The sequence below is a fragment of the Temnothorax longispinosus genome, chromosome 2 (assembly GCF_030848805.1).
Source record: "Temnothorax longispinosus isolate EJ_2023e chromosome 2, Tlon_JGU_v1, whole genome shotgun sequence".
Classification (NCBI taxonomy): Eukaryota; Metazoa; Arthropoda; class Insecta; order Hymenoptera; family Formicidae; genus Temnothorax; species Temnothorax longispinosus.
Genome location: NC_092359.1, coordinates 8309046 through 8531583, shown reverse-complemented (window position 1 = coordinate 8531583; position 222538 = coordinate 8309046). Strand labels below are relative to the sequence as shown.

The following is a 222538-nucleotide window of genomic DNA, read 5'->3' as shown; positions in this document are numbered from 1 at the left end:
CCCGCTACATCCGGTCGCAACAATAAACGTGAAAATCGTTCTCCGATGCGCTGTCGTCATCGTCGACGTCGTCGTCGCCGTTCGCGAAGAGAGAGGAGGGCATAATGACACTAAATTTTCCGTGACAAACGACGCGACCACTCCGGGATACCATTTTTAAAGCTCACGCTTCGCTAAAAACGCTCGCGGGACACGCTCGAAAGCGCATCGTGGCTACACGCGTACGTGTTATCTACATATGTAAGCGTGCACGTGCGTACACACGTGTATACAAGTATACACATGTGTACACAAGTGCGAGCCTTTAGATTTTTCTATGCTACGCGTGTAAACGCGCGTTTAAACACGCCTATGTCCACAAGTATCTAACCATATATATCCGCCTTGTATACATGTATACATGTGTGCATGTGTGCATGTGTGCGCGCGGGTAGACGAGGGTATACCGACGCATACGAGAGAGAAAAGCGGCAGCGCGTCACGAGCCAAAATCTCTCGCGTATTAAATTCGAGCTTCGTGGGCCTGACAGTCGCTAGTCATTTAGAGAGTGGTACGAGGCTCTTGAGTGCCACCTTACGGCACTAACGCTGGCAAACGCCGATCTCGTCCGCCGCCCCCTGATCCTCCGCAGGAGAGGACACAGGTTCCTCCACCCTTCGGGCGCTCTCTCTCTCTCTTCTCTTCTCGCTCTGGCGGCGGGTCAAGCTCCGCGCGATCAGCATCGAGCCGCACCATACCGTGTAGTACCTGCAGCAGCGCGCTTTGCACTTGCACACACGCGACGTGCCCACTTGAACGAATATCTTACGACGCGGCGAGGAGCCAGCCGGCTCGTCTTTTCTCTCAAGGACGAGAGAAAAGTGCGAGGGCCCAGTCGCCGTTTAAAGCAAGTTGCAATGGTCTGTACAGGATGCGAACATGTTTGTTCGGATGTACATATAGGATATCGTGCGATATGCACGGAAACTACTTGTAAAATGGATGAGAGAGAGAGAGAGAAATATGAATCCATAATCACACAGTATCCATATCCCATAGCATTAAACGTAGTCTGATACGCATAGATCGAGATAGCATGGTATACACGATCTTCATCGCGAGGCACGTAAAACCCAGAATTCGATTAATGTTAACGATCATTTAGTTATTGGCAAAAAGGTGCAAGTTTCCCGACGCGTATGAATCTTCTTCCCTGCCTCGAGGATTTGAGCTCACCTTATAAGTATTTTTCATATATTATATATCACCCTTATATGTCTCAGAGGACCATTCGAGGGCGAAAGAATGCAAGGATGGAAAGGCGAACAGGCGCTTTTTTTCCCCCGTTCGATCGATCCTTCAGGTTTGATTTTCGGGATGAACATTCGGCTCCGAAACTACCGGCGACTGTGTGAGCTGACTTTAATCCCAGAAAGCCCGAAAAAAATTGTAGGCGTTTTAGTTTTTCATAGAGCGTAGTACAAGCTATTTTTACCATTTCCAGAATTAGACCGTCAGATTATAAAAGAATCTTATGTCCATGTGATGAGAATTGATATTTTTATTTTACAAGTAGGAAATTTAATGAAAAAAATCGAATATTAATGTATAAATGCAGAAAAAAATAAAAGTTGAAGCAGGTAAATATTTAATTAATGTTATGTCGGACGTCACTCGTGTAAATTCAACCATTATGGTAATTGTAATTATATACGTGTTATTGTAACAATTATATCAGCACCGACGATAGTATTGCTAACAGAAATTTGAGCGTAAGATTGAAATAGCACAGCCTTGCAGATAAGTATGCGGACGCAGTTGAAAAATAAACGTCATATCGGAATCTCTCGTACGTCAGCCGAGATGCGAATTCCAAAGTGCGCGCAGAGAGCCGCAACAAAAGCTTTCTTGATATGCCACGGCGAAATGCAGGCGATTGTATGGGTATAGGTTTCGTGGATTGGACCTTGAGTCCTTGTTAGCGGTGGTTCTAAATTGAAATTCCTCGGACAGAGATAAGGAGAACCCCCCGTCGAGATACTGAATGTTTCGCCACGGTGCACGGTGGCACGGTGGTATCTTGGTATCGCGGGAAGCGACGCACCCCGAGTCGCGGGAAGTAAGAAACAAATACGAGAAACAAAACACCCTTCAGGCTTTTTTCGAGAATGCCATTAACGCCCCGTTGATTAGAACAAAAAATTTCACGATTTTGAGGAAATGGGATTACCCATGGAGTTATCGACTATTTAGGTACTACATAAGGACTATTTGGCAAGTGCAACTAGCGTAAACTTTCTCAGAAATAACGGTAGAAAAATTCCGATAACGATGAAAGATACAGCGTAAAATGTGTTCGTGACACTCGAAATTGCAAACTACTCTTTTGGGGAAATCTCGTGAAGAGTTATAAATTTTAGAGAACATTCAAAGCACTATTCTCCGTTGCATAAACGATAACAAAAAAAAAAACGAAACACCCAAAATTAATCTAATTTTTTATTTTCTAAATAATCTCATTCGAGTAAGAGTAACACGTTTCGAATAAAATTTTATCTCTGCGCGAAATATATCATCAGGATAAGTTTTGCTGATATCGAAAAAAAATATATAGGCTAAAGATATCTTTTTATGTGTCACGCTGACTTGTTAATCGAAGTAAGCGATACATCGTAAAACGAAAATGCCCCGAAAACTCTGACGTTAGAAAGTGATGGGAAAGTTTGCCAGCATTTGATCGATGTTTCGCGTTTGATTTTCGCGAGGGGCGTTTGTCGCTTTTGAGAGGGTGTCTCTGGTGTGATATCCTCAATGGACGAGTTCGCCCAAACGTCGTACACGACAAGAAAGGTGTGCGATCCTTCGTGCGAGGATCGTAAAGATCAAGGGGAGAACGAAAGCGAGAGAGAGAGGGAGAGAAAGAGAGGACATCGGATAGGAAAGGAGAGGGACGAGATAGCTGGGACGGTAAGAAATGGGGGCAGGTTTTTTCTCCATTCGATCGATCCATCGAGTCTGATTTCTGTGAGGAGCATCCGTCTTCTGTGCGGTCGTCCGATGAGTCCATTCCGACATTCCAGACGTCGCGACGTCGTTTGTCTGTCGTGTTAGTGCCTTCACGAGAGCACGAGGGTGTAATGTTCCTGAAAAAAAGTGTGTTTATCGGCGAAGGAAACGCGTAGCGTAATATCAAGTTCTTAATTACTTTCTCTATAGCAATTGTTTACTCTCAAGAAGAACTTTTAAGGTCTACTTAAAATCAGTCGTATAATTTATGGTTTATTCGTATTTCTGCATTTTTTAAATATTTTCCATGAAATCCATCGATGTTCCACTGAAAAAAGTTTATTTTCTTTTTGGACATAAACAACTGCATTCTTTATTACTAATAATTCCTCGGGGAAAATGGAGAATCTTTATTTAGAACGTAACCATTAAACGTATCGATAATTGAAAAACGCTCTTATTTCTCCAAAATTCTTTGCTATTAATAATTCCGCGAGAGAATGGAGAATTTTCATTTAGAACGTAACTATCGACCGTCTCGATAATTCAAAAACGCTCGCGCGCTGCAATCGATTTGCATTGTGGCTGCAGAATAATTGTGACGAAAAGCGTCAGACGAACGGCGAATAAAGCGTCTGGAAAATCAGTTGCTGATGGACTCGCGTTAAGATAGATTAGTCGACCGCGACGCGCCAATAAGCAGATCAGCGATGCGAGGAATCCGGGAAGGAGGCGGCGCGCGGCGCGGCGAGGTAAGGAGGAAGACGTTAAAGACAGAAACGCGGCCAGCTCTTTCGCCGTTCGATCGATCTTTCGGGTCTGATTTTCGCGGAGAGACATCCGTCTCCGCTACGAACTCTCGAACTCCGCCGGACAAGTACGTGATGGGCGCAGGTGGAAGATAAATGGGGAGTTACACTGGGACAGCGGTAAAAATGGATTCCCCTCGCTCTTCCCTCTCGCGCTGCGCACGGTTACAAATGTATTCTCGAGCATCTGCTGTGACGATTTTGCGGCAGCATTGTTAGCACGTTATCGGTATCGTCGTGTCGTACCAAGTTATTAAAGCGAGAATTGTTCAACGTGTGTTACGCTGTAATTTAGAATGGCGTGTTTTTAACGATGCGGAAACAAGTTTAAACGCACACGCGCGAATAATTAACGCGCCTCCTAAACTTTGTTGATTTGTTACACAGATGTGATATCTCTCGTGATATCTTAATCACGTTATGTATACGCGTCCCCGTGCCCTTGCCATTTCATTATTTTCAAAGATACGTTAATTTGATACGTTATTCACAATTATATGTTGTAATCACGTTTTAAACATACGTATGTGCTCGCATGTTATTGGAATATTCTTTCAATCATTCAATGTAGCGCATGACGCAATGTTACGCGCTCGCGGAGTGATATTAAATACTTAATGGTTTCGACTGTAATTGAATGCGCATTCGTTGCCAATAATTTACATAATTATGTAACTTCGACATTCACGGATTTCGCTCGCGGACTTATCGCTGTATGTGAATGCTATCGCGGACAATGTCCGCGCGCGAGCGGCACGGCGCAACGCGCGCGCCGCGCTGCCAAAAACGGATAACGTCCCGGCAATATTCGCGCGCTCGCGTTCGTTCATTGTTAATCCGCCTCAGCGCGGGAACAATTAGCTCCCCTTCAATTTTTTACACTGCGGCCACGCGAGACAAGGAAAATATTTTGCGTTCGCGCGCATGAGTTTTCTCGTATTTAAAATTCCAACAAAAACACATATTGTGCCGTAACGAATATTTTGGTGAAAATATAAAAAAAAAGCGAGAAAGAGAGAGAGGAATTCCGCAAAAGCAACAAAACGGGGTCTCTAATTTTTCAATAGTCGTGTCGCTGCGAGTCGGTCGACCGCGCGTCTAGGAACGAAATTTCGTAGCACGTTGGATGATCGTCGGCGGAATATCGGATCAGCGATTTTCGGAAAAACCGTCTTATCCGTGCGAGAGACGAGATTGTCGAAATGCGTGGCCGAGCGGTGCTCACCGCGGAAAATCAATACCCGCTTATACGGGAGATGAACTATAACATTACGGCTTCTGGCAACGGCGACGCAAAGTTACCCACCAGTTCGGAACATTTTTAACTATTTCTTCGAATTCTGTTTGTTTGATCAACTAGTTTCCCCGACGGCGGGCTTTGATGCCAAACCGAAGTACGCAAACCGTTCGCGCATCGATCGCTCACATCAAAAGTATACAGTGCGCCAGAAACGTTTCTAAGCCGTTCGCGATTCGTGTGCGAACTTCCACCGTGGTTTAACGTTCTTAGAAGGAACGTTGACGAATACTGTTCCTTACACATGCACACCCGAATGGGCGACGAGGTCTGACTGGCGCGGCGATAGGTGCGAATATGTATGGCGTAACAGTCGTAACACACTCGTGTGAGTTTCGCCAGTTTCTGACGATCGCGAGGATAAATGTTGCAAGAGTGCAGTTATTCGATATTTTTTAAAACGAATTTCGCGAGGACGTTTATATTACGCGTAGAAATTGTCTGTAATGCGGAATGCCAGGCCACGGCATTTTTCTTACGGGAGATCAGTCGGAAGTAAATAGAGTATCCCAGAACCTCCAACCTCTCTCTCGTTCTTCATTATAATTTTAAATTCCGTGATAAAACTAGAGTCAACTTTTTTCCGGTGAAAAAATTTTGGAATAATTCACCGCGCGTTGTAATTTTTTGATATTCAGCATTAAATATATCGATAATAAAACTTTGAATTAAAATTTTTGCAGAACAGATTAAACTAGAATTTTAATGAGCGACGAGGTTTTGTTATTTAATAGCATCCCAGCAGCTTAGTTCGCAAAAACTTGTAATTATGATAAGGAATAATTGATCTCAGTTGCTCAAATGGTTATTAAAATTGAGATTGTCCCCATGAGCAACAAAATGGTTTGTATGGTTAAAAAGTCGCCTTTTCTCGTTTTCTACTTTCTTTTAAAATATTTCAAAATCCATCGAGTTTTCTAAAATATGTCGCGGACTGCGAATTCTGCAGAAGTAATCGGAGTTTATTACGGCTCTGAGATTGCATGTTCTAAGAAGTTAAAACCGCAAAAAATGTTATTAGCATTTTTTATTTGTTACTGCAATTTTATCGAAGAAATAAAAAAATTTGTACTAAGCACAGGAGTAATAATAAGTATAAGTATAAGTATTATTCGCAGTTAACTGATTAAACCTGGTTTCCGGAGTATAGTTTTATCCAGTTATCTTAACTTTGTACTTACTTATCCTTTATTCTCTTAAAGCTTTAGCAAAAAAAACTTGTTCTCTTTCCAAAGGATTTCTATTGCACCCGTCAGTTTCGACAGCAATGTGGAAAATTAAGTTTCAATCGAAACTTCAAATACCATTTTTTTTCAACGCGTAGAACGGGCAAGTAGACGTAAACAAAAATATATGGCGAGCATAATAAGGGATTATCCGTAATCTGACGGTCTTAACGCCGATGCTCTAAAGATTTCAGACCTACGTTAAGTCCGTCGTTGGCGTTAATGCACAGCTTGCGTGACCATTCAGCGTCGTAAAGTCAGATTTAAAATTGAGGTGGCCGTAAATACGTATAAAAAATAATACTTGCTGTAAAAAATACTGTTGTTAATGAGATACGATTAATCATTAATTTAAGCGTTAATAATTATTTTGAGAAAGTCAAGCACATAATAACTAGACAAACTAGTAGATAATAATAGCGAATTTGACTATTTCGCCTAATGTGTTTTTTTCTACAGAGATAATGGGGAGAAAGCTCTTTCAAATTCTTAAATTTACCTCAGGCACAATATTCATCTTTTGTGAAAAGATCCGAGAGCGTGTTCGATTAGCTTCTTGAAAATAATTTGCCTTTGTTCCGTTTATGTGCCGTTTATCATCCTGAAATTAGTTTCTTCTTCGTTTGAATAATTCCCGAAAAATGATTTCGCTGCACGATGTGCTTCGCGTGTGATTTAGCATAAGGATGCATGGGATATTTTGTAAAAGTTTGCTTTCAAATTCGTTAAATATAAAACAAATAGAAGGTACATTTTTATGCGCAAAAAGAATATATTAATTATAATATTCAGTAATTTTAGTTTACAGAAAATATAATGGCTAGAAATATTGTATTTAAAACCGATTAAAGTATTAATTAAAAATTCTCGTGAATATCTCGACGTTCTATAAAAATCTAAAAAAGTTTTCAGCCAAGCAACCAAGCGGCTGAACCAATTATGACATCAGTCTATGCAAAAATATCGCGTATACGCTCTAGTTATGCTGTAAACAATGGCAAATTGTTTTCGCCTGACAATGAGATGAGGTCAATAGAAATTTCGAAGGTCTAAAGAATTCTTTCATTCGTTAAATTTAAAATGGAAAGTGCTCAAATTATATAATGTGTTTTAAATAAAATTATCTAGATAATTGTAGATAAAAAGGGGGAAAGAGATTTTAAAATGTTTCTAAAGCGTTAATAAAAAAATTTTGCAGTTCTTTAAAATATTTTCAAATCTATTTCGGCGTTATCATGTTATCGACCGCGTCGTATAGCGAATATAGTCAGTAAGAATATACGGTACGATACGAGGCAAGGTCGATGTAAACAGCGGCGATTCCCTTAACTTCCTTATCGAGATGACATGTGTTCATTCGATGCACCCAGCGGAGCGAATCTGCTAGACGGAAACAGAGCTTTTCCCGAATTTTTCTCTTATTGTGTAGCGCGAAGGCTACCGGGGGAGAAGGGGAGGGCTGTCTCTAGCGCGAACGCGAAAGTGGAGGTAAAAAGAATACCCTTAATTCTTTTCCAATCAATCGATTTCTCGAGCTCGATTACCGTCGACTCGGTTGCACCGGCGTGATACAAATTGCGCGTGGTGCGCACATTTTCTACGAGTTAAATTAACATCCGACGGGGATTTACCGAGCGGGGGAATGGGGCTGAGATTTTTACGTCGAGATCGATCCGAGATATCGAGCCGACTGAAAAACCTTCGTCAAAGATGGTTGCAATTGTTTTGCGAGGTTACGTGCTAAGCGCGATGTGTCCACGCGATATTCTGAGAAAAATTTATTTTGCTTTGTACAAAAAGTAAATTATAGAGCTCATCAAAAATTATTTTGGAAGAGCAGATATATAAATTTCTATAGAAATTTAAAAAAATTGATGTGTCATATTTTCTGAAACATATGTTATAAAATGAAACATATGTAGATTGTACCTTAGATGATAATATTGTAATATTTATTTCTCCGAGTTGTAAATAATAAAAGTATAGACAGATATATATTTTTATGAGATACATAAGAAGTATATAATAATTATAATAGTGATATAAAGGACCAAATGTTATAAATGCTTAATTAATATAAATGGATAATATAATTCAATTTCATATTGGCTTTCTATCGTAATTTTCATTTTAGATTAAAAATTAAACTTGCTATATTATATTGTTACCACGTCATAAATGAGAGCGCAAATAACTGGGGCACTCTGCATAGAATTATGTACAATCCGAAGAAACCGCGATGCCGCGAAAATAGAAATCGAAAGATGAAAAATATAATTGGGCGAACTCATGCTTGCCACGTACCACTTTTCAAATAAACTTCTTAATTTGTAGGAGCGAGACCGTTTTGAAATTAGATAACGAGACCGTTGGAAATTGCGACCGGCGCACCTTTAGCTTCGCGTAAAGAGAATTCGGTCACTGTTATACGCGCGCGTATAAAGAACGCAGTCACCCGGCTCATCCTATTTGCCCCTTTTCGAAGAGCGATATTTCAATCTCTCAAACGCCGAAAAGTCTTCACCATCGATTGAATCTTTACAGTTCACCAATCATTCACTTTATGAACGTGCGTGTATGCGGCTGATAAGAATTATACACGAGTGGATGGGGAAAGATCTGCGTAATTTAGTTGCAGCTACCTAAAGCTTCCTTTATTTATCGTGGGTACGCGATTTATCTGGAATCTCTCGCTAATGAGTGTCCACGGCGAAATTGAGATTGACATTGGCTATAAGGATGGAGAGACGTGACTTTATGAGATTTCTCTCGCGCCACCAACTAAACTAAGTAAGTTTGGTCTCTTGGCTGCCTCCGTCTTTGTTTCGCGGGGAGGGACTCAGCAGACTCTCACCGTGACTTCTTTTTCCTGACCGAGACCTGGCTTTCGTCCTTCGCCAATTAACCGTTTCAAAAGTTCTCCCTTTATGTTCCTCTCGCGTGCGCTTATCGCGCGCCCGTCCTCCCCGTATCTTTCGAGAGATCCCGAGCGTCGTAAAATCGCCTGCCAGAGATGTAAATCGCGTACGCGTCTCGTATCTCATTCGGCACGGGATGAAACTGCTGATTCCCCGTAGTGATACACACCGCGTCTCTATAAGCCGATCTGATTAAGGTCACAAGGTCGTTTATGAGATTACGCTCGCGTTTTAAGCAAACAACCATCATGTTTGCCTATTATTTCTTAGAGCTCATAAGACGTACGTCTCTTTTATGAAACTCCATGTAATCGTCTTGAATCAAGAGGGTTGGCGGGGACTTTAGCGAACTCGCTTTTAAGACAATTTCGCTTTATCGAAAATTCAGGTCGACCTTATCGCCCCGTCGAGTTTTATATCAGAAATTAAAAAGTTACGACGGATAATGTTGAAATATTGTAAGAGCCGTATTCCCTCGACTACGCTTGATGTCGTCGCTCCAAAGTGAGAACACCGATACGGAGGCCGTTAGTCGCGCAGAGCCCTGTATAACATCTTAGGAAGTGTACCAGGTACCCGCGGTACCTGCGAGAGCCCGGCTACTTTCGGATCGACCGACCGACCGGCCAGATCCGGGCTGCGCGCATATGAACGATACTATCGCGGCGAAATATTGTTGCCATAGTTAACGAGATCGATGCGAATGCGAATCTCCGAGAGGCTCGTGCGCGAATACACGAGAGCTGAGTTGATCTTCGCCTCGCTTGCGCCCCTCTCTTCCTCTTTCGCTCTCTCTCGCTCTCCTTCTCTCCCCTTCTCTCTCTCTTCTCCCCCTTCATTCTCTCTCCGCACTGGTCTGCCGGCATTTCAATCGCCAACTGTCGAAAAGTGAGATATAGCTAATCGGCCGTAAGCCTCCATCCTCCATCCCTGGTGCTGGACGCGGCCAACGAGCGGGCGAGGGGGCATGGGGGACGAGGGGGATGGGGACACACCCCCGTGTTATCCAACCTCGTCCTTTGTGAGAGTTTGCGCGGATTTCGTACCACCGACGCACCGATCTCTTGCGCGGATCGTGGCGATGCGTCTTTTGTTCGACGTTGTAAACGATGCGATGCGATGCGTCGATCGGCGGGGCGCAACACGAGCCCGTTTGACGTTGCGACGTTGCGAGTCAGATTACGGAACGTCCTCATTTCCATCGCGCGTATATATCCACAGCGGGAATCCACCTATAACCCCGAAAAGAGACATCGACTTTAGTCGGGAAGGCTTTAGCTGCCCGATTTAATCAATGAAAAACATCGAACGGCCGCGGGTAAATATTGATATATTTTTAATAACAGTTTCTATATTTTTTCGCGTAACAAGAGAAATGCGATTAGCGCGCGAGGAATGAACTTTACCAAAAAAAAAAAAAGGAAGGAAAAAAAAGAATAGGAAAAGGAAGAAGAGGTACTACAAACATTTACCTCATTTTTTATGTTAAAATAACTATTCACGTGGCTATATGTTTCTTTAAAAAAATTAATTAAATTACTAACTATACATTACATATATGCTGATAAAATATTTCAGTTTTATACTTTGATCCAGGAAGCTTTTTTAAATTTGCACCGAGGCTCGCGCTGCGAAAATTAAATTGAAAGAACTATTGTTCATTCAGAACGAGTTTTAATCAATGTCACTTGAACGATAAAAAAAAATACATTGATTCGAAAGCGATTCCTTAATCGAGGGTGAAACGTCATTCATTACTGCGGCCTCTTCAACCTGTAGTGTTAAATCGGACATGAGATCACTGAAATTTTAAACAGCCACATTCGGGGCCGCAAACGTGAGGTGAGAATGCGAATCGATGAATTTCCTGTGCCCGTTTTATCAAGATTCTCAAAATTTCACCTATATAGCACGCTCGAGATAAGCGTGTTGCATAAGCGCCGCTGGGAAATTCAAGCTTTGCGAGAAGGAAAAGGATAGGGAAAGGTGTGTGTGTGAGAGAGAGAGAGAGAGAGAGAGAGAGGGAGGGGAGGGAGGAAAAAGGAAAGCTGAACGCTTTCGATAAGCTTTCCGGTTAGTTCTCAAGTTTTCGATTAGTTTTTCGGTTACGCGACTCGCGATTTCCCGCGGATATAAACGTTCGTTGTATCCGCGGGATATAGATTATCGGATATTTACCGCGGGCGAGAGGAGAGAGTCACCGAAGAAGGGAGGATGGAAAACGCGCGAGAAAGGGGAGCGGGGTGGAAGGGCAAGGGGGGGAAATCCCAGGCACCGTGGGGGATGCGATTGAGATTAAGCGGAAATGCGGAATCTACCTGCCGTCGCGACCCCGCTTTTATTCGCGTCCTGCTTTGCGACTCTTGGTATGGTTTTGCCTTGCCTCGAGAGTTACACCCGTGTGAAATTGAATTTCAATCCCTCGTCACGGCATGCACGCGGAGCCAACTACTACTTACGACGGAAGAGAAGAAGGGAAACACGCGATGCGTCACCTTATTGTTCGCGATGGCACTCGCGAGCGAGAAAATTCACGTCTTGTGCTCGCGCGCCACAAATGAGGGTACCCGCCGGTTATTTTGCGCTCGTTAAATCTGCATACGGACCGCTCGGTCAGCCGGATATCCTCTCGGTCGCGTATTTCTTCGACGAGCCCAATGTCGAATTCTCTCCCCGGCGGGAATACGGCCGCGGGAGACCGTCGTTCGTCCCACACGTCGTTCTCTTTAATTTACAGCCGCGTTCATATAAACATGCGGACAAATAGGGTCGCAAATTGAATTGGTCACTTTGGAAGGAAAGAATTATTTTAGAAACCTTATTTTTCAGAAAACGCACAAATCACGTTAAAAAGTATTAACACAATTGTACGATATTTTTCGTTTTGTCCATTTATATATCCGTTGCTAATCATAAAACTGGATTGAACTTTTTTCTGCACACAAAAACGTGATGTTTACATAAAAAAACAATGACGTACAAAAATTTATTTTCAACATTTTTGAAAGATTGCCGTTTCTAAAATGGATTAATCGATTAAATTTATATTACGAATCGAATCAGATATGGTCCAATGAAAAGGCAATTCGTGTTATCTTACCATAAAAGTGAGTTAAGATACTCTATACTTTCCGTAAAGTACTAAGCTAAGAAATAAGATAGTATATATAGTTATGGCATTCTCTCTAGATTGTTCAATAAGTTTGAAACGGCAATTTGAAATGTTACTACGTGCAGCATGATCGTAGATTTGTATTTATATCCACAAAACATTGTCAGATCAATTAATTTTATGATTCAACATAATGACTAACGACGGTAGTCATCCATGAACGGCGCTATTAAAACTTTTTAAACAGTTATAAAAAATAAATGCCGTCTAGTATAAAATTTCGAATGACATAAATAGTTAGATAACGATGTAAGATAAAAAATGTGCTGTTTAACTAATCATATATAGTCTCATTTATAATCATGGATATTTTATCATTATATACTTATGACAATGAAAAATTCTACTGTGGCGTTTGATAAGTCATACAAAATTCGTCGGGCAGACGACGTGCTGAACAAGCAAACCTTTTTGCCCGAGCAAGTCGACTAAACACACAGTCTCGATGTACTTTTAAGTAGGTATCGGGTATAGACACTTTTGGCAATCATTCTTCCGGAGCCGGACGGCCGGCCTAAAACGAAAGTTCAAGAGAGGATACGCTGTGTCAAAGTTAAGCCTGGAAACGTGGATTACGTATACTCGCGAAGACGTAGTTAACCCCACGCTAGCACTGATATACTAATTGAATTAGTTATTTCGAAGCAGAAAGTTAAGGGCACGTCTGCGCCAAGTTTTCAACATGAAATAGCTGGCAGAATCGACGTGCTAGCACGCCGAGTTCGAAAGTTCTTATTAACCCGGAAGTTTCGTTCAGTATCGCGCCTGAGTGTTATTTAATTACTAATTCGAAGAATATGTGGCCTCGCGCGCTTTTATGAGGGAGAACTTTTCCCCGATTAATTTCGACGCTCTCCCTCCCGGAGGATCGGCATCGATTATTAATAACGGATCTTGAAATGCGCGACGTGTGCGGGAGCCGTAATTTCTGCGGGATCCAGTCGCCGTTCGTCCCGTGCGAAGGACTGTCCGTTTTAATTACCACGATCGTTCCTATCAATTTTTCGCGCTTTATCTATTTATTTATTAATTTTTTTTTCATAGGCGCGCTCTGGACCCCTCGCCATCACTCCGCGTGCACTATTAACGCGAAATGCTGCTTCATGAGGAGATGAACAATTATAATCTCGCGCGCTAGCCATGACGCGCACTTATCGAGGTCTAATTTGCGCATGATAACACTCGCGAAATGAATTAGAGAGGGATTAACAATTCATTTTATCGGAAGCAAAATCCACTACTACTCGAATCTCTCTCGATCTCTCCACTTCAGTGAAGTGCGCCTAGTCTCCGCTCTTTTATGGTAAATGCAGATGAGGGGGAGAGGAGGAGGGGAAGGGAAGAGGGCATAAGCGGGCGATTAAAATATTTTATACATGTAAAGTATCCTATCTTTAGTACAGCAAATTCTGACGATAAGTTCTTTGATGAATAATGAGTCGATTTTTCTTTCCGACGGAGAGTGTATATACAGAAGCAAGTTTTATTCCCAACAGAGCGGAGCGCATTAGGTCAAGTAAAAAATCGTTAAAATATAATAAACCCTAAATCGAGAAACAAAGAAAAGGAAAAGATTTTGCTCAACGTCAACCGTTTATTTAATCTCACAAACTTACTCTCTAATTCGATGTACGATGTATATTACCGCGATTAAGTCCTGCCCTTAATATCTCCGTCAGACCTCACGACTCTCGCTGAAAGGATTTAATCCTTTGTCGCGATGAAAACCGCACGTCCACGCATCGGCGGAAGAACATATTAAACTTAAGCAAGGCCTTTCTGCGCGCGTATAAGCTCCATTCTGCAAAATATTCGGGAAATAACGGCAGATTGTACATACGTATGTACAGTGGATCGCACGGCGGAGGCGCGGAGGGAGAGTTAATGGCATGCCGGGACTAGTGTTGGGTCATTCCACTTGCACGGGTTGCATATAGGTTTACAGCGGTACCGGGGGATGATGGGTCTCGCCGCGCTGCAGGATATATAAGCCGCTTTATGTTTCTCCTCTCGCAAGCTACATCTGTAACGGTTGTCGCGCGAGTTCGGTGCCGATCGACGACGCGTATAGATACCGGATGCCAGCCCTTTTGTGAATTAAAGCGGATATCTTCCGCGACACTTTATCGATTGAACCACCCTGTGATTCTGTGCGAACGCGAAAACGCGTGCATAATTAACTCGCCGGGGTTCCGTCTCCTCCTCGACGACGTTCGTCATCGTGGACCCTCTCTCGTCCCCTATTAGCGCGCATCTATCTTTTACACAATCTGCAGACGCCCGTATAGTAGCGCGTCGAACGAAGCTCTCGCGTCAAATATTTCATATCAGAAAACAACGACCGCTTTTCGAAGCGGTGGAAAATTGGAAACCACAGCAAATAATTAACATAAAGATCGGGGGGGCAATAGAAGCGGCGCTGTACGTTACGCGATTACGATCTTTATTTCAAAAAATTGCCAACACAATTTCGCAAGTTCGTAATTTGGATTCTTTCGGTGAACGATTTCCAAGTTTTTCGCGAAAACTTTCCGATGTTAAATCGAGCCACCTCGTGGATATTTTTCGTTACGTGCGGTTTGTCGTCGTGCGGTTTCCACGCGCAACGCGAGGAGTAACGTTTACGTCAGGCCAGCCTTAAATTTGTACGACGGGGGTCTTTGCACGAGGCGCTCGCATGCCCGAAGTTTCGATGTGGTTCCCCGGTCGACGTGATGCTCGAACGGCTCGAACGATCGCGTGCTGATTGGACGGCATTTGCCGGGCTACTGTCGGGGTCCGCGCTCCCGCCTTGTGCAAGATCAAGAGTACGGAATACACTGATTGCAGGCTTGTAGCCCGGCGCCGCGGAGTTTTCCCTCGGCACCCCTGGTCCGTGTTTGCTGTCTGCTCGTGAAAGTTATCATCTCCTGAATGAAGTTTGCACTTTTCCGCGCACGTAAGGAGATCATCACGATCCCGAAGGGCAGAGGGCAGGAAGAGAGGCGGCGGCGGCCGGGCGAGCAGGGCGGGGGCTGTAATTTATGACATGAGGAATCGATGGTGACTCGACTGATTCGCGACTTACGCTTTGACGGGCTATTTTTAGATTTTTGTGTGTCGCCGATAAGACGCACGCCAGAATGCAATTAAGCGGAGGAACCGAGCGACGATAGCGATCTCGTATTGTAACTTATATATCTAAAATATACACATTGCTTTTATAGTTCTATTATTTTCGGGTGGAAAAATTGTTGCGGGGAACGGAGTTACAGATCGATCGTGTGTAAATATCTGATCGGCTCCATTGTGCTGACAATTTTATTACGTTTTTTATTATATGTACGCGATTTCTGTATACTCATAAGATATTTCTAGAAAAATAAGGATTGGTATCTTTCACGGGAGATGCTGTAAAAATTTATTTATTGTTTTTTCAAGATAGCAAAAATATCCTTATTATCCACATGTTTATGTGTTACCATGTTGTGTATATAATATATGACAATCAATAGTTTTTATCTTGAAAAAGAATATGATATTTTTAGACTTACAAAATAGAATGTCTTTAAATTATCTCGCGTGACGGACGATATCACGTTTCGATATTGCGAAGCTTGTAGAATGCAGATATAAGAGAATTTACTTGAATGGCGTCGCGACATCCAGAAGCCAGTCTTTTTTCTATGTCTGCCATTTTGCACAGTACATCGATAAATAACGGATCGGGAAAATCAACTGAAAAACATGCTTATTAGTAATAATGACAAATATTTCGTATGCATGTACCTAAAACACAATACGTACTTTTAACTATACACGAGTGGATCTCTGTCAATATATCTTGCAGCGCCAGTCCTTTGTCTAACTTCAACTTTTGAATCTCTGCGTAATATACATATTAAGGATTACATAATTCGGATATAGAGAGCTGAAATCTTTATTATATATTGTAAAAGGATACTCGTGTAGCATGTGTCGTAAGATTCATTTAGCAACCAGTTTACAATATTATTTATGTCAGCTGGTAACGGATGCCCAACACAATTATATACGTTCTCTTTGTTCACCGCACCGTAAGCAAACCATGTACTTTGAAGTACGCTTATCACTTTCCTCATATCACCGCCACTTAACGTCATTAATGCTTCCTTCCCGTCCTCCGTAACTTTTAAGCTGCAAAATTTTTCATTAGTCGAGGACCTCGAGACAAACGAGAGAATAGAGAATTACACACATGATTAAGAACTTCACTCACTTTTCCGCTTCAATAACGTGATTCAATCTTGGCATTATCTGCTCCGCCGCAAGAGGCAGGAACCTAAACCTGGTGCAGCGAGACTGCAAAGCTGGGATAATCTTGTTGAGATAGTTGCATATAATGCAGAAACGTACGTTATCCGTGTATTTCTCGATAACTGAAAATAATACCTTGATAGAGATATAAATATCTTATGACGCACACAAATATCGGGATAACGCTTACTTCTCCTAAGTGCATTCTGAGCGTCATTCGTCATCGCGTCGGCTTCGTCTAGGATAATTAATTTGAACGCAGATCTGTACATAGTACCCGTGCTGGCAAAACTCAGGATCTGGCCGCGCACTATACCTATGCCTCTGTCATCGGAAGCATTCAATTCCAGCACCTAAACACGGTGACGATTAAAACAACGAGCCACCGGCAAAGAGATGTGAAATTATTTCAGCGACAGGTACACAAACCATTGAATTGAATTGAGCTGGAGTATAGAGTTTACGAGCACACGCCAGGATAGTGCTGGTCTTTCCCGTCCCAGGTGGCCCGTACAGGAGGAGATGCGGCAGTTGATTCTCATCAATGTACTTGTTTACTGTAACGAGCAGTTCCTGCCTTATTATCGTATAATAAAACGCGCGCGTCAGCATGTTTGTTTACTCGAGTTGTTTACTTACTCGTCTTTATTATAGTCTCGTGGGAAATAAGCTCGTCCAGACTCTTGGGACGATACTTCTCGACCCTGAAATATAAGAAGGTTCTTATAGTCGGTGCTCGTTGACGCCTTGAGCGTTTCGTACTCACCATGGTAAATTCTGTTGTTCGTTGCTGGACGTCATTGTGTGTTATGAAATCCAGCCGGCTCACAATAATGCCACGAACGGAATCGTTTGAACGATTTGAAGGTTATGTCCTTGCCGCGCGTTTCGCCGGTTTCGCCATGGTGGCGATGACAGCTCCGTGGAGTTGCGCGACCAACACTTTGCCATGTGCTCCGAAAACGTGAAATCGGTCCGACACACGTCTACTTGCATTCGTGCGCAAATTTGATCTTCTCTCAACAGAATTACATTCACGAAAATCGATTGTTAGGTAACGTCGGTGGAAAGTATTTGTTTCCAAACTGCGAGAATTCTAACCTTCAACTGGATGTGGGAATCTTGCCACTTTCTTGCACAGAATCAGACTTTATTTGCTTTTAAATAAAACTTGATCCTACGTAGAGAAATAAAAATAATCGCTCTTTATTCTATATTTTCTTATATCTTCCAGCATTAATTGTGTACATAATCAAGTTTTTTCTTTTAAATATTTAAATAATAAAACTCACAGAGCGGAGAGCGATTATTTGTATTTCCTTTTTTTCATATGCAAAAGTAAGGACTTCTCTATCCACAGTGTGCAATAAAAGCATATATCCACAGTTAAGGATCAAGCCACTTGAATGTCCGTTTCACAGTTTTGTTCTTTTGATAGTGATGTACCCTGAATAACAACCTTTACGTTGTAATAAATAAATACGGCGTACTTTGCACGAAATTTAATCTCGCGGTAAACTCGGTCACAATCGATTGAACAGACAAAGTACCGAGGTCACTGAAAAACTGAGTAAATAAGGGACGGGTTAATCCAAGCGACTTGACCTAAAACGTTTTATTTTGTTTGGTAATCACGCAGGAAAACGCGATCCGCTCGTATGGGAGATGAGTATGGCTCACCGAGTTCTCCGAAGGTATCCCAGAACGACGATCAATCGTTCTCGCGAGGTGGCACAGAAATTTGATTACCTACTGGTGATGGACTTCGAGGCCACCTGCGAGAGACACGAGGTGCTCAAGCCGCAGGAGATAATCGAGATACCGTGCGCGGTGCTGTCCACCCACGACTGGCAGCTGAAGGACATGTTTCATACGTACGTGAGACCCAGAGTCCATCCCACCCTCACACCGTTCTGCACCGAATTGACCGGGATCATGCAGGAGACGGTGGACGATCAGCCTTACTTCGCGGATGTGTTCCCGAGGTTCTGCGAGTGGTTGACCAAGGGAGGATACTTGGATGAATCTGAAAGAAGCTCGTTCGTAACTTGCGGCAATTGGGACTTGAAAACCATGCTGCCGAGTCAGTGCGACTTGGATGGCATTGCTTTACCGGATCAGTTCAAGCAGTGGATAGACCTGAAGTACACGTTCTGCGAATCCGTCGGGTATTATCCGAAGGGCTTGAGGGACATGCTCGTGCGATTAAACCTTCCGCTGAAGGGACGTCTACATTCGGGCATCGACGACGTGAAAAATATGGTTTCGATAATACTAGCTTTAAAAGAGAGATACAACACGCAATTTAAGATTACCTCGTCGTTAACAACCTCTGCGATAAATTCAAGTAGTTACGAACATACTGGAGTAGCGAGGAGTGTAGCGAAAAAAAAACACGTGATAGTTTGTTAAAAATTAGTCTTGCATTAATAAAATATCACTTTTATAAAACTTTTCAATTACAATAATTATATAAATAAATATTCCGATTGTCGCAGATTTCCATCGTTATCGCCTCACGACGACTTTGATCAATACATCCTGTTTATTGTTCTCTGTATAAACCTCAAGTATAGCCTGCATATTACGTTCTATTCTCTGCGAACATTGTATTTTTAAAGGAAAGCTTTTCTTGCCGGGGAGTATTCCTTCCGCAGGAACGACGCTGAGGTAATCTGAATTTGACAGACTGGTCTGGAATGTCTCGGCCGTTTTGAAAAAACTAAAAATGGTTACGGTTGCTTCATTCTGTATCGGAGGATTAAGAATGATGGTAGACGGAGTTACAGTGAATTGATCTCCTTGCAATTCAGGACGTTGAGTTTCATGTTCTGTCGTAGTTCTGCGCAACAAAATATTATAAGTCATAAGAGATATGTATATATTAGAAGAAATATACAGAGATACGAATGAATAAAAAAAGTCTCTTACTGAGAGGCGAAGTAACTTGTTCCACCCGCTTCATCCATATGAGTGGTGTCGCTTATTAAAGACTGATACATCTCTGATTCATCAGTGTCATAATGTACAGCAAATAAAGTATCATCCGCGCACGATTCCACCGTGAGCATTATCTCGGATTGATGAACTCCGGTGCATAGATCGCTTAGATTTTGCTATTTAATTAAATACGCGTTGTTATTATTACGTAAACGGTAATGAGGATAAATAATTGTATGTATACTTACGATAGAATCTCGAATTGACGCTATAGCAGGATTTAGTTGTTCCCCGGGAAAAGTTTTACATATAGGATGCACAATATTCTTGAACGCCTCATTTTCATTCCTCGTTGATTCACCCGATTCTTTTATTTTGTTATACAATCTGAGAAAAAAGATATACATTTGCCAACGACGAAAATTAACGCCAATAAATATCTGTTTCAGTGGTTGCGTTCGAAAACTTCACTCGGGTGCACACCAGCGTCGTTCTATTCTAAATCCTTGTTCAACTTTTAGTAAATAACAAAGACAGAATGACGCAGTGTGCACCCGAGTAAAGGTTTTCGAACGCAGCCAGTATTTAGTGTATCTCTTACCTGCGTATTCGCCAGCGGGTCGGTTCATCACCATAGGTAACATTTATCGTTGCGACGTGCGACACTTCCGAACGTTGCAATAACGCGAAGTCTTCTTTCTTCGGATGAAATTGTATCGCTATTTGCTGAGATTCTTTAGAATCAAGAATCACTTCTTTTGGATTAACGTACCAACTAGAGTTCATTGTTGAACAAATAACTGAAATATGTGAATGCGTTTTCTTTACAATTCATGTAAAATATATGATATATAAAGAGAATAGAGGAGTTAGTTTAAACCTTTCGGTATAACTGTGATCTTGGCGAATGAACGTAAGTCGCCACTGTTATCCAATCTGATATTTGCACTCAAAGTTGTAGTTTCGGAGTTCAAATTCCCAAGCGACAACCACATTTTTCCACTCGCATCTTTAAATGTACCCGCGATTTTGACTTTGCTGCAGCCACCGTATCCGTACAAAGGTATCTGTCAAATTAAATCGTAAATATTCCCTCTCCAAATTAGTTAAAAAGTAAGTTAAAATATTTAGAAGGGGCATTAAATATACGCACTTTTTTGTACTGTTGAGAATCATTACTTTCTCTTGTATAATGCTTGATAGTAATTTTTCCAACTACTGGGCCTACGCAATACGGACTGAACACAACTGCGAGTGTCTTGATTTCTTGCCGTTGCATTGCCAGTACCATGCTTGTATTGATAGTCTGTTTATCTCCGAGAAACTATAATGTAGATGTTTATTAGTATAAGTTTCATAAACTCCTTTTTAGGTAACACGATATATATATATACACATTACACAATACCTTAAAACTCTTACTATCGTCACATATATCTATTTGAATTTTAATCTTGTTATTGCTCGTATTTCGAATTGTAAACTCCTTCATTTCGCTTTTACCCGTTTTTACGCTATTCCACGCTAGCTCAGCATGTGTAGCTCTGATTGGAATTATATTTCCTGCTACAGCTATACTGGATACCGTACTGATTGGTGAATTTCTATCGAAAGGTCCAGATCTATACATAAAGAGATTATTGCTTATTATTGTAGTAGTGGTCATTACATGCGTATAAACTTATAAACTTACCTATTAGAAGTTATACTTTGAGGTGACGTTGCTGGGCTTAGAGATACAACATTATTAGGCGTATGGCAACGCAGATAATTTTCTTTTTCTGACTCTAATGATCTTTGTTCGGTACTTATGATGTAGTGGTAAACATTGTTCCCGGCAACCAACTTAATCTTTGCATATCTGAAGAAATAACCATAAATAACTAAATAATGCGATAGGTAAATCAATTTCTAATTACAAATTGATCATCACCTTTCATCATCTGTACAATTTGCATCTAAAAATTGTGGCTTATATACAATTAAGAATGAACTTTTCTCTCCAGTTTGCAAGAATATATTATCTGGCTTTATAGAAAAATCTTGCGTCGTGTTTGGATTCCCCTCTATTGATACGATAGTAGCGGACACGTGGGTCGCCACATTTCCCGAGTTAAGGATATTCACCAATTTGCCTTGCTGTCTTGGAACAACTATAGGTATTTCTGTGTCGATAATTTGGATTTTACAAATACCTATTTGTGCGTAAAGAGGCACTTCTTTCCTGAGTAATACTGTGTCATCCTTGTATTGTACATATACAATCAATTTACTCTTCCAATGTTGTGGCTGTCTCTGCGGAGAATCTATTCAACAAAATTTTCTTATCTCCAACAGAAAAAACGTATGTATATAAAGAGTACATCCAATGTGAAAGAGATTTTTACCTGATGTAGATCGCGATTTTTTACAACTTATATTAGTGGTAAATTTCTCAAGTGGTTTAAGTACTAGGTGCGTTGGTTCATTAATACTGAATATTTTTGATGCATCCTACGATAATTAAAAGCATATTAAATAATTTTCAGTACATTAATTTAATTATACTTTAGTAGATTCATATCTCACAAGTAGCATAGAGAGCTTCACAGGCACATCAACGTTGCTTTTGTTATGAAGAGTTATAGGTAAAATTTTTGTTGTTTCCTCTGCAATATATTGAAAATCTAATTCCTGTTTGTCAGTAGGACATATGATGTCAAGTTCAAGTTGTTCCGGATTAACGCACACCATGTGTTTCATAGACCATTTTGATTTTGCTACCATGTCTGATAAATGTATATTTAATATTATAAATATTGGTTTGCACATTTTTGTTACTTTCACTTCAATCTGAAAGAAATAGTCCAGATTATCGATACAAATAAGATTCATTTTTAGCTGATTACCGAATTATACCTTTGTTGATTGGCATCCATTAGGGTTTATTAAATCATCTTCCGAAGGTATATTTAATTCAATACTTTGCGTATCTCCTACCACTTCAATTAGTTTAATGATATATGTAATCCATCTATCTCCATTGTTTACAAGTTCAACATTAATTTCATTCGTCACGCCAACAATGCAATTACATAATTTTTCTGTATTCTTGCCAAGAACAACATTCTCTGAAAAATTAAGGAAAAAAAAACATTGTTATATCTATCACAGAAAGAATAAATTAATAATTAAATAAATTATATTACTTGAATCAGACTGTATTTCCGTATTCGTGTTTATTGAGAGCGATGAACTTATCATATTATTAGAAATATCCTTTTTTCTTATCCCATCTTTACTTTGTATATTTAAATCACTGTAGCTTTCTTCATTATAATTCATTTTGTTCATTTTAAATGATATGTTGGATGCAGTCAATTTGTCACTGAATGGTAATGTGGGATTTCGTAAAGAAAACGTAAGATCTGATGTTGACGACACACCTATTTGTTAAAATTATATATTAAAATTTTAATCTAACCTTTTAAATATTAAAATTGAATATATCAATGTTAGATGTATCATAAATACATTGAAATTGAAATATCGTGCAATAAAATCAATTTAAAAAAATACCAAATATATTAAATGTTTCACAGAGGTCTTAATACATACCTAAATCTTGATTAAATGAAGATATCACATTTTTACTACATGCTTCCTCCTTTAATATTTTCTTTTTAGATACATTTGTGAAAGATTTAACATCCTTCCCATTTTTACTTGAAGGAACTCTCATACGCTCCTGCTTTGTATCAACAATTTCATTTGCAATCTCACTTTTTTTACTATCTAGTGATAATTTAGCTAAAACATTTTTTATATTGATGTTATCAAATTTGTTAGAAATAGGCAAATGGCATGTAGTGGACATCGCTAGGACGGATTTTTCATTGGAAGGCAAATTATAAGTTTCTTTTCTCGCATTGTCTTGTATTATTGAACTTTTCTTCTTTTTTTGTGCCATTAAAAGCTGATCAATCAATCGTCGTGGCGTCTCGCTATTAACATCTTGTAAAGTATTAACAATAGTGCTTAAACTTATGACACTATTTTCGTCTACGTCTCTTGTTGCATTAGGAATAAGCACATTCTCTTTCTCCGTCAGTTCCGTCGACAACGCTGTTGCTACAATATAGTCTCTTGTACACAAAGATTTAATTTAATTTAATTAAAAATTTAATTTAAAATTGTGTAATTACCATCTGCAATGATAGGCGACTCAACTAATGCTGGTAATTTGCCCGTTCTTACAGGAGTTTCCGAGACAAGACCAAAACTCGGTCTTACTTTATTACTTCCTAATATTCCTATATTATCAGACTTTCGTTCAAAGTATTGGCCTACCGATACCTTTCGTCCGGCACAAGACCTGTAATTCAGACATTACCTCATTACATGTATGCTATACAACATACGCATATACACACAAAAATATACATACTGCACCGATAGTTCTAGGTCTCCAATAATACCAGACAGAGAGCCAAAATCTGTTGTTTGTTTTTCTGGATTCGTGACTGGCATACAATACGTGCGATCTTGCAGCCAGCGAGCCTCATCAATCGACAACTGTTCGGCCATTTTTGAGCCAGATAGAAATTCTTCCTTATTCATTTCTGCCATCAACTCGTTATTAATTTGCGCTATATCGTTTTCGTTTAAGCCAATGCCATTAAAAGATCTGTTCACTGAAGGAAGTCCGTCAGCACTGCTGCTGATGCCAGACGAACGTGCTGTGATTTCGTTAGGTTCAAAATTAACCTGAAATTTACTTTTTCTCAAATATTCTGGTTTCGAAAAATCAGATTCGTAAATCATAGATACCTACACTAGCCGTGCTAACTTTATTTGTTGAGTGATGCATACATTCCTTGTCCAACTCAGATATATAAGTCCTAATTGGTAAAGTGAAGTTGCCAGTTATATTTTGCACATTGGCATTGTTTTCTTTGTTTGTGTCTAAAACAATTGTTCACCACAATTACCTTCATGCAATCATTTATGTGCTTACGTATCCTTGCTATACATCTTTTTTTTCTCTATTTACCTGTGGTTAAAGAAGAATTCTTTGTTTCGCTACACTTCCGAAGAAGCCTCCTGGCATACTCAAGCTCTAAATTGTCCTCCTCCGCACTTATGCTTGTGAGACCTGTCATCGATATCATGTTAATGCAATGCTGATAATACTGCTGCGTTAATCTGAAGGATCTTGGTTGGTCATACGTACCCGACATATTGTCAAGAAGACCTAACGAGGACCTATCATCTTTCTGCGAGTCATTCTCATTTGGTAAATCCTGCTTGTCCTTCGCCTCACTTGAATGCCGCCTGTCGCCGAATCTGCTCTCCATCCTGGAAGCAAAATATCTTCGAGAACCATCCCCGTAAATATTCTATCTAAAATCAACTACGGTCCACGTGATTCTCCAAGGACGAGAATGTTAGACAAGGAGGCGAATAATCGGTGGAACGAGCAAGGACGAGAACCGGTTCGCGAAGATCGACGCTCAAAAGGGAAAGGCCCTGACGCCTGTTGATTCGCGAAGGTGGGACTTTTTCTTTTGACAGACCGCCTGAGAGGAGGAACGTACGTGCTTTTTCTGCGAACGGTTGACGACGCCTGCGGCTGCGGCGTGTTCAGCACCGTGTCGTCCACGCCGTAATCCTTGGGCTTGATCGGCGTGAACATCGCAGGCTCCTTTGTCCCCGATCGCGAGGCGAACGGCGATCCAACGTGCACAATTCGTGGGAAGTGGGAAGGACGAGTCAGCGACCCTTCATTGTTCCGCAACTGCGCGAGTTCCCCGCGGACCGCGTGACGGGACCGATCAGCCGCAATCCCACTCCGGCCCTTTTAAACAATAACAGTCGATCGATTTTACAGTTCAAATTTGAAAAGTCTCGGAGGTCACCGACGATTGGACACGGACTTGAAGGCCGCGACGTAGTTTATCATCCCGCCGACGCCTTCTGTCAACTCGCCATCTGCTGGCGAACGTCGTCGCGGGAATTCGGCGGTAAAACAGAAGGTTTGTTCTTCTTTTGAAGAACTTTCTGAACTGCACGCACTGGGTGCAGCTTAAAATGAGACAGATATATATTACAGCTGTTGGAGAGAAAAGGAGAAAAGAGATGAAAGGTTACAAAAAGTTGTAAAAGAACAAAACGTAAAGCATAGGTTTGCTCCTTGTAAGTAGCTACGTTATGTTACACCTTCCGCGCTTGAAATGAGAGATAAATGTATAGTTATTAGATATTGAAGAAAGAGGGAAGATGTGAAAAAAGTGCAGAAGTGGGGGAGTACCGTGCATGTAAACATGTATCCTAACCTGCTCCAAGTTGCTTGGAGCAGTGACATGTGCTTCCTGATCAATATTGTTATTTTTCGTTTTTATCGCAACTGTTTAATTGGCTAACAGCCAAGCATTTAATTAGGATTAAATTAAACACGCTCGGTGTTTTATGCTTATATTACGCTTAGAGTGAAGTGTAAAAATACACGGAAGATAAGGAAGCTTAGACGAGTCCAGCAGCACAATTTATCTCGAGATAAGTGTCTTGTGAGACAGAGACGAAATTTTAACGAATTAAAAGTTGCGAATAATTTTAAGAAATTGACGCAATGTCTGACACAAACGCTACGGAAACGTTAGCGACCAGCGTCGCGGAGAACGAGAAAAATCCATATGCGTATCTCGAGAGAGATGATTTCACTTCTGAGAAGTACAAGATAGAGGTGCGCGGTTTGCCGAAGTATTACGGAATTGGTGAATTCAAGAAGCTCGTGAACGAAAAGCTGGACTTGCAATCGTGCAAGGTAAAGCCGCCCAGGAAAGGCAGCAGCTGGCTGTACGTATGCTTCAGAAACGAGGAGTGTCGTCAACGAGCGATAACCACTATAAATGGGATTTTGTGGAAGAACAGTAAACTCACGGCGCAGGTATTCTCCAGCCTTTCGTTAATGCTGCTTTCTCGGCAGACATTAAATGTATGTCGTTTTAATCCGTGCTTTCCCTTTAGGCAGCCAAGCCAGCTCCGGATCCCTTTGTGAAGAGAAAACTAGAGGAAGAGTCCAGCAACAAGCGTCTGAAAACTGACGCCGAGGATCCAAACTGCTCCCCCACTGATAGAATCAAATTTATTACTACCCCTTTGTGGAACATGCCGTATCCGGATCAAGTAAGGGATTTTATTACGCTCTCGTTGGAAAGTATCAAACCTACGCTGTATATTTTTAGCTGGAACTCAAGCAGAAGGAGATGAGATCTATCCTGATGAAAATCGGCCAGCAAATGCTCGTAGAAAGCAAAGGTCTGTCAGAGTGGATATATTCGCAAAAGAAATTGTACGATGGATTGCCGTGCAAACTGGAGAATATACTTTCGGCGGATGTTACCGAGGCGTATAGAAATAAATGCGAATTCACAGTTGGTGATTATTTCTAGATTTATACGAGGATATACAAAATTTTGCCAAGTTTAAATTTTTCTTTTTTTTTATGATGCAGGTAAAGACAGTGAACAGAGCAAAATTATGATTGGGTTTAGATTGTCAACTTATGCTTCGGGTTCTACAGCAGTCGGACCTATCGACGATCTTTGTCACATTCCGGAAAATATGAAAATTGCTGTAAAGGTTAATTTCAATTGTTGATTTTTTTTTTAGACGAGACCGATGGAGACGGACTTGGGAACTAAAATTTGCGCGTTTACATATTTCAGATACTAGAAACATTTATACGCGAGTCAAACTTGGAGCCTTTCAATCCGGTCGATCATAGTGGATACTGGAGACAAGTTACCGCTCGAACCACTCGTGCCAGCCATCTGATGTTGATAGTAGGAATACACCCTCAGGATCTAAGTAGCGACGAATTAGAGGAATTAAAATCACAGCTGAGAATATTTTTCGAAACCGGGAAAGGTGCCGACGCTCATGTCACTTCGTTGTATTTTCAAACAATAGATAAGAAGTAAGTATATTATGCGGAAGTAGCCATGTACATGTATTTTTTTTTATTTGCATAATTTAATTTTGCAGAAGTATAGGCGGTGAAAGTAGTGACTCCTTATATCATGTTAGCGGAACAGAATATATAGAAGAAACGTTACTCGGAATGAAGTTCCGAGTTTCGCCTCAAGCATTTTTCCAAGTCAATACATTGGGAGCGGAAGTTTTGTACAAGGCGGCGATTGATCTTGCCGAACCCACGATGGATACGGCGCTACTTGACGTGTGTTGCGGTACTGGAACCATAGGTCTCTGCTTTTCAAAGGTACGATCAATTATTATAAAATTTCCAAGGATGTACCACTGTAGGTAGTTCACTGTTGCAGCATTGCGGTGAAGTATTAGGAGTGGAAATTATTCCCGACGCTATAAAGGACGCCAAGGAAAACGCTATCAAGAACGATATTACCAATTGCGAGTTTTTTGTCGGAAAGGCGGAGGACATTTTGTTGCCAGTCATTCACAGGGCAACGAAATCCAATATCACTGCCATTGTGGATCCCCCACGAGCTGGTTTACGTAAGTTGTCATCACATATAAGTAACATTTACGATGTCGATATTATAAAGAAATGTTAACTTACCTGTATGTTAACTTATTCTAGATCAAAAGGCTTTATTGACACTGCGTAAGTCAAAAAAGTTGAACAGACTGGTGTACATATCCTGTGACCCTCGTGCTGCCATGAGAAATTTAATTGACTTAGCACGACCTAGTTCCAAGCAATATCTCGGTGATCCATTGGTACCGGTAAAAGCCATTGCGGTTGACATGTTTCCCCATACTAAACATTGCGAATTGATATTGTGCCTTGAAAGGCTATCGAAGACGATGAAATGAAACGAATGTACCATCCAAGAAAATACGGAATAAAGAACGTTCAAACGTATTTACATATTCTTCCGTCGTATGTATGTTTTAGCATAATATATACGTATATATTAGAGTTTTTTGGACATGAATAAAAAATTGCTGGCAAGTTTTAACAGTCTTACATTTGTGAAAAAAAAGAATTATGTTTCATGTTATGTTTCTCTAAAGTCATTAATAATTTATGATTATTACTTCTTTTTTTATTGCTTTAATTGCCGCCACACGGTCCGATAGTTGAACGTCCACGAATTCATCCTTGGATTGACGTCACTAATGCATTTAGTCGATATCTTTTATTGGAGAGGAGAAAAAAAGCGAATCTGCTTATATGAAATAGCGTTGGCCACCAATCGTTTCCACGATAGCTTTTATAATTGAGTTAATAATATAAACCATGGGTAAATAGGCGAAGAGAATAATCCAACGATGGCAACACAGTGGAATAAATAATGCCACTTGCTCTTTGAGATTCTTGTTTTGGTTGGTTTGTAGAAAATTAATACAAGTCTCGATGATCTCGGCGCAGAACCAAGGTGGCACAAAATACGCATTGAAATCGGCGCCGCTTGGTATACAGAAAAGCGAGGATGACGATCCGGTGAAGAAGAAAAGCAGAAGAAAAATCTTAAAATGTTTAGATTTCAATCGACCTATTAATGTTCGACATTGCTGATATAAGAAGATTCTCGTCCCGTAGATGAATCTCGCATCAATGCGTGACATTAATGGAAGATATGAAAAATAAAAACATATATCAGGCTCCAAAACGTGTAATCAAAAGACAAGGAAACAAAGATGATAAAGGCGGATTTCGATACCATACGAAAGTATGCAATAACAATATTTTAATCATTCGGTATATTAATCACTTTAATTATATTAAATGTTTTGGTTTAAATTGGGGCTTGTTTCCTTGTCTTTCGACATTATATAAAGAAATGTTTGATATTGGCGATCCTTAACAAGCGGAGGCGATTTTATTACAACGTATCTCTTGCGCGTCGATTCAATAGATTTATTGAAGATGCGCGAAAGAAATATGAATATATTTATACAAGCACACACGTTGTCTATTTCGAAGAATTATCTATTTCTATTCCATCGAGAAACTGACGTTTCTACAATTCCTGGCGCACTTTGAGCGCGTTCTGCGTGAAATTCTTTAAAATGTTTATCATCTCTGCTTTTAACACCTCTGGCATCATTAAACACACAGTCGTCTGGGCTCTCAGAATTCACTCGCGAGATCGCCTCTGCATATTCAGTATGATCAACAGGTTGAGCTAGCTTAGAAAGCAAAGCGACTTTTCCTGCTTTATCTAGAGTTGATCTAAAAGTGTAAATAGTTATTTTTGAATCAACAATGTTAGATATAGATTTGATTTAATATTGATGATATATGCTACAATAAAAGTTTGATATGGTTTTGTTTTTCTCACGCACAGAGTACCTTGTACTGCTTTGCGCTGCTAATTTCTCAATAATTTTAGCGTCTACATTAATCTTTTTCGGCCTTTGCATGTGACTTTTCAATTTCTCTATGTTCTGCGTAAGTTGATGAACCTGTACCTTTAATGTTGCATTTTCATACGTCAATCTGTTATTTCTTTGTACAACCTAACAAAATTCATATGATATATATATTATATAATATATATACGGTCTAATTCGAAAGGTTTAGACAAAAAGGATAAAGAGACGTATATATTATCGTTTACTTGTAAAAATTTAGCTTTATTAAGGGGCAACGGTTCCTGAAATTTTTCTGACACAATTAAATTAAGTTCCTTTCTCGCCTCGTCTAATTTCTCCATCATCTCCGCCATCACTAGCAAATGCTCGTGCAGCAACTGATCCAATTTATATCTTAATGTGTCTTTGGCATGCTTCATACGAAGGAACTTCACACATAAATTATACGTAACTTCGTTTTTATCTGACAACTCCACTCTGAGCTGCTTGTTTTCTCTTTCCAAGGAATCTTGGGCTTCTTCGAGCTCCTTATGCCGTTGTTGCTGAAACTTTGACGTGTTGCTGGTATGCCTGCCTCTGTACCGTTGCATTTCTTCAATGAAATGATCTTTTTCCCTTTGGTGGAAATCTCTCTCGCCATCTAACTGTTCTACAATAAAAAAAATTAATATATACTGTTTTATTCGTGTCTGTTGAATTAGCTCAAATTAGCTTGTTTTGGAATCTCTAAAGCTATTTCCTGGTAAAATCCTGATTTTATGAGCAAATTTGGATGTGCAAAATAATATTTTATTTATATTATATATATAATATGAGTATACTATATAACATGACTCGATTAGAAATGAAAGTCTGACAATGTCTTATATTTTCATATATGTGTATACTTCAAAAATTACTTATAATGATTAAGTCTTACGTTTAAGATTTCTATTGCATCTTTGTTGTTTCTTTAACTCTGCCAGTAATCTACTTTTCTCTCGATGCGAATTTTCTAGTTGTACATCTCTTATCCTTAGAGCATCTTTTAAGTTTGATATAGCTTCATTCAATTTTGCTATCTGGATACATACGATTAAAAATCACAATTATTGACAATGTCAAAGTTATAAAAAGTAATAATATGCAGGAAGTATATTTAACACAGTAGTAAATATTTGAAAAGTACAAAATAATTTTTTGGCAAGTTATTCATTTATATGTTTTATATTATGAGTGAGTAGACATTTGAGGTTGTCTCATAATTTGTAAATAATTAATTAATGCTAATCGAGTAAAATACTAACATTATTACTAACGTACTTGCGGTGAAGTTACTATTTCATGATCGACTATGTTGTATTCTGCAGTGTCATAGGAAACTTGTTTTTCTACATTAGTAGAACATTTATTTAAATTAACATTCTGCATATCACGATATTTAACTCACGCCAATCCGTAATACCTCTTTAGATATAATTTTCTATTTGTTATATTATTTCATTGGTTATATCATATCGCACACTTCATGCTTAACTTTAATATTCAGGATTCAGAATTAATATTCAAATTTTTGAAAGTGCCTCTGAATATATGTAAAACTATTTTAAATTGGATTGCCTAAATAATTATGTTCTTCCTTTATGTATAAAACGAAGGAGAACTTGAGACATGTTACACATTAATTCTATATAAATAACCTATATGCAAAAGTTACCTGTCAAATACATATAATTAATGACATGAATAAGTTAGACTAGAGATAAGTGAAAAGCGTTAGAAATGTCAAAATGTGTCGAACGTAATTGCAAGTACTTATCGTATTTATAAATTTTAAATAAGCTTATCGCAAATAATAAAACAAAGCATTTTCCGCTTCAAAATAAAAAAAATTGTTTTTAAAAATAGTATATACACGTATATTACAGATTACAAATAGATTAGAAAATATTCTTTGCTACGATATGTGATAGGATACACTCAAATAAATATTTACTCAAGCAATACGGATTTTAAAAGTTGTGAAATTTTTTATTGTATCGTATATGTACAAAATAGGTGTACAGACTACTTATCAATCGCACGTACGTTTTTTATACATGCATCACATATGCTTTAATAGCACATGACACTGATGTAAGAGCAGTTTCTTTACCCCAGTACACCTGTAACTCCCGTTTCTATTACCTTTCATCAAATGGAATGAATGTTGAGATGACGTGTATATTTCCTTTTTTTTTTTAAATGCTGATATCTTTAGAGACGTAAGTAAAATTTTAGAATTAGGATTTTTGAATGACTAATAATCCTTTCCCCATCTTGTACACACGAAAATAATAAATTATATTGTGGAGTCTCAGTTTCACAATTCCATACACGAGAACTATTTCCAAAAAATCATGTTTAAATGGTTACATTAGAATATATTTTTGCATCTCTGAAAAAGTCGCGTCGATATGAATACGATATCAGAAAAAACCAAAAGTACAAAATATCTCAATGTGGATCCATTCGTGCTTTCCACAAATTTTACAATAACAACAACTGGGCCAGAAATTATTGAATATACTGCTCTGTTATGCTGAAATTACATATATTTGTATCATATTTCAAGAAGTTGTCTAGTAAAGAAGAAAAAGGTATTTCCATTCTAAGATAATCTTCTTCTCTTATCAATGGTATAAAATCTCATCAAGAGAAAAAATATTCAATTTTGTCTGAAGTCAGGCTAGTACTTGAATATAATAATAGATCACTTTTTGAAGAAAAATTATATTTGTAAAAATCTTGCCATAAAAATACTAGTCTTTCTTTCATATTAAATCCTATGTTACTAAATATACATTATCTTGGAAAAATATTTGAGTACACACCAGAGAGGTATGTTATACAAATACATGTCTCTGTATAACCGAGATAATATCGTAATAAACTTCGTAATAAGTATTGTAATAAACTTTGGAAAGAAGTATAAAAATATTAGCTAAACCATAAAAAATTTTTTTTAAAGTACAGCAACGAGCACATTAACGAAATAATCCAAAATTACTTCAAAATTATACATAATAATTGTCTTCTTAATATTTTGGTCCAGTTGTGTTTTTAGAAAAGTGGAAGGCAACCATTTTGTCGTGTGATAATCTGATGAAATGATACTAGATTCGCACAAACGCGGATGATAATGATGGACTTATGTATAATATCTTAACTTAAAAGTTTGTTTTATTTCCATAATGTTAAGGCTCGTATTTATTTTTTCTTGTTCTTGTTAGCCTGATTTTTGTATTTAGCTGCAGCTGCTAATTTAGCATTCTTCTTCTTAGGTTCATCATCCTCTTCATCTTCATCTTCAGGATCCTACAAGAAATATAAAATGTAATCATGCAATTAATTCTACAAGCATTGATAGTTCGTCCATATTTAATAATACTTCATAAAAGAGATAAATATAGGGAGGCTTTATATATAATTTATGTCTTTTTGTTTAGAGAAAATTCTAAGGAAAAGAATATGATATTCCATCACGTTTCGTAATGTCATATTTCGTAATCAAATTAAAATTCTAAAATCAATTTGTGCTAGCTTGTATATTTATCTTGATAATTTTGATTTTTTTAAATATATTGTACATTTATCAATACAAATATTAATACACGAGATAATGTGTGTACTTGATTTTCTAGGATCAAATAAACAATTATAATTCAAATGCGTAACTTTGCAAAAATGGACAAAAAGGAAGCGTGATTAGTAAGGAATAAAAGCAACTCTTTGCAAAATGAGATTTATTTTACAAAAATAAAACATGAAACATGAATGAGAACACAAGAAATACATTCATGACTTTTCGTAAATGGTTCATCTTCATCTTTTCCCTTCCTTAAATTATAATTCTGCAAAGACATCTTAAAGATCGTAAAGTCATAAGGTTTCAAGTAAAATAAAAAATGTTTCTTAATGCGATAATCGGATATTGTAATATTTTTAAGACACACTGACTACAGAGCGCAGTGTTCTGTTTTATCTTAATATTCTATTTATCTACATTCACGACTGTATTCATATTCAACGCCGTTTTTTTTATCTCCTGATAAAAGCTTTCGTTTCTTTCGCGGTGCCTGAAATGGATATTTATAATATATATAATTTGATATGTTCATTTTCTAGCAACATAAAAAATAAAGATAAACTCAAAATATCGTAAAGTGCATTAGCAAATTTTCTACAGTAAATTATAACTTATAATTTAAATTATATCACAACATTGTGTATTCGAAAGATTTATGTTTTTAAAGACGCATTCTATGTAAGTTAACATTAATGATTTAAATTACTCGTACTATTTATTACACTAGTCTGCTAAATTTATTACGATAAAAATTTGTTAGGTATAGAATATATATTTTGAATTATTTTTCACAATATATTATATATATTATATATAACGTGTCATAACTCATACCTTCTCATCGTCCTCGTCGTCGATGTTCTCTTCCTCCATTTCATCATCCATATCCTCGAATTCTTCAATGTGGGCACCTATGAGAAGCAAAAAATCCATGTACTTTTCTAGTATTCCAAAAAGATAAGATAATGCTGTGTGTCAGTTAGAAATAAATAATGAGTCAAAATGGAACAATTAAATATTTTATTATACATTTCATGTATTGTTAATCAAAATTTATCTCGTAATATACAAAAAATTATTTTATAATAATAAAATTATGTAATTTAAATTAAATTAAATACACATAAATTTGTCACTATAAAATTAAAAACTTGTAAACATTTTTATATACACATACATGTATACTGTAAAAAAAATTTATTTCATATTTCATCTTCAAAATATTCGTGTGTATAATGCAAAATAAGATAGCACATATCATACATGACATATATTTTAAATATAAAAACGAAATCTATTCTCATAATCTTTTTCTCAATATTTTCTTAAGAAGGCGCCCAATTTCAATTTTATCGCCTTTATTTGATATACTTTTATGAATATAAATATTAACAAAATTAAAAATATTAACTTTCCATCACACACAATAATTTAAGAAATACATGTTAAAGTTTAGCAATAATATAAATTTTTAAGATTAGTTAAGTTCGTATATGTGATGTACCTATAGCTGCTCATACTAGAATAACTTGCTCTAGTAGCTATCAAGCGAAAGATCCGGGTTCAATTCTCATAATTGTCATTTTGGATATATAAAACTAAGAATTTATGGGAGGAAAATATTTCTTGTGTATATAACAGCAACAAAGTATTCGAAACATGAACTTAATCTCAAGAAAACAAATTAAATACATTTATGTAGAGGTTACGTACCAAGAAGATTGTGTCCTACTATATGAACAGGTCCACTGCCCTTCACCAAGGTGAACGTGACTGGGGGATCTGGGAAACTGAGATCAAGAATGATCTGTGCCGTTTTTCCCATCTCCAGCAAGGCAATTGGAGTTTTGATGGGTCCTTTTAATCCCATCGCCTCAACCTGTAAGACATTGAGCTCGCCAGGTTTCGCCTCTGGTCCTAAAAGAGCCTGAAAACATTATAAAACGTTATAATAAATATTATGCAAAAAATTATATATAATTATATAAAAAACGTTGAATATTAATAAAAATTATTTTGGACATTCTTGGATCTACAGAAATTCAAGTCATCCAAAATTTGAACTATGATAGTAGCGAATAATTCTTATAAACAAAAAAGACCAAGGAAATTATATATATAAATTTCTTATAATTTTGCTCTCTACCAAGTGAATTTCACCTCAAATATTTTTGCTTTATATGCTATATAAAAATTCTTTGATCAATTTTGATCTTTTTAGGTTAGAAAGTAGTTCGTCCCCAAAAGAAATAAATATATACACATAAATAATCACATTCGTATAAAAAAGAATAAGCAGAAAAAAGATAAATTTACAATATCTTTACGACTTTTAAGTTTATTGTCAACTATAACGAGAATCGTAATAAAAGATACGTGCGGTAATAAAATATTCTCTTTTTCTTCATAAATTTAGTTAAATAATGTTGAAAATAAAAAATAATGGAATAGAATTCAATGTGCTCCACACATTCTTACAAAACTTCCCGCATATCAGCATCTTAATGCTCATCATTTACTTCGTAACGTGCACTGCAACCCGGAAACCGGCATGCCGCAAAAATTCGATCAATCTAATCCGCGTGTCGCGGCCCACGGGGGGAGCTTATATGATAAATCGCACGAATCGTCCATTGCCCATTCAAATCGACTCGGCCACGAAATTTCCGTTATAATCATCCCGCGACATAATAGAGCCCTATCTGAAACGAGGTGGGGGGAGCGGGAGGGCGACGCCGTTGTGAAAAAATGGCGCCAAGCATCAAACTTTCCCCCGTCGTGTTCGTCGGAGACGTTTCGCAATTTATAACGGAAAAGACGAATCAATCGTAGTCGCGACGCCACGAGCGGGACTTGGCAAATAGGTGCCTCGTCCCGCTCCTCCTCGAAGAGGAATCGCGATCATTGAACGGCTTGGAGCGTGGAGGAACGTTCGCGATCCCGAAAGAAAAAAAAAGCGGACAACGTGGCCGACTGTCATCCTGGATTATCCCGAGTCCCTCCGATCGGAGAAGACGGAGAATCGAGCGAGATCGCGCGCGGAGTTTGGGCGATTGAAGTTTCGCGCGCGAAACGTTCCACGGCAACGGCGGTGGCGATTAGCACTATAAAGAAAGAAATCGAGAGGTATCTCCGAATGACGCGGCACACGAAACTAGACATCGTGCATCGCTGTATAGCCGACGAGCGCGTTGAAACGGAGATGTTCGTCCGCCGCACCGCCCCCGGGCGAGGGAAGCGCCTCGATGCCACAGGGATGCCTCGCGGAGACGACGTATCGGGCGGGGAAGGGACTCCCGGACGCGCCGGGGGCAACGGCGACACGCCACGCCGGAACGTGGGCACTCACCATTTTTATAATGAGCTTCTGATCGGCGCCGATGTGCTGGGCCGTGCCGTCCGAGTCGTCGTTCTTGTGCTCCGGGTCCCATACCTCGGTCGCGTTCGATCCCTCGAGGGTGATTCCTGGACACAGAGAAGTCGTGAGTCGAGTAATCGCGGGGGCGGGTGGACGAGAGGGGGAGGGAGAGAGAGAAAAAGAGAGGAGCAGCGGCGACGGCGGCGGCGCCGGCCGGCGACGCGTACGCGTGCCCCGTCGGTTGCACGAGATTACGCGCGGCGTATCACCCGCGCGTTAATATACCCGTGCACGCCGGTTCCGGGCACGCAACGGTGGTCCGGCGGCCGCAATGGCCGAAAGGCCCAGCCGGCGTCCACGGCCGATGCACCCCCTCGGTCGCTCAAATGGCCGACGGCGCGTAAGTAACCGCGTGCGTCGCGAAATAGCGGAGCCACGGCGACCGCGGCACCCTGGCCGACGATATTTACCGTACAGATACTCCTCTGCCATGGCGATCGGTCTGCTATCAGCGGATTCTCGTCAGCGTGAATGCGTGAGTTTGCCCGTGTAGGGGACGGCGGTTGCGGCGGCGGACGTGTGCGTGCCGTGCGCGGTGATGGAGTATGAGTGAGCGAGTGACGCCGCGCGCGCAACGGTTAGTGTGTTACTGCGCGAGGGAACGCCGCGGCCGGAACGAGCGCGTACTGCGCGTAGTAAATGAGTTTCGCCCTAGTGCTGGGCCTCGCGCGCGCGCCCGGACTACGTTCCGCGCGCCGATTGGTCGAGCGCGGCCGCGCGGCGTTGCCGCGTCGCCGCCACCGCCAAAAGCGACCGAGCGAGGTACTCCGAATTCCCGAAAATTTCTCCAGAGATTCCCGTCGTTTCTCGATTTTTCGACAATGGCTGCGTTCCGGCGTGCACTGCCAGTACTGAAAGTCCTATAGTTTACGTTATGTACATATAGCTCGATCTCTCGGTTTTGCATTGTCGGAAGACAAATTAACGTTTATTATTTTCATCTCACACGATTGTGTTGTTCAAAATAGCTGCTTTACATTGTTCAACCATGTGATGAAAATGCAAAAGTATAACGCCCTGCGCCATATTGACCACGTGTATCGCATGGAAAGATTAAAAAGTATTAAAGAATTTTGGTATTAGTATACGAAAAATTCACACAATATTATTATTAGGCTACCAAGATCCAGTCTGGACTGTTTTTCTTTTTAATTGATTGTATATCATAACTCTTTTACTTATTATTATTATTGTTCAAGGAATTGAATTTTATATAAAATTTGCAATTGATCGTAATAAAATCGCTATAATGCTAAAATACTCCGAGCACCTTTCTAATTCTATGTAATAGCAACTAATAATTTACTGATTGTAAAATTATTCACGATAAAAATCATTCGTCTTTCGGAACGCGCTATAGAGGAATTAGGGGATTCGAACGCGCGGCGGACGCGCGGCAACGTCGCGCCTTTTGATTGGCCGGCGCCGGCGTCGACTCTGGTGGCGATCGCGCGCAACTACTACCGTCGGCACATTGGTCCGCGGCACACAGACGCAATAAATAGATAGCGGACGCAACACGTGAACGGAGTTCGTTCGCGAGTCCCGCGATTAAATGTCATGCCGATCGGCCCGCTGACGATCTCACGTCGCGCTCGCGCCAGCTGATGACGGACGAGATTCTTCGCGCGTCTCCAAACGATCCGCCTGTGAAGAATCGCGAGTCGTAAAACACGGTCCGCTCTTCTTCCTCTCGGTGACGACAACCGACAACGTCGTACTCCCGTCGGAAATGCGTGTCGACACGTGCATCCTGCTGCTCTACCTGTCGCTCGCGATTTTCGGCGGCGCCGAAAAAAACGAGAGCGCCTTCGTCGCGACGCATGAATGGCAGACGGTGAAGAAGGGTGAGTATCCGCTGACGCGGGGGCGGGGGGCCGTGCCCGATCGTGGGACTACTTTGCACGCCGACCGAGATATCCGTCTCTTCGACACCACGTCAGTCAAATTCGCCGTGACGCGCGACCCTTTCGCGACGAACACGGGGACGCGATCTCGTGTAACGCGGGGTTTTCAGAGTTCACTCGGAGTCGTTTTAAATAAAAAGAGTAGCGAAAAACTCTCGATGGTCGCTTTGCAGATTGCTCTGCAGATCGCGAGCGCCTCCAGTGACAGTGACGTACGTTCGGATTGGATTACGTGGTTCAAGAACATGCAGTCTCGAGAAATTAAAATCTCTCTCTAGAATAATTGTCCTTTTTTTAACTTATACTGCAATTACTTGTTAACTTATTTTTTTAACTTATTGCAACTTTTTTTGAAATTTTTGGAATGTATAATATTGATAGGATTTACTCATAAATATTCGAGAAAGCTCCAAAAATTGTTTAGATGAGTAATCAATATTCATGAGAAATGTAACTGATGTGCTTTTTAATAAAATATGAATGAATAAAACTGATTTTGTCGCATAAATGCATCTTAACGTGAAAGTTAGCTGTAGAGTTGAAATATTTAAGTCGAATTAAACATTGTTGATATATGCTGATAACATTAATAAAGATGTGATTTTATCAGGAACCCCCATCCCCAAGGGACTTCACGTGAGACATAATTTTGCAACCGGAGTGACGGAGGCTAAATTGATGGACGATGCGGAAGAAGACGATGAAAATGCAAACCGATCGAATTCCAAGTCGTTGACGTTACATCCGGATAAGTCGGTCATAGAAGACGAAGAGCCGGATCTGCTGAAAGTAAAGAAAGTTACGGACATGATTATCGACGATTTGAAAGCGAGTTTGAAGAAGCTCAAACAAGATGAAGCGGACGCCGCATCAAATACGAATGTAACTATATGTTTTTTGTGACATTTAAGAATTGAGTTTTGTAATTATCGAAAAACGGGACAGATTCTGTCACGTAAATGTTGTTGCACGTGAATTGCAATTGTGTTTGAAGTTTTGCTTATTCATATACTTCCAAAGTATTACATTATCTTGAATTCTAGATCAAAGATATACATTAGGTTTTTAATTAAATATTTGGAAATAAAAGTTTAACTGTTATGTCTTCTGCTTTTTTTACTCTAGGACGGAGAGACCCGACCAAAAACTGAGAAGCGTTTCAAACGTTTTTATGAAACTTTGAAAGAGCAACTTAATGCTCTTAAAGTCAACGTTACGAGCGATTCAGAATTATTAAAGAGATTTTTTCAAAAATTTCAATCTTATAAAAATAGTATCACTACTGGTACGTTAACCAGCATAGAGATTGAAGAGGTATTGGATATCTTAAACAATTTAGAATACCTTCTTCATCAAATAGATAATGCTAAAATGTTCTCGGACATGGATGGGTAAGTACGAACCGATACAATTTTTTTTAGAGACACAATTGTTTATTAATATTTTAACTAATTTTTTTTTATTGCAGGCTAACTAAGATTATATCACCATGTCTCAATGGAACTAACAATGAAATAAAATCAGAAGCATTACGCCTTTTAGGAGCAGCTGCCCAATCAAATCCAAAAGTGCAAGCTAAGGCACTAGAAAATGATTTTATTCAAAAAGTATTGCACGTATTGTCTACAAATAGTAAAATTGAAGTAAAATCCAGATGTATGTTTGCTTTAAGTGCCTTAATACGTCAGTTCCCTGCTGCTCAGAAAGCTTGGATTGATCACGGTGGTTTGCAATTACTTGGGAAGATTCTATACGACGATCAATTACAGATACAAATGAAAGCAATGAAATTAATTAACGATCTAACGATCGAAAGACGGAATCTGGAAGAGATCTACGATGCCGAGCAGCGTCAGCAAAAAATGAGGGAGTACGCTATTACAGACTTCGAGTTAAAATTACTAAGGCACGATTATTGTAAACTCTTAAGTAACTTAATGGTTAAGTGTTTCAAAGAAAAGCTAACTGGCCAATTCAGCATAGAAAATAATGATTTTCTCGAAGTAGTCTCGGACAGCATGATCACGATAGCTCCTGTTTGTAAAAATGAATTTAAGAACATTAAGCTCTTACCTGTTATAGATAATCTCTTACACTTTTATCAAAATCCTAATATTATACTCACTGTGGATGAAACTGACGTTTTAAAGAGTTTAATATTACTGATTGAAAGATTAAAACTAACTATTTTTGAAGCACCTCATGATGAACTATGAAAATTGTGAGTTAATGTCTAAAATAATTGAAAATATCCGAAAGTGTATTGAAGACTATAAACTAAATTCCAGTCTTACGTTAATAAATATGCAATCGTGTGCAATAACATAGGACTATTTAATTTGCATTTGTTTTAGTCAGTGTAAAAAGTTTGTGAAAAGAAGAAAATCATCGTCATAGTAATTGCAATAGTTTTGAAAAAGAGAATATTATCTGCGGATAAATGATTAGCTACAATTTACAAATCTTAAGGAAAATCTAAGCAAAAAGATATTTTGCTATTCTAACATAGGACTTATTTAATTTGCATTTGTTTTAGTCAGTGTAAAAAATTTTGCGAAAAGAAGGAAATTAATTTTCGTCATAGTAATTACAATAGTCTTGAAAAAGAGAATATTATCTGCGGATGAATGGTTAGCTACAATTTACAGACAATTTAAGAAAAGTTTATCTAAGCATAAAAGAGCTATTTTGTTATTCTAAACGTGTTCATTATATCCCTACTGTAAATAGCTCGTCATACTTACAGCATTGATTAGTGGAACACGCAGGTTCTCGTCTCTTGCATCCAAAGTATGAGATACTAGTCATTAGATGTCAATTAAATTTCAATTCATTTTTTAAATGACAGTAGTTTTTTTTCTTGTTATAATAATTTTTTTATTGTATGGAGGGGGGGTATCTTTTATATTGGCCTATCAAGCTAAAAATTCGAATTAAGCTAAACTAAACGTTCGAATTAAGCTCGTTTTAAGTTCAAGAGACGGGACCTTTTGATATTTGATTTGATCATGCAGCTCAATTAATGTTTCATGTATACACCTCACAATTATGTGGGGACAACTAAGAAAAATATACTTTGGAAAGTAAAACGACTGAAATATATACGTGTACATATAATATGTAAGATTTTAGTTATCTGGCTGTCACATACCAAGTACGAATAACTGTTATGTTTTTCTTCTGTTTTAGAATAATTATTTAATAATTAATAAATTATTTTGTACCGATTATACGCCACATCTTATTGTCTGAAAGTTCCTGTAGCATATATATTTAATATAAAAGAAGTGAAATATGAACAATCGTAGAATAGTATATTTTATTTACAAATCATAGTATTAGAGATTACATAGATATGAACAGTTTTCATTTATATAACCATGTAATACATGGAAAATATTTTTGTAAAAGATGTTAAATTTTAACCAGTTCCCCAAATAGGGTCTCTATTTACAGGTGCAGAAAAGAGCACTCCTGTATCATGCACTCTGAATGAAGTAATACCTTGTTTTCACCTGTTAAGTACAAGGATTGCGTTATCTTGTGCAACTCATAAAGTATGAACATTGCGCATGATACACGAGGCTAAGAGAAAATTACAAGAGCTAAATTTCTTCTGGAAGTTGCATTCGTCTTTACAAATTGAAAATTTAACAAAGTTTATATCCCGTAGGTATATTTATCTAAATTTCATCTGATTTATAATAGCTAGATATCTAACGAAATACGAAGCTCGATCTGGAAAAGATACACAGTAGTATCTTTCATGGATATACTTGACGCGATATATTACTACGTCTTTTAATAAATTTTAATGAAAATATATTATCATCATACACAATTTTCTTTAATATCGATAAAGATGGAAATATATCAAAGGATTCTGCATACTTTAAATTTTTCTTGGGGCTTTTTTTGGCCGTGAATATTTGCATTAAGATATAGAAGAATACATACTTCGTAAATATTTAATGCCAATTAGTATAGGCGTAGATGAAAGAAACATAATTAATTTCGCTTTATACAATTTACTCATTGGGTCTTACGTGGTCAAAACGTAGTCTCCATGCGATTTTACAACAGGTTTTATTAAATATGTTAAAAAGGTCGCTATATATCTAAACTCGGAATTTATAAAATTTGAGAGCAAGAAAAAAAAGAATTTGTATGTTATTTTATCATAATTAAGTTGTAATGAATGGAAAGAAACTTATTTAGCTATTGTAATTTTCTCTTCGTAGTCTCATGTATAACGTTATCACGTTATTAATGACAAAATAACTATTATGAACCTCCTGTTGTGCGTTCGTATATAATTTAAATGTACATAAATACAATTTTATCATAAGGCAATACTGATAGCACCCAGCATGTCGCAGTATAACTGATAATCTTTTTAGTAGAAAAAGGCAATATCAGTTAAAAATTAAACATATTGACATATATTGCACAACCCCGGATTTTACCAAGTTTGTACGCAACTTTTCGTTATTTAAATTTTTTATTTTTTTTAAATTGTAAATTGAAAACACAATTTCAATTTTTTTTTATCTAAATTGAAAAGTTGAATTTGGATGATTTAACTTTATAACTTCATTGATATTAAATTATTTATGAAATACACATCCTTGTATTTCGATGAAATAAATATTCACAGCATAAAGGGGTAATGTTAAGAAAAATTCAAAGTGTGTATAAACCCCTAATATATATTTATATCATTATCAATCGATATTATTGCGAAAAATGGTCAATACTTGGAATTTCTAACTGATGTCAGATTGTCTTGTTCTTAGAAAAAATATTAGTTATGGAAAAATATTAATATTGTACTTTATGATGAAATTTGCATATTTGCGTGTGTATATAAATTAAATGAGATTTATAACAGCATTTCTCAAATCATCTTGTCATTATAACGCGATAAGTAACTTAATGATAAAATAATATATAAATTCTCTCTTTTTTGCTCTCGTTCACTCTCTCTCTCTCTCTCTCTCTCTCTCTCTATTTCTCTCTCTCTCATCCTTCTCTCTCTCTACGTTATTCACTGAAAGACTGTGATAATCTCGGACTAATATTTCTATATTGAAAAATATTCTTAGTAGAAAATATTTTACAACTCTTTAGTCCTTGTTACTTAATCTCGAAATGGGAATTGCACTAATGAGGAAGGAGGAACAGTGACGATAAACGACTCTTTTATAATTTAACATAAATTATTTTCATATACTCAAAATAATGATGACAATAAAAAAAGATACCACATGTGCTCTTTCAATAAATAGTAGAGAGAAAAAGTATTGTATAACTTTATGGCAACTTCAGAATATTGTACTGATGCATATCAAGACAACTGAAATTTACATTATAAAATAACAAACTTCTCTGCATAACTATATCTTCACTGAAGTATATTTGACCTAAACATAGATTAACGCAGCCATGATAATGACTCCCAAAAGTAAAGCGCCAAGTTGTTTCAAAGATTCTTTTGTATTCGTTTCTTTCAACAGATCGGGCAGGATGGTCACTAAACCAATGTGTATGAATCCTCCTGCCGTCAATGGCAATATCCAATTGGTTCTTTCCTCTGAAAAAAAGTTAGATATAAATTCATAAATTCTGTTCAACAAAATTCTAATATCTATATAATAGATATTAGTAAGATTAAATTATTTATATACTATACTATAAAAATATTTAGAAATTATTTTATGCAAAGCAATAGATAAAATAAATTATCAAAAAATTATAAAATAAATAACATTAAAATTTTTACAGCTAAGTTAATAAAAAATGCAACTATATTGTTATTAGATTAATTTATCTTTCATTATTTTTTATCAAGTTTTCCTAGACCGTTTTACGTTTCAAATTTTGAAAAATATTTACCTAAACCACCGGTAAAGGAGACGGCTGCCAGAGCACCAACGATCCCACCGGTAGCTGTGATTAACTGCGCCTGCGCAGCATCCCATCTGCTAAATCCGCTTCGCAATAGAATAGCAAAATCGCCAACCTCATGAGGTATTTCATGCACCAATATAGTGAACGTGCTGAGGACACCTACACGGAAGGAAATTAGGAACGAGCCACCCACAGATAAACCGTGAGTAAAATTGTCGAGGAAGTTCATCAAAAGATTCAGGTATCCGGGAAAGGATTTGGGATTGAAAAATTTGCGGAACAAGTTGGAGGTGAATTTTTTTGTCCTTGCAGTCAAACGATTAACAATATTGCTCGGTGAGCGTACGATAGGAGAGTCAACGCGTGAAATCGCTGATGTGAAGCCATTAGTCTTCGCAAGTTTTTTCAAGCAGCATCTCGCCTCGTCGACCAGCGGGCATTCGTCATTAGGACACTCGCTTGCTAATGCAGATTTCATAATATCAGCATCTTTAAAACCGTTCTTTCGCATATCTTTGATACTGATTTTTGGGACTTGAGCAAACTCCATCTTAATGGATTGTTTTTCCAGAAATTGTACCTATTGCAAAACGTGTTCGATCATTAGACAGTTATTATCGATTTTAAATAATATTATAGCATTAGATTTTTAGTTACATTACCTTGGTCGTATTTTTCAGACATTTTTTTAGAAAACTGTTCTTCTCAGTGCACGTCATTGTGATACAATTATTATTATCCATCTCTTTTTCTTTATTTACATCTTTGATCGAAGTTTCATCAGTCTGCTGTTCTGCAATGATCGGAGCTTCCTCGTTTACAGCGGCGATGAGTTTCTCGACGATTACGAAGAACAGGAAGGCGGACAACACCCACAAGCCTGCGGGCGTAGACGCGTGATTATCTTTGGCTGTAAATAAAATACATAAAAAAGGTAAGTCAAATAAAAAAATAAAATATTTTCAAATAAACTATATAATTTTATAATCATTACTAAAGTATCATTTATAATATCACTAAATAAGACTGATCCATATTCACAATCGCATAATGTATTGTTTTCTTTAACGAGTTTTTAATATTTATTGTTATTTAGATTGTGTAATTTATTATTACGGTTTGACTATTCTTTCTACTGACAATAGCGACAAAGGCGCAAGAAATATAAGATGAAAGCTAGGAAATTTGCAATTCAAACCGAGCAATTTACACGGATATTACCAGTCCGCCGATCACTTCGAATTTCTAACGCGGTTCGGTCGGAGGAACATTTAATTTACGTGGACGCAGCTGGCAATTCAAATCTGCAACTGACGCACAATAGAATTCGAAGCCGCCGCTTAAATCGTTCATAAAGCTCTCGACGATGCTCTTCAAGACCGCACTGACCGCAGTCGTACTCCGTTAACGTGCAGGACGTTGCAAAGCGCATTCAGAACCTATATGTAATACGCGTACAATATCATATAGAACAAGCCAGGAATTCCAGATATATTGTATCGTATTCGTTACATATTCGTACTGTGTCGGATTTCGCCATACCAGAAATATCAAGCAAAGATTCATTAATGTAGATAATCTCGAGGCTACTCGTTGTTTTTTTTTTTTTTTACGTTTTCTCCTAACGCCGTTAGTTTTGCATGACGTACAAATACATCATCCAACCGTATTACTCGTTTAATTAGTTTAATAATTGCATGAAAGAATGTAAATCTTATACGTGATAAAAATTGTTATTTTTATACACGTGTGTGTACATTTACTTCTACCCATTATTCTTCACGAAGTAATTCTATTTATTTGCATTATCGTAATCAACTTTTTATATATTTTTTTACGACAAGGTCAATCTTATCAATATGATATATGAAAATTTCCTTGTACGATAAGATAGATCCATTTAGTTACGTCACCGCGTATGTACAAGGAAGAAAGTTCTATATGAAAAACAAATGAAATTACCTCTTGTTTGAAATTCGCTCGCAAATGCTTCCGGCAGAAGATGTAGAAAAACATCGCCCAGCAATGCGCCTACGGCAAAGCTCAAAAGGATCTTCAAAGTACCACCGATTTCTGCAATGAAAAGGATAAAATTAATGCTCATTCCATACGTGCGGATTAGACAGATAGAACATTTAAATTGTAAATTCGACTTTGATATTGGATTAAAGAAAATCTTGAAACGCAGAGCTCGTATTTCATCAACAAGGAAAAAGATATAAGAGCAAGGAGCAAAATGTGCGATATGAGAAAATGCAGTGGACGATGGAAACCATAAATCCTGCAATCAATCGTTCACGTATATCGTTGCGGACGCGTATATGGTAGACGAAGATAAGTCTGAAGCGAATTCATGCGACAAAATATGAAGTACGGGCGTTACGCTTCTTTGCGCGTAGGTCACGGAATATGTGCGCCCAATTGACTCGCTCTGATATTGCCTACGTACATTTATCTCATATTTAGATCGCATAAATGGAAGATTCGCAACGTTCAGAAACAATTTCTCTACGTCGATTTATACTCGCGGTGGAAATTGGTAAAAATTAACTATCCTTCCCGGCTACTCAATATTTATTTAAATTGCATATATGTACTTCGCAGAAAAAGTAGTATAAATAATCATAAATATCGCGATGTGTGTGTCGAGAAAGAAAGTTAATTAATTAATTGCAACTGCAGTTAATAAAGACATGTACGGAATATGCAGTTATAATAGTTAATATGTAGTAATTAATATCTGCAGTTATCTATTTAGGAAAGTATATACGGTGCATCATAAATTATGAGGCATGCACATCACGTTAAGCATACGCGACTAGCTCGTGTGATGACAAATAAAAAATTTATGATTCTGCGTATATAGTACGACGTTCGACGCAATTGATAACCGCTAATAGACTACAGTAGCCTATCTGCTCTGCTGCAACAACAGCTAGTATGCAGAGGAGGCCACCAGATGATAACGACGCGTGATGTCAACGCGTGATTCATGGGGAAAAGAGAGGAAAAGGAATATAAATAATACGTGAGCGGGCCTTGATCTCATTTTGACACGACTACGATTGTATCACCGTTCTTCTCTTGAACTCGTTTGTCGCAGGTCGCAGCTCGTCGGACCGTCGCAAAGAAAAAAAATGCAAGATGTTTTAAACAATTTCTCTTCCTATTGTCATAGAATTCTAATGTACACGCTTATACTGCAATCAGGAACTATTTAACTTTATGAAACAATCACCAGTAAACGAGCGTCGCAATTTGGTTGTCTTTAAGTTCATTTCTACTGATGGAGATCTTCAATCGGTTTAACTTACTTTCTGTCTTTCTAGTTCTATAAAAAACTAGAAAAGTAATAGAAATAGACATTAAAGATATGAGTTTTGACTCGCTATAACTCTCATTGCAACAACGTCGTTGTTGCAATGAGAGATAAGTCAATGCGACGTCTCAATTTGAGAGATTTCCGATGATAAATTTATTTATATCCGTAATAAATATCCCATAGTGTTTCAACAATATTATTCCACAAACTCCCATATTATTTTCATTAACTGCACGTTGTTGTTATTGACAAGACTAGCTTATTCTTATATAGGAAATGATATTTCTGATACGTCGGCGTCAATTTAACCATACAGAATCGGATGAACGGAAAGAAATATAATCAGTTTCCGGGACACCAGCACATTGTTAGCCAGTTGTAAATTCGTGTGGTCGACTCATCGATAACTTGTCCGATATCACGACCTACTTCTGATACAGACGTATTATTATTACACTGTATCGGCATTAGGTTGCATCAGTTTCAATATAAAAAAAAAAAAAAAAAATCGATCGGTATAGTTAATATAACTGGAATGGAAAGAGAAACAAAATGTTGCTAGAAAGTAAATGTGCAACGTGCTGACGGCGTAGACAGATAAGATTGGACAATAAGGATATTTTTCTCTCTCTCACGCAAATTCTACTTTCCATAAACAAGCGTTATTCTGTGAGTAATTCTATGAGTAATCCTTTCCTTTATTGCATTATTCTTTATTCCATTATAATATTATAAGTTATTATAATATGTAATATATATCGTAATATAATGTTTTCATTAAGTACATTTTTTGAAAAATTTAATTTGTTAGAAACATGATAAAGATATATAAATTGAATATATAAATCAAAAGGTTTTTAAATATTAAATTTTTTACAAGTTTTTTTTTAAGATTATAAGTGTGAAAAAGATCTGCGACGTATGTCGAGTTTTCATTCAAAATATGTGCAATCTGTTATTCCCCAAAACGATCCACTCTTGTACAAAAGCTAGGCAAAAAGCTGAAATTTTTCATAACCTGTGTAGGATCAAAGACTGATTTACTGAAATGAGCTTTGTGAGTTACGTCTTCTTCCCAAGGGGAAACATCGCTTGCATGAGCGCGAGGCATGTGTGTATCTCATTTGAAATTCTACATATAAACGTGCATCGTGCATGTAACTGGGCAATGTAACAATAGCAGACGCTTTATCTCTCGTATTTGTTTTTAGTTTGAGCAATTGCTTGCGGATAAGCAAGTTTAGCACGTTTCTGCGTTAAAACGTTTAAATCATACAAGATTAAAAAAAGAATAGAACTGCACTCCTGTTGCGTAACACAGGAGGTAAACCTGCACGATGTTACGCGGAACATCTCTCTGGAACGCGCTGCACGGTGTCACATGAGAATATCTTCATCAGCATCAGCACGACGTTAGTCATAAAATGTGCGAGGTGAGACTTGGAAAATTCAATATACAAGTAATACATATTTAATGTATAAATAATAACTAGCAGAATATTACTCTGATGATTAAATAAATACTACAAAATCTAAAAAAAAAATTAGTAATTTTGAAGAGAATTTACGTTCTAATTCAATTTAATTGCTCCGTTCAAGAAAACATGCCTTTACTTATGTCCTAATTGTTATTGTATCTCGATGTGTACTTGAAAATTTATTGCGTCGGGGATTTTATATGTTGCAATAATCGCACGCATTGCGAGAGTTAGCGTTTATTGACGCATTTCCTAGAAGCGTGTGTGCAATTAATTTATCTCTCTTTTGATATCGAGCTCTCGAATAGTGTGCTAAAACTGATTTTTCCTCTATTCGTTTTTCATGCAAAAATTACTAAATAATTAAAATTACGACGCTATAAATAGAAAACAGTACTATAGATTTTGGGGACAATTTCATGTTTATATATTAAAAATGAGAAGAAAAAAAGAAAATGGGAACGCTGTTAAAATGCGGCAAGATGCGCATAAAGAGAGATAATTATGGGTACTTGTAATTTGAATAATGATACATGTCGCAAATTCGTAATAGATGTCGATGCCGAAACTGCTATTGGAATAATATATAATTCCACTGGGTAATAGAATTATACCAAGAATTATGGAGAATACGAAGAATAGCTGTAACTGAGTTTTTAAGGTACTAAAAAACCGCATGATGAAACCATTAATAATTAACGGATTTATTTTATAAATGTAATAGGAAAATTTACATAATAATATACGAATATTAAAACTTTTCGATTTAATTTCGGAATAAACTCATGTTTTTCTTTAATGAGTTATTTTAAATGCCAGATTTGTCGACAATAAATTACAGGTCTTTCTCGCATTACATTAATGACATTTTAAATTTAATTTTTATAATATTCAGGAGAGTAAAGCAAATGTAACAAAACACAACAATTTTGCAATCAAACAAGGGAAGATGTCTTAATTATTAGACATAAATGCTCAAATTATCTTATAAATGTGTATCGTCAATCGAAATTATTGCCATCTTCACAAGACTCACATAAAATGTTCACATTTTACGCAGTTATCAGTATATATATAATTATGTAAGATTATTTCTGATATTAAAATAAATCATGCACGATCGTACATACTCGACATGCACATGTTTGCAGGTTTTTCCCCAGTATATTACGCGAGTATCAGGCTTCCTGGCACGTGACTGATAAATAAATTATTATCGTCCCATGGGACTGCACAATAGGCGTGTGCAGAGATTCCAACGTTCTCGAGATGATAGCACGTCGAAAGATCGTGGCAACGAATCGTAACAACAGTTTCCTCGAAGACTTCGAAAATACTAGATAAAACTACGGTGGCAAAAATTCTGACAATTTTATCAGATAAATGTTTCAAAAAAGTAACAACGTATTGTGTCTTTTCTATATATAAATTTAATTTCTTTTTCATGCAGATATAATCCAACGCATTATTACTCTGACAATTAATTGGTACACTTTGGCAAGCTAAAAACCTGCAATTATGTGAAGATTAACGCAACGTGAGATTTCTAAATTATTTGTAGCCAAAATTCGTAGCGCGAAACATTATTTCCATTGGTGAAACGATTAATGTTAAAAGTTAAAGAATTATACAATATTACAAGAATATAGAATTAAATATTTATTATAAAGATATAACATTAAATTTCTTTGAGAATGCTGTTTTGTTATTGATTATTTTATCTTGTATTTTTTATGACAGTCTCGTAATGCGCATTGCCAAGAATTCTGAAGTAGTACTCGTCGCATCTTGAGAATACAGATGTGACAATTGTATTATCGTATACATGGTTAGAATAAGTCGCTATATTTTTCGTCTGTAGTTCGTGGAAGAATGATATCACGCAAAAATATTAATGTATTATAGTAAAATACATATTAGTAAATATGTATAAAGACAAGTGAAATCAAGCGTGGGGGATAAAGCGTAATTAAAACGTATATAAACGTAAATTACATAGAAAATTACAAATTAAAAATGCACTTCTTTAATTTAATTATTCTGCACTGAAGAGAGGTCTAAACCTAAGACCGAAACGTATATGTTATTGTAATTTATTATATAATATGTAATTTACGTTCGCTTCACCACCGGCGCTTGCTCTCACTTGCCTTTATATGCATTTTACTAATTTGATTGTATATCTGGAGATCTGTATCGTTGTTTTCGTATAGATTAATGTGTATATTAAATAATATGCAAATTAATAGAACACAGAACTACGCTCATCGTTCCACTCTGCTAATTTGTATAAAATATAAAAAAATATTCAGTTACTGTTTTTATATTTTTATATTGAGATAAATCGATTGGGTAGTCATAGAAAGTAAAGGAAAATAAGAAAATAAGTGAATTCGAAACGTCTAGTACTTAAAGAATTACGTCATAATTATATATAATATATAACTAATGACAAAAGAGTTTCATTATCTCTATATCGATGTTACCGATATAGATATCGTCAAATATGACAATAATCATATTTGATTGTAAATTGTAAAAACTGTGTGAGATTAGAGAATTAGTTAAAGTTAAGATCATCAAGCAGGGGAGAGAGGTGAAACTACCAAAAAAGATTTAATCTGTGATAAAGTTGAAAAAATAAATTTACTATATGAAGAGAGTTGATCGATTATTTCAGATTATTTTAGCGACGCAGAAATACGCGCGTAACGTATGACCGCCGACGGCAATAAAACTATTAGACCGACACAAATGTTGGGAAGTATTTATCGATCAAAGTTCCAAAAGTAGTTTAACATGCAATATTGACGATGTTAGATCGTAGATAACTTGATGAACAAAGTTCACGGTAAAATCTATTAATATGCAAGTTGGTGCGTTTAATGCATAAAAGATAAAATCTGTTCTGCAATTCTCATTGTCCTCATTTAATAGAAAAAATTATTATCGCGGGGAAATGTAAAGTAAAAAAGAATATTTAACAGTTTAAAAGAAGATTTGTTTTTCTTCCTGTGAAATTACCATCTTATTTTCAGAATAATTAATTGATTCGATATAATTGATAATGGGATGCTGATTTTATCTTCAATATCGGCACAAAAAAGATAATTCATATGGTATCAAGTGATAAATCTTGTTAATATCTTGTTAATACACGTATAAATCTTCTTGTCATTTATTTTTTCATTGGATTGATATCGCTCGGAAGATCTGTTAGATAAAAAGCGAAAAAAAATTCAAGTGCGAGGTGATTAAAGTTACTATTTTTATTTGAGAGTGACTTGAAAAAAAAACATGTCTTTTGAACGCGACACGAACTTTTCCACGGACTTTTAGCGATAAAAACTAAAATTGTCTGGCTTGAGATTAATGATTGCAATATGTACACATAATATACTGCAAAAGTAATATATATGCCTTATAAAATTTGCTGTAAATTGTATAAACGTAATTCCTTGATAAACTCGAAATAAATTTTAATTGTATTTTAATGGACAGCCACGTTTTATTTCAATTTTTCAATGCTTAATTGCTTGTCTTGTTTAATACCTTGTTAATATTAAACCCACAATTAAATTAAATTAAAAATTGATTAATTTAATAGGTATTAAAAAATCTTTAATCTTCAATACTACATCATTCTTGTCCTGGACTGATTTAAATGGACTTAAACGTGCAAAAATGGATTTTAATTGTAAAAGTTCATTGGAATGTACGCTTTCAAATGCAAAGATAGATGCGAACTTCGCGAAATAGCTCGTAAAAGCAACGTGAAAAAATCCGACGACGGTTCCGGATCGGCGCGCGAATGAATCTTTGTCGCCGACACGCAATTTAATCGCCGATAGAAAAAGTCGGTGTCGTAATACTAGTTTTTGTGTTCGCGCATTGGGGGAACGAGTAAATTCTCGCAACTTTCTACATTTGTAATTTTGTACGAAACTTTGTACTATTAAAGTTTGGCTTGGCGATGTAACATTTACCGTTAATCTCGCTAGTACAATAACTTGGAATCGCCGCATCGTTGATTCGGAAAATACGAGATAATAGAGAAAGTTATGACACGCCGCTCCAACGTGGACATAACTGCGGTATTACTCGCAAAATGGGAACAACGAGAATATATCTGAATTTGCGAGAGAAATGCCGAAGCGCGCGTCTAACTGCGATTCGTTAATTTCAGTTCCGTTTAGAAACGTGTTTATCTAGCCAATTAAAACCGCTTGCTCTCGATAAATTCGCTGTTACGTTGTACGATCAACTTGGGCGTCTCAGCGGAAATCCATCTATTCGCCTCGATTGTGAGAAAGGAACGAAAGAAACAATGTATCATTTATCTTCGCGCAAGAAGATGCGAAGAGAGAGAGGGGAAAACCAGCGGATGAGAAACGGACTTTCGCATCGGCGTGATTCCGTACGAAAGTTAAATTAAAGTCGGCGATTGAGAACACGATCGATTCCAATTGTCGCCACGGTCACCATCATAGCAACCGCAAATTCGCCAAATGTTATCGGCGCGAATGGAATTTTGGCGAATACCTACCGTCAGACGCGTTTCCGTGAATATAGATACTGGTTTTGTTCGAGGGAGGTGCGACGAGATTCGGCTCGATATCAAAGCTCGAAAATGTTGGCTTTGGGGTGCGTATCTACAGCGTACGTTCCTGTGTAGCTTGTAGCTACGAACTGTTGTTGGTAGCTTTGAGATATTTTTCGCTATTTTTCCAAAGGTATATCCGCGGCAGACGGTAACGCAAATATATGATGCAGCTTCCTCTTTTTCTGTCCAGCTGCGACCATGCAAAACCATCATGCGACGGCTTTCTCGGGTTACGTTACGAACGGCTGTTTACGGATTACTTCAACCGACAGAAACTCTCCGAGAACGAATAGCTATTAGATCGTACCAAAATGGTCCAAGTTTTCAAACAATTATACAAGGTTTCGGACGTCGAATACGTTACACTTTGTAGTATATTACCGTGCGATTTATCAGACAATAAAACGAACAAAAACGAGTTATATTCTTCCCGTCTTCAAAAGAGCTGTTCGCAGAAAAATATTAAAATGCACAGTCCAACTGTTCTGTCGCTTTGAGCGACATCAATGTACTTAGCGTTTCTATGTAAACCAACTGTTGTAGCTTTGACGCATTTGTCGCTTTTCCAAAGGGTACTCTGGGAGGCTCCACGAAAAACAAGATTAAGAGTGTTGTGTGTTAAAACAACGTGTTGAAAAATTTTTGTTTTCAGCTGTCGCCAGGATGTCGCGACACTCATGTCGCACAATAAACATTGTATGATAATTCATTCTATGATAAACATTGTATGATAATTCATCGGACAGAATTGACTTATCGATTTTATACCACGTACCAAGACTAATTTTATCGGGTCGGAGGAGAGTCGATGTCTTCCGCAGTGTCATTGAACTGCGCAGCTGTCACTAATCAGAATGATAAAATACAAATGAGAAGCGCGTCATATTCATCAAATTTCCCGTTATTTCGCAACCCTCGGTGGAAACGCTATGTATGCGTGGATACCGTTGGCAGCGATCGTCGACAACAAACTCTCCATTGCCTCGTGCGTAGTTAAATTTCAACACGTGGCGAAACCGATCTGTTTTTAGGCAAGCGTGAATGCAGCTCTCCGTCGAACGATATTTAATTGCGTACAGTTTTTACTGTACGCAATTTTGTTGGAAGTACGTATACATATAACGGGCACATTTTTATGCTCTGCGCGCAGTGCTTCTCGTTTTAACAAATTAAATGGCTTCTGCAAACGTTTTGTAATCGAGCAGACGCCTATTTCGGTTCGCGCGACTAAATTAATAAAACGCGATTAACTTATTTATCTTTCCATATCCATTGTCCGTTATTCTATCTTTCAGTCATAAAATAATTGCGGGCATATGATTATATAATAATCTCGCTCACTGTTAAGTATAAAATATGTATAGCCTTCGCTTCGCTATGTAGTTAACGTTAATTAGTGTGCTCGCGAAAAAAACCGCATTTGAACGCGGTACTTATTACTTACACAGTGACATAAATATTAAAAAGGTGAAATTCCGAGTAAGTTTTATGTGAACAGCGTATTTAAAGCCACTTCATTTTTAATTGCCTTCTTTAAAAGGTCGTCGGTCGTCGGCGCGGAAAGCTTCGACAAATAATCACCTCGGTCGTTCTTATCGTTAAGGAAAATGCAACGGCTCGTTTTTATTACGACTAGAATAGTCATATTGGCTATAATAATTTCTGATGCAACGAGGGAGATAAAAATAAAAAGTCGAGTTCAACGACGGATTTGTTACTTCGTTATATTCATTTCCCATGGAAAATATTACTGGAGTTATAAGCTCTTTTATGGAAATGCACGATGAGTACACAATAAAAACCAATTATCACAAAAAAAATAAGAAAAATTTATTCCCTCTCGTTTTTATCGCGTCTGCTCCGTTGAGTTTCAATAATTGAGTAAATCGTCCTACTGCGGTTACCAGTTACAGTAGTAACGATAGCGAATTTTTAAAAACAAAGCTACGAGGACTTGATTACAAAAGCTATGTGCTTTGTTTGAAGCTGTCGTGTTCTTTGTACCTGCGGTCATTAATGCATCAAGATGTTAACAATAGTATTTCAGGCACAATCAGTGTTGATTTAATAAGTGAAAATATTGGAGAACGCGGAAAACAATTGTACTAGAATTATAAATTATACACCATTTGCGATAATGGATGGTAATACATGGAATCGAGCAGCAAATCTAAACTGTGGTTTCAAACTTCTAAAGAAAATACAACAGTGAAACATAAGAATATAAATCGGTCAAAGTCCTCAGATTAACTACGATTTATCCTCCACGCGTACGTAATTCGCAATAGAATAATGCGAAGCAATTTGGAAAGCTCTGAATTTTGCGATTTCGGCCAAGTATGACTTATCGCGTGGCAATCTGACTTATATGTATGCCGACGAATCAAATTGCGACAATTGTCGTCAAGATTATCGTGCGTTATTCAGGAGAATCGTCTCATAATTACTAATCCGGACTGCTCGGCAAAAACAAGAATGACATTGCTGAACACATGGTCAGTTTACGCCGCGACTATGTAAATGAGCGATAGTCGCGACTGATAAGGCAACGATCGTTCATGCAACGCATTGTATATGATTTTTCAGTTTTATTGTATGCAAAAAATAAATTAATGTGTATAATGGAGAATTCATGAATTTATACGAATTTTGTATAAAGTAATGAGTTTCATTTACGATATTTCTTTTGTGAAGAAAATAGCCGGCGTTGGATATCAAAATTAGACCTGTGTACTTTGATACCGTGTCTCAATAGGGAGACGTACTTATCTACATCCTAATACCTCATATTCGTTAATGACTACCGTATTTTACATATATACATTTACATCAACACTACCGGCCTGGTAATTATGCATATTAGGGGCGACCTCACAGGTTTCAATGGCCTTGATATATATTATCAAGGACACGATCCTGAGTACTTTTAAAAGGTTTTAGCCGTCGTTAATTAAAAAGTCATTAACAAAATAAGTCTTATGAATAGAATGTAATTTTTTGATCCCATGTACGTTAAAAAAAACCATTTTTTTAATTAATTTACATTTTGCCGAGGCTCATATTTTTCTCTCTTTACATCCTCGAAGAGTTATTTACCTCGAATAATGCTGCGCCATTTGGAAATGAGTTGGGCCAGATTAGAGTTTTTTGGGGAAAAAGTGCAGAGGAAAGGGATCTGCCTATGCATTCAATTTACTACGTTTTAATAGGGACTCTTAATTAGCAGATTTATTCTTCACGTATCGGATACATATTTGCCATAAATGATACTAAAAAAAAAGTATCAATCTGTTCATGATAATCATAACGTCGATAAATTTGAAATTCAGCTGAATATCCCATATAATGTTTTTTCTGAATTCCGAGAAATATTTGCACGAGTTTCACGTCAAGCGCGTTCAATAATGCTATGTCTGTTTACGTTCTTAGCAAGTTATTATTTGTGATAATCAGTATACTTTTGCTAAGACTGGCTTAGAGTGTACAACAACTACTCAAAAGAGCAACTACTTTGCCCTCCACAATATACATCCAAGGCCATTGAAATCTATGAGGTCGCTTCTAGTATATAGTATAATTACTTTAAGCCTGTGTACTTTGATACCATATCTTAATAGGGAATGTAGTACTACGTTTGAATATATACCTTATACTCGTTAATGACTACCAGATTTTACATGCGATGTAGGTTCGCTGCCATGTAGAATTTTTAACTTTCGATGGCTGCGTTCCGATATTCACTGCCAGTACTGAAAATCTATAGTATACGTGACGTAAACTGTAAATTTTCAGTACTGACAGTGAATATCGAGACGTAGTCGATGAAAATCTAATCGTTCATTGACTAACGTCTTCATTTATTTTCCGTTCGATAAATTCTTTACACAACATAATACGAAATATTAGTTCTTATAAAAATATCGAAGTATACTTATCTTCATAAAATGTTATGGTTTTTTCATCGACAATAAAATCGGAGTAGCGGATTAAGATCTATATGTAATTATTATATTAAAGTGCAAAGCAAAGAATAATTTGCAATTAAGATAAATTTCATATTGTGTACAAAAAAATGTGCACATTGCAGAATATAAAACTGATTATTAAAACCGGGACTGATTATGGAAAAAAGTTTCATCATAGCCATCAGAGGAAAGGCTCGATAATCACTTTTTATTTCATTATACACAAAGAATATGAAAGTAATTATTAAAATGGAAAAATGGAAAAATTAAAAAAGTTACAAAAGTTATTCGACCGTAGTTAGAAAATTAAACTTGATATTCACCCCTTCGTTCCGTTGCACACATTCAAGACTACAACAGTAATTATCAGGGCAAAAAAATTAAAAAAATTTTACTCGGCCGTAGTCGGAGTGGAAATTGAACCTAATATTCACTTAATATTCACCCTTTCATTTCGTCGTATGTACACATCCAAGAATATAAAAGTAACTATTAAAACAGATGAAAAAATTTTACTCGGCCGTAGCCAGCGCAAATTAAGCTTTAATATTCACCTCTTTATTTCATTTTATAATAATTATTAAAAGTAATTACTAAAACGGAAAAAAATAACCATTTTTCGACCACAGCCGGGAAACTAATCGTATAAGCTTGAGATTTCCTCTCTTCGTTAATCACATCGCACAGATCTAGTCGAATTGCGTAATTAAAAAAGTTATTCGGCGAGTCGCGAGAGAGAGGCGAGAACGAGATAGAACTCGGAGATTAGATAAAAAAAAATTCTCTCTCACGTCGCGTCGCGTATTTTTGTAATACGTTGCATAAGAAGAGAGAGAGAGAGAGAGAGAGAGAGAGAGAGAGAGAGGACACTAACCGCCGGTTTTCAAGTCCACGCCGTCCTGGATGGGGATGAGCCACAGGGGGAAGATACCCGTGAGGCCGACCATGGTGCTGCCCAGCAGAGAGAATATCCACGGATTGTACGTGAAGTATCCTACGATCTCGTGCCAGGGCAGCCATTCGTCGGCACCGGCGAGGATGCCGTCGCAGGCCGGCAGGACGTAGCCCGCGTCCGTGCAGTTGTTACGGGTGCACGCGTACGACGACGCCGCGGCGGCCATGTTTGTTGTCGTCGCGCGACTCTCTCCGATGTCAAAGCGTTCTCAAAGATCCTCGACGTTCCCCGACGTCGGAATTAAGCTTCCCGGGAAGCGGACGTCGACGTTAATATCTGGCCCTCCCTCCGGTCAAGGTTCACCTCTCGCCCACGAAAACGCGCGCGTGGACGACGTCGAACTGACGGCAGCCGGAGGACAATTGTCCGGCTCCCACCGGGAGATAACCTCCTCGCTCCGCCGCGTCACGAGGAAGACGATGTTATCGCCGCGACGTGATCGGCGCGCGATCGACGTGAAATCGAAGTCCAGATCTCTCACGGTCTCCGCGACAGCAAGTGGAAGGTGGAAGGACGGCGCGTTTGTCAGTAGTCTAGTTTGTTTTTTCTTTCCTTTTCTTTTTCAGCGCGAGCCCTCGTCGTTCTCCGCGCTCTCTGGCTCCAGAGTCCACTCCGGATGCTGGATTCAGCCTGGATGGACCTCTCTCGTCGCGGTTGGATCGACAACCGGGAGACAACGACCGCCGAGCGACCGACTAGCCTACACTGAGGACTGAGCACGGACGCTTGGAATCAGGACGTCGCCGCTGCCTGCTGCCGCTTCGTTGACTCGTTCCGGCCCGTCGTTATTTCATGCCGCCGTGCCGATCCGCGGACAAAGGCATCACCGACGCCGTGGCGATTGAACGCGCGCGATCACGAGATCTCGCGGAGACGCGCGTCGCGTCTCCTCCCCCGCTTAGATCACCCCGCGCGCTCGTCCGCTCCGCTTTCTCGCTCTCCTTATCGCTCTCCGCTTCCGCGCTCGATTAGCTCGCTCTTCTGCCTCTCGGCTCTCGCACTCTTATCCGGGATTCACTGGTGTATCACCGAAGTCGCAGCGATGAGCGACCGACGACGACTGACGCGCGTTGCGCCGTGGAAGGCCCCTTTTATAGCCGTCGGCCACGTTACCGCGAGCGGAAGCGAGAGGGAACGCGAGAGCGACGCGCGTTCGACGAGGATGACGTCCGGACTCCGGACAGCGTCGGCGATGGCGGCGGGTGGGAAGCGAGAGGCGGTTCAGCGGGGCGACGAGGGTTAGTTCGTGCTCCGCGCGAGCGGAGTAACGGAGAACGCGAAAGGGTCGAGAGAGAGAAAGAGAGAGAACGATGCGACCGCGAGGCGAAGAAAGGGAGAGGAGAAGAGAAGAGAGAGATCGGAAGGAGAGATCAGAGAATCAGCGAGGATGCGCAGTGGAGGATGCGAGTCGCGTTCTTTCGAGGCTGACGGAGGCGCTGTTTTTCAAACGGAGACACGTTGGTCTCCGTTGTCCTTCAGTAGATTGGCTCCTCAAACAAATCTATAATGCTTCGTCGAGATCATTACAATTAGAAGTGGAAGACGAGGAAGCGATCGAGCTGTAGGTTCAAGGACGCGTTCGGCTTCTTGCGCAACGATCGCGCGTGTCCGTATATACACTATACAGACTGGAGCGTTGCCCTCTTCGAGACGTCTTATGTCCCGATTTTAGATATTGTGCTGTCTGGGTAACATGTTTTCTTTATAGAATTAAATATAATTTTTCGTTTTTTTTTTGTTGCAATCAATGTCATTATTTGTTGATAGGCTTATCCGAGACTTAGCGATGATAGCCTTGACGGCAGCGTCTTCTTTCAGTTTGGACAGATAATAGATGCTTTCCATTTACATCAAAACTCAGATAAATCTCACTTCTGTCTTTCTTCAAGATTCATGTTAAAGAAAGACAGAAGTAAGATTTATCTGAGCTTTGATGTAAATGGAAAGCACCTATATTAATTCTCGCGTGTCACCCTTCCGCGCGCGCACGCTTCGTTTTCCTAAACTGCCCTAAAGGAACGAAAGCCGAGACGGGGGCGGGGGACCGAAACTGGATTACGTACGCGAGTGCTTTTGTGACGCCGGATCGATCTTGCGTCGCGTACAAGTCAAAGGAATCGGAATTGTATTTGCGACGTGAACGTTTCGACCAGGTTTCGACAGCTGTAATTCGATTCGCAACCGTGAGTTATCATTTGGAAAAGAAAATATAAATTGTAACAAACATGGTGCGTGTATTTGTTGTCGAATTTAATGTTAGGTATATTATGTCTTTTTAAAGATTATAAATCCAGTAACTAGAATACGAAGGACGCACACGTTAGAACACGACGCTATCTAACGGGTGAACAAAGTATTCGCTGCGGTGTACTCTTCCGAATTTTGAGAGCGTTAAGCAATTATTTCACTCAACTCGTGTTGATAACACAATATCTTCAGAAAAGTAGAATAGCGAAATACACATGCAATAATCGACGGCTTAATTTTAAGTAAATATCTGCCGAAACATGATTTTGTTCTTTTTTTTTCTTTGGTATCCCGTATACGCTTATATTTAAGATTATTCTTGAATGCTATTTATACCGCTAATTGGCGAAATTCAAAAGTTATACTATAATTAAATCTCATTCATGTTTCATGTATTTAAAGCCTTTATCAACGTTATTTCAGATATGCACAATTTCGAATTAAATGTTTCAAAATATCTTAATCTCTTATTAGCGGCATTTTAATTAAGAAGAATTAATATCGCGCAATATTTCCGTTCAGAAAAGTACTTGAAATATGTCAGAAGCAGGCGATTAAAAATTGTCACCTTATCAGATTGTATGATGGAGCGATAGCTTTTATTAATTTGACGAAATATTTTTGTAAAAATTACTTAAGTAACGAATGTGCTGTTCGTAATAATATAGAATGTGTCATACGGTTTCAAATTTTCCAAATCTGTTTATAAATGTACAAGTTATCTGATATTTTATTCGTCAAATCTCGACTCGTGATCAACGTTTGCTCGTTGCGACGCAATAAAATTAAATCACGAGAAAATAACTCGACCTGATATATATATAGATATAATTATATGATACATTTCTTCGCAGTATACGTTTTATTTTATTGTATTGACGTAAAGCGTTATCCACCTAATCTTCGATGAATTTCTTTGACTCGAGAATTATATGAAATTATTGCAGAGTTATCGCATAATTACTTTCTACTCGCGCGATAGTGGATTGTATCGTCGGCTCGTTGCAATTTGCTAATCTTATCTATCATGCGCTGATCGCCGTAAATAGCGAGGAAAGAGATGCGCAGTTCTCGTTGCGAATTATGCATGCTAAATTTGCGCGATCAAACGTGAGTCGATAATTAGACGTGGACTCCTTGGACGATCACCAATTCGCGTCAACGGACGTCGGCGAGTGCGTATGAGTATATAGCGAATACATATAAGTCGCGCATCCGGTCTAATGTTTATCGGCTTTCACAGTCGATTCAAAAACATCGAGATTTACGTAACATCTTATTGTGCGAGCGCGCGACGTTGAAACTTCCTCGGAATATATATTTCACAGCGAAGAGATAACGGTATCAAGCGATTGAGCGATCGATAATTCGATATATAATTTCTATGTGCAATTGCGTTTTCTAAATAAACAATTCTTCGCTATGAGATCCTGTGATAAAGATTTTCCTTATTTATATAACACGTTTGTAGATAGCTTGTCGTGAAGACAAAGTTTTTACACAGAATGTTTTAAATGTGTGAAGGACTCGATGAGGCTCTAAATTTTGATTTTAGGGCTATTCGAATGCGATGGCATTTATTTCGACAAAATCAACACACACCTTGGCTTTGAAACATCACAATCATGAACCTTGATTTCGTACAATGGATGAAATGTCTTTGTGATGGTATAATTGCGAGAATAAATACAAATATTTAGTATGTGTGGAATGTGTGGAATTTAAAGAGATTAAAATTTACTGGAATAGGATGAAAATACTGGAAAAATACTGGAATTTACTGGAATAGAATGAAAATATTTACGAAACTTGTAATCGTGATTGACTCGTGGACTACTTTGTAAATAATACGATATCTCGAAATACTTTCTATTTATTGATGTATGTAAACACCGATCTATAGTTCGCTGTCTCTTTTCCTTATATAAATATTTATTTCATTGTGCACTGGACACTATGTAGATGCAACAATTATATCGCTTTTGATGTTGGATTTCTGATATTGTCTTTGGAATCTTTGAGTTAAGCAAGATTGCTTTGACAGTGTTAATAAAATTATTTCTCAGAAGATTATAATTATTGCAAATGCCTCTGGAGAAAATATACTTGTCGATCAATTTGAAATTTCCCGAAAGAGTCATTAAATAACAAAAGTACTTTTTTTTTACATCTTTAGAGCTATTTGTATAGACGTCCAACTCTTGTATTCCTTGTTATTCCTAAGAGCACAAAAAGCGTTGAGAGAACAGGCTTTGTAAGGATTGTCGACATGAAATTCGAAAACATATCGAATCTGACTTATGTGGGCATTAATTTCTATCGATATTTGTTATTAGAATGGATTTTATTTCTAAAGAGTAACCTTTCTCACGTCTTGTCATTGTAGAAGTCCCCATGAAGTGAATATTTTTGGCGAAAATTCTTTTATACAGTCCTCCCTTGCATATTCCATTCTATCGTTCAGGTCCAGATTTTCTAGGAAAACAAGAAATTCATCACACAGACTAGACTGTGTGATGAATGGATTGTGTGCGCAGTGTGACACAGTGCACACAGACCACTGCGTCCACTGCTGGACATAAGTCTCCCTTAAGGAGTATTAACTTAAGGAAGTGCATATACTCCCTTAAGGGAGTATTTGACCGTCGACCTATCACGCTGGCTGGGTTGGTAGATAAATAAGAAATTGGCGAATAAGAAATTGGTTTGTCTGTTTTGCAACCGTAAGATAATTAATTGCCAAATTTCCATGAAAATCTATTTGAAATAAAAAGATTGGATAAAGAAACTGGATAAAAAAAATTGGATAAAAAGGATAAAACGATGAGAGCTTTAAAATAAATCAAAGGATTTTATTTGAAGATAATATAGTACCTCCGAAAGCATTTTCCGATAGCAGATATTTCTCAAACAATCAAAGCTCTTAATAATATATAATTTAATATATGATATGCCTTGCGTTAATATATGAATCAGATAGCAGAAGAAACCATCTTTGATATGCTATTAGATCCAGACATTTTATACATATAAAAATTATGTGCCTCGATCGTACTTGGTACATTAAGCGCGGCCTTAATTAATCAAGTTGGCGGCAGGATGCCAAGGGTTTTCCTCTTGGATTTCGGTCAACAGGGAATTCTCTCGCGATGCCGAATACTCGACCTTCGTACAGCTCCCACGATCTCGAGGGAGGAACTCATTCATTAAAAGAATTTTCCGAAACTTGCGTGAATTAAAATAGTTTTCAAGTTGGACAGAAAATGTGTAAAAGTATAAAGAATCAGAAAATGCTAGAGGACTCGCATGAGCGTATTATAATCTCGAAAAGCACGGACGAGAGAATAGGATACGTAATTTTGTTGATTGCACATATACATATATCATATATTTGATTGCGCAAAAGGAAAAAAAAAATGTGTCTTCTATATCCCACGGAGTAAAAAAACAATGTACATTGTGAATCATGATGTTGTGAGTCACATAATGCATTCCTTGGCAGCTCAAATTCTACAGGAGGGGACAAAGACATTTACTGAACTACATATTCAATTAGTCGCAATAAAATTTTAAATACTGAACATATTTATTCCATGTTTATTATCTGTTAATATGATGATAGCGGATTTATCGCGAATAACTTTTTTCCTTTCAAAGACAACAATTTTATTTTATTTTTTTATTTTATTCGTTTGTCTTGTCTTTTTGTCTCGAAAACTCCGAAAAATTTTAAAAATCTAAAGCATAATACGAATACGTGGTTGAAGATACCCTGTGACGCGTTGTAACCGTATATGTGAAAGAGCTAATTAGCTCTTGGTAAAAATTACGAACAATGTTTTGCACGTACGTAAAAGGAGCGGATGTGAGTGGTCCATTGTCTCATTTCCACCATGTAAAACGTACGTTTTTTTTTCCTGGCGGATTGCACATAAAAAATGTACACCGGCCTCGCTCGAATGATTCGCTTGCACGAGGTGCTTGAGCTCGCGGACCACTCCAGTTGGGGCTATTTTGAGAAAGCGGCGAGAAACACGCGATTATTTTAGTTACGATTTTTCTCCTCCGACTCGCAGAACGCAGACGGACGTCTACGCGAACATCACGACGAGATGACTGAGTACGTTACTTTTCGTTTATCTAGAACGACGCCCGTTCTCGACCAACGCACAAGCTAGATGCGTGAAAAAGTCAGAATCGGATCAAACCTCGGGGATTATTCGTATTTATCGGAGTTTCGTGCGACGGCGACAATGGCTGTAGTTCTGCGATTGTGAAAATGTGACGCCAAGTTATTGTGTGCCTCGTGAAAGTGTAAAGAAATCGTACGAAAATCGAGAATATGCGTTTTCCCGATTGTATGATATAATTCGTAAATAATATTTATATAAAATATTTGCGAAAAGCTGCGATTCTCAGTTAATGGGTTTACGTGCCGATCTCTCAGGTGTCGCGGGGAGTTTTGTAACAAATAAGTGACTGCGAAGAGACTGTCGATTGTGATACCGATCGTGATTCTTGATCCATCCTAAATTGATTCCCTCATTGCTATTTGCGTTATTATAATTGATAAAGTATCGATGAACTTATATGCGTTCGTCATTGTTAGGTGGCTTACAAAATAACAGCGTGAAAATTGCTCGTTGCTTCTCGTATTCCGTTTATCTTGGGATTCTATTCTAATCAATTGTCTCGTCTCCATAATCTCGCCATAATGGACATGCGAAGAATGTCGAATTGGAATGTCCTGAGCGTGGAGGCTGCGCTGCAACAGCTCAACGCCTTCGAGGGAGATGATCCCGAGAAGACAATGAGGCGTCCTAATACGGTAAGCGAGTCTATTTTTGCAGTACCAAAATGATCTGTCTCGACGTTCACCTGCAGGAAAAGAAAAAAAAAACTGCTGAATAAATCACCTGTGCCCGTAATTTGAAATCTCTTTGGAAATAATTTACGTTGAAGGACGTTACAGTTATGATGTTTCATTCCATAAATATTCAAGACGCGCAGATTGCAAGTGCACGTAGTGTGTGATGTGCAAATTCCTTTTTTTCTTTTATCTCGGACGTATCATCCACGAATGTCCGAATCGCTATCCGGCAAAGTGGTTCAGCTTTTAGCTAGCAAAACGCGCAGCTAAACTATAACCGAACGAGAGGAGATTTTCGCGACGTCAAATGTCAGAGGCGTTTGCTCACGTTTCTTTTCCACGTAACTAGTATGCCGCTAACACATCAATGCCGTCGGGGAATGTCAATAGCTCTTTCCATTCTGGCCTGATGCCTGCCTGCCACTCTGCCTTTATTTATAACTAATTAAAGCAAACGGCTCAGTCACGGCTGCTGACTCTCCTAGGACGGTCAAACGCTGATCCGCTCGATCAGTCGGAGTCGATCTTCGGCATGGACCATTGGTGCGTTTCACCGAGGAATGCAAACGCAAATGTTCGCGAATACAATTTTTTTTTTTTAATCATATTCGTGCGGTTTTCACTCATAAAGTTATTTGAGCTTTAACAATGACTATGTGGACGCAATTAGCTGTGGAGCACGTCAACGCGATAACTAAGGAAGAATTTAACATGACGCATCGAGGGAAGTCAACGGTAATCCTAATCATTCGATTCAATATCATGTGATAAAAAAAAAACAATATACTACTTTCACCAAATATTTTTTAATATACCTTAAAAAGCGAATATAAATTTTCTTCTTTGCTATCATGACAAAAATGTTGTAACTTGCGTGATTATCTACACAAAATGCTGCACAGCAGTTTCTGGGCAAACAATTGCTTTAAAAAATTAGAAACATTTTATATCTTTATATCTTTGATAAAAAGAATTATTACAATTATTTTCTAAAATTAAAGCTCGTGAAATAATAATCAATTCTTTACATTTCCATGCATTTTTTACTTTAATACGTAATGTGTGTAATGTGTGTGTAAAATTAATATGTATTGCGACATTAGATCGTTACGATATTCTGATACAATTTTAAAATTTTTATTTTACTTTAATAAATTGCGACGTTAAATTGTTACGACACTCTGATATAACTTTAAAACCTTTATTACATTCGTTATTACTTTCGCTATTCTCTTCTTCGCTCGACTTGTCAAGATTCTGATATGTAGGTATTTATTTCACGAGGACATGCGCCGGTTTTTATCTCATAAAATAATCGTTAATCGTTTCAGACTGACAGATAATTACAAGTATAATCTCTTGCGATCGTGTGTGTGTGTGTGTGGAAAATAAAATATGTTTTATACGTTTCACGAATCTAATCTGGTTATTAAGATAATGTGACACAGAAGAAGCAATCAGATTTTGTTCTCAATTTTTACTTCAGCATTTCCTTGTGTTATATTTCTATGTTACAACATGATAAATAGATACTGCAAAAGTAAGTCGATAAACTTGATTATTACCGAGAAAATCGATTGAGATCTTATTATTATAGTTCGATGCCCCGGTTAGAGATAGCCTAACTCTCTAGATGTAATTAGTTTCCTTAAGTCACACTAACTTCGCCGGCCAACACGTGATTTATGCACCTTAATTACGCGATAGACGCGTAACCTGTTGCTGATGGTTCATTAAATGTACTAAATTGAAATCGCGCCAATCATTACGCCAAAAGCACACGAAAGATATTAAGAAGGTTGTTTCGCGAGTAATCCAGCGCTGAATTTACATAATATATCGATACATTGGCGTGAAATTTATTAGAGTGACAGGAAATCTTTTCTTGAAAAAGTATGAGATATATTTAATTGGCTCCTTTGTAAAATTTAATAACATTCATATATATATATATATATATATATATATATATATATATATATATAAATTTCTGCTATGTAAATATTAAATAATGATACGGATTTCAGTGCCAACTACTTTCTTCTGAATGTTATTAATTTTTGTAAGCGAGCCAAAACTACAAATCATGTAAATATTATAAAATTTTCAAAAATAGGTAGACTATGTCTATGTATAAACAGAATAATAATATATTCCAAAGAATAATTATGCAAATTATGAATCACTCGTATATATAAAACTAAATATATTAACAAATTATCAGCGTGCAATTTATGTAATAATTTGTATAGATATCGTGCATACAAAAATGCATCAAGACAGTTGCAAATGCGTTTTCCTTTTTGATAATTAAAATATGCATTTAAAATTTAAAGATCTGCGTGCGTGGTTGATTGCGTATGACGATCGCGAGTAAAATGCTTATTTCGAGTTTCATTCTTTATCAGGAAGTAAATTTCATAAAAAATATAAAACTCGCACCCCGGCCGATGATGTAGACACGGTGGGGTTTAAAATAAAGTACAAGCAAGCCTTCCAAGTCGTATATTTAGGGCGACGCGCAAGCGCGATCCGATTAAAACTCCGCTGAAGACTTGTAGTTTAAGCTTCCCCGAATTCTCTGTCTCGTGTGTCGCGTTTCCAACAGATTTCGTGTAACTGCAAACAATAATACCTCCCGTCTATTAAATTTTTATGTTTAAAAACACCAAAGTGCACAAATTAAAAATTTCAACGTTTATAACGTAAAAATCATGCCGAGATAAGCCGGATGGTGACATTTAAGAGCAAAAATAAAGGTGACCTCTCGAAATAAAATAGTAATAAAGACCGGAAAATAAAGATTTAAACGTCTGATTTATCGGGGAGAGAAAATAGACCGTGTATACGCGAAGGAAACTACCTAAAGTTAAACGTCTTGATTTTGATCGAACGTCAAAAGAAGCAGCACCATGGATCTCGGTGGTGTGGACGTTTGGGGTCAGATTGCCCTGGAAACGTCTCAGATGTACGTTTCTGAGGGTGGTGCCGCTAAAAGCCGTACTGTAAGTTGATTTATTTAACATCGATGTAATACGATCGTTTATTCGATCGTCTATTTTTCGCGCGACCATCTGAACCCACGTAGGTACGTCACGTTAGATTTAGAACTTTTATCGAAGGAGGAAAAATTCGCACACTGTACTAGACATTAAATATTACTCGGTATTACGTTTATACGAAGATTCTGCGGAAAGAAAAATCAAAATCGGCATCTAAAATTGATAAATATAGCCAGATTTAACGGACAGGGCAAGCTCGACAAATGGTGTATTTGCGTCACAAGTTTAATCCGCCTCGAAATCGCGCCAACGTACGAATATTACAGGTTAATAATACGCGAAAGAAGCACATGTACGAAAATTGCACAAATCGATTTGATTCCGTAAAGATATCCGATCGAGTTGTCACTTCCTAATTTATTTCCCAATTTCCCGAACAGTCTTGAATAAGTCCGATTAACGCGGCGTGCCGTGTTGACTCTAGTATAAATAAATAAAATGTCTTTTCTCCGCAGACGATCGAAAAGCTGCCGGACAAAGTTCTTCTAAACGTGTTTTGCTACCTCTCGCACCGCGAGATATGCAGGGTGGCTCGCGTTTGCAAACGCTGGCGACAAATCGCGTACGACACGCGTCTGTGGAAGCACGTGTCCCTAAGACCGGAAGTAAGCGGGCTTCACGTGAGCTCCCTGGAAAATTTGTTACACTTAATCAGGTAACGCAACATAAATATAGCAATACGAGAAACCGTACAGGTATACGTAATCCTCGCGCTTGTCGCGCGAGTGTTTGTTATTTGTTTCACGCATACGAATTTTAGAGATAGATAATAATAGATCCCCCGCGCACGTGCACGATAATCACAGAAGTAATTTTAGACAAATAATTTGATCTTATCGCAATGAAGTTGAATTATCGAACGAATCTCTTAAATCAAAACCGAAGTCGGAGAAGTACTTATTTGATATTAATGTTTGACGTGACGACATGTGTAAAGAACGAAGTTCACTCTTATTTTAGATACAGAATTGTAATAATGCAAAGCAATGACGATTTAATACTTCCAGCGTACGTTTTGGACCTTCGTTGAGATACATCGAATTACCGATCGAACTGATCACTCATACGGTTCTTCACGAATTAGCCAATAAGTGTCCAAATTTAACGCACATGTTATTGGACTTTTCGACCGCGATGCAACTGCACGACTTTTCCGAGATGCAAGCGTTTCCTACGAAATTGAAATACATGTGCATTTGCTTGTCGGAAGTAATCTTTATGGAAGGATTCATGCGTAAGATTTACAACTTCATTAATGGACTGGAGATACTTCATTTAATCGGTAATTGATTAAACACCTGTATTTTTTTGTATTATCTTATATGTGATATCACTCGCGTATCATGTAGGGCACGTAGACTATAAATCAATTGAATATCGATAACCAAAATGTGTTTTTGAAAAATGAAACGGATGCATTATTATTTATATACTAAAACATATTATTATATTATAGTATGATATTTACTATAATATTATTTCTATAATTCATTACTTCATCTATTATTCTCCAGGAACATATGAAAAGGTCGAAGAGGAAGAAGAGGAAATTTACGAAGTGATCAACGTGCACAAGTTGAAATCGGCGACGCCGAATTTAAGGGTGATCAATTTGTACGGGATCAACTTCGTAGATGATTCGCATATCGACGCTTTTTCCTCTAATTGCATCCAATTAGAATGCTTAGCCGTGAATTTCTGTGCCAAAGTGACCGGTTCGACTATGAAGACCCTCTTCCAAAGAAGCAGAAGATTGACGTGCCTTCTTATGCAAGGAACAAGTGAGATACAATTATTACTGTCTTGATTTAAATTTTCTATGAAAAATGTATTTAACTAAAATTTGTGAAGTCTGTCATTTCGCAAACTTTTGTTTAAATTAACTGTACTATCTATACGTCGGAATTTAACGCAAAAAATCTTCCACGCAACTTAAGGGGGAATACCCAATTAGAAACGCGAAAAAAAGGCAATTTTTGTGAATTTTTTTAAGGAAACCTATATGAATTATGGTATTGGTATTTTTTCTACATGAAAGTATGTACACACTTTTACGAATATGTTAAATTTTTTTTATTAAAAAATATTCAATATTGGCGGAGTATTCTTGGGTTCTGTCGACTGCCGCAAAAAAAAGGTCCTCCGCGGTGACCACTCCCATTTCATGTGTAATCATCAGAATCAAAAAAACCAAAAAGATTATTAAAATTGAAACTATAATTTAGTCTTTGACGTAGGGGTTTTTGAAAATATTGATTTTTGACAAAATGGCGGGCGTTTGAATTTAAGGGTTCGATTTTTAGGGAAAAATTCGGGTTTACTTTGCCGATAAAAAAAAACTGGGTCACTTAAAAAAAAATCCTACGACAAAGACTAGATAATTATGTATAGAATAACCTCTATAAATTTCAAATTGATCGGTTCAGTGGTTGCCGAGATATTTTGGTCACCGATTTTTAACATGGTTTCGAGAAAAACGCGTTTGAAAATTGAGCAATGAATAAATCGCGAAAATTTTTCAACTTACATAGAATCATCAATTCCAGGTCCATAATATAAGTCCTCCAACTTGCTTGGAATCCCCATATCATCCCCATCTCTTTTTCGAACTTTCTAATTGGGTATTCCCCCTTAAATAAACATGAATGTATCTTTTCACGTCAGATTTTCAAGAATTCGTGCTTGCAATATTTTAGATCTGCAGAGTGAGTACGTAATGCAAGTTGAATGGGAAAAATCGAGTATCCAGGAGCTCGACATTACCGCTACCGATCTGTCGACGGAATGCCTGATCGACATGCTGACCAGAATCCCTGGATTACGCTTCCTAAGCGCCGGACAACTGAACAGCTTCAATGATAATGTCCTGAAGGCCTGGGCCGAGCTTGGGAATACGCGGAACCTGATAGCCCTGGACCTGGATAGCTCCGACAATCTGAGCGACGACGCCCTGCACAAGTTCCTGTCGAGGCACGGCCATCAGCTGTACGGCCTCGCGCTGTCAGGCATGCCGCATATCACTGACCAACTTTGGCAAAGCGTGCTACCAATTCTCACCAACGCAAGGTAAACATTCGTGACACGACTGATCGTACCCATATAAGTACCGTGTTAATGGTTATCTGTTTAACGTGATTTAAATTCGTTGCACGCAAATTGTATACTAAATAAAAATAGCGATTATTGTATGTATCTTCCACTTAACAGAATTTTAAGCGTTCATTTGTCAACAGTTTTAGAAAAATTCCTTCCCTCTCTCTCTCTCTCTCTCTCTACTATTATAAGTTCAATTTTGATAGTTAATGTTTTTTTCTTGGAATTAAAAATTCGAATAATATTTCAGAATACTTGTGATGGGCACTCAAGAGAGGCTGGGCGTCAACATTCACGTGGATCAATTGATGGATGGAATCGCCAACAATTGTCCCAATTTGGAGCGTCTGGAATTGCGGTGGGACCCGGAAAACTTGCGATTTTCGGACAAGAGTCAGAAAGCCATCGATGTTCTACGTGTGAAGTGTATCAAGATGAAATGTTTGAGTCTAAGGTAAGGAAATAAATAGCAATGTACATAGAACAAGCGACATTTATAAATTATTATTTTTGTTTCAGTGACGGAAGGTACTATGAAATCGTCAAAGCGAATTTCGAGCGAGCCGACAGGCTTACGGTCGTGAGAACGATCACTTGTTGTAGAGTTTCGAATTACTACCTCTTGCAAAATTATAAAGATCTGATTTTTAATTGAGACACGTCGACGATAGGTTTTCAGATTGTTTCGCGAATGTTATCGCGATTCTATTGACATAAAAAAGTGCCTAAAAATAAAGTGACAAAGTAATATATTTATATAAAATACGATATTTTCTTTACGACAGTATTAATGTAGACTAGCGTAATAAGAAGACAAGATTGTATCATAAAACAAATTGTAATTTAATATCGCAAGCATTAAATATTAAATTTTCCGCACTGAACAACATTCGCTTCTAAACTTCCAAAAACTGTTCATGAACACCGCAGATGCGTCGTCGTTGTCCGGAAACGTTACGCACAACGTTGTGTTGTCATCGTCGTCGTCGTCGTCGTCATCAGGGTGCTCCTCGCGTCCAGAACCGCTACTAACAGCGAAGTACGCATGTTGGCGATGGCACGGTTCCGTTTTATCGATTATTTGCTAATTTATTCATGTTTGCGAGTAGACGACGACGCGACGACGCCGTATACTGGCCATCGGAGCCGGTCGATTCGACGGACCTCGCTCGTCGGCCACAACACGCGAGCTGCCACATTCCATGCCGCGCCATTATAGTCAGTCGAGGACCGTCCCGACGGACGAGTCGTGCCACTCGCATGATCATCATCGAGGACCGTCGCCGATTCGTCCCGCACCGTCGCCGCGTCCCCGATGTCGGACGTCGAGGAGGAGTCGAGAAGCGAGAAGCGGCTGAAAATCGTGCTCGTCGGTGACTCCGGCGCCGGCAAAGTGAGTTTTTCGGCGTCGCGTTCTTCATCCTCGCGTCGTAGACGCCGCGACGGCCGACAGAGGTGGTTGATCCCTAGTTTCGAGACCCAAAGATATTTAATAGCGTGCATCTGTCCGTTTAAATTTGTTTGCCGATCACCATGGTGAAAAAACGGTATAGCAAGAGCCTTTCAACAGGTGATAGGGAGAGCTTATCGAAGAGCACTTGATAAAACGTCTTCCTTTCGTAACGACTGTGCGGGCAGTGAAGTTGACGAGTGTTTTTGAGGATGTTCATATAATTCTTTACGTGGAGTTAATGTCAATATTATTAATAATGCGGTTTTTTTTATTGCCATATGTTTCTGTGATAAATGTACGGCTGCAATATGGATTAACGATGAATGTAATGCGCGAGCTAAAATCGATGAAACTTCTGGCCGCGACACTTCGTGCCTCTGGATCCAATATGCGGAAACTTTCGCAACATGCGACGCTCGCGGTTTATCGTGATTCCTCGACTTGCCAATGATAGAACAATAAAGCAAATTGGTAGAGATGAATTTCCTAATCGATGCATTTTTGCATTAATGAGGCAAAATCATGTAGGTCAAATATGAATTTATTAACCTTCGGAAGAGCTATTCTCTTTCTCTCTCGTCGTTTCATATCATATATGCAGAATGTATCGCAGAATGTATGCAGAATGTATGACAAACAGAGAAAAATCGGGCACTCGCGCGATATTTCTTGCGTAATTCGAAATAAACTCTCATACATTTTTGGGCACAACTTTTACTTATTCAGCTAAAATTTAATGTAATTACAATTTATCACATTTTATAATCCAGGAAAAAATGTTTCATATATGTAATTATATATAAAATATGTCCATATGTTTTCTTTCTCTTGTATAATCTCTGTTCGTATACAATATGAGAAAAATAACTTTTACATTATTTTTTTTTAAATAATGCAAAAATTATCGTTTTAATTACTTTTTAATTTTTTTCAATTCATCGAAGATAATACGTACAGTAGGAATAAACATTAGGAATAAATTAGGATCGGAATTAGGAAGAAATTAAGCAGATCGATGCTTGTTTGTGACACGCGATAAGCAAACAATATTGCTTTAACTACAATTTTAATTTGTCAATCAGCAGTTACTGCACGGCTGTCATTACCGCGCGGTTTTATTGATTGCGTTTTACGCGTGTGATAACTGTTATTTCCCTGCTGCGACGCCTGTCATTCTTGATAATTGAAATTCAAGGATCCTTCTTTAGACCAGCATCGTCCAGAAGTTTTGCAACAACGATTTCACCAGGCAATACGCACCTACCGCCGGCATCGACTTCTTCCTCAAGAATATCAGCGTCGGCTGCTACAAAAATGTTAATCTGCATTTATGGGACGTCGGCGGGCTCGCTCTGCACGGCAACATGTTGGACAAATATGTATTCGGAGCGCACGTAAGGCCAATTTTTGCCGCTGCTTTTATCTTGCCAAAAGAAAAATTTTATTAAATTAAATTAAATTGATTTTATTTAATTAATATCGATATGCCTTTTTGTTTATGCGCTAATTGTATATATGTTGTTGCAAGCCAAATGTATTATATTTATGAATCAGATCATTCTTTTGGTGTACGACGTCACGAATAGCTCAAGTTTCGATATTTTGGAAGAGTGGCTCAGTAAAATCAGGAATTTCATCGGCGCCTACGACGAAATGCCTCTAATGGCGTTAGTAGGTAACAAATGTGACATGGACCATCAAAGGACAGTTAAGAGAGACAGGTCGCATCGATTCGCCGCCGAAAACGGATTGGCTTATCACGACATGTCTGCGAGAACTGGAGAATCGGTAATTTTTTTTTCTTTAAAAACGTACTTTAAAAAATGTACATATATATAGATAAATATAGATTTCTATTTATACAATATATGAATACGAGTTATAAAGATTCTTACTGTACTTTCAGGTATCTTTGTGCATAGCAGGTTTGGCGGCGCAAGTCTTGGGTGTCCGATTAACAAGAACGGATCAAGACTTTCACAAGCCCATCATTATCGCCGAAATTGGGGACACGGTAGACATGAATGCAATACACAAAGTCGTAAAAAGGATTCCTAATAAGAAGCAACACTCGATTGCGTTCCATCCCCATTTCCCCGCTTCGAAATCCGCGGTATGCGCACTGCAATGATGATCATCGGACAACTCTTTAGAATATATTTTTTATGTAAATTTATACATATTAATTCTATTAGATTCGACAAAAATTGTACAATTATAGCCGTAATGAAAATAATAAACACCGTATTTCATACATGATGTTAGAAAACATCTCTTGCATAATCAATTGTATATGTTATATAAGTTTCATTCATTTGAGTGCGCATGTATTTATAACGGCAAACGCATAATGTCAATATCGAGAATGTATTTTTTACAATTGGATCTTGCGCGTAAATATATCAAATTTGTGTATCGCGGATCATATTTAAAGTATATACCGTATAGATGAAAATAAAACTTATGTAGTGCGGGGCCAATGGACAAATATGATCACAGAGTTTGTCTACTGTAGATTGAAAAACAGATTTATTAATCGCATCTCGTTAGTTGTGATAATAGTTACACGCGCAATATATTATTTATATAACAACATTAAAAATACCTTTATAATAGTAAGAATCATTATGAAATAATAACAAAGCGCATGGTATAATGCAAAGATGTGTAACATTATATATATTGGTAGCTCACAGAAGAATTCAAAATTACTAGGAAGATTTATGAAATATCGTATTGCAAGCAGTTTCGTTCATCGAAAAGTCTGACAGAGCTTGATTAAAGACTCGATATAAAAAATATTCCAATAATAAAAATGTCAAATAAAGAGAAGTTCTGTATTCTCAATTTTTAAAAATATCGAAAGAATGGTCTTTAAGATAGGTATTCCACATATTATCCTTCTATATTTTACAAACATTGTTATTAATAGCACTTGTAGTTCTTTACAGTATTATACGCAAAGCTATTTTTTAATCAAAAACACTTTTGCCTCATTTATCGTCTCTTTCATAAAAAGTCAATTCAAGCACATATACAGTAATCTTTTTATCTTTGAAAATTTCATCTAATTGCTGGGCATAATGTCGCAATCATCTGCTTATGGCACGATTCTCTGCTTATGCTAAAACTGCAGATGCTGCGTTAATACGCGCAAATTAATATACATTTAAATTAATATACATTAATTTATAAATTGCCAATGTCTTTTCGATAAACATTCCAGTAAAATGTGACTCTGTGTTGTTTGTAGACAATTCGTTTATAATTAGAAGACATAACATGAAGAAGAGCATTTTGTGCGTACATGATTGGAAAGACTGACTTTATATAATCCGCGTTATATAAAGATGTGTTCGCGCGCGCGCGTTACGTATATGTATAATATATAATATATAATAATTTTCAAAATCTAAAAAACAATAATTTGAGATCTAGCATGCTTAATAAAATTACAATAAATTATTTATTTTAACGCTAAAAAATCATATTTTTTTGTTTAATATATATTTATCAATAGATTACTATATATAACTATCTTTATACACCGTCTATCTCTGTAAATTATTCAGAACATTAATAGTGCATTTATGATTTCTTTTTTGCATTTGGAAGAAAAAAAATAATTACATATAAATAATTCTTCTAAATGGGTGACCTAAATAAGAAATATCTATTATTATAGTTCTATTATAAATAATGCAATTATTTCCACCGAGATAAACGAGATTTACTAATTTATACGGACGGTGTGCAAGTTATGATTTGATTTACTTCCTTATCAAATTACATATTATCACATATTCTGTACAACGATTGCTCAATATGTAAAATTACGAGTTCAAAATTTTTACATTTTTCACTGATTATCCACGCCGTTCTTAAAAAATAATTACTAAAAAATTTTTCACAATTATACTCGCGAAAAAGATTCGCGTTCTTTTTCTCGCGTATTATTTTAATAAAATTTTCAGTCTCTTATTATACCACAAAGAACATGAATCATCTTCGCCTACTTATTTCGAGAAACTGTCGTTTTTATACTATAAATCAGATTTTGTGAGAGGTCTCCTTGGCCACGCATTTATCTCCAAAAGTTTCTCCTTAATTTTCCACAACTGATTGAGCTTTTCGTTTAGAGGCGCGACATACGTGTCAAGCCACTCTTGTACCGTATAATTGTCATAAATATCTTCCATCGCTGCACGCATATCTTTCTCGATATACATTATTTCCATTCTATGCCTGTCCAAATCGGTAACCGCACGCTCGATGTAACTAGGACTCGCGAAAGAGTATTTGATGTTGTACGGTTTTAACCATCCTTTGTAGGTATTATCCTGCTCCATCTTCGTTATCTCTTGCGTCAAAGAGTAAAGACGTAAGACAGCTGCGTATACCGACACTCCGTGGAAGCCGCACTTGGTCCAGCCGTACTGTGGCTCCGGTATGCTTAACGAGACGATACCGTCGCATTGTAGAGCTTCGGATAGACGATCAGGTAATTCTACGGGGAAGCCGTTTGTATCCGAGGCTTGTAATATAGCTAAATTAATGGCGAGGGACGGCAGTCCTATCGGCAGTAATTCGCAAAGGACACTGAAGTGATCGTATCTCTGCCATCCGGTCAACATGACACCCTTGAACGTGATTTGACTCGAGTATTTCTGAATGATTTCTAGCCAACGCTGATGATTCTCCATGTGATACGAAATGTCCGTGTAATACCTGTCCGGCGAGGTGGCTCCTTTGAACGCTGTCGCGACCCAGACCTCCTTCCACACCGCGGCGTAACTTTCCCACAGCTGATCCGTTAACGTCGTGCCGGGATCAGTGGTGTACTTCCAAATGACTGGCTCCACCATCGAGTGAAGGCCTCGGTCGATAATCTCCTGCGGCGATATATCGCGGAATTCGTCGTCCCACATAAGTACGGTCAGCTCCGGATATTTCTGTTTAATATATTTGACCACCGCGGAAACGTGATCCAGAAATAATTGGCGTTTGCTCCACTGCCTCTTGGCCATAACGTCCAAGCATCTCGAGCATTCTCCTATCTGATAAACCTCGTCCGCACCTATGTGCAAATATTTCGACGTCGGATGCGCAGATACGACCTGGTTTATCATTTCGTAGATTAACGGTAGTGTCTTATTATACGTAGGGCACAAGACTTGCGGGTAACGCGGAACTTCCCTGAAGTCCTTATACTTGTCCAACTTGAGAACAAATTCCATATGACCGAAGGTCTGTATCAACGGTATGACGATCAACTGATTGTTCCTGGCGATACTCTGAATCTGGACGATGTCCTTCCTGGAGTAAGAGTTGCCGGCGCGTATGTCGTCGATGCTGTCAGCAAAGGGAAACATGTCCTCGTACTCCATGAGGACGCCGGTGGCCCCCAGCTTTCGCAGCAGGGGAAACAGATAGCTATAATAGCTCATCTTCGGCGGGGCGCCTTTCAGATCTAGGTGGACGATCTTATGGCCCTTGAACAGCGGTGCAGTGCCGTCTGCAAACGATTTATCATGAGTTAACTCGTTAACCAGTCTGTTCCTACCGTTCCTCAAATCACCCGTCATCCGCCCGTCTACTTGCTGCCCTAATCTGACAGCGCCCCGAGGGCCGTCGGTGACTTCACCTGGTTGTTGGTACACATCCTCGGCTCTCAGACGCGCGCTCCCGATCTTGCCCGTTGACATCTCGTCGATCTCGTTGCTCAGTATGTGGTATATGACGACCAGCAGGACGAAGCTGATCGTCGCGACGACCATCAGCGACGCACGGCCCCGTAGACGCGTCATGACGTCGGGAAGAGTTCGCAGCGTAGGATCAGCTCTTCGGGGATCTCGAGACGCCGTCGAAACACTCGAAACCTATCGCACGGTCACTTCCATCGTTCGCGCGATCTCCGCGACAGAGAGAAAGAGGGAAAGAGAGAAGGAGAAGGAAAGAGAAAGGGAGAGAGAGAGAGACGGCGTTTATAGTTGTGGAGCAATGCGGGAGACACGCTCGGCGTTGCTCGACGAGTCGCGAGCCGCACGCATTCCCGCCGCCCTCGGGAGACGGACGTTCGTCGACGGACGATCTCTCGAGCGCGAGAGTAATCGTGACGAGTCGCGCTGGGCCGCCGAGCTATCCAACGCGCGCCGTCAACGCGTCCTCGGCGCCTTCGTGGACGAGAGCGATCGCTCGAGAGAACGTGGCGTAGCGTCGGACCTGTACTTCGGAGTTAATTCGGACACTTCGGAGCATTCGGAGTATTCGGACTGGCCGGACGCGTACAACACAGGCGCGGTGCGAGCCACGCGCGCGGTCTGTCGGCGTCGCCGAGAGACACCCGGAGCCGGAGATCGGAGAGGAGACACGGAGACGCCTCGATTCTCTCTCTCTGCGGCACGCGGGCTCTGCCGCGCTGCGCTCCGCTGATCCGTGGGGATTGGGGATATGTGCGTGGCGTAGCGGGACGATATAATTATTGATTCCTGTATCTCACGCTACGCCGAGCGACAAGGCAGGCCCGTTTTGAATTTTCAGCGCGGCGAGCGGAGCGAGGAATAAATTGCGGCGAACCTTTGTCCATATGGGAGATGATCCTCTGAATGAATAAGCGAAAAAATTTGATGAACTATAAATCGCGATTAAGGAGGAGCTCATTGCGATAGATTCTAAATAAATATGCGCTTTGGATATCGTCTTTTCCTTTTTATATTGCCCATTACTTACCGGTTTTATTCCTTTATATAAGCACCACACCTCGTTCTGACGGACTGATAAGTTTTATTAGGCGCTAGAACAACCGATAAGTTATCGTTGAACCATTCGAAGTAACTATCGTATTTAGATAAGATACAGAAATATAAAATGTATATATATACATCGGTAGTACATAATATTCCGTTGCCACGCGAATAAAAAAACTTTTTGAATAGCTGATTGCCCGGAAAAAATTAAAAGAAAAATTGTTTTTTGTAAAATTTGACTTTTTGTAAAAAAATTTTTGTACAGGAAATTATATCCCACACAGCACAGGATATCCTGAGGGACATTTGTGCATCCGCTGGATATCCACCGGATATTGAATATCCACTGGATATCCACCGGTTATTGAGATATCCCAATTTGTCTGTAGGACGTCCCTCAGATAAAGTGTGCTGTGTGGGATAGCTATTCAAAAAGTTATTAATTTTCTATTCACGTGGTGACAGTACTACCGACAGATGTTATATTTGTGGATCTTATCTAAATACGATAGTATTAAGTGATTACACAATACTCTATGTATAATCACGTGTATAATCATTTTATATACAATCATCACATTTATACATATATGATTATTGATTACATATGGGCATTTTTTCTCATTTTTTTCACACTTCACTTACAAAAGAGAGAAAGAAAAATCAAGATAAAGATATAATTGAGAAGAGAGTTTGATTTACTCATTTCAGTCGCGCGTTTAGTTAAACAGCTTCGAGACGATCTACTTATTCGGCAGAACTGTCGGCGATCGATTCAATCGGCAACGGAGATAGTGCCGGAAGCTATCATCGGTTGCGATCGCAAGCGGTATAGGGCGAGCGAATGTCGTCACGCTCGCACGTTACGTCGCGTTGCATTTCCGTCACGCGGATATCAATTAAATATTAATTTGCCGGATGCGCGCAAGCATTCCTGGCATGGTTCTCCGTCCATTCGTTTTTTTCATTGAAAAAATATAAAAATGCGCGAGAACTCATCGCCCACCTCGTCTCTCCCAGGTGCATTTACGTAGATAGCGCTTTTACAATTTTGTCCTTGCTAACAATAAGATGGAATAAAGTGTAAAAAAGGGTAATTTGGATAAAATTAATTAACACGCAGGAACATTGTAATTGTGAAACGACGCGACATCTGTCGAGACGTAGGCGAATTCCTCGACGGATCTGAGGGAATGACAATGAGTCATCATATTATAAATCGATGCACAGTCACAAATTTATTATTTTCATAAATCTTTTGCGAGCGATATTTATGGATCTATTAAAGCCGATAGACAATAAAGAAAAGATAGCAATAATGCTTAACGAGAAAATGTCATTAACGTCATAAAATGACTCGAGACGATCTATCTACAATCTACATCGAATTTTAGAATAGAAATTCTACTTATAATTTTACGTGTCGTTTGATATATTATATTTTGTAATTTATTATACATATTTCATGTATTCTGATTTAAATGTTTTTCGAATCAAGCCCGCTTGAATCAATCCGCGAACTCGTGTGTCGAAATTCAGACAATTCTATTTAAAATAACAAAAGCGAGAGTAATGATTGAACAATCACTACAAATTGCGAGTGTATGTATATACATGTTTCCTCGTTTTCGCGATCTCTCAACCGGCATGAAACGGCTGCATTATATCCGGCGTTAAAATATGCACATCAGGAAGTGCGTCGCATCGCGGTCGAAGCGTTTCGTAAAAATCAGATCGGTTGAGCGTATAGCGTTATTACAACCGCAACGTCCGTATATATATTAACATAAACAATGTAAGGCCGAGTCGTTTAAAAGTCTATAAAAAATATGTTATAACAGGATTTATATAATATAAAGCTAAATTCTCTCCCTCTCCTACCCTCAATTATTAATCATGATTTTAGATCGTTTCTATCTTCATTATACAAATCTTCTTATATTTTTTTTCCTAAGATAGGTATTAAAAACGATTTCTTAGAAGAGGAGGGTCTAGTTTGTATCAAGAGAAGAGAACATCCTGATCCAAAGTCGCCCATTAAGAAAGGATTTCCGTGCCGTCTGAGTCACACAGCTCGCTGAGTCGAAACGCCCGATTACTCCGTATCTTCTTCGACATAATCTCGAGCACCCAGCCCGGGATCGCCGGTTTTCATGGAATGCCGGGACACCCGTTACGCGAGTGACGAGCGTGAGTCACATCTCTGCGGCAACGAAGGGAAGCAGGAGCATGATTCCAGACAATAAAATCGTTTAACGACTGCACCGCGCGATTCGAGGCACCGCAGACACGGTCGAAAGAGCGATTCGAGGTCGCAAGAGGCGCATACGATTATCGGCGCGTTTCCCTTCGCGGTCTCTTTGTCGAAAATCGTGTGAGAGATCCTGTGTAAAATTTGTCTGTAAACGCCAACACAAGCACACGCCCTTCACCTTTGATATTTTATGTTTGCTACGAGCGCCATTGTAATTTGTGTATAAACAAATTGATAAATGATAATACACATAATTCGTATTAAAGCCTAGTGGTGTCAGGCGATTTCTAGAACTCAAATAGAAAAAAAATTTGTTAATTTCAAAAAATATTTAGTTCGATACGTTCAACTAAACACTAAACATTTTAGTTAGTTAACTAAACTAGTTAAGAATTAATTAATTCAACTAAACATTAGTTGAATTAATTAATTCTTGATTAAAGAAACTAAATAAATTGTTGAAAGAACTAATGTTTAGTTAATTAACTAAAATATTTAGTTGAACGGATTAAATATCGGACTAAATATTTTTTGGGATTAACAATTTTTTTTCTCAGTGTAGATTTGCCGTACTAATATATGTACAATATAATACATTATACATGTAATACATATAATGTACTAATTTAATATCGTTAATAATGCATATTGTTAATATTGTTAATACATAATTAATTGCAGATAATTGACTGCGAGGGTTGAAAGAGAGAAAGAATGTTTATATCTTTCGATATTGGATTATAATAAGAAAGTAGCAAGTCGAAAGTGCTTTATCTTGGGTTTCCAAGTACGTTTCCTAACGCAAGAACTACGTGAAAGTTTGCTCGCCTAGTTTTTCCTATAGGCTTTATACAATCGCAGTAAATCACTTCTGCGTAGTTACTTAGTATTCCGTAATGTAGATGTGCTCCTCTCTCTTCACACTTATCCCCTTCTGCGAAGCATGAAGATTTATTGCTTCGTAACGAACAAGTTGGTCAAACATCGATCATCATCGACGTATGTATATAATCGCAATTCTATTAATTTATCTTAATAACATTTGACTTCCCGTTTCACATACAAGATGATTCAACGGTTGTACCATCTCTAGTCGTTTTTAAAAATTTTATGGGCTGCGCCCGATTTTTATGATTTTCAACATCTTTGACTGAACTTTTCAAAGTAGAGCTTTCACTATGACATAAATTGTAAATTAAAGATTAAAAATTGAAGCAAATAACAAAAACTTTTGACACCCTTTGTGCGCTCGATCTTAATATATTTCTGTAAAATTGCTGAAGAATACGTGTTATGAATAATTTCTTCCACAATTCCACAACAAAACAGATTATTCCATCAAGTTCACGTGCCACAGATATACATGTAGCGTGTAACATATGTAATCATTAAACTGCATCTTCTTTGTGATGTAGTCTTGCAACAACAATGCGCTTCCGCAGCAACTTATGCAGACTGAAGAATTGTCGAGCGATTATTCAGAAGTAGTGACTCAAGCGTGCACTTATGCGAAGTATATTAGGTATATAAAGTTTCGCGCGCGGTTCTATGTACCTATATGCAGATATACGAGACGAGACTGTCAGTTATCAGCGTAATCGCATAGTCGCTGTGTCTTCGCCGTTATCTTGCATAAAATTCTTCAGGCATATCTGCGATATATGCATCATAATACGCACCTGTATTTTTATCGCAATTAAGTCGTACGAATGTCGCAGAGACATAAAAAAATCTAGAGTTTTAGAAACTTTTTACGATAGAAGCAAATCATACCTGGAGAACGTTTCCAAGATAGATTCGCGGTAATTGTTCACGCTTTGTATGTAATAAATATTATATAGCAATTTATTTGACTTACAAGTTGAATTTGTCGTCTTGAATTACGATTACAATTCAGTTCAACAATTTGCTATATACGAGAGATGATATGATTGAGATTCTCAGTGGAACGGTTAAATAGAATGACAACGATTTACTTTGATAAAGTTAATAAAAGATTGTAATTTTTTACTTGATACATTAAGTTAATGTTTTAATATTAACAGATTATTTTAAAGTGATTTTATAAAAATTAATTTGATCGTAGTTATACGAGTTAGTAAGATTACATTTTAATTTTCTCACTTCAATCAATGTAAATTCTTTCTTGCATCGATTTTATGCGAATATCTTATTAATTTTTGGAATTAATTCTATTCTAGTTTCGGTAAACGATCGGGTATCTTATAAACCTCGATTTATTAATCTACAAAATCCTGCGGTTCTGATGATCAATATTTGAGTTTTTACTCATTATTCGTAACTCTATACAGATCGCCTTTTGTGTACTCAGCTGCTGACTAACTGCGTAAATTCCTCTCAGACGCAGCATCAAACATGCGTTGAAAGCAGCTCGAAATAATTCCATTTTTCGAGTTTTCGCTTACATGAAAATAAGAAGGAACGGATTAAATTTTTTTTGATCAATAATTGGCATCAATCATAAAGTTGTCGATAAAAATTTTTATTACTAAAGAATACTCTGTTATTCATACACAATTCAAGCACGTTTCTCCAAAAATTAAGATACATATCCTACGTTCTATTTATCTTTTTTTATCCTTGGAAGGTACAGGAAGTTGTCTAATAAATTCTTAAAAAGCAAGATACAAAAAATTATTAACAAAAAATACAAGATATATCTGTAACATTATGTTTCGCACATATTACATTGTATTACATGCTTCTTTCGAGCAATATTTCATCGACGTTCATCGTCCTCCCCCCTTCCCTCCTCCCCCCTCGGGCCCCGATTCAAGGCGACGGTAACTTCTTCAAACGAGGTTCGACATCCTTAGTGCTGATCACGCTATCCGAATCTCGATAAAACGCACCTCGAGCATCGAGTGACGCGGCGTCACGCGTCGAAGGCTACCGCGTGGCAGGCTCCGCGGAAAGTGCGTGCGTGTGCGTTGCGCACACGCCCGGACGGTTTTCCTTAAAGAAACACGACGCTCTCCCGAGTCCCGCATTCTCTCTCTTTCGCGTATAAGTCACCGCGGGTGCCACGAGATAATGTAACGTTACAACGAGGCACGCGCGCCCGCTGCGCGAAGTCAGTACGCTCGTGGACGCGCGCCGGGGAGAACGCACGCCGCACGAGAGTTTCTCGGTCGCGACCCGAGTCCGACGACGCGGGACTCTCGACGTACCGTACCCGTGGAAAGGAAAGAGAGAAAAGAACAAGAACCCGATACTTTCGACCTCACGTGCTGGTGCAACGAACGTGAGTGCAACCGTCTGTCTCTCGTTCTTGTATAGGAGGAAAAAAAATTTATCTTGGCTCCGCGCGTCGGTCGTGTTTTGCCAGTCAACTCGGAGGAGTAATCCGCGCGATTTCGGAAAGTGATTACCCGATTGCTCGTCCGCGACAGTTACGCGAATGCCGCAATCTGTTTGCACACCGTTAAATTCGTAGTGTTAAATTAGACTCAATTTGAGTCATTTTTAACCATTCCTATAGGTCGCCACTGCTCCTGTTCAATATGTCGTTAATTTAACTTAAAACAATGTTAATTTACTACACCAATAGAGTTAAAATAATACTGTTTGTGTTAAAGTAATGAATTTTTGACAAGCATGCATGGTAGTTAAAAATAACAAAATGTTGTTGTTTAACTCAAGATATTGGTTTAAATTTCATCCTTTAATATTTAACAGTGCATCCGCGATTCTTCGGATGAGATCTAAGCGTTGCGCGTGTAACGAGACGGGCCGTCGTCCTTTGATGCAAAAAGAGGTAAAGTGAAAGGATCAGAAGGTGCTTACCGTACGATCTGACATGCGATTCCAAAGTCCGTTACGCGGCGCGTACACGACGTCGTGATTGACAATTAAAAGTTGCCGCGGTTTTTGTTTTAAATTACTCCGCGAGCGAGTTGAGGGTCGTTGCAATTGGCCCCCGCGATTGGTAATACGAAAAAAAAACGCACACTCCGCGTTTAATCGAATTTAGATCGTTTATCACATGCGGGTTTGCGAAATCTCGCGTTACCGCAAAAATACCTCTCGACACGTTTTATTATAGCAAAAAGACAGGTGCTTTTGATTTGACGCGACATAATCGGCAGAAGTACCGTTACGAGACAAGAAATACTCTTACGTCAAAATTATCGATCATTTAATTGATAATGTCCGAATAAATTAACAACGAATCGTCACAGTCACTTTCCCTTTAAACGCGACGCACGTTTCAAGGATTCTCGTTCCGTCACTCGTGAGTAATTCGCATGTAGAGGTATGCCTTTACCCTGGAAGTATTATCTTCTACATTTTCGCGGTACACAATTCTGAACGCGTAAACTTAGTCCGTGCCCTATCAGTCGGATTTTATCGGACACTTGGCTCGCCACTTGCTAATGCATGACGTCGAATGTGCACCCCGGTATTTATGTCGTGCATGTGTAACGAAATATATATACGCAATATTTAACGTGGTGCAACGATCAATGACACTAGTTGTACTGTGCGAAGGCGGAGGCAAAAAAAAGCGATCGTAATAGTCAGCCGCTCGATAAGCATAAAGTATATATACAATCGTTCTGTTTTAAATTCCTTCCTGCTTCAAATAAAATATATCTATATTTATATAATAATCGATTGTTTGCCTGAAGAGGCAAACGATGTTCTTTGAATGTAAAATCTAACTAAAAACGCTTCTTTAAGTAATTGAATTCTAATAATAAATATCGAATTCTAATCAAACGATAATGAATCAATAGACTAATTCTACGGTTGCGTTAATTAGTTCGCTGCAGCTTTAATGAATATCTCTTACTCGAGTATTTTATTAAATGCTAAATATTTCCTTTCCATGTTTTCGCTTGCGTGAGGGGTGCTTTTATATTTTGAACGCGCTTCGAGAATACGCCTCAGTTTATCGATTTCGGCACGAACGCCTTTCCTGCTTCAGGAGCACGCGCTCGAATGCAAATGAAAGGGCTAATTGACATCTCGAATGTCAGTGAGGAGTATTGTGTATTCCGTATATCGAAGTATCCCGTTTCGGTTTTCGACCGACTGAATTTTTACGGAGCCTCCTCGACTTTCGCGCTCGGACGAAGCCGGGCTCGGACGTTGGACGTTGCCGGAAGCCGGAATGGCAATTACGCTTGACGTTATCGAAGCGATCGCAACACCTGGCGGACTTTTAGCCGAGGGAAAGTACGTACCGAACCCTCCGTCGACGTCGGTTTAACGATCGGGCCGCACGAGCTCCGACACAGACGCGCATTCCGACGAATTAACTTTAAATGGCCCGCGGGAGAGCTATTTGCCTTTGCTCCCGCGAAGCTCAGCACGCGCGCGTCTAAACCTAACTCTCGAGTAAACTTTTGGGAGGAATCCTATTTTAGAAACGCACAAACCGCCGTTCCGGGAACTCGAGTTTCGCGACGTGAATGAACGCGCACATATATATGATAGATCTTATCACGAGTACTCTAATATCTCTCCGCTAACATCCGTAATGTGGTAAAACAACGAACACATGTAGATATCTAATATCAATCTAACAGCAATAATTAATAATTGCAATAATTATTTGAAATCATTTGAGTTTTTAAATTCAGCACAATATATTAATACACTGTTAAATATTAAAGGATGAAATTTAAACCAATACCTTGAGTTAAATAAGATTTTGTTGTTTTTAATTACCATGTGTGTCAAAATTTATTATTTTAACACAAAATAGTATTATTTTAACTCCATTGGTTTAGTTAAATGTTAAATTAACACTGTTTTAGTTAAATTAATGACATATTGAGTAGGAGTGGCGACCCATACGAATGGTTAAAAACGATTCAATCTGAGTATAATTTTACACTACAAAAAACAGTGTAATATGATCTTGCTAGTTCGATAATCTTACACGGTGTAAAATTATAAATAATAGTTAATGAAACATGGATATTTTCGAAATATTTTTCTCTTCCTACGAATTATTTAATATTGAATTGATTTATCAGTCTAAACACAACAGTGTGATATAACAATAGTAAATAAAAAATAAATTTGCACAATTTGCGTACAGTGATCAGGATTAGGCGTACAAGAATATTTTAACACAGCAGCTATTTCGACTCTCGAGGGTGAGACCAATATGTTTATTTTTAGAAATGTCTAATGTTATTAACCTTTGTCGTAAGTAACCAGTGCCGATATGCATTTGGGTATAGGTTCGTTTCTTGGGTCGTTGCACGTAAAAGAAATCTAATCGTGACGCGTTATTTTTCTGTCTGATATTGATTATGCAATTTAATGAATCAACGATGATGTTGTTCATAAAGAATTTACGTACATTCACAGATAAGACGCGTGTATTTTAAGAATTTCGTCCAAAAACACTTGTCAAACTACTTATCGGAATCAAGATTACGTTTCGTATTTAATATCATAATGAAACCGCATATTTTCACCCGTGAAATCACATAAAAGTGACAAAACGAAGTAGAATAAATTCGATAAAATATGTATCGATATTCTATCTTTTCAATAATTGTTTAAATAATAGCAATAATAATAATAACGATAATAATATCTAATGATTATAATAACGAAAGGTTCTTTTACTTCGTTACTATATAGCTGCTTTTAAACTGTATAACTTTATCATGAAACTTTTTGCCTAAATAATACGTTGTATTTAGAAAAGGACATACTTTGACCAGGAAACGGTCAATTCCGTAACCCTTCTGCCTGCGTAACTCCGTCATTATCGCTAACAAAGCTTATAGTAAACGAGATAACAAGCGCGCTTATTTCCGCAGGCACCATGAACAAGACGGAATTCAACATTGTTCTGAGCACGGAGCCACCGAGGACGTCTCCGAACGTGATTCACTCTCACATTCCGGTGCCGAGAATATCGGCCGCGATCAAGGCTCAAGAGAGATGTCCTCCAAAACGTAGAGGATCCTTCGAGAAGCTCAGCCGCGGGACGGGCAACGTGGCAGCCCAAAGAGCGTCCTTCGAGAAGCTCGAAGCTTCAGTCGTACAGCTGAGGTCACGCAACAACAATCAACTGTCGAGCTCCAGCATCGAGATGCGAAAGTCTGAGGAGAAGACGACGCCGGTGAGCGGTCTTTGCAAGACGAACGACGTCGCCAGGCTCAACAGGAGCAACAGCTTCTTGGAGAGCAAGTGGAAGAGCAAATATGAGGATTCGGAGAAGAGGCGGAAACACCTGCTCCAGAAGAGCGAAGCTGGTAATTATTAATTATAGAAGCGTCAAAGGACGCGGCAGCGTGGATTCAACGTGGATGTATTAAATAATGGCTATATAGTTGCCATGATTCAAATCTTGTACTCCTTGATAAGTAGACATATCGCTTAAACTATCTTTGGAGTCCGACCACAGATGTCTATAACTAGATCGCTAATTTCGGGCTTTTGCGACGGAAAAACTGTGATCGGTCGACAGCCATATTTACAAATGCGTATGTGATACCCGGCAACTCGGCAGGCATGGTGGTGTTCAAGATCACGTGTTCAATGTCACGTGATTTGATAACACATGTCCGCCAGGTATCACATACACACTAACACACACGCACCGCCACTTTTTATCCCCTCTACTTACGTACACAAGATGCATGCGACTACATACGAATAGGCCAAGCGCATTGTGTGCGTAAGTAGAGGGAGAAAATTGTCGTCAGTCGTCAGTCGAGGCCAGGCCGGGATTAAAATTTGGCAAATCTGAATTACAACTTGTAGATAATGGCCGAACCTGGAAATCCGGGTCTACACGACTTTTTTGACGGAGTTAACGATCTAGTTAGAGACATCTGTGAGTCTGACCTTTACCTTTTATCCGATTGATATCTCAAACGATTCGACACATACAGCGATTTTATACCGATTTGATTACTTTAAATTGTCCTTGGCCTTCTTAAAGTGAGGAAAGTGACTTACAATTAGACTGTTTATATAACGATTCATACACAATATCTGTACTTGAATATCGAAAACACACACTCGACTGTTATTTTCGAAAGTTCGACATCTGGGCACGATAAGCCGACCAAACGATTCGGAAAGTTCATAAATAATGGAAAGCGTGTTCACACCACACAGTTCATGGACACCCGAGAATGTTGTGTATTCGATTATCTCGTGATTCAGTTCTGCATGTAAAATGAAGGCAATGACGCACCATTAGTCACACTGTTTATACGCGATAGAATTATAAATCGATGGGGGATGGAGGGACGAAATATTACTGGCGCGAGTTGCTCGCGGGATCTATATTCACGGTTTGTTGCGTCGATTGACGGACGATCAGCGAGGCTGACCGTTTGAATTTACGCGAAAAGGTCAGGCAACGAAATTAAAGTAAACTGCTGGCTGCATCGCGGAGGCGAGACGTTCTGAAAATCTTCTGAAAGTCTCTCGATTCATAATTAAGCAGCAAACACGCTTAATTAATAAGCAATTCGCGCGTAATGTAATGCGTCAGAGTTTTATCAAGGATATTTAAGAATAATATTTGAAATATGGTATGAAAAAAAGAAAAGATAAAGCAAACGGGAGAACGATATGCCAATCAGAACTTTGCAACATGTTAGAGTAACGCAACTTTCGACGACGCGTGTATATGTACATAGTGCAATTAAAAAATTTTTTTGCTTCTTAAATTGTTTGCTGAATAAAAGGCTACAATTATGTATCACCTTTGATGAATGTTCCATCATCGCTGGAATTATATTTTGTTTCATAATGCGAACTCTTTAGAAACGAACGATGACATCATCAATCGTTTCTCAATAATTCTACGGATTATATGACCTTAATCTGATTGTCGACTTAATCGAGGTATTTGATAACTGACTCATTTTACCCACGCACATCTGTATGCCGTTCCCTATAACTATAATAACTGGAAAGAAGGCTTAAAATAATTCACGCTAGAAAATTGCGTTCTGCGTTGTAATCGAGCATCTTTTACAGTGAATAAAGAGCACGGGGATTTGGAGAAGAAATACCAGCAATTGCAGAGAGAAAATGGCTTGCTGCAGTCGCAAGTTCAAGAGAAGGAGCAGAAGCTATTGAAATTACGAACCGGTACGTACCTAATTTGAAACTTCATCTTATAACGTGTAGCCGAATCTTCTCTGAATAAAGTTATCAAATTCTTATTCCTTTTTCACAGTTTCCGAAGCGGTATGTAAGGAATACGAACAATTAAAGCATCAGTATGACGTGGAAACAAACGCGATGCACAAAGCTATGCAACAAGCCTCTCAGGTAACGCTCTGTTATAATTTAATCTGCGTGTTATTTATAATAATCTGTAATAAAAGTATATGTGTATGAAATATACCGATTAAGTGATATATAGTTGTTCTAAAATGGTTCACAATTTTATTATACCAGTGGTATCGACAAAACCGTGAACTGAAGCGAAGATCTCAAATCATGGCGCAAAAGTTTCTTCATAGTAATCCGGATGAGTCACTGCATTTTGAAGTGTCGGACGAAGTAGACTCGAACTTTGAAGATTTGGATCAGTTGAGACAAACGGTGACAGGTCAGTGCGGCTGATTTTGATCGGTTTGAGCGGTTATTTTATTACCTATTTTCTCGAGATTCACGATTAAAATGCGGTTGCTAACAATCGGAGTTAAAGCTAACAGAATAACAATGGGGCAACTGATCCTAAATGAAACATCCGTTTTCAGAGCTGAGCGGCGAAATAGCGCGACTGCAAACGGAGCTTCATTCCGCGCGGCTTCAGGAATTCGAGGCGCAGGAGCAGGTGACGCAGCTGACCACGCAGCTGGAGGAGGAAAGGACCCTCCGACAAAAAGGTAAAACTAAATCTCCTATAATAATCTCGCGGTTGGTAAACGGCGGTAAACCGACTGATTTGTTTCTGTCGCAGGCGAGGAGAAAATTAACGAGATGAAAGTGCACAAGGATAATATGGAAAGAGTCACGAAAATGGTGGCTGAAGAGGTGCAGACTCTGAAGACGCAATGCGATCGCGAGAGAGAAAGCGCGAAAGTTCTGAAGATGGAAGCCGAAAGGGTACGTCATTACGTATTCAGTTTAATTATTAGACTTGGGAGTATTTGAAAATTAAGATGCATTAACTGATTGCACTTTCTTATCTCGTACTAATTAGCCGGTTGCTCATTTAGGTCCAGAAAGAACGAAATGTTTTAGCGCACCAAAGCGCTCTTCTTATGGCCGAGGTTGGAGACGATCCGAATGGCAGATTGTTGACCGTTTTGCAAGAGGTGGAATCCCTAAAGAGGCTACTGGAAGAAGAACAGCAAAATCATGCTTCTCAAGTGCAGATGCTACAGGAGAAATTAGAGGAGAAAGAATCAAATGTAGAATTTGAGATTGTCGAGGAGAAGTTGAAGCTTGCGGAGTCTGAATTAGACGTAGTTATTCAGAGAGCCGAAAGGGCTGAGAAATCGGTGGAAGAGTTGGAAAACGTTGTGCATTGCTTAAAACAGAAAATCAGCGAATTAGAGGAGAAAGTTTCAAAACCGCCACCGCCACCGTTACCGCCACCTCCTCCACCACCACCGACGTCGACGATTGGTCAGTCATCGATAAAATTGCTGACCAGAGAAAAATTGACCTCGGCTGTAAGCGATATGGAAAACATGCTTGGCATTACGCCGAAAAAAACGCCTACGGTCACGCAACAACCCGGTAATTACACAATCTATTGTTTTATCGGTCATGAATTATTTTGTTTTATTATATGTATCTAATTTTCAGCTATCGATGATATTATTAATCAAATTAAAGGCGGACGTTTCACGCTGAAGCAAACGGATGTAAGTCAGACTATACAAATATTTTTAGAATACGTCATACAAATCTTTAGAATACCATTAATTTCTCAAACATTCTTTAAATCCAGTACAAAATGCAGTTATTCTTTTGATCAATTACAATATGCATATTTGAGCAAGACGTTGATTTCAGAAACAAAGAGAAGAAGAGCGGAAAAGACGACAAGAAGCGGAGAGCAAGCCGCCAGCAGTTTCAGAAATGTTAAATATCCTTGGTACTATGAGACGAAGAGCTAAACCAATAAGGCAATCATTCAAGTTTACAGATACAGCGTCATAGTAATCAGAATCGTTTGAACGGATACAATTTGTAATTCCAACAAAACCCTGAAGTCTCAATCAGCTAAATTATATATTATCTCTATTATTTTACAGTACGATATATAACTTTGTTACTCAATGTGTACAATTTGTCTTATAGATCTGTCTTGCTCAACCTAAATTTATGCAAAATCTATTTATTCGACTGTAAAAGTAGTTTTTGTACTATTATATATGAGAAGCCAGACGAGGTCTAGTAAAAGATCGACGGCCATTTTGCAAATATTTTGTAACTTACATGATAAGAGAAATAAAAACAAAAGAATGAAGGAGAAGCATGGGCGAAATTCTTAGAAATAGTATATTCCTACATTAGTGTATAGTATAAGCATTGTGTAAAAGGTAATATTATAAAACCTTAATATAACGTACCATTACGTTGTATGCAGATATATAAAAAACTATCTTTGAGAAGCACGTTTTCTGTTCATAAATAGGAAGTTTCGCACGGGACTCAGCCGTTTCGTTCGTTTAAGAAAATTATTAACATCATTATGAAATTTAAGAAAACTGATTCTGTATTTTATCAAATATGGATTGCAGCTTAGATGCTTCAAAAAGTAGAACTCGTCTGTAGGGTATCATCTCATCGTCCGTTTCAGTCCACGTCCCGGATAAACCACTGTCTGCTTCTTCTTCGACAGAAAACTCGAAACTAACAATTGCCTCTTCCGCAAAGATTTCTTCTTCCGCATTACTCCACAATATCGATACCGGCTCATTGCCAGCGTTTTTATTCTTGTTTTTCGTCTTTTTCCCGGCTTTTTTATCTTCTGTCTTATATAATTTACATATAAGTATGTAATAGGAAAAATTAAATGGCATATTTTTGCTGGTGGCACGTTTCAGTTCGGAAATTAGATTTTCAAGAAGTGGCACTGAAATCTTGGCGGGAATGTTGACAAATCTCTCATTGATAAGCAAACCCAATTGCGCCGAGTCATTTTCCAATACATTTTTAATCAAAGTATTAACTGCGTCAGTTGCATGTTCATCTGCCAACTGCTTCAATAGATCTCTAAGTTGTTGTATACATAAAACGTTCTGAAAAGATTTCTTTTGTTAAATAGAATTGATAGAGATCGATACTAAGTTTTTCGGTTTGACAATAATAATAATAATAATAAGAATCAACTTACTTGCTTATCGGAGACATTGATAACAGTTGTAATACCAAATACGTCGTTGATGTCATTGTCCTCATCTTCGGATTCATCTGTTTCTTCTGACTGTTTAATGACAGATCCTACGTAATTTTGTGATATTATTAAATCCGTGAGTCCGCCTAAATCAAGGTGCGCTTTGAGGAAAAGTTGTTGCAGCAACGTTTTAATTCCATGGTAGTCTGGATCTTGTGGATTGCGACCTTCAAACTCCACTTGCAACTCTATTCCCTAAAATTTATACTTATTACTGTACCATGTGTCTTATTTTATAAAGTGTAGAAATATAATATTAATTAAAATTTGTAATTAAGCTCCAAAAAAATTTAATTACTGTTTATAAAGGTCAATTTGATGCGCTGATATGATAGAATACGTAATTGTGACATTTAATATACGTATGTACATACGTAACGATGGTATTAAAAAATACGGAAAGATTGCCTGAAAAACCGCAACTTTCCGCTTTGGTGACAACTTGGGGATAAAATACGCTACGCATTTTATTATTTTCTTTATAAACTTTTTTACATTGCAAAGGCAAAAAAATGCAACTTGCTATTCCTACAGGGAATTGCGATTATATTCACAATCTTGCTGTTGCATGTCTTGCACAATATTGTATAACACATATGCATATGCATATCTATACATAAAAAAATCGTTAAAAGCAAGAACCAAATATGTATACACCTCGATTTTTGTGATAATATTAAAATATTAACAGCAATAACAAATAATACAAATTATTAAGTATTCTTAGAAACAGATTACTTCATTATCTGTATGTACCGCATCAAAATCTAAACTTATTAGAAGTACATCTGTTTCAATTTCTATTCATAAATATCAGCCAGATACAGGAAATTATTATAGTTATTAATACTAATTTTTTTAATAGTAACATCTGACAATACCAGTTCAATAATAAAGATCTGATAATAAAAATAATTCATAAGCAAACACGTAATATAAGTACATTTCTGAAATTAAATGCAGAATTAATTTAAAGCAAGTAGCTTTTTCATCTCTGTCAAAATATAATTTTTCTCAGTTCCCCTGAGATTCATGCACTAAATATCATAATTACATAAAGATCATTAGATCGAACTGACAATATTTCATTCTTTATCGAGTAGCAACTATTTATGCCCGAATAACAATCGAACAGAGCTTTCATCTGCACGAGACACCTTGACAATGATTTTCACGTATACGTCGCGACGTATCGCGTCGGTCTCGCGTTCGGGGATGACTTGAAACGAAATAAAACCGAGTGACTTTGAACATACGGGTCGTACGTCGTACAGCAGCAGAGCGCGACCGCGTGCTCACCGAGTGAGGTTAACCCAGGTTAACCGCTCGATTGTCGTATCATGTATTTCATCGATATAAATCGGCCATTCCTCACCTGCTCGTTCGGGATCTCATACTCTTCGTCCTCGTTGCTGGACGAGACGTCATTCTCGTCGTCGTCGGGCAACTTCTGCCGGATCTCACGCTTTTTCACCGGAGCAGCCATCACAACGTAAAACGTGTGAGTGTGAGTGGTGCGAAGCGAACACTGTTAGCACAGATTAATCTGTGCTGTTAGTTTGTTCTTTGTAGCTGAACTGGCTGTACTAGTTCAGAAAGTGTACACTGAAGCGTTCTTAACAGAATTGGTAAAAGCAGAGAGAATTTCTCTCTGGTAAAAGTGTTGCCGTAATGCCCGGTGTCCACGATGCAAGAACTGTGTCCAAGTTTTGGTTTAAGCCAATGAAACTGCTACTTTTCTGTAAGAGCTGCAAGTTGATTGGCTTAAATAGAAACTTGGACACAGTTCTTGCATCATGGACACCGAGCATAAGGTTATTCTACATAGAAGTCGTAGTCGTGAGTTGTAAGAAATTGACCAATCACATTCGAAGTTGAGGAGAATATTCAATCTGTGATTGGTCAATTTCTTACAACCCACGATTACGACTTCTATGTAGAATAACCTTAATGCTAGGTCTACAATGCGAATCGTAAAGTCGCGAGTCGTAAGAATTGACCAATCACAATCGAATTTGAGGAGAATAATCGACTGTGATTGGTCAATTCTTACGACTCACGACTTTACGACTCGCATTGTAGACCTAGCATTACAGTAGGATTTCGACCAATCGCGTTGCTCGATTCGAAAACGTACGGCCGTACGTTCCCGAATCGAGTAACACGATTGGTCGAAATCCTACTGTTACTGTTACGAAAAAGTGTGTGTGGCCAGCTTAAAGGTTATTCTACATAGAAATCGTAGTCGTGATTTGTAAGAAATTGACCAATCACATTCGAAGTTGAGGAGAATATTCAATCTGTGATTGGTCAATTTCTTACAACTCACGATTACGACTTCTATGTAGAATAACCTTACAGTGCAAGAGAACTAGTGCAACTATAGAGCTAGTGCAACAGTTCACTTGTATGTACATTGCACTGTGTCCGGAGGTAGTACAACCAGTGCAGTGCAGTCTGGTGCAGTCAGTGCAGTTACAAAGAACAAACCTAATGTAGATTAATTTTTATCATTTTAATCGCGTTTGAACTTATACTTTTCATCTTTTTCTAGTTCTTGAAATTGGAGAAAGATAAATGGTAAGTTGAACCAAGATTAATGTTAATCTAATCATATAATTATATGAAGAAAATTATCCAATCGCATTTTATGCTTATTAAATTGCTTACTTCTTTATTTTAAATAAAAAGACTGTTTGTTATAATCTTACGAAAAAAAAAACAAGAGAATATTTATCTTTATGTGCAAATAAATGACAAGTGCGATTGCATAGAAAACTTTTGTCTTTAATTACTAAATCATGGCACATACAATAGATATTTTATTATTACAATATTGAAGGGTTATTTCTCACATAAATTATTTTTTTTAGCAAAATTTCACCTATATATGCAAAAAAAAGGTCTAATTAATGTGTCCAAATACATGCAGTAAATACTAAGAAAAAATAAGAATGATCGGTAAGAAATTGTGATAATACTTTTTGAGAAAACAAATGGTTGTACAGATAAACTTTCGAAGAAATTATTAAATTACATTACAAATTTTGAATGTTTAGGAATAACCGTTATGCGATGCAACGGTCCCATTCCTTCTCCATGAAAGCAACCCCATATTTCCGCCACCATGTTTTACACACACACAGTCGGAACTTGGTAACGTTAATTAAATCTTTTGCCAGAAGGACGTTGAATATATCGTATTCCATTGTCTCAAACAGATACTTGGATCTTCGCTCCAGATAATTCTTCTCCATTCGTTGTCAGTCCAATGTTTCTGTGTTAAATGGGTTAAATGTGCCATTGCAAATTCAAATCTTGCTTTCCTTTCTTTTTTTTTTAATTAACTTTTGACGGGCTTCTGACCGATTGTCCTTCAAATAAACTAGCATCCTAATAATATTAATTGATAGATTTTTGTCATGGAAACTGGAAAATTTGGCTTAGATTTCAGTAGCGGTGCATCAGCTGTTCTGTTTGGAAAGACGAACAATTTCGCGTTTGCTCGCATAGAAATCATATAGCTTTCTTTTCGCGTTCTGTGAAGGTTTTGCTACAAAATTTCAATATAACAAAGAAGTATCTTTAGTACTAGGACATGGCAATAACAGATATCAAAATTAATTTAAAATGTATATTATATACATATATTCAAATAATAGAAAAAATAAGAAAAATTAAAGCAAAAAAGTTAAATTTGTTTTATATCTTTCCGAAACTATTTTCTATTTAATATAATTCCAATCCGGGATGGAGCGAAATATCTCGAAACATGTAAGTTTTATATAAAATAATATTTCAGATAAAAATAAATATAAATTACTAATGTAGTCGTACAGTAGTGTGTGTATATGTATATGTGTGTATATACATATAATACAGTATCGTGCAAAAGTTTGCGTACTTTTGATTTTTTGGACTTAACTCGGTTTTACTAATCTGCCATCTGATTGATATTATTTTTGGATATTTAAAAGAAATACTAAAAGAAATAAAAATAACTAATTTTGAAATAAAAACATTCGTTTTAATTTTAAGCTTACCATTGATTTACTTCTCCATAAAATCTCCAAACAAAAATTGAATCATTTATCTTAGCGTAATTTCAAAACATCTCCTAATTTTGTATAGACGTCTAAGTTATTGAATTAATTTTTTATTTGTGACAAAATGTTTTTTCAACAGCTGTTTCTTCGACTTTTCACAAAAGTGGAAATTGAAAAATGCGAAATCAGAAAAATAATGGAAATTATGCTTTCGGACATAAAGAATTAAATTCCTGCTTGTTGATTTTATCCAAAAAATAAAACAACACTAACAAATACGTTCTCGACGTCTCTTTCATAATCCTGACCTTAAATCTTTTAATTTTTACTTATTTAGGAAGTCAAAATATTTTTGTCAGGAAAATATTTTATTTCAAATCAAGAAACGATAAATGGAGCACAAAATTGACTCAACAAACTAGACGTTTGTGTATGTAAAACACATTTTAAAATTAATGTCATATCAGGATAAATACTTGAATCTATTAGGAGATTTTTATGGAAAAATAGGTTCATAATAAATTTTACTATATAAATGTATATAAACATACATACAATACATATGTGTAATTAAAAAATAAAAATAAAATTTTCACTTATTTAATTCAAATGTATCTTACTTTTGGAATTGTTCTTGGATTTCAATCATATCAATGTTATTTTTTTGATTATTTATTTTTATTTAAAAAAATAAAGGTTAGAGTCTTTGTTCATCTTACTTAATCTATTTTAATTTAATCGTCAATGTTTTGAAGATATTACCTAGGCCTAGAGTGCGCTTTCTGATGATAAGCGAAGTGCGATCGGTAACCGAACCTTTCTTTGCAGATAGAGCATTCATATTTACGGATGCCCTCGTGCTTCAACAGAAGATGCTCATTCAAGTACAGTTTGCTTTTGTACACATTCGGACATTTCGGGCACTTGAATTGGCTCTCTAAGTGACTCTGCAACGTAAACAACAAAACGCTTTAATATAACTTTTAGTTTTTGTTCTGCGTTTGTCAAAACAGTTAAACTTAATGTACTATGTAAAAAAGATTACAGAGTTTTTCGATATTTTAATTAACAAGTTATTTATACAAACTTTGGAAATAAATTCCTAAAAATTCCAGATTTTTATAGGTAATACATACAATTAGTTTTTAAATATATTGAAAATATACAGCAATTTTTCTTACAATTATATGAGCGCGCAACATCTTTTTACATTTAATTTTCTTCTGACATATATCGCAGACATAATCATGTAAATGCACTGTTTTGTGATGTTTTTCCAAGGCTTCTTTACTCGATAAGCGATATCGGCAAATCTCACATGCCAAACTGTTGCTTCTATGCATAAGCATGTGTACACGCATCCTCACGTGCGAGTGAAAAATCTTACCGCAAGTGTCGCAAGGAAAGTTCTATAATTATAAAAGAGAACAACATTCAAGAGAAGCAAGAAATATTAAGAGATTTGTTAATTGTAATAGAGATCATACACAATCATGCAGCAAAACATATAATAAATTTATAACAGAGTTAAGCTTATAATAAGAACGTATCTACATGTACCTTATTCATTATAATAATACTTTTTATATAAATTGGAATGTAATGTTAATATTAAAACTCAATACTTATATTTATGTGTTAATTAAATAAAATTACGATATGAAGAAATCCTGGAAATGTGCAACAAAACTTATTATAACTATTAAATATATTTTTGGTTACATATATAATTATACCTTTTTTATGCTCTCGTGCTTCAACAGATGCTCATTCAGATTCCGTTTACTTTTGTACACATTCGGACATTTCGAACACTTGAATTTGCTCTTTAAGTGACTCTGCACATAAGCAACAAAACGCTTTAATATAACTTTTTGTTTTTATTCTGCGTTTGTCAAAACAGCTAAACTTAATGTACCTTATTCATTATAATAATACTTATTATATAAATTGGAATGTAATATTAATATTAAAACTCAATACTGGTTTATGTGTTAATTAAATAAATTACGATATGAAGAAATCCTGGAAACGTGTAACCAAACTTGCTTTATTAACTATTAAATATATTTTGGTTACATATATAATTATACCTTTTTTATGCCCTCGTGCTTCAACAGATGCCCATTCAAGGACTGTTTACTTTTGTACACATTCGGACATTTCGGGCACTTGAATTTGCTCTCTAAGTGACTCTGCAACATAAGCAACAAAACGCTTTAATATAACTTTTAGTTTTTGTTCTGCCTTTGACACAACACTTAAACTTAATGTACTATGTAAAAAAGATCACATAAAGTTTTTCGATATTTTAATTCAAGTTATTTGTACAAACTTTGGAAATAAATTCCTAAATATTCCAGATCTTTATAGGTAATACATACATTTATTTTTTAAATATAAATTGGAATATATAATGTAAATTGGAATGTAATGTTAATATTAAAATTCAATACTAGTTTATGTGTTAATTAAAATTACGATATGAAGAAATCCTGAAAATGTGTAACCAAACTTATTTTATTGAATATTATATATATTTTGGTTACATATAATTATATCTTTTTTATGTATCAATTTATTCTCAGATTACAATCTCACGTAATTATAATCTCGTATTCTTTCACTCAAAGCTCTTAACTCTTTAATCAATTTCTTATAAAGGCTTTAGGTGGGATGAAGATTGGTCCATCTCGAGAGATGACAACTAAAGTCGACCGCCACATGTCACCGCTATGTATAATTATTAGACATCGAATTTTTTTATGCAGATTGGTGGAAAAGAGAGCAATTAATAACTAACAAGGAAACCCACGGAAGTGTCCCCCTCCGATTTTGATGAGCTTTTAGTATGTTCTCTAGATGAAAATAAGGGACACGTATTTTTCTATACGTGCCCATACGCGTATTTAGGGGGTGAAACACCCATTTGAAAAAGATCAGCTTTCCTCTTTTGAGCCGAATATCTCCGAAATTATAAAAGATAATAAAAAAACACACCATTGAATTGTTCGAAGAATACAATTCCAATTTTAAATCTGGCAGGCATTCCTCTTTAATCATAATGCTCGAAAATTCTGTCAAATATTCCGTGCCCAAAGTTACTCCTTCCTGCTTCGGATCGTCTCCTTTATTCATTTGATAGCTAGTGGTCTGTTTCTCTTGGTTCGAAGAATACACATCCAGACTTAAATCTGGCAGGCATTCCTTTTTAATCATAATGTTCGAATATTCTGTCGAATATTCCGTGCCCAAAGTTACTCCTTCCTGCTTCGGATCGTCTCCTTTATTCATTTGATAGCTAGCGGTCTGTTTCTCTTGGTTCGAAGAATACACATCCAGATTTAAATCTGTCAGGCATTCTTCTTTAATCATAATGTTCGAATATTCTGTCGAATATTCCGTGCCCAAAGTTACTCCTTCCTGCTTCGGATCGTCTCCTTTATTCATTTGATAGCTAGCGGTCTGTTTCTCTTGGTTCGAAGAATACACATCCAGATTTAAATCTGTCAGGCATTCCTCTTTAATCATAATGTTCGAATATTCTGTCGAATATTCCGTGCCCAAAGCTACTCCTTCCTGCTTCGGATCGTCTCCTTTATTCATTTGATAGCTAGCGGTCTGTTTCTCTTGGTTCAAAGAATACACATCCAAATTTAAATCTGGCAGGTATTCCTCTTTAATAATAATGTTCGAATGTTCTGTCGAATATTCCGTGCCCAAAGTTACTCCTTCCTGCGTCGGATCGTCTCCTTTATTCGTTTGATAGTCAGCGGGCTGTTTCTGTATCTCTTGACGTTGATTCTTCGAAGATTCCTAGTCGTAATAAAAATAAAATAACCGAGTTAATGCAAAATATACCCAAATGGACCTGAACGAAAAGATATTAGCTCGGGAATCTGGAAAGTGCAATTCTGATTAAGAAGTTTCATTAAGGATTTAAAAAATCGAATGTTTATAATACATAAAAGACTAGACGAAGTTAACGCATTCCAAAAAGACACTATTCTATTTTAAAAATTAAGACAAAATATCCAATTGCGGTATTGAAGAAGAAAACATGATATATAATATTAAATGCATGAGAATGCATATGTATGAGAATGAAGATCGGAGTTGAATTCGGAATCTGCTGATTATGAGTTGACCATTTGACATAATTCTGTCAAAGAAATCACATTTTATTCTTACAGATTTTAAAATATATAAACAACATAAAATATAAAACACTTACTTTTTAATAAACTATCTTAATGCTGAAGTAATAAATTCTATTCTAACAAACTATCTAATATTTTTATATATAGAGAATTTATAAGAAACAATTTATCTAAAAAAATATACATAAATTCAGTTGTTTTTTTTTTATAGAGATTATGGCTCTGTCGGGTTCGATCACTCCATTTTTTTTCCACAAGCTCCACCGTAAAGTAGTAAAAAATTCCATCATCCTAACAGTCTTCTAGAAACAGTTTGTGAACTGTGTGTTCTATATACATTTATATTTAGTTACGTATAATTCAACTCATTATATACGTAAATTAATTTTTACTTTCTCAACAAAGTATAATCAACAATAAATTACATATAAAATTATAGTTAAAACACCTATGTGTCACTTTAGGAAACTTAAATGTAGAATAAAATAAATCAAAAGTATTTGAAAAGTATCATACTTTTAAGGCAACAGTGGAATCATTAAGGTGATTGGGCCATCAGAGCATGTCAAAGAAAAAAATCCGAATTAAATATGTTATAAAAAAACCTAAATACGCTTAAATTTGCAATTTTGAGAAGATTTGACGTCTATTCTTTTGCAAGCAAATCTCCCGTTATCGAAATTGTTTGTTACCTTCCATTATTTTTCAACATAAACACAATACATAACCTCACTCAAACACATGGCACTGGCATGATAGCTGCCTACAGCGAAGAGATGCAATGTCGCGACATTTCTCTTGTACGAATGTCAACTGAAGTCAAATCTTGAACTGTTTACATTTATCAGTAGATATAAATTGATACGTAATCGAATGAAAAGTTACATTATAAAACCAGTAATTATACAAGTGTCTAGAATATATCCATAAAAATGGTTTTTCTTAAAATAAAATTTAGCCTTTATATTGACTCATATGGTACATGGCCCAATCACCTGCTCCCATCCGCGTCTGTGCAGTGTCGTCTCCGTCGAACGGTCGATTCGCGGCATTCGCGCTGTATTTTTGGACTTGTCTCTGGACTCTATCGATTCGGGACGATTAACAACTTACAATTAGTTCTGAAAAGATCTCTAGGAACGCAAAGTAATGATTTTATGGAAGATCGCGAAAGAGGATCGAATTAATTCGCGTTTCGCTTAGCGCGCGAGAGGCGCGTAGAATGGTTCCGCGGCGCGTCGCGGGATGGCGCCACTCGTACGCTTCCGCGGGCAACCTCTCGCGCAAATAGCCACACAAAAAACCGGTTCCGCTCACTTAACTCACAGTCGTCGGGCGTTAATTTATGTGTCAACGCGTCCTAACGCTCCGTGTAGTAAATGTGGAGCGTGTACCGGATAGCGCGCAAAAGTTTGAGAACGGGGTCGCGCGAGGCGAGAGGTGAGTAACAGAAATATTTGTATTTTTATTGTAAAATCAGCAAACAAGTTGTAACAATGTGTGTCGTTCTCTTAATTGACGTATGTACAAAAGGTGATTTCGTACAAATCTCCCTGATTAACGCATCCGCTTTAATCGTACCGTTCCAATCTCGAGCATTGTCGATTGAACGTTTCGATTTTACTTTTATAAATTCGTCAATCCACCGTACGAGTTTCTCAATGCCTCCTCTTAAAATATTCAAAAATTCGTCGCGCTTATCCGCCATTAGGCGAGTAAATTGCGGTGCGCAGATTTCTGCGAGAGATAATTCAAACATTCTGTAACAGCTTGTAATTTTATAGCCTGTAACAATTAGTAAACTACAATTAGTAAACTACAATTATGCTTTTAACATTATCGCGACAAGCGTGAAAAAAGGGGAAAAAGCAGCGGCGATTTCCATGCTCTTCTTTCTAACGCTTCCCTGCTTAATTATAATATTACATGCGAGACGATCGAGCGTTTATCCCGGAGGAGAGATTATCGGGAGAGAGGGCGAGAATCGCGAGGACGCGCGAGAACCGAATGGAGGAACCGTCATTACGATTACCGTAGCGCGGGTAAAAAAATCAACCGGGGGAAAAAGGAAATCGGGGAAACCGGCGGTCGCGCGCGCGCGCGCGCGGCAAAATTCAAATTTCCTCGCGATCCCCGGAGTCGATCACGTGCAGCGGAGCGAGGCCGCCCCCCGCCGTTGTCGGCGGCGCTGCAACGCCGAAATTCGATTAAAGTTCTCGCGCATGGGCCGAAGGAAATGCCGTTTTCTCGAATTTCCCGGAGTCTGTCAGGTGGCACCACGGCGTACGTCGGGTCCGGGCCGCTACGCGGGCGACCGTCGTGTACCGCGACGACACGCAGGGGCAGAGGAGCCAGTGCTCTTTGTAGGTTATCGAAAAGCACGTCCCAGGCCTATATAGAAACACTCTTGCCCCGTTGAACGTAGACAGCCAACAATTGACCGACACTGACCAACCATCACCACCATCACCACCACCACCAATCGGCAGTTCCTCCCTGTCCGTGCTCTCCCGTGACGTTTAGTGAGTGCTTTGAGCTGTGGCGCGGGCGGTGAGATGGCTGTCACTCTTTCTCTCTGTTCTGTTTTCTTTCTTCTTCCTCTCTTTATTTTCCGCCCCTCTCTCTCTCTCTCTCTGTCTCTGTCTCTCTGTTTCCCAGTTTTCTGTTCTTCTGATGGTGTTTCGTTCGAGATGGATCGAGAGCGTCGTCATCCGCGAGCGAACGTTCTGTCTGTTTTTTTCTCTCTCTCTCTCTCTTTTTTTTCTTTTTTTCCCCGGAGAGGCGCGGGGGGAAGGGCCACTTTCCCGCGACGTCGGCGTCGGAAGTCGGAAGTTGGACCGTGCCGCGGCCGTGACGACGTCTCGCGATCGCAGAGCTGGCTTCCCTCTAGATGTTCCGTCTGAATGGATGTTCTCGACCGCCACTCTCTCCACCTCGTCCGGCGGTGTACGCCGCGCGAACGATTCGCGTACCCACCACATTTCCACGCCATATATACATGCATACACCCTCACACGTGTACACAGACACCTGGAACACGTACACCGACATCGCGAGCGCAAACAACAAGCTGCTTCTGGTTTTTCTTGGCTGTTCGATGTTTCTTAGCGCTGCCTCCGTATAGCGTAGCTGTCTCACCTGCCTTGGACTGTCTACTTTACGTTCTCGTTTCCTGCTTCCATCGGGAACTCTCGCTCCCGCGAGGCGTTTATCGACGGGCTCCGAACAGGGCTGTAATCCCGATTTGTGCGAAATTCAGGGGAGAATTACTCTCTCTCTCTATCTCTGTCTCCCTTTCTCTCTCTTCCTTTCTCTCTCTTTCTGTCTTCCTTTCTCTCTGTCTCTCTTTCTCTCTTCTATCTATCTCTTTCTGTCTTTTCCTCTCGCCTCGTTCTTCCGTTGTGATGTTTAGGTAGTAAATTTTACATGTGTCATTTTTACTCCGATTACAGAATACGGAGCGTTTACTCCGCGTTTAACCACGCACGACGATTCACCAACGTACTCGAGATGCGGAACACGCATTCACGAGGATCAAAGTTTCATATACGTAAAATAATGTTCGTAAATCGCGTTTAGAACTTTCTTCCGGTAACGCCGTTTTGTCTTGAGGAGAGTTACCGGTAAATCCACTTTTAGTGATTCTTGCCGTCTTATCTGTTCTCTCGGCGGCGAATATGTTATCGTCTCCACTTCGCGAAATTGTTGCGGCAGCGTTACATTTCGATATTGCAGTGCTACGAAACAATTTCTTCCAATCTGCGTGATCCGAAAAATAGATGGATTTTACGCGTGCGAATGTTTACTCGGATGATTTCGCGGAGTAAAGAGATCTCGGGGTGTTTCGTCGCGATGAACAGCCGCGTCGAAATTATCGAGGGCTCCGCGGTGACGCGCGGAAGAGAGCAAGGGGGATAATTATGACGCGGGAAACGGACGTTTTATTTCTATCAGTCGGACGTAACAATCCATCAATCCCCTTGCGGGCCTGAGGATTGCGTTTGGGACATTCTAACGACGATTTATAACGATTACCCCTTTAACGGCGCTTTGCGCGCAGCCTCGGACGCGCCGCTCCGTACACGTCGTCCGTATACGCGCTTCGCGCCGTTACGTGAATCAGCGTGCGCGTAAACTTAAACGCGGTTTAAATTAGTCATTTACCGTGGGCACTCCGTTGTCTTTTGTCCAAGATAAAAATCGAGGAGATGCGAATCCGAGGATCGAGACGAAAAATACATTATTTCGCCTTTACGCTATGTGAAAAATTATTTGATGCGAGCTCGCATTAAAGTTGATAAAATGCTTCATCGATTTCTCATTTTAATTAAAGAGCAAATTGATTGACTTTGTGTCTGAAAAGACTGGTTCTCATTTTAATCACTGCAAATGAATGAAATCTTAGGGCACTAATTGTACAATATTATTTTATTATTTACTTAATAATAAATAATAATAAATCTCGACTGTTCTAAGTGTCTACGAACATACAATCAGGTTGTCAAAGCTGCTATAATACGAATCTTATTTCCGTAATAAGAAACTTTTTTACAAATATCCCGAAGAGGTCTTTCTATCTCAGCGAGAGAAGAATGAGATCAATAACGTAATTCAAATGAATACAAACTGGCCGAGAGATTACCTCGATCTTAATGCAATATCGCGGAAATCATCTGTTATTGGCAATCGAGCGGATATAATCGGCGGGTCGCGGCATCGCGATGTCAGCTTTTCCCGTTCATACGTAAAACACTTTTTTTTTCCCCCCCGAGCCTCTCGAAGTACCACACGCTCTACGAACGAAATTAAGCCATATGGCTACATCGTAGGGGCGTGCTGAGGCCGATGCGCCGCGGCGCAACTGGTTGATTTATCGGTGCTTCCGCGTAGCGAAAACTAGCGAGAGGGTCGAATTGGATTACGGCGCGTGCACAAATTGCTTTATTCAAATGCGATTTTAGGTTGCGCGTCTTCCGCAGACTACAAAGAGGGCCGCGACGCAAACGGGGACGGTGTTCGTCTTTGCCTTTCTTTCATTCTTTCTCCCCTTTCTTTATCTCTATTTTATCGCGCGCAAAAGATCGTATTCGCGGGTATAACCGGTCGGGAACGAGCAATTTTGCGAACAAGTTACGAATTATTGTTATGTAACGGTGTCCTCTAACGCGCAGAAAACGAGACTCTTTTATATGTATAACAATTGATATATACAACATTAATTAGAGAAGACAACTCTCATTTTTTATCTCGTTTTGCAAAAGCGCTCGTTTTGCAGATAAGATACAAACATAGAGAGATTGTTTAGAAAAGATAAAAACTAGTGTAATTGCGTACTAACGTCAATTTTTTTCTTTCAAATTTTTTATTGAAGGTTTTTTAAAGGTTATTTTGTTGTACAATTGCGATTCTAAATCATATGAATGGATTTCGTGATTAATCTAGAATTTATTTTCCCTCGGCGAGAGTGTCGGGAAAGAAATCATTTATTATTTATCGCGTTATTCTGATTTGCGGTAGTATATGTATTTTGACTCGGCGTGCAATTGACCGCGTTGTGATTTCATTTGTCCGATTCATCATCTCGTTCAATGAACCTCCGAACTTGTTTACCAAAGTTGGAAAAAAGCGGGTTGAAATACCGGGTCGGACTAGGAAAAGTTCAAGGTTCGATCATGGAACTGACGTGAGAATGGATACTAAATCCATAGAGAGAGAGAGCACAATGATCACTGAACCACAATCACAGCCGGAATGCGTACACGAAGCGACGGCCCGTGGCAGTTAACGTCGTAGTTAGCGCCAAATGTCAGTCCTTTTTTATCGGCGCACGGTCGTCGAGTTTCGCGTGATACAAACACAGAGATACATCGGAGACGGCGATACTGCTGCATGCACGTAAAAAGAGAGAGAGAGAAATTTATGCAAGTCGTCTCAGAACACATGGAAGATCTTTTCGAAGACGGTTCCTTCGAATTCGTAAGCTAAATTTTTCGAGATTTTTGAAATTGCAGTAGATATCTTTTAACTTTTGACTTTTGCTGACAGGGAAGACGAAGGCTCTTGACTTTGGATTTGAGGGCCTCGAATAATATAAAGAATAAATAGCTGATCCTTGAAACGCGGTATAGCGAGTTTGCGTATCGTTGATTGTCGCGAAAACATCGAGGCATTATTTCGCTACGCAGCTGCGGAACCGCGGGAGAAAAACGAGCGGGGAGACAATTCGCTTTGGAAGCCGGCTGGAGATTAATTCCCGACACGTTCATTTCAGTTCGTTCGTATTCCGCGGCTGCCGTCACATTTCGGTATCGATATAGCCGGCAGGGAAAGGGGGCCGGGCGGGGGGGAGGTGGGGGAAAGGGAAATGATTTTTAAACCGCGGCTCTCTCGGGGTATATCGCGCGCGGGCTATATTTCATATAGCTTGCACTCTTGAATCGTATCGCAGAGGCGGCGACGCGGCCACGAGTAAACAGTAAATTCATTTCGATCAAGCGTCGACATCAGCTTCCTTCGAGGTTTTACGACGGGGCTGGCGGCGGACGAAACGGGGGTGAGGGGAGGGGGAGGGGAGGCGAAGGAAACCCGGGGATTTATTGCACTCGCGAGCCCTTCTTTATCTCGTTTCTAAAGCTTCCGCGCCGGATTGGGAATATCGTGTTACTCCTTATACGTCGTAACATCCAGCGGGATCCGCTCCCGCCATTTCTTCCGCTCTGTCTCTCACGATGTTTCCTTCGCTTCATCCCTCAACGTTGGCTTCCCGAAACCATTTATTGTTTCTGACCGTTGTTACGTATGTGTCTTTTCTAAGAGGATATCGTGCGCTTTCGGCGAACGTTCCAATGAATCGTTTCTCGTTTTCCGTTTCTTTAGTTCTGAAACGGCGGAAATGTATTACAGAGGGTATTTCACCTCGAGTTTCGAGGTCTCGTATCTTGATCTTAAAGACAAGAAAAATAATATATGAAACAGGCTAGAAGAAAAAGTAATTAGATCATACAATGATTTTCAAATTCTAAGGTACTTTCTCTCTGCATATCATTTTTTACTCTTTATGAACTTTTCACGAAATACGGCGTCGAAACTTGAAGCGAAACACCGTGTATATTATTAAATTATGTAATCTACAAAAAATATTTCTCGGCTCAGTCTTACTGAGAACACTTTTCTGTTGCTACGATAACGACGCGATATATATAGCTGTGTCAATTCGCGAAGTATTTTCAGATCGATGAGAAGTGAAAGGAAAAGATACCGTCTTCGATGGTATGATGTGTATTGAGTTGATAGAAATTGGTACGCGCGAGATCGAATTTATGGTGTTGGTATTGTTATTGAATTTACTGCTAGGGATGGGGAAAGGGGGTAGAGGGAGGAGGCAGGTGGAAATGGTTAATAAAACTGTACTCTAAGTGGGACGAAGGATCTAATAAGTAGCTCGGAAAGCAGAATAGACTGCGCAGTGAATGGGAAGAAAGGCATCGTATAACGTCAAAGTAGCAAACGGGAAGTTTATAATGTCCTTTATAATGTCGAATTGTTACGCGAGGAAGACTTCAGGCTAATACGGCGCTTTTGATCGGCGTAATAATAGTTCTATTAAGTTCGCTATCTGAATACCATCCAGCAACGAAATACCTAAGATCGCTCGAGTAATCACTTTTTTGTGCGCTCGTCCCGAGCGCACGAACACGCTAATGTTCGTGCTCGATCGTTATGTACATACTCAATCCGTCGAATATAGGTATCTCGACCTTTCAGCATTTACATTCTTCTTAAGAGCAACACAAAGGAATAAGCGATACTAACAGAGTAGCAAAAATACTATTGTTGTGCAGCGTTGGGTAAAAGTTCGCAAATGCGAATTAAAACATTCGTAAAAAGAAACGAGCGGGAACAGATGTCCTGCCTTCCCTTGTCGTGAATCTTGTGCAATCCATCTGCGATATTTTTCCACGATATCTGCAATACAAAAAAAAAGATAAATGAGATGGATCAATAGATTATGTCAATGTAATTTTAACATTTCTTATACCTATTCATATATCTGAAAATTGAAGAATACAAACGTATTATTCCTTGTAGGGATTATTTTTTGTAAAGAACGTGGTGGATGTTCCTTACAAAACAGAGCGACATACTAGACTAATTTCGTATCGTCTAGAAATCGGCGAAAAGATGGAAGGCAAGCCCTCGAAAATTGGCGTCCTACTTCTAACAGTGAGAACGGGTAGGGGGGAGGGGGAGGGAGGGTGGTGGATGCACAACAGAAAGTAACGGGTAGAATAAGGACCGGGCGAGGCGGGAAAGGGTGATCGGAGGAAGGAGGGAGGAAAAAACTCCACCGCGAAGAGAAAACCGAATCAATAAACCTACGATCTCATCTCCTACCTTGCACCTAGTTATATAACGCGGGACGCATTAACGAGCCGCTCGTACCTCGCGAATTACAATCTTAATTAATTAGGCAGCATCCTCGCGAACGTCTGCGAACTTTAACCGGTGACGCATCTAACGTGAAATGTTAATCGTTGAAAATAAAATTACTGATGTTTTTTTTTAACCTCTATTGCGAGTTCGAATTTTTATTTGTTGCATAATGAACTGGCTCTTACAGTCTTTTGATTTTAATAACGTCTCGTGTTAATAATGAATATACAAAAACATATAATAAATAATACTTTATTTCACGCATAATACAATCGACGCCTGCACGAATATTTGTAGAATTGTTTACTTGTAGGCGTAAATTAAATATAAATGAAGGTATACTTATATGCTGTAGTATTATGTCTAATTAAACATGCTCATTATTTGCTTTGATTTGCAAATGATCACAATAGATCAATTACACACAATTTAGATTTGAAAAATAAAATTGACAATAAAATTTGAAAATTTTTATGCAGTGCAATATATTTATTAATAAGAGCACATTTATTAATAAGAATGTGCTATAATGAGACAAGACGTTGAGACAGTTCTTTTTTATACGTTTACAGTATTTCGTCACTTGTAATGGTACGGATAATTTTACGTTTGTTTCTAAATTCCGTAATGCTTTGATCAGGCTGTCGCTGACAATGTATCGCGGAGTTTCGATTTCCGTTGACCGTTCGAATCCTTAGAGACGTCACCGCTCTGTTACCTCTACTTACGGACCTTGTTAGCTTTAGCTTTCGCTCTGGGGCAAAGTAATTATCCCGAAGTATACTCGAAGCTGTTTTCTCAGATAAATATGCAAAGAAGAATTGCGCTAGGTAATTTAACATCGGCACTTAATTAATATTTGCAGATATTTTTTTAGTAAAAAAATCCGTATTATTGAAAGCATGCGTTTTGTCTTCGGCAGTATCTTTTGCCATTTGCCGAATTAAAAAATCGGATGACGGGGTCACGTTTTATCGAACTGATGTTGCTGCATAAATACATATATCTTCGTTTACGTTTATTTGTTAGATGGCTATAAATAATCATCTAAGTTTGAATAAAAGTTTCTTTGAAATGATTTAGTCCGGGCATTCGTTCGGGATATAAAAAAAAGGAATTGCTTATGTATTTTACATCTATCTTACGCAATTTATTATCTAGGAATCTCGAATTGTGATTCCGAAATAATTGTTGTCGATATCGATAAATCACGTTCGTTCACGATGACGGGAGAGCTGCGCTCGTTTATACTAAAGTCAAAGAAAGGGACTCAAGCACATAAGGATGAAAAGCACAATGGTATTTGCCTTGAATTTCGATCGGGGCGTTCATTGTCTTTTACCCCCTTAATTATCTTTTTAATATAGCTTATGTGCGCATGTATATGTTTAATGTTTATTTGCCTCCCATTATATATATGTGAATATTGTTCACGAACTTTTACAACAAGGAATAATCTACAGAAAAGATATATTTACGAGTTTAGAATAGTTTTATATTACTTTCTATTTTCCGATATTTATTCATATTGATATAATAATTAATGAAGAAAATTAAATAAAATAAGAAAAATTATTTATATGATTTATGAGTGAAAAATAATAATTGCTGCTATTCTTCAGTATAACTGTCAGATACACAATGTATAATACAGTTTCGATTTTATGAAGTACTTAATTCAATAAGAAATTAAAATCAATATATATATATTGTACATCCCAAGTTTCTTATTAATATTAATTTTTTGTAATAATTAAAAATGTCTGCATTAATGAATTTTACTAAATTAAAAATTACTAAATTTACTTTAGGAACTCTGTTGCTAACGTATATCTTAAGTGTACATTTTATGTACAACTAAATTTGAAATTTAAATTAAATATTTACATTTATAAACAGTATATGAGATTTTCTCTCAAATTACTTTCTGGGTTCGTTTGTTTTTTGCTCGAGGTAGATCGTTCGGCTGTTAGTTACATTGATAGTCAGAGTCTATTGTATAAATCCACAGTGGTCACGTGCCAGAGTAGCTAGCTCAAAAGACCTCCCTTGGGAAGATATTAAACTTCTGACACAATACCGAGCGCATCTCCGCACCGTACCGGGGGCGAAACTCGTGAAACAAGAACGCGAAAATTACATTTAACAGCGTTTTGCTCTCCGTCGTCACGAGAATCATTTAGACATTTAGAGAAGTTCATTGTCGTACTTAATTAAGGCAACATAAATATCATGTTGCGTTTACTTTCTTTCTCTGTGTTCTTTAAATTAATAAAATTATATATTTATTGTCATTTCATCTCGTAATAATCTCTTAATAACATACCGTTGAAAATTGACAGTTCAATAGCGATGGCCCCGAGCAAAAAAGGGGAACGTCATATCGATTATTGCTGTTACTTTTACCGTGACTTCACACAAATGCTCTGCCATAATAATTCCTGTACCTATTTTTTCTCGACGAGGTTTTTTATGTACAGTACTAATTTTAATATCAACAAAATCTATACTTTATTATCAAACCATCTTTTTGTAATTTTTTTAAGTGAATTGAGTTATTCTTAAAGCGGAAATATACATATCTTTTTATAATTTTCAGTATTAGATTATTTCAGTGTTAAATGATAACGAAGAAAGAGGAGACGTCAGATTTACATTTCCTGTTACTATAAAATTTACATGAAGATAAATAAGATTGAAATATTATTTATTTGCATCTCTAAAACTTTAATTTAAAATTTGTTTTGATTGCTTATAACTTAATCGCTTTACATCTAACATTTTTGTTAAGAAAAACATTGACACGGCATTTGGAACATTTTGTATAATTTCAGTGAATTCGTAACTTACAATATTTTCTCATTCGAGCATTATTCTCCCTAAATTATTCTCCCAAGTCGATATTCAAAGGTCTCTTATGACACCGATTCGAGATATAGTCGTTCGCAAACATATCGCGTGCATAAGCCGAGAAAAATCGAGAGACAGAGATGCACGAAACTCATCGTGAGCGCGTGAAAAGCGCTCGTCTCATTTCCTTCGCGAAATGTCGTTTTAGATTTGTCATCGCGCGCATGACGCGCGCTGCGAAAAAATCAACAGCAGGCGGAATGGAGATACGTGCATGGTGTAACACAGACGACGGCCGGGAGAAATGGACTTCCTCGCTGCCGAGAGGTCGGAATAAAATAAGACAAAGGTTTCGAGGGGAGCTTTGGAGCTCGCTCTACGAGATTCGTGTGTGTAGGCTAGGTGCGGCACAAAGCCGCAGTTCGAGCTTTTTTTTTAATTGTGTCCTGCCGTACGTGCTCCCGCTCCCGCCCCCGGTGTCTTCGTTTCGATCCGTTTCTTATTTTTACCGCGTTGACCTACGATCTGCGACCCCATTACTTTCGTTCTTCGTAGGGCAAACGCTCCTTTCCTATCTTCGGCGGCTTTAGAGAGGTCCGCTCGATCGTTTCGCTTCCGCAGAGCTTCCGAAATAACCGAGAGATTGGCACATAAATGTCCATGAAAAGGACGGAGAGATATCTCATGTTATAACATCATGTTATATCTAACATCTCATGATTCTCTGGGTTTTTCTTTTTTAAACTATTTTTAAACTATTTTTAAAAGCGTGTCTTAAAGTATTTTTGTGTAATTTAGAAAGCATGCACTCTCTATTTCTTTGTTTTATTTTATGCTGTGTATATGATATTCAATATACAATAAAGATATTGCGAAAGCAACGATAAAGTATTATACTATAGTGTTTAATTCAATTACGTATGGATCTGATATATCAATTAATTCTGTCTAAATTTTATAAGTATGCCAGATTTCCAGCAAAACAGGGCTCAGGAGGTTGGAAGCGCGTAATATTTAAAAGAGAAATATTCAATTCTCACCCTATCCCATGATTAATACATTTTTCAAAGCACGAAATATGGAAAATTCGTGGGGAGCGATCTCCAAGAGCGTTACGTAATCGATTGAGGGTTTAAATCAAGGGCAGGATTTCTGAAACACCCTGTGTACCCGGTACACAGATCGGTGTATTCTACGAAGGAATCGCAGCTGGAGTGGGATCGACTAATTTGAAATTCAGCCCCGTACCCTCGGCGCTCGTCGCACGAGCGGGCTTGACGCCTATTGTCGAGAGGAAGGGAACAGGAGGAACGTCGAGACGCGGAAACGCGGATCTCCGGGGAGTGGGTACATTATTACTTTTTTCTTCTTCTCTCTCTCTCTCTCTCTCTCTCTCTCTCTCGGCGTAAAACCAATAGCGACTCCGGCGAAATGACGATATGATTTTCTCGTCGCGGAAACGAATTTACGAAACCACGAATAACGCGGTTCGCGTTAGAGAAGGTGCTGCGAATTTATCGGCGTGTATGCGCGCCCGTGCGTGAAGTACCTCCATGGCGCGGGGAAACCCGGGACAGGTTTTGGACTTTCAAAGCTCTCGAGCTTCGAAGAAACCCGATACGACTTAATACGATTCCATAATTCGCGCGAAAATTCGTCGGGATATTTATTAACCGGTATATACCGATGTAGCCGCGACGCGCTATTTCGTTCGGAGAATTGATTACGAATTTCGTTCGTTTTAGTTATCAGAAACGCGAGAATAATACTTAATACTCTTCATAAGAAAGTTACTTGTTTCCTAATAGATTTTCCAAAATTAATGCAGACAAATTTCTCTTTAATTGCAAGTTAGCAAGAACCTCGCATGATACATAAAAAAGTTTCCATTAATTTTAATTCTAAAATTTGTTCATTGATTCATTAAGAATTGTCAGTAATGAACGCCCAGATAAATGACAGTGATTAAAGTGCGATGACAGTTGATATTTAAAGATTCACTCCTTGAATTCCGTATATATGAAATTATTATGTAGCTTTTTATCAAATTAAAGGCGAGATCGATAATAAATACATAAAAAGTGTGTGGGTAATATTTCATTTGTCATGCGACAAATTTTTTAAACGTATTGATTGGCTACAAGATAGTCATAGAGGACTTCTAGAAACTCGAGAACTTTCTATTTTGTAGCCAATTAACATGCTTAAAAAATTTGTCGTATGAAATATTAGCCTGTCAATGCGAGTTTGCAGAACACAAGTGTGCATCATGGATTTCATTCTTAATATTGACAAAGAATATAATAAGTAAGGCTATAGGATCGATATCACTGGGTTTATAGTGGTAATACGGAGCGTAAGTTCAAAAAGTAGAAAATCACGTAACGGTTTGGCCGATAGGAGAAAAAGATAAACGAGAATATAAGAGAAAGAGAAAGTGCGCGAGAGGAAGACGGGAAGAGGAAGCGTGGGAGAGCGTTCGTAACGCTCTTGAACGAATCGGCGCGGCGAGGCGAAGCAGCAAAACGGGAATATATACATTACCCAAGGCATTACGGAGCAAGAAGTTCATTTCTCATTGAAATACCGTCATATTTTCAGCCTGCCCGCGTAACGCGAGCACCGAATCTACGATTCGATGCCATTTCGCTGTCGCTAAGAAGTAAATGTGAAAAATGGAACATTTTTATAGGAAGAACAGGCCCGACGCCTCGGTAGATCATGCTTTGAAAGAGCTTTACTACGAGCTGATTCATGTGAGAGATATCTTTCTGTATATATTTTCAAAATTATTGCTACGTTTACGGTATATTATTTACGGATAATATTTTACCCAGATCCAGCCGTGGTAAAAAATGATGTAACTGATCACGTGCGAATGCTACATTATTATATTTTTAAGACGTGCATTATTTCTGAATATCTGATGAAGAAAAACGGGGTTTTTTTATTCATACTTACTTGCATTTGTGCATTTATCATTAAATGTTTGTGGGAGATTACATTGTAATTTGCATTTGTACATTTCGTGTAATTGCTGTATGAGGAAAAAGGTCTTTTAATGTAATCGTGAATTAGATCGTGATGACGTCATAAAAAGCTGCAGAACATCAGAAGTTTGCGATAGTTTGGCGTGACGCGACATTTCAAACTAATATAATTGAAATATTCCTACTTTGCAATTTCGTAATTAAATTCTTAATTAAACGCGTATCTCTCTTTCCCTATTGCATCCAGGAAGCGATCACGCGCGCCTGGACGTGCATACGGTCATATTCTCTCAATCGCATCTATATATCTGTCTTGCCTGTCGTTTGGAGCGCAATGAAATGTTTAATTAAACCACACAATGACGGCCCGCTGATGCGGTATCGCACTGGTATTAGCAAAACTGCCAATGCGATTGTTTAACGCGGTTGCAGAAAGTTTGACAGATATCTAGATGCTATCGTTGTCCTGTTAAATTTTCACGGTGTCGTTCGTTTACGATACGATCAAGACCCACTTTCGTGTGACATTGAACGTCGGATCTTTTCAGTTTTGCGATCTATCTATCTTAGAGAGAATTAATGGCCTCAAAAGTTTCAGTGTTTTTCATTGTTTAAGTTAAAACTTAATTTAACTGATACTTATAACTGTTCTCCTAAAAATGAGATGAGATAGAATCATGCATAGGTATAGGTAATAGTGTGGAACTGATACATCATATTGTGTATTGATGTGTCAGCGCATCAATGTATTGATATGATATGTCAGCTCTACACTTTATATATTTATATATTGACATTTGATATCATTTATTGATAAATATATTGCAAAACATTTTCATACTTTTATCCGTGTCGATATGTGGAAAACTGAAGATGTAAAGGTAAAAGTTATATTTTTTATATTTTTAAATATTTAATGAAATTAAATATCTGCCGATTTTGAGGAATTGTCTAGATTTTTATTTTCCTAAATGCTAAAATGTATCAGACGTGTATCAACTATTAATTTTGTTATATATACCATTCTAACTGGAAATTATATACTTTTAGGTTTAGTATTATATCTTATATTCTTTATATTCTGAAAAAAATCGCAAAATACAATCTCTGTTATTAAATTTTCGACTTAGCGATGTTAATCTATCCGTGATTCTATCATAGCTCATTTTTAGCAGATTGAAAGAATCAGTTAAATTAAATTTAAATGTAAACGACATCGGAATAAAACAAACATTTTTTAGAATTCAATCAAAGAAAGATGTAGCGTGGAGCCGTAACAAGGTGTTGGTGTTCATATATTCTATACTTCCGTAAAGAATTAACGAATTGTAATGTACATACTGCACATATACATATATTCCAACTTAATATAGACTGCGCGCCGCAAATTTGTCGGACTTAAAACACAGCTATCTTGGAACATTAAAAACCTTTTCCTACCTGGAATTAAACCTACACGATTTTATTGTTTAATAAACGTAAAGAATTTATTGCGAAAAATATTACCTCAGCCAAGATGGCTGTTATACGGCTCCACACTCCATCTTTCTTTGATTGATTTCTAATCTTATAAGCCTTTACTGTTATATACTGTTTTTTAGAATATTCTGTATAAGATAAACTGCAAAACTGAGAATTGAAATGATTAAAAATGAGTTTTTGTGCAATTTCCAGTTCATTATTACACCAAGTTTTGTCGCATAGATGCGAGCTTTATTCGCAGTAGCTGCATAACTCTTGAGTGAGTTATTTTCCCGATATCTCCTAAAAATGTTATTTTTTTTATGTCGATACAACACGCGATTACAACGTTCATCGAAAATAGTATAGAGAGCGATCGCGCGCGAAGGAAGCACCATCGAAAATAGTATAGTGCCTTTTATGCGTGTCACGCGGTGAAAGCGACAAACTCGTATATGTTCCTCGCGCGAGAGTCTTTCTTCCTCGATTTCTCTCTCTCTCTCTCTTTCTCTCTCTCTCTCTCTTATATCTACGTTCTATTCGTGAGACAATTCGTTTGCCTTGTTGAGATAGACGTTCATATGCGTAAATCACGGCAACATTGACATCGTTTCCGGGCACCGCGCTTTCTACGAGCCTTTTGAGTACAGCGTCCACGAGTGTCGTTTGACCCGTCGAAAGCAATAATTTTATCCGTCCGTATCAGCGGCCGAACGTACTTAAAAAAGCGCGTAAACACGAGCGATCGAAAAAGCTGTTGACGTATCGCTAGTATTTTGCACGCGCGTGTCTCGTCGAGAGGCTCGCGCGCGTCTATATTTTTGCAAACTGCATCGCGCAATTAGAAATATTTTTAGAACGATATCTATTATTTATAAACCATTCTTCTGTTCTGTGATGTGAAAAATTCAATTCAGAAAGAATTAAATTCAATTTAGATCTTACGGCATACGGTTTTTCTATTTCAAATACAAATGTGTCTGAATTATAGCAATATCCGGGGAAATTAACATTTGAAAAAAATAATTCTCACGCGCGTATACGATTATTTTATACGCGTGAAATAATTACGATTGATTTTTTTCCAAATAACAAGTAATGATAAATAACGAACCATTCACTTCCCACCGTTGCTCTTCTAGCCTCCAGCTCCTCTCTTCTACCTCCGTTGCTGTTCCTTCATTGTACTCACACAACACTCGCGAAAACACAGTTAATTACGATCGCGCGCTCTAATAATCAGAATACGATAATTGCACGGCACTTTGCACGGCACTCCTGACGTTAATCGTATATGCGACGTGCACTTTACTGGCATTACGACGAATGAATAAGCAAGTGCGATCCGCGTTAATTACAATTCGCTCGATACACGAGCCGTTTCCTAAATTAGCACGACGAATAAACTTACCGAATGGTGACAGATAAAAAAAATTATCTATATGTACGAATAGCAGATTTATATTTCTGACAAATATCAAAATATGGAAATTAATCGCGATAGCTGATGGCTTATTAGAGCTGCGTTCGGAAACGTCACCCGGGTATACTCTCTTCTTCTTCTAACTCGCTGAGATAGAAAGAGAAGGCAGTATACTCGTGTGCACTCGGGTGAGATTTCCGAACGCAGCCTAAAAGCGTCACCGTCGTGACGCTCGGAGTCGATCCGTTCCGTGCACACGAATCGTTGATCACGGGCATTAATTCGTCGCGCGGATTTAGTTGATATTCGCTAATTGTTCGCGATCGCGCTTCGAAGGATAATATAATGCTACGAAAAGCGGAACGACTCGCGCTTGATAGTTCGAGTGTCGAAGCGCGAATTGTATAGTGTGTTGTACGTATTGTACATACCACGATATGGAAACAAACAAGCAAGCGTTGCGTGTTTGTCACTACGGACATTTAACTTACTGCGAAATAAAATATACGCCGAATATCCTGTTCATTCCGATCGTGCGATATCGTACAATTAATAAAAATAAATTAACAGTTAACGAAGACGCGATGGACTGGTCGAAGATATACACAATTGAAAATTCAACGGTTACACGCAGTACGTTTCGAACGCGTAAATCTCGCGAAATACATGTGTTATCGACAAATGATTGATGTATCATTTTCCGTCACTTAAAGCTGGATCTGACGATTCGTGTATCGCTTCGCGCTCTCAATTGAAAAATGGCGGGTAAATTGCATTTACAACGGCGCAAATTCGCTACGCGAGATATATATTCGAATCCTCGCCTCGCCTCGCTGAGGAAATAATTGTCGCCCGTAAATATCAGGAAGCAACAGACTAATTTCCATTCCTTATCACCTCGGTTCCTACCTCACACGAGTAAACCGCGTGAAATAACCGCTCTGATAATCGTCGCCTCGATACGCCTACAAATCGTGGGAATTAATTTACCGCGCGGGCCGACAATCGCTAATTGTTCGTGATCGCGTTTATTTTCGGTACTCGCTGTGATTGCGTTTCAAAAGATGATAACGCTACTACGCGCGGAATAGTTTGAGTGTCGATGTCCGAATGATAGCACGGCGACCTTGCGTATACAAGTACGTTATACGTTATTACTGTCGAGGGATATATATACGTTGTTAGTGTATCGTGGCCAAGTAATATTTAACGTATTATGAGATAAATGTATGCCGAATATTCTGTTTCTTGTATTCTAAATTAATTTCGATGCTCGAATTATATTATCGGAATATTAAAATTTTTATTGTCCATTTGAAGAAAAAAATTTTAAAGCGATTTATTATTATCATTATCAAATTTTATCATCGATTTATTATCTTTATCAGGTAATAAAACGGCGTAAATTTAATAAATCAAGAATTTTTCTGGTCGATTTTAATAAATCGGGAAAATAAAATTTAATCTCGTCGCAAAAATATGGTGGCTCTTTGTCGCCGTTTTAGAATTTCACTTCTCTCGGTATGTAAAAAATTTTAGAATAAAAGAAAAATGCTATAAATTGTAATTTGTATTTTGCGGTATAAATACAGTTACGGATATAAGCGTGTAAATTCTGCGCGGCCAACTTTAATCGTTTACAACTTGAAAACTATTATAATTTCTTGACGTTATCGAGATTTTCAAACGTAATTAATCTTTAGGATATTAAAGAATTGTATGACGATCGTGATGGGATTCTCTATAGAATGAAAGGCGTTCTTTCTCTCTCTTTTCTTTCTCTTTGTCTCTTTCTTTCTTCCTTTCTCTCTATTTGATAAGCTGCATTACTTAGATTAAAGCTATTAAAGCATAATATTGGATTTGAGACATCTTAACTCGAAAAACTTAACGTTTAATGAATCAGTGGATGTCGAACTTTTTACGATGGAACAAAGGCGATGGAACCTTATCAAAAAAATCAATTATTACCGTTGAGTTACAGATGCATATACGTGCGTGTATGCAAATACAATTGTAATGAATAATGAGGAAGAAATTTGTATTTTGATTCTGAAACGAAAAAATCGGTATTTCCACGAGAATAAATATTTTTCCGTTCCTTTATTCGAGATATGTTAGAGCTATTCACAAAGTAAGCTCGATACAGAGGCGTAGTAGATACAGAAAGGCATATGTACCTACAAAACAAAGATAAAGTAACGGCAAGATATACGTCGAATGGCGCTGAGTTTCCGAGGAGATGCATACCTACTCACTGTAGATTTCGTCATCTTGGAAAGTCGCTGTTGTCTAACTCTTGACGTTTCAACCTTACCTGCAAAGTAAAAAACCTACGCGAGGAGAACGGGAGGATGTCTGCTTCATACAAGAGAAAGTTACTCATTTACGCAGAGTGACTGTTCTACAAACGCGCGCGGTCGCAAATTCCCGAAATTCAGCCGGGTAGATAGGAAGGTGCATTCGCGCGCGCATAGAACGTAAAAAAGGGCAGAGGACAAGAACTGTGCTTGGAACGGTCCGGAGGTACCTAACGCAAGAAGACGCAATCTACGAGCGTATCCGCAAAGGGTACCCTTTGCCCCGCGCGCGCGCGCTTTTCGGATGGAGGAAACTCCTCGACTCCGTGCTTGCGGTCCGCTGCTGCTAGTCCGAATTTCGCCGTTTGGTGTTCTGTATCGCATTAGATAGGGAGTCCCGTCGCGGCCGGCGACGGATAGGATGGGTGGAGAGGAAGAGGAGAGAAGAGAGCAACGGCGCGGCGCGGCGGAGAGATCGGGGGCTCTCGGGAGGGATAGAGAAAGGCGAAAGGCTCGCGCGGGGTTGCAGGATGGTAGCGGCGATGGTAATGACGACGGCGCGAGCGATGGCGAGAAGAGGGTCGCGGGGGGATAGGACAAGGGTGGAGGAGAGGAGGGCGCACCGCAAGCTCGAAAGTTGGGAAAAAGCCAAGGAAGGGGTTGTGCTTGGTGCGCGGGCCAGCCGGAGGGCGCAAGCTCCGGGTCTTCCTGTGCCCTCCCACTCGGCCGCGTGATAGGTGGAGCTTTCCTGCCCGCCAATACATGTCCCGGGGAACGCGTACTCTCGCTCCCGAGCGGCGCGAGTAGTGCCGAGCCGCCGCCACCGCCACCGTCAGTCCTTCCACATCCACGAAAACGCGCGTCCCACGGTGGTGGTACCGTGGTGTGTGGTGGCCTCTCGGCGCCGGCTCCGCTGCTGCTGCTGCTGTCGCGCCATGCGTGGCTGATCAGGTCAGGAAGGGTTGTTGGGGCCTCGGTGAGAGAGGATAACGCGCGCGCGAGATAAGGCCGCGGAACACCACCCGAACGCGAGCGCGACCGCGGTGACATAACCGTCGGCGAAGGGCGGCCAGGAGTCCGTCGAGTGACGGAATGATATATCGTAGGGATGTATGATCGAAAGGGTTGGGTCGGCAGGTGAAAATTAGCGCGAACTCACATCGTACGGTGTGCTGTGTGCGCGAAGAGAGATGTCGGTGAACGTAAGAATAGTTCTGATAATGATGTGGACCGATGTGCGCGGAAAGGTCGGTTACGTGACGGCACGAAGAGGGTGAATCTCTGTTATTCCGGGTCTAGTAGAAGCGAGTTGTGTTACCGAGGTATCGCATTCGTAACGGAACGTCGGAATTATGCAATAAGAATTATCTCGTTTCAGAGGATATTTTACCGATGACGGAAACTTATACATACATGTATTACATTATAGCATTCTCAAAAAAATAATTTGATTGAAATGGATATTCTCTTTCTCCTGTTTTAACTTTTTAAGAAGAAGAAAATGGTTTGATAATAATCGAGGAGTGATCGCGTGATGTGTGTGTGTGTGGTATTCCAAATAATATGATACAATACAGTATATATTAATTTTCGATTTTCGATTTTGATTGTTAACATGATATCTAAAATTGTGCGAACGTTAATAATTAATTTTCGCAAAAGCTTGGTTAGGATTATGCATTCATAATGAATAAATTCTATAGCTAAACTTCTTTCTCCTTTAATTTGTTCTTTATTAACAGTGCACATTATGTTATACAAATATAGTCAGTTATGTTTTATATGTTGTATATGAGATATTAATGTCACATAGAGAATTGATTAACACTGCGCATTAAGTTTCTTAGCGGTTTTATATTTTACGATCGTTGCGTGACAATTTAGCATGCTCTCGTATAAAGTTGTCAGTGTAGAAAAAAGTAGCGATCTCGATAAAGATACAAAATTCTCAATAAATTATCGGTTTGTATGATTTGTATCCTTGCATAACGACTTAACGGTAATATGTTAAGGCGCGTAAATTAATTGGTGCGCGTGGAGTTCTTAAGGCATTCCAGTAACTGTAAGCAGTTACATATATCCGAACACGTATACGAAATTTTATAAATTTATGGATTCAGCGTTGCTGAATATATATGTACATACATATATATATGTATATACGGACTTATCGATTGCATGACATTTCATTGCAGTAATGAGAAATTCGTGAAACTAAAGTAATATCGTAACATTTATACGGTCGTAATGAATAAATTCGTGAGAAATATAAGTATCATAATGATGGAAAGCACATCATAATTATTTTTAATATAGTCAAGAAAAAACGCGTAATTCCTAGTGTAATTACTGGAGTTTTTAAAGAGACAATATATAACACATTGATGAAATTTGAAATCTCACATTTCTGATAATAAATAAAAAATCAAAGGTATAAGAATATGAAACGGAACTCTCTAAATTTGAATCAGTGAATAGTCACTGATTCAGATTTAGAGAGAATACGAACAAAGAATTATAAAAAATAGAAAAATAATTTTGAGAAAATACCCATGTAGGGGGTTGGTCAACTTGGCCAAACATCGTGCCAATCTCGAACATTGTATATCAGTATTCTGATATAAGTAAACCTGATTGGCCAAAAGGTGGCCGAACTTTGGAGCTTATAACCATCGCGCGAGATTGGCAACCGATATAAGCCCAAAGTTTGGTTCTTCGATGGGCCAATCTTGAGCCAAACACTGGCTTTATTTATGTACGCCAAAGTAGGTTCACCAATGCTGACCCAAATATCGGCCTTGATTAGAATTAACGTTGGTGACAAGATTTTTGGCCGAGTATTGGCCGAATTTAGGCGCCTAACTTTGGATATGCGATAACGCACCAAACAATGGCCACGTTACCTACCTCGGCAAACCCTACATGGGTAACAGTAATAAATTGACAAAAAAATATACACTGTTTTACAACGAAGAAAGCGAGTAAAATTAACGCGAAAAATTTATGTGAGAAAGTTTGCAAAATACTTGGATACATTAATTGAATTTTTTTATCGCGATGTAAAGTTACGTGCAACAGCAAAGTAACATCACGTTATTTACATGTGCATTTTTATAACGCTTTTATTCACGATCATTCGAAATAAACTTCTTTTTTCGAGAAATGCATCGCGATAGATGGAAATTACTTCCGAGTGAAGCGCTGCCAAAATGCGGGGTGTGTCTATACCGCGTGTGCTATCGAGCGATAGAAAGAGATTATGTTCGTAACGATACATAGCAGGAAATATTTGGTACGATATGCATTTGAGCGATATTGCATTCGTTGTTTTTCCTAGATAGCTAAAAAGCGTGATATGTCCAGAGGATAAATCGAAAATCTAAACAACGTGAAAGATAAATTTAAAATACAGCTTCGATGTGTTAATATTCAACGATGGTATAAAAATAAAAAGAGACGTTTGCGAAGAAAAGAAAGAAAGTATAATTTATAATATATCTCTAAAACGCGACCTTACTTTCGTGCGTGCATGTAATTTTTACATCGAGTTACAAAATACGAGACAGATTTTTGAATCGCGTGAATCTTATTTTATTTCACATTTTCGAAATTTCACGAACGTTACGCGTTACGTTAACCTGTTAAAAAAAAATTTTTTTTACTGTGAAAAATTTTATCCTCGAACTTGTATAGTTTATTGAAACGTCCATAAACTGTTTTTATTAATTACATTTTGCTTCCATTCTATCGAAATTCAATAATATGCATGTCGCGAAACGATACGGAAGACAGCGCGTGAATAAATTGCTCTTTGACGACACCAATGACATTTTAATCGTTGACTTGTATTACACTTAACTCTCTCTCTCTCTCTCTCTCTTCCTACAATTTTAGTGCATAACGTACTATATCGTGAAAGGCAAGTAAATTTAGGTAATGAGACTTTCCAAACATGTTAGCATGAGCTCTTGTTTGCCAGATGCGCTAACACATAAATTCCTGTTTGCCGCAGCACATAGCAGCTACGAAATATACTTCAACGGATGCTTGCAAAGCACTTTGAACATGTGAATATAGATTGATTTCTCTCATAGGTATATATTTTACGCGATTTTATGAATAAGTATCTTCGGCGACTAATAATTTCAAATGTTTCCTGTTTTTTAATCAGTTTTTGATTTGTTCTACTTTTGCTGCAGTATAACTGACATACCGAGAACAACGTAAGGAGAAATAATGTGAGATATAAAACGCAAATATGGAAGGAAAATGAATTTAAAGCGCTTATTAATAAACCACAGAGCCTATATGCATTGGCAAATGTAAACCGAGCTAATGAGTAACAAGATAAATACGCACTCTCAAGTTATATATAAACTAAATTTCCGAGATATATATCGGTCGCTATATATAGAGAAATTCTCCGTGTTGTAAGATACTCCTCGTATGGCTTTTGTATCCCACAAGTATGATCTTCGGGTAACGGTAGATCGTATATACACGAGTTGTGAGCTGGGTGATCGCGCGAGAAAGGTGTGCCGCGCGATCGACGTCGAATTTTCTCTCAGTCGGCTTTCAGCCGGTAGATCGTTACCATCGATTCGTTCGGACCTCTCGTCGATCGCTCCTCGTGCGTATTGAACAGTCGCTCGTGACTTCGCATCGCTTGAGATGCATCAAGAGCTGCGAATTTCTCGTCGACGTATATCAGTATCTTTTTATTCGCGCATTCCAAATATCCTTCTCGTATTGTTTAAAAATCTAAATCTAAATAGAGGCATGTTCCGATGTTACATTCTTACGCTTTAGATCGTTCTATCGCTACAATCTTTCTTCGTCGCCGACCCATGGTTTTTTTTCTGCCGTTTAAATACCTCGCGATAAATTCCCTCAATTTACAAATCGAGCAGGTTTCCTCTAATTCACATATGATCATCGATAATAACTAAAAATTTAAATTACACTGGCCAACGTATTGTAGTTATCCTTGAAAATTAAAGATCATCGAGGTGATTGACGAGGTCTGTCCATGAGGAAGATCAGCGCGAAGCTCATTCGAGGTGTTCTTTTCGAATTGCAGATCGAATATAAGTGCGCGCGTGTGGTTCGTGTGTGTGTACATGTGCCATCATCACCACCGTCCGCAGCAGTAACGGAAAAGAAGAGGGCTCGACCCGCAGTGGCCGGAATCATCGAAAAATGGACGCGACGCCGCAGCGAGTTATTTCCGGTTTACTTTTGTTCGTCCTCGTCACATTACACCTCGGTAAGTTCCTTTCATTGTTATAATAATTAACGAGCATGGTGCGATCGTCGAACCGCGCTGGTGGAGTACACGACATTATGCCGGTCCGGAGAAATCAACTTGGAAGAAGAAAATGGCGCATAATAGTGCTTTCTCGGTTACTTTCCGGAAGTGTTTTAAATATCTATGATTATTTATTAGATAATTAACAAGTTTCTGTAATTTTTCATGCCAATTTTTTTACTAATATTATTGTCGAGGATGCAAGAATCACGACAAAAATATATTTTTAATTATATTTTCTCGAAATATTCTTTTAAATTTAATATTTTTTTATACGTGATCATCAGTTACGTGATTTATTTATGACATCGTGTACTAACTATATTTAAATATCATATTTTATTTATACTTTCGATATTTATCTGGATCTTTTATCGACTCGTATATACATTTAGTTTAGCATTATCGCGTCATAATATCGTAACGCTACGTGCAAACGTCCGTAATATATGCGTGACGTATTACGACTATGCACACAGCCATTTTTCCGCATACCGTGAGAGTTAATATATTTATTCAGCTCGTAATAGAGACTGGCATTGTGGTGTGTACTCCGAGAAAGCTGTGTTATAATAATTTAAAATGGATTCGCGTGCGGTGCATCGCGCTGCAGAAGCAGTGCAAGCAGTTACCTACAGTTATTGTTATTACGCCGCGCCCATTATTTTGCGGTAACGTTCGCATCTCGAGTCTTGTTATTACACAAAGCGATTTAAATTACGCGGCCTTCCGTTCCATGGTACAGGCGGATGCAGGAAAATGCTTCGTGGAACGTTCGCCGGCCTCTTGACCTCCCGGAGAGAGAAAAATACGCGGCTAGTTTCGTAAATTTCGCCAAACTCCTCTGTGCAATTTGCGTTAACTCTCTGCGCGGGATACATCACTTCACACAATCGTCATTTAGCCGAGCTGTTCATAACAGAAATAATATAAAGACTTCAAATTACTATAAAAACGAGAAAGACTCTATAATGTCGTGACAATTCGACCATTGGTTTTGGTCAGATTAATCGTCAAGACTTTTTCGACCATGGGTTTTGGTCGTTTCTAAATTGATTTAATCTTTGATACTTACATATAAGCACCTCATTTTTATTAAATTAAATTATTAAATTTATTGCGATAAATATTACCACATGCCTCAGTGCTCGAATTGGTATATACGACGCTCCACACGGAATGAGGGAGGTTCCAGGCTCGAACCCTGGCTGAGGTAATACTTTTCGCAATAAATTTAATAATTTAATGTAATAAAAATGAGATGCTTATATGTAAGTATCAAAGATTAAATCAATTTAGAAACGACCAAAACCCATGGTCGAAAAAGTCTTGACGATTAATCTGACCAAAACCAATGGTCGAATTGTCACGACATTAGCCAAACGTTGTCAAATGTAAAAATAGAGTCTTTCTCGTTTATTAATTATTGGCGAAACAAATACATATACTTTTCTGTTACTATAAAAACAATTAATATAAAAAAAAATTAATATGAAACATAAACGAGGTGATGTAGTATAAGTGAAAGCTATTGTCATCTTGTCAGCTTTTTTAAGGTCAGACGATTCAACATCATTATTGTTACATTCGTATACGTATGAAACGTCTATCTATCGCGATACAATCTGACAATGAGAGGAGTAAGGTTTCAAAATGTAACCTAACCACGAACAATTTACGACCTTGATCTACCTTCGGATGCTGTCAGCTCGAGAAGGACGGTCTGCAACGAGTTCTTTTGGTATACTTACTCTCTCGGTTTCAAAGAACGCAAGATACTCCCTAAGACATTACTTTCCTGCGTTTTCTGCATTTATTCACGCAACATTGTTATTTGAATAGTACATATAGGATTTAAAAATAAAAAAACTGATTTTTTTTAGATTTGTTTGTATGTACATATCGGACCGTTTTATTTAAAAACGCTACCGCGAGAGTATAAGATTTTTTTGCTATCTTCGGAAGTATCATGGATCGGAAGAACGTTCATGTTACATTGCGAAAAAAAAGGAAAACGATAATTCAACGGCCTTGTTTTACACAAATTCGATCGTGGTTGGTCGTCGTTAACCGGTAAAAATCCGTCCAGTAGTTTTAGAGAAAATCGTGGACATACATACTTACACGCCGAATATAGAACCTCCTTTTTTTGAAGTCGGTTAAAAATAATGTCGCGATGTCGCCGCCAACACTCGTTGCGGCTGCGGCTGCAACTTGAAAACTTTTAGCGACTTAGGACGTAAATTGCAAAGGGGAAACGGGGACGCGGCCGTCTTGACGATGGGACGCACAAGTAGACGGCGGTAAATACGTCGCCGTAATTGCATAATGTCTACGGCGTGTGTACGGTCCGCGCCAAGATACCGAAGCCCTGGCCTGGTTTTTGCTAGAGGACTTTCACTCGGCATCACTATCTTCCTCTTTCTCCACCTGTCTCTTTCTGCCGATGCTGTGGGTCGTTTTCCGTCTCGTCGCTCGTTCCTCGCTCGTTTCCTCTCAAACGTCGGTCTCATCGACCGAACTCGCTTTCAAACCAGTTCGCCATCATCGGTGATTCGAAGGGCTCCGCCAAAATCGTCGGATAATCCATTTCAGCGATTTCACGGCGAACACAAAGGCGTGAATAAGTCAGCGTTATCGTACCGTTCCCTTCCGGGAATTCGATTTGTCTTACCTTGCTTTACTTAATACAAAGTAATATCGGATTATCCATCTCATGTTTAGTAAAAAATGAGTTATTAAATCTTTTTACTGTTTAAAATGCCAGTAACTATGAATTATGACGCGCAAAGAGTCTCCGAGTAAAACATGTAACGAGATTTTATATAATCCTATATATATGCTTTTTGATTGTTGAATCTTTATGCAGACGTTCTATCAAAAATAACGGTATATATTTTTTATATATAATACCGATTCTTTGTAATAAATGTAATTTTTTAAGAGTGGGCTTAACGGAGTTATACTTTTGGAAAGATGATTTTAAAATATACGCTACATGTTTTTTTATTAATGTTATATGATTTTCGAAACTTAATAATTAAGATTTTTCTTTTAATTTATTATCATAGACATTGTACGCTAATTTGTAAATGTCATGCGATATAATGCAAAAATTGTAGCTGCTTTTTCATTAAATAAATTTAATTTTCACTAAATAAAACGATACATATTAATTACAAATATTGCAATTTTTCTCATGCTAAATCTAAATTACATAGAAGAAATTGAACCTCGAGAATTCTTCTTTACGGATTACTTTCTAATCAAGTTCTATTAGTCTCTCTCTCTCTCTCTCTCTCTCTCTCTCTCTCTCTCTCTCTCTCCATGTTTTCTTGTATCTCATTTTATCTTTATTTACGGAGTGTTCGCTTAATAGACGTAATGTATTGAAATTCTTTCGTAATTAAACTCAAGCTCTATTCTTAAACCACTGTTTCTACATATCAAAACGTGTTTGCACATTTCATGTGATATTATTTTTACAGAAATGCAGAAATTAATTTCCTCACATGTAAAGTGTTATTTCATAATTATTTAATATTAAATAACTGCCAATTATTTTAATTGTAAACATTTTATATAAAAATACTTAAAAAAAATTTATTTTATTAAACTAATCTAGTAGAAAATTTATAATTCTAGAAACTTATTGTTTGGTTGCAAGAATTTTTATTTCTTCAATAGCTTATACATAACTGAAAGACTATTGATCTCTACATTATCACATATGTATTAAGGAGAGATTTCCACAGCGCTCGTAGGGAGCTGTCCGAGGCCAAGAATGCTCTATGATAAAAATTCTCGCTGACGATCACCGGCGGCGCCCACTTCAGAGGCACTACGACAGATTCCAAACGTCGAATCGATGTAAAACGAACACCGACGCGCGAGTATCGGCGAGGCGAGCGCGTGTAGCCTCCAATAAACCCCGGTCGAAGCCGTTCGATCGCTCTCGACGAATCTCGAATCGGACAATACCCGGCCTCCTGACGCGGATACGGTCCCTCCGGCTCGTCCGGGATAACCCGCGAGGTCTCTCGGGCATACATATACGCCCGCATGTTGCCGGCGGCGGGGCATAATACCACGAGTACAACTCCCCCCGGTTGTACTCGTGCGCTATCAAACACGAGGGGGGAAAGAAAGAGATGCGCGTCTCTCTATCTGTCTAGCTCTCGATCCATCTTTATCTTCTTTTCCGGGGATTACTTCCGGGTCAGCGAGCCAGTCTCGATCGCGCGTTCGTTCCGCGCTCTTACAGATTATACGGGGTACTTGTTGGTGCGTGACGCGAGGCGCATCCCGAAGCGCATGGCGTACCCGTAAGCTCTGCGAATCCCCCCCGGGCGCCGCGAGCTGCGTCGTCTCGAATCTCCGTTCGACGGTTCGGATATTGCGAATCGTGGCACCGACAATATTTCACGAGAGATCGACCGTTCATCGCTCGACACATCGGCTCACGTTTCACGGATACTTGTTCTTCTGTGGAGAGAGCGTACAGAACGGGCCAAAAGCCCACTGTCCTGAGAGCAAAACTAGCCGAGAGAAACTTTAACGATTTTTTTGTTTAATACTTGGACCGTGTCGTGTCTCTTTCTTGATTGCTTTAAAACGTTACTTTAAAGAGTATATGGTATACTGTAGGAGCCTATTTATTCTCTCAGAAAATGGTACTCCAACTTAAAATATATGAAGAATATTCAAGCTTTCAGTTTAGTAAACTTATCGCGCGATATCTATAATTCAAACTTTGAATAATCCAACTATTATTTTGTTCTAATACTTATTAAAAATGCGTTTTAAAATATAAACAAAAATAATAACAATTATAAAAGATTATATTTTAACTTGAACATGATTTTTATTTTTCATTAACGCGCGTAATAATACACGTCATCCTTGTCGAATTAGTTTAAAAATACGTACTGATAAGATCCTTTAAAAATTCACGATATAATACGGAAAAAGAGGATTAGCTATTATAGCAAATCCACTCTAAAATATGGATAACTAACATTCTTTGCAGCGAGAGCTATATTTTTTGCAGCGAGAGCTATAATTTAGCAACAGTAGCAAAATCTTTTGTAATTATTACTAAACTATAGCTCTCGCTGCAAAAAATGTTAGTTATCCATATTTTACGACCAGCTATAGTAGTCAATCCTTTTTTTCCGTGCATGATGCTTGCTTCATTATTGCAAATTAATATGCGATGGGAAACGACGGAAACGTCTGTCGCGTCTATGCGATTACGAGCCTTCGTAACATACGCGAGGCGTTTGTTTTCTCTGCGTTAGTTTTCAGTACCGTGGGATTATCGAGCTTCGGCCTACGGTCCACAGTGTTCAGCTTGCTCAGCCTCACGGTACGCTACGGTGGTAGTACTCGTCGTAGTAACGTTCGTAGTAAACCACGTAATGGTACACGTGAAGGCGCGGGTTGCGCAAGCGCTGGGATATCCTTCATAGACGTATGCGCGTGTGTGAGTGTCGGGTGCCCAGGATTTGTGTGTATGTGTGACGTGCACGTCGTAATCGTCTGCACTTTTTCGCGATGCGCTTCGTGTCTGATAACTAATGAGAATAAAGGGGGACGACGAACAACGCGTCGCGGTACGCTATCCATTACGAAAAATCATTGTGTAACAATTTATTAATCCAGGATACTTGCTGATTTTCTGCTTTCTTCCTCTCTTTCCCGTTTTCGCTTGCGCGGCTAAGGGAATCGCACAATACGCGGAAAATCGAGAGAATATTTACATAGACAATACGTTGTATAACGCTAGAGATATTTGTGGTGTTTGCACAGTCGACGATATCGGTAGTTCGCTTTGGGTATTTGGGACGTGGCACATCGTTAGCACATCGACATTTTATTGTTGATATTGTATTGGAATTTGACACTTTTCGAATATTATATACGATATATTTTTACAACATATACCTAACAACTTAGATTTTTCTTACATAATTAGATTTTTTTTAATTCATTGTTGCGAAAAATTTCTTTTTTGATTATCATAAGCGACAGTGATTAATTTTTTAATCTAATATCTGGGTCTTGTTTTTAAAGAATGGCATGAAATATAATAACAGGTATACACACAATTGCAGGCATGTTGTCACATTTTCCGTCTCATAACAAGTTTCAAATAATAAGATAGTCAATACGTCATTCTACGTAATAATTTCATAATGGAAAATTATAAATCCTATAAAATAATAAATCTCGAGACTTGATAAGAGCTATTTGTAGGACATTTGACAATTACATGCTTTCTACAAGAGAGAATTCAGGTAAATTATTACTTATATTTATGTAGTGCTATAATCTTTTATGCATTAAACGACAATTCAGATGCAATTATGCTTCCTCGGAGAGCAATGACAGAACATTTGCACAGCTTGAAATAATAAGGTTGCTAATTAATTCACTTTCTATTTTTATATAGAGTAGTTACGTCTTATGATTTCGACCTTGCGTTCACTACGCACCTTGGCACTAATAGAACGAATTTACAATGCGTTACAACTCCTTATGGAATTTGAGCAATGCGTCATCCTTTCTCACGTCCATGATCTAGATTACCATTGAAATCTGTATCTGTATCGTTCTTCAAAGCACAAGATTTTTAAGATGACAACGTTATTATCTCTTGCTAGTCTTCGTGAATAATTTGACAACTATATAAGCGAAGTGAAGAATTGTCGCATAAATTCCAATCAATGTCATAAAGAAATTATGGTATAAGATAAATAAAATAAAATAAAATTTTATGTGAAAACATCTATGAATTTTATTCTAGAATAACTTGAAACTAATCAACATATATATTATTATACATTGTTGTCGATATACATCATATTTGATAGTTAAACTGAGATTTATTGCTATTTTATGGCTTGAAACGCGCAAATAAGAAGATATTTTACAGTATAGGTATTCAAACGTGAAACATTTTTCTCCGTTTCAAAATCGCGGAATGGCGGTCTCGGTACTTTAGCTCTCGAATCTATTGATATAAAAATTGCAAAAGTTACAGTACGGTGTCCCACATGTACAGCAGGGTGCACTCTATGTAATTGGAGTCGGTAAGCGGGATACATTTAATGCGTATACTTGTTGCTCGATCGCCAGATGTGCGATTCCCAGCGTGGCGTTTATATGGATGTTGGGAAGTGATGAGCATACGGCGTCGGCCATCCCCAAATTCTGCGGCTCAAGCTTAATCGATGTAAATGGCCGATTTGAGAGAGAATGAGATGGAGAGAGAGAGAGCGCTTTTCCTTCGATCGTTCTTTTCTGCCATTAATCGTCACAATCTGTCGTAATTTACTACCTGTGAATATTACGGAAATCGCGTCATTCTTTGATCCAGGTTAAATCCCGAGCAAATCGCGACATTTGCGATCCGCGCGATTTCCACTGCGTCTTTCTTCGTGCCGGATTTTCGTAATCGCGAGGACATTCGTCGATGATCGTGTTCGTTAAATGATTCTGCGACGTGTCGGCCTTGTTAGAAGCCGGACGAAGACCAGGCGATTTGGCCTGATCACTTGAAGCAGATCTTGTGTGACTTTGCGATTGTATAATATTCTCATTTCTACTTCAATTCTTAATTATCGCTTCGCTTTTACGCCTGAAATTTAGTATTATAAATTTCGAAATGTGTCTCTTTGTTAATGCGATTTTCAACTATTTATTATTAAAAGATTGGCCTTTTTACGAGTATAGTTTTATACTTTTATTTTAGGCTTGCTTCTTTATACAAGAATAAATTGGTCCGTCGCAGGCACACGCACTTAGATATGAAATAAGATAGCGTGTTTGTCAGTTAATCATAATTTGAGAGTGAAATTAAAATTTTTATTCCTCATACTGCTTCCTGAGAATTTCTTTAGCTGGAGAATATTTCTTTCATCTTTTACGTCCTAAGGCATAAGAACCGAGATTAATTTCTTTCCTTAAATACGTCTGTATATTCAGAATAATTTATTGCAAAGAAAACCATATATTATTAAAAAATATATATATTATTTTGCATATTTGCTTAAAGTATTATTTATCCTTGCTATCTACGATGTTTTCGCTATTCTGATAGGTAAATACGCTTTTTCAAATAAATGCGATTTGATGCGGATCCCGGGTGATTCTTATTTTTTGGAGGCATTGTGCCATGCCCGACTTCTCGTAATCTCGGATTTTCGGTCCCGGCTTCCTACGTTTTGAATTTTCCGATAGGATCTCGTGTGTGTCGATATTGTAAATTAATCGATTGTATTGACATCCGAGTCTTGTATGAAAACTTCTCCTTTCGCGGATTTTCTTCCCCCCTCTCGTCCTTTGTCCCTTTTTGTCAAGTCCTTCCCTTTGCAGCGCGATACCTCGGCAATTGTATCGCCTCTTCCCATTACCAAAACGAACAACTCGATCCCGCGGGGGTGAGAGAGAAGCCGAGGAGTAACGTTGAGAGAAACAATTTAACTAATGGATATCGGCCGGGGAAGTCCTACGATTGCTTTGTGCCTCACACCTTCATCCCGTCATTTTGAGTTATTTGCAAGGAAAGAGTGTAAAAAAATATCTCTTACGCAATGATTATACGACGTGTCGCGATAGAAATAATTGCTAATCGAGAGTCGTGAAAAATAAAAGGAAACACACGCCGCATAACGAACTTGAAAATTCCGCGTGATTTTGTTGTGTTTTTTTGCGCCATGACACTCACAAGGGTTCTCTCTTTTCTGTCTGTGTTTCGTGTTTTCTACCTCCTTTCATGCCCTCGTGACGTCCGACAGTCGTAGTTGTTGATACGCGATTCGAATTCCTACGGAAACCGATCGATGTAGACTGGCATTCACTTGGGGTACAACGACGAGAATGCAGGTTGAGGATTTGGTGTAATATAAACGCGCAAGATCGAAATGTATATAAATAGAAATTACCATCCAAAGAATTGACATTTATTACGTACATATAAAATATTAGAAACACGGTATTCCAAAACATTATACATTTCTAATTATTTCTATACAAATATTTTTTTGTAACTTTTTTTATCTTATAGCTTTACGCAACTCCTCGACTTTAAAAAAAAACTAATTAATTCCGAAGATTATATAATGTAAAACATTTCAGGGCTAGTTTCTTACCTGCGGTCGAAATAATTGTACTTGTCGGTATTTTTGTTCCTTGAAATGTCAATAATCTCGATAGTAGTAAAAATCTATCTTACAAACTCTCATCAATAATTAGTATAATCATTTAGTCGACATTTCAATCGACTAAATTATTCGGCCTGTTATTTGCAGCAACAAGTTAGCGATGGAATATTCGAATTGACTTGCCGATTGTACCTTAGACAACTGCCATTTGCGTATCTTCCGAGTACATGATGCTTTATTAGATAGGCGGGAGGTACACGTTCCGTTACGAGATCAGTATCGACCAGCCGTCTTCCCTGTTTGTCCTCCACAAGTGCTTGCTAATTACATAATCAAATATCACAAACTAGAAAAAAGAAACACTTTGACCAAAAAATCGTGTTTGCGGTACAATGTACATAATATACACAATAAAAAAATCTGATTCATTATCATCATTAAAAAATCCTTCTTCTTAAAGAATTTTATAAGTTAGAAGATTTTATATTGTGTGATTAAAAATATGATTTTTTTATGAGATGACAAAAATATATTACGGAATGTTTTTTACAAACAGATGAGCAGTTTCTTCTATACGAATTTAAATCTTATAAGCTATTTACACGCAATTTTCCTCTTATCAAGTAATAATAATAAATGTTTAAAAATTGAATTATTTTTTAAAATAGAGATATATCTCATAATGTAATCGAAAGCGGGCTCGATCAAGATTAAACGTTAATCGACGTTGCAACCGAGCCTCGAAAAACCTGAAAATAGCGTCTTCCGGAGTAGGTCAGCCATTAGTCAGCCGGGCGCGACTTTGTGACTTCCGGTAGACGATCACGCCACGCCACGCTACGCCACGCGTCATTGTCATCATCGTCGCCGTGCGTAATGCATTGTACACGGGTGCATGACAAATGTCCCGGCTGGATATCATTATCGCCCAGTCTCGCGCCACGCCGCGCCGCGCCGTCCACCTCCAGCCTCGACGACGACGCTTCGCCGGGGGCGATCCACCACCTTCGATCTCGCTCTCCCGGCCCTTTCCACCCACCCAACCCCTCCGTTCCGACGATTTCGGTTCCCACGGAGCGCGTTACGTGAACCTGCTTCTACTACGGGGCACGTAAATACGTGTACGTCGTTCAATCGATATGCGACGGCAGCCGCATCTGCGTGTCTGCGCGCGTATGCGTACGCCTGGTGCGCGCGCGGGGGATGACATTCATATCGCGGTAGAACTCAAACACGAATCGAAGAGAGAGAGGGATGGAGCTGTGTAATATCGCTTCCCTTGCCTACGCGTTTTAGTACGTGCTATCGATGCGAGAGAACGTTTGGCACGATCTTCGTTCACGATCACTTTCATTCGAAATATATGTATCGCGAATATGTATGTCGAGGTAACATGAGCAATTATCGGTCGACTACAAATTGTGTTTCCCACAATTGAATATTTATTACAATTATATAATTTGTAATATATAGTAAATAGTCCCAGGAGTGATTCACAACATTTAGTAAATAACATCTTCAAACATTAACGTAGCTGTACCGTTTTAAAAGGTTTAATGTAAATTTAAATAAATTGTCGTAATTACAATATACAATTTATGGAGTGATTGTAATTCTTGTTAATATGTAGTATGCAACAATTTTATTTTGTGTTAACGCGCGAGAAATAATGAAGTTAATAAAACAAACGATTATAAACGAGCGAAATTTTTTTTCCATATTTTTACGAATAAATATTTTCTCTCTGACATTTCAGTCTGATACTCCAGCTTCTACAGACTTCTCGCTGTCGAATGTTCATTCGCACTATTAATTTCTCTACACCTTGTATGTTATCGAAAGGGCGCGGTTTCGTTTAAAAGAAGAAATAAAGCGAAAGTAGGCAATCACGAGATAAATTTTCAAGTGGCGCAACAACCACGTCGCCGTAAGACGACGTTTTTATTTCCAGTATCCTGGAAATGAACGGCGCTCCGTGGTGCGACTTGAGCCACCGGTTCCGTCCTCGCGGCACGCGTTCTATTTCCCCGAGATTTCATTTCTCTCTCTCTCTCTCTCTCTCTCTCTCTCTCTCTCTCGCAACGACCCCCTGCCTGGCCGCTCGAGCCGAACGTTAACCGATCGACCAAGAAGGGTTTCGCGCGTGATGTTTCCAGCACTCGAGAGCCACGCTAGTGCTTATATCGGATGGCAAACGCGGTCATTCAAGAGCGAAACGCCGACGGGGACCTTCTCCTCGTCGCACTCGCACCCGGTGAAGTGCGCGGAATATAGCGTATTCGGGCCGCGCTCGCCAACAAGAATCGTACGATTATGTCAGTGCGATATTGCAAGGGACGACGGGACGGTGGTCTTAATGCATTTGGCGAGGTAGCTACGGTACGCATCACCAGGCACCCTTTCTGCAAGCTCAGCACTCACCCCCCCTCTCTTTCTCTCTCTCTCTCTCTCTAGCTTCTCTTGGTCTCTGTTCCTATCTCTCGTTATATTCTTCCTCTCTTCATCTCTCTTTTCCTCTGTGTTCCTATGTGCCTCTCTTTATCCCTCCTCGAGAGGGTATAATGGCCCTAAAACGAAGCGGGCGAAGTCCTTGGCTTTAATCTCTTAACGGGCAAACGACAAAAAATATCAGTCTTACTCTTCTTACGAGATGGATAAAAGTCGTCGACTCGCACGTTCGATTAAGAGATTACCTCGTCTGCGATAATTATCAGCGGCGTTGCGTCTCTTGTTTAGGACGCAGCTCTTTTACGGATTTTGCTATTCCTTGTTTAACTGACGCTTAAATAAATTTTACGGAAATTATTTTTGCCAATTTTTACTTTGTAATTGCGATAGTTTTTATCCCAATTCAGACTAAAATAAATTTACTGAATTTAGCTAAAAATTAGTGTAATAAATGTTTACACAAAGTGAATATTCTTCATAAAATAAAGATATCAATCAAAATAACTTACTTTACTTTAATTACAAACAAATAACTATATTTATATTTAACTCTCTTGTGTGTGCGATTAAAAATACACAAGAAAATTAGTGTTAACTAATTATGGTAAACATTTGGAAAGAAATAAAAAAGTATGAAATCAATTGCTAGTTTTTAAGAATTGATTAACATTTTATTTTATTTAACAAAATAGCCTATAAAGTGACTATCAAGTAACCTTTTAATGAGTAAGTTGTTAATTTTATTACTCAAATTCAGTTTTTTCCTATTACAATGTACAGTAAGGATTAATTCCATGTTTTGATAATGAAATATGATAACAAACGACTTTTACATTTCACACTCGACTTGAGTTATGATGACACGAGAGTGAGCTTGACTTACGATATACATATAGGAACGAGTTAGCTGGTATGCTGGTTTTGGACGGTAATATTTTACGAACATGTCTAGGAATTCGTTCTGCGATGTGCAAACTGCTTGAACTACATCTAGAAATTACGTTGCTGTATTTGAGAACATAGTAACTGCTCTGCTAAATACGCTTTGGAGTTGTGATATATTAACATTCGAATAAACTTCCCTTATTTGTATGCCGAAGGGAAGCTAAACGTCTGAAACATTTTTATGAAGCTGCAAATAAGTCACGGTGGCATTGTTTTCGAACAACCTCAGAAAAAGACACAATTTAATTTGAACTAATATTTTTTTCTGGTTTCCTTCTTAATCACTTATATATTGATACGTCATGTGCACACAACAAAAATGCAATATGTAAATTATTTGATAAAGTCTAAAATTATTGTACAAAATTAAGTTTATTTGAATTATTTTTCACATTAATTTTATACGTTCAACATGCGTGCTGTGTTGATCGTTGCTATTGTTGATTGATGAGTTTTAAATAATTACACACATATCTGCGTTGTATAATTTATAGCTGACTGTTTCCGTAATATTTTATATCTTATCGTTTATGTGTGAATAAATTTGAGTAATTATTTCTTTCACAAGAAGATAAGAATTGATCTTCAAATCGCATAATCAGCGCGCATGTAGTCCGCAAAAGTCCGCTTGATAGTTAGCAAAATATAAATTACACAATCTCGAGATATCCGTACTTGATAAACATGTAAATACTGGCAAGTTGAGGAGAAAGAATTTATATATTTCTAAAGTAAAAAATATATATATATATAATATATATATATATTTTTAATTCTGAAATGTATTAAGATCTCTTAAAAAGTTTGTTATTGTATAGGTTGTGCGTATTTAAACTGAATATGCTAAAAATTATTTCAAAAAAGCAATTTTTTTAAATATCACGAATATTATTATAGAATACAAAAATTATTTCTATACAAGATTTCTATAGTTCTATGAATCTTAGATTTAAAGTAAATGCAATTCGATGACTAAACCTAAATATTCTGCAACTCGCTGACAATAAGAAAGATGCAAAATGTTTTTTTTTTAATTCGACTGAATGCTCGACGATCGGGCGAATAATAAAACGCGCGCGTGCAAATCTCTCTTTCCATTAGTTTCAAATTCACGCTGGGTGTCGCGACGATGGCTCTGTCGGTCGGGAGCACTTAGAAAATCGATAAGCCCTGGCTCGCTTGATCCGCCGTTGGCTGCTGCCAGGCCATATCTTGATTAAAATCAGTGCCGCCGCCCGGTGCTCTCCTTTCTTCGGCGTTTCCCCGCCGGTTCTCCCGCCCCCGTCGTCGCCGTCGCCGCCGCGCGATGAATCCGGTTAGTCTCGTTAACGTCCTAAGTCACAGAGAGACTCGCCCGCCGTCCCCCGTTACTTTCTCTCCTACGGAGAAAACCTAGCGTGCGGAGCGACGCGACGGGGGAATCACCTGGGAACATCTCTCGCCGTTGATGCTCGCTTGGCGATCGAACGTGATATCGGAAGGAAAGGCTGGCTGGGTTCGCTTGGTCGACCACGTTGCGAGATCCGTGCTCGACGAAAGTGAAAGCGCACGTATACGTTGCCCGGCGCGCAACCGATCGCGTACCGGCTTAGGAATGTGTATCTCTCGAGCTACTATTTCTGCTCGAGCGCGCAAATCGAAACCGGTCGTAGAAAATCTATCTCTTTTTCCTTTTATTTTTCTCGCCGGTGACCTACGATCGGCGATGGGAATTGAAAATTGGAGATTTGCGGCAATCGCGACGCGGACGTTCGGAAACACGCTCCGAGAGCGAATACAATTTCCGAGGGGCTCAGATTTCCCGTGTATTGCGGACTGATACGCGAGACCGATCTCCACGCGCGGCCGAGACCACGAAAACGTTGCGTTTCTCCCTTGGGGGAGGTGCGCGATGTTCGCAACGCGACGCCGGCGCCGCCGCAAATGCAAACGCGCATCCACAGCCACTTTGTCCTGATCCGTCTGATCCGTCACCGCGTTACGTACATACATCACGATGCGCGTTCGCGCTTTGTCGAGCAAAAAGCAGATTAGGTCCGGCCAATCCTCTGTTGAATACGCGTCACAAAGAATCCATCGGATTTGTATGACAGTGATAGTAAAGACCATCATACGTCATCACGCGCTAACGAACCTTAATACGCTCACGCGTATGCATTTGCGGCGCATGCAATATGCTTTGTATCGAGGCTCGATGCCTCGGGGCCAAGGGGGCATTTCCCAGGTCGCGACGGTCCCTAAGACGACCCTAGCTAAGATCAATGTGTGTCGGGGGACTATTCGAAGAACCTATACGCAATTCGGAAGCCGATCGGCAGAGAGGGAGAGAGAGACGGATAGATGAGGAAGGGGTATTGACAAGTGGGTGCTGTTTACCGTGCTCAAATGTTGACCGAACTCCCTCGATCGTCCTAGCACCATATCCTGCTTTCAAACGAATCTCGCGGAGTCTATGGCGAGGTTTCATTTGTGTAGTGGACCAGCTAAATGCGTGCCTCCCCGCATCAATAAAGGTTTCGTTGAAATTAGTCTGGAATTTTTTCGCGGTAGGAGATATAAACAAATGGATAAAACATCTCGGACATATGTATATAAAGTCGTAGGTTCATTATGTTAACTAAAGAGCTATTAAAATTTAGTGTCATTTTCTTAAAACGTGGTGCTCCTCTGTATTTCATATATCGAGAGTGAATGTACGGATTCGATAGAGTATATATATGCGTGCCTATCTCTCATCTATTTTTAATGACTCTTTAGTTAACATACTGAGACTATGACGCGACAAACAATAAACAAATTTAGATGTATTTCTTTCAAACTTCCAAACTCTCGGATGGATAATTAGAGTAACTATGGAAATCATCTTTTTCTTGTATAGAATCTGGTAAGACGATTCTTCTCCCCTTCTATTCTTTTTTTCTGTAAATATCAAAATCCTTGTTTCAAAAATATGAATTTTTCAATCGCTGTCTCGCGCGAGTACTGATGTGTATAACATGAAAACAAATGGTACAAAATATCCATTGAAATATTTACAGGCGACAATTTGATTCAAATTAACACAGGTCGAGAAAACTTTTATCTAACAAAATGGCAAAGAGATATGTATAAATGTATATATACTGAGATTTTTTTTATATTTTGATGTCACAGATCGAAATATGAATAAAATTGGCCAACTTGTTTGCTTAAAACTCCCGATTTTACTGGCGTAGAAGATACCGAGCATGTTCGCGCATGAATATGATTCGTCATTTAATAGCTCGCCATACCGTCGAGCTCACTGCACCGCTCGAAGCCGATATTCGGCCCGAATGTTGAGCGAATTCAAGCTCCAATACAGTGCGCGATCCTTTGAGTCTTTCGGAAAACTGCACAATGAATTTAAACCAGTGTAAAGATCAATCTTCAAATCGAGTAAGATATATTACTCGTAGCTGAATAACGGCTATCCCCGACAATGTCTTTCATTAAAAATGATCGTGATCGTGAAGTTATATAATCACGGTATAATAGCAACTCAAATTTAATGGAATATATTTAAATTACATTTAGTTCGATCTGATTTTTATTCGATTTAATTTTTAGACTGTACACGAATATTAGTAGCATTGACGTTCGTTCACATATAATTCCTAGAAATGACATACCTACTTTAATACTAAACGACACTGAAAGTATCGGTAGCAAATCTAAGCATCCTCAGCTACGCCACGTTGACGGCTCCACGGAAGTAGGTTGATGATCAAGACGTCGTTGATGTCGGTCTTTAGAAATGACGCCGAAGGCTTTTATCCCACCCTCTCTCATCGTCCACCCCGTTCGGTACTTTCACACTGACATCGGCGGGGAATCCTGGGTCCTCGCGAGCGTTTCTTCGTTCGCCCAACCCTCCCTGCTATAGCGGGAGGATATTACAATGAATGCGACAATGAACGCAATGATCGCTATCTGCTGCGTCCTGCACGAGGGGAGGGTGTCGAACCACCCTTGCAGATCCCGTGGACACGCGCGCATCTGTGACTGTAAAGCTCTCCGTACACATGAACGGGAATGTGTGTGTGTGTGTGGTGTGTATACACACTACTATACGCCACCGACTAAACTACCCCCGACTGGTGCCTAAACCTGGTTCCTCCCCTTTTATTATGGGCAACGACGGTTATTGGATTGTACCGTGCTATTTGTTGGCTGCCACGCTAATGGATCCATAATCACCGGGACGAATTAACGCGCTACAACGACGCTAACGGGCCGCTATTTTAAATACAGAAATGCCAACTGCACGCCACTTATTCCACATGGGCACTTAAACGATCGCCGTTAAGTGAATTTTTCGGTTGTTTCTGACGCTTGGGAATTTTGATTTCGTCCTTTAAATTAAACATCGTAACGATTTGTTTTACTTTCTATATTAATGTCGCATATCAAAAATAGTGCGCATATAAAATGAAGAAAATAAGTCGCTCGGCCGTGTGTTAGCTTTTTTACTGTCATCTTTGAAAGTAAGATATGGAATTTGCAGCTATCTCTTTTCGCAAATGCGTTTTATGTAATAAGCTTTGTGTTTATTAATTTCAAGAAAAGAAATATTTAAAATATATTTTTTAATATTTGTATATTTTACCATCGTTTTTTCTAGAATTATATAATATTATATTACGTAATAATATTATATATCACGCAAATATTTTGCTCGATTCGATGATATTAAATACATTTTTTAGATTTCGTACGTTTCGCTGCAATAAATGGAATATTTTTACCACATTCAAGAATTATCTCTCATTTATATGTATTCTCGCAGGTATTTAACTGAGCACTTTTCATACTCGATATATCGAATTAAGAGCGTCGATAGCGAGAGGCGGTCTTTGGGTCCGCGCGTGTTCCACGGTCGACTCCCCAAGGATTAAGGGCTAAGTCCTAATCCGCTAATTTCATTCCACCTTTTCGCGTCGAACCTCTACTTCTATTACCCTTCGGACGTACTTGGTTAAGTTTCTCCGAGAGGCCCCCCGTGTTTCGGCTTTTAAACTTACTCTTCCCAGACGACCCAGACGCACGCCGATCATCAGCTCTCTCCAGACCTCGGTCGTAAACGCCCTCTGATCTTTACTGCCGCGAGTGGATCTCCCGATATATATATATATATATATATATACATTTACAGCGCCCGGCTTTACGGACCTGTCGAGCAAATGAAATGAAATTCATGCAAATCGCGGAACCGCGCCACGCCGCGCCGGCTTCCCTTTGCGCTGTCGAGGCGGCATCGCATCGGTTTTGTATCGGGGCGGCGATGCGTCCAACCTACATCACGAGGGTGAACCGTACTTCCTCCTTGGTATCCCCGATTCGCTGCTCGTTTGGACAAAATTCACAAATCGTTGTAGCTATTTTTCGAGAAGCCGGCTTAGTTAAGTCGAACGATCCCGTTGTTGAGAAGCAGGCGGTAAACGTGCGAGTGAGGAAGCGAACAAGAGGGTTAGAAAATAATAATCAAATTAAGTCTTTTTTCGCGCGTACCATCACCTAATTATTTTATTTGTGAAAAAGTTGTATAAATCGTTCATTGTGCAAACGACAAAAAAAGATTCTGAATTATAAATGACATATTAGTATAAATGTCATTTATAAATATAAAAAATATATGTATATGTATTTATGCATTTATATTCCGAGAAAGAATTCTTTAATATAACCATGATGCTACTTCTATTTTCAGGTTACGCTAGGAATGGACCCAATTATTATGGTAAATTAATCGGATCTCTACAAGAATACGCACACGGCATCAAAGGTAAAGTATATGCCGTTGATGACGCAACGATATTTATAAAAGGATTTTGTTACGACGGCACCGGCCCAGATGCTTACTTCTGGGTTGGGAATACCAGCCAACCCAATCCCGAAGGTTACATTGTACCTTATCCCGAGACTGATAGGGGCAGGTAATTGATATTTCATTTCTATATTTATAAAATAATTATTTCATATGCGAGGAAAACATGTATTTCTCTAAAGAATTGATCATATAAAGATTTACAGCAATATTACCTAATAGAATCAAGTTATCTTGTATTAGAGGAAAATAGCACGTAATTGATTTAAATTAATTAGGCCATTTAATCCTGACATTATTTCTATATTTTGTATTTCTACGTTACTTCTATATTTGTAATTATATTATATGAGAAAAACATATAGTGTTCTCTAAAGAATTGAGTAATATAAAGATTTACAGCAGTATACAGGTAGAACAAAAGTTATCTGTAGATTAGAGGAAAACAGTACATAATTGATATAAATTAATTAGGCCAATTAATCCTGCTTGTGTCGCACAACGATAAACGAGTAATTTTATGTGAGACTGATAATCCGATTGTCGCGTTTAACGCGGAAAGGTGAGGCTGTGGATACATATCGTTTTGTACATATACCAAAACGATACACTCGTTGCACGGGATTTTTCGAACGTGTACTAAACCGGGTAGGAAGCAGCCGAGTAGAAACGTAATAAAGTGCTCGCGCAGATGAAATCCGAACGAGATTGGCGTATAATTCCCGTTTTATTAACTGCACTCTCCCGCGCACGACTCACTCGTTCGGCCTTCCTTCTGTTTCTCACCCCCCTCCCCCTTCCCCCCCTCGTCCCGCCACCCCTTTCCGCATATACGGCCGCGCGCACAACGGGCTCTTTGAATTTCATTTCATCCCTTGGTTACGGACTGCCGCGCGTTCGCCCTGCATCACTCTCGCCACCTCCTACCCGCCGCCCTTCTTTTCGGCCTTCTACATCCCTGACCGCATGCACAACCCGCCTTCTTCCATTTCCCCCCGATCCTGCTCGCTTGATCGTTCGCGCGACACGCAAATTCGTCGATGACACCAAAAGGCGTTTAAAATCAATCACATCTGTCATTGTAACGAACAAGTTAAGTCTATATAGCTTCCGGAAATAACTAATGGAATACGTTATGAAAGAGTGTAAGAAATACATGCAAGACGTTCAAGTTTTAATCCAATTACATTGTGATATAAATAGAGCGACATGTAAATGTCAGAAGCGGTTGAACTTTAGAAATAGAGAAGAGCAGAGTTTTTATTATTTCCCGAGAAGTTTCGGCTCTCCTAAATTTATAATTTTCGAAATAATTGCTTCAATTACACTTTACCGGCAGTGTCAGTTACGTTTAAATCTTTTTATGTTTTATACTACTTTTATTTCTTTCTTTTCTCTTCAACAGCGACCCACGAGTATTGGAGGCGTACAACTACACAGACATTATCCTGAGGCTACCCGGAGGAAAACGCATACGAGACATTAAATGGTTGAGTGTTTGGTGCAGAAGATTTACAGTGAGTAAATTACAGCAATCGATCTTGATATTTCGCATGCACTAACTGCATACAATATTTTGTCTTGCTAAAACAAAATCTGCGATTTGAACTCTTTCATAATTTCAATTAATAAAAAAATCACTTGCTTTTTGTATCGAAAGATTATAAATATAATCAATAAACATCTCTCTGAGCGCTTTGAACATTCTGCTGTGATCAATAATTCGCATATTCAATTCATATATTCGCCATTACTTATACGAGATGTGCGTCATTTTCGACGCGTCAGTATCGATGAAATTTTTATTTTCGATATTCGCGCGGTAATCTGCCAGTGTTTCTCGAAGGATTTCCGCGCGAGACGCAAGACGTTCCCTGTTAGACTCTCCGGTAGTATATCGCGCGTTTTACTCCAAACGCCACGATGCGCGGAGAATATAGAGATAACTTGATTTTTGAGAAGGTTCAGGGAAGCTCTATCGGATGTGCATTCGAGGTCAATGGTGCGTATGAGATGGATACGGAAGCCGAGTCTAGGGGGCCTCGTACGCGTGCACGTGCGTGTGGGTGGGTGAGTCCTTCCCTTTTCTCGGCTTTCTCCCGCGTCTCCCATTCGGGTGCACGCCGGTCTAAACGCGCGTGCGATTCGCTCTTTATCTTTCTGGTATCTTATTTGCACGCGTGCATGTGAGTAAACACGCGGCGACGAAGGTATCACGTTGACAAAAAGATATATTGAAATTTCTTTTTATTGACATTCGATGCTTAGCTTAGAATAAAACCTGAGAGAATTGTACTTCACGATGGGTGACTTGTCCTTATACGTATAATAATTATAATTATTTACATTAAACCACAACATCTTTTCTTCGTTTGCTCGGAAGTTGGCCGTATGACCTGTATATTTAATAATTTTACTCGTCAGTAATAGAGATATTTTCTAAGTAGATGATGATTCACTTTTTGTCCTTTTCTTACCTTCTCATATTTTATCTGCATCAAAACTCAGCGTTCCTTTCTTTCTTTTATGTTTTGCGCGATATATATGGAGGGGTAAAAACCAGAGTGGTGTAAGTCAAATTTTTTTAAATATTTTCTCGTGTGCATAGATGCAATCTTTACAATATATAAATTGCATCTAAGCACACGAGAAAATATTTAAAAAAATTTGACTTACACCACTCTGATTTTTACCCCTCCATATATAGGTATGCTTACTCTCGACTTAATCCAGCTTAGCTCTCTTCCATCTCTTCTCATCAAGAAGTACACAAATTAGAACGTAGAGGTATATTCTCTTAAATAGATTTCGCTCTTTCGCTTGAGAGTCGACGCTTAAAAACCTCGGTGCACGCGCGAGAGTCTACGTTTCAACCGGGGCTACCCTTTAGCTTTCCCTTTCCCCCTTTTATCGGACTTACACGTATGAATATAACGACACACAAGCGCGATATCGCTGCCTTTAGGAAGGGAAAAAGGTTTGAGGCGAGCATATCGACGGTGGAGAGCGGAGCTTTTGCTCTTATATTAGAGGAGGGCTTTAATATCGAAGTCTGAGGGGTGCTCCCGCACCGTGACAACCCTCCATCAGACACGCTCTGTCACCGCAAAACGCGCTGTCCGCCGCCTACGGTCCATTCTACCGGGTGTCCCATTACGATCGTCGCGAGTCGTCGTCGTCCGGGGGGTTTGGTATAAATCGCTCTCGTTTGCGGCCGCTCCACCGATCGACGAGAAATAATTCACGAGGGATTCCGTCCGGGGGAAAGGTTTTACGGCGGGTAGGTTTCTCGTGCCTATATCGCATCGTAAAAGGTACGAGCTGAGGTGCTTTATTAAGTAGCAGAAACGAGCGTTCTTGTTACAAGGGAGCAAACAATTGGCTGCCGGTGATAACCGCTATTCGGACTGGTAGCGCCTGTCGTTACGTTAAAAAAGCTTTTCCTATAGGTTTTTGTGGTATTTATCGGATGTCCTGTGACCTCGAATAGCGGTCACTATCTAGAGAGACGCGAAACGTTTCCGATCAAACAGGATATTCCTTGATTACGGACGATCACAAAAGGAAATCTTATAATGCACATTATTGAAACGTTTCTAAGAATTCTGACTTTTAGAAGCGCGTGCTTCCCTTTCGATGATTTATAGAAGAAATGGCGGGTCTTCCAACGGGATGGCTGATACTATACAGCAGTATAGGAGGGGAGGTGTAGGTTTTGCTCGGATATCTAGTAGATAGGAGCTGTCTGTCAGTCAGCACTCCCTCGCGTTACCTCCGGAGAGCGGATGTATTGTCAGAGTAAGCCCTCTTCTCGTTCCTTCTTTCGTCCATCTTCCTCTCGCCCTGCTGGCTCTCGGGATCTCCTTCTGCTTCCTCTCAAAGACCCGCTCCTTCGCCGACGTATCCTTCTTCCTTCAAATCCGGGTTTCCTTTCAAAGGAACAGAGATATTCTTCGGCGATATCAAACCGCCGCTCAATGGATTCAGCCATTGAATCAGGTATAGGATTTAGCAATTTTTTTCCTCTTCGTCTAGCTTGTCTCCCGATCGCCGCGCCGTCCGAGGCGGTCGTGCAAGTGTCCTGTGTGTATATCACACGCGGAGGACAGCGCGGGAGTGGGTGGAAACAATTTCTCGTCATCCCGTTGCGATCTTATCTCCAAGCAACGGCGTTCGCCTTTCGCGAGGAAACTCGAACCGTTAAAGCCGGTGATCGGCTTGCCGTGTCTCGTCTCGTTCGCCCGTCTCCTTCGTCTTCCTTACGCCTGGCGATATTTTATTTCACTCGCCCGACGATTCGACGACTCTTACTCGCGATTAATCGCGTTCTTACGTTTCGCATCGTAAACGCGTGAGCAGAATGCCATCGATCGAATCCCGAGTGGAGGAGGAGCTCCACTTCTTTCGCCTATAAATGCCACTTATTGGAAAAATGTTGAACACCCGATGTATAATAATTTAAAATTTAATCGCGTTGCACGGCGAGAATGTAAATTACGCGACGTAGGATACGTCATCTTTAATTTCCGGGTACGAATTTTTTATACTTTGCACGTAACAACGAACGATAATATCTGGAAAATTATATAAAGTTTAACTATGCAAAATTTAAGATACATTTTAACATTATTCTTATTACTAAAACTGTATTTTTTGAAAGTAAATACATATTCCTGTAACATAATAACGCATCGTATACCCTCATTATAATAATCATTAGTTTTATATAATTATTTCTCATTATTATTTATATTATATATTATTACAAGAAATTTTCGAGTTAATAAAATAATGAATAAAATAAGAAACCATAGAACAAATATGCAATAAAAACCATTATACGTAAATAGCCTTAACAATTAATATTTTTAAAAAAATTGTAATGCAATTTACAATTTCTATGAGCATTCTACATCGGTAAAAAAAGGTAAAAAATAGTGACAATTTTAATGCAAAATTAACGTGCAGTCGCGTTAACAACGGCCAACTTTCGCACGTGTCACCAGTCTGTCGATTACGTTCTTCATTTTCTGGCTGACCTATGCGTGACGTGACTACTTTGCTACTCGCGATTGCGCGATTGCGTCCATCATCTCTTGCGGCATGGTGACTCATTTGCGCATCCGATTACACAAACCAACGACAAGCCGAGTAAAAATAAAATTACGCTATATCTACCGATGGTACGTTACGGATGTTCGTTATTCGCGTTACATCATCAGGATGTGATAATTCGAAATTACTTTACATTCCTCAATCAGTCTCGTCGCAATCATTATTTCTGCAATATTATAATAGTATTAACATCTCGCTTCTATATAACGGAAATAAAGTTCCTTTCACTTTTTCTTGCAATCTTCTCATTGAAGTATTTTATTTTACTGAAAAATAGCGCTATTATTTTTTGAGAAAGCAACACGCTTCAAAGAAAAAGATATGTTACGTCTCTTTTTTATGTTTTTCACGTGTTTCTTCGGTGGATTTTGTTTTTACGTTAAAATGACGGTATTTCCGTGTGAAATTTATCTGGCGCGAAGTGTCGGAAGTCGGCGGTCGGTTTTGCTAGCCGAGTTTCAGTTGGAAAAAGAAATGATTGTTCCGCAATCGTGTCACGGAGCATTTGCATGTGAATTCTACGGGTCTCTTTCCTGGCCTCCGCGGAGTTAATTAAACGCCTCATAGTTTTCGGAGTGGGATGACGGAGTACGATTGCTTCTGGCACCAAGTGGACGATCCAACCCTGCACGAGAGCGTCATTTAATAACCGCTTAGAATGGATTCCTGAAGTCCCCAAAAGGGAACATACAAAAGAATCGGGTTCTCGCTGAGCATAAGATTATGCGTCGATGTCGCGTACACCCTTTTAACATTAATATATTTATTAAAGCTTTTAGCATTTAGTATTCTTCTATGTTAATCTATTGAAGAATGTTCATTCAATTAATGCCGCGTTCTTTATATTAATGATATTTTTCTGCAGAAAGATATTGGGACAATTACTTAAATTTATAGCCATTTGAAATTGAAATTATTAACGAATATACATTGTACTATTGTTGCTACCTTTTTCTATCCACTATAAGTTTATGTAAAACAATAGGATTATAAATATAACAAAGAAATAATAGTGGACCCAAATTGATTTGAAATGAGCGTTAATGGGACGGATGCGGGAAACAGGAGCGGTAATAAATAACGCCCATTTTTCGTAACGCTTGTAAAATTTATTATTTACAAAATGCAGTATTAATGTACATTAACGCATCACATCGTTTGATTGTCGTTTTTTCATCGCATATCGGAATAAATACTTGGAAATATACCATGACGAAATCGTTTTCGGTCGAAACTCTGTAACCCGTCAGTCATTTCAGCGGGGTAATCGAATTTAGTGACATGTGTGGGCGATTTTGCGATTCCGTCAACAATGTATAACATAAAAGCGACATTGATAAGTTCATGGCGGCGTGCGTAAAAGCTTTGAAACATTTTTTTCCCTATATTGACATCATTCATTGTATTGGCGTCGCGAAAGCTTTCCGAGCACGTCGTATAACTTCGAGAGCCATTCCATGCCGTTGGATCTCGGTTTTTCGACGAAGTCAACGTTAATAATCGATTTCATATTGGACACGGGGTCTTCGCAATGCCTTTTCGCACGAAGTATTTGGGAAAAAGTCTTACAGGAGATTTTAGATCGGAGGGAGAGAGAGAGGGAGAGAGAGAGAGAGAGAGAGAGAGAGAGAGAGAGAGAGAGAGAGAGAGAGAGAGACGTTTAACACATTTGAAATATCCTCTCATGAGCCCTTTCGAATGACGTGACACGTAACTATTTTTTTTAATACCACACTTTTATTTTTTGACAACTGATGATTTATTTCTCCAACGGATTAGATTCTTATTTAAGAAAAATATGAACAATCAAATCATGTATAAATATTACACATATATTCCATATAATTAAAAATATATATATATATATATTCCACTGATATTGGTATAAATTATGTGAAAAGAGATTACTTATACTATAGAAATATTTTTATATTTTTCCAAAAAAAGGCCAAAAATTGTACACTGAGAAAAAAAAGCTGTTGCTTCAATTAAAGTGCTATCACGGAGTGCCAAAAACATAAATAGTTTATTCAATTGGATTATTATTAGACTCAATATCTGGATTATTAAATCAATAATTAAATTATTGATTTAATAATCCAGATATTGGGTCTAATAATAATCAATAATTAAATTATTGGTTTAATAATCCAGATATTGGGTCTAATAATAATACAATTGAATAAACTGCTTATGTTTTTGGCACCCCGTGATAGCATTTTAATTGAAGCAACAGCTTTTTTTCTCAGTGTAAATACTACAAATCTGTATTATATTACTCGTATTATATTACTATTTTTATGTACATTCTTGCAACTATCTACCTTCTTGCTTCGGTATTCGCTCGGGTATTCGTATATCTTCGCTTTAACTGGAATACTTTTGCGGGACTAATTTTGCTGAAGCAACAATAACTCGCACGACGAGTGCAGTCGGACGTAAAGCATTTATCCATTGATACGACCATCAATAATCTTGACAAATCGGCAAACGACTTGTCACTGGGTGATACAGTAGCAATCGGCATGCAGTTCCATGTACGATGTCGATGTACAAATCGGTGGACAAATTAACCAAACCGCTAAGGCATGTATTTACAATTTCCGATTACGATTCATCGCCTATACATTTAAAATTATATTATATTAGAATAGAATAATATACATAATTTTAAATTAAGAAAGAATAAATTACGTAATTTTAAATTAACTACTATGGTTTTCTAAAGTTCTGTGAATTATTTATATTTATATACTCACACTTATACTTACACTTTACTTGAAGATCATATGAATTAATATTCATTTTAATTTACAAAGTGTCTTTTATGTGTGAATACTCGTAATACATTTAGTTATTTTTTATTTCTTTTCTCGCTCGTTAAAGAAATTTTTAATTATTTCAATAATCTGATGGCGAAAAATATAGGAAGTTCTGATAACTTTCCTATTAGCATTAGAGGGAATAGCATAATTATTTCCTATAATAACATTAAGAGATTTTGTTCGTGAAACATATTTTTATTCTTACCGGGTTATATTAGAGAATTGATCAAGTTTACTTTATCATAAACTGGTGGGTGTTACGTTTATCTTCGTCGCCAATGGCGAGTCGGCAACAAAATCGTAGTGGCTCAACGTTATTAACGTGTTAAATGCTGCTCCCAGGAAACAATCGTTTCGCCGATAACGCGCGTCGGTTTTCGCATATTTAGAGCTTCATTGATCATGCAGAAAATGACTATCCGCGAATGCGAGAAACCTCGAACGTCCATCGATTCGATCGGCCGCGCGAGATCGGGCTCGACGCATGACGGACGCTTCGCTCGCGAGGGACGATGATATCCGCGCGCGAGTCGCCGCGGGTACGTACGCCGCGTGTCCGTGGCGCGCACGTATACACGCGTGTACACGTGCGTGTGTACACGGAGCCCCCGGCACACACGCGCACACACGAGCACGAACGGGGACACGGAAAACGGATGATCAGGAATTGAGGCAAGGTTGATAGTCCTGGATAACAGTGACGCAAGCGCAGACGCGACAATACCCGGTCGATGTTGGCCGGGGCTGGCTGACTGGCTGGATGGTAGTCGAGGATATATTTCTCTCTCTCTCTCTCTCACTCTCTCTCCTCTCCTCTCCCTTTCTTTCTCTCTCCCTCTCTCCCTCTTTCCTTCCTCCTGCCTTCTCCTTCTCTCTTTCTCGTTCCCTGTCTCTCTCTCTCTCTCTCTCTCTCTCTCTCTCTCTCTCTCTTTCTCTCTCTCTCTCTCTCTCTCTCTGTTCACCCTTGCCACCCTCGCAGATATCACCCATCCTTGTCCTGTCGGCCGTCTCTGTCATCGTGCAACCCTTTCCTCTCTTCTCGCGTTTCTGCGTCTCCTCCTCGTTCTTCCGTAACTGTGGCTCCTCGTTGTTACCATTCGTTTCTACGCTGTCGCTCCGTCTATCCACTGGTTCATTTCTGGAAAATGACGCGACGCTTTCGTCCCTTTTTTCACTTCGCTCCACGTCGTCCTCGTTCCCTCTCGCTCTTTCGCGACTGTTTGGCGTATCCTCCCCCTTGCTCTTCGCACTTTGTCTCTCTCTCTCTCTCTCCCTCTCTTCCTCCGGTTCTGTCGCGGTATTCCGTATCTCGAGCCGTCGCCATTTTGAAAGTAGAGGGATCAACCCCATGGCCCCGATGACCGGTGAGGTGTCGAGGTCGAGGGCCAAGAGTTTGCCTCCGAAGGTCGGAGCCTTCGATCCTGAAGACGGCGTCTTCTCGCGGATGCGATGGTTCTGATTAGACAATTTTCGAAATCGTTCGACAATTAGATTTATCATTCGGTTAGTAAAAAAAAAATCATATTATTAGGAGGGATAAATTTGTTTCTAATTCCATGGCATATTACTCGAATCGCCCTGGTGATTCTCGACTTGTCAATTAACGCATTATTTTGTCGCGTGTTAGAAGAGATACGAAAAATATCTTTTCACCATGCTACTTCTCAATGTGTTCAAATCTCCCTTTAAGCGTTTTATATTTGGAACAAAGAACGTATTTTGAAGAAAGAATTTTAAAATAATCCCCCGGAAAAGAGTTGGAAAGAGAAAGAGAAAAAGAGAGGAAAAGAGAGAGAGAGAGAGAGAGAGGAAAAAATTTCGCTTTCATTTATCGTAATTCGCGTATCCAATCACTTCCGTGCTCGAAAAATATGAGGGAATTGCGATAATGGTTTCTTTCACAATATAACGTACTCGATACCCGGCGCGTACGATCAACTATTGTACTTGTTAACTTTCGCGCATTATCTTATCGCAATATTTTATTGTTTAAACTTACCGATATTAATATTCACGTTCCATTCCGAGTCGGGCGATTTTTTTTCATTATTTATTTTTCATTACTTCACCGTAATGGGTGGATTTATGATATTTAACGCAAATACTTCGAGAGAATTGCGTTTTTTTAATGGTTTCGGGGCACGCAACAAACCGAATCTCGTTTAATCGGACTTAACGTCAGGAAATTTCAGAGTCAAGTACACACTAGACTAGAGTACACGTGTAATCTTCCGCGGAAGGTCGAAGGGCATTAAATGTCTTGCGCGCGCCATTTTGACATCACCTACGCGTCGACTCGTCCTCGTGGGTGTATATTCCAGCTGATGCTGATGTATGCCGAATGTATCGGATCTCATCGAATACGCAGCGATCTCACTGACGCACACACGGCCACGCGACGTTCTGGATATCAATGAGGGTGCTCGATCGAAAATGGATAAATCGAAGTGGCTGACATTAAACTGGTTTCCGCGGGTCTTCGCGGCGCACGAGCGGCGGCGCAAATTTAAAGAGAGCAAATGGCTTCGCGTAGCTATTTTTATTACGATTTCGCAGAACTACTTGTTTTTCCGACGAATGATAAATAAATAAAAAGCAATAATGTACATGCAAAGTCGAATGCAGTCTCATCGTGAAAATAACCTGTAACAACGCGAGCGAGAAGAGGACTCAAGTTATTTTTTTGTAGTATCCGTATAAACACCGTTATTAGTATTCTATTTTATCGTCATGTGCGTTCATATATTGCAGTGCCCTTTATTCGGCAAGCATACACGTGTTTTTCTCTGACGAGACAGCCTGAAACTGGAAACGCGCTCAGCATTCAGTATGCGAGGGAAAAAAAAATATTGCTCGCGACTTTGCAAAATAAACAGCAGAAATTGTTTTTTTCGACGTGGAATGTCAACTGCGACTGTATATTTCCACTTGTATCGCGGGAAGAAATTCGTTTCCATAGAATTAATGTAACAGGAAATAACGCTGCGCTATCATGTCTGACTTGACTTCAGCGCGAAACTGCTTCTTCCTTTCTACACGGAATCATTGACCCTTCCCTTCAAACAGATATCGAATACCTGCGAACCAATCGACGAGAAAGGTCGTCGGCTCGTCGGTTCAACGGAAGGCAGGAGAAACCGCGCGCGAAACGCGCATGTGAAAATAACTGCAGGAGACTTGAAACAAAAAAGGCAAGCAAATGCAGCAAAGTAAAGCGAAGTTTACGTCGCGTTCATCTAACCGCAATTACGTATTCCAGCAAAAGTTGTCATTTTTATCCAGCGAGAAAGCTCTCTGTTTCCTGCACCCTACCAATCCCCCCTTCCGCGTCCCTCTCTATATTCTCTCTGTTCTCTCTATCTACCTCTCTCGCTTTCCAACACGCCGATTGGACGGGAGCTTACGAAAGTTCCAGGTATCCCGGAGGACCGCCCACCGGTCCTTCTGTCGCCGGGAAAGTTTCGTCATTCATACTACGGCAGGACGGGCTACTAATATCGTCATATTATACCCGGAGAGCCGGCCTAGTCATCTTTAGAGATCACAGAATATTTTTGCAGAACTCGGGGGAAGAATATCATTATTTCAGTAAATCGTTTCCGCGTGTCGGTTTAGAAGAAAAAGAAAGACGGTCGATTTAAATATTTAATACGGGAAATATATATACATAGAAAATAAAATAAAATGTAAAAGGCACAATTCTCGCGAAATCCTCTGCATAAACGTATTCGTCAATTCTTTAAAATAATGTGTGTTGCTTGGAGTTAAACGAGATACTTTAGCATTAATCTTCTCTTTGCTTGTTTCTGCTGAGAGGCTCAGAAACTTGTATCTTCGCAGGCTCCGAACAGTCTCGCTATCCATTCTTTATTTTATTGATTTAAAGAAAACGGAAAAGGAATTTTGTCTGTTAAGCTGCTTAAACAAAATTAACAAGCAGTACTTCTGGTAACGTGACATTTGATTCCTGTTGTGATGTGGAATGTATCACTATGCTATATGGCCTTCACTTTCGAGCTAAGATATGGTTTTGTCGTTCGTTTTTCATTGAACTTCACGAACCTACTTTACCTTTGTAGACGAAAGTATCAAGTGTTCGTCGTTACACTCTCTCAAGTTTCCCGCCGCTAAAAGTGAATTTTTAAACGATGCTCAAAACCCACGTAATTGGACTCTGGCCCAGTAGAACATATTTAACAAGAGCTTATCCGGGGTAGTAAAAAAGTTTCGGTTAAAAAAGCTCCATTAAATCTGGCGGCTAAAGATATAGAGGTATTATGGAGACGAGGACGCGGAAGACTCGTTTAATTTATCACCTACTTAAAGTCCAACGATCTCGCGAATAGAAGGCCTTTTTTAACTCTGGTTTCAACCTGCTATCTCCTTCGAACTGTTTCTCTCTCTTTCTCGCTTGATCAGCTTTCTTGCCAATTGCTTGCCCTCCGACTTTGAATTGGGATTCTATCGAACGCTCGTAAAAGGATACTTTTCGATCTTGCTAAGCAAGGCGATACACGTTTACACAAAAGACCACCGTACTTTTAGTGCGAATTTTACTCTTGTCAAATGACGATATGGATCATTGGATTCTTTCCTACGTAAAAATCTTACGTGAGGTAAAAGATATGTGAAGTACCTCTACAAGGAATGTTCTTATTACGAAAAAAGTATTACTATAAGAAGTTATACGCCAAGAGATCTAAAAAAAATAACTAGAGAGATAAGAGAAGAAATATGGGCGTGGATATTTAAACTTAGAAGATCATAATTTTAATGAGAATAATTCTTATTTTAACTTTCTCTCTCTTCACATAAGAAAAAAACTGTCAAATCAACACTGATATACTTGTACGCAAGAACATATAATTTTTTAATAAGAATTTTAACTTTTTTTTTATTGACCTATATAAAATTTTGTTTAACTATATAAATAGCTTTATTTAAACAAGTTTTTTTTCGTTTAACGCAATATAGTCTCATTTCAAGATTATATATTCTTGCGTATATACAAGTATAGGTATCAGTATTGATTTGACACTTCTTTTTTTTCTGTGTTGGAATAACAGATCCAATTTTATAACAGTAAAATAATATATTTAAAATAGTAAAGATATGATATCTTATAAAGCTTTAGAAAATTCACTCAAAGCTCATACTCATTTACGATCTACTTTTTCATGTTCTTTGTTAATCCTATACACAGTCTTTGCTTTATAGTTTTTTATTTAGTTAACTCTACATTTTGTTTCTTTTTCCCTCTAAGTCTAATTTTTTAATATAATTATTTATGTAAGTATTTTCTGTTTTTGTAGTTTAAAAAACCTCTTATTTTTTATCTTTATCTATATATTTTTATCTTATTTTTATCTAACAAGGGAACGGTTGGAAGTGTCCTTATCGATTTGGATGAGCTTTGGATATGTTGTAGAGCATAAAAAAATATTAGACTCCTATTTTTTTTTTAGCGGCGTATCTCGACATTTAGGGGTTGAAACAACCCCACAATCCCTCGAAAATAACGAATTTTATAATTTTTAGAATATCTTCGAAAATATAAGGCGTATGAAAAAAGTTTTATACAAAAAATTTATGGTGTTTTGTGCTCTTTACAATGGCGTAATCACATTTTTCAAATATGTCAAATTTTTTAATTTAACCCCACACCCACCTATTATTTTTGTCGAGATACGCCGCTAAAATAAAATAGGAGTCTAATATTTTTTGATGCTCTACAACATATCCAAAGCCCATCCAAATCGATGAGGGACACTTCCGACCGTTCCCTTGTAAGAGTAAAACATCTTATATTATTGCTTTTATCCCTTTTTCTTATACTGTTCGATATATATATATATATATATATATATATATATATGTACATATTTTTTTTGTACTTCGTGTGTACAGGTTCTCTCTAGAGAGCCAGTTCTAAGCGTTATCAATGAATGCTGTTACTATTAGCACCGTGTTATAGTACCAGCGTATATATTACCAGCCCTTGAGGAATGATCACATGCGTGCATCGCGTTACAGAAGCTATAAACTATATCGTCACACGCCTTCGATGCAGTCAACCGATGGAATAGCCGCAAGGGACGATGCTATTGCATCGGCCAACGCGCTAACGAGACCTGATGTCTCAATTTCCGAAAGGACGTACGTCCTCGCGACAGGGGGCGATTGCGTTGTGGGGGATGACGCCCCGTGCGACGAGGGGTGATACAGACCTGATAAGGCGTTAAAATAATATACAGCCTCGGCTTGGGACCGGAATCTCCGCGATACGTAATGCCCCCTTCGTACTTATTCGTTTCTTTTTCCCGTCTGGCTTGCTCCCTTCTTCCTTTCTCATTTTCCTTTTTTTATTTTTGTCCCTCAATCTGCCCCTTTTTTCTCTTTCCCGCCGATTCACCGCCGTGCTTTATCCCCCCGTCCCTTCACGAATTGTTTCTCGATGCTATCCGTGACTCTCCAGTTTGTTAGGGGGATTTATTTGATTGAATATCGACTGCTCGAGTAGCCACCCACGGGTTATAACGGGGGTGTATCAGTAGCGCACAGACCCCGATTGCGTGAGGGGGGGTGAAAAGACGCCCCCGTAATATATACGCGGGACGAGAGAATGATGCGTTACTTTATTACTTCTTGGGCGGGGATGAGACTGATATTGACGCTTATTATAACGTTTCTGTATTCTTGACGATGTCGAGTATATATGCCGAATAATTGATTATTAATATCTGTCTAAAAATCTCAGGAGTTTTAGACATTTAGTTACAAAATATATTTGTATGCAAAGGAGAGCCTAAAAGAACATAACGCCCGAAAGAAGAAAAGAAAAGTAAAGGTTGGACTAATATAAAGTACTTCGTTTCTCGTTCTTCTTTGGAAGTACTCTTCAATGCTGATGAAGCTGAAGTACGTCGACTTGAGCAATTATTGAGTTGAAGTCATAGAAGCATAATAATTTGAAAACGAGGTTTGTTCCTTTCTAGAAAAACTTACTTTTCTTACTAATAGAGTTGAATTCCGAAGTTAGTATTTCTTAATTGCCTTATAGTTGTAATAAGAAACTAAATTTCACGAATGTTCAAGGAAAAGTTCGGAAGACGTAGAAAGATTCGTAAGTCGCTTAATTGACGTTTGCTGAACATTTAACAATCTTTGTAAGTATTCTTATTTTTATTTTATATTTCTTATAAAATCACTTTTTATATTTGTACCTAATTTTAATATTTTTAAACATCATTTTAAATATCTGTAGTTTTGCGACTGTTCGAAATTGAATTTACGTAAAATACTAAAAAAATGTTTCAAAGATTTTCATGAGTTTTTAGACACACACACATAAAGATACTGTCAATTTAATTCAACAAGCCGCATAATCTTAAATAAAAACTCTTAATAAGCATAAAAATTATTTTATAAGCAAAAACTTTATCTTATAAGTATAAACATCTCAATTATCCTTGCCTTTACCATGAAGAAGGGTAGAAAATAAATGAGGCACCATGCTTAGTATCTCACTTTAGATAGCCACACTCCGGCCTGGTACGTACGCACACGCTTTCGTAGGGAAGTTCGCATAATAGACTCTAATCCGAATCTAAATCTGAGCTTACGAGATAAACAGTCTATTAGGGAGGACGCGGGACGTTGCAGCGCGGGACGGACCCGCTCGAAATCTCCGAGGGATCGGGGGATGTAACGGCTACATCAAAGGTATCGGATTGACGAGGAGAATCCCCGTACTGCCGCATCCCGGGTTTATAAACCGTGAGATATATACGCAGCCCTCTTGCAACAGTCGTCAATCGCGAACAATCGGATCAAAACGAGCTTTTCTTGGAAAATTATCGCGAAAAGATTAAACGGCGGAGAATCGAGCGAGATTTCGTGGGACCATGTCGGTTTCTCGATGAAAAATTAACGGAGGGTCGATATATCACGGCGAGGGCGTGAATTCCGATATCATTGAATCGAAGGGTGCGACGGTGGATAAATCTACCTTTTTATAAAACTTGAGAAAATTGATTTAAATCTGGCTTCTTTGAATTTTGCTCTCGCCAATTCTTAAAAGAGCCACTTTACCGTTTAGTACTGTAATCTCCAGTTAAATGGGCGCCTGCAACGAGTTTTCAGAATTCTACACGAAATTTCGTAATAAAATAATAGATTTGAATAGAATAGCTTAATCCGATAAAAATAAAATACTTTTTAACACAGTAAAGTGCGTCAGTTACACGTAGTTAATATGTATTCTTACGTCTTGAATTTATTGGTCCACTTTGCGAGCTGCATTCAAATTACTTCTCACGATTATATGTTATATCATAATACGGGTTATAATTCGCGTCGATATTCGCGTAGATTTTTTTTTAGGGTGCACTCGAGTGCCGTTCACTTAATTATTGGCAATATTTCGTTATCGAGTGATACCATGTATCCGTATATCTACACGATTGAATCTGTGGTGCAAGTGGTTTTAAAACTCTGATAACAGTCGGATATTTGATAATCCAGTCGTAATACGAATATATCTTGTTATACTTTCTGTTATGCAATACTAAATGTCTTCTTGTTTTTCCTTTTTTTTCATATTTCGTGTCTTATCTAATCACGTTTATTACGAGTTGTGCACGTAGTAGGGTGTACGTCAAATGACATATATTAATAATGTTTCTATCATCATTAGAATGTAATTCTGTTGGGGTACGTTTCAGAAAAATAGCCCGTAGTAAATTAACAATACACAGAGAGAATTTTCTCTTAGAATTTATCATGAAAATAACAGTAGTTGTGGGACGACGTCCCACGTATTACGAAGAATTTTATGCGAGCTATTTTGATTAATATCTACCATAATAATAAATATTAATATCCATTACAATAAAATATAAAATATGTTTGATTAATTTTACTAAAATATATAGTAAAATAATTTTTCAAAAATTACCAATCTGCTTAGTGAATTTAACGGTAAAATATAACGAAAAATTCTCTCCGTGTAGTTATCAATCATATACGAGAAGAATTATTTTTTTTTACAGATTATGCAGAATTAATTGTTTACATATGTGCGATCGCAATCTCAGTTTTATGTTCCAGTTTTATAAATATTTTTCGTATAACGTCACATTATTTTACGTCATATCGTTCAATAACATAATGTCAAACGAATGAAAAATACTCGCGAAGTCGCTTAAATTAGACGTGAAAATATTGCATTTTTCCAATATATATCCTGACTTTCAATGCAGCAGAGAGCTATTCGAAATGCACCGTCAGGCATGCTAACGCTCACTCTCTCTTTGGCAGGAAACTATATTTTATAAAATTACATTCTCTCTATTATAAGTTGCGACGTGGGACGCGAATTAATACGTCGGCAGGTGGGCATGGCATTCATTTCGGTGAATGGGAGAAACACGGATGTTCGCTGTATCACTGTTTAATGCCGGAGGCCATCGATAATTAAGGAAAGCTACGTAGGTGTTATCAAATTTATTGCCAATATACGCGTCGACGTAGGAGGTTAATGTCGCTGAATGGAGTAATTTCTTGTCGTTCCATTACAAAGAGCTATTACCGCAGTATCCGGAATCAGTCGAAGTTGCGAACGTAAATTTAGTTCGGAAACTTGCAGTGCTTGTGGCTGTTATCGATTACGCGTATACTAAAATTAGAAGAAACCGGTATTTCTCGCGACAAACAAGTGTCATTCTATAATGAAAAAAATATTTCAATTTTTCACTGATATTTAATTTCCATCTTTCATCCGATCTTTTTTTATCGGTCAATAAAAAACTTTACGTTTACTTTAATAAGCAAAATTTCAAATTGATCGATAAATATTTGCTAGTTTCTTAGAGTAGTGTCGAACAACTGTAGCATCTATTCAGTTATAATGAAGGGCTGCAGTTAGAAGGCCAATTTTAAGTATGCTCCATTCAAAATGCCATTAAGAGCGTCTCGCGGCTCATTCGTACAGAACATTTCTGGGCTTGGCGTGTACCGAGCCATCAGCTAGTCGAGGGCGGTATGATTGACGAGCCCTTAAACGAAATGGGATTAATGCGCATACAAATTTCGGAGTCTCGAGGGAGTTCATCCCAACTCGTCGATAATAATTATTATTAATGATGAAATTAGTGGGCGGCCGCGTGCCGTTGATTTAGCCCCCAAAACAATCGCACGAAAAATCGAGGAATTGGTATTCCCTATTTGCAGATTGTCTCTACAAAGGCCGTGTAAAATTTAGATCAGCCATAAATTAATCAGTAATTAATGATTCCTACAACGCAATTATATTATATATTTAATTCGCAAATCGTATAAATCGAAATATGAATAAAGCAAAATCCAAATTTGTCATTAAAACATGTTTAATAGATAAAATTAAATTAATATTTGTCTGTTAAAATAATAAATGTTACTACATGACATGATATTAGAAAATATCATAGTAAACCCTTTTGTACTTATAATTCTACGCATTTTTCTCTCAGTACGTGATAATAATCTTTATAACAATATAACTGAGATTTCGTTGATAATTTCGGTAAAGTGGAAGATCGGTGTTGTATTTGTTTAGTATTTTGAGGTATCTTTGATGATTTGTTAAGCAGGGCAATCGACATCGGAGAGAGAATTAATTACGGAGCTGAGAGGCTTCCAGGCTTCAAAGGACGCGAGTAAAGTATTTCTCGGAAATGGAAATGTAAATGATGGCGTGAGTACATGCAAATGTCAAAATTTCCAGCCATTTTGCCAGTTGTACTTGTGAGAGATGAAATTGGCGCACGGCTACGTATAATTCGCACAAAGGAACTTCTACAAAACCGAAGAAACTCCCGTTGATTTGTGTACCGCACGCAGAATTCAGCAAAATGTACTCTGTAACTTCCAGAGCATATTCCTCGGGAAGCTGTTTCCAGGGAAAATCATAGCTCATCGCGATTTCAAAGACGTAATCTTAGTTAGCAAACTATTTGCGGGGGCTGGAGCTCCTTCTCGCATATATACATCTTCCTGATTTAATCTCTCGCAGACACCATCATTTACCTAATTTCTGTTTTAATAATCCAATTAAATTCATTTCAATATTAATTACTCAGTTACTGATCGTAATAGAAATGCGAAATTACAAAAGTGACGAGTTCTCCATCGGTAATTATAGCATCTCCATTTTAATTTGCTTGGACGATTGTCCATAAATTTATTATGACGCAATTACTCAAGAAATTAATTATTGACAAGCAGATAAAAAGAAATTTATAAAAGTACTTAATGCAAAAGTCCTATTGTATAGTAAGTTTAACAAAAATAAAAGTTTTTTCCTTATTCCAAAATAATTGCGTCCAACATTTAATAAACATTGTGAACACTTATTTTTATCTGTATTTTTATATTGAGAGATCCAATCTCGAAAAATTGAGGTAGCAGTTTGCTTATGTAGGAAAGCTTTTTAAAGGAAGATTTTTTTTTTTAGCAGAAACTCGATTATATTATTCTCGCGAGACAGAAAACGAAGAAAATCCGTTCGCGAAGGGCTGGTATAATATAAGCTCGCTATTTCGCCATTCACGAATAGATTTGTTCGAGGTTTCGGAATGAGCTGAGAAATCGTCGCGAACGTTGAATTTTCTTCTATAAAACGCTCCCTAGAGAAAGAGGACGGATGCAGCCCCGCTTGCTATACGACGGAGGGTGGAATCGGTTTCTCGGATTTTACGAACTTTCTACCGATAACTTGCTTCTTTACTCCCTGACTCTCTCTTTCTTTACTTTTCTTCATTCTTTTTTTTTCAACTTCCTTCTCTCACGTTCTCGTGTCCCTCCACTAAGACGTTTGACGGAACTTAGAATATAAACGACCCGAAACCCCTCATCGGTACGTCAACTCGAACGCTGGGTGGGATGATAGATCGACTCTTTCGACGACGACGCCGCGAAGATATAAATGCATACTTTTGAAAGGCTAAACTAGCGGGTTTGCCGGAACGATTTTGTATGATAAAATAGCTTAAATTATATAATCTATAAAAAATATTTGCAATATATATAATCGGATATGCGTGATTTAATATTTATTTGTGTTTTCTTCTTTCTTTTCATCAAAATCTGTGATATAGCTTCTTTCTATATAATTCAAAATTATAAGAATGTTCGTAAATTATTGAAATAAAGTCAAACAATCGAAATAAAATATTAAGATACAGAAGATACTTGGGAAGAGCTGTACGAAATATTTATTTAAAAAGTCAACATCGTCCCTCTTATGAAAGTATTGGAATCGTAGAGTTGTTAAAATCGTTGGGCACGGAGACAGAAATAAATACGTTATTTCCACATGTTCCAGGTCGATTTCGGCGACGTTTTCATACCGTCTGACTTGAAGGTACCGAAATTGCAAGTGCTTCCTGAATTTTCGAGATTGGCGCACGGCCTCCGCAGCGGCAACATCAGTATTCTAGACAGCAAAACAATCTACATTCCAAATTTGCATTACGACGGTGGTGGACCGGACGCTTACTTCTGGGTAGGCAACGGCTCAGAACCCAGCCGTTTTGGTATCAAGGTCCCCAATGAAGTAGACAGGTCAGTTGAGACACAAGCAGTCTGGAAACAATTAATGAATTAATTTTCATAAAACTAATATTATCATTCTCCTGTAAAAAATCTAGAAAATGTAGATTTCTGCATAAAAAATTATACGGGAAATAAATAAATACCAAAGACTCTATCGCATAATTTTTTTTAAAGCAACAAATTTATTGTTATACATTTTAAAAACTTATTTTAACTTTAAGTGAGCCTTATATAATTACTTTTAATAATACGGGTTTTATTTTCTCCATCTGTATATATATTTGTACATGTATCCGTATATATTTAAGAAATTAACATTACTTAATTTAGATTTAATTGAAAGATATAATGTTTCTACAAAAGTTTGGGTGTACTCGTACTTTAATTTAAAACATTTTACTCAAGTTACTGCAATTATTATTAATCTAATCTAATCCGCCGACAGTTTGGCACCATTAAGAGGATACCAAGGAGAGGACATCGAGATCGTCTTGCCGGGGAACTTGACGGTGTACGACATCAGCTGGCTCGCGGTGTGGTGCGTTGAATACAGACACAATTTCGGCCATGTTCTAATTCCAAGGGACCTCGACGTTCCACCGGCTCTCGGCCAGACGAAAATTACGGTAAACCAAAATGAGTTCTCCAATCCTGATACGCCCCAAACTTTCGTGCCTTACGTACCCTCATTAACGTTCACTATGAAATGATAATATACGCGGCTCCGCTCTTTGATATACGGTATATACACGATGAAAAGCTTCGCCTTAATGAAGACGAATTGAATGCACTGTGAAGAGGAACGTTTGCGTCTTTATATGATAAAATACACGTAGCTGCTAATATTTTAGATTCAATAAAAATCGTGCCAGCAAGGCTCTTATTGCTCTAGTCATTTTTAAGCAACTGTACAATATATCTTCTTAAAGCTAAATGAAATCAAGGATCATGGATTTCATCTTGAGAAGTTCTCAATCTTCCTGATAATATAACGAAATCGTTATCACGTTTGTCGTTCAAATTCAATCATTATATTCTCTTTAATAACGTTGCTTTTGATTTTTAAATGGAATAGCCGCCATGGTGGTATAATCCAGTAAGTACAACGCGATCGATGCACGATATTTTGCCGTACGGATGATAATTCCCCGTATTGAGGTCACAGGTCACAGATTCGCGATATTTTCTTTTTCAGACGAGCAGCACACCGACGCCTAAGGTGAACAACTGCAAAGAGATGCTAAATGGCCGTATTCAAGTGCAGTGGCAGCTGAAGGGTGAGGACGTGCAGATTCGACTGTCGGGACGCATCAAGGAGGACCAGTACGTGGCGTTCGGTTTGTCGGGTGAGGAAGGCAAGGCCGAGATGATCGGCGGCGACGTCGCTGTGATCGGATACAATAAACGAACCGGCAAGTTCATCGCCGAGGATTACTACATGTCGGACTTATCTCAGTGCGATGGCAAGAAGGGTGTATGCCCGGATGAGAGGATCGGCGGGAGAAACGACGTGGTGCTCTTGCATGGGGAAAGGAAGAATGGCATAACAACGGGTACATTTCTATCCTATACGTTATAAAGGACGATATTACGATAGAAACGGAAAAAATAATACATGGCTAATTGTTACGTTTATTCTCTTTGACAATTTTACCCTTTACGCGACTTAAAACATGTGTGGTCTTATATAAGAGATTATTAGTCATTTACTAGTTATATAAATTTACCAGTTACATAATAAAAATTTACGAGAAATTTTTCATTAAACAGTTCAATTTTATTTAATAGATAAATTAGAATAAAAATGTAACATAAATGAATATGTATAGGAATTTTATAGTTAATTGAAAATCTATATTTAAATGCCATTTGCGATTTTTAATGTAACAACTAGCGTGTAAAATTATTTTTGAATGTATTCGCATCAACTTGAATGTTTGTCATAAATTAAGTAAACTAAAGTATACGAAACAGAAATTATTGTTAGAGTGGTGCAATTCATATTTCAATTGCAGTTACGTACACACGTCCGATGAGAACCAACGAGCCAGAGAAGGACAGGATGATTCCGGAAAGAGAAACCAGCGTGATCGCTGCCATCGGAGTTCTGAATTCGCAGGGCGAAGCAAATGCTCACGAGAGATTCGATAAGACTACCGAGGATATTCGTATCGATTTTACGTCGAGAAATGTTCACGACTGTACAAATTCCCTGTACAATATTCCGGACGAACCTGATCTTGAACCCTGGACGCCGGCCGTTATCAATGATAAGAATCTTTTCAGTGCAAGAATTGGACCAACTGGTTCGAAAAGAGGATACTCAAAAATCACAGGTATTAATTACACATTATGACCGAATTATATATCTAATTCTTATTTTGTTAAGTAAAACCGCACCGTCTTATGTTAAATGTATGTAGAATTATTTGATGAAACTTGGAGATGAATTAAAATAGAATTTAATTAAAATCTAATTAAAAGATAGTATCTTATTATATATATAAAAATAATATATGTCATATTAATAAATTTGTAGATATTTTTTATATTTATTCTACTGTAAAATATTAAATAGTATTAGTATTATGATAATGTTGAAATTGTTTACCGTTGACTTTTTTCCCCTTAAGATAATATAGTATTTTAAGGCCATAATCAGTGATCCTTATTGCAATTTAGGTACACCCTCTTGGGGCATCGCATGGTATATCAATGATTTGCTGATCCCGGAGATCACCGTCGAGCGAGGAAAAACTTATACCTTTATTGTGGAGGGTGGAGACGATTATACCAATCCCGCTAGGTGAGTCTTGAGAATAACACCCTTCAAAATACGTACACGGTACAAGATTAGATTGAGATCGCTATAATATTCCCAGTATGACATTGTGAAACGCATTATTGTGAAACGTTCATATACCTTCGACAGGTATCATCCATTCTATATAACTGACAGTCCGGAGGGTGGTCTTGGACAACAGACAGGGAATCAAATAATGAACGAAAGAGTATTTGCTGGCGTAGAGCGTGGTTCTGACGGATATTTCGAACCGACCGCAAAGGGTCGTTATTGCGAATGGGTCCGCACCACGGTGGATAACCCGGATAATTACAAGACGTTTAAGAGGTTCTTCGAAACGCTCGAACTCAAATGCGACAAGGGCGAGCCTGCCAAGCTCGTATGGACCGTGGAAAAAGACACGCCGGACTTAGTTTACTATCAGGTACGAATTTGAGGGAAAAGCCAAAACTTCGAACAATTACCTGCAAATATATAAATTATTTTAGTTTTAAACAATCTTATTAAAATTTATTCATTTTCTGAGAAGATTACAATATCGTATAACTTACTTGTTCAGTGTTACACGCACAAACATCTGGGCTGGAAGATTCATGTCGTCGACCCGGGACGGTCGCTGAGAAACATTAACGGTGTCAGTCAAGTTTTGCCTGCGTTTACGACATCTGTGGTGTCCATCATCGCACTTCTTTTATTCTCAAGATGAATCATTGCGTTTCCTTCTTTCAACGTGGAACAAATAATAGAAGACAAAGATGACGACGAAAATTGATCGATTTAAGATGATTACGATAGCTACAACAATGTACACACGATTGTTAAATCGACGAAACACATACAAGGTTGTATGAAAGTATTTAGTACGTAAGATTTACTTGTAAGGTAAAAGATTAGCAAAATATTTTTAAGACCTATCAGATTCAATATTTCATATTATATATACATATATATGAGATATATATATTATATATAATACATATACATGCATATACATATATACACAAGTACACGCATACACATATATATGTATGAACATGAACGCAAAATTTCCATACTCTTTGATATAAAGTCAAGGTGACAATAATAATGATTAGAGGTGGGTAACCAATGAAATTCTGACAATAATCATGATCAGGACTGAATAATCAATGAAATACAATAATTACAATCAGAACTGAGTAATTTCCATATTCTTTGACATAAAGTCGAGCTGACAATAATAATGTTTAGAGATGGGTAATCAGTGAAATTTTGACAATAATCATGATCAGGATTGAATAACAAATGAAATTCAGACAATAATTATAATCAAAACTAAGTAATTAATGAAATTTGGACAAGAACGATTGTTTATTATTAGGGAAGGGATATGTCAAAATAATATCCGCGGACGAGCTGATTAGCACGTAACTATAGATATAAATTTGATGCGGAGAAATGGAGGTGCATCAGCATGTACAATGTAAATTTTGCACAAAACTATAGTTGATCTTAATATAACTTTAAATCGATGATAATACGTAAGAAATACATTTATAAATGCTGTCGACTTGACAATAATACGTAGAGTAGTCAATCGAGAGAGAGAGAGAGAGAGAGAGAGAGAGAGAGAAAAAGAGAGAGAGAAAGAAAGAGAGATTAACGAAATGTGAATTATGTACAAGAAAGTAAAGAAAAAGTAATACTTAAGGGTGATGTGCAAGTTACAAACTATCCCTTATACGTATAACAATAATATATGTATATACTATAGAGTGGACCTTCCTAAAACGGAATGAAAGTGTAAAATGTGCCTTGGGTACAGATAATAAATGTCTTTAATTACAATGATTAGGACTCACTCGGCAAAATAAGGACACCATCTAGTACTTTGGAACTGGTCTCTTGTGCGTGAAGCGTGTCGCATCAGTAAAGCTACAGTTTAAATTTTATAGAAAAAAATATCAAAGAAGAAAACTCTTTCAAAAACTATTTCTTCAAATACTCAATACGGTTTTAATTATATGCCGACACAACTATCATTGTTAAACAACGCATTATTCGCGTAAATTTCGCGAGTAGCAAGAATAATTCCTATAAGTACAATAAAGGAAGGAAACATAAAATTATCAAAAAATATCAAAAGGCGGCTTGTTGCCGACAGATATGTCTCATATCGCAAAACGTACAAGGGATATGTAAGACGTGCAACCAAGAGAAATCAGCGGAATACATAATCAATTTAGGGTAGTGAATTTAGTGTAACGCCTCTCGTAATGTCAAGTTTTAAATGTGTCCAGCTCCTAAGTGCCGGGGTGTCCACAAAATTCGCAGCAGCAAATTCTTTGCGATTCAACCGCTTATCGCACGAAGACCAGTCTGTATTTAATTACATACATATATGTATACACACACAAGTATCATACATATACCGAAAAGAACTCTCTGAAATTTACATTATCTAATAGGTTTACGAAGGATGAGCCGTTAAAAAATGAGAGAGAAGCGTTATATAGGGACTCGTATTAATTACCGTAAGTAAATAAATGACAATAAGAACGTTTAATCGATGTTTGTGTCGCTAAATTTTCGATATGACAATACTTGAGAGCAATCCCGATCAATAACGAGATCTTTGCTCGAGACGTAGGCTATGTCGCTATATTTTTCATTCGTTCGTTTTTTCTTTTTCTAAGGAAACCATTTGAAAGTAACAGATTCTAGTTTGTAAGTGGATAAAACTCCTACTTCTGTGAATGACAATAATAAATTATCAACTTGCAGGATTTACAATAGAAGCGGGCTGCTCCCAGAAAAGGCCGCTTTCTTTCCGAAATTAGCTATAATTAAAGCTCACAAATTTACATAACGAATTACATGTGTACGAATCAATCATTCGCCCATATAAATGTACGAGACAAATTATAAACAGTGTATTATTCTGCAATAAAACATAAGTCATAAGTCGCGTAGGTGAAGTGTTCCATTCGCATGATGTACATGTACAGATAATATATAGACAATAACGTATAGATATATTGTTCGTAGTGTGAGTACAAATAAAATTTTACTAATTTCGGTAATTACTAATTTCAGTAATTAACGAAGTTAAGTCAAAAATGTTAAATGAGTTTTTAGTCTTTTAGTTCAAGTCATTACAAATAATTGATTATCTTCTCTGACGTTTTTACATCATTCTCTAAATCGTTATGTGTCTAAATTAATTAGTCTCGCAAAATTACATGAAGTAAAAAGAAATGCTAGTGTACATCTTTGTATTAATAATTTCTACACATTTCTTATATAACTATATACTTTTCTTACCTTACCTACTTTGTTATTTCTTCAGTTAACCAGTGCGTAATTCCATTTTTCCAGGAGCAGCCCGATTACATCCCAAGTTGTTAGTTCATAAGAGACAAATAATAGCTTAGGTCCTAAGAGAACTTTTTGGCTATATTACTGTACATTAATACGTATAAAAAGAGGATAAATGAAACGTGTTTGTGGAAGCGCCTCCGGAGACTAAATTCAAAATATTAGTCGTCCGGCACAGCATGCGAACGGTTACCGTCAATGTTGTACAGTTTCAAACGTGATTTCGAATTGTTAGTGGTACTTAGCGTGTAATATTTACAACTCTAGATCTATCTTTGAATTAATATAACTAAAATGGTCTACTTATAAGCTTCCATCCAAGCACGGTTACTATGTAAGACACGTGGAGCGACAGAGGTGCGGTGAGATAGAGTGAAACTTAACGCGTTACTATGTACGAATGCAATTTATGCATTTTTCCATAAACAGCGGATTCTGATGAAAACTAGGCATATAATCATATTAACGATAGGTTTTACAAAAGAGTTTTGGAATGACGTCTTAGCGCATCTTCCGTTGCGTTTTAATTGCAATGTCTCGTTTTAGATTTCATACGTTTTTCAAAAGCTATATTTACGCGTGGAAACAACACGAACAATGTTGCGATTTTACTCTAAAAATACTCTGTAATTATTTGATAATACTGTCGGCTTATTAAAGGCATCGATATACGCTGATTAGCAATTATTAGGAAGATTTTGCAATACTGTATCTCTATGTATTATATACATTTTTTCACAAATATCAAAAGAGAAGTTTTGCGAATATTGTGAACTAACTGCGAGTTAGTATCAGCGCTTATTACTTTGCGTTTTCATCACCATTTATTATATTAATTACTTCAACGTTCCATGTATGCAAAATTTACACGATATTGCAAAAACTTCTTATATATTTCCATTTTGGCTTCTCTTTTTCGCGCGATTATTGTATACGTTTCAAAACTGTACAATTAGCTTTGTATACGCGCAGACTAATATTTCAGACAATATATTGTAAAAATGATCGCTTTAAGTACGAACGGTCTTGTAACTTTTCGGTAAGGGGAATAAATAGCTGTAAGAGTTCGAGATAAAAATTATTTTAAAGTTTGTATTAAGCAAGGAACGAAGCGTCGTTAATATGTACAGATGAACGATGGATCCGAATCATACCGCGCTTAATCTTTGCATCAAATGTTGCGTCCCGCAAAAATCTTTTTTGCGGTGTGTGAAGTCGCAATATCGGAACGGTTGCAACAATATCAGCGCGTTAATTATATCTTCTTTCTATATTATATAGAAGCTATACAAAAAGAAAGCTCTATATTATATAGAATTTATTTCTGAAGAATTAGAGCTCTTTATTACATTTCTTCAGAAGAACGCGAGTTAATTAAATCTGCAACGAAAAAGAAGACTTAAAAAAGATTCAGAATTTTCCCGTATTATGTTTTTCTAATTTTTTAAAAATTAGAACTTTTTAAATTTTAATCTTAAGATTTTAAACAACTCTTATATATGTATAAGAGTATATTTGTTGAATCTACGGGATTCGCTATCCAATTTAGAAGAACATTAATATTCTTCGACTTTTTATTATAGCATTATTAATTAATCTATAAGATTGTGTAAATTGAGCCACGTTGCATATCTGACGGTCTTGATTGTATTAATTTCCTCGAGCACTCGCTGTCTTCTTCGAGTATTGATGGCTCATCAATATAATAAATGAAAAGACTGAAGATTTAAACGCCAAATCGATGTTGATGCATCCGATTCCTAGAAAGAATGAATTTCGCGAAAATTGGTGATCTCATGAAAAAAATTTCGTAGGCAAGGCACTCATTTTTAAGGACTTTTTAGATATATCGTTCTGCATACGAAAAGTGCATCCGTACCGAAAAAAATCAGGACGTCTTACGTAGCGAGTGAAAGTATTAGCTGGCGAACGAAAATTGATCGTCTTGCAGGACTAGCGCGCGCGTGTCGAATTGTATCCGAGGAACATTGAAATTGTCAACCCTTTCGTTTCTCTTCAGCATTTACGTGTTAGAATAGCTTAACTAACAAACTAACTCTACTAATCGTCTAATCGTTATCGCGGACACTTTATCCAAGATGCTCGTTTACCTCCTGTTTCAAGCAAATGCACGAACTACATTCGAGTTTAAATTCGAAAAGTATTTGCAAGAATGCCGAAGAATTCTGACACGACATCCTTTTTTCACCGCGGGGATGTCATGTTAGATAACACCATGCTGAAAGAATAGGAAATAACGATCTTCTCGATTGTTCGAATCTACCGAATATATAATATATTATGAAACATATGTCCCTTTAATTAATTTCAAGTGAATACGCAAACAACGCAGGTGTCTGAAAGATGTCTGAAGGTGTCTAAAGAAATCTCTTTAGATGCTCAACCGTGTTGTAAACGTTTGATGTAGCGTTTTTAAGTCTTCTGAGATGTTGTTGTCATTCGGCGCGGTCAAGATCCAAGTATTTTTTGTGTCTTCGGACCCCCCCATCTCACGTATTGAGACGAAAATTCATGATGGTTTTCTCATATACATATGCATTAGAGAAAGTTGTTCTAAATGATATCTAGCTATTCATTCATTCCGAAGTAAATTTGCCTAGAGATTATTAAGATATCAATGCTCATGGTTTCATCGTCGCGAGCACCATTTAATGAAAAGTCAATCCTTACTGTTTAAATCGTAATTTGACATATCTCGTAAGATAAACAAAATCGGGCAACGTCGATCGCGGAGCGCGCGAGCGTCGTTAAAATTCCGATTGTTTAGTAGATAGGGAACTTTGTCGAAAATGTTAATTTTCTTTATATAGTCTATATGTAATGTACCGTATAAATGTTTCTCTCAGTTCACCTGTAGTATTATTTAGAAGGCGCACGCGTTCTTCAAAATCAAAGCCATGCGTTCGAAGAGAGGGAAGTTTCTGGCTGGAAAAGAAGACTGCTCCCGTTTCGACAGAAAAACATCGTTCTCTTGACAATAGAATAGAACACGCAATGAACCATATCACTATTGCTCTTCAATGTACGACATACGTTCAGATTTCCATAGGATACGTCGTTTCATTTCAGCCATTATTCTTGCATTCCGTATTCGTTTGCCGTGCTCGAATTTATATTTGTACGATCAAGATACGTGATTAGAAGTGTCTGTCAACTGCAAAACCGAGTTCTAAGTGTTGCTACGAAATGTATCTCAGGATGTTCTGCTCTTTTACGGACTATGAGTTTCATCGCACGTTTCACACATTAATCTTAATGGCTTTGATAGCGCCACATTTATTACTAATTGGGTAAAAAGAGCATATCTAAGTAATCACGAGGTATATGATATATTATGATTACGAATTATTGAACATTGTATCAAATTTTATATTCACTTCTTGTGGTTGACAATAAACTGGTTTTATAAAAAAAAAAGAAGAAAAAAGGAAAAAAGAACCATGAAAATTGTCTTTGTACATTTAATGCGAAAGGCCAGCGAGCGATACAAATGGGTTTATACAGTAATATATTATCTACATATTCTTCATTTCGGATATCCCCAAGGATCTTTCTTTTGATCCATTAAGACGAGAGAAGATTCACAGATCTTTTTAAATATCTCGCGTAATCTTTCCTTTGAAAATACCTATAAAGACAATAAATGTATTAATATATATGCTTTTTATAAAACTTATATTTAAATATGTTACGATAGTTATTTTACTGTTTATACGTACTTTGTACAGCTGATGTTGCTCGGAAGCAAGTATGTCAGCCAGTTGAATGCAACCGTCGTGCTCGTTCATCTCGGACATAACCGAATGTAATAAAAGTGTGACTTTAGGGATACAAACTTCGCGTAATTTTTCCAACTGATGCTCTCTAAGTTCATCTTCGGGCGTGCATGGCTCGTCATTGCTACCCTTTGAATCGACGAGCCAGCCGCCGTCGGGAAACAATAAAACATTAAATAATAATTGTTTCACAGCCTGAAAAGAAAACAGATATTTAGTTTTAGATCCCCGCATTCGGTTTCGCTTGTGCTATTATATTTTGCATTAATATTTTCGCGTACCTTCGTATGATGCTGCATCGTAGATTTCCATCTTTCGAATTCTGAATTGTACTGAGTCTTTCTGTGATCGTACGCAACCTTTTCCGTAAACGTGGCATACGTCGGCAACTCTTCCGGTGGCGTAGGTTTACCGTGATGATAGTGCGAGAACCATTCACCGAAACCTTCTTGAGCGTCAAGATACGTTTTATAACAAAGGTATTCTCTTACCGATGCAGCCGCTTTCTTCGACAAATTATTAGTTATCGTAAGATTCGTGAGTGTGCAGTCCATAGTCGGATACTCGGTCATAACTGATTCGATCGAATCTGATGGGATCTATGCAACATAAAAACAATACCGTAAACTATAAAAACGTGTAAAAACAACTATCGTTTAGCTAAATATTAATAAAAGTAATTCATTGCAGAATTATTTATAAACTACGCTGAAAAGTATGAAAAAATTTATATAATAATTAAAACCATCATTTTCAGTCTTTACCTTGTTAAATGCTTTTCGCGCCGCATCGATCTTTTCGTTAGTCAGGAAGTATCTAATGAGCGCGTTTGTTTGTCGTAAAGCTTCTTCTCTTTGACTTTGATAGAAAATCAGCCAATCCAGACCATTAATCTTTTCCATATCCGCCTCGGTAATAGTTCCTTTTAAGTCCGTTGCATCGCATTCTAGATGTTTCTTACGTATATTTTCCACCACCAATTTCGTAATAGCTTCTACATTTAAGTTCGCGTCTTCCGCCGCGCGTAAACATTTCTTCCGCTGTTCATGCTCTTTAACACATTCCAAGTAAGAGGCATAGTTGGTTATTTGATCCTCCTGAGGTAACGTGGCTGTGTAGAACGCGACTAAAGTTGGATCGCCTATTTCAATAAGAACGCGAACGTATGCCAGCAATACTTTGTCTTCCACTTTATCTTTTGTACTTTTCCCGATCTGCCTGAAGAACAGTATTATATGCGCCAGGAATCTGAGGAACTGCGAGTCGCAGGCGCCGACATCAATCATACTTTCGATCTCTTCCATCAACTTCGGTATTTGATCTAATATTATATATTTTTGAATTAAATGATCGGGTTTGTTAGATTGGGCACGTATTATTGGATTTTTCGACGCGTGCAATTCTTTGAACGCGTCTTCCAACGAGATTTCATTTTTCCAATATTCCTCCGGCATAATTGTATATATTTTTATCATCATTAACCTCAGTGCTGATTCGACTTTAATATCAAGAAGGGTCTTCACATATGCCCACAATGCATCTTGCCAAGACGATGCTATCTGTAGTAGAAGTTGGACATTGCCGCAAAGACTTGCGTATATGGCACGATAGAATACACCTGCACGAAAAATATTTCTCTATAATTTATTTACATATAACAAACAGTTAAGTCTATAATTCATCAAAAGTTAAAAATGAGTACAAATTTTATCATTTTAAAATCTTTAGAAATTATTCTTACAAAGTGTTCTACATAATTACAATATTAAATAGATTACCTATGCGTTTATCCTGAGATAGTTCCCAAGCGCATAATTTCCAAAGACTTCTGTTAGGATTCCCTTCGATTGGTAATTTAGTGTCTGTTAATGGATTACTGTAATTTGGATCGTGATTAGGAATCCATCCTAATAAACATGCGGCTCTCCAAGGTTGGCCACAGTGCATAGCCAGTGATTGTGCTTTCTGAAGACGTCCGCAACGTACCTACGATATACATCTTTTAAAATACCAATTATACTTCTTTCATCTTTTCAAATTTTTTTTACATATTTTATATTAGAAGATTTATACAAATTATAATTATTATAAAAAATAATAATCTTAAAAATAACCTATATGTATGTACCTCTATAAACATTCTTTTTTCAAGTCTGGCATCATCTTCTCTGTCCAGATCGTGTAATGGTTTACCCTCCCGTATCGGTGCATCGGGATCGAGGGACGAGACCAGTGGTCTGGACGAGCCGAATGCAATTTTTAAGTTCTGATTGTGCAATTGATGAACCGTATTTTCCCAGGCTACCGTTTTATCGGTAAAGAGCTCTATCGACGGATATTTGTCTGCCTGATCCAGAGCATTTTTTTCTAGCCAATCAATAATCAATTGATATTCCCTGATGTAGCCCTCAGACTTGTACAAATTTTCTATAATATCCTTCTCAGAGATGTAATTGTTGTTTACAGGCCCATCGTGTTCCATTTGAGTGGACAAACCAGCGCTGCTTATACGGTTCTGGTAGAGGCAGTATATCAGTCTCCATGTGTTTCTCTCACTTTCCAAAGAAGTCTCCTCTTCCGCTACTTCCGTATTCTCAACTTTTGACTGCATACCTATCGGACATAACAAACATTTCGCTAAAACTTAATACCAACAATTTGCTACAAAATAATCAAATAACATAATAAAACTGATGTTTTTCCATATTATTGAACTATTAGGCTCGTTTTATGTAAAATAACATGAGAATAATGGGCCAGCAATACGAGCTAAAATCAAGATATCATAATAATAAAGTTTATTCGCAAATAGATAAACAGCGTTTCAAATTTACTTATTCTTCTTCAGTACTGAAATAAAATTTACAAGAATAAGATTAACAATCGATACTTATAAAAAACTTTATTATTAATATAATATCTTAAATTCAGCTCATATCGTTGGCCCATTGTTCCTTCATATAATTGTTCCATATTTCTCAATACCTCTCATGATGTCGAGCGTGTCAGTGCAGTTTTGTATGAAGTCCGCGATGGTGTCGAAGACCTGCGCCTCCGAGAAGTGTGCCTGCACGCTCTGCAGGAAGTCGTAGTAGAGCTTGTCCTTGGCCTCCCGCCACGGCTCGTTCGCCTTCAGGATCGCCCCGGTCGCCGTGCTGTCCTCCATCATCTCCTTGATGGTGATGTCGTTCCTCTCCGAGCGCACCATTATGTCGCGGATCTCGTGGGGCGCGAGGGTCAGCGAGCTGTCAAGCTCCAGGTTGTGGAGCTTGCTCAGTCTGGACCCCGCGGTCCTGTCGGCCATCCCCGGGCTGTGCGTGTCGTTGAGCGTCTGCCTACCATCGTCGGCGTCCTTTCGCGACTGACTGGCCGGCTGCAGCGATATCCTCCTCGGGGTGGTGCTTCGCTGGCCGCTTAACCTCAAAAACGTCCTTCGCTGACTGTTCTGCTGGCTCAGCAGGCGAATCGACTGGTCGAGGTTCTCCTTGACGTCGGTTGACGAATCCATCTTCCACCTGGACAACCGCGGCCAACGCGGTTCGACAAGAAATCTCGGCTCGGGGCGTTGAAAGCTGCAAATCGAAAACACGCCACGTGACCTGTACAAACAAATACGCCGGTAATACGTGGTAATACGCGCGCCTCTACACGGTTACCAACGTGCGACTCTATTATTTTCTGACATCTTTTCTCGCGGACGTAGAGATTTTTGACGTAAACGGGACAAAGTGACCATTTCTAGTGACATTCGAGCAGCTGCGACATCTCTCGTCTTTCCTCGCACGCGCCATTCAACAAGTTATTTGACGGTAGTGACGGTTAGATCAAAACAATCGGTAGGATGGACGACATCAATAAGGTGGGAATGTCAAAAAACTTATATTTATGCGTGCAGAGTAATATAACGTTATTTGCTTTATTATGAATAATTATTAAAGATGTAATTTCATTAATGGTTATTAAGGAGAAATCTTGAGAGTAATATAATGCTATCAATTTTATTGTGAATAATTATTAAAAAAATAACTTTACTGCTGTTAATGATTTTAAGGATAAATCTTGTAAGATAGACGTTAATCAGTAATTAATTGAAAATAGGTGGCATCGATCTCACACAATGATTCAGTTTGTACTGCAACTGGTGCTGCGAAGTGCCACGAGGGAGATGTATCAGCCGAGGAAGTCTTGCTTTGCCACTTGCGAAAGGCCATCTCGGAGACAACAGAGGAGAACGTCGCTTATACAAAGGAGATGGCGACTTTATTGACCAAATTGAATCTTGATGTCAAGTCATTGCCCAATGACATAAGGGAAGGTTTAGAGAAAGTATCTTCGATCCTGAGAGCTGAGAAGCTATTCGAATTTGATGAGACAGCGCTGCGAGTTGTTAGAGAACGGAAGGTCGTAGAGGAGAAGAGGCGGCAACGAGAGGAGAAGCAAATGTCCATCAAGTATGATAATTTGTTTAGAAATTGCACAAGGTTACAGGCAAAGCTCGACCATCTTCAAGATGCGGTGGATTCCCTTAAGAACGCTGCTGATATCATGGAAGATAAGGATATCTATTGCAACAAGGTTTTTCTATCTACAAAATTGAAGGAGTACCAGCAAGCTGTGGAGAAACTGGAGGCGGATTTAAGTGACATGCAAGTCGACGAACACTATTCGGAAAAGATATTGAATAAATATAAATTGTATCTGGAGAAGACGAGCAGATTGGCAGATCTCAACCAATCGCTCGCTCAATACGGCGATTTACCGCCTAATTTGCTGCAGGCTAAATTGCTGGTGGAAAGCAAGAGGAAAGAGTACGAGAACTTGGAACAGATGTTTTTGGAAAAGACTCAGTAAGCTCGAGTTTCAACATCTCAAACTCCGTGGAATCTCAATATATTTCAATATTTTTTTGTAATATTCTTCATACATATATCACATTAATTTACCTTAAAAATAAAAGATTATTTATATGTGCACGCATTAAAGAGAATCTTGTACAAATCGTAGCTTTTAGAAACCGTATTTCGATTTTGTTTGTTTCCGTGCCATTCTATTCTGAGACCATTGATTCTTGAGTTCCAGTTCCATGGCCTTAGCTTGATGCGCCAGATAAGTTATCTGATGTTTCTTCTTGGATTGAGAGTTCACCCCACCGCCTTGCATAGACACCGGCCTGTGTACAGTTTCTTCCGTCAGTGCCTTTACCAGCCATTCTCTTTCATCTGGTTTTATGTCTTCCCCGTTTATCTCGATTATATCCGCTTCGTCTATTTCCTTGCGTTTTATACCCCGTCGTCCACATAGATACTCGATCGCCTTCTCGTCAAAGGCAACGTTGCCCTCTACATCGACATTGTATTCTTGTTCAGGAACGGGCAGCTTCGGGCCAACCTCCGCTTGGTTCTTCAGTAAAATCTCTTCCTTAGGTAAATTCATAATGTTGCTTGTTAACGTTTTGCTCGAATTGCTCGCTTGCCCATTCGTCGAGGTATCAGAATTAATGGAGGAAGAGCTGTGACCTTCCACGAACGACGCTTCAGCATCTGGCCTATGTACAAGATCTGAAGACAGTTCCGAGTCTAATAATCCTGTTCCGGAACTGCCTGGCGCATCTTCATTTGTAGCTAGCCCAAAGAAATCTATCGCATCTTCTTCATCAGAGCTCAATTCATTATGCGATTTATCCGAAGTTCGCCTTTTTACTTTAGAATCATTTTGACTTGTACTGGATTTCGTTTTTGACTGTTGTACATTTGCTTTCACCGCTGCTTTCTTAACAGCCTGAGGTACTAGAGTCTTCTTGCTTGTCGTCTCCCCTTTTGGTGCTACCAACAAAGCGAAGAGTCCACAGCCTTTCTGCAAGGATCAATAATTCATGAGTTATATCTGCTTAGTATATATATATATATATATATATTTATTTATTCAGAGAAAATTTTCTAAACTTACCAGTGACGGTTGTACGATCTTGGCTGGCTTCTCCTCGTCCTCCTCCTCCTCAAGATCCTTAAACTGATAACATGTGACAGAGATTAATACAGAATGTTCGATAAAATTAAAGACCTAAATTTACATTTTTTTTTAATTATTAATTTTTATCAGTAATTTTATGTACGCATACCTCCGATAAAGAAGGCACTGATATCCTCACTGTCTGTTTCTTTGCTGGCTTTGGGACTTGACCTTTCGTTTCCTTCTTCAACAGAATATCGTCCTCCACTTCTTCGACTTTGCCCGTGAAAGTGGGATCTCTGGGCTTCGGCAGCGTGTCGAGAAATTGCTGGAAGTTACCGTCGCTCTCTTTCTTTTCTTCCTCCTCATCGTTTGTATCTTGCAAAGTTACTCTCGGAGCAGGTAAGGACAATTTCGAGCTTATTTGCACGGTCACGGCCTCGGTCGCGTCGTTATCCGCATCGTTCGCGGCGATCGGCTCCGCGGTCTCGTTGTCGTCGTTTTCGGAGCCCTCATCGCTGCTGTCGTACGCCACGAGGCTCATTTTCGATCAGGAATACGTTTTACACTCGGATTCTGTACATTCAAGCGCGACATAACCATCACTGGACGATGCTCTGATGCTCTGACAGATTTTCAGATCGGTACCATTGAAAGCCACCAGAGAGAGAGAGTTTATGCGTTCAGCGACCTCATTCTACACACTTCGTACCTCTGTATCTAAAATTTTTCCCATTTTTATCACAGTTCATATTATAAATAATACAATTATTAAATAGTATAATAATAAATTATTAAATATAAATAATTTTTCTTTTTCTTTTTCAAAATTTTATTATCTCGAGTAGAATAAAATCTCGATACTTTCCGTTGATACTTTCTTTTATATATAAAAGCAAAGATAAATTTTACCAAATAAACACTATAAAGTTAATAATTTCTTTTGAATATAGAGTTATCAATCAATTATTCAACGTAAACTCTTTGATTGTTTCGGATACAATCTAAATCTTTGTATAATAGGACATCTGATAGAAAACATTTCGGAGTAGAGCTGTCTTCGATTTTTTCTCTTCTTTTTTTAAATTATTATAGGTGCCGTTTTAAGATAGATACTGGATATTCGGTAATTTTTACTCAATTATGTTCATTTTTATCAATGCAGACTAACTTTAATCTCGGTTTAACTTAGATTTTTTTTTTTAATTCTAATTCCTAGAACTATAAGAAGATAAAAAGTTAAACCGAGATTAATGGACACATTAGTAAATTAAAGATTATTAGTATAATAACATATGTACATCAGATACGTAGACATAATTATCGACTGCTAATCGGAGCAGTCAATAATACAGCGTTCTGAGTAACCGATGACTGAATAGTTAGATAATCGGATATCAGCAGAAATTATTATGCGTGAATCCGCGGTCACATATTTGAAATGTATTTTACAAACTCGAAGACTAGATGACAGCAGAATTAGCATTCATTGGCGCAATAAACGAACCATAAAGTATCTGTAAGCTTCTTTATCCTTTTGATAATAGTTATTATATCTATAAGCTTTAAAAGATGTAATATGCGTCCTAATGTTAAGCTTATATGGCTTATATATAAGAGCGTTTCTCTAGCGTTTGTTGTAATTTATCTCTTTGAATAAAAAGGGATGCGTTAGACGAATTCTGCAAGGATGATTAATCCTCACAATCATTTCGGACTAGAAAACCTACGGATTCGAGCTCAACACACTATGGACATACATTTATACATATTATATATATATAAATACATATATATATATATATATATATATATATATATATATACACACATATTTTTTTATGATAGAGACAGTTCTATAAATATTTGAAGAGATTAAGTGGAAGCAAGATATCATTTAATCTAAAAAGAATACAAATAAGAATAAAATTTATATATTTGATATAAATAGAGCAAAAGCAGTGAAAGCTTATTTTCTATTTTAAATAAAAAAATAATACAATAACTAAAGATAATTATACCTCTATAAAATTATTTTTCGATAAATTTCTAAGAAGATGATAAATGCAAAGCAATGCAAATTGCAGGCGTAGTGAAGAAATGGGATTTTTAAAAGGCATTATATCTCTACACTACAGAATTTTGGAAAATATAAATTATATTTTAATACAAATATGATATCAAATATTAATTTTGCTAACAGAAATATGTAAAATTAAATTCAATGTCTTTTTTATAAGTATAAATGATGCACAGAGAGAGACGCGTAATATTAAAATAAACTATAAAGCAAGTGAGGAAGATACATGTACAAATAACAGAGACCCTTGTAAAACCCTATCTCAATAGTCTTTTTCCTTTTGGTCATCAATTATTTATGCTTGCTAAGTTGAATATTATATTGCGCTTATACGATAAATTACTATTTCGATAGTCTTCCTTTATGTGACAGAGAGGTGTCTTTTCATTCTCCCTTTTCTTTCTCGAGTACACTGCCTCGTAATTTTCCAAAATTGTCTCTGTCTGCTCATATTTACCATTTAATAGAATGTAATAATGTGGTTTTTTAGCAGTTGACCGTATTTGCAGGTACCGCCTCCAACGACGAGAGATCAGCCCGTCCCTGATTCGTCCGTCTGAAAACCTTGCTCTTTTACGCAATTTTAGCGTTTATTAAAGTTTGCTCGCAAATGAAACGAAACCCATATAACCTACCTAATTTAGCGAGTAGCATTTTCGAGTGGGGGCCACTTCAGGAGAGCAGGAGGAGGAGAAGGAGGAAGAGGAGGAGAGGTCGGGTTCTATTGACAGCGGTTATTGCCTAACTGCGTACCTCCACCTAATATGCCCGCTTGGAGATTCGCGCATCCAGATTCCAGGGCCGCTCGAACGAAAACTGCGAAACATACCCTCGAATCTTTAATTCCACCCCCGCGCGTACTTAATCTCTCCGTCGATTCTCTGTAGCCGCTCTCGCTCGCGCGTTGCCGCGCGGATTTTCGCCCAAATTTATGTACATTTTTTTTTCAGTTCTACCAGACATTATTATTAAGTTTATTAAAAAGGAACAATTAAGAAAGACGTTTCGTCGGTTGATTTTCTAGATAAAGATCGATTCAGTTATATCGACATACATATTTTGATCGTTTATGTATATTTTAGCAAACATTTGCGATTGCTTTGTGACGTTTGCAGAAATTGCAGTGCGCGGTATAGAACTGTATTATGCGATGCATTGCTTGGCGGAGGCACGTCGATAGAATCTTCGTTTTTACCCGATCTACCCTCTTACGACGGTGATTATTTAATCACGACGAATCATCGCATCGCGATTTGCCATCGCCGAAACGGAGATCTCTTCCTTCGTTCACGACTGGGTTTATTCTTTTTTTTCCCTTTTCCGTTGCCTCGATACCTCGACGACCGACGTACGTGTATGCTCGCGAACGGATGCGGGCAAATAACGGCCCTGCCTGCATTTGAAACTCTATTAACTCTCCGAATATTAGCTCGTCGAGCGAGATTAACCTCATTGTGCCCCGTTGAAAATGATGACATCACTATTAAACTCCCGTCGGCTTACGGAAATTGATTAAACTATCAAATTAGCTCTACTAATATCAACACATCAACGCCGCGAGACCGGGCCTCTGGCTTCGAGGTTCAATCCTAAATGGCATGAATTTGCCGGTCCGCACGATCGTTCGACGTGCATTCATCGGTGCGACTATATTCTCCAAGTTATGCAGTCGTGACTGAAGCTTTAATACATGGTGAAGCCGGGGTGGGTGATATACGATTGCGACACACCATCTCGCGCGTTTTAATTTTCCAACGTGAATTAGTCGATAGCTCCTCTATCCTCTTTCAGGTTTCTTTTCCTGTCCGAGGCTTAATTGAGTCATGTTTGTAGGTTGACAAGTATTGCAATGTCAAATTGTACTAAATTTGAGTCATTTTTAACTATTCGTATAGGTCGTCACTGCTCCTACTAAATATGTCGTTAATTTAACTAAAACAATGTTAATTTAACTAAACCAATGAAATTAAAATAATACTGTTTTACGTTAAAATAATCAATTCGACGATGGTAGTTAAATATAACAAAATGTTATTTAACTCAAAGTATTGGTTTAAATTTCATCCTTTAATGTTCAACATTGTTGCTCGAGAAAGCTAATTGTAAGATACTGTAAAATTCTTCGCTTCTACATGGATCAAAAGTTTTCACGAAAGTTTTCGAACGGGGTATTACACGCCATAATCGTTTGGTCAGAATGTGATACAACAGAATATCGATTAATAAAATACTGTAGCTAATTTAGAAAGTGTTGTTAGGTTTCAAATACGCCAGTCCTATAGTTGGCGTTTCGTGAACACAAAAGTTATCATTAAAAAAATTCGTACATATTTATGTTCCTTTAGATATTCGAGTGGTTAAAAACTGCACCTAGCGCGGTGCATACGGATAACACCGTACGATCATGTCGTAAGAATTCGAATAGTAACGTCCCCCTTTCTCAGGCCACCCTTTTCCATCCGGCATTCAGGAACTACGGAGCGTTAGATGTACTGTTAAGGGAAGTGTGAACAATTTCGTGCATTGTCGAGACTATAATATGGATGGCTGGCAGGATAATTATTGGAGGCCGTTTGAATCTAACTGTTTCCTTCATTAGCAGTCTCAGTTCGCCCGTTTATCTCCCTCTCTCTCTCACTCTCTCTGCACCTGCAGCACCCCCTCGCCCGCCCGGCCCGCGCGAGCTTCCTCTCCCACTCGCTCTTTCTCCCATCTCTCTCTTTCTCCCTGTCTGAATTTTGTGCAGAATTACCCGCCATTATCATAATTGCGCTATTACCGATAATATCTACGACTCCGCTTCGAAACTGTACCTCGATGCTCTTAATCCATTTTCTATTTGGACAGCGGCGGGGGGCTTACGGTGGACGAGAAGTCGCAAATTCCGTTGCGTAATTTCCGCTCCATTGAATCGTTCCTTCACCTCCCCCCTCCCGGTCTCTCTCTCTCTCTCTCTCTCTCTCCTACTTGCCGCGAGATTATATATTTTGCAGCAACAGACTGGATAGCGCAAAAACGGAACACACGTCTGCATTTCTAATCGTCACTTCTTTCTTTTGCTCAGAGACTTTTTTCCGCAAAGGCGTTACGTTGTTAACAGTGACGCGTGAGTTCAACAACGAGTTCATTATATGGGATTGTAAATTAAGATCGAGATAGTAAACATTGGAAAGTTACAGGGATGTTGTGAATAACACAGAAAGTATAATATAATGTAAAAGGTTCACTGTATGAGAGAAAAAAAGAAGAAATATGATAGCAGTTATATAATGCGATTTTACCATATTTTCTACGATAGTAATATGCGTCAAATGATTGTAAAGCAATAAGACCGTAAAACCGCACGACTATAAAGTCGAAACCAGGATTTGTAGCGTTCGACACTTCGACGCTTGTTTCCCGTGTCCGCAATTAGACCAAGCGGCAGGTGGTACACTGAACATGACAGTTTTTAGAAGGGTGGTAGAATAAAGGGTCACCTCAATGCCGCACATAAATCCCGTATGCATTATCCATTATTACGAGTGACGATCAGTATTTCCATAAACGTGGTCGGGATATTATGAAGCTCTTATGTCATTTCTCTCCTCTATACAATATTGACTTGATATGTTCTCTAAGTTTCTTCGCTGTAAATAAGTTGAACTATATATCCTGTAGAGTTATAAATTAAATGATATTAAATGATAATAATGAGTTAATTATAAGCTAATAACAATTCTAAAAAATCAATTTGTTACACCAACTTTAATTCTAGAAATGTGAAAATAAATACTATTATAGATATTTGATGATATTATTAATTTTTTCTCTAATAACACACACACACACACAAACATAAATCAGGCATACATTGTATCTTACACATATTATTTTATTTGATATATTTTCTGTTTATTTTTTGTCCATAATTGGTTTAATTATTGCCAGGCAATAAAGGTGAGCCCTTAAGAGGCCACCGTCGGGCGTCGTCGCGAAAGTTCACGACGAAATCGTCGTCGGATTTTCCTTAGCAGATAAAACAAAAAAAGAAAGGAAAAGAAAGGTAGATATCGCGATGACAACTTATCTCGTTAAATCTCGTTCTTCGACAGGAGGAAGATAACGAAGGAGCAAGAAACATGCCTCGGTCGAGGCGGGAGAGACGGACGACGAGGTGGGAGGGTGAGAGCCGACTGAGGGCGGTAGGTGGGGATGTGGCATAATTACGAATATTAATTGCGTTTCCAACGAGCTGCTGGAACCGGAGCTGCTGAGTGCAGATGTCAACCTATTATCATCCCCTGCCTTACAATGGGTGAGATCTCGCTTTCTCCGCGCCGCTTTATCCCCCTTCCTACCAGCCTCTGTCCGCGTCGTCCTATCTCGCCCACCTCTCGCGATTACCCCTCTCCCGTATTGCAAAGTTAACAATGTTACTCGCTCGTGAATAGCTGCGGAGTATCATTATCAACGTGTCATCAGCAGGGCGGGGTCCTCCTACTTTCATAAAGTAAGATACTGTAAAACTGATGCGAGGCGCATTCTCGCGAGACATTACGGCCGCTTTGAGGAAAAATCTCTCTCCGATGAGTAACTCGGACTGTAACTTCGCCATTTTCGCCGTTACCTCGAAAATTACGCTCTTTAAGTTTGCAATGGTTTTTCGAGCGATTTCTTAACACGCGCCAATTAGGAAGACGTAGAATGTAACATATGTCATTCTAAGCGTTTCTAGATCGCTCCTTCGCGCATTAATTATCGAAGTAAAATGCTCTTATATTGATGTCCATAAATACTGACGAAACCAGCTACGTACACAAAAACGTAGAATATAGCTGCATGCATATAGAAATTCATAAATTCAATAAATAAGTCATTATGAGAATAAGTGTACTGTATTTTATACAGAACTTCCGTAAACGCACGAACTTCAAGTATCAGCTAATTATCCGCTTATCGAAATAGTATATCCGCCCTAAAGTTCTTTGTACCGTGTGTAATATTGCATCTCGAGGTAAGTGTCGGAACGGAAAGGTATTCGAGGACCGGGGTGAAGGGGGGAGGGTGAATGGCGAGAGGAAGAAGGCGGAGGGACGGTCAGAGAGCCGTTTAATAAAAGTATGAATATCGTCAATAGCTCGACGGCTCGTTCCCGAATAATTTCCACTCTATCGGAAAATAATTATACTTTATCGGGCCGGATCCTGTCTCCCTTCCTGCCCTCCGCCTATTTTTACCCTCTCCCAAGGCGGCGTCTCAAATCGCTCAATTATATTTCCTCCCCGTTCTTCTGGCCATTGTCTCCTGAATCGCGCGCCGCCGCGCGCCGTGGCGTTACCCACCGGAGAAATCCCTTCGAGAACGATCATCTTCTCTCCTCGAGGCTCCGATCCTCTGCCTTCTGCTTCCTCTATTGGCCAGATCTCAAATGCGTAATCGGTGTCTGCGGATTTTGCCTCTATCCTGTCCGATTAAGCCGCTATAAAAAGGTATCGAGCAATTTTATAGAATTCCCAGCTCCGTCGTAGAGTAACGGGATATTTTGATATTCAAAGACGCGTGCCACTTTTTAAAGACCAAAATTTTAACGCAATTCTATGTAATTTATATTTAATTTTATATTCTGATTAATTTCTAAAAAAAGTTATTTTATTTTTTGCAAAAATAACCCACTTTGATGTGAAAAGAATCTTTATTAACGCGATACAAATTTTTCTTACAATTTTCAATATGCCATTTTCGTTTATTAAAAAGTTTGCAATTCTAGATTTGTACACTGATTGCGATGCTTCATTCGCGAATCCAAGAGCGTCGAATTGCGCGATCGACATACATCGTCCGGCGCGTCATAATCGTAATTTAATAGAGCTCATCGTGGCAATTTTGCATGCTCCAAAGGACAATTAGCGCGCGACAATAGGGGGAACGCCATCGCGTTTAAGATAATTGACTAGGATGATTCGTTGTTACTCCACGCGACTGAAAAGAGATCGTACGAATACAGAAGGGAAGGGAGAAGCGCCGGGGGTGGATGATGGTCGTCGAGAGGGCTTGATCATTTCGGGGATTACGCGCTGAAAGAAGAGAAGAGGACCGTCTATAGTTCTATACCGTCCGCCAAAAGAGCAGAAAGAAGTGACGGTGTAGGCAGTCGCGGATTAAGGCACTTAGAAACCCAAGGTGCAAACTAATTTTCTGACACTTCCATTGAAGAAACTGTATACTGTTAGGAAGTCCAACAGTAAAAGAAATCTGTCAAATATTGTTATCTTTTAACAATCAATATAACTTCACGAAATAATAATCGAAATTATTATTACGTTACTTTGAGTCCTTGCGAAATTTCGGGCGAGCTCCTTACGCACTTGTTAGGTAATCCGCCACTGTGCGTGGGAGGGCGAGAAGAGCGAGTCCTTGACGTGCGTAGGGGCAGGATCGCGGATGGCACGCGTGAATGCGTCTTTATAAAGAGCAGCCGGTGAATTGATATAAGTGAGCAGTTATTTCGCGATCATTTGGAATTCCTCGTGAATGTGACGAAGGGGACGGCGGCAAAGAGAAAGAGAGGTAGAGAGAGAGAGAGAGAAAGAAAGAGAGAAGGGTGGCCTCGAAGAGAGGCGAAGAGGAGACGACGTGGACCCCGGGAATGGGGAGCGTTCAGCCACGTGCGAGATGCTGGATCCACGCAACGGATCAAAGCCCGATGGCCTCGATCGTTACTTCCGAATGCTCCGCCGGTGTCCGATACTTCTAATCTCGCACGGTCGACGATTCGGCGTGTAATTTTGGTAAACGAAAGAGTCTCTCGGCCGCATGGGGTCCACGTTGAATTTATTTACGGTCCAGCTTTTCTCAAGCGGGATTTCGATATCGCCGTCCTTCTTCGATCGCGACATCGAAATTTTTTTTTCATTTTAGCAACGCCAAACCTTGGATCCGGTCGAAACAAATCCCGTCTGAAGTTAAACGGATGAAAGATGGAAGAATTACTCCGACGTTTCGCGAGGTGATGGCACAGCGGTTTGATAAAGGTGGGCGTCACGAGGAGGCGAGGAGAGGAAGAGAGAGGGGGAGGGAGAGAATGGGGTGAGGTGAGGGATCGTTTCGAGGGACGAGCCAGAAGCGAAGAAATAAACCGGGCACAAACACAATAATTACTATCTCTTTATTTGGCTGTTTGTGTCGGGGCCGAGGTCTGCTCCGTTTTCTCTCTGCTCCGAGCGAGACGTGCGGCGCGCCGCCGTTGTGCAGAAGTTAATAAAATCCCCGCAGTCACGCCGGGGTGTGCAGTAACCCCCCTGTGCGACCCCCTTTCCTGCCATCCCCCTCCCCTTCACCCTCCTGCCCCCACCGGGCTGCTGTACAGAGAGGAGGCTTCAGTTTATTTAGCAGCGGCGTAGTCGCCCGTTCGTTGCATCCGATCTCTCCTCCACGTCGAATCCCTGCAATGTGTATCTATCCGCGCGTTTCCTTCGAACTCACGTTTCGCGTGCGAATCTACATTTTCTGTTTTTCAGACAGAGCTTTCCCGGTGTCATTATTACCATCCTTTTATTTGTGTCCTTTTATTTAATTCCGCGCATTTTCTATCCTATTTGGCGCTTCCCATTTCGTATCGCTACAGGACACTTCATTGCACTACAGACAAATCATTTTTCAAAAGCAAATTATACCTACATTACTCAAAACTTAAAACGGACGGAGGGGAAAGTAAAAGTTTTGACATTTTAGAATGAGGGAAGAATGATATTTCTTTGATCTTGTATTCCAGTAAAATGTCGGCTTTTCACCCTCTTTAACAATCCACACATATCTCCTTATATAAAATCATCTATCTTCGTATACTCTGTCAAAAATTACTTTTGTATCAAAGAACGTTGTTACGTACATATGTATATAGAAATCTCATTGAGATTGCTTTCATGATTCGCTTAATCGAGTAGGCGTGAGCGAAGGGTAAGAGAAGGTGTTCTTTTAACGTTAGCGATCTCGGGGATAATAACTCGTGGGCGTAATTGTTACATCATGGATCCGTGGAGGACGAATAAACGGGCGCTCCGCGAAACGGCGACGATCGAAGGAAGAGGAACGCGAGGCAGGAAGGAGATGAGAAAGGTATGCAAGGCACCACTGTGGGGGGGAGGGGGGGGCTACAATAGGCGGCATTAAATCTGCAAAAGAGAGGTGGCTCGCTGCTCGCGGCGCGGAAAGCGACGGAGGTGGAGCGGAATCGAGGCGCAAAGGAAGCAGATACAATTCACAATGGACTCGGCGAACCGGCGCGAAGATCAAACGCCACTCCAACGGGAATTACCGACGTCCATAACTGACGTGAAACGACGAGTGTTAAGAGGTAGATCACTTCGTGCGTCTGCATCTGCGTTCGTCGTGTCGCCGCGCCGTCGAAACACGTGCCGCCGAGATGATTTTGCTGCTTTGGCTAACGTTCTCCACGTACTCTCGCAATATTTAGAACAAAAAGTTCTAATTTAAATTGATAGAGGAATACGAAATGTAGAAATAAATTTACAATGAATACAATTTAGGTGTTGCTTATATTATAAATATATTATATAAATATATTATCGAAGCATATACATAAATACACATGTGTAATTAATGTGTTTCATAAGAATCTTGTATTCTTGCTTTCTTTCTCTTTGCTTTTATTTTTTCTCGAGTCTGTATTCAAGCAATAGTCAATTATATAACAGTCTAATAAGACGAGGGTGACGAGCTGTTATCTAAGCTATAAATAGTATAAATGAATATTGTCGTAAACAGTTCTACTGTTTTGATGGGACTATTTTTCATGTCGTTTCGTTAAATATACTAATCGTTCATATGTGCATTTTCGAAATTATGTGATCCATTGAGACATGTGGTCAAATGGCGAAATTAATTCCCAACGGTAACGCGATGGGATAATGTCCTAAATTGACGCGAGCTTTCTTTCAACAACATAAAGGGGAATGAATCTCAACGCTGATTTTCCAAGAGAGGACAGAGTATCAAGGACATCGTTATTGGCCCCCGAGGCCACGCCGCGTATTGTTGTCGCCGGATGAAACGAAGAATCACTGAATTTTATGAGATAAACGAAGCGAGGAGATCCCGCAGATAAGTAATGCGTATGGTTTAGATTTCGACGGTCAAAGGAAATAAAGAGCTTAAAAAATTATACGTAGGCACGTGTTGAAACGGAAATAAAAAAGTTAATTATCTAATTAATTATAGCTTTATAACTATGTCTCATATAATATTACATGATAAAATATAACTGCATAAAACGAATTTGTACACAAAATATTTTTAAAATTAAATTAAATTAAAAAGAAGAATTTAAATATTTAAATTAAAATATACAAACAAAAATTAAGTCTAATTGGTAATATTATCGCTCAAGTTATAAAATTGATGGATTCTCTTCCTTCTTTTTCTCTCGTCAGAATTTTGCGTCATATAAAATACATCTCGTAATATCGACAATCTAACTTTGATCGTTAATTAGATGAATCAATTGGACCAATACTCCATTCTTTGACATGTACCTTCACAAAATGTCTTATAAATTTTTACAACAAATTATACAGACGCAACATGCGAATCTTTTGTAGTCTTTTAGCGAAAACGTTTTTTGCGATATTTCCAGCGGGTGGAGATTGCCGCTTTTCTTTTCTGTCGTCACGGAGGTGGATCACTTTCGGAGATGACAACAACGTGATTTAGCAGACACGGGAAAGTCGCCACGCGACGGTGGCAAGGGGTGGCGAAGGGGTTTGCGCCGCTCTTTCGTGGTTGTATATCAGGGGCGTCGCGTTATTGGCCCCCGAGGCGCAACCGGGCTTTGTCGGCTGGCACGCCGCTCGTCGGATAAACCGAGCTCCAAGAACTGCTGACTTTTATAGGATAAACGGAGTAAAGAGAAAGAGAAAGGGAGAGAAAGAGAGAGAGAAAGGGAGACCGTTTGGCGCGCGCGAATGTGCACGGCAACATCGGTTTTATACATCCCGGCATGAATCCGCGCAAATGAGGAGCCGAACGATGCTGTAATCATTCTGGATATGCAAACGTATGAGGTTATTTAATTTTTGCTCACTTAATTCGCGAAATGACTCCTTTATTTACGATGGGAGTTGCGGAGAAATCGTGCGTTAAGGATTAAAGTGTTTCAGAAAGGGATGAGCTTACGGCGATGAGCGTGTTAAAAATCTGTATAATACATTTCAACACCGTAATTACGTAATTCTTTATGATTCTATAAATACGTTATGATTTTTCAAAACGTTCGTCACCGCAAATTATTGAAAACAGATGCGAATCGTATTTATGCAATATGAATAAATGTATGCGCACTTAGTTTGTTTAGCAGGCTCTGTGGAGTCCCTTGAAAATCTAAACAGAGATAAAACTATTTGAAAAAAACTTATATTGCGATTATTAAAATTATATCTTGACGCGATTCGCAATACAGTCGTGCATATTTAGCAAAAATGAGAAGTCAGTGCAGTTATGGTGACCAGTTGAGTAATTTTATTGACGGAATTACATTGATTTCCTTTTTACGTAATTCGCAAAATATAAAAATTTAATATGTATAATATTCATAAATTCAAAATTTTTAGGAATATACGCAAGTTGAAAGTCTTAAAGTTTTAGAAAAACTTGTCAGTTCAAATTTACCTCCGGTAATCCGATTTTAGGATTACATTAACAGATTATCTTTTCGTATACAATTTTTTTTACAGTCTCTAAAGGACACTCTGTTATTCGGAGAGTTTATCTCATCTATATTATCTTATTTACAAAAAATCCTGTATCTTTTCTATAATAAAGTATTATATTGTGACCTTCTAAAACATTTTTTGTCAACGTCTATTTCAATGCCTGTGTGACTTGTGAAGATAAAGATGTTTTTTTCTAATGATGGGCATAAATGCCTTAAAAAATATATATTTGAATTTGTATTCATTCAGTATATAAAAATAAATTTTATTTAAGATATTTATACATGCATGTATATTAGTATAATATCTGACGATATAAGTATCATGTATTTCTGTGATTTTATTTGACGGCTTTATTAGTCATATCGGAGTAGTACTTTGAGAAATCTATTTTTTATCGTCACAACAACCGAGTATCGATACTATATTTGCATGATAAAGCCGACTATGAGGCAAGCAGGGACGAGATCGAACACCCACGCCTTTATACAGATGGCGGCAAACATTCTGTACAACCAAATCAATGCGGAGATTCGATACCTCGTTTTATCGAACCACCAAGTCGCGCACGGACTCGCGACAAGACAAACTGTATTGATAAATCTTCAACAAAGAAATTAATATTACCTATGTCTTTTAAGTAATTTTCAATATTCGATGATTTTCTTCTGCGAAATATTTGGAGGGGAAGGCTACTTCTCGAGCGCTGCACGGCATGGTTTATAATCGGTACTGTGATTAAACAAAGAGAAGCGATTAAACAAAAAATACACAATTTGTAATTTATAAAACGCGATACTCTTAACTAGCTCTTCTTTAAATTAACAACATGTGGAATGTTTCTTTGGATTTGCACTGGTTTAGAAATAGATTCTCACAGTCATAGTGAAATGTCATGATTTCACGTATTACGGAATTTTTCGGAATGGATTCCAATCGGAATTGTTTAGCTATTTCCAAAATTTCTATTGTGTTTTCTAGGGAAAACACAATTTCGGAATCCATTCCGAAAAATTCTATAATACGTGTCTAGATTTCTATATTGATTTAAGGGATTGCTTCGTTCAAAAAATGTCTTAGAAACCAGTCTGGTGAGTTAACGAGACACATATATATACAAATCACATTTTTCGTAGATTCAGAGAAGATAGGCCTTGCAAAATGTCCCTTAGAATTTTGTTTTATTGTTACATGTTTACATTGCGAGATAATTCAAAATACCTTTCAGGTATTTTTGTCATTAATTCCGCATTATCGAGAAGACGTTTTTACCTAAGAAAAACTTTCAATATATAAGATAAAATCGCAAACCAAAACAGCATGTTTCTGCACTATAAATACTTTGTAAATTTTACATCTAAGGTTATGTGTGTGGGCGTGTGTGCGCGCGCGCGCGTGTGTGTGTGTGTGGGACTACGTGTTACTTATCTACGCTGAAAGTAACAAAAATAGAGTTGAAAAAGTTTCGAGCTAAATCATAGCGCACAATCAGATAAGCGAGACAGACAAGAGTCAAAACAGGTTGCAGTTCAGAAGAATGCTTAAAAGACCTCTTAGAGGACCATTTTTCGACAATTTTTCCAAGAATGTCTGTAGTCGCCTCGAGCGACGTAGAAATAATCCGTAAAAGAGATTCCATTTCTTCTTCAGTAAATATATAAAAAAAGATTTGATGTGTATTGGAAGAATTTATTATATTGTCTTATAATATTATGTAATATTTATGTACTTGTCAATGAGTAACGCATTATTTGTTTCTTTTTAATAAATTGCTCAGAATTCAGCTGTTAAATTTATCTTTCAAAAGAAGATAATGTTATTTTCTCTCTTTCATAAAAATAAAGTGTCGCATTTTATCACACGTGACAATTTATAGTAGCATGAAATAAAATTAAGATTATAATTATATAATAAGATTCTTGATGGAGAATAGAATTATGTAATGAGACATCATCATAATCAAATTATCCGTAACCTGTCAAAATTTCGCGTGTCAAAAGGAAAAGGGAAAGGAAAACACATAAGAAAATGACGGGTACGAATGACAGGTGGAATAAATCCGCGAGAAAAGAAAATAAGGAACGGAGAAAGGAAGTGATACCGGGACCGCACAGGGCGAAGGAAGAAGATAGAAGCGACGAAGAAGATGAGCGTAGGTCGATGGATCGAATGTAGAAGGAGAGGAAAGAGCTGGAAGAGCGAAAAGAGACGGCAAGAGGGCGGACGGACAGGGAGGGAAGGGTGAGACGGGTAGGGGGACCAGAAAAAATCCGGGGATTTACGCGGAAAGGGCAAAATATTCCCCGCCCAGGCTTCATTCAGCCTCCGATTACGGGGTGGCTTTGGGTGAAAAGCACGCGCTCCCATTGGCCGAGGGGCTAATATGGCGGTGTTAGGGGTTGCAAGGTGGGGCTGGTGTACGCGATATTAAGGGCTGCTTTCATGTCCGACGAGCCAGTGCGTGGTGCGCCGTCGATTGACGCATTTTCCGTCGAGAAGGTGGAGAACGAGGTTCGGCATTCCTCCTGTCTCTCCTCATTCCCTATCTTTCTTTCGTTCGCTCGTTTCCTTTCGCGCACCCTCTTCCGCCTGGACCGCACTCGACTCGGCGGCAGATTCAATTTGCGCGCGTGCCACCCGGGACGAGAGAATCTATGATTTGCAAGTGATTTTCGTGGATCAAGGACTGCCGTTTTTCGTATTGCGATTTATTTGCGAATCGCGGGAGCTTACGTCAGTGATTTCTTCGAAGACGAACGACTCCTGCCTCTCAGATATGGCTCAGACTTATAATCAGAAGAGAAATGTGTACAGCATCGATCAGATATTGGGTCACGCCAAGGACGAAGGTACGGCAAAGTGTCTTTCTTTCTTTTTTTCGAGAAACGCGCGCAAGTTATTTCTATGAGTGGACTTGTCAATCATTCAGAAGCTCTCTATGTTCTATGTTAACTAACATAATTTTCTTAATTATAAAACTACTTTTCATATTAATAGAATAACGAATAAATAAGTACACATTTTATTTTGATTACATTTACAAATCAAAATGTTGAAATTCTAATTAAAAATACATTTAGTGTTCTATTACGTATAATTATCTATATTTACTAAAAACAAAATTTTGAGAAACAAAACAAACAGTTGTTAATTCAAATAAAGTTAAACGTAAATTTCTGCAATGTAATTCTAATTTTTGCTCTGACAAAGTTAAAGTTTAATACACAAATGTTTTGTTTTTAATCATTGTTTTTAATCATTGTTATAGTCAATAATGATTTTCATCGTAGATATTTATGATTGATAAAGTATTTTATTCTTTATCACATTTCATTGTTTATTATTTCGCATTGTATAAAGTGCTGTTTACTTTTACTTACATAGCAATAGTAAAATCTCAAAGACAAAAAACTTGCTATTTAATGTCGTTTAACTTTAATAATTTTGTTAATTTCATTTTCTTTTATCTCTGACCTATCGTTTCTATTCATACCTTTATATATATAAATAAATACATTTACAAATATTTTTTTTGGCTGTTCATTAACTGATCGATTGTATGTATTCTGATTGAAATTTACAACGCGTTTAATATAATGATATAATCATGTTTTCTTTCACGAAACGATCGTAATCGCCGTAAGATTGATAATTTCACTCGCTCTCGGAATACTTGACTTGTCAACAAGGAACTCCATTACAGATTTTATTACCTTGATACCTGCAAGTACGCTCTCTTTTTTCACTGTAATAAAATAGGCTGGACAAACACTCGCATAAATAACGAATAAACAGACAGCATTGCAAACTTTTATTTATTAAAGTTCGGAAGAGGTTTACGCCATATAAGATGAAAACAGAATACTTACTAACTTTCGATTTGAGGTGGGAATCATTAAAGAAAGTTTTAAATAAAATTTTCACCTTTTTCTGTTTCACCTTATTTATTATTTTCGTATACATTTTACGATGATATAACGCCGCTGAAATGCGATTATTATTTGATAAAACATTCGTTATACGGTAATTATCCATATAACAATCAGCTAGTTATCGAAGTCATTAAAGATGACCTCATTTTGATATCTGATTGCGTGGTAAATAGTCTTAGAAAATATCTTTATAGGGGATATATTTTCTTTATCAGAGATTTATTTATCTTTTCTTTAAAAGTACACGAATTAAAAAAATTAATTATAAATGATAATATAAAGATAAATGTTTATAACTAATAAATTAGAATAAATGTATCTCTGTATATTTATTTTAATTTGTAAGTTATAATTTTTAATCTTCAATGCCAGGGATTTTCCGTTTTAGTTCCTTCGATGAAAGAAAAATACAAATTTACGGACAATTTTATTTTTTTTATAATTTTTTCTGTTTGTAACAGAGAACGTACCAATGTGTAAATAATAAATAAAAAAAAATTAAATTTATTTTAATCTCAAAAGAGTTGAGAAATTTAACTTCAACTGTAGATTGAAAGAATTGCAAACGGCACGGTAAAGAAAAGATACGAATCTCATAGGAATACGCCGTTAACCTTAGGATTGTTATATGATTAAAGGCAACGTAACGTAATTAGGTCGTCGCGGGTTACAGAATCTGTGGCGACGATCGGTGTAACGTGAATTTACTACACGGTATATTGCGACACGCGAGTGCCATGCACGTGATTAGGTTGCGAAGAGACCGCACGAACGGCGGATTGTTTCGATGCATTCACTTTTGCAGAATCGTCATGGCGTGATAAATCATATTATCAAGTTTAAAGAACTACATTGTTACGTATACTGGCTAAGCCACAGCCGTGGCTTTATAGGCAAACAAAACAATACGACGCGATCGCTGCCCCACGTTTTTATTAAATGCACGAACCACGAACACGCTTTTACCTTTTATTGCACAATGTAAGTCATTTTTTCATATAATAATATCGTCTCAATAAGAAACCATTGGAAGATCGATAATTTACGTCATAAACTATTGAACATAAGACGCTATTTCTGATGGCTATTAAGCTTCAAAAAAGTAATAAAAAGTATTAATTACTTTAATAACTTAATTACATCTGTAATTAACTTAAACATTTAATTTTAAGTAAATTTTAATTAAATAAAATTATTATTTGTGTGATGACCAGTTTAATGACCACTTAAAATTAAACAAATGCGATAAATAATGTTCTTTTTGACACTTCTGTTGAAAAGTTGGCTTTAAGAAGGTGGCAGAATAGCATAGCAAACAGCTTTCTTATTAGATTTATACACGTGTTGATTACGGATATATGCAAGTGATCGTTCTCTGATGATTCTGATTTTTAGATTGCGATAGATTTTAATTGCAACGATTGAAGGGTAACATTGTTTTCAATGTTACAATCTAAAATGATCAGCTCGATGATGCTTTTATCTTGGATTTTTCATTTTTTATGAAGAATATATTTTACTAGAAGATTTACTTAGTTTTTTATTTATATGCGATCAGTGATAACTGCTGTAACGCGAATTTACGGTACGACGTTACGACACGCAAACATCGCATATATATACTCGACGCGTATACTGTCTCTTTGTGCGGTGTACAAATATAGAAATGTTACACGTAGCGTGCAAGTACGAAATAATCGTACGAACAATGTTCTGGATATTATAATAAATGTATAAATTATTAGAAGTGCAATTTATATGTACTTGCAATGTTTGTACATTCTCAGATGAGTCGATTTATGTATCCATTATTATTCATGGCCAATTCTAAAAGCATTAGTGTATGATTATTGTATATATATTTATATTTGCCATAATAATTGTAGATATTTTGTGGCTGTAGATATTTTATTGTTATATCACTATTTTTATCATATTATATGTACACGAAAGAGAAAGAGAGAGAAAAAGAGAGTGAAAAGATATGCAACATGGAAATATATATATATATATATATTACATAAATATTTATTTTATTATACGTAAATGTTCGACAATTTTGTGATAATTTTTATAAATGTAGGTGAACAGACTTTTCATTGCATAAATTATTAAATTCGGATTATAAAATCATGAAATCGCATCCTTATTTGAGTCAATATGCAATATTACCAAATATTATTAATCTAACATATTTTATATTATCTATACTTTTTATTCAGATATAAATGTACACATAATATTTAAATAATGACGTGTCTATTTACTCGCATATTACTCCAGTATATTCAAAACAAATATCTTCTCTCTAAACTTAAGCGTATTTTATGCCATGCATTTTTATATGGGATTCCTAAGGGGCTTGCATTTTATAAATTTTCATAAACGCGCGCGTTTTACAATATTTTTTTTGAAAACATAGTCTCGTCGCGTTTTATCCCGTGGAACACTCGTGGCCGGCGTATTAACGTAAGTCCTTTTAAGGACTTTATTAGATTTTCAGCGTAAAGTCCTCGGCCACTTATAATCCGCTCCTGTCTCACGAAAGTATATTTCGTCGACTGAACGGATCGCAAATCCCTTTTAACGCTTAACGCTTAGGCGCATAATCCGCATAGATGCATAGGCGCGTAGGCGCATAGGGCGGTCTATCGGGAAGATGATCATTCCGAACCTGTCTGGTCGTACAAAAACATTTCCATTATCCTCTAATTATTGTCAAAACAAGATTTGTCTGGCCCATAAATATATGTTTGTCCTTGGACCTAAGCTCCTGTTTTCTCTTCTTTAATTTGTGCAGTTCGAGAAGAAATAAAGACTGAACAAAATGTCAGAAAAATTTGACCATGTTAACGCTTCGAGTAAATCCTAGCGTGACAAAAATAAGTTCTGTGTTTCTCAATATTCTTAGGTATTACAAATCTGAATAAAAAAATTAACAATTTCCATGAATTAATAACAATTTTTTCGAAAAGAAGATTTCTTATACTTTTGAAATTTCCGCGTACGTAATAATATATAATGAGTGCTTAAGATATGCTTATGGACACGATGCAATTATAGGAATAACACTTTAAGATAATACAATCTTCCAGGAAAAAGGATCATATTGTCGTTCAAAGGGCTACGTAATAACGCGTTTAGATACACAACATAATATAAAATCAAAGCCTTTGCTGAAATATGATAAATTACATCGACTGATTACCATGACTATTCTCTTTATTAATATCTTTTATCAATTGTTAAAATTTATTAGTCCGTATTTTATGAATTGTTGCGATTCCCCTTAATCTCTATACAATTACGCGGGTGTTTTCATCTATGACTTCATGACTGCAGGCGATTCCTTTGGCGCCTCACGATGTGATGATTCGCGACATGTGCCCGCGATCGGCACGGTAAATAAATTTTTAATTTCGCTCTGCGCGTCTCACCCTCTCGGCCATCCCTACCCTGCCCCAGTCGCCTGGTCCACATCAGGCGTCGGCGCATCGTAGATTTAATAAAAAGCAGTGGAGAGCTAAGCATCAAGTGGGTACTCCATTGTGCCTCAGCATAAAAACATTGAAATCTCTCTATTCAGCTTGGATTAGTACGACGATGCCTCTCTCTACACGCGTATATGTATACGTGCGTGCGTGCGTGCGCGCGGGCTTCCGCGCGTGCACGCACACGCGTGCATACCGTGCGCCGCCGGCGGCGTGCATACGTTTTCAATCGTATCTCGGTTCATCCTATCACAACTGCTGGCTATGTATCGACATCGAAAAGTAGGATTAGCATTATTACGCACGAGTAGTAAATGCTTGTCTAATTAGTCCGCGCGGAGACGCGTAAAAGGATGTACGTGCAGGGGTGGATAATCGTAAAACCTTTTCGTACGGCCTTATTACGGTTATTCGAAAAGGTTACCATGTTGCCGATTGAATTTGTTAAATTGAAGTGCTCAGAATGGCAGAAATTTGAGTTACGAGGAAACTAAGTTAACGAGGGGCCAGAGAAAAAGAAAACGAAGTACCTGGCGCAGGCAGTTTTTGATATGATTAATTTGTATTATGGTCATTTGTTTGGGTACTTAAATATCTGAAATAAGAGAGGCTTCTGTGTAGTTCTGGAATATTCTCACTAAAAAGGGATTGAAACAATATTCTTTTTAGGCCGTATTTAAGTCCATTATTTTAAATTTACACTGCGCAAATGAAATAAATGACATTATTTAAATGTTTGCTAAATGATTTGCCAGTTGATTAACGAGGAATATTCGGAGCCATCTAATTTATCCATGACAAAAATTAATCGGAATTCTATTTAACATTTAATGAGATAGATTTTATTTATTAAACTGGACACTATGTTTCGAAGATGTAGTACAACGTAACGCAAAGTGATTTCGAGGGAAACGTTTACGAAGCGGATTATAATTTAATATGAAATTTAGTCTGAGTATATGTGCATGTAAGCGGATGCAGACGGAGATGTAGCTTTGTAGTTAAATTGCTGCTTCGGTCTCAGATCGTTATCCAATTATAATAGGTATATTAATCTAAAACGCTACATGTAGTTAGCTAATTAATAATTAGCCTAGTTCGCGGGTAGTAATGAGGGCGCAGTCCATGTGATGGGTTTCATCAATAGATCGGCGAATGTTCGAGTTATTTACACCACGCAGACTTAATTTCCTCCATTTATATTATAAAATATAACCGCTGCGCGAGATAAAATAAAATGAATTTGAAGATTTTCTCACATAACTGACGGATTTTGATAACGTTGTTTTCTTTTTCAAGGAGAAAGACGTGGCGCCGGCTTTATGCCACTCCAAATTCTTCGCATAAAAAAGTTTGACCGCATGAAAAAGCATCGCGATATTTTGTAAAGAACCTAAGTATAGAAAGGTGCTCCTCGCAAAAGACGATGAGGAAGTCGGAGAAGGATCACGCGTATCGTTCTCAAGATTACCGACACAAGGGAGGGTTCACAAGAGGAATAATAAATCGCGCGGCAATTTGTTGCGCGCGTGTGTATATATACAATATATCATCGCTTCTTACAAGCGTCAAAGAGGTAACAAGGTTTATCGCGATGCTCGATTTTTACCGCTCGCATAGCTCTCGCCGTGACATTACCGCGATGTATTTTTGCGGAGAATCTGTGAGATACTTCCGCTACTTTTCGCTCGACGATACCTTCGCGACATCTCGTTAAGCGCACGGCACGATGGCTCGTTGCCTGCAAGCTCCATTTTTAAAACTCGTTACGATGAATTTATTTTTAACGCCGTCAAGTGCCTTTCGAAATTATATGCAGATCAACCGATTTGTTATTATCTGGGCGTTCGTGCAATATCAAGCGCATTGCACGAATGTTTTTCGAATATTTTTGCGCGTATTGATTTGACCGTTGTAGAGTTGCAAGTTTTATGGCAAAAGTCGTTGAAATAATCGTTGTCGCTATAATTATCTAAATTTTTGTAAATATGAGAAATAAAATATAAATGAAAATTTCATAAATGTATTAATAAATTCATCGTTACAAAACCTCCGCGAAGATTCTATACTATTTTATCATAAAGTTATTTATAAAAACAAACAAATAGTTTCCTTCGCCAGTAAATGAAGTTATTTATAAACTTATCTTTTATGTACGATTAAAATCGACATCCCGCGCGATTTGGTTTCTCACCTGAGACGAATCAGGCAATCTATATATCCGACTATGTCTACGTGTAGTTTACTTTAATGAGGCTTTAAACCCTCGTTGATATTCGCGCAAAGACAGAACGAGTGATCATGGTAGGAAATATGACTGGGGGTACGAGGCGGTCGCGATCACAGAAAGCCGGGAAGGGTACGCGTTTCACGGGGGGTGCAAGGCTCGTTGCTGTATCGTGAGAGAGAGAGACAGGAGAAAAAGGAGGAGGAGGTAGGGTGTGGGCAGTATGCACTCGTGATATTTGCTAATCACTGACAGCGACGGCTTTTAAGTACTGTCGAGCACATACGTATAATGTGCGCACTTACATTTGTAGGGTATTTCGCGGGCGTGTACACGCGGGCAGATGTATGGAGCGGTGCAAAAAAAAAAGAGAATAAAGCGCCGGGTGAGGCTTAAAAATTGGCAAATCCGCCGATCGGACGTCATCGGCGTATCGGTTATATCGGTACCGGTCGTTGTGCGGCTTAAAAATGAAATTGCGCCCGTATCTCCCCGCCGCTACCACCGCCGCCGCCAGAGTTGGCATATCAGGCAAAACGACAATTTCGTTTTGGCAACGCGAGCGATATGGCTTAATCGCCTCCCGATCGCTTCCCGCGCTCAAGTATCGGACGTACCGTTTGACGTATACGCCCGTTTAACAGGGCGAGGATGCGCCAAATAAATTTCGAGGATTACAAATTCTCGCGTCTTACGGAACGGAAAGTTCTCCTTTTCGATTACTTATACAAGTTCCTCCAAAATTTGATCCCAATGTCACACTACAGCGTGCATTACACGTTTGGCACGCATATGTCTACGGTATAAAAATGATGTATGTTTTAGAAATTTTATATAAAATAATAATACTTATGAGAGAATTTATTTAGCGCAACTCTTTTATTATTTAAAATTATATTATTAATATTATTAATAAATATTCTTTGTCGAAATCTTGTGTTAGATAGTATTCTTTGAGAAAATCGCATTGAGATAAAATAGAAGAGAGAAATTGCGCTTTAGAAGTTGCGTATTGTTGATTTCAGACCACGCGACGTCGTCTGACGCTGTGGTTGATGGTGGCGATACGGAGCTCGGTCACCTGAGCGATCATCAGATCAACGACGCGCTGCACGATCCCTTGAATCTGGGTGAATCCGACCGACCGCGCAAGGTGCGAAGATCGCGAACGACTTTCACGACCTATCAGCTGCACGAACTCGAGAAGGCCTTCGGGAATACGCAGTACCCGGATGTGTTTACCAGGGAGGAGCTGGCGATGAGACTGGACCTATCGGAAGCCAGAGTACAGGTGCTTTTCACGAATTCAATCATTGCAGAAAGGATCATAAGCCCATGAGAGGACAGATATTGCAGAAATAAGTAAAATTCTTGCAAATATTTAGATAGGAAGGTAAAAATATAAAGTAAACTAGAAATTTTTAAGGTACGTGGGTTCTTAATTTGAGAAAAGAGAGATATGTGGGATATGGGATAGATATGGGAAGATTTTGAGTAATTTACATAAATGTTTAAAATTTTCTTTTCTATATTGCGGGGATAAAATGCAAGAGGTATAAATTATAAATAGAACAGATGCAGCAAATTTAAATGTTATAAATATTATAGCTCAAAAAGAGACAACGGGTGTCTCGTATTCCTATTGTCTTTTCAGTTATTGAATATCGTGTTTTATTAGAATAAAATAGTCGCGACACTCTCGATTATTATGTACTTCCAAAAGATTAGCTTATGCCCATATCTCGCAATGACTGATTCAAATATTCCACAAATGCGGCTTGAGGCGAATGAGGTAAAGAAGTCCGGCCAGATTTTACCAGACAGTTGCAGAAGTATAATTAACCTTTCGTTGCTTTGACTGGACGAATTCACAAAGCCTGAGAGGCACGCGAGTGTCGCTGAGTTTTGCTCATTTGATAGTGGCAAGTTTCGTAAGTAGTTTTAATGACGAGTTTTAGATTCGGTCAGCGGAATGAAATTTAAAAGGCTAACTCGTTGCTCGCACGTAATTTTGATGTTAAATATGGAGATTGTCAAAAGAATTCGAGGCAATGATGCAATAATTCATATAAGCAAAAAATGCTGTATTGTAATAACGTTCATGACAAAACATATTTAAATAACTATTAGGATACTTTGTTACTCATAATTACAGATTTAAATTTATTTCATAATTCACAAAGAATTAGTTTTTTACATTTCTTCGTCGCGATAAAGTGATTCTAGTATAGCGATATAGTATAGAGATTAATGCACAATAGCGTAAACTGATTTTCTGCACGTGCAATTTTCACGAGGATCGATTTATACATAGATTTTGCGAAGGTTTGAGGAACGTCAAGCATCCTCGAGCGCTTGCAGAATTGCGCTTTGGCGACTCAGCCTCAAGGCACTAGTCACTTAACTAATTAGAGACTATTGTGTCGCAAAATTTCGTGCTGCGTTTTCCATCTGTAATTTTGCGAAACATACACTACGCCCCGAATTCGATGATTAATTTTATAGAAGAAGGGCTGCCTCTCGTGCAGACTAGTAATCTGCTTTGGAATTACTTTAAACCGGCGTCCTTGAAAATTCAAGTACGTTGCAGCGATGGGGTTGTAGTTCAATCCATGATAACGTGGTATACATTGTTTCACGATAATTTGTACTCCCCCTTCATATATCTCTTTTTAATATATGCACTGTAAAAGCAGATTAATTTTGGAACGTAAGAAATAATTCAGTTTTGCAATTATAAATGAATGACGTTATGTATAGAGTAAATAAATTAAATTACATCAGTAAACAATTATTTGCGAAATGGTAACGATAATTCGCTCGAGTGCTGGTGAAATTAACATGCATAAACGGTATTTATACGTAAATGAGTATCGAAATGAATACATTATAACGTCGCAACACAATCCTTAACGAATATCAGATAAAGAAAGAACCTCTTATCGATTTCCTTTCAAGAAATACTCTTGAATCGGTGCGTTCTTGAATCGAATCACCCGATTCGATTGTTTTATTCCGACGTATACGACAAAGAAACTGTCGACAATTTTAGAGGAGGCGCGCACGCACACTTGTACACGTACTTTCTGCATGTATATAACCGTGGGTGAGAGTGCGAAGGATTGCGTGGTGCCGCCGGCGGAAGGGTGGCGATGATGCTGAAAAGAGACAGAGAACATTCCGATTGGCCCATTGTGGTACAGCGGAGCGACAATGCCGGCAATTGGCCGTCGCTCGACAAAACCGCTAAATGATCCGCCGCGGCGCACAGTGGTGCCACGGCCACTTTATTTCAATCTAGGAAATCCTCCAGTACCCCCCTCGCGCACCCCTCCCCTCCCCCCGCCTCCACTCACGCGCCGATTCTAGATGCGAAATTACCCCATTTTTCGGTATTAACGGCTGGCCGATGTATCGACGATCGGGCGCGTATGGTAATGCAATCGCGAGTCGTTTCTGACGTTTCCTACACCCCGGCAGATTTGCCACCGCCGGACACTCTGGATGGAATTTTTATAGGCTACCATGGTCGTCGCGGTGCGATTTTCGCGAATTACTCCACTGCGTTAAGAAGACAATGTCTTTTCTTAATAAACAATATGTTCTTTAAAAAAAGAGTTCTTTAAGAATCTTCCTCTTTTAAAAGATAACTTTATGTTAATTTAGAAAAAAATTGGTTAAAAGTTTAATAGAGAGATCATATCGAAGGTTCAATTGAAGGTATATCTAAGAGTTCCAAATTCGACGTTGATCGATGTACAGATTGCGGAAACATTGCCGATTTCTATGGTAAATGGTTCGAGAGATTAATGAGGTAGAGTTATGGAAACGCGTCGGCGTTGCAAACTTTCGAGTTCGCGGTGGGTCGCTTAAATGACGCAAGGTTTGCGAGCACTTAAGCGTTAGAGGCTATTCAGGAGCGATTAAATAATTAACAGCAATTAGGCAATTGAATTTCCTGCCCCTCCCTTCTCCGGTCTCGCAACGCTGACCTCTTTCCCTCGCTTCAACGTTATTCCTCTCTTCTCTTCCTCGATGCCACTTCCTTCTCCCTGGCAGTGCACCCTCGATTTTCTCACGTTGCCTTGATTTTATTTCGCAACCCGGCCGAACTAACTCGCTAATTTGTCTCGATCCAACGGCCTGCCATAAGTCATAATTTCATTTGGTTTTCAAAAGTAAGTTATAATTAATGTCGTCGCGTATACGATAAACCGTAATCTTTCGCGCCTTCTCCGAAGAAAAGACTAACAAACTATTCAGATGCGAAAGAGTATGCGACCTTAATTTTACTATTAATAAATTTAATCTTCTATTAAATGGATAATTAACTAAAGACTCTCGATATTAAAATTAACCAGGTAACAAGGAAAAAGTGGGCTTTGAAAGTTAAACTCGATTAGCTGTGCATGAGTTAACGTTATGTAAAATTCAATTGTTACGATTTATAACTTTGTATAGAATTAAATGTTACATAACGTTAACTCACGCACAGCTCACCGCGTTTGACTCTCGAAGCCCACTTTTTCTTTGTCACTTGTTAATTTTAATCTCTTATATTATTTATAATATTAATTATGTAAAACTGCTAAATAATTTAGTATGTGCTTAAGTATTCATTTTCTGTTCAGTTTATCTATATTTATCCATGGCTATGTTTTTTACATATTTAAATATATATATATTTACATTTTTTATATTTTATATATGTATATGATTCAGTTTTCTTTCTGTGAGAATAAAGATATAATAAAATGTTCTTTCTTTTTTCTCTATTTTTTTCTTTTTCTTTTCTCTTTCACCCCCTCTTCTGGTACCCACAAAAATTCAGAATAGCTCGGATGGAAAGCGAAAGTATTTATACGGCAACCGGACCAGCGATAGGGTCGTCAGGGGTAGACGAGAATAGAGAGCCGGAGGCAGGGGTTGCTAGTACTCAGGGGTACGAAGGAAATCAGGATAATTGTTAACAATTAGCTTAATCAACCTCGAGAGCAAGCTTTTGTTGTTGGCCGCTCTGATACGCGCGTCTGGGGTTCTCATGGGCTTCCCTTTCCTGCTAATTTTGGATCTTCATGACGTACATCTGGTATTTCGATAATTCATAATCAGTTGAAATTATAATAATATTTTCTTTAAAGTATTCTAAAAAATTATTTTGCAATAATTGCTTAATATCTTTAATGCTAATTAATATAAAGAGATCGTGCTGAATATTTACTCTACAAAGTATTTCTCTTTGTTTTAGGTGTGGTTTCAAAATCGACGTGCAAAATGGCGCAAGAAGGAAAAGGCTTTGGGCAGAGATACGAGTTTCATGCACGTCGAGCAAGGAGGTGAGTCTAATTGTATATAAAAAAATTAAAATTGCTCGTGGAGACAATACTATTTTTGACAGAAGCAAAAAAGGAAACCTTTAGTAAGAAAAACTGTGTCTTGCAATTGTTAATTATTAGACATCAGATATTTTATTTTACAAAATTTCTTGAAATGTAATACGGTTTAAATATTTTTTGCCGTGTTGCATAATTGTTATTCTAAAGTGTTTCAGTAAAATAGAAAGATTTTTCGAGTTAGAAATTGGTTTGTATTTTTCTTTTCTGTTTTTTTCGCAACAGTGCATGGATTAATGTCTTTTTTTTAATTCTCTTCATTCTATTTCCTTCTAATAGTGAAGTAATCGCGAATGCTCGTTTTCCATCACCATTGCTCCCTTGCTTTGCAGTAACAGTAACACGTGTGTTACGGTCGCTAATATACGCAAGAGAGAACGATAGGGCGCAAGTTATAAAGGGTAGATGCAATCGACGACAATTACGTCTAATTTTAGTGTCGCTCGTCGCAGCCATCACGTGCGAATGATATAAAACAGAAACCTGGCCGATTATTTTTTCATGAGACGCTTTGCGGATAAAGCTTGTACATCGAACGTGCGATATTAGCAGTGAAAAGAATCTAATGACTTCAGCATTGTAGTATTTCAATATCACATAATAATTACGTATTTCCAACCGCGTTACAAGAATCCTAAATTTCTTCTGCGTATTAACACTCTTTAAAAATAATATAACAAATCCTTTCCACACTCTCTAGTCTGGAAAAAAAATAAAGGTAGAGAAAGAAAATGGATTTCTAAAGTAGATATAGCGTAGATTGCTCACAAACGAAGTCGATACAGTTTTCTCCATATCAGAATCTGAAGCAGCGTCAAAGGAGTAAGCAAGCTGGTCGAATCCTGTTTACAGGTGTTAACGAGCTGTCTCTTCACGCGCGGCTGCTGCAAACGGCCAGCGGCGTTCCCGGCGCGGATTCCTCGGGTCCGCCGACGGGCGCGTTTCCCTGGTTCATACCTCCGGTATTCCCGTCGCCCTGGCCACCGAGCGCGCCCAAGCTGCCGCCGTTGCACGCCCTCCTGTCGCAATACATCGGCCTGCCGTTGCCGCAGAACCTGGCGTCCCTCGGCACGATGCTCCCGGTCGGCCTGAACCCGAGCTCGTCGCTGAACCACAGCAACGTGAACGGTCACTCCCTGGGCGGCCACTTGCACGGGCACCCCCTGAATCTCGGGGTGCAGAGCATACCGCAGAACCTGAGCTCGAAGAACGACAGGGAGGAGGATTCGGCGTCGTCCGACGACGAGATCAGGAAGCAGAGCGCGGAAGTGCTGAGAGTGAAGGCGGAAGAAGCGCTACGCAAGGCGGACAATTAACTGTGAGAGCTTACGGATTTTTGTAAATAGAAAGGAATCTCCTCGGTTCACCCGAAAGAGCCGTTTGATACCAACGTAAAATTTTCGCTCGGCCGTAAACACCCGCGAACCTATAGTATCCTGTATGCGTCAAAAGTTTATTTCGTTTGTCAGGCTGCAAAAGAGTATGGATTCGTGTCGTTTGTACAATTCGGTAGGCACTTTACTACGCGATGTATCCCGGAAGGAAACGCTTTTGCCAATGGATTCTAAAGTTAAGAAAAAATAATAATAAAAAAAAAGACTCTCCGTCACAAGATCTATTGGTAAAATTATTTTTGCATTTTCTTCCGGGACGCTCTGTAGGACTTGGATTCGAGTAGTATGTATTCCAGTAGAAAACAGACAACATTTGATACACATTTGGATATTTGTTGTGACGTATCGGTCGTATTGTTAATTTTGAACATGTTCGATCAGCAGCGTAGTCCAATCGATAGATTGTTGAACTTACACAACTTCAGCGCCAATTAGATATTTGCGCAAGACGCAATAATAAGTTTACCAGTCATTGATCAATAATTAGTTGCTGACTGAATACACGCGGCCTTTCGACCTAGAGTTATAGAGACTTGATTATTGCAAATCGGTTTATTCAAATATGTTCTTAAATAAAAAAGCAAACTCACGGCAAACACAAAAATATTGGATTTTGTATAATATAATAATGTAACAGAGACTTTAAACGGAATAACGAATGTAGTTTCTCCCATTCAGAAATATTCAGAAATATTCAACAAAACTAACAGAACAATTTGTGTTACTTTTTAATAAACAGAAAATAAATATATCATTCACAAATTATTTTTTAATATATTAATATACAAATATATATATAATACATATTTATTAATATTTATGTTTTATATATAATATTATTTGTCATTAAATAAATAACATATATATACAAATAATAAAATATTTCAGAAAACTACAGAGACCGCTAACAGTTTATACTTTATGAGGAGACATTTGATTGCTTATTTTTATTATTCGCGTTGCAGCGAAACATCAAAATGTGAGATTTGACAGATAGCAATGCACATAGCGCAATCATGCATTGTTATAATATAATGGGTTATGCACTATTATTTGCGTCGTAATTATTTAGCACTGCTCGAGTTGTTATTCGACGGCGACACGTAACAATCTATTTCATCGATGTCAAAAACTGATTGCGTTTTTCTACGTGAATCAACATATAAGGGCTGATCAGACTAATTGCTGCACTGGGCTAACTATAACATCAGAATATTATTTAATAATAAATAATTCATAAATTTGATTTAATTATGTTCCTTTACAAAAAAATATAAAAATTGCGATATAGCGTTCATCCTGTCACAACTGCCTTATCCCGTATGTAAAAGAGATAGATGAGTGCAACCGCGTAGAATTTCTTCAAGATTTAAAAGAACAAGTGCCGTACAGGATCGTCGGTGTACGTATCAAGTGAAAAGAGAGAGAAAGAGAAAGAGAGAGAGAGTGTGTAAGCAATTTTTGTAAAATACATGTATCATACGACCATTAGATATATATCATGTATACATATGTAACATATATATCAATATAAACTTTGTGTAAATATGTAGGCTACCCATTAAGTTAAAGAAATATATTAAACCTAACAAAGAACCACACAGAACTGTATTTCTTTCAAAACTATCATTGTCTATCATCGTCTGCCAGCACAACGTTGACAGTCGGAAACGATCTTTCCTCACAAAACATAAAAAACGAGTATAAAATTTGAGATAAGTTATTAATTAATTAATTACTCATCTCAAATAATTATCAGAATCGGTGCAGTTTTTAAAAAATTGTGAGAAAATTAAGTAGACATATTTGAATTAATAAAGATAATGAAATTAAGGGCTAGTGAAAGAGAGAGGTGCTTGGAAGCATTAGAAACGCCATCGACTGCACGTGATCAATTTTCAATATTTATACATTTTCAAGTGTCTCTATATAATAGTCTTTACTAGCGTATCACGATTAATAAGCCGCAGGTGCCTCAGGTCCGACTCTTTCGCACCCGTCAATTCGGGCCTCAACTACTCTAATTCGTCCTGTCCGAGGGCAATTCACACGGGGGCGAGCTACAAAATCGCTTCCGCGTCATTAATCATGAAAAGATTTGGCGTATTGGCCGCGTCATTACAACGATTTCCTGAATTCCGCGCAGCTGGCGGTGCCCCCGCACGGACCCCCGGATTCCCACGGGCCCCAACGCGCCGACTGTGTCGCGCGCGTTTAATCGCGCACCCCCGCCTTCCGCCCCCTCCCCCTCCCTATACGTTCTCTCCCTCTCCGTTTCACCCCGGGCTCCGCATTTTCCGCCGTCGAAAGTGAATTTCGTCCGTGGGCGGGATCGGGCGCATCCCGGCGTGAACGCCGGTAACACGCACAACGGCAATTACAATCCGGCCAATTTATCCGCGTTATCAGAAATTTATCTGTCGCAAAGGACGAAGGCCGCACGACGAACGCGAGAGTTAACGTTATCGCCTGGCGTTATCGCACGGGAAGGTAATTATTGCACCACCTGCTTGGACACTAGCCGCGCGATCCGCGCGAGCTCGATAAAACACACAGATAACGCGGCTGGGCGAATGATATTTCATTTCGAAGGTATTTTATCGAGGCTCGCAGGCAACATTTTACTGTAACGGTTATATACTTGATAGTTTCTTCTTAATAATTTTTAGAACTAAGAAAAAAGAAAAAATAAGTAAATAAATATGTACATACATAATATGTATGTATATCTCGACAGAGAAACGCAAATGGCAACGCAGGTTGTTGCGATGAGTAGGTGTTCACCTTCGTGGGTTTTTAGGCGAAGAACTCAGGACGGTGCGCTCGAGAAGCGGCGCAGACATTTTGTATTGACACATTAGGTGAAGTACGCGCAAGCTTTCGAAATGCTCCGCTTACGTTTTAGCTCAACGACCGCGTCGCATAATGCTGCAAAGTTCCGCTAAATGGAACCACTAGAAGAAGGAGAAAGAAACGCTCGAGGTCCACTTCGCCCCGATTTCGTCCGTCAGACGGTATTGCTGAATTTCGGTTTCGGCCCTACAATCTCGCGTCTTTAGAATATTCGGCGCGAATATGTAAGCCTTCTTTTACAGAGAAGTTAAAGAAATAGCGTATACTGAAGAATACTAACAATTTTATGATACTAGATTAACATTTTTAAAGAAACGATCTAATGTCTTTTACATCTTTTTGTTTTACGTTGTAAATTAATAATCTCGAAATATTTGGTACAATTTATGCATTCTGAATGTTAACTGGTTCACGTCTTTTTAAGATAAATTACAAGCCAATATTTTTTGGAAAACACAATGTTGTTATGCGTCAGGCACACATAATTGTGCTCGCATTCTCCAAAATGGAAGAAAAGCGATATTTCCGGCTTTAAACGCCTGTCCGCCTGTTTCAACTGATTTTCACTAGCCGTTTCTCGCCTTTTTATAAAATGCTACGGCACAGATGAAGGATCACAGTTGAATACCACTGATCGCGATCGCGGTTGTTACGAAGGACAATTAGATTAAAAGCAGCGCCTCTCGCGGCGGCTTGAGATCCATTAGTGCCCATTGTGCCACCCCATTTACACCCCCACCGACCATCCCCCATTGCTCCATGCCCTTCTCTCCGGAACAGAGCACCCGTCTCGAAGCCAGGTACTTATTCTCAATAGTAATATGCTCACTTCATATTTCTACCTCTTCGTCCTTCAACGCTTCTGTCTGCATCACCCGACGGAGTCCCTCTTCTCCTTCCTTCCGTTCTTCTTCTGCGCAAAAATTGCTGGCAGTGATGACGTTTAAAGAGATTTTTCCGTCTTGCAAAAATTATCACGACAATACACGTGCGAAACCCCGATATTAATGACGTAGCCCAAATGACTTCTATTATTTTATATCCATCAGTCGTGATATAAACCGACGTCGATTACATCATCGTCGATTAATCAACGACATTGATCTTTCCTTCGAGTCTATGTACCATAATTTCGCTGCGTATTCGTCAACTAAATGCTGTTTAATCTTTTGCTTATTCAATACAATATACAATACAATCGTGTGATTGTGCAATAAATTTATATAATAAAAATCAGATAGAGAATCAGACTCACAAAATAATCTTCCCGAACTAGGAAACTTAGGACGACAATTCCAAGGACATAAAATACAATAAAGGACTCTTAATGAATAATAATGTGAACTATACATTATTTTCTGATTTAAAAATATATACAACGACTTATAAATAACATAATTTTTTAACTTATTTTTAATTTAACGTATATAATATTCGTAATGCAGAACGTTGCATAGGCATATGTGGTATATATTGACAGCTTTATTAATAGCTTTATTTAAAAGAGCTACAATTTTACGTATTAACTTGTATAATTTAACGCGTAACTCAATATCCTTGCATTTGATATTTTGTCCATGTAAACATTGCGGCAAACATTATTATGGTTTCTACATAAACTTCGTATAAATGATTCGTGCAAAACCACAGACTAATTTGGATGTAAAGTCGAAATAATATTCCTAAGCACGCATATAATACATCCACAATAGCTGATGCTACCACAGCGGTTTTGCGTAGGTGGAGATGATATAATGCTTAGAATCGCATACGAAACGTTGTGATTTTTTTCGGCGCTAATAATTCGTTGAGTGTCATTATCCGGAATTAACATTGCTTTCGCGAAATAATAATCGCTCTTGTACGAGCATGCCCGATCTGCCGTAGTAGGATTCATTTTAAATGTTAAAGCACACAAGTGAATTTCTGCTTAGTTTTATAGTGCCAATGTTCATCTGTTTAACGTTCCGTTAATTTACGATGTAACTAATCGATAAGTGTATTTTATTAAAATCATATGTATTGTTTCGGGATACGTTATTCGATCACTGATTCGATGATAGTTCTTCTTGCAACTTATATAATAAATATAATAAAAACGCATTACTACTCGACACAAATTACCGCGTTCAACAAATTACATTAGTCTTACGTGATAAGAATAACGTAATAATTGACATAAGGTATACATATTTTTATTTGGGCACTTATGTTTATAAAGCGTCAAGAACTGAACTATTCGAAATTAACCGGTTCGGATGCCCAATTTCAAAATCACCCTAATTTGCAGCGAAGAACGCGAAACTCCCCGCTGCGGATTCGGATCGGAAGAGATTCCGCGTGAAAGTACGTCCTGCGATCCTTGCCGGCGAAAGCCCGGGACCTTTGGAAACCTCGCTTGTTCACACGTTGTGAAACTGGGTGTACGGTTATGCTTAAAAATTAGTGTCGTTATGACGCCGCGCCCGACTCTACGTACACATTAGGTGTACACACTTCATTAAGGCCATTAGGGGGCATCAGAGCATCCAGGGCGCGCCCAGCAAGGCGACGATCGGCGGTCTCAAAAACGATCTCTTTCTAGCCCTCGTCGTCTTTTCAACTCCCCCCCGCACGAGGGGTGACCAACAATAATGGCTTCTACGCTGATAGGCTTACGCTCAGAAATTGTGGGCTTCCCGAGGCCTGAGGCTCTCTTGAAAAGTGATATACCTGCAGCTTGCCGATTTGGTCGCATTCGTACTTTAGCGATCCACGACGCAGACATCGCGGATCACGGAGCGAAACGAATCCGAATGTTGAATCTTTCACGATACGTTACTTCATACCTATAGGCCGTTCTAGCCTATAAATGTTAATTATCATTTATTATCTATTAACCTAAATTATTAAATGAACTAAATATTAATTTCTAAAGCATCGTATATAATGGTTCAAAAGACAAGATCAGATTTTCACAGCTTTTTGTGAAAACAGGACGACGCTTTATACTGATACCGTAATATTGCACGCGAATTAATTTAGAAAGCCGTTTGAAAGAATGATAGACCGTGTTAGACCGTTGTTTGGCTTGAAATTTAATTTCATTGCACTCGCGCTTGATTTCCGCGGAAAGCGCTTTTCATAAAAAAAAGAGGACGGGGGAGGGACGACCGAGCGCGATCGGATACACTCCGGCTCGTTGAAAAGATCAAAGCGCATGGAATTCTAATGGATCGTGGAACGAGGCCTTTCACACTCGATCAATTTTCTCGAATGAAGCGGTTTTCGCGGAATAAAAGGTGCATTAAGGCGTGCTCGCATGTGACGGGCAGTCCGTCGGGGTGCGATCTTGCGCGGGGTCAAGAGTACCCCCCCGACAGGAGAAAACTCAGTAAACGCAGAATAAAGTCTGATATCCTTCAACTCTTTCTGAGGTAGATTTTCTTCCGATAAAGGAAAAGGTAACTTCTCCTATAATTACATGAAATAATTATTATATCATGCACTACTTTGAAAATATTAAACATATTAAAAGTAGATTATATGTTGTGCCGTCACTTTTTGCATTTTAGAAGTATCTTTAATTTTTATTTCTGCAATTAGTGTGTACTATAGTCCTTGTTAAAATAAAAAACGGTTTAAAAATATTACATTGATAATTTTATTAACAATTAACAAGAGAAAATTGTTATACGTATTATACTAACGTCATTGTTTAACTGGTATATTGAATCTTTTTGTCTTTTGATAGATATTTGCATTCACATTCGAACATTGGATGTTAAGCGTCGGTTTCACTGTCATACATTTTCCCACACATTTCACAAAAATTATATTTATAAAGTAACCATCTATAAATTTTAATTGTATTTTCAATTTTAATTGCATTTGATAATGACATCAGAATTTATGTAAGGCCTAAAAATACACATTTAAATTATATATATAAATTATATAAAATAAAAATAGGATACTTATAATGTAGGGGTACATTTTTTAATCGATATATTAATATATGTGTATATTGAATATATTCTAAATGACAAGTAAACATATTAAAAACAAGAAAAATTATTATCTGAATGTCGTCGGCAGACACTTCGCTTTTCTCTGTTTGAGCGAAAATTGATCGTTCCGGTCACGATTAGCTTTATCTGAACGTACCGGTCGTAAATTAATCGTATAGTTAATTCCGTCCTGTCAATGTACAATCTAATAAAGCGTGAGACACGAAAGGCTGTGACTGCTCTTTGATAAAACGGCCAGTTGGCCCATTTCCATCCTTTGCCGTGCCGCTAATATTACATTACATTACATTAAGCTGATTATCTATCTCGCGCGTCATGTCCTTTCTTCATTCGGGGGGGCATCAGTTCTGGAAACTAGACATCTGTGTATATCTATATATTAATTTAGAAAAAGGTCAGAAAAAAGAGAAATAGAAAGAATTATTTAAAAATTATATTTTATTTGACTGAACAATGCCAATTGTAGATGGTATAGACAAAAAAATGATTTTCTGGTGATTATCTGTGGTTTACATTTAGAATATAAAAAAATTTATGGACTTAATTAATATTTAAGAGAGAGTAATTAATAAATATTAATTTTACAATGTTTAAAAAATGTGTATTTTTTTATATATATATTTTTCGATCTGGAGGATTAACGAGGGTGACAAAACCCCAAATTTGGGGTTCAAGATTGCCGCATTTGCGTCCGCGTAACAAGTTATCCGGTCATTGATTCTGACGGCCGAGAACCGTCGCGATGGCACAAAGGAGCCTCTCGCCGAGAGAGGCCCGGTTATTATTGAAACCGTTCTCGCAATCCGAAAGAAGGCAAGGCGTTGGTGCCAGCCGCCGTATCCGTTTAGCCCTAAAGTGCTTTCACGGTCGGCGTTCGAGGGTTGGATTTAATGGTCGTTTAAGGGGATTTCGGTGGATAATTAGCGGCGGTACCGGGAAAAAAAGGAGAAGCGTCGCCGTCGTCGTCATCATCGCCGCCGCCACCATTGGCGCAGCGTTGTGACGACGTGTATGCGCCTCTCTCGGTGCGAAAAGCCGCGACAAAAAGGGTCGGTTACACGATTACACGGTGGGATATGCGCGGTACACCGACAATCTGACCGTCGATTGGTCGTCTACGAGCGATCCCGGGTAGTCCATTGGCTTCGGGACCGGGACTTGATGCGAGACCGTGTCCCGGATACGAGACTGGCCGCACGGAAGCGGCAGGACCCCGAAGGAGATTCTCTCGAGGGCTTTTCTATCGAATGGTTCCCGTCGACCTCCCGCGGCGAGCGCAGGCAGATGCGGACACGTTACACCATGTATAGAACCGCGCCGAATAATAATCTCTGTGGCCATGTTTGGCCACAGAAGTATCTTTTATTGTGATTTTTTCCCCCTTCAGGTTCCAAGGAGGGCGGGTATCCCACGAGAGAGGTGTAAGCTTACAAGTTTACGAGGCTGCTTCTAGTTCGCGAGCACACGCTACCGGTCTATCTCCGACACGGTCCTTGTGGACACCCGACGTATTTGATCAGACCCGAAGTGTGAAAATGGAAATTAGCTTGGACATATTATAGTGAAGTTTATACAGCGTGAAAAGAGAAAGATTAATTCAAATTTATTATTAATGCTTTTTATTCTTAATCAGAGTATATAATAATATAAATATCTTTATTTTTACTAAAAGAATAGACATTTAATTAACTATTGCGATTTTAGCAATAAAGTAATAACTGTTAATTATTAACTAAATAACAGATGAAAATTTAATTTATTTCATCACAAATAACAAATTGATTGAAATTACTATCTTTGTTATGTCAGAGTTTATGTAAAAATAATAACGTTTTTTATAACTATATTCTTATTATACCATCGTAATGTACATACATATAAACTATCATATTATGTCTGCAATAAATGTAGTTTCCAATAGAAAATTCTTGTAATTTTTATTTGTTGTTTATTTCCACTTTTTCGTGACATTTCTTAGAATTCTACTTAAAAAATTCAATTGCGACAATTTTTAACGCGAACTTCTTTTGAGCCGAATGTAGGACGAAGCAAGATGCATGACGGGCATCAGGACGTGTTATTGATTTCATCTTAATCAGATCTCAATATCTCAATTACGTTTTGAGCCGGGCTTTCCCATTTGTTTGCCGTAGAGATTTTAAAGCCAGGGCCTATTGTCTGCACGCCACCCCTGAGCTTCCTGCACAGGCTTAACTTTTCATTCTCCTGTAAATTGCAGGTTCTGTATTACGGGTACAGAGCACGGGTGTAAATCGAATGAAACAATGGGGGCTTCCGTCTACTACGATCCTCGAATCCTGCTTATCCGCCTGTCGTCGAGAGAGGGAATTTAATTTTAACTCGGATCGCGCCGGTCTGTCAGCAACTATTATCTCTCCTACGTTTTTCTACATCTGTCAGAACTGGCTCCGGAACAGCGATCGGTTCTCATATATATGTTATCCAATCTCGATGGAAATTTTTACAGAGTTAAATTGAAGGAAATATAGAAAAAAGAGATACAGAGATAATCATATTACATAAGTCACAAAAATAATTATTCGTATTATTTATCCTTTGCCATCTATCTATCCATATGTAACTGTCTTTCAGCTAACTATATTATTTACTTTCATAATTTATATATGTCAAAAAAATAAATATTTAAAATATACAATATACATATATATACATGCGTATATATATATATATTTTTTTTTTAGTAGTAGTATAGTAGAGAGAGAGAGAGAGAGAGAGAGAGAGAGAGAGAGAGAGAGAGAGAGAGAGAGAGAAAGGGAGAGAGTTAACATTTAAATTAATTATTAGCTATTTCCAATCTTGTGAATTTTATTGATCTAAAATGTCTTCGATCTAACAATAAGTGATTTCTGCAGTATAGGTGTCTCCGAAGTATATAGTCATATCGTGCAACACCCGTCGGAAAACACTCTGATGCGAGAATTGGTCGGATCGCTCCGAGCCGCAGCCTGCGGTCTCGCGGATGGATTAACGAGCTGGTATTGTTATTTAATTGATTCTCGAATCTGTTCACGGCATCAGACTAATATGGCGCTCTCCGCGAACTAATAATACATTATGATAAACCGTCGTCGCGTCGGGACGGGCCGAACCGGCGGAAGACGAGCGCACGTGGCGGCACGTGACTCTGCGGACCGCCGCCGCTTCTCGTCCACCGTCGGCCTCGTCCTTTTATTTAATTAGCGTGACTTTATGAGGCGCCCCGCGTATTAGTCGACGCTCCGTTTCCTGCCAATTTGACGGACGATTGAAATCTATCGCCCTGAATCACGAGCTCGGGAGCGAGTCCGTCCCCGTGGAGACGGTTCATTAGAGAAATCGATTTATTCACGCATCGTTACGAGGAATATTCTTCTTTGATCCGCGA

General features: G+C 38.2%; 19 protein-coding genes and 3 long non-coding RNA genes across 45 annotated transcripts; 11 read left to right on the top strand and 11 right to left on the bottom strand.

The window, feature by feature from the left end:
• Positions 1-15804: 15804 nt before the first annotated feature.
• Rfc3 (replication factor C subunit RfC3) lies at positions 15805-17587 on the bottom strand. Its single transcript, XM_071771405.1, has 8 exons — positions 17450-17587; positions 17323-17387; positions 17113-17240; positions 16874-17036; positions 16646-16805; positions 16352-16563; positions 16195-16272; positions 15805-16125 (listed from the first exon to the last, which is right to left on the bottom strand). The coding sequence occupies exons 1-8, from the start codon at positions 17482-17484 to the stop codon at positions 15983-15985; spliced, it is 984 nt and encodes a 327-aa protein (XP_071627506.1). The 5' UTR covers positions 17485-17587; the 3' UTR covers positions 15805-15982.
• LOC139808897 (ERI1 exoribonuclease 3) lies at positions 17436-19110 on the top strand. Of its 2 annotated transcripts, none has more exons than XM_071771409.1 (2): positions 17436-17453; positions 18323-19110. In XM_071771409.1, the coding sequence occupies exon 2, from the start codon at positions 18349-18351 to the stop codon at positions 19093-19095; it is 747 nt and encodes a 248-aa protein (XP_071627510.1). In that variant the 5' UTR covers positions 17436-17453; positions 18323-18348; the 3' UTR covers positions 19096-19110. The 2 variants fall into 2 exon arrangements, with proteins under 2 accessions (XP_071627510.1, XP_071627509.1); XM_071771408.1 differs by lacking the exon at positions 17436-17453 and adding an exon at positions 17601-17737.
• On the bottom strand, positions 19085-25594 carry Spd-2 (spindle defective 2). Of its 3 annotated transcripts, none has more exons than XM_071771367.1 (20): positions 25200-25593; positions 24836-24960; positions 24656-24757; positions 24437-24567; positions 24050-24369; positions 23808-23977; positions 23221-23733; positions 22812-23048; positions 22522-22733; positions 22192-22455; positions 22011-22116; positions 21557-21929; positions 21317-21484; positions 21032-21245; positions 20777-20947; positions 20504-20690; positions 20225-20423; positions 19872-20010; positions 19615-19799; positions 19085-19525 (listed from the first exon to the last, which is right to left on the bottom strand). In XM_071771367.1, the coding sequence occupies exons 1-20, from the start codon at positions 25295-25297 to the stop codon at positions 19192-19194; spliced, it is 4248 nt and encodes a 1415-aa protein (XP_071627468.1). In that variant the 5' UTR covers positions 25298-25593; the 3' UTR covers positions 19085-19191. The 3 variants fall into 3 exon arrangements, with proteins under 3 accessions (XP_071627468.1, XP_071627467.1, XP_071627466.1); XM_071771366.1 differs by having other exon boundaries at positions 24656-24960; positions 25200-25459; positions 25539-25593; XM_071771365.1 differs by having other exon boundaries at positions 24656-24960; positions 25200-25594.
• A 245-nt stretch (positions 25595-25839) lies between these two features.
• On the top strand, positions 25840-28507 carry LOC139808888 (tRNA (uracil-5-)-methyltransferase homolog A). The gene is made up of 8 exons (XM_071771390.1): positions 25840-26548; positions 26629-26787; positions 26847-27039; positions 27116-27243; positions 27330-27580; positions 27649-27883; positions 27945-28137; positions 28223-28507. Exons 1-8 carry the CDS (start codon positions 26231-26233, stop codon positions 28456-28458), a joined length of 1713 nt encoding a protein of 570 aa, XP_071627491.1. The 5' UTR covers positions 25840-26230; the 3' UTR covers positions 28459-28507.
• Positions 28508-29061: 554 nt separating this feature from the next.
• LOC139808902 (uncharacterized) lies at positions 29062-31791 on the bottom strand. The gene is made up of 5 exons (XM_071771416.1): positions 31267-31791; positions 30884-31025; positions 30210-30613; positions 29942-30108; positions 29062-29821 (listed from the first exon to the last, which is right to left on the bottom strand). Exons 1-5 carry the CDS (start codon positions 31372-31374, stop codon positions 29575-29577), a joined length of 1068 nt encoding a protein of 355 aa, XP_071627517.1. The 5' UTR covers positions 31375-31791; the 3' UTR covers positions 29062-29574.
• A 156-nt stretch (positions 31792-31947) lies between these two features.
• On the bottom strand, positions 31948-37618 carry LOC139808899 (nucleoplasmin-like protein). Of its 2 annotated transcripts, none has more exons than XM_071771412.1 (5): positions 37400-37616; positions 36921-37036; positions 35285-35498; positions 34406-34482; positions 31948-33300 (listed from the first exon to the last, which is right to left on the bottom strand). In XM_071771412.1, exons 1-5 carry the CDS (start codon positions 37419-37421, stop codon positions 33193-33195), a joined length of 537 nt encoding a protein of 178 aa, XP_071627513.1. In that variant the 5' UTR covers positions 37422-37616; the 3' UTR covers positions 31948-33192. The 2 variants fall into 2 exon arrangements, with proteins under 2 accessions (XP_071627513.1, XP_071627514.1); XM_071771413.1 differs by lacking the exon at positions 31948-33300 and adding an exon at positions 33712-34061 and having other exon boundaries at positions 37400-37618.
• Positions 37619-38327: 709 nt separating this feature from the next.
• On the top strand, positions 38328-42126 carry Sil1 (Sil1 nucleotide exchange factor). Of its 2 annotated transcripts, none has more exons than XM_071771400.1 (4): positions 38328-38836; positions 39507-39778; positions 40022-40287; positions 40365-42126. In XM_071771400.1, exons 1-4 carry the CDS (start codon positions 38722-38724, stop codon positions 41110-41112), a joined length of 1401 nt encoding a protein of 466 aa, XP_071627501.1. In that variant the 5' UTR covers positions 38328-38721; the 3' UTR covers positions 41113-42126. The 2 variants fall into 2 exon arrangements, with proteins under 2 accessions (XP_071627501.1, XP_071627502.1); XM_071771401.1 differs by lacking the exon at positions 38328-38836 and adding an exon at positions 38901-39108.
• A 63-nt stretch (positions 42127-42189) lies between these two features.
• Positions 42190-60181, bottom strand: Zip99c (Zinc transporter Zip99C). The gene is made up of 5 exons (XM_071771404.1): positions 59049-60181; positions 46769-46879; positions 45469-45716; positions 44792-45386; positions 42190-44489 (listed from the first exon to the last, which is right to left on the bottom strand). Exons 1-5 carry the CDS (start codon positions 59293-59295, stop codon positions 44320-44322), a joined length of 1371 nt encoding a protein of 456 aa, XP_071627505.1. The 5' UTR covers positions 59296-60181; the 3' UTR covers positions 42190-44319.
• Positions 48812-51681, top strand: LOC139808904 (uncharacterized). The gene is made up of 3 exons (XR_011730969.1): positions 48812-49561; positions 50160-50267; positions 50758-51681. It is a non-coding gene; the product is annotated as an uncharacterized lncRNA (long non-coding RNA).
• Positions 60182-60280: 99 nt separating the features above from the next.
• LOC139808903 (uncharacterized) lies at positions 60281-62802 on the top strand. Of its 2 annotated transcripts, XR_011730968.1 has the most exons (3): positions 60281-60817; positions 60897-61312; positions 61411-62802. It is a non-coding gene; the product is annotated as an uncharacterized lncRNA (long non-coding RNA). The 2 variants fall into 2 exon arrangements; XR_011730967.1 differs by having other exon boundaries at positions 60897-62802.
• A 2643-nt stretch (positions 62803-65445) lies between these two features.
• Fipoq (F-box/LRR-repeat protein FipoQ) lies at positions 65446-73290 on the top strand. 5 transcript variants are annotated; one of them, XM_071771392.1, is made up of 8 exons: positions 65446-65496; positions 65986-66204; positions 69764-69963; positions 70316-70590; positions 70823-71089; positions 72005-72374; positions 72652-72855; positions 72921-73290. In XM_071771392.1, the coding sequence occupies exons 2-8, from the start codon at positions 66091-66093 to the stop codon at positions 73054-73056; spliced, it is 1566 nt and encodes a 521-aa protein (XP_071627493.1). In that variant the 5' UTR covers positions 65446-65496; positions 65986-66090; the 3' UTR covers positions 73057-73290. The 5 variants fall into 5 exon arrangements, with proteins under 5 accessions (XP_071627493.1, XP_071627495.1, XP_071627492.1 ...); XM_071771394.1 differs by having other exon boundaries at positions 65474-65496; positions 66105-66204; XM_071771391.1 differs by lacking the exon at positions 65446-65496 and having other exon boundaries at positions 65506-66204.
• A 235-nt stretch (positions 73291-73525) lies between these two features.
• On the top strand, positions 73526-76113 carry LOC139808898 (ras-related protein Rab-28). The gene is made up of 4 exons (XM_071771411.1): positions 73526-73794; positions 75063-75248; positions 75409-75642; positions 75761-76113. Exons 1-4 carry the CDS (start codon positions 73717-73719, stop codon positions 75983-75985), a joined length of 723 nt encoding a protein of 240 aa, XP_071627512.1. The 5' UTR covers positions 73526-73716; the 3' UTR covers positions 75986-76113.
• On the bottom strand, positions 75998-80240 carry LOC139808887 (hexosaminidase D). Its single transcript, XM_071771389.1, has 2 exons — positions 79499-80240; positions 75998-79369 (listed from the first exon to the last, which is right to left on the bottom strand). Exons 1-2 carry the CDS (start codon positions 79659-79661, stop codon positions 77898-77900), a joined length of 1635 nt encoding a protein of 544 aa, XP_071627490.1. The 5' UTR covers positions 79662-80240; the 3' UTR covers positions 75998-77897.
• A 5404-nt stretch (positions 80241-85644) lies between these two features.
• Positions 85645-94306, top strand: LOC139808018 (uncharacterized). Of its 3 annotated transcripts, none has more exons than XM_071769611.1 (11): positions 85645-86119; positions 86554-86632; positions 89664-90101; positions 91846-91959; positions 92048-92142; positions 92272-92425; positions 92577-92705; positions 92780-92925; positions 93039-93564; positions 93634-93692; positions 93844-94306. In XM_071769611.1, the coding sequence occupies exons 3-11, from the start codon at positions 89669-89671 to the stop codon at positions 93988-93990; spliced, it is 1803 nt and encodes a 600-aa protein (XP_071625712.1). In that variant the 5' UTR covers positions 85645-86119; positions 86554-86632; positions 89664-89668; the 3' UTR covers positions 93991-94306. The 3 variants fall into 3 exon arrangements, with proteins under 3 accessions (XP_071625712.1, XP_071625711.1, XP_071625710.1); XM_071769610.1 differs by lacking the exon at positions 86554-86632 and adding an exon at positions 88928-88985 and having other exon boundaries at positions 85646-86119; XM_071769609.1 differs by lacking the exon at positions 86554-86632 and having other exon boundaries at positions 85646-86119.
• An 11-nt stretch (positions 94307-94317) lies between these two features.
• On the bottom strand, positions 94318-96909 carry LOC139808019 (protein BCCIP homolog). 2 transcript variants are annotated; one of them, XM_071769612.1, is made up of 3 exons: positions 96606-96909; positions 95171-95425; positions 94318-95087 (listed from the first exon to the last, which is right to left on the bottom strand). In XM_071769612.1, exons 1-3 carry the CDS (start codon positions 96714-96716, stop codon positions 94533-94535), a joined length of 921 nt encoding a protein of 306 aa, XP_071625713.1. In that variant the 5' UTR covers positions 96717-96909; the 3' UTR covers positions 94318-94532. The 2 variants fall into 2 exon arrangements, with proteins under 2 accessions (XP_071625713.1, XP_071625714.1); XM_071769613.1 differs by having other exon boundaries at positions 94318-95075; positions 96606-96896.
• Positions 96910-97986: 1077 nt separating this feature from the next.
• Positions 97987-104357, bottom strand: LOC139809191 (uncharacterized). Of its 4 annotated transcripts, none has more exons than XM_071771910.1 (7): positions 104165-104357; positions 102277-103092; positions 101370-101471; positions 101013-101114; positions 100458-100685; positions 100039-100223; positions 97987-98821 (listed from the first exon to the last, which is right to left on the bottom strand). In XM_071771910.1, the coding sequence occupies exons 1-7, from the start codon at positions 104177-104179 to the stop codon at positions 98794-98796; spliced, it is 1476 nt and encodes a 491-aa protein (XP_071628011.1). In that variant the 5' UTR covers positions 104180-104357; the 3' UTR covers positions 97987-98793. The 4 variants fall into 4 exon arrangements, with proteins under 4 accessions (XP_071628011.1, XP_071628010.1, XP_071628009.1 ...); XM_071771909.1 differs by having other exon boundaries at positions 97988-98783; positions 104165-104356; XM_071771908.1 differs by having other exon boundaries at positions 97990-98507; positions 104165-104356.
• A 400-nt stretch (positions 104358-104757) lies between these two features.
• Positions 104758-176756, top strand: LOC139809190 (protein Skeletor, isoforms B/C). Of its 7 annotated transcripts, none has more exons than XM_071771903.1 (12): positions 104758-104876; positions 127974-128159; positions 146490-146715; positions 148012-148123; positions 166908-167146; positions 167583-167763; positions 168213-168233; positions 168333-168690; positions 169153-169473; positions 169820-169943; positions 170070-170364; positions 170500-176756. In XM_071771903.1, the coding sequence occupies exons 2-12, from the start codon at positions 128093-128095 to the stop codon at positions 170644-170646; spliced, it is 2091 nt and encodes a 696-aa protein (XP_071628004.1). In that variant the 5' UTR covers positions 104758-104876; positions 127974-128092; the 3' UTR covers positions 170647-176756. The 7 variants fall into 7 exon arrangements, with proteins under 7 accessions (XP_071628004.1, XP_071628003.1, XP_071628007.1 ...); XM_071771902.1 differs by lacking the exon at positions 104758-104876 and adding an exon at positions 105643-105799; XM_071771906.1 differs by lacking the exon at positions 104758-104876 and adding an exon at positions 105849-105958.
• LOC139808314 (uncharacterized) lies at positions 153307-156097 on the bottom strand. The gene is made up of 2 exons (XR_011730827.1): positions 154493-156097; positions 153307-154342 (listed from the first exon to the last, which is right to left on the bottom strand). It is a non-coding gene; the product is annotated as an uncharacterized lncRNA (long non-coding RNA).
• A 9-nt stretch (positions 176757-176765) lies between the features above and the next one.
• Nup107 (nuclear pore complex protein Nup107) lies at positions 176766-180717 on the bottom strand. Its single transcript, XM_071771900.1, has 7 exons — positions 180080-180717; positions 179223-179707; positions 178873-179080; positions 177859-178712; positions 177376-177693; positions 177038-177289; positions 176766-176946 (listed from the first exon to the last, which is right to left on the bottom strand). The coding sequence occupies exons 1-7, from the start codon at positions 180600-180602 to the stop codon at positions 176845-176847; spliced, it is 2742 nt and encodes a 913-aa protein (XP_071628001.1). The 5' UTR covers positions 180603-180717; the 3' UTR covers positions 176766-176844.
• A 90-nt stretch (positions 180718-180807) lies between these two features.
• Positions 180808-182067, top strand: LOC139809193 (uncharacterized). Its single transcript, XM_071771913.1, has 2 exons — positions 180808-180953; positions 181193-182067. Exons 1-2 carry the CDS (start codon positions 180936-180938, stop codon positions 181943-181945), a joined length of 771 nt encoding a protein of 256 aa, XP_071628014.1. The 5' UTR covers positions 180808-180935; the 3' UTR covers positions 181946-182067.
• LOC139809192 (uncharacterized) lies at positions 181969-183687 on the bottom strand. Its single transcript, XM_071771912.1, has 3 exons — positions 183213-183687; positions 183041-183103; positions 181969-182947 (listed from the first exon to the last, which is right to left on the bottom strand). Exons 1-3 carry the CDS (start codon positions 183585-183587, stop codon positions 182102-182104), a joined length of 1284 nt encoding a protein of 427 aa, XP_071628013.1. The 5' UTR covers positions 183588-183687; the 3' UTR covers positions 181969-182101.
• A 14607-nt stretch (positions 183688-198294) lies between these two features.
• Positions 198295-212956, top strand: Hbn (aristaless related homeobox homeobrain). Of its 2 annotated transcripts, none has more exons than XM_071770605.1 (4): positions 198295-198681; positions 206508-206767; positions 210731-210818; positions 211728-212956. In XM_071770605.1, exons 1-4 carry the CDS (start codon positions 198609-198611, stop codon positions 212189-212191), a joined length of 885 nt encoding a protein of 294 aa, XP_071626706.1. In that variant the 5' UTR covers positions 198295-198608; the 3' UTR covers positions 212192-212956. The 2 variants fall into 2 exon arrangements, with proteins under 2 accessions (XP_071626706.1, XP_071626705.1); XM_071770604.1 differs by having other exon boundaries at positions 206508-206773.
• The last annotated feature ends 9582 nt before the right edge of the window (positions 212957-222538 follow it).

What these genes read in the sequence shown, in the direction of transcription:
- Hbn (XM_071770604.1), top strand. Translation starts at nt 198,609, where the DNA reads ATGGCTCAGACTTATAATCAGAAGAGAAATGTGTACAGCATCGATCAG. An exon ending in GGGTCACGCCAAGGACGAAG is followed by an intron (nt 198,682 to 206,507) that starts GTACGGCAAAGT and finishes TGTTGATTTCAG; the next exon opens with ACCACGCGACGTCGTCTGAC. An exon ending in CATGCACGTCGAGCAAGGAG is followed by an intron (nt 210,819 to 211,727) that starts GTGAGTCTAATT and finishes TCCTGTTTACAG; the next exon opens with GTGTTAACGAGCTGTCTCTT.
- Fipoq (XM_071771392.1), top strand. Translation starts at nt 66,091, where the DNA reads ATGGACATGCGAAGAATGTCGAATTGGAATGTCCTGAGCGTGGAGGCT. An exon ending in CAATGAGGCGTCCTAATACG is followed by an intron (nt 66,205 to 69,763) that starts GTAAGCGAGTCT and finishes TTTTCTCCGCAG; the next exon opens with ACGATCGAAAAGCTGCCGGA. An exon ending in ATGAAATGTTTGAGTCTAAG is followed by an intron (nt 72,856 to 72,920) that starts GTAAGGAAATAA and finishes TTTTTGTTTCAG; the next exon opens with TGACGGAAGGTACTATGAAA.
- LOC139808902 (XM_071771416.1), bottom strand. Translation starts at nt 31,374, where the DNA reads ATGCAGAATGTTAATTTAAATAAATGTTCTACTAATGTAGAAAAACAA. An exon ending in AAATAGTAACTTCACCGCAA is followed by an intron (nt 31,026 to 31,266) that starts GTACGTTAGTAA and finishes GTATGTATCCAG; the next exon opens with ATAGCAAAATTGAATGAAGC. An exon ending in ATGCAATAGAAATCTTAAAC is followed by an intron (nt 30,614 to 30,883) that starts GTAAGACTTAAT and finishes TTTTTATTGTAG; the next exon opens with AACAGTTAGATGGCGAGAGA.
- Rfc3 (XM_071771405.1), bottom strand. Translation starts at nt 17,484, where the DNA reads ATGACGTCCAGCAACGAACAACAGAATTTACCATG. An exon ending in CGAGACTATAATAAAGACGA is followed by an intron (nt 17,241 to 17,322) that starts GTAAGTAAACAA and finishes TGCTCGTTACAG; the next exon opens with TAAACAAGTACATTGATGAG. An exon ending in CAGCTCAATTCAATTCAATG is followed by an intron (nt 17,037 to 17,112) that starts GTTTGTGTACCT and finishes CACCGTGTTTAG; the next exon opens with GTGCTGGAATTGAATGCTTC.
- LOC139809192 (XM_071771912.1), bottom strand. Translation starts at nt 183,587, where the DNA reads ATGAGCCTCGTGGCGTACGACAGCAGCGATGAGGGCTCCGAAAACGAC. An exon ending in CAGTGCCTTCTTTATCGGAG is followed by an intron (nt 183,104 to 183,212) that starts GTATGCGTACAT and finishes ACATGTTATCAG; the next exon opens with TTTAAGGATCTTGAGGAGGA. An exon ending in AGATCGTACAACCGTCACTG is followed by an intron (nt 182,948 to 183,040) that starts GTAAGTTTAGAA and finishes TGATCCTTGCAG; the next exon opens with AAAGGCTGTGGACTCTTCGC.
- LOC139809191 (XM_071771908.1), bottom strand. An exon ending in AGCACGAGAGCATAAAAAAG is followed by an intron (nt 100,686 to 101,012) that starts GTATAATTATAT and finishes TTATAATTATAG; the next exon opens with AACTTTCCTTGCGACACTTG. An exon ending in AAAGCGCACTCTAGGCCTAG is followed by an intron (nt 98,508 to 100,038) that starts GTAATATCTTCA and finishes CATTTAACACAG; the next exon opens with AAACATTGGACTGACAACGA.
- LOC139808018 (XM_071769611.1), top strand. Translation starts at nt 89,669, where the DNA reads ATGAACAAGACGGAATTCAACATTGTTCTGAGCACGGAGCCACCGAGG. An exon ending in GCTATTGAAATTACGAACCG is followed by an intron (nt 91,960 to 92,047) that starts GTACGTACCTAA and finishes CCTTTTTCACAG; the next exon opens with TTTCCGAAGCGGTATGTAAG. An exon ending in TGAAGATGGAAGCCGAAAGG is followed by an intron (nt 92,926 to 93,038) that starts GTACGTCATTAC and finishes TTGCTCATTTAG; the next exon opens with GTCCAGAAAGAACGAAATGT.
- LOC139808898 (XM_071771411.1), top strand. Translation starts at nt 73,717, where the DNA reads ATGTCGGACGTCGAGGAGGAGTCGAGAAGCGAGAAGCGGCTGAAAATC. An exon ending in AATATGTATTCGGAGCGCAC is followed by an intron (nt 75,249 to 75,408) that starts GTAAGGCCAATT and finishes TTTATGAATCAG; the next exon opens with ATCATTCTTTTGGTGTACGA. An exon ending in CTGCGAGAACTGGAGAATCG is followed by an intron (nt 75,643 to 75,760) that starts GTAATTTTTTTT and finishes CTGTACTTTCAG; the next exon opens with GTATCTTTGTGCATAGCAGG.
- Nup107 (XM_071771900.1), bottom strand. Translation starts at nt 180,602, where the DNA reads ATGGATTCGTCAACCGACGTCAAGGAGAACCTCGACCAGTCGATTCGC. An exon ending in CGATGCAGCATCATACGAAG is followed by an intron (nt 177,290 to 177,375) that starts GTACGCGAAAAT and finishes TTTTCTTTTCAG; the next exon opens with GCTGTGAAACAATTATTATT. An exon ending in AGCAACATCAGCTGTACAAA is followed by an intron (nt 176,947 to 177,037) that starts GTACGTATAAAC and finishes TTGTCTTTATAG; the next exon opens with GTATTTTCAAAGGAAAGATT.
- LOC139808897 (XM_071771409.1), top strand. Translation starts at nt 18,349, where the DNA reads ATGAGTATGGCTCACCGAGTTCTCCGAAGGTATCCCAGAACGACGATC.
- LOC139808899 (XM_071771412.1), bottom strand. Translation starts at nt 37,421, where the DNA reads ATGGCAGAGGAGTATCTGTACG. An exon ending in AGTAGGACACAATCTTCTTG is followed by an intron (nt 34,483 to 35,284) that starts GTACGTAACCTC and finishes TGCTTCTCATAG; the next exon opens with GTGCCCACATTGAAGAATTC. An exon ending in ACGACGAGGACGATGAGAAG is followed by an intron (nt 33,301 to 34,405) that starts GTATGAGTTATG and finishes TATTTCTTGTAG; the next exon opens with GATCCTGAAGATGAAGATGA.
- LOC139808887 (XM_071771389.1), bottom strand. Translation starts at nt 79,661, where the DNA reads ATGACGCGTCTACGGGGCCGTGCGTCGCTGATGGTCGTCGCGACGATC. An exon ending in GGATGTGTACCAACAACCAG is followed by an intron (nt 79,370 to 79,498) that starts GTGAAGTCACCG and finishes AATCGTTTGCAG; the next exon opens with ACGGCACTGCACCGCTGTTC.
- LOC139809190 (XM_071771903.1), top strand. Translation starts at nt 128,093, where the DNA reads ATGGACGCGACGCCGCAGCGAGTTATTTCCGGTTTACTTTTGTTCGTC. An exon ending in CCTCGTCACATTACACCTCG is followed by an intron (nt 128,160 to 146,489) that starts GTAAGTTCCTTT and finishes TTCTATTTTCAG; the next exon opens with GTTACGCTAGGAATGGACCC. An exon ending in AGGATACTCAAAAATCACAG is followed by an intron (nt 169,474 to 169,819) that starts GTATTAATTACA and finishes ATTGCAATTTAG; the next exon opens with GTACACCCTCTTGGGGCATC.
- LOC139808888 (XM_071771390.1), top strand. Translation starts at nt 26,231, where the DNA reads ATGTCTGACACAAACGCTACGGAAACGTTAGCGACCAGCGTCGCGGAG. An exon ending in ATATGAAAATTGCTGTAAAG is followed by an intron (nt 27,244 to 27,329) that starts GTTAATTTCAAT and finishes TACATATTTCAG; the next exon opens with ATACTAGAAACATTTATACG. An exon ending in TAGGTCTCTGCTTTTCAAAG is followed by an intron (nt 27,884 to 27,944) that starts GTACGATCAATT and finishes TCACTGTTGCAG; the next exon opens with CATTGCGGTGAAGTATTAGG.
- LOC139808019 (XM_071769612.1), bottom strand. Translation starts at nt 96,716, where the DNA reads ATGGCTGCTCCGGTGAAAAAGCGTGAGATCCGGCAGAAGTTGCCCGAC. An exon ending in ATGAGATCCCGAACGAGCAG is followed by an intron (nt 95,426 to 96,605) that starts GTGAGGAATGGC and finishes TATAAATTTTAG; the next exon opens with GGAATAGAGTTGCAAGTGGA. An exon ending in TCAATGTCTCCGATAAGCAA is followed by an intron (nt 95,088 to 95,170) that starts GTAAGTTGATTC and finishes ATTTAACAAAAG; the next exon opens with AAATCTTTTCAGAACGTTTT.
- Spd-2 (XM_071771365.1), bottom strand. Translation starts at nt 25,297, where the DNA reads ATGTTCACGCCGATCAAGCCCAAGGATTACGGCGTGGACGACACGGTG. An exon ending in GTCGCCTATCATTGCAGATG is followed by an intron (nt 23,734 to 23,807) that starts GTAATTACACAA and finishes ACTATATTGTAG; the next exon opens with CAACAGCGTTGTCGACGGAA. An exon ending in AATTGTACAGATGATGAAAG is followed by an intron (nt 21,485 to 21,556) that starts GTGATGATCAAT and finishes TTATTTCTTCAG; the next exon opens with ATATGCAAAGATTAAGTTGG.
- Sil1 (XM_071771400.1), top strand. Translation starts at nt 38,722, where the DNA reads ATGCGTGTCGACACGTGCATCCTGCTGCTCTACCTGTCGCTCGCGATT. An exon ending in ATGGCAGACGGTGAAGAAGG is followed by an intron (nt 38,837 to 39,506) that starts GTGAGTATCCGC and finishes TGATTTTATCAG; the next exon opens with GAACCCCCATCCCCAAGGGA. An exon ending in ACGCCGCATCAAATACGAAT is followed by an intron (nt 39,779 to 40,021) that starts GTAACTATATGT and finishes TTTTTACTCTAG; the next exon opens with GACGGAGAGACCCGACCAAA.
- Zip99c (XM_071771404.1), bottom strand. Translation starts at nt 59,295, where the DNA reads ATGGCCGCCGCGGCGTCGTCGTACGCGTGCACCCGTAACAACTGCACG. An exon ending in GTCTGAAAAATACGACCAAG is followed by an intron (nt 45,387 to 45,468) that starts GTAATGTAACTA and finishes GTTTTGCAATAG; the next exon opens with GTACAATTTCTGGAAAAACA. An exon ending in CTCCTTTACCGGTGGTTTAG is followed by an intron (nt 44,490 to 44,791) that starts GTAAATATTTTT and finishes ACTTTTTTTCAG; the next exon opens with AGGAAAGAACCAATTGGATA.